Source organism: Bombus pascuorum, chromosome 13 (assembly GCF_905332965.1).
Source record: "Bombus pascuorum chromosome 13, iyBomPasc1.1, whole genome shotgun sequence".
NCBI lineage: Eukaryota > Metazoa > Arthropoda > Insecta > Hymenoptera > Apidae > Bombus > Bombus pascuorum.
Window position 1 is genome coordinate 7,146,242 of NC_083500.1, and position 243,793 is coordinate 7,390,034.

At 37.5% G+C, this 243,793-nt stretch overlaps 6 protein-coding genes across 24 annotated transcripts; 2 read left to right on the plus strand and 4 right to left on the minus strand.

Moving 5' to 3' along the window:
* Nucleotides 1–7,207: 7,207 nt before the first annotated feature.
* LOC132913150 (ankyrin repeat and fibronectin type-III domain-containing protein 1) lies at nt 7,208–194,986 on the minus strand. Of its 14 annotated transcripts, XM_060971163.1 has the most exons (17): nt 192,182–192,494; nt 174,092–174,252; nt 151,641–151,777; nt 75,212–75,360; nt 74,989–75,132; nt 73,794–73,977; nt 64,083–64,339; nt 25,356–25,493; nt 24,482–24,560; nt 19,280–19,383; nt 14,478–14,738; nt 13,931–14,233; nt 12,912–13,351; nt 12,438–12,817; nt 11,750–12,356; nt 10,870–11,658; nt 7,208–9,886 (listed from the first exon to the last, which is right to left on the minus strand). In XM_060971163.1, exons 3-17 carry the CDS (start codon nt 151,751–151,753, stop codon nt 9,551–9,553), a joined length of 4,284 nt encoding a protein of 1,427 aa, XP_060827146.1. In that variant the 5' UTR covers nt 151,754–151,777; nt 174,092–174,252; nt 192,182–192,494; the 3' UTR covers nt 7,208–9,550. The 14 variants fall into 14 exon arrangements, 13 of the variants coding, with proteins under 13 accessions (XP_060827146.1, XP_060827143.1, XP_060827142.1 ...); XM_060971160.1 differs by lacking the exons at nt 174,092–174,252; nt 192,182–192,494 and adding an exon at nt 194,880–194,986 and having other exon boundaries at nt 74,989–75,102; XM_060971159.1 differs by lacking the exons at nt 174,092–174,252; nt 192,182–192,494 and adding an exon at nt 194,880–194,986 and having other exon boundaries at nt 74,989–75,105.
* A 1,829-nt stretch (nt 194,987–196,815) lies between these two features.
* Nucleotides 196,816–198,371, plus strand: LOC132913160 (transcription factor MafG). The gene is made up of 2 exons (XM_060971188.1): nt 196,816–197,159; nt 197,506–198,371. The coding sequence occupies exons 1-2, from the start codon at nt 197,133–197,135 to the stop codon at nt 197,869–197,871; spliced, it is 393 nt and encodes a 130-aa protein (XP_060827171.1). The 5' UTR covers nt 196,816–197,132; the 3' UTR covers nt 197,872–198,371.
* LOC132913156 (tRNA (cytosine(38)-C(5))-methyltransferase) lies at nt 198,273–199,878 on the minus strand. The gene is made up of 3 exons (XM_060971183.1): nt 199,804–199,878; nt 199,484–199,731; nt 198,273–199,334 (listed from the first exon to the last, which is right to left on the minus strand). Exons 2-3 carry the CDS (start codon nt 199,536–199,538, stop codon nt 198,325–198,327), a joined length of 1,065 nt encoding a protein of 354 aa, XP_060827166.1. The 5' UTR covers nt 199,539–199,731; nt 199,804–199,878; the 3' UTR covers nt 198,273–198,324.
* A 95-nt stretch (nt 199,879–199,973) lies between these two features.
* Nucleotides 199,974–204,592, plus strand: LOC132913151 (protein CLEC16A homolog). Of its 2 annotated transcripts, none has more exons than XM_060971165.1 (14): nt 199,974–200,307; nt 200,368–200,496; nt 200,580–200,713; nt 200,797–200,954; nt 201,192–201,421; nt 201,492–201,684; nt 201,751–202,401; nt 202,476–202,596; nt 202,673–202,827; nt 202,898–203,059; nt 203,165–203,303; nt 203,388–203,691; nt 203,761–203,891; nt 203,992–204,592. In XM_060971165.1, the coding sequence occupies exons 1-14, from the start codon at nt 200,234–200,236 to the stop codon at nt 204,441–204,443; spliced, it is 3,033 nt and encodes a 1,010-aa protein (XP_060827148.1). In that variant the 5' UTR covers nt 199,974–200,233; the 3' UTR covers nt 204,444–204,592. The 2 variants fall into 2 exon arrangements, with proteins under 2 accessions (XP_060827148.1, XP_060827149.1); XM_060971166.1 differs by having other exon boundaries at nt 200,797–200,945.
* A 620-nt stretch (nt 204,593–205,212) lies between these two features.
* Nucleotides 205,213–208,924, minus strand: LOC132913154 (hepatocyte growth factor-regulated tyrosine kinase substrate). 4 transcript variants are annotated; one of them, XM_060971176.1, is made up of 12 exons: nt 208,651–208,924; nt 208,494–208,578; nt 208,167–208,242; nt 207,891–208,079; nt 207,534–207,808; nt 207,381–207,456; nt 207,126–207,305; nt 206,733–207,067; nt 206,343–206,656; nt 206,004–206,278; nt 205,521–205,833; nt 205,213–205,472 (listed from the first exon to the last, which is right to left on the minus strand). In XM_060971176.1, the coding sequence occupies exons 1-12, from the start codon at nt 208,685–208,687 to the stop codon at nt 205,213–205,215; spliced, it is 2,415 nt and encodes an 804-aa protein (XP_060827159.1). In that variant the 5' UTR covers nt 208,688–208,924. The 4 variants fall into 4 exon arrangements, with proteins under 4 accessions (XP_060827159.1, XP_060827158.1, XP_060827157.1 ...); XM_060971175.1 differs by having other exon boundaries at nt 205,521–205,836; nt 208,651–208,923; XM_060971174.1 differs by having other exon boundaries at nt 205,521–205,872; nt 208,651–208,923.
* Nucleotides 208,925–209,067: 143 nt separating this feature from the next.
* On the minus strand, nt 209,068–242,719 carry LOC132913148 (mucin-19-like). 2 transcript variants are annotated; one of them, XM_060971148.1, is made up of 10 exons: nt 242,460–242,719; nt 231,055–231,139; nt 229,641–230,556; nt 228,463–229,406; nt 227,401–228,318; nt 227,131–227,274; nt 226,303–226,941; nt 218,602–218,718; nt 210,428–218,523; nt 209,068–210,341 (listed from the first exon to the last, which is right to left on the minus strand). In XM_060971148.1, exons 2-10 carry the CDS (start codon nt 231,119–231,121, stop codon nt 210,051–210,053), a joined length of 12,132 nt encoding a protein of 4,043 aa, XP_060827131.1. In that variant the 5' UTR covers nt 231,122–231,139; nt 242,460–242,719; the 3' UTR covers nt 209,068–210,050. The 2 variants fall into 2 exon arrangements, with proteins under 2 accessions (XP_060827131.1, XP_060827130.1); XM_060971147.1 differs by lacking the exons at nt 227,131–227,274; nt 227,401–228,318; nt 228,463–229,406 and having other exon boundaries at nt 226,303–226,959; nt 229,615–230,556; nt 242,460–242,718.
* Between the last annotated feature and the right edge of the window lie 1,074 nt (nt 242,720–243,793).

Below are 243,793 nucleotides of genomic sequence, written 5' to 3' on the forward strand. Positions count from 1 at the left end.
ACCCTGTGAGAACATTCCTGACTGAACTAAACATCGAAAGAGAGAGAAATAAAACTAAAAGCGATCTCTGCAGCACGAAGTTGCGAACAGTTACATCCGGTCTTTTAACCCACTGCCTTACAATCTCGACTGGCGCTATTCCCCCCGGTCGCCGTTCAAATTTGATACCTTCTAAAGTCTAGCAGAAACCATCCTCAAGGCAATCTGAGCCTCCATCTCGACCACACGTTTACCAACAAATAAAACCAACCAAAAAGAAAAAAGAAGAAAAAAAACAACCGAGACGAAACTCAATGAAAAAGTAAAAAAGAACTCACAATAGCCAACGACTCGGTAATAAAAAGCTATGAAAATGCACACAGTGCCGACCAAAAGTATTAGGACATCTGATAGTATTTGTTTTCACGATAGTTTTTATTTTCCAGTTACTCCGAATATACCGGGTTACTCAAAATTTTCACGTATTCCCAGGAAACTCGAAACTGGACAAACAAAGCTACATGGGGCACGTCAAATAAAACATCAAAAGTATACAACTTTCTACATAATATTTGATGTGTAACACAATTTTCTGCCGAGTCTGTACTTTTTTAACTATACTCTGAAAGATCGGAGTTTCCGTGAAAAACCGCGCTATGATTATAAATCTGGCATTTCGTTCGCGTAACTTTGTCCGGGGAGTTTTAAGAATTCCGAGTAAAATTTATTGAAGCTTTTCGACAAAGTGGCTGTCCTAATATTTATGGCCGGCAGTGTAGGTCGAATTGAAAACGTACACGAGGAATCGGGTGACGTTATCCAGTGAAGGGAAGAGGCATCCTCCGGCTAATGCTCTCTATCCGTGGTACTCTATGGTAGCTCACTGCCGGTTCACAATCGGCGACGACGTCCGTGCCGGTTCTGCACGTCGACCGAACTGATCGCTCGCGACGGCCTCGTGGTAAGCCTCGCCACGGCCGCACTCGTCTCTCTTTTCTTCTTCGCCGGGGTCTTGACTGGCGATCTCTCCTTCGTCGTCGTCGTTGTCCTCCGAGAACGCGACGTGTCCCCGCCAGGAGGGGACAACCCGGAGAAGTGGCCTCCACTCTGAGCCGCTCTTGCCTTGTTCTGACTCACGATCCTCAGGTACAGTCGTTCCTGATAACACCACACGCTGCACGAATTGCTCTGATAAGAGCTTCTCCGTCGTCTTCCAGCCTCTCCGAACAATGCAGGATTCTTGTTCCATTCTACAGAACGCTGCCATTATTCTGTATTCTTCTTGTTCTATCTTTTTGTCTTCTCGTACGTGGGTTCACGAAAGTGTGTATTCGACTGCTCGCGGATACCTTCTACGAACGTATTTTGTGAGTTGTATGGAACGTTTTCAAATTTCACTGGGATTTTGACGAGACTCGAGTTGTGCGTACCGCGTTGGTAAAGTTTGACACGAAACTTACCGAGGTCTTACGTGTGGAAATTACAAGATTACTGAGGTAATTACAGAGATGGAATCACGCTTGACACATATTATATGTTTCATATGGCTGTACATGCTTGGCGTATATTAAGTTTTACTAAATATATCTTTACTGTAAATAATCATTTGATGATGACTATTCATGCCACGTATTAATTTTTTACTATCGTGAATATATCTTCGCAATAAATGTCTTGCAGCTTCCATATACGTTTTCAGATTGGTTTCAAATATGACCGATATAATCACGACTGTTGCATCTCATTATAGCGTTAATGAAGTTGCAGAACTACTCCTGTAACATATACGGCGATAACGGAATTTCAAAATGTTATGTAACACGTAAAATATATATATATAACATATTGTATAACGCATACAGATATCTTCGTGAGCCAGTGTAGGTTCACGAAATTCTTCTTTGTTCGCGGAGCTGAGACAGCGTGTCTTTGTTCGGATGGTTCTCCTCTGCCTCTGTTAATCAACGTCTTATTTTCTTGGGTTTTGTAGAGATTGAGGTGATCGCGGTTGTTAAAAGCCTGCGAACCATATTATTAGCATTATCCACGGAGATTATGCTATTAAAGTTATGATGGGAATATACGGACAGGCAATCTTTATACGGGATCTTGAATATGAGATTAAGAATTATGTCCGTAGAGAGATTTCATTTTTATAGTTTTTCTCAGTTATTCGACGTTATGTAGGTCTATGCATTGTATTGGACGTCGTCAATTTCCATAATTAAAAAAGCGAATCCTACGACTTACGAGAAGCAGGAGAACTCAAGAGACGATGGAATTAAAAAAAGAAAAAAAAAAAGGAAGCAGGACAGACGAAGGTAGGATTGTTTAAGGAAAAGTAGCGTGATAGCAGAACTGACTGTACTGACGTGATACGGGGACATTGGTGAAGGAGAGAGAGGGCTTGCAGGGGCCAGAGATCGGTACGCAGACCCAACTGCGAAACCTAACCTTCGATTGGTAAAAATTCGACCGGCGAATGGCTGGACCTTGTGCCCCGTATAAGTCTTTCGCAATATAGTTGGCACACGTGCGCGGGAGCCTGAAAGATCCGTGTAAAATCAGACCCTTTGCCAATCTTAGGGCCCACCCCACTACCCAATCTCTATATTTTTCCTGTCATCAAGATTCTTCTCATTCTTGGAAAATTGTCTTTAATTATATTCGTAGTTGCATCAACTATAGAGTCTGTTATACTATTCTGAGTAGATCTGTTTCCCCTTAAGAACTCGAAGTGGTTCTTTGTGCTGGCCTCGCTCAAGTTGTCCTTTAACGATGCTGATTTTTGTATTTCCAACAGCATAAGAACAGACGTTCTGCTGTGATTATTGAATCACAATCAAATACAAATATATTGGAGAATTGAATAATTGAACTTGAAGCATAGAATACGAGAACGAGGAGCATAGAGTAGGTGTACAGGAAAATAAAATTGCTTAGAAGCGTTGAAAGCAATGATTTCTAAATTCAACCCTCAGGTTGGGGAGATCCTATTAAGCCTTCGATGCATAGCGTTGCTATTTGACAATATATATACATTTACGTTAAACATACTTATTTTTTAAAAACGATTGTTTGGTTTGTATTGAATATAATGTAATGATATATTTCTTTCTTAGGATATTAGACGAAATATTACGCATTTATGACATGAGGCCGGAAGCTATCCCAAGCCAAAAGACCAGGAGATTACTATAGATAAAATGAAATAAATTTCCTTCTTCCCTGAGAATAGAATATTAATCATATACCTGTGCGATGAAACGAAAAAATTGACAGAATAAAGTTAATGAATTTGTCTTCCGAGAGGCTGAAAAGGCCTTCGATAGAATACGTATATAACTACGTAATCCATGTGCAATGATTTATGTACAATAAATTACGTTCTTCGAATAGAAATATATACTTCGATCCAACATATTGGTACAAACTGTCGGAGATTCTTTTAGCCGTAAGAAGTTAAATCATCGGTTAGTTACGGAAGTACAAAAAACACGTTAAAAATGTAAGTGTTCCAAGCACCACTCCTTAGCTGGTAACAAAAAATCTGAAGTGTTCGGCGAAGTGTAACCCGGCTTCGAGATCCAGGCAACTGGATATCCTTTCCAGAACGAATTGTTACACATCCTCTGTTCATAGTCCACGTTGTTGCAGTGGATGCAAGAAGCGTCGTCGAGAAAGAACTAGACGGTCCAGTTCCCTGTCAATAACTGGAGCGACGATGTCGGGTGAATCGATCTCATTGACACCGGATTTGCCAGGAGCTTCTAGCCTCGTTCTACACAAGTTGACCTACTGTTTCTTATTAACGTCGTCTGTGGTATTATACCTCGTCGTATCCCAACATCCACGACACCGTTTTTTTTTCCAAAATTTCTCTCTCGCCTTTTTAATCTTTTGACTTTAACGTATTCGTTGCTACTGACGCATATGGTGCGTCGATCCAATCTCTCTTTTCGCGATTCTACTAATTGTCGCATTTTAGCTTCTATTAGCTTCGATCGAGTAACGTAGAAAGACAGAGCTATCGTTGTGTATAATGCGTAGGTTCAATTATTTCGGTGATATCGATACAACTGGTGCAATTTTAGCTTTCGCGCGCTTCGATAAAATTACTCAGGAAAGCAACTGAACCGATGGACAGCGCGTTGAAACGAAAATTAAATAAATTAAATAAATTAAAACAAGCATCCCGATGGACTGTTTTCTAGTAAATAAAAGAATACAACTTTAGGGATGCGAATGTTAATCTTCATTAACTAATGGTAATTAATTTACTTCCTAAAATCTATAATTTCATTGTATTCCAAGGTTCAAGAAACTTCCATTTTTATACTGTCGTGATTTAATCAAGGCTGAACTCTTTCCCCAAATAAGCAGACTCTTTCTTCTCTCACTCTAAACTAATAAATTTTGTCCTCCTTGACACTAAAACGTTCTGATTTTTATTGTTAGAAATTTCCTATCTCTGTCAGACCAAATCTTGCATATTATCATTATCGTTATTCAAATAACTTTCCATAAATTTCATTTCCCAAAATTCCTAAAGCTCCTAACTTCGATAATTGTCTTACTCCTGCCACGTATTCGCATTTCCTCGGCTTTCGGTCTTCCACGCTGCGCAAGAAGCCGAGCCAACCCACAGACTGGCTGCTCTATCTCCATCTTCTCGAGCGTTTTCTGCGAAGGAGAGCGAATATCAATCAAATTATTACGGCAATCTGGTTCTCGTGACAGCCTCGGGAGCACTTCTAAGCACAATGCGGCGTGTCGTAATCCATCGATCGAAAGACGTGCGAACACAGAGATCACAGATGCGCCGAGCGCTGCATTTTCGTCAAGGAGGATCGCGTTTACGGCATCCTGATGTCGTTATTAGAGGCGATGTGAGATTGTTAGGAAACTGGGATGCATTTGCCAACTTTCGTACCGTATTGAACCTGTGGTTTCATCGAAAACAAATTTCACAGTGGAAGGGTGAGGATTGTCCCGTACTAGTTAGCGTTTTAAACGGGTTATCGAATATTCCGAAAAAGTTTGTGCTTTCCAAGCGAGGCGTGTAATATTTCCGCGGCTCGTTCATATCTCATTTTCCATTTAAGGATATTAAATATTCAAATCATCCAAATATACAGATAATTATAATTATCCTTTGATTCGAATATAAAGTTATTAAACCACGTTGAAAATTATATAGGAATTTCCGATTCTTAAAGTTGCTTCTCTATGAGCATCTGACTCGTGAATTGACAATTTCCAACGATTATATTATACGCAGACAGATATATAACGTATAATTAGTTGAACTATAACGTGTAATTTTTGGAATGACTTTAGTTGGCTTTGCAGGCGGATGGAAATTAACAGACATTTTTTCAGCGCGGTTTCAGGGATAGAGTAACGCGACGAACGAACGCGAGAGACCGATGCTAACCGAGCACCGTGGTATCCCGCTATCAATATCGTCAGTGGGTCAGTTAACAACGGGGTCAGCCGAGGGCGAATCCGGACTGCGGGTCAACCAATCTCCTCGTGCGGTTCTGTCCTGCTGACAATGACTATTAACTGTATATGCACCCACAAAAGTAAATTTACGGGCATTGCAGCGACGTAACTTCCAAACTTTACACCCTTTTAACATTTATCCCACTCCTTTGCTATTTTATTGCAATATTTCTAGCTCACATTTCTTCGACGATCGTTATTCAATCAAATTAATGAATTATACTTGCTGAATTTTCAGTAAACCTTGAATGTTTGATACTCTTGCAAATTGTTATTTACTATACTTATGATGATTAAAGTGTCCATTATTCCAGAATGAGATTCATCTTAATGTTTCAAAAAATTGTCCCAAAATGTTTGGTGAGTCTTTTGAAGATGTTTGTCGATCGCGATGACGCAAGGAACATAGTGAATAAAGCATTAACTCAGAGCGAATAACGCGGTATTGTTGATGCGATTATGCGAACTCCAACAGTGAACTCCTCCGGTAGAGCGTGCATACGGTACTGAGAAGGACAGGTCGTGAACGGTCCGGTTCCCATTCGGATGGAACTTTGTAGGCCTGACGAGCAGCCGAACATTGTAGATAAGAATTTCTGTCAACCAAAGCTCCATCCTAATCTCCACTCAAGTCACGATCCAAACTTGTACCAAAACCTATACCCAAATCTTCACCCAAGCCACGACTCAAGCTTAGGACAAAGATTCTGATGAAAGTTTGAACGAAGATTAAGACGAAGGTCTGAGTGAAACAAATACGCGTCTACAATATTTTTGGTTGTTCTTCAAGAGTAGAAAGTTTCATCTAAATCGGAGCCGGACCGTTTGCCATCTTCCCCTGTGATTTCAGTCACCTAGTAGTCGCTGTCTATCGTGCAACTGGATTGCGACTGAGATTAATCATGGCGACGCTCATCTCTCAGACTTCTGTCTCTCTTCAATCGATCTTGCAATACAAGAGTGCTATATCTGCAAGCGGATCGCAGATATCAAAATATCTGACTCTGGCAATCTGACTTTTAATTGACAGCAGTTCAATAACGGAGATGCTAGTTTGTGTTTGTACAGCGATCGCGTTAAAGTATGTGTGCATTTAGTGTTTGAATATCCGAGTCCCGATATTCGTTGATAATTTTCTAAATTGCTTTCCTTACATCTGTATGCAAATTTATCGTAGTCACGGCACTGACAGTTATTAAAATGCCAGGATATCGATGCCGGCTGTTGAGAATAAGTTGCCTGACCTACGAGGGGGCACCGTTCCTCGGAGGCGATGCCCTGGCAGTTTTTCATTACCACAGATCTCTTGGGAACTAGCCGGAAGACCAGAGTGCACAATTACACCAGGTGGGGGATAAATAAGGAGTAGGTGGCAGAGCAAGATGAGACGAGAAACAAGACGGAAGTGGGTCAGCGGGACTGTCGGTCGTGAGGGTCCGGGTTCATTTTACCTCACCTCGAGAGTTACGACTCGCTCTGGCTAATGAAATAAAATATACGAGCTCTAACGTAATCGAATGAATTTTACCAAGGCCAAAAGAAACGTAAATACAATTTACTCGACCTATTTCCAAAATTATTTCGAGTCGGGCCATAATTTCAATCGACTTCTTTTAGTGTTCTATTTTGTGGATTTCAAATCGTTGCTGTCCAGGTTTCTGTAGTTGAAATAGCTCCTCTAAAATAAAAGCCCGATTTGGTGAAAAATAATCGACTTCAATTTCTTCGATAATTTTCATTTATATTTTATACATACATAGATTTCTTTGAATATTTACAAGTAGTTCTTTCATCTTGCGTTTTTTTTTTTATTTCTTTGTTTTTTTTTTTTGGAACTGCTGTCTGAGAGGAAAACCAGGGCTTCTCGAGTCTTAAAATTCGTTTTCCTCCCACAGTAACACTTAACTGCTAATGATTATTTTACACTCAACATCGATAAATACTCAGGTAGAGCTAATAAATTTTCTAGCGTTTTGTTAAGATCTTTTTCCCACCATTCTTCGTCTACTGCCATTCTTCATCACGCACCTCTTCCTCTTGGTTAGTCACATCTGTTGATATCGACACACAGACAGATTTCCGTATTTCCGTTGGAAATGCGTACCGTTCGCGTCCCTCGTCGAACGAGTACGCATTCTGGCAAAATATAGTAAAAATCTCTTTTTCATCTCTTCCTCCAACTCCCTACCATTCTTTTATTTTCTCGATAAAAAAATATCTGCATTGTATATTTTCGTTTAAACTTAGGTGGCCCCTCGACGCACGATACCACTGTTTTATTGTTTAAACGCGGAGCGAATCGAATTTTCAAGTTTCGTTTACGAAAGATAAAGGACGGATCTCCAATAGCGATGTCAACTTTTCTTACACTAATTATCATATAACGAAAATTGAGAAATTTATAACATTTCTTGTAGAATACTCAAGTCGCAGTTTTAAAATTCAATCATTGACAGAAATTTAAGGAGACGTATCGTCTTAGGATCTTAAAACATTGTATACTACACGAAGTGTCGGACAGCGGTATCGTATGATTAGGGTGTATTTTACATTTTCCACTCTGCACCATATTTATCACCAACGCGTCGTCTAGGTCGCTTATTAGGAAGTCCTCGAGTGCCTGGAATTCTAACAAGATCGTCAACAGCTCGAAATCGATCTCGATACGCTCTTCTTCTCCAACGAAGTAGCAATAAAGAAGCAAACGACGTACAATGTTCGTTCGATGATATAAAAATTCTACAAACAGGAAATACTCTAAAACAGAAAATAAGTTTGAAGAACACGAAAAACAGCGAACACAATAATAATGTAATAAAGTAACCGCGGTCTTGACGAGAATAAAAATCTTAATAGTCATAGTAATACTCTTTCTTTTATTTCTATGCAACAGTCTATAAGCCTCTTTTATCTGGATCACGTTTCTTCTACTATATTTTAATGCGTAATAGTAACCTGCTCTAGTCGCAATCTTCCAAGAACTTTGAATGACTGATTCTCTTTGAATGTTCAGGGCGCTTTCATTGTTCCCATTACTTGCAAACAAGAAAACATTAATGGATAGAAATCGCTTCGTAGTAAAACAATGCAATGTTAACAGATCGAAGAAACCGATTCATAGAGAAGAAATCGTTTCGAGGATCGTATTTCTCCTGAACCTGGTGACAAAGGCTCAGTCAAGCAGAACTACTTGCTGAAATAAATCCTTGGGTGATTAGGTGGATTTAAAAATATAAATATAAAATTTCTTTTATCTCGAAAAGTTCGTGCTCTCAGTTCATTCTACGTGTCCAAGATTTCTTATTGAAATTGGGTAATCTTTTGGAATATAAAGAAAGTTGGGAATAAGAATAAGAAAAGATGTATCTTGCGCGTAGCTTGGACACGTCGAATACAATTGGGACAACAATGAGATTTCTTAAGCATGTGACTTGTTTATAACCGGTGACGCGTGTATATCGAGTAAAACACTGAGATCGGTACCTAAAATATAACAGTATAATATACCTTGAGTATTATCCATTCCCTTGGAACGCTATCTAGTCCATCAGCGCAAAATTACAGCAGTCGGATCGAAAACTCGTTTGGAATGTACTCCGGTTCGCCTAAACGCAGTTTTAAATTCTCATCCTTTCAGACAATCGTCGTTCTTCCCTTTCACTTCCCTACTTAATTACGTGTAATTTAGTTAGAGCCTCGAGAGATACAATTGAAAATTTCTCGTGTAGCCAAGCGTTTATTTTATGTACATCTTAATGCATTCTGCGTCTCGTGAGGAGACTGGAAATCTACGTCATTTATTACGTATTAAAACGAACAAGAAAAATACAGCAGAGAAACAGAAAAATGTCTATAACGTCTATTTAATCTCGAATTACTACGAGACACAGAACGCATTATACTAAATGATCTTTGGCTTCTATCGCCAATTATTAATGAGACGCAGCGTTTCTTACATTGGTAGACATCGTGAACCGCGACAGGAATTCTTTTTTTCCCTTTCTCGACGTACTTTCTCTCTAATCACAATCTGTTTCTGTCATCTTCCCTTTCGTTACTTATGCTATAAATACGCGGTGTGCTTGCTGCTGTGCTCAAGGGCTGCAAGGACGTCTTGTTTCTGCCTCACGTACAACCTGCCCTTTTTCCAAGGATTTTGAAGCTGCAACAACTTGAAGTCATCTCTCAAGCAACGCTCTCTGGCACCGATCACAGCCACCAAGCAAAAGTTCGGCAGCTCGTCAGCCGTGTAAATGGGCCCTTCTTGACCCTTTAACACTACCGCCATGTTCAGCTGCTTCACAACTAGATTCACAACTTCTCTGGCCGTGGTCCTCGGAGTAACGTGTAACTTGAGACTGGTTCCGGAAGCCAGGCCGGTTTCGTAGGCCGCGTAAACCTGCAAAAATACCGAGTCTATGGTCAGACGATGCCGTTAGGTAATTTATAGACTGTACAGATACAAATTGTCTGCTGTAAAATCAGCATATGCAGTGACATTTAGGTGGCAGGGCAGTGACAGCACGTTGCTCGATGCATCTGGCTGTTGTTAACGACGAATAGTAAATTAAGTAAACGTTAGTGTTCAAAACATTTGAAAGAGAGAGAGAAAAAAAAAAAGAAGAAAAAGATTGCTTACCTAATGGTAGTAACGATTTAAAATGACATAGATAAAGAGATATGCAGCACGCATTCAGATCAAAGATTTTTATTTATCGTTAGAAAAATTATACCTAGATTAACATGGAAACAATCGTGTTACGTTAAGTTGAAAGCTCGGACGAAATTTCATGCTCTGCTAGATCGATAATACACGAAAAGCGTAATCTGGAAAGCGCATCTGAGCGAGACAAGCACTGAAACTTAGCGGTGTGTGACGGCTTACTCATATGTCTGCTACATCGGTCTGCACTAGAAGACCAAGTGAGCTGTTTTTAACTACAATCAGGTTAGACTTGTGTTCCCTACAAGGAAAAATATTATTTAAACTCAATGAGTAGTTTCCCAATAGGTAATAATAAGCTTTTGCGGTTTAGAATTGGAATAAGTGTTACTTTAAGGAAGCTTGCGCAAGGAATAATTCCTTGGCTAATGGGAAACAACCGTGACAAATTGTACTAGCTGCTCCCAAGATTATTACGATCGTTGTTCGTAATTGTAATCCCCCGTGAATCTTGAGAATGAAGCAACGATCATGTTGTAACTAGCAATAAGACGAACACGATTCTTTTCAGAAAAGAATAATCTTCCGTGGTGATTTCTGTCACAATATTTAACTACACAGGATCCCAATCCTGTTATTTCATTATATATTGACTCTTCCTCCATGTAAATTCTAATTTCTGCTTGAAAAATTGATACTTGGAACTTGACAAATATTACCTGAAGAATGCCCGGCAGAGGAGCAGGCATTAACGTTGCTTCGTCTTTCTCCTCCTCCAGTTGACTCTCCAAGGAACCAGTGGCCGTGGCCGCGACGCTAGCAGTGGGCTTGGTCGGTTTGCTCTTCGTATGTCCACTCTTTATGCAGACACTTGAGTTAGGCGTCGAATACTCGTCGCTACTTAGCGAATGCAAACTGTCGGAATTGGTGTTGCTGACACTTAACAGACTCGTCGTGTTTGTCATGGCTGTTGACACGCTTAGGAGCGAGCCACCATAGATCATAGGTTTTATGCTGAGTAAAGGACTAGTGCTGGCCGACGCGGATGTGATCGTAGCTGACCTATTTCTGGGACTGTGTTTGTATTTCGTTAGGATCAGAGTGTCCTCGGATTTGGAAGGCGGTAACCTGGTGTTCTGTAATGGTACCAGATGATTGTTGCTGCCAGTGCTGGTCGCGTTGCTTAGATTGCTGGGGCTGCTCATAGGTACCGTAGACTTTGCAGGCTCTGAGCCGGCCGACACATTTGAAGTGTTGCTGCCCTTGCGGATATACTGGCCACTGGGCAATTGTTGTTCGCTTTTACTGAACTCCGTTGTGAGCAGATTTGAGGAAGAATTGGACATGTTAGGTCCTGGCCAGCTGCCTCGACCTGGACTAGATTTCACCAGCTTCGGATCGCGTGGCGGTAATTGGAGCAAACTTCTCTTTAGGCTGTTGCTGTTGCTTCTGTTTCGGTCGAGGCTGAGCAGGTGCTTCATTGAAATTCCGACTGTTTGTGACGAACCCTGTAGTTATGAATTATAGAGTTGTCTAATGCGATATACTTGGATTTTAAAGAATCTTACACAGATCACAGGATTGGTCAGTTCAACTTACGCTCTGCTGCGAAGAACCGCGATCTCTAGCGAACGTGATCACGTCTATGAGCCACCTGGCTCCTTTCCACACGGTGTTTACTTGAGTCTGTAGATCTTGCAGCCTGGCTAACTTATCCTTCGCCACGCTTAATTCCAGAGAACTGAAGGCTTCTCTGTGGTTGTATTGAGCTTGCGCCGTGTCGAGTTCAAGAATGCAACTTAGTCTTGAATATCTGTTGATCACATCCTTCTGATAGGTGTTTAAGTGAACCATCTCGAACACTTGGATGGGCAACGAGAGAAGATCGCCACGTTGAAGAAGGATCTCTCTGGTTCCAGGCACGCAACAGGCGGTTTCTGCAGGAGGCACAGCGATCAGAAAGGACACATCGTGAGTCAGATCGATAACTTCGGCGTCGTAAAGTCGATGGAGCAAAGAGTCTTCAGGACTGATTTCCATGTAATTGAACAATCGCCTTGCTGTAGCAGCGACCAGGTCGACGAACAATTTCTGCTGTTCTGTACCTTGGGCCTCGTTTGTCACGTTTTCCTTCTCTTCACAATCCTTGACCGACGCGTCTGATGCGTGAATGCGAGTTATCCTTTTTAGATAATCCCACTCCTCGCTATGGAAATATAAATAACAATGATTAATAAATCCGCAATGATACGTATGAAGGTACTATTTTCGTCGACTCAATACTTACGCAGAGACGTGTGGGTTGTCACGGATCTTACAATGAGGCAAAACATTAGGTGATTTTGCGGGTACTACGACTTGTATAAGATCGACGCTACTCTGCATCTTCAGATAACCAAGATAAAGCCCCTTTGATAGCTTGATACTGCTAACTTGGTGGTATGTCATCTGTTCCTGTATACTGGCTATTAAAATATCCGCTACGTTACTATCTTCGTGAATAATGACTTTCTTCGTGACTTTGCTGAGTGGCAACCATCTGCTATTCAACACTGAGATCAACTTCGGGGATTTTACGTAATTCACTGTGGAGAAAACCAGGGTGCCTTGAACGTCTCTAATGGGTTTATGGTACAGCTGACCAATGTCTTGTATACACAGCGCTGCCTATAAGAACCAATGACCAAAAATTACTCATCAGTCTGTAATTCATTTTAATCTTTAACAAATGTTTAATAATTTTATATAATAGGAAACAAACCTGCATTTGTGCAGCAGCTTGTAAAAGCTTTATCCTGAAGTGATTCGTTGAGCTGCTGTGACTTTTCTCCATATTTTGACGGAGAATTTTAACATCGTCCCAAGTGCAGCCCACTTTCATCAGCCAATGGAAGTCGTTGTAAATACAGCTAGGGTAAGTCTCGTCGACTTCGATCACAGGCAAGAAATCCTCGTTCGTTACCAATATTTTATCCTCGTGATAGAGTAAACAGGCGAGAAAGACGCCGCGTCTTAGATTCTTCTGAAACTTGCTGGTGGCCGAGAAGAGCTGTTTTATCGTTGTTTTCTTCTTGTGATTACGCCTCTGCACGGCCGGCGTTTCTTGAGTGTACTCTGGACGCCTGATATCCGTGAATAAAGTATTCAGCTGCTCCAATCGGCCAGCAAACCTTGGCACTCTGCCATCGATGTCTCTCCAGCCTGGAACAATAGTTATGTGTCTTCACTTTGAGTTTTAAAAACCCCGATAAACTAAACGACCGGTACGTGTGCAATGCAAATTCTAAATTTAACTCGATTCGAATGCAATCGAGTGAAATCTAGGCGCGAGCTAAATGTGGATCAGATATGAGATCGATTTCGTTCTGTACTTTCCAGCTGTGTTACTCGATGTTTTATATGTAAAAGACGCATGACAAGTTACATGTCCTATCTTTTATAGAAGGACAATTTTAAAATTCAACATTTGCAGAGTAAATATGTATTTTTTTTTACTTTCTTGAACATTTAAAGAATATCAATATTGAACATTATTTATGCAGACTAATATCGATTAAACTAACATAACATTTAACCATATTAGTTTCTTATAAGAAACTTATACTAAGATTTATATCTTCGAATCTATTACATTATTTCTATTTCATACTGAGATACTATTTTTCAGCCACCAAGTGGCATAAAGGTCAGGAAATTAACAAAGATCGCCTCCTGTATACACCCTTCATTCGCAATGCATTCTACAGAAAAGAAATAAAAAAAAAAAAAAAATGATCGTACTGCTAGGTGTTACGTGGGCAGGAGTCGAGTTCCTGAACCTGCTGTAGCCCTTCAAATTGCCAGCAGCTGCTCGAAAATAATACTTCTGTCCCTGAATCAGATCGTCAATCCTGCATTCCCTTTGTTTCATATCTAGCACCTCTCTCTCACCACAGATCACCGAGAAATCTTCTTTGATACTCCATTGGACTTTAAATTTCGTGCAGATTGGAGAATCATGGGAATCTGGCTCTTGAAACCTCACTGTTACAGAATTTGTTCCTGTGACGTCCACTGCGACCAAGAATGGCATGTCTGGAGGTCCTGAAATAGATTAGTATTGTCAATTTTATTTAAAAATTTTCTACTCTCGTATTGTTTATGCATTTGCCGCTAATGTTTATGCATTTTTGGAAAGTTTAATTACGTACAAATTTTAAAGAATGCATACAATTTGCAAAAGAAAATTTTTTTTTTAATCGCGTTGAAAAAAATATAAAATCGCATAAACATCCGTGATCTAATTATTACTATCATATCATCAAAACGATACTTTTGAATGACTTACTCGCTTGATCGAATCCAAGTAACATTTTTCTAAGCGCTCTAGCTCTTCTTTCCCACAAAGCAAGTTGCTTGTCCTCCGCGCTACCGCCGCATCCCGTGAGATTGTTGTGCTGCGACGAAAAACTTGACCTATGACTGCTTGGTGGTTCCAGGAGGGTAGTCCCACCGCTGCCGGAAGTACTGCCGCCGAGTTCTTGAACTCTGTGTTCAGCCTCCAACAACAACGAAGCCAAGTGACTGCCCAGGGACTCTGGAGATTTGACTGCGCAAACAGAATCAAAACGATTGCTTGTGAAAGTTCAATATCAAAGGAGGTTCGAGAAAAACCAAAAAAAATTGCAGAGAAATGAAAGATAAGTTTTCAATTTTTGAGAATTTAAGTATTCCTGTAGAAACGTGTCTGGAGAATTAAATCGTAGTTCAGAAGAAAACCAAGGCAGGCTTTTATAATTTTTGAGACAATTTTATAAAACCAGAACCAGGAGAATCTCTCGTATGACACTAAAATTCCATAAGATTTCTTTACATAATCATCCATCCCACTATGCTTACATCGACTGGTATTTTTTAAAAAAAGATGCCTTATTTGCATCTCCGAATCTCACGAACACACGATTTCGCAAATTACGAAGCAAAATGAGAACTACAACAAAAAAATAAAAAATTTCTGGCAGAGAAGGCCAATTTTTCAAACGTTACGAATGGACTTTGTTAGGAAACAATTTAACTCTCCGTAGACAGGTGGAAAAATTACGGAAGAGAGAAAAAAAAAGGAGAAATAAAAAAAGTTGGTAGACGAAATTCAAGAGTGCACTATCGAGGAAACGCGTAATCGAGTCAATTGCACGAATCAACGTGGTTTGTGAGCGGAGAATAGTGCAAAAATCATCCGGCTAATTGAGCCGATTCAACTCGTACCCGGTGTTTATGAATGTAAAATCTGCGGTGGTTCGCATCCGGGACAGACGGTTACGTCGCGATCGTTTAGCCACAATTGTGTCCACATCGGATATCGATTTTCACTTTCTGTCCAGGGACTTTATCTCTGATCGGGTCATTTTACAACTTTCCATGTGGTTTCTGACAGTAACGGGAGATTAAGATATCGATGACGAAATAATTTTTATTTCCCTTCATTCATAAACTCAGTTTGTTACAGTATGGCTATTTCTGTTGAAAAAGAATTCTCTAAAAAATTTGATCTAAACTAACGAGACGAAGATCAAGATAAAAGAGGCAGGAGAAACGAGTCTCCAGTTTCTAAATGACGAAATGTGAAGAAATAATTGAAAGAAATGTTTCGAATGAATTAAATTTAAGTTTAGAAATCTGGGGGTAGACCATGACAAGTATTTCATTTTTGTAAGAGATTAAGTGCACTCGCAGAAATTTTTCCAAAGTATTATTTACACATTTCGATTAATAGAAATCTTTTGAGAAAAAACGAAGACAGATCTTTATCTTTCAAGAGGTCAAGTGTATTCGAAAGTATTTTCTAAAGCGTAGACTTCGATTGATAAATATTCGAGAAAGACCAAAGGCAAATTTTTGATTTTTAAGAATAGAAGATAGAAGAAATTGGTCTAAAGAATCGGAGCTAAATTAATAAAACTGTTAGGAAGAAACCAAGACGATATTTTACATTATATAATAAAAAAAAATCTTGATTTTTTTCCTTGAAGATTACATCACGCTTTCACTTTAAATAAAACAGACTCGTCCGAGAAAAGTGGAGATTTTAATTCAAGAGACTTTAATGCCAGCATAAATCAGATTGGTAACAACGTTACATCATTAAAATCTCCGAAGTAAACAAACGAGTATTATATTGTAGAACGTGTAAAACGTGGCGTAAAGCGATGGAATTCCATTATAAAAGTAATTTCACTCTCGTAAGGAAGATTACTCGTCTTGCGTAAATACATCAGATTCGCTTAACCGTTTCAATTGAAATTTTAATCGGTGAATATTAACTTTGGCTAGAGCGAATTACGCTAGAAATTAAGGGAATAACAAAGAGTAAACGAACACGGATAGAAAATTCGATGTGCGAATACTTTAAGATGTGTATGTATGTCGAGGCCAGAAATGTTGCTCAAGCCAATATATTTGTTACAATATTTTAAATTTTAATTGAAATTTTATCTTGTATTTTGGCGCCTCTTTCTTTTGATGTGTCTAATAAATGGTATTATTTCTTTGAACATATGTTTCAATTTAATTAACAGAAAATTTAAAACCAAACACATTGTTGGAGTTCACTTTAATTGAAATTTTATTTTGTATCACGTCACCTCTTGCTTCTCTTACGTCTAATAAATTATATTATTTCTTTGAACGTATGTTTCAGTTTAATTAATAGAAAATTTGAAAGCAGACATATTTTTGAAGCTAACACGCTTCTTGCAATATTTCATATTTTAATTGGTAACTTTTTGTCCCTTCCTTTTAACAGGTCTAATGAAGTGCATCTACTAGTTTCACAATTCAAACAAAATTGAATACCAAACGTATTATTGAAATTACTTTAATCGTCCTTTTATCTGCTTTTTTCAATACCACTAATAAAGAGTACTTCAATCTTTTTCAACACATGCTTCAATTTAATTAATAAAATATTTCAAACCAGAGATATTGTCGAAGCTAATATATCTTTTGTAATGTTTCAAATTTTAATTGAAATTTTATCTTGCATCTCGTCGCCTCTGCCTTTTCATATGACTAACAATAAATAATTGTATCTCTTCTCTGTACATATGTTTCAATTTAATTAATAGAGAACTTGAAACCAGACATATTTTGAGAGCTAACACGCTTGTTGTAATATCTCAAATTTTAATTGAAATTTTTATTTCTATCTTTTTGTCCCTTCCTTTTGACAGGTCTAATGAAGCATCGTCTATCATTTTCACAATTCATACAAAATTGAATACCAAACATATTATTGAAAGTAACATCTTTGTCACGCTTTAGACAATCTACGATAGACGATCAGATAGTAACCGATTGTACGAGTATTTCAGAGATTATCCTGGAAGATTAGATTAAAATGAAAAAGCAGTATCGTAAGGGCGATATCACATTAATTTTAAAAGCGAAAGAAGAGAAGGAAGGTTGTAGAGTTTAATTATCAGCGGAGCGAGATTCTACGCTTGCGATTACACTTGTAAATTGGCAGATGAGGAGAAAGGCTCGGTGGAAAGTTTCTTCGCTTCTTTTCACAAGCCTCGAATTCTCGTTATATTTTTTGTTCCATCGCGGTCGAAACGCAATAAAGCTCGACTACATTTTTATTACAGACTGCGCAATACTAATAGGAATTCTATCCTGTTCGGCTATTCCTCCCCCCTCCCGTTTTTCATCACCAAAAATCGCTATGGTTTTTTTTTCTCTTTAATTCCTCTCCAACTTTTAGGTCACTATGAATCCATCGTGCAATCTTTTCGAATTTGATCGTTCGCCACGTACACGAGTCAACTTTCACATTGAACTATATATTTTTCGGATCGTGTTCCCTGTAGCCGTGAACCAACTGAAGCTACCAACAAATTATCTCGCGAGTGGAAAATAAAAAGATTTTAGGGTTTTCTGCCATTCATCAAACTTCTCTGCACCTTTTTTTTACTCTGACCATACAAACGAGAAATTTGCAAGCGTATTGTTTTCCGAAACAGAGGCGACCTATCGAGAGGCCTTCAATTTATCTGCTTTTCCACACCGAAACTGCCTGTATCGAGGATTTTCGCCAAAGAAGTGAAAGAACATCGATTTGATTCAACAAAATAAACGACTCCGCAAACGCTGTAAATTTTTGAAGAATCTTTGCGAAGTTTCTCATTTTCTACACATTTTTACCCTCTGCTCGATCTTTCCCCCATGGACGAAGAAATCGACGAAGAAAATTTCTAAGTCCTTTACTTATGAAGTTTATAATTCCTATCTCGCGTATAACAGGAGTACCGGTCGGTTATGAGAGGAGAAGTTTTTAATCCTTAAAGGCTATCATGCGAGAAGCTATCATCAACTATGAGAAGAGAAGTTCCCAACCCTTAAAGGCTATCACGAGCCAGAGAGTTCATCTCGCTACATCTTTTTTAGATTAAAAATTAAGAAGTGGAATTAAATGTTTCGCTATTATTAGATGATACTGGTGAGAAACATTAGATGGAAAACCTAAGAGAAAAACTTCAGCGTGCGATGGTCTTTAAAGATCAAAAACTTTCTCTCTCTCTCATAACCGAGCAAAACTTTTGTTACAAGAAGAGATAATTATATTATTAAATTATGAAATGTATTACTGAATTACAGATTCCCTTTTTCGATTCTCCTTTGCTGGAACCTGAAACAGTTTCACGTAATACAATTTCACGATAAAACGTTCAAGTAAAAAATGTTCATAGTCTAAAGATAACCAAATGAAATAAAACTTGAACGATATTAACACATAGTAAGTATTATGTATTTTTGTAGCCAAGTGACGCGAGAGTTTAATAAAATAAACTTCGTCGAACCTTCGTTCTTGTAAATTCGTATATTAACAAAAATTGAGAAACCGATTGATCAGATGATACAAGAATTTACATAGAGTTAGACGAGCAAAAGAAATAAGGATAAATATACAATTTGAAATTAAATTAAATTAAATTAAATTACACAGTGGCAATGTTATCGTTAAACCGTACTTCGTAGAATACAACGCTGTTGAATATTTAAAGTTTAAGGATGTTAACGGAAATTTCACGCTGATCGAGAGCTGGATAAACGTAACAAACGGAATTTCCAATTGAGTTCCTGTGTACTTACACTGGTTACCCTCCTGTGCGCCGAACGCGACCAGCATTTTTGCAAGCGGCCTATTGTTGCTGAGCACCGCAACATCCAGGGGTGACAGGCCGTCGCTGTTCACGCTGAAAGAATTCAATTCACACCGACGTTACTCCTGAGAAAATATTAATTGCGATCTAACGCCAGATCATTGCAAAAATCACGCTAAGATAATTTATTATATCTAACGATTCATCGATCAGATTTCCTTTGAATGAAAAAAAAGTAGCAAAAAGAGTGTGATACGAAAAATACACGAATGCGATATATATATACGCATAGATTAAATAAATCGTAAAAGCCATGGAAAATTCCAGCGGATACCATGTGCCGGCGTTCGAACGGAAAATAAACGGTTACGCCTATTTCCGTGAGGTAATCGGCATCAATTTCGTTCCGGGATAAACGTGCTTTCGCGAACTGCCATTAGTAAACTGGGACAAAGAGAGAAGAAGTGGATAAACGGATTATTGTAGCAGCGAATGGACATTCAGCGACGATTACGACGCATGTACACCGATTGCAATGCAAACGTCGACTCGCGGATCGCGATCATTCGATTACGCATCGAAACTTTGTCATTTCGTATTCCATTCGTTGCGTTCTTTGATATTCATCTTTGATATTACTTTAATCAAGTTAGCTGTCGCGACCTCTTTGAAAATTGTGTAGCTGAAATATGTCGCAAAAGGCAAGTAATAACGAGTATACTCGTCAAACATAGAGTATCTGTGGCTGTTGTAATATAGAATTATGTTGTAATGAAACGACTGTTTTATTTTTTAACTTTGTTACTACAATTTACTGCAACTATCAAATTGTAATTTAAGCAACAAATTGTATCTTTTAATCACGACGAGTGTACTCGTCATAACACAAAATATTGGCATTTCCTCATAACGAGTGTACTCGTCAGAAACAGCTAGCCGATAAACAGGTTAATCGATACATACAGGGTGGTAAGATGAGATCAGAAGGATATTCGAATCGAGTTAAGTAATTTTCTCTGCAATTTGCCAAATTCCGTTATGAACAATTTCTAAGTACTTGAAGCAATTTATCGGCGTTAAAAAATGTAACATTCGAAAGTATTTTTATATTATCGGTTCTTACGTGAAGAATCTGATTTGAATGAAATTTGGATGAAACTTTGTCGGTTTGAATAACAGCCAACAATGGCACATATATTAATCTTATTACTCGTCAGGAAAGTAATTCTATCTTTTCTTTTACGTGAAAATGAAATACGATCTTTTACTAAATAATATCAAAGAAAACTAGTGACGCGAAGTTCAATATCGATAAGATGTTGAAGCTTAGATGACTCAAGTATAATCGATGTCGACTGATTAAAATTTAAAAGACTGAATTTGGTAAAAATGTGAACAGTGATCTGTTCGTTCGAGGGATCACCAAAGTTTCATCCTTTTCCGTACGGACTATTTTTCTTGTGAAAGTACGTGTCAAAGAGGAAGTTTCAAACTCCTATTTGTTTTCTCCGGATTGTTCTTTGAATAACAGGGACTTGACTCAGGTACTTCAGAGTATCACTATATTAAGTTTCCATAAAATAGCATAAAAATCTACGATCAAATTTCAATTTGCAATTATACCAATTCTGCGACACGCTGTACAACAAAGGACGGAAAAACAATTACCACGCGTTACGTATGACAACGGAACGTTGCATCCAAGTAACTTTCGACTTAAGTAGATTACATATCGGATGAATAGTTATTAGCGCGCACAGCAAGCTCACTGTGGAATATCTGCGTCTATGGTGTCCATTTACTCGACTAAATCTAATTATCGTCGGGGATTGCAACATATCTAACGAGCCTTATGTTACGGATCGATACGATTACAATGTAGGAACCGTGTAACGTGTCGAAATGCGTACGAAGGGTTTGTCTAGGTCCTAGACAAACGGACGTTGCATCGAACGCTAATTAACGCGAGCTAACGTACTACAAGGCACCGAGCAAATTGGAATTTACTGTCTCGTGCCTCGACTTTGTCCCGTTCTGCTTATATCAAGATCCACCGATAGGCTAACAAACCGTGTATCGATGTGCCAGTGAATTTTATTCGAATAGAATTTTACGAGGAATCGTGTTTTATGGTAGCAACTCCTCGTAAATATTCACATTGTCTTCGTCGTATCTAGCGGTTCACCGAGTCGAGGAATTTTACGCGCAAAAGTAAAATTTGATGGAAAAAATCAAGTTTCTTCGTTATATACTATACTTTGTTATAGCTAGACTGCGGATTTTTATGCGCATTCGTATCTTTACGAATATAAGTAAAAATGTTGAATTTCGATAGGAAATGTTTTACCTACCGAGCATTACGTTTGGGTATCTTACATATTTGTTGTATATTACGTGCATTCTCGCAATTTTGCACGTTCAAGTTTCCTATAAATGCATAACAATTCGCAGTCTGGTTAAAGCATCGTCGTGTAGGTTTAATGTAAGAGACTGTTGCTTGACATAGTTCGTAAGAGAGGATAAAAAAGAAAGAATTACAAAGAAATATAGATAAAGTCAGTTTGGTATAATACAGGTGAATTTTACGGATGAAATGTAAAAAGATAATTGATAGGTGCGGTAAAGGTGTGTACCTTACTTGATGGTATTAAGTGCTTGATTTGTGAAAAATATAGTGGCAAACAAAAGAAAGTTTATAAAATAGGAAGTATAAAGACACTATAATCTTACAAAATGGATATAGAATTTAATGAAAACACATGTATATCATAGAATAGATTATCGTTACAAATATGATAATATGAAATTGTTAGCACGAAAATTACTAAAATTCATAGTGCATTAATTTTAAACTCTCCTTTATCCGCCACTGTATATCAGTTGCAAATACGGAATATAAATAAAAATAAATATTAATAAATTCAGAAAAATCTCTCCCTTCTCTGCACGCTCTACCTTTTTCCCAAGTTACGTAACACGTTGCACACTTTTGCAAGTAAAACTGCAAAACTGAGAACACCGACGTACCAACTAATATATCACAATGACATGAAAGCCATCATAAAAAATAAAATCGAATCACTGCGGAATTCGACATGGAAAAACGAAAATACGACGATAGACGTCCATTTAGTCCGAGATGAAATTTTTCAAAAATAGACCTGCAAATTCGTTGCGCAGCAAACATCGATCGATATTCATAAAGGACTGAGAATAGGTCGAACAAGCTCGCCCACTTCTGCTTAATCGCAAAAGAAAGACCGAAAAAATATAATATTTGCAACAGAAAGAAAAAAAAATCACTGTAAAACGCTTACTACGTTGGGTGCCTGAAATTTCAAAACGAAAGGAAACAACGCAACATTCCAGGCAATTATAAGCCGATCCTAAACAAGACGAAAGTATTAAAACGTATCTGATAGTTTCTCAAAAAGACACAAAGATCTCCTAACTAATCTAAAAAATATATATATATATATATATATATATATATATATATATATATATATATTTATATTGCATAATGTAAGGCGCTAATAATCCTCAGAGATGGACGAAGCTGTAAATAAATAAATTAAAAGAAGAAGCTAATATTAATATACTTTGTAAGTATAATAAATTTATAATATAAAATATAATTTCAATAAAAGATGTCTGGATCGAATCGATCGAAAAATCTCTATCACGAGAAAGTAACATTTGGGCCAGGACCATGCGCTTTTTATTTTAAACGAATCGAACTTTCGCTACGCTAGAGCAGCGAGAACTAAAGAAAGGTTTTTGTTTTTCAGAAAAAAGGGCATAAAAAGGGCAGCTCGAAATTTCCTCGTAAATTCTTAACTGCGATCCGAGGAGAACGATATCTTTCGCTCTCGTTGGCAGGATACGTTTTTCCACGTGGAATCGACCATCAATTTCCTGTATCGTAAATTGTTATCGAGGATAGAAAAAGAAATTAGGTCTCGGAAAACAGACCTGAATATTTTTCCGCTGAATTTCTCTCGTTCCATAATTTCCACGAATAATCGAACGGATCAGCCATGCGAAAATCAATGAAAATTTCCCTGTTACTCTTCTGGTGGTATGATTTGTGAAAAATAAAATATCTATAGTTATATCGAAATAATAGTCTTCAATTTTTACTGAAAATACAATAGAACGTGTTACTTCAAAATTTGTCGTGTAACATTAGAGAAGACAGGTTAAAGACATCACTTTTGCTAGTAGATATAATTAATTGGCGAATTTCTTTTTCATTTATGGAACATCTAAAAATGAGCATAATAATAGGTCTACGAAAATCAACCAAATATTTGAAGTACGAAACAAATCTCTTCCTGTATTTTATTTCTTTAGTTACGTTCACAAAAATATATTCATAAAAATATTTTCACATATATTTTTACATATTATTTCATTTCGGCTAAAAATAGATTACGTTCTGTATCTACATTTGCAAGCACTAAAACCGACCTACTTTAAACTAATTCGTCTTTATCAGCTTCTAACAACGCTAGTTTCTATTCGTTTATAGAAAATTTAAGAATTGAGAAATGCACGCGTAATATACAAAAATATGTAAAATGTTTAAAGTAGAACATATAACTCAGTAGCAACAAATCTTCGTTCGTGTTTATTTTCCTCAATTATGCTCATAAGAGTATTAATTTGCGTAGATAATTCACAGGCCAAATAACGATTATAAAGGTTTCTAATTAATTGTCCACATGATCAACCACGATTAAGACGATATAAATAATTACAAAAGGGAATAATTATCAGGTAACTACAATAGCTTTAAAAAATCGATAAACGTTGGGAATAGGAATCGAGTGCTTGTTTCAGAGGATCCATCGTCCAATCCTATGTTAATTGGCTTGTTTTCTGGGGCTGCCGGCGAAATTAATTAACAGTCGCAATTAACCTACATCAGAATCACGTGCAGTGCCATCGTTGGCCGGTTCTTTGCCTTGGTTCGAACCAGCGCGTTATATCGCCAACATTTTTCCCATTTGCGAAGTGTTACATTTTTGTTTTTCCGGTTGTGCGTGAGAAATTCATTCGAAATGTATATTCTTCACTGCACGTGAAGCATGTATTATTAAAACGTTTCCAAACGGACCGTGAAAATGTTCCAACTCGAGGCGAAATGAAATTCTATCAAAAGCCGGAAAAATATTCGGAAACTCACCTGTTCACATCCACGTCTGTCGACTCCAAAATCGTTCTGGCTTTGTCGAGATGGCCATGTTCCACGGCTGCGAAGAGGGCTGAAAAAATCAAAACGAGGAATAAATTGAAACTGCCGTTCGTAGGAAAACAGTAATTTTCCTTGTGGAAAGAACGTCGGACATTTTTATTGCTCATTAACGAGCCGGTAGATGCTCGTTATATCTTATTAATTCATTTCGAAGTAAGAAACATCAAATGTAATAAAATAACGAAGAAAATACTATAGATGAGAACTCTAAGAAATAAATGAATAAAAATTGACCAAAAAAAGAAATTGTACAGTGATGAACAAAAGTATGGACATGTAAAGTTCCGTATAAATCTATGAGACGTACGATTCTTTATCTAATTTGTTTATCAAATATCACTTCGGAGGTTGAAGTTTACATCATAATTCATTAACGTTAAACAAACGTGTAGTAAAAATGAATAATAGATTTTTCTCAATGAAACGTGAGATTTCTCTTGTAAAATCCACATTTGAATTGTTTAGAAACCCAACATAGGACCAAAAGTGTAATGTAGAAATAATATCAAAGTTGACATAGAAGATTCTTACAATTTCACTTCTTCAAAAATAAAGATCTTCTATCAATTGCTTCTGGACAACCGAAATCATGATATTAGCCCTCAGTCTTTGAAAATTCAGCTTTCAACGTTTGAAAATTACATTACAAAATTAATCAGAAACGGAATATATATGTTTTTAATTCATAGAGAATCTTCCAACTTAACTTATGGTGGTACTTTTCTTCATCGCTGTAAATGTTTAAAAAAGAAAAACTCCTTAAAGAAATGAATGGCAAATAAAGAAGAAAAAAAATCAAAGATACCATGCAGGTGTATGTTGAGAGACTGTGCCGTTAGGGGATTGATGTGCACCGACGAAATATTGTTCGATTGTTGATTTGGCTGTTGTTTTTTCTTGCCGAAACCTTCCAGGAACTCCATCCCTTGCAAAGAGTACAGCTCTGCGTGAACACAAATCAAAGCAACTGGATAAAGACAATCCGCCAGAGGAAAAAATTGCAAGGAAAGTCTTTCCGCGTGCAGAGATAAATAAATAAGCACACGGCTGGACGACGACGGACGCAAAAAAGGATTTTCATTGTAACTATTGGGTTGACAACTAAGTGATTGCGGATTTTGTCATTAGGTAGTAATTAGTTGCTAACCCAACAGATAACAAAATCCTGACAGCTGTAACTTGATTGTGCAGACCAACTGTCGCATAATCCGAAGGAGAGCAGAATTTCGTTTCTATTCGTGTTAACACTGTATATACAGTTAATTCAACATTCTTGTACAAAGATAAATACAGAGGAGAAGAGTGTTCTTCGCGAAAACTCGAATATTTTATTCTTTCTTATTACGTATTGCGTAATTTTCGTCTAATTAAAATTCCTTTCAAGAATTCGCGTGTTTTCGCTCTCTTCTCCTCTCTCTCTCGCTTGCAGTGTCAAATGAAGCAATTAGAAAAGAAAAATAAATTGCAATAAGCGGTCTGCAAGGAAATCTCTTCCCCTTGGTTTCACGTGGAAAATTGGTAAAATTACTCTTGTTTCGTGATATATTTATCGACCTAATAAATACGGTATTACAGAAACTATCTTATATTGAGAGTAAAAATGGACTAACAGCAATATTCAAAAATGGAGTAATTCGCTGTTGAAAATAGGTAGGTGTGCAACGATTCACTTTGGTACGTCAGTTGGTTTTATTTAGAAAAATGAATTCCTCCGCTTCTTTGGAATAAATTCACGCCATAGATTGGCAGAAATTCAGAGAAAGTGTGACTTAGTCCATTCCTGCTCTCAATACCTCTATCGTAGAGTGTCCTGTGTAGGCATTGTGATTTATCAACAGACACTTCAGCTAAATAATTCAATTTGCCTAAAGAATTCGAAGAAGGTTTATTCACTGAATGTGTGTGTGAAATTATGCAATCCGTCTGTCTATATCAATTATAATATCGTATTAATTATAACTCTCCACTAATTTATTCCCTGTTTCTCATAACATATGATCAGACCGAAAGGATTGATCCAGTTTATTTAAAGAATTTTAAGGAGGAAGGAGACACGTGTCTCGAGTATACGATATCAAGTATCATATATTAATCTGACTATCTGCATTAATTACAGTAATATATAATAATCGTTAATATAAAATATTATATTAAAACTTTATACAGTAGAAAAGAATTCTCTTGTAAATGCTCTCTAAAATATGAGCCAATTTAGCGGAAGAAATTCGACAAATTCTCAAAAAACCTGATAGCCCATACTTGATCCAGAAGTGGTCGTGACAAGAATCCTATCCATGGACTCAGCATCCCTCGAGTCTTTCATCGACTTCTTCCTGCCCACCGTCACCTTGCTACGAAAGCTTCCACCGCGAGCATTGGTCCAAAAATTTGCGATATTATCCACCGTCCTGATCCTGCAGGACTTGGATGAGCAAACCGAAGTCTTTCGAACTTTCTCGCCATCCTTCCGCCCTTTTTCCATTGCCTCGATCCCACGATCATCCGCCTGCCAGTCGAACAACGTCGTCCCATCGACCGTGTTCAACGCCAAACTGCTCATCGCCGCCTCTTCGTCTTGTAAAACCACGTCGTTCACCGACAAGCTCCTAGCTTTCGTTATAGTGAACACGGGACGATTGTTCTTATTGCACTCGAAATTCGCCTCCATGTCGAACACGGTTCTATCCTCGGCGGATTTCCTCGTTTCATCTTCCGCTGGCCTGGCGGGATCTACGACTATCGTTAAACCAGTATCCTGATACGATTTCTCGATGGAGCGTTCCTCCTTTGCTTCAACGTGATCAGAATGCTCAGGTTCGAACACGAAACTGGAAATGGACGAGTCCAAGGAACTGTCCAGCCGGAAAGTAGGATTCTCGTAGGACAACTGGCTACCACAGAGAAGGTTTCTCTTCTCTTTCTCTCCGTTCGACACGGACGAAGTCTCCTCGTTGCTCTTCCAACGAAATATATGAGTTACTCTCGGGGATGATGCGTCGTTCCTCTTCGATGATTTCTCCTGCTCCTTGCGACTCTTGCCCATTATTCTGTCCGTAAGGCACAACTTGCTCTTCAGATCCCTGGTGATTTTACGAGACTCCAGCTCGCTCGAGGAAATCGAGTGTCCCAAGCTGGGAGACGTCGAGAGACTGTTGAGGGACCTGTCAGAGTCTTTAGACGAATCTTTTGACGAATCGTTTGGAGGAATTTCGAGGCTTCTAGTTGGCCACGTGGTCTCTTCTACGAGGGACGTTTGGTTTCGGCGTTTCTTCGTGTTTCGCAGTGGTAACGGGGAAAGATCGAAGCCAGAGTTTAAACGAAGACTCGCGTGGTTTCGCAGCTTCGACATGAGCTTTATCGATGCACGAAAGGATCTCGACCGCTTCAAGGTCGACATCCTATCGCTTGACGATCGCCTCGAGAGCAATTCCATTTTGGGACTGGACGCGGACAATTTGCGAAATTTCATCTGGAGGATCCTTCGATGTTTGCGGCTGATGTCTTTTAATGTTCAGAAAGTTTGACCTGGTTTTCCTCGATCTCAGCCAACTTAACCTGTGCGATCACGCACAGTGTATTACGTATGGTATAACATTCAGTTCCTTGATAACTCGTGACTATCCTCGTTGACAATTTCGTTGAATATGCACAATGTTTGACTAAATACATCCTTTGAAAGAGGCTCATGTTACGTTTGATTTTCTTTGGCAGGGAAAGACTCCTTTCTTCGGGTTACTTCTTTGGTTTAAGTAAGCTGAAATGTCACATTCTCACGGTAACCTCAAACGCTGACGATATTCCGGTAGATAAAACACAGACTGTTCTTTCTTTGGTCGGGCAAACACGATGAACATTTCCGACGAACGACTGAAAGTGTCGAAAGAGAAATTTACGACAAATGTCAGGTATCGCGAAATATATTTGTTGCGGCGAGAAATAAATGTCCATTTGGATTACAGCTTATAAATATACTTCGTTTCTCATCAAGGTTAATAGCTCCCTTTATGGCGACACTAAAAACATCGATACGTGCAATCGCCGTCACTCGCGCGTACAAATAAAAAGTAAAAATCAATAGTCTGCCGAGAAGACAAGAGAAGAAAAAGAAAAAAAGAAGAGGAAGAAATAAGAAAAGTATAAGAAACGAATGCAGTCGTAAGAGCAATACGTGGATCGCATTTTAAATCGAAATCCTACTCAATTCTACCGTTCTCTAGTTCCATTTGGAACAAGCAGGGTTTGGAACAAGTCCCTGGGCTCGCTAAACGGTTGGATTACTCACAAAACGCGGCTACACCAGGAAAATTCATATTCCACGTCAAAGAGCCGTAATTTCTAGAAACACGATAAGATAGGAGTTATCCGAGTCAACCGAATTTCAATATCTTGGAACACAATCTTGAACTATGCACGAAATAATCAAACTTGTATAGTACGAACCAGTGTTATTAAAACAATGAAAAACGATGAAACAATTGGAACGATCCTCTCGTAGGGTTGTTCGATCTTCTATCGTGTAACAACTGATGAAAGAAACAAATTAACTCGTAGAAATAAAGTAATATACACACGCCATAGAATTACGTCAGTCGCAGCTGAAAATATCGACATTAGCCTCACGGACTTTCATTTTGAAATTACGTCCTCGTAGATAACCATGATGTGCGATGTTGAGCTTGCAACGTAAGTACGCGATACGTATATTTCACAGTTTATCACGCCGGTGTTAATAACGAGTTACATAATCTCTTTCCAGATGTAGATGGTTTAACTTTTTCTTCCTTTAATCGAATTTCACACGACAAATGACATATACATAATAGTTAGTCTAACTGAAATATCCTTCTGACCTTGATAACTCTATCCGAACGAACGAGGAAGAAAATGAGAAAAGTTTGAACGCTATCGCAGACGAATTTCAGATCGACAGACGCTCGTCGCGACCAACACGAACGAATCCGAACGAATGCGTGTCACACGACAGACTGACGTATGCCCGTAGCGAAACGATTTTATTATTTACTTAGGACACGCACCCGGTCGATTCCAGTGCGCCAACCGCAATTACCCATTACGAAGAAGTGGACTGAACGTCGACTCTTCCTCCTCGAGACGAGCGTGACAATTTGTTAGCCCAATCAAACTTATTGCCGGCGTCCGTGGCTGGCCATTGGATCGCCAAGATCGAGGGCATTGCATCGAGAGTGGCCAAAAGAGTAAACCGAAATGGTTAGAGCAAGTATCGAGGAAGTGGATAAACGGAGATTTTATTGTCCAACGTCACCGATCTTCTGATTTACTTCTAATCGATATAACGCGATCTTAATGTTTCTATCGAATAGATTGATTGCCTCTGGAACTGTTTCCTGGCGAGAGAATACGCGCGATATTTCTTGGTTGGATTTAGGATTCGATTAGAGAAACATCGGAAGAGAACGAATTTATGGGGCGAGTGTTTCCTGAAATTGTTTGGAATTTTTGACCGAGGGATATGAAAACTGATTTTGATAATTGATTTCAGATTTACTGAAGCATCGGAGGAGATTAAATCAGACTACAAATATTTTCTAAAGTTGTTAGCAAACTTCTGTACATTTGATTTGAGTGGATATTCGTAACTGCTTTAGAATACGAATTGGGATTTTGCGAAATACATAGAAGCGTTGGAAACGAATTTCTAAACTGGCTGTACGAAGACGCTGAGTACTTTTAATATCTCTTATTATACTTTTGCGATTCGTCACGAGAAACTAACAAATGACTGACAAGTTACTTTTCAACTTCTATCATAGAGATAGATGTTCTGTTAATGTTTGATAGCTTTAGGATTAATACCGATAACGAATCTGTACAAATTTGTTTCAATTGGGAAAGTTTCGAGATCCGTACTTAGTCTAGAAATTGCTGATAATCCGCAAATATTCCTGCATTCGTTAGATTAACTTTCATCGTGGAAACAGATATCTGGTTAAGCTTCGTCAGCCATGGAATTAGTACAGAAAACAAATCTCTAGGAATTTCCTAGTTTTCACAAGTTTCAAGCTTCCAGAGTATTTCACAAGTTATTGACAAATGTTCTGTTGCTTCAATTATTATGCGTCATAACTATAGCATAAACGTGTCAAACTTTGGTAGCCCTAGAATCAATCTTCGTGGAAAATCTGTAAAATATTTTAATTTTGAGAAGTTTTACGATCCACACTCGATGTATAAACTATTTAAATCTACCAGCGTTCCTGCATCTATTGCTTCGATTATTATGAAATATATTATGGAATAAATAAATACTATAGAAATATATAGATATGCTTTAAACTTCGATACTGTTAGAATTAATACAAACAACAAATCCATAGAAAATTTCTAACTTCCAGAAGTTTTAGGCAGCCTGAATATCTCAAGTTATTGACAATGCACAAATGTTCTGTTGCTTCAATTATTATGCATCATAACTATAACATAAACGTGTCAAACTTTGATAGCCCTAGAATCAATCTTCGTGGGAAATCTGTAAAATATTTTAATTTTGATAAGTTTTACGATCCACACTCGGTGTATAAACTATTTAAATCTACAAGCATCTCTGCATCTATTGCTTCGATTATTATGAAATATATTATGGAATAAATAAATAAATATTATAGAATATTTATATACAAACCAAATGTATACATTATTTATACACATATATTAAATACATATACACAAACAACGAATCCGTAGAAAATTTCTAATTTCCAGAAGTTTCAGGCATTCTGAGTATCTTACTCAAATTATCGACAATCTATAAACAATTCGTGAAGCTGTTACTCCGATACTCCTAGAATTAATACTGATACCGAATCTCTGCAAATTCTCAATCTCGGATAAGTTGTAACGCTTCCTGCTTTTACTCGTCTCCAGTAATTTACGAACGTGACTGGCAATTTCTAGACCTTTTTGCGACCACATCTTGAGCAGTTACAATTGCGGCTTTTGTATTGTGTTAGCAACTAAGTGGTTGCGGATTTTGTCATTACTACCTAATAACAAAATCCGTGATCACTTAGTTGCCAACCCAGTAATATATGAAACACGCGCTTCATTCAACGACATGCGACTGGAAACGAACAAAAGCATTTGTGTACTGAACGAAGCAACTGTCTAGCGAACTTTGCCCATAAACCTCGAGGAAACCTGGAAATCGGACAAATGGATGGTTTGTCGACGAATACAATTAGGCCAGAAGATGAAAGTGAAATAAATGGTTTTGCAAGCTTCACGAAGAAGACGCATCTCACCATTGCAATGAAGAATAGAGATCGATCTGAGCATCGATCTCATCCGAATATTCTCTTTGAGATCAATCAGCTGGATTCGATAGAATGACCATTGTTGTCGACGAAACTTGTGATTTGAACGCCAAATAGAAATTCCTTGCAGATATATGCGCAGGGAAAATCGACTGGTCGGCCCTTATCGAAAAGTAAACGGTGTCACGAGAGAAAAAAGACGTAGATGCTAAAACCAATAAAATAATACGTAAAAAGAAAAATCGATGGATATGAAAATCGTTGTAGGAACGAGCCGAGGTAAGTGCAAATTAAACAGAACTGACGGAAATGATATTATAAGCACGTCGATGATTAGATAAACTCGACAGACGGACGATTGGAGGCTGGCAGATGGTCGAATTGTTAATTTTGAAATGTTGATAAGCACGCAGCGTAAAAGAATGTGCAGTCGGACACACAAGTCTGTATACGCTTATTGAATTTTACGTATTTGATTTATAAAAAAGGATACAGTAGATAACAGAAAATTTGCAAAAATTTTCGATTCCAGAAAGATCGTAAATTGTAGGTCGTTTTTGATACCTGTGCAGCAAAATAAATTTGTATTCTTTATACATGTTTTACTCTGGGGATAAAAATTACTAAATTTTGTACACTTCTTTACGTATATCATTTTCCTATACAATGTAAATTTAACAAAATTCAAAATTCAATATTCAATATAATTCAATAATTCTAAAGATATTAATGTAATTATAAGTCTACCTTTTTAATGAATTGTGTTATCTATTTAAATATGTAAGTCATGTATATATAAGTAAATTTAAATATAAATTCAATCAACATAAAATTTGATACGTTTTTTCAACACAGCCTAATCATCGTTGTTATAATTATTTCAGAATTGAAGAATGTATGTAAACTTATGTAAGAGACTGTATGTTTTGCAACCAATTAGACTGCAGAAACACGGGCAGCTTCGACGTACTCGGATCGATCGAGAGGAATAAAATCGCTCTCTTGCGATACAGATTGGAGTTCGTTAGAAGTTAACGAGGTAATTACGGCTCGTCGAGATGATAATGGGATAATTAAAGCCAGAGGTAAGTAAATTGTCAGGGGAGGATTGATTTGTCCAAGATCCCGTCGACGCTCTAAGAAACTGGAGAAATCAAACGGCAGTAATTACCGACTTTGCAACTTAAGATATTACAAACTCTACAACGAGCAATATTATCTCTCAATGATTCCTTCAAATGGCGAAATCCTCCACTTTCGAACTTTAAATATGACAAAGACGAAAGCAAGCAAAATAATCTTTCATTAATTCCTTCAAACGGTAAATTATCGGCTCTAGAACTTGAAATATTAAAAAAAGCAAAAAAAGCACGCGATATTGTTTCATTAATTTCTGCGAGCCGCGATTATCGACTTCAGAGCTTCGAATATTTAAAAAAGAAAAGCAAGTAATATTATCTCCCGGCAATTCCTTCAAATGGCAATTACTATCGACTTCAGAGCTTGAGACTATCGAAGAAAGAGAAACTATCGATATTTCTTTCGAATACCTAATTTTTCCGAGTGGCAATTATCGTGGTTAACAAACGGGAGAGTACATCAATTTCTTCATCAAGAAAATATGTATCTGGATATACAATAGTAGAAGGGGTAGAAGAAACAATAGAGAGATGAAGAGGATACGTAGCAGTAACTTCCTCTCGTTTTAACGTCTATTGTGCTAATAGCCACTAATAACGCTTCCGTTTCCCCTTTCTTCTTCGTGATACTGTCTCACGATTGTTACTACGAAAGATCGTATCGTCGTAATTCCACGCTCAGATTTCCAACGACGTTAAAGAACGAAGAGACTTTACCATCTAACGAGATACACGTTCGCCATTTATATTGCCTTTCGAATTCTCTCGATATTATAGAAGCCTATTTCGAGTCTCATTTAACTAGAAAATGCAGCAGAGCAACCCGTGCCGCGGTAACAATGTTAACAAGAGATCTCTTTTTTTCCTTTCCTTCTCGATAGAGAGAAGTGGCTTTGCCGCATCGAGACGCCGATTCCATCGGATGGGCTTCAATCCGAGGATATTACTTTCCTCGAGAGTCGAATGAAATTAGAACTTTTACTACTTCCCTGTCGAAGCAACTTTTTCGCCACCATTAAGAGCTCCAAGCAACGAAAGTGGATTACATTACGGAAAATTGCTTCGCGTTTTCTTGTTCGATGGAGCTGGATTAATCACTCTTTGGAATGTGCTGTAGAGAATAACAGAAAAGATAGGAGAAATATCATTTTATGGCCAAGTCGTGATTTTCCGCGCCGCTCGATTCCACTTCCTCTCCATAGCAAATGAACATTCGATGACCAAAATGAAATTTCCGTCATCGATAATGGTTATTCGTAAGAAAACTAAAATTAATAAAAACCAACGAGCCGATAATCAAAAAAATGTTTCACGTTTTATGTTAATATAATATGATGAAGTTAATAATTTTTAAAATTTGTCTTATGGCACTTACAATGTCTGATCTCAACTAATTATTGTGTCTTCTACGAAATCATAAGCTTTGAATGGCTAATACTTACGAAGTGTAATATGTATCTTTTTACATTTCTAATTCTAATTTACAAAAAGATTTATCATTTTATTATTACTATTATTATTTGTTTTGCTATTATTAAATTAGAATTTATAAAACAAAATTCTAATTTATATACAAGTATAAATACAGAAGTATAAAAATTTATGCTAGGTATAATAGTATAGAGACAAGTGTTGTATAAAAAATCTTCGTTAATGTATAAAATCATAAAAGATATAACCTAGCAAACACGAAGATGGCACCCCGCTGGGGGTAGCCACCCACATGCTATATTTATTTTTATTTTATTTTTTTTTTACCAATAAGATATAACACTTTACCAAATGTCCTTCAGGACAAATTGTAAAAAAATGCCAAAATAAACTAAAAAAAAAATGTACAAGATTGTGGCAAGTGAAAATCGGATGCGAATATGTGAACTTCGATTCGAGAGCGAACAGAGGCAACGAACATTGTTCCTGGGGATCCAGGCGCGGGAAACCAGGAGAAAGGGCAACGAGGGCAAAGGATACAAAAGACAGAGTAATAAACGGGCATCCAAGCCTCTGTTTTATCTCTGCACAAGCGTCGACGCGCTGTCACCGAAGCAGAAATCCTGAAAAAACGATTTGCGGCTAACGGGGCCTTTTATAAGCCATGTTTGGTTCAATGTGCCGGGTTAGGAATCGAACGACCACGTGTCCTCTTTGTTAATCTCTCAAAAGAAATACGAATACCGATTTCAACCAAAAATACGATATCAAAGGAAAGGAAGCCTGGAAACTCTCCTGACCCTGACAAAGAGTAATTAAAGCATCTGTCCTCTTTTATCGCGTCGTGCTCGTTATATCTCGTCGATAAATTACAATCCATTTTCTCTGAAGTTACCGTACTCTGGTATTGTTAATATAACGTTGTTCCATAACGAACCGCGTGCCACCAGCAAGCCATCGACCGTAAAATTAATGAATCGTTAAGGAAAGTACTAATAGGGTAACGTCAGGTGAAGAAATAATAACTTTTTACGGTAATTCTTGAATCCTCGCCGCGGTCAGATTAGGACAGAAATTGTTATCGATGTTGAAAATTGGACTGATCCTTTGAATATTTACATATATTGTCCATATATCGTATACGTGTATTTATTTGATTTTATATTGTATTTATGTATGGTATTATATCTATTTTATACGGTAAGTTAACGAGAAGCTAATGATTTTCTACGAACAATACGTAGTTTCCTGTGGAGTGAACAAATTGTGTTTATAAATTCAAGTTGCTTATTCAAAAATCCAATATTCTATCAAAATTAAATGTACTCAATGATGTGTGTTGCAGGATATCTGCACCGTTGATAGATTCCATTATTTTGGCGCGGATTTCGATAAAGTGAAGTAGAACCCTGCTTTCATCGGATCATTTTTCTCGATTATTATGAAATTCCCAAATAAAACGCGTAATTCATTGAAACTAGAGAAACGAATAAAAAAAAAACTACAGAAATATCAATTGATTATTAAATATATCACGATAAAACTAAGAAGAGAGTCGTTGGTAATGTTAAAAATAAAAAACGGTATGGGACTAATAGGCTGGGAGAAAGTAAAATAAAAAAATTCTCTAATAAAGCGCACAATTCGCGAGAATTAGGGCAATTAAAACGTAGAACGGCCTTGGACAGATGAAAACGTTAACAATGGATCCTTTTGAGGCGTCGTCTCCCTTATCGGAACACCGTCTACGATAAACTGCAATCTACTTCCTTTGCTGCGTGAAACTACGGTTCTTTGACACCAGACGAACGCCTCCTTCCGCTCGTCAAGCTCTTCCAACTGACTCAAGACGCATACTTAATGAATTCGAACGACGTGTTACAAAAACATAGCAACACGATGAACACGTAACATCAAGATACCACTAGAGTGTGAATACGCGTAATACTTAAAAATGTACAAAATGTTGCAAGTCAGGTATCCGTTATACAACGTACATATATAATTTATAATATTTAGAAGATTTATAATAAAAAACCAAATCTCTATTTAGCCTTTATTATCTTGGCGTTCTAATTAGAAATTTTTAATATTTTATTTCTCTAGTATTTCAATTAGTATTCTTTGATATATTCCATTTCTTTCTGTTCATAAAAATACGCATATATACGCGTAAATATTTGCAATCTAATTATTACATTACAATGCGAAATTAACATCCAAATACGATTTTAGCAACTTGAACAATTTATATAAGTCATAATATTTACAGGTTGAAATAAACCTGTATCTGTTTTACTATTTCTTTGTGTCCATAAAAATATAAGATTATGAGGATACAAGACTCACACCTACGATGAATATTGTCGAGACGTCCTATTGTAAGCAACGTCCCTCTAATTTTTCATGGTTATAATTTTTAACTCGTCGTTTGGTGAATCATAATAACGAGAAGAAGGCAAACTGCCGTGAGATCATATGATAGAGATGAAGCTAAAATATTAACCCTCGACGAAGGCTGGATCAATTGACTCATGTAGTTGTTTCACGTTTATTACTTTCTAAGTTACAATTTAAGTGTTATTATTCCATCAAACAATATATGAACATGATTTTGATAACGAATTTATTCTTTAAGTGGATTTTGCTATCATATTATAGTCAGTACTTCGCTTCATTATTATAACATAAAATAAATAGTGACTCAACCGCTGCTGGGTGGGCATTAAAGCCAGGAAAAGATACGTAATCATTTTTAATTTTGATTCTAAGAAATATAACGTACGCGCTTAACCTTAACCACTTACTAACGCTGCTACACAACGCGTTACTAACACGAGCGGCCAGACCAGTGGGCGTTAAGCTTAACGTTATAGTAAATAACATGCTTACGAACAGTTAAGCTTAACGCTCAATGACCACATACTATGTATGCATGCATTATTTTCCTCAGAAAAATATTAAAAAATAATGATCTTCCTCTGGTCTTACAAAATATCATATCTTTAATATTTAAGCTTCGTTTCTATTATTTAATTAAAGTGTTCAATTAAAGAAAGATAAATATATACATATACATATATGTATGTTGAATTAATCTTGATGAAGTCAGAATATTTTTTTCCAAGGAAGCAACGTTTAATACGTTTTTTGAAAATTCTATATATGAGATAGTTAAAAAAGAAAAAACAACGTCTTTGGGATATCAAGAGAAATGTGAAGAAAAGCGAAAGAAAATACGTAAAACTGGTGGGAAAATGTCCATGAACGAATCGACTTATGGTTATGCAACCTTCCATGCATAGAAGTTTACCTCGCAAGGACGCACGTGCGTCCGTTCACTACCGTTCTCGAATACCATCGAGAGCAAGTCAACCATTCGAGTTGAGATAGCGTTCATCGTGTTTCCAAAGAAGGAAAAGGAACTATGTACTCTTGTCTGACGACAGCCATTTTCTGCTCTAACGCGGTTGCACACTTCGCATATATTCGAAAATCTCATTCTCAACCTTATTTCGCAATTGCAAGTTAATAAAATATGATAAAAATAATTTTCTTTCTTCTAGAAAAGTCTTCAGGTATTACTTTAATCGTTTCAAATAATAATAGGTTAAGTACAAAGAATACGATAAAAATAATTTTTTTTCTTATAGAAGTTTGATAATATATTAATAGTTCCAATTGAAAAGGTAGATCGAACGACAATATGTACGAGGAAAAAATATTTGACTGACGTATCGATTGATCTGGCGATAAATATTAAATTCCAATACTTGTGGCAAAAATGACTGCCTCGATACCAGATATGCCTGTCAGCGTAATAGATTACCTGTATTTTGGATGTTACACTCGCGACATGTGATATTTGTGTACACTCTGTGACACAGTGACGATCCCAATTGTAGATCGACACCTTATACCTCTCTAACTAGGTTAATTCACTTTAACGACCTGTATACGAACATTATGCAGTCCACATTTATAAAATGACTAATTAAGTGACGATCAAGTTTGCCTAGCAATTACGTCGCCATTATTGTTCGTATAAAAATTTACATAACCTGTATCTTATTGACAACCATATATTAAATTCAATTTGTCAAACTCTTGAAAAATAAATACAAGGTAACTCGCTATCAATTAATTTTTTAACTACAGATAAAAGAAACTACGATATGCTATTTGAACGTTTACTCTTCAAGCAAATAATCGATTCCTCGCGCGTTACCGACCGAGCAGTGCCGTTTGGAGGCAAGCGTCCCCTGTTCGAAACTTAACCTGTCACCTTCCACGCACTTTTCATTCTGTTTCTCAATTCACCACGTTTCACCGCCAACTCGGAATCTCCTTACAAGTCGTCGACCAACGTGCCTCGACCGCGTAACCAGTTCTCACAACACTGATCAACAATTTCTTCTTCCAACCTCTTCATGTTCGATGTTTCTTGTCGTTACCGGGTGGTTATGTTTTCTCCATTTTATTTTCTTCCTTTTCTCAGTTGTAGTTTTCTCCGATTCATACCAAGGCACACACTAACGAACACACTTTCACAGAGGCTAAACGTCACATTTTTCACGAACGTTTCTCGACACGAGTTTCATGGATAAACACACGATACTCGTTGCAGAGCCGGCGACAACGATGTGGCATTACTGGCGGGTACACATGGAACGCGACCCTCGGCGGTCGAGCAAACAGCTGCCGTCTAGCCCCCACCATACCGGACGCCCCCATCGTTCCAGCACTTCGTTTTGACCGTACCCTTCTACAGTCTGCCTTTTTATCAATGAAGCTTGGACATCCGAGCGATTTCTTTCGTTATGAAAATTTAATTATTGCGACGAATTTTGGGAGAAATAAAAACGTTTGTTGTACGTGGTTATACGCATATAGCTGCGTTTCAACGTGGATGTATTTATTATAAGAGCGTGTAATAATTAGGCTGTGGAATTTTATACTTTCGTGGAAATTTAAAGCGATATTAATGCATAGAATGAATGCAAATGTGCAAAAATATAGAGTGCAGCCGAATAATATATATAAACGGATACCGACGTGTTTCCTTATGTAAAGATAAGGAGAAGATACATAATGAAATTTTTTTCATACGGCACGGCGTTAGGTGTCGAGGAAACCGAACTTAAAAATTTGCAAGGTACAGTTGAACTTGGCTAATTACCGACTGGGTAGGATCAGTAAGTAAGGGTTTATTCTATGCGAAAATAAGTAAAAGATGGCGAATAAAATTTCCGTTTAAGGCTTCATTTTCAAGAAAATAGAGTCTGGGCCTGTTTAATTAACAATTGACCCAGTATACGCGTATGATAAATTTTCAAATTTATTTTTCTCAGAGGTAAAGCGTTTTGCGGAATAATTTTATTCTACGTCTTCGATTTATTTTTACAGAATAATAGTATATGTCCTATCAATTATTTACTGTTGTCCAATTCGGAATTAGCCATGTTCAGGTATACTCGATAAATTTTCAAACTCGATTTTCTCAAAAAACGAAACGATATATGAAGAAATGTTATTCCATATTCTTTTCTTATTTCTTCATAAGAAATCGCTTCATGCCTGCTTGCGCACGTTATTCGGCTGCCTCCTGCGTATAGAATATTCAAAGTACAATACTAATTATACTGTGAAAATATGTATGTTTTTAATATATTAAGCTAAGGGATCGTTACGCATTTACGGTAAATATAATAATTCAAAAATGTATAGAGCGCAAATATACCAAGTATAATGTTCATTGTTGATATTGTAGAAGTTTCACGTGGACCTATCTAAAAAATGAAAATTATTTTGTTGTACAAACTCATACGTGGCTGCATTTTAACGTGAATATAATTAACGTAAGGGCGTGTAATAACCAAGCTGCGGGTCTTTATGTGTTATGCATATTGTTAAATAACAACGGCGCGACATCTGCAATAAAAATCTCATTTGTAGAACCTGCGATGTTGCTCGTGTCAATATTTGAAGACAGATTTTCAGCGTATGTTTTTTACTGATCGAACAGCTGTGTTTTATTCTACGAGATATCTCTAACGTTTTGCATCAACGAATTTAATTTCCGATAACTAACTTCAAATTCCACTCTTAACATATGCAAAAACCAACTAAAAACTAACACACGCGAGTTATTGTAAAATCCATTTGATCTTGATAGAATAATAAAATATGTATCTTCGTGAGATGATCGCATCAACCCTTCCAAATTGCTTCCATATATTTCCTTTTTTTTTTTTCAGTGGGTACGTAACTTTTCGAATCCAGCTAACTTTCCCGGTGAACTCGTGAAAAGCAGGGAGTCAGAAGAGCATGATACCGTGACTGGTGCAGTTTATGTAGAGTGCTGGATTGCGAACAGGTATAGGAGGGTAGGTACAAAGGCAGATATGTACAAAAGAAGCACGTTTCCGGCAAGCGCGTGGCATAAGCCGATTGCATTTCTCAGGCATTTTAAAATGCCACTCTTGAATGCTAATAGTTATGCTTTATATTTATGCAAACACAGCGTGGAATGTAGATACAGATTTCTACAGAACACGTAAACGAATTCCCTTATCATATTTTGAAAAAAATTATTTCTTTATTATTTTATTATAGAATTATGGTAAATTTATTTTTGCCCTTTTTACGTGAAGAATGAAATTAGAAAAAAACGAGCAGTTGTCAGTAGACCGTGGTTTCTTATGCATCCGTGGAAAATTTTAAAATGCATAATTACATAGAATGCACATGATGTGAAAAAAAATGTACAAAATATCCAAAGTATAATGCTGCCTATAATACTTGGTAGGTAAAACAATTTTCTACCGAGGTTCTACTTTATTAATTATACTCTGAAAAAATATGAATTTCCACGGAAATTCGTTATCTAGTTATCAGGAATTATGTTCACCTATGGAAAAACTTAGCTTGCAGAACGTTCTCCAGGCTCGGATATTCAGTCAAACAGATTTTAAAAATTTAATTGACGACAAAGATTGATATGCATTTAAGTAATTACAGGTATAGATCATTAAGGTGTAGATTAGATAATGAAGATATAATTGTCACTGATACATCTCTCGTTGCAGTATCTGTATTGCTATTTCTAATCCACTTCTAAGACACTGGAGTTATATTGAAATTGTAGTTTGTAATTCATATTGCTAAATTAATCCATTTAAATACAAAGCGAACAAGCTTACAACAAAAGTCATGAACAATATTATGAAAGAAAAGCACAGGATTAGGGAAAGTAGTTAGTCGTTTCGTTCGGTGAAACTCGTCAAGGAAAAGCGTGCATTGTTCAATGAGAATTTAATTTCCACTCCTTCGAATGCTGTATGAACAATGCACGGCTTTGTTCACAGGAAAGAGAATGTACAGCTGTGAATGAATCTCCGTGCTGATTATAATCGAAAAAGCAAACTTCTATTTACGATCCAGCACCTTATTCACGTTTCAATACGAGCTTTAGAAAATACCTGTAAATTCAATTCCACCTTCCATTTTTTTTTCTTTTTTGTTTGAATGAAAAATAGTGCGAAAGTCCAAATTTAATTTAACGGACAATCATTTTTTTGTATTTCCAAACATAAGAACCTTGTGAAGCATTTTCATACTGGAAAACTCAATTTCATTTTCTCCATTTTTCGAACAGAGAATCAGATCCAAATGTAATTTAATATGCGCTTAAGTTTCATACCTACGTATTTTAAAATGCGGGAAGCTTGAAAAATATTTCTGTACACGAAAATCCAATTGCATCTTTTACACCTTCCAACCAAAGAATTACTAAAAAATCCAATTGCATCTTTTCCACCTTTCAGCCAAAGAATCACTCGAAAATCCGAATCTATTATAATTTGATGCACAATTAATTTTCCATATTTACGTGTATAAGCAAATACACGACCCCATTGGGGAATATTTTAAGAAATGTTCGAAGCAAATAAATTCGAATTAAATTGAAAAACAAAACGCAATCGATCGCCGTAATGGTCTGTTCTCTCGAGTTTCTCATTAAGAAGACAAACCGCAGCGTGGGTAAGACAAGCTGTAATTAGTTGACCTGAATGCACGCGTAAGCAGGCTTCCTAATTTCCTAGGAAACTATTTTCCACGTGTATTTCAGTATTTGAACGAGAATAAGGGGATGGAGGACGGGCGTATAGAACTGGATTTAATAAATTCAGCAGTAGCGATAGAAGCGGGAATTGTCTGGTGAAGAACGAACTTGCTGTATGCCAACTGACAGGTCTCAAGAGGACTCGTTAAACGAATGTGAGACAAACGACACCGTAGAACCACTCGACGACGACCAATAAAACCGCGGATAAATCCCGAAATTGTTTTCTCTGATATTTTAATGAAAAATTCATCGGTCTCGATTTTGTCCATCATTACGATCGTATTTTAACATACAACGAACTCAGACGACATGAAACTTCAATTAAACTACCGATGAATGATATACAAGATCGATCGAGTTCGATTTTCTATAATTTCTTCAGAGTATTGTAATTTATAATTCTCATACGACCGATAGAATTCTAAGCGTTAATGTTATAACTGGATTATAGAAAAGGTGTTTTAATTGCATCGCAATAAAGATATTATAATTGGATTATTCACTTGACTTGAAATAGTATGGAATATTAAAAATTCGTTTCTGTTTTCACATTTTCACAAAATTAGAAAGTCGATTTTATACAGCAGTTACACTTAATATTGGTACACCGTTTCGTACGACTGTAAAAGTTTATCATCGAAATGAGACGAAGAACGTGATGAAACAACGCTTCACTGGAAAATAACGGCGTATCTCAATACCTTTTGTAGCAACTGTGCAATTTTCCTGAAAGCAAACTTTTTCTTTACGTTGATGTCATGCAATTTTGGAACGAACTTTTTAATTACGAGTGGTATAACTTTAATTATAAATCTAGCACATGTTTAAAAGTCTATTCAATGCGATTTCTCAAAGTAATTTCAATGATAAATTGTGAAAGATTAATGCAACTTTTTAAAATCGATTTAATGCAATTTTTCAAAGTAACTTTGATCGTCGGTTATGGAAGCCCGTTTAATGCAATTTTTCGAGTTAATTAACAATCTTTTCTTAATCGATTTAACGCAATTTTTCAGAGTATCTTTAATTATAAGGCGCAATTAGAACTTGTGAAGTTTTAATGCATCATTAATGCAAGCTCTGCAAGTACACCGGCAACTAGAAAGGCTGGATGATCGTTAATTAAAAAGTGAAACCACGTAAGACACGTTCTATGTTTCTATATTGTTGCAGAGGGGAAACTGTACATACATATAATGTTATAGATGAAACGTGTTCGTAGTATGTTTCTGCCAATTTAGAGAAACCGTTCCAATTAGAGTAGTTACAACGAGAAATAGATCAAAGACACGGACCGTACAGCAAAGAAAAATATAGCGGAACGTGATACAGTACGTGAGTAGCTTTGAGTCACGAGACACGCATTTACATCGGCGGACCTCTAAAATAGAAACTACTATACGAATTTTATTTTGCTAAAATTTTTCCAAGGAGTTTTTCGAACGATTTTTTTAAAGGACTTCGTTTAATACAAAAAAGTGAAAAATTGGAAAATTTGTGAATCTGTTAAAAAAAATGTCAAATCTTAATTGGCGCCAAAATTTTCTCAATTTTCTTTCCAACGAGATTGACTTTATTACACGAATTTTAAACAGATAATATCGTGGTCGAGAGATAAATGAGATGTCGCCGAGAAATTCTGCGAAAAAAAGAGGAAAAAAAAAAAGAAGAAAAAACGAGGAAGAAAGACGGAATTCCCGCGAGATAAAAGGAAAAAGTGAAAGTAAATCGACGAAGAATACGCAAGGGAGAGAAAGATGAAAGACAGAGGAGGATAATGCATTTTTTGCACTACAAAAGGTAGTTTATACTCCAATTTATACTTACACTGGCATAGCCAGCGTTGTGCATGATGCAGTTAGAGGCAAGCTCCTCGAAGCGTTAATATTGTCAGCGTGAAATATGCAACGTGCGGTTGAATTTTGAAAAATTCTTACGAGCTGCCGGTACAGAAGAAAATTAAAGAATTATCGAAATAACGCCGGCTACACGTAAAGCACTTGCCTCGCTGAAATATCAAAGGATACGCTTAACGAGAATATTCATCAGAAAAAAGATTATACAGGCAATAAAAATTTCATGTGAAGCACGTTTTTTATGCAAATTTATGATTTTCTAATTACTTTTATGGAATACACAGTGGATCGTGAAATTATTCGCAGATACTCGTAGATGATTAAGGTTCGATGCTATAAAGGAAACTTGAAAAGTTACAGCTTGTAATCATCATAAAACCCAATTCTTAATATTGTATTAAATATTAATCTAAATTAATTTTACCAAATATTAATATTTCCACAAAAAATAATACAAATAATTTTCACAAAATATAACAACGATTTTGAAACATAGAAATGCGCAGGGAATTATCACAGTTCGTATATATATATTTTTTTTCTTTTTATTTTCCTTCAATTTAAAATCATTTTATTAAAATCAAATTAAAATCATTTAATAAGTCTCTATATAATTATTATACCGCTGCTTGGCATCGATGGCGGCACAACTCGAAGGATTTAAAATTCTCTGCATTATGTCTCTACTCTTATCATATGAAACGGTATAGTTATTCAATTTATTTAACTCCATTCTATCGATAAAGTCGCTAACAATCGACAATAGCCGAATGTAACTAGAAAATATTTTTCACGTCAATAATGGCTATCGGTAATCAAACAAATTCCCAGTCATTTATATCGGCTACTGATAATCAGAAAATTAAATTTCTCTCATCGATAGCGGCTGCCGGTAGTCAAACAAAATTTTAATCGTTCATAACCGTTATTCGTAACGAGAAAGATTAACAATTAACATTTCTTGATTTAATTCTTCCAGGAATTTCTATCACACTTATCGATCACTGGCTTCCATTTAAATAAAAACTAATTGTTACTCGATGACCCTTTCCATTAAATGAAATGTTTGAAATAATCGCCTTCCTTGGTCTCTGCTTTTTCGCAGCTGCTTCAATTGCTGTACCAGTACGACGATAATTCGTGCGTTGTGCAAAACATTAAAAAATCTCATTCGTACGGTACATTTCATTGTAATATTCGCACATACGTTTCATTAACATAATCAATTCAATAGCCGTGTCTCTTTGCAGCATTAAATTTCCAAATGTTTTACGTAACGCGCGTAATATATTCATAAGGAATTTCTATACGCGTTGGAATAATCACAAGGATACACATTCGTAGTAATTGAGCGATTTGATGAATATTTTGATGAAAAAAGAATATCGTAACGTATCGATGATCGAAATTAAGAATGCTACACCTGTTCTTCCCTGGAAAAAAGAAGACGAACATGAACGAGTCGGTCGTTTCCCCGCGGATCACAACTTCGACGAGATAAAAACCGTGGCGCGTGTAAACCACATTTTACAGGTCTCCGTGAGAGAAAAATCGGAAATGAGAGACTGTTCATTTCCCTTGGCGGGATTGGATTTATTCTCTCGAATGGATTTCGCGTTCGCCGCTTCCGTAAATTCGCTAGATTCATATTGCCGATGTAGATTTACGTAAAATCGTGATCGAACCATCGTGCATTAGCACACTACAGGCCACGAACCGCATATCAGACGATTGTATGCTGCGTATATATTTCCGTATACACCGATTTCATGCGTCACATATCACGCTCGTCTATCGAAACACGTGTATTAGATCTGCTATTTGAATTGACGTTGGTTCATCTGTCAAAAGCAGCCTTTACAATCGATGCGCAATATAAACTGGCACCGCGATATGTAATTTTAAGATTCATTATATCCGATCCTTACAATGACTTGTAACATTATTTGTAACGTTTATTAAGTACGAGTACTTGTAATTTCTAATTTATTAAAACCATAGCATTTATTTATATTAATTACATAGCCTTTATTTCCCAGTGAGAAGATTCGTTCTTTTATGGGATTCTACATTTTAATTTCGTGGTATAACGTAAAATATAAATTAATTTTTTTAATAATACGGGAATACTATTAGATGTACTTGGGCCTGATTAATTAGTGCGTGTTAATAACCCAACAGTTAACGTAATTAATATATTAACAAATACCAATGATGTTGGAATACTTTTTGCAATCACTCTACGTTACAATATCGGAATTTTCGACTTCGTTTACTACAAGGTAAAAATTAGATCAATGGACAATTTATCGATTCTGCGATTTGAAAGATTTGCATTTAGGTTGCACATTTTCTTCGAATTTTCGGAGAAATGTTTTCGGAAACGCTCTATCATGTAACTAATAACATTGGTAAATTGACAAAAGTTACAAATTCTAAACTTTCTCTTTACGATTGTACAATTTTTCATTGAATCGTCAGCTAACATAATTTCTAAAATTCCTTGCTACTTTTGTTTGCATTATTACCAACAAGTCGTACTTTCCCAAAGATATTCCTGAAATTTTCGTTCTTTTACTACCCACAAGTTGTCGTTTGCTAAATTTACTCGCAAGATTTTCTTTGCCTCATTACCGACCAGTTAGAATTTGCAAAATTTACTTTTACAAAGTTTTATTCTCTTTGTCACCAACAACTTTTACTTTCTAAAAATTCTCCATAAAATTTCTCCAACGAGTTGCTGTTTATCACATTTACTCGTAAGATGTTCTTTCCTTTATTACCAAAACGAGTGACAATTTACAAGATTTACCTATAAGGTTGCTTCGTTTGTATCATTTCTTTCATTACCAGCAGACGTTAATTCGTAAAAGCGACTCGTAAAATTTCCTTTGTCCATTAAGCAATCTCGTTAGTATTACACAAGCAAACGTCTAACAAGTATCTTGTCAAATATAATAACACGAGTACAATGATGCAAGAGGATTGTACAATAGAAACTACATGGCAGCGAGCATCAGAGAAGCGATCTGCATTCGTTATTAAACGTAGGTGTGTCCACACGTGGCCTGGTCGATAAAGCTTCTGCGGTTATTCGTTTCCGAGTTGTCGATTACAAAATACGTCGTACATCAAGCGAATTTAGCGCATGCGATCCTGCACGAGCATCTGTTACGTACCTTCTCTCCTTCCTCTTTGAAAATTTCATCGTTAAAACGAGTTAGGACAATTGCTGTGTTGTGTAACATTTTATACGATAATCTGGCTAAACGCGATACTTTTCAGAATACTGTGATTTTGAAGCCGCCTGGATTATTGGAATTGTTAATCGAGGCTTTCGGGCTTAAGCCCTGTCTAATCGTTTTTGCGCTGCAAGATTTCGCTAACGGTGCGGCAAGCTTTACGATATCGGTATTAGTATGTCTTTTATGCTCTAACGTAACTAGCTGTAATATTAACGAAACATACGAGCGCAGAAACGATTGCACGTGGATTAAACACGAAAGACCAGATTAATAATTCGTATATGCGTTCTTCGTGTTACACTGGTATCTTTTTAAAAAGCTAAAAAGTTTCTACGGCTTCGAACCATATGATAGAATTTTTATCGATTGTCTCTTGCTGAAATCTTGTGTCAGATATTCCGACAGAATGGTGATTTTCTATTTTCTATTGTCGAAAAATTTCTATCGCTTGGAAAACTACGACGATTAATATGCATCACCTTTTACCTAAATATACCCACAGTCAAAGAAGAAATATCCAAGTTCAGAAACAGATATAATATAAGAGTTAACAACCACTAAAACTCATTATTTACCCAATTACTTGACACGACGAATCAGATTCGCAGACTACAAAGGCAATACCCTTTAGATTTAAGCATTAGATTCAACTACAATCAAACATATTATAAACTCTTCTAATCCAAGTTACAGTACCACGCCAAAATAATTTACTTAAAATTCTGTATGAGAATTGATTGTAAATAGTTTACCAAATAAAAAAAGACCTTTTACCTAAATTTTGTTTGAAGGATTTCGACGTAATGTCGTTGTGCCATTGTTAAAAAATTTTCTCCGGTTTAGAAAAATATGATAGAATCATTTATACATGCATAATGGCTCGTGTAAATTTGATTTTAGATATTATTTCCACGCAATTTCATTTCTCTAAAAAATTCATTCAGTTGACATTAGAAAAATACGAAAGAATCGTTACAAATCACATTGTTCAAATTTTGTGTTAAAGATCTCGCCACTTCCCTAGCGGTTTTCCACGCAATCTCGTTTCTCTAAAAAATTCATTCAGCTGACATTAGAAAAATACGAAAGAATCGTTACAGGTAACATTGTTCAAATTTTGTGTTAAAAATTTCGTCACCTCGCTAGCGGTTTTCTATTGGAAATGGCATGGAACAATTATTTCTCCATCAAAATGTAAATTATCGATTGATAATGAACATTTCCAAGAATATATCACCTTCGCAATGACGCAGCGAAGAGCCACGTAATGCATCTTCATGCGACTGCAGTCTTGATTCACGCACATTATGTGGTTATTATCATGCTACGCTATACTCGGCACAATAAGGTCCTTCACGGACAGAATTCTCCGCTGTCGTTCTCCTCTTATGACATTCCATGTCCATATCTCACAAATATCCCCGTCATTCTTTTACACTTTATTTGTTTAACGTTCCTTCTCCAACCATCGAAGGGCTTCATCAATTTAATGCATCAATTTTTTACGTCAATACCATCTTGTAATATTAGTAAATTTCCTGGCCTCAAGTTATAGATTATAGACTTTGTTTTTTTCTTTTTTTGTAATTTGACAATTTTACGAATTTAAAACCGACGACTCGTGATTTAACAAATTTTATTTCCTTTATTATTACTGAAAATTAGACGGCGGATTTTCATGCAAATTCAGAGGTTTGAAGATACAATTAGGAAAGTAGAAAGTTAGGTTGTTTCACCTGGTGGAGTATTTTACTATTATTATACCAAGTATTTGTAAATTTCTTACAAACGCATAAAAGTTCACTATCTACCGATAGTGATTGCTGGTCATTTTATTGATTCATTTTATTAATTCGGAAATTTTATTCATTCTGTGTTATACACACAGAAGCATAGCGCTCTAAAAGTACCCTAAACCTACGTAATTTAGGGTCACTCTATATAATACTACATAATTATCTACACAATTCAAATGTTCCAAATGTATAAGTAACGATCTAAAATTCCATGTAATATCTTATTAACTTTAATTCTAACAATTTAATCAAGTCCAGTTAATAATTTAATTACTGAAATAATTCGAGTCCCACGTAATATTCCAAAATTACGTAACATTCAAAGCAATTTGTCTACGATATCAATCGAGAAGCGACACATTTCTAATACTTTCACTCACCTACCAATTTACAATATATCCTTTGTCCTTTCTGTATTTCAAGTTTCTCCAATATTTCAATTCCTCATGATCTTCGGTGTTAATTCAACGTTCACTTTCTACTTGCGATTTCACCGTGCAGCTATGACTTTTCCAAGTTCACGCTCGTTGAAATCACTGAGAAGAAGATCTCTCGGGGCTATCGACTGAACCTTGGTCGTGAAAAGAGTAACGCGGGTACTGCACCGGAACATAGGTCCTTACGACAGCAGGGAAGGACACCGACTGAAAGGAAGGCTTGCAACAGATGCATAGTACTGTTGGGCATCTGGGCATGACATCGGGGCAGGTGAGTTCGAATTTCGTTAGGCTCAGGGCCGTACACCTCATTGGAAATACGAAAAGAGCGGAAGAAAAATCGTACAATACGCGTGTCTCGTCAAATTGTCGATGAAATTTTGTTTCCTTTTTGGGATGTGTCAAATTATGCAATTGGAAAAATATTGGATAAAATTGCCATTAGAAGCAGCAGAATTAATTCCACAAACAGTTTCATCAACATCGATTTACATTAACTGTAAAATATCCGAAAATATTTAATTCCGAGAATGTTACACGAAATATTGAATATTCCAGCCGTAAAATCCTCATTGAAGATTCTGGAACGAGTTCGATAAATAATTGTATTACCAGCGACGTTGCTTTACTCGTAAAATATATAAAATTGCTCGACTTGGAAAATATTATACGAACTAATAAATATTCACTATTTCCCATTAAAGATATGCGGAAATATCCAAAGCTACCCACTTGCAAAGATAACGGAGAAAATTCTCATTGAATTGTTCTATAATTAATTCAATAAATAATTCCATCGTCCTCGATCTACGTTATAACGTTAAAAATATTCTATGAAAGTAGATCGTACAACTACAACAATCCTAAAGCTATTCGAGATTAGCTAAAAATTAACGTTAAACTAAAACTATCGGTAAATCAAAATAATCCAAATGACAGTAATCAAAATAAATTTATCTACACGATTATATCGTGTAATTTAATTAAATAAAAATCGATATTAATTTTGTCAAAAATATCTGTGTTTGCAATAATTGCAAAAAAAAAAAAAAAGAAGAAAAACCGAAATCTATCAGTTTGTCGACTCTGGTAGTTCTGGCGTTAATCCAGTAAAGATTCATGGGATTAAGCAGAATCCGACTTATCCCGATAACGAAGATTCCAGGTTCTAAAAGTCGTAGAATTTTCTTCGAGGCGAAGTTAATGGAAAGACGAACAGAAATTAGCGAACCTGTAGATAATCTACGTTGCTAGGCTGACAAACAAATTGGACGATGGTCGAAAAGCGGATAAAAGAGCGAAGCCTCAAGGCCACCTGCTTTTCGGTTCACCATGTACAGGATGGTCTGGAAAAAATTGCCAACGTTCCAACGAACTTTCCCAGTCTTCAGTTTATCTTGGTTACTATCCACAGGGATAGCAACAGTCGAAAGTTGTTAAAAACTTCCTGTATCCTTTGGGAGCTCTACGATCAGGGATAGAAGGATCTACGATGATCATTCGTTTTGGCTATCACGAATAAACGCGTAAGGTCTCTATGGTGTACCTACTACTTATCTATGTCAGCTATTCTAGTGTTTTTCTCTTTTTTTCTTTCTCTTTTTTTTTTTTTTTTTTTTTCGAAACTTCGAGTCTGCAGCGATTGGGAATTTCCAAGTTTTTCGATAGTACAGTGGCGGACAGAAGAAAATTTGTAGAATAAGAAATATGGAAAGATAGCATAATTTTACGAAATGGATTTGTACCTAATAATAGTAATGGTTAAGTATAATATAAATCATAGTATAAATGATTGTTAGTAGTATGAAGAAAAGTTATTGGTATGAAAGATATTGAAATTCATGCGTGTCGCTGTTGAATTTTCCCTTATCCGTCGTTGAAGTTACATCGTTCGCGGAAAGCCAGGACCAATCGGAATTTCTGTGAACGAGGCAGGAAACGTGCAATTACATGGAAACAGAATTTATCTTCAAATACGAATATTCGTGGTAAAATCAGTCGGAGGGTGGTTTTCAATGTAACAAATTATCTAATGGGGCTATAAATGAGATAGAGACTCGGCCGTAAAGCGAAGTTAGTAATATTAATGGGAGAAATTAGTTTGCAATTCCTTTTTAAAATTTGTAATTATTCAAATATGATGAATATCGTTTTTATAAATGCTTTTATAAATGAACTTCCAATATCCTGAATATTTTATTACGCACTTCATGACGTATCAAAGTTAGTATGCAATTTATTTTCTTCTGTATTCTCAATTAAATTAAATCTCTCTGTATTTTGTATCTTATTATATGTCGTATTAATTCTATGGCTAATTGAATAGGAGAAATCACTTTTCAAAGTTCATTCCTTATTATTTTCCAATAAGCCTCAAATTTCCTGTATTCTGTTACATATTTACGTTACTGAGTAAATTTAAAAAAAAAAAAAAAATCCTACTGAAATTAAATAAAATAGTAGCGCCAAAAGATATAGGGTGAAATATTTATTTTTCGAGCACCCGGTATATGGATACCTGTAATACAGGTGCCGCCCTTTTCCGGACTGTTTTTCTTCAAGTCTGTGACAGGAAGAAGGGTGAACGGTAATGTTCTCTTAACGGATAGTTTCAAACTACCAACGTACGCGGGTAATTTGAGGCAAAATTTGCATCGTACAGGAGATAAGAGATTACGGGCAGAGAGAACGCAATCGGGTTTCCTTAGGATCCATAAATAATATATCGAACCATTTACCCGCTTGATATCCCATCGTTGTACCGCAATTAGGCCACCGCGGATACGGTTACGAACCGGAGAGATTCAGATGATATACGGAATTTAAAATCTTAGTTTCCTAATGTACGAGGTTTTCAATTTTACTCTTCTGACACAGAATTTCTTGGGAGATGCTTTGAAGCGCCATAAACATTGAACGACTGCAATTTTTATTCTCAGTATTAATTGCAGGTCAAATGAAGTAAGGTTTGCAATAACATACTGCAACTTATATACCGTAATATCGATATCGTAATAAATATATTTTATTGAACTCTATAAGTATCGCTGTATTTTTCTTTTCCTATTTGCCCGTTCTTTTCCTTCCTGTCTATTCTTTTTCCATTTGGCTGGAAACGAAGAAAATGTACTCGTACTTAAACGGATAAGGAGAGAAAGAAGAAAGACTCACGAAACGATAAACGACACTCCTATTCTTTCGATTCTTCTACGATTATTAAAATATCCAAAACTATTTCAAAATTATCAACTACGACTAGTTATCAGACGTGGACAGACTCCAGCCCGTGGTCAGTCAATGGTTGCTACTGGTCACTTTCTCCAAAATTGTTGTTGGTGAATAGCTGACTGACGTGGACGTTTCTGGGGATTCCACTTTCGTGTACAATGTCCTGCTCGCATTATTAGCGAGGAATAATTTATCACCTCAGGGACTTTCCTTTGACAATAACCTCCTAGGATATATTCTACCGTGTCGCCGCTAATAATTAATTTCTACCTAACCAGAACAGTTTCTGCCAACAGTCTGCTTATCTTTCCAACGCGGGGGCAGGTTTTGTAGCACGTAAACTGCCATGCGAATTTCATATACTTTGCCTTGGCTGCCACGATATAATGAAATATAGTACAGCGTAACATTTAATTACCGCAAAATATTCTATCGCGTTTGCTTATTTTCTTCCCCACGATGTTATTCAAATCGTTCACATTGTTCGCAATTTCTTAGTCCACGAAATTTCGATGCTTGTTAAATATTTAGTAACGCAGAACGACCAGCGTGAGAGTGAACGTGTTGACCCCGGAAGAAAACGTAACCTTTCCGAGGGAGATCGCACTAATTAAAAAGCTAATGCAGGGACGTAAAAAGCAGAAATTTCAATTGCAAAGAGAAAACCGCGCGAAGCTAAAAAAAGACAACTGCGGCAAAAAAGAGAAATATCGAGGCACAGTGAGACAGAAATTTGGGTAACTGCAAGTGTCACGCAAGAAGAGGCAAGTTCCAACGGTGGAGCATTGCGAGGAAAAAAAGACTCGCAGAAAGAACGTTAAAAGAGAGATCTCAGCGATAAGAAAAAGAGAGCTCGGTAATACGATACATTAGGTTGCAAGATATCTTTAAAACAAAAAACAAAACACGTTCACGAAATTCCTACGGTATTCTAGGATTCTACGATGCAAGTGCCTGGAAACTTAACATTAGAACCACCACACCAGTCAAATTGATTGCTTTTACAGTTTTATTTTAAAATTCCTACTTCATGTTATATCTTTTTCCGCAATGATGTAATGACTTTCGCAACGATGACTAAAAGAATAATATAATGAATTTTATTTTGTTTTTTATGTATTCAAACTCAAAATAATTTTGTATCAAGGCTACTTATACCAATACCAGTTAAAATGATTGGTACTTGTCAAAGTGTAAAAGGGCCCTGCAATATGTTTATCGAATCCTAATTAATCAGTTTCCTCGTTTTGTACAACTTCCCACACGTTTTTAAAATTTTTACCGCGTATCATTCGATATGATGATATCAGTTATCAGGAAAATTCCGGATCGATCGCTAGATCGCTAGATGCTAACACTAGCAATACCACACCAATCAAAATGACTGGTTCTAGAATTTTAGAATTTAGAAATTCTGGAATTTTATAAATGTGTCAACCCTCGTTTAGGGATCATGGTCCCACATGGATTAATAATACCAAAAATGTACTACATAACATGGAGTTCTTTCTGTAAGAAATTAATAAATCAATAAATATAAAAATATTCTACTATTACCTATTTTTTAAAAACCAGTCATTTTGGCTCGTTTTGGTAGAAATAGCTTCGTGTTAACTATCGGTAGTTCTAGTGTTAAAGATGACGAATCACGGCAGCGTGAATCTATCGATGCGGAAATATATCACGACTCACGATGCTACGCTATATATGCCAAACTGTAAACTGTGTATACACATAAAGAGGAAAGCAAACCGTATTCTCCGGGAATATTCTCTCGGTTGCAGTCGTAAAATCGTTGCGTAGAAATCGCCTCGTGATTGTTCCGCAGGCACCAGGCCACAATTGCTGAGATAGCGCGTCACTTGCTGCACGTTTTTATCGCAGTGTCATGTGACTATCAAGAAAGCAATCGTGTTTTTGCAAACGATGTGCACTTCACGCTTGAATCTGTTTTTGTTTCTCAACGAGGGGAAACGTGCACCACGCTTCATCCGGAATTTCAAATTAAGTAATGGATCGAAGTTTGTTACGCGTCGTATTATACTACTGAAAATTTCAAGCGAACAGATAGCATCGGCCCGCATCAACAGAAGTTCGCTGCTGCTTATTTATCTTTCTAGGTATATCTCGTTAATTGTAACAGGCAGAGGAAAACTCTTGATGAATATCGCGAGAGGGAAAACTATGCGAGACGTAGGAAATTAGAGAGATACGGGAATATTGCGAATTGTGTTCTTCGTCGTAGTTTAAACACCACGATACTCGTAGAATTAATATTTTTTTTTTATCAGAAATTGCATCTTCTTACGACAACAGAACTTGACGAATTGAAGACTGAAGCTACTTATTATTGTGATTTATATCAGAGAGATTGAAATGGGGGATGCGCGAGGAAATATTCACTGCATGAGAAAACAGCGCAGACCTTCGAACTCTGCAAACGATCATTTAAATCCGCCAAAAACATAATGCGAAGCTATCAAGTTTCTACGAGAAACTATGAATCGATCGTTTTCTCATAGTTCTATTATTAATCTTCCTTCCCTAATCGCAATTCCACGCTTAACGAAATAATAAAAGGAGGAAATTGTTCTCTGATATGACAATACTTTGGGGCTCCTTTGCAGCGTAGCTTTTCGCAGCCAAAAGTTACATTTCGAAAAGAAGCTTACAGACGTTTATGAAATTCCCTTTATGCACAGTAAACTCTAGTACTCGTTTTCGGCGAAGTCTTTCGGAACCAAAAATTATGTTTCAACAGGATGAATCTTTAATAGTAATTTTACTTTATCGTTTTTCATTTACATTATTAAGGAGACAGGCATTTATGAATTTTTATCCGTACGCAAATTTCATCACATTTCTTTTCAATCAACATAGCGTACGTAAAGAATTAAGGAAATTGGTACTTGGGACAAACGTTTGCAAATGAAAAATTGTTCGAGCGGTCAATAAAAGAGTAGATTTCCGCTGGCCGTTTCGCGTCGTATACCTCGACGAACAGACTGACCCTGATCTCTTTTCGTTTCTCGCGTATTCGCCGAACAAGAACCCATTCCCACACTCCCACACATGATCGCGTGCACAGAAAATAAGATTCTGTACGGTACAGCATGTCCGCTTCCGGCACGGAAGATAACGCATTTACAGTAACACTCGGACGTTTTTACGGATAGAAGCTGTTACGCCTTCGTGTTTTTTCCACATCCGCGATTCTCTAAAGAGAATCACTTTGATTCGTATTACGTTCATCGATCTTTTTTAATTTCGTCGACACAATGAACAAGAAATAAATATAAGCTTGCAAAGCATTTTTCGATATCGAAGCAGCAGAGATTCTTTCAAAGCCTTTTCATCTTTGCGCGTTTTTAGGTTTCTCGGAGAATTCATTTAACGTGTTGAAAGAGGATACGTTTGAAGCAAACGATGTTGGAATTTCATCCTCATAAAAATACAAGTTGCTGCTTTCGTATAAAATTCCCTGTTTGCTACGATGGTTACGATTGAGTTTTCCAATTAAAAGTATAATAATCGTTGCAGTGTATAGCGCAATATGTTACAATATACGTTTCCACGATCGCATTGTTTTCAGTACAAACGTTTTACAATTACCTTTTGATGGATTAATAACAGAAGAATGAAATAACATTCTAGCTATCGTAAAAAATTCTCTGTTTCCTACGACGCCACTTTACGATTATATTTTTTAATTGAACGTGTAATAATTTCTGCGCTATGCCATACGATACGATGCAATGGACGTTCCAACGACCCCATTGTTTCCAATACCAGCGTTCTACTATCAGTTTTTGATGGATTAGCAATCGAAGAATGGAATAAAATGAAAATACTCTAGAATACACGGAGAAAGATACACCAACATCAGTATACAATTTAGAACAAAGTGGCGAAAGGAGAAGAATGAGAAAGTGAAAAGATTCCGTGGATATCATTCTTTGAATCTCAATTTGAACCCTAATCGTTGCCTAGAGCGACGTTGGTGCAAAAATAAAATTTCATCTTCCTGTTCCACGTCAAATATTTTTATTTCGCATGCTCTGATTACGCTATCTCTCGCGCGAGGAACAAGCGAAGAAGAAACGTTTGTCGTATCAATCGCACTTTTGCGGGACTTGATTAATATTCATAATTCATATTCGATTAATAACGTCGGAATAGCAATTTGTATTCGATCCACCGCGTACTTTCACTCGATTCGTACAGTGGATCACTTTCTTCGACTTCTATAACCAGAAACTGGTTTTTTTACTAATGTCACGAAAATGGAACATCTAAAATTGTAGACGATAGGTGAACCGTGAATTTTTATGTATTTATAGAATTTACAAGCCCACTACATGCAAAAATATACAAAATATGCAAAATATAATATGTACACGTTATTTAATTAAATTGCGAATGTCTATGCAAACTTGTATTTTTATCAACATAATTAAATCTAGGTTTTTATTATGCACCAAATATTACAAGGTTATATTGTTCTCATTAATAACCTTATATAAATATATAATGCTCTATTTTGTATATTTTGTTGTGTTATGCTAATTTTCATGTATTTTTCAGAAATACACAGCATCTAGTAGCTAAAGTAAATTTCTGCTCAAATCCCATTATCTTATTTATAAAAATATGAATATACATGAACTTATATAAAGTTACTATTACCCACTAAAATATTTCATCATAATAATATTCGTATCGTATTTGCTTTTCCCAACAATGGCAGACATCTCCATTGTATTTTAATCAATCACATTCATTTTCTATAGAATCTTGCTCTAGTTAAAATACGTACAATAAAACACATTATCAGCTATTCACTTTTAATAAAAATAGAAAAGGGGAATAGTAATTGGTGTTTCCAACATTGATTTCACAAAAATCATGAAATCATAGCTATCGAAGAAAGCTGGAAATAGTATAACCTTAAAAAAACGATAGATAGAGATGCACCTGTGTCGTCCTTGAAAAAAAGAAATGGTGGAAAGAAAGAAATGGAGAGAAACATACCCTAAGTTTTCATCCAGCCACGGCTACGACACGTTTCCATGAAGAGTGAAAGCCAGACGTGACAGTTTCCAACGAGAGGGAATTAGAAAAGTAACGGTAGCACGGGTTACGTGAAAATTTCTTGCCGAAAACTCTCGCCGGGTAAAACGAGGCGGACGCGTCGTTGCACCAAATGCAGAAACCGGTTTGCTCTTCTCACTGCGGGATGCGGCAAGGTCCTCCACCTTTTGCACCGTGTGTCCCTCAAAGCTTTGCTCTGTTCATTTTCGTCGCGTCTCTGTCCAGGGGACGCTCTCGATATCTCGCGAAACGATATTGTTTTTTCTTCGACCGCATCTTGGCACGCCACTTTATTTCACGGATGTAAACTTAAAGAAATGATCACCCTCCGCACACGGCCAACGCCTTCTTCTTAATATCCAACACTTATTTATTACACGTTCTAGAGAATTTTACAGCGTTCCTTTTAGAGCTTCATACGTATATGTCCTCTAGAAGCTATGACAACATTAGCACGACTGACTTCCCACGCCAGTCCATCAGACCGTGCTGACGTAATTAGCTTAATGGCTATTCCGATCCTTTGCACCTTCTGATCATCTAACTTCAATTCAATTCAATCCCAATGCAATTTGGAGTCGTTTATCGAATGCTGAAACGAACATCTTTCACTGGGTATATCGAATCACAAAGGGTTAGAATCTTGGACCTCTTACTTGTTTTAGGTTAAGTGAAATGAGACGAGTCCCGAAGCAATTTGGAATCCTTTATTAAAAGTTGAAGTGAAAATTATTCACTCGATATGTCGAATCACAGAACGTTAGAATCTTGCGTCTTCTTTCTGTTTTAGGTGAAATCAAGCTCATGTATATATATATAGGATTTAAGAAAGAATATAGATTTTATTAATCCCAAAGGAATCTAAAATTTATCACAAATAATAATAAAAATTTCTCACTCGATATGTCAAATCACAAAAATCTTAGGTTAGATGAAACGAGGAAGTTCCAAAGGAATTTAATATCCCTTATCACATGTTATTATAATAATATTTTATTCAAATATCGAGTCACAAAGCATTAGAATCTTGAATCTTCTTTCCATCTTAAGAAGTCCCAATAGTCCGTTCCGAAGATCGTGATTCAAATTCTATACTCGATATATCGCATCACAAAACTCTTAGGTTAGACGAGATGACAAAGTCTCAAAGGAATTTCAAATTCTTTACCACGAATTATAGTAAATTTTTCAATTGCTACATCACAATCACAAAAACATCAGAATCCTACATCTTCTTTTTATTCTAGGTTAAACGAGACGAATCCCAATAGTCTTTTATCGAAAGTCGTACTTAAAATGATACGCTCGATATATCGAATCACGAAACGTCAAAATCTTGGATTTTCTCATTTTAGGTTAAATGAGATGTATATATAGATATACGATTTCAGAAAGAATATAGATTTTACGAAAGAGCATTGCAATCTTTATGAAAACGAACGCTCTCGTGGATATGAAAGACGCGGTGGCGGCGTTTTAACTGGTGATAAGTGCGCGAAACTAAAGTAAGGTGTAAAGTGTCGACTTACTAACTCTCGACAGCGTGCAGGTTACGCGACCGCGAAGTCTGGTTCCTCGTGTCGTTGTAAGGAACTATCGTGTTTTCTAAAAGCGATCACGTTACCAAAGGTCGCTCGAATTACCAGAAAGTCCTGGTCAGAGGATGGACGTTCAATCGGATGCTTCCCACTAACTCTACTGTTGTCCCATTATTCTTCGCCATTCTCGGTAAATCCTCTAACAAAAACATGTTTTCAGATAGTTCGAAATTATCCAAGAAATGCGATATTTTCTTCGCATCTTTCGAGATTTCGATACCACGCACTGCACCATGGGTAACGCCGCTTTAAATTCAGACAACGTTCAACCAAAGAACTTGTGAACTTTATTGTAATTACTTAACTCTAACCTATAACACCTGATTATCGATGACACGATGTAGTCAATGAATCACTGTCGTTAAGATATTTCTTGAATTTTCACGGAGAAACAACCGACCACTCGAACAATCGTGGACTGAGAGCCTCTTTAGACAAGCGACTCAGAGTAGCCAACCGCGTGGCCAGACACGAGGACGTAAACAAAGCGTGAAAGACGATTGGCCGAGACGATGGCTGACCATTCAGGTATGCCACATCGTCCGGCGAAGACTCCTGTGGTCTGCATTTGTCATAAACTACCGGAAACATAACGCGAAACATTCTTTTATATAAATGAAATAAACACTGAACCTATCACAGATTGTTGTTTCAGAAGCAATTTCTTACTATTAATCGGGAAACAAAGTTGAACAATCAACAGTCTCGAAGGGAGCTTCTACAATTTTAGTAAAAGTTTAAAACGTTTAACGAGGACCTCGATCGGTATCTTCTCGTTCAAATTGAATAGTTAAGTCGAACGGCCTGGAAAGACGCTTCTCAAATTCTACTGAAAGTTTAAAATAAAGTTCTCTTCTTTGAACTCAACTCGAACAGTTTCAAATGGAGTCACCCAAATTCTAATTGCGATCTAAAACAAAGAGCTGGACGATGTTCCCTTTTCCAAACGAAGCTGTTAATTCTCAAATGTACCTTTAATATTCACAATATAATATCTTCGAGTATTCGGTATCACTCAATTCAACTCTCTAGAAGATTATTCGGATCATCAACTTCTGTACTACGTTCAAACACCAACATGAAGACGCTTCCTTCACTTTCACTTTATTGTTTACATGCCCGATGTCCAGTTAGAATCCCGACGATAATCGTACACCGTTACACTTGTTACAAGTCGTGTGTCACGTGCCGTGCAGAAAATTCGCGAAAGCGACTCGAGTCGAGGCGATCACAAGTTCCAAGTCGTTTAGTAAAGAACCTCGCAGGTTAAATGCTAGCCAGGTAGTCGGAGGCGCGCACTAACGTCGGAATCTCGTGTTACGTGCCACAATAGCCGAGAACACGTGAAAGGCCCCCCGGATGTCACGAAATTCACGAGGCTCGTGCACCTTTCTTAGTGGGAGCGTTGCTCCCTTCTTGCCGCCAGTGGTGGGGATAACCGGTTTCTTCTTCACACATCCTCGAGTTGCTACTAAACGGACCTGACGATTGGTCGAGACGAGACGAGGTTCAGGGACGTATCTAATGTTGGTCTCCGGTTACGATAGATGAGAAAGTTGCGACGATTAGAAGGATATTCATAAGCGACGTGAAATAAAAATTATTATTGTACAATGTGTAGAATTATAGATATCGTGGTTGAAAGATTTGATTATGATATTTAGTTATTTAGATATGTATATACCGTCGTAGTATAGTAGTGGAGCTATTTCGGATAATTGCGTTATTAATAAATTTCCTTGTATTTTCTTGTATATTTTCTTTTTTTTCAGATGTCTGGTGATAAAACAAATAAAATATTGGCTGTAGATTTTATAAAATATAGTCGAATTGTGGAGACTTTAAAATTATAATAAGGAAATCTATAATTTATAAATTTGTAACGGCTATTTACCAATATTATCCACCTAATCTTTGGATAAGTAGTTTTTATGGATTCTTTTTATTCTCCTGAGAAGTTAATCCTTTAGATTACCACTCTTTTAAAACCTATGAATTTTTTCTTCCCTCAGATTTTTCACCTCCAAAATTCGTAAAAGATGAATCACTACTGTAATGTGTCTTAATCTATCTTTGTGTGTAATTTACAGTGTAGTAGTATACATCGTATCTTTGCTCCTCTAGTAAGACAAGCCACAGTATTTTTTTGATTAAACAATATTCAGTGGAACATTTTTCAATTATGTTTCCAAAGATTTAAAAGAAATTTCCGAAATGTCCATGCAGATTTACGTAAATGGTTTCTTTTGTAGGAACGCCATCGAACTGGTCTTGTCGTTCGTTTAAACAAGATAACTTGCTTTTTTTTTGGAAAACTTGTCGCAGCCAAAGTGAGCCAGGCGAAATTTAACTTTCACGTTCGTCGTAATAAATGTATTCATTAGTGTACTCAATATGATTAGGCGAAGTAGGAACAAGTGGAGCGTCGATGCGAAATTCATGAAACGAAATAATAGCGTGGCGTTTCTGCAGTTTCGTTTCGAACTGGCGGCATTTCCCAGCGGCGGGAAACTACTCATCGCGAAAGTGCTCCTCGAGGACGAAGTCGTCTGTGAAACTATAGTAAAATTGAACTGTCATAACCACGCTCTGCTTGACCAACATGTAAGTACAAATATCAGAAGCTGTACAGTTATTGCATCGCCGATTGTTTCTTAAGCCCTTGTGATCTTGCAGTTGCTCGCAAACGTATTTCCAACGCTTGTATGGATCTTCTACGAATAAACGATTTCCTGACTCTTGCGTTATTCGGTAACTAGAAGAAAGTATCGATCGAGATATAAGTTCATTCACTTCTCAATAACGTCTACATCTAAAGGAATATTCTAAAAATTGTTTGGGAATATAAAAATACACGTAAATAATATTTTTCAGGAAAGATATAATAGAGAAATAGGATAATTAATCAAGACACTGCATAAGGATATGATACTGACGTAGGATAATTGATTAAACAGATTTTATGAGAATATAATAACAGTTGCTGCGCTCTTTTTAAATTTACATAATTTAAAAATATTCAAAGCTGCGGCAAAAATATATATTTAATTAAAAAGAAAAAATTGCGCGATATGGAATTAATTTCTCTTTTGTGTCTCCATTTACAATTGTTGATTTTAATTACCGTGGAACAATGGAAATATTGTTCTTAAACATCCATTAAATAACAATGATAGCAAGAAGTAATCGAACGATCAATGTCATAGTTTGCTATTTCCATTAAAATATTTGCCGCCGTCTACTAATTACATGTCGCCAAAGCTCGACTAATTGAAATAATTGAGCAAGTTAATCGAACTTCTCGAACAATCAACGAAGAATATAACTTGCTACGTAACTTCTCTAGGACTATAATGCGAAAGGCATTCGAACTTTTCAACTAACGTCGTTAGCTACGACGTTCTATCTTTCCAATTGACGTTTCACGTTGACATCGGATATCAAAGAGCATGTAGCAACGGATCAACGATTCGATCATTCAGCGCTGCGATTTAAACGGCAATTAACATGTACGTGGACGTAGAAATGTAATTAAAAGCAATCAAGTTATCGATCAAACGAAAAAGAGTCTCTTCGAAAGCCCTGCGCGCAGGATAAAATTATAAAATATCTAAAGAATAACCTTTCACCGATTGCATAATTTTCTTGTATGGATAAAGAGACAGAGAAGTAGGAAGAGAAACATAATTCGTGTTCACCGATACGTTTGGTAATATTTATGGACTACTTATGTCTACTTCCATCTTCTACGTCCCACGCTTCGCATTTGAAAATTTATGGGAAGATTCTCACGTAGAAATACTACTCTACTGTAATGAATCTTGAAAATGGAATTTCGAATTTCCCACGCGCCTCCATATAAGTGGCAATTAACATGTACCTACGTGGAAGTGAAATATGATAAAATATAATTCACCTACCAATCAAAGGAAAGAAAAAACCTAAAAGCATAAAATCTCCACAGAATAGCGTTCACTATTTTCTGGAAGGGAAACAGAGGAAGAGAACGAAATCCTTTTTATCAATACATTTCGTAATATTTATCGACAGTGTACTCCATGCTTGGCGTAACAAAATTTATGGAAAGATTCTCGCTGGGAAACACCATTTTCCTAGAATAAATCTTCAAAGGGTAGAAATGGAACTTCGATCACACCTCTTTCAATATCAAGACGTGATAGATCAATTTCATGTTCGATTTGGTTCAGTAACAAAAAAGAAAAAGAAAAAAGAGAAAAAACGAAAAGAAAAGAAAGAAACGCTGAACCAGTACCAAAAGTATAACACTCACCTAACACTGCCCGGTGACCTTTCACCCTCCTGCCGATATTCGGTGAGACGAGGCTGAGCCTGTCACTTCTTGCACCTAACAGGGGGCTGGGACTCCTTCTTGGTGGTGGTTGATCAGCGAAAAGCCCATAGCTGCTTCCCGCGTTGACAGCATTGCTGGCACTGACAGTTCCCACCCCTCCGGCAATGCTCCATTCTGCCACACTGTCGATCGAGCTGCTTCTTGGAAGGCAAGAGCTCGTTGCGCTGCAGTCTCGTCTGTTGATCAGATAGAATTTTCGGCTAAATTTGGTACAGAGTTAATGGAGTAATTATAACGACTCACGAAAGTGATTTCGACGATGATAGATGCTTCTTATATGTGAAATATATTAAGAAATATTGCTTATTAGAATTGGCTATGAGAATAATGTACAATTATATATAATACGATAATAACATGTAATTATTATTTATGAAATATATTATTCCATACTAACAATTTTCCATCATACTCGTAACATCTATTCTACTCTATTCTATGATACACATTTATATTTCTCCATGGCTGTTGTTAAATATAAGTCCATTTTGCAAAATTACAGTGTACTTTTATACGTCTGATTTTATAAACTTTCTTTTCTTTGCCACTGTACGTATGTTGCACGGTGCATGACTCGATAGTCCATGACTAGAAAGTTGTCTTGCGATTTCACGCGTACCACGAAGAATGTATTGATTACGTAAAATTTGTCATCGACGATCAAATTAATAATCCTGTACTACGCGAGATTATCGATAAACCGGTTTACACGTTATTCCGGGGACCGATATATTAAATTTACGAAGTTTCCTGAGAGGACTTGTGCACTTAATCTTCACCCTATGGCTCCATCGTTTAAAACCACCCCTGTGCCATTGTATTCTAACCTTTGGCACGCGCTATTAGGTCCATATTACGACACGTTGCTACCGCAACGGGAGAACTTTAATCGTGTTTATTCAGAACTGCACCACGTCGATAATATTAATTCCGCCCAATCAGCGTACAGTCTCCTTCCTGTTATTTTCTTCCTTTTTATTTTATACTCCCGGCAGAGTTAACTTCTCGACATTTACCAGCCCCCGCTTCAACGTTGCATGCATTAAAGCTGATAAAATCACTTCTACGACATTATCTTCGCCCCCCTAATTCGACTTCGCTTTTAGTACAGCCATATCCGACATACGTCTAATTACTCTCGTAATAACGCACTTACGTGAAAACTAGCAAACCTCGAAAGAAAAAAGACCATCTTCGAATGAAAATGATCGTTTCACGCTGTTCCAATTACCTGCGAAACAGTTTCCTTAGCATTTTAGTCGTTAAAGAAATTTATACGTATTTTCTATTATTTTTCTTTTCTTTTTTTCTTTCGTATTACATTAACAGCTTTCTAATTGTCCTAAATACGCCTCTATTTAGAATTTCATTGCGTGCCTAAATGTACATACTATGATGATTAGTGAGATGATTAATGGATACGTTGCTATATATACTTTGAGAAATTGTTACCGTGCCTGAATTTTACAACAGAAACTTTTCCCAAAGGAACATCAGGGAATATTCATAGGTATCGTTAGTAGACGATTAGCGTTACTATTTTCACTAAAATACAAAATTAGATCCTACTTTTTAGAGGGAACAATTATAATATAGGTTAAAAAGGCTAAAAGTCATTACACCTTAGACCTGAGCACTAGATTCAAGTAGAATCAAACATATTATAAACACTTATTAATCATGTCATAGTACCACGCCAGATAAATTTACTTAAAATTCTCCACGAGAATTGATTGTAAATTAAACGCAAATAAAAAATATATTGTTATATTACATATAATATAAAAAGTTTCTTCGTTTCATAAGAAAATAATAGATGCGCAACGTGTTCCTTTTATCTTATTCCATCGAATTACGTACGATCCATTTTGTTCTATTGGAAAGTTGTGCATCTATTATTTCCTCGTAAAACGAAAGAAACTTTTCCGACAACCTAATATATTATAACGAAAAATTAGTGTCTGAATAAAATTAAACGTTAATTTCGCCAATCTTTAGAATCTAAGAATCTCTATGTGTATCTTCAATAATTACAACAGCGATCTTGCCATCTTGACTAGTCTGGTACATTTCCAACGTACGTAAATCATTAAAATCTATAAAAAAACTTTTACACAAAGCATCGTTCGACGTCCGTAATAATAGTACGAGATTTCTTCTTGTCGGCCAACGAAAGATCCGCAAGAAAACAGTTTCCCGTGGACGTTTATTCATCTCGTAGCCAGTCGGTATATGCAAACACGAGCTTCCTTTATTTCTACGTCTCGACGATTCGCCGGCTTTTTCCCTCGTTTTATTCGTCTCTGAGCGTGCAAACAAGGGGGGACGGGGAAAGATAAGTAACGTTAATAACCTAAGGAAACTGATTTGAATTCCTTGCGCTGGCGAGTTACCTCTGCCGGCAGACGCGACGTTTCGTTCGCATTTTTCACCACCTCCTGAGAATTCTGCCTCGAACGCGAGCTGCCTGATCTTTGGGAATCGTAGCAATTGCACGTTTTCGCGAGTAGCACTCAACCGCTGCTGAAATATTATGCTCGCTACGAAAATAGAGAATATACGAGGCGCACGAGCAACGGCCATAAAGTTGTACAGGTAAAAAGCTTTTGATTATCCCTTGTAAAAAGCTTCCTTGTTTTCTGCCCCTTTGAAAGGTATTCTTGGAACTACGAATTCTCCCCGACATCGATGCATAGAAGCACCGATCCTTCTACGAATCCATTTTGCAAAGCACAGGTACGCCGACAAAAATAACGCGGCAATTCACGTGATCGTCAATTAGAAATTTCATACGTTCGTTGTTAGTAACGCGCGTGTTTCAAGGAGATTCATCGTACGATTAAACAAAATAATGTGCCAATATATTGGAACAGTCCTTGTTAAATAAGAGAGCCTTTGATTGAGGAAACGTGTAATTTTAAGATTATTCGTTCTTTTTTATACTTCTTTTCTTTGGCTGGACATAAAATGTACAATATTTCGTCATTTTTCCATTGTCACATCAAAGCTCGATAACGACGTAAAACGAGTATCATTGTGTCGAGTAAAATTCAATTCAGCACTCGAAGCGTAAATTACACAGTCCCTCTTCCATCTGTAGTAACAAAAAGAGAAAAAAAAACAAAGTAGAGAAGCGAGCAAACTTTTTAATATTCCTCTCTTTTACGAGCAAGAAGCGAGTGATTAAAAGAAGGTAGCTACTTTGACTACGTCGTTACCTAGCACTAATTAATTCAGATGTTTGTGATTCGCGAAAGAAAACTGTGATATCCTCCGTTTTTAATCTTCGTTCTTTCAGGGAAAAAAAACAGGTCCGCTACGTGCGATATTTGACCAAATTGCACCTCTAAATTACAAGCTTCTAATTTATCCTCGCCAAACTTTGTCTTCGTTATATTCTCAGCTTGTCGACTTAAATAAAACAAACAAATCCGCCAGAGGCGGACACGTTAGCCCCCTTTTCGCTTCAGTTTCTTTATTTCCTCTTTTTTCTTTCTTACTTTTTCCTTTTTTTTCTCCTACTTCACACCGTCGTCGAGCTGGTTTTTTCGAGAAAGCGACAACTGAATTTCCTGTTGCCGCTGTCAAGACCACCGCTTTCTGCCTTGTATCTTCAATTATAAAATAAAGGACGCTCGTTTTCGCGTTCAATTTCTCTGTCCTCTGAATCACTTGTAGTTTAGAAGGAAAGCAGATTACACGGATGGGGAAAAGATCGTGGAGCGTGGAAAAACTAGAGAAAATTGCAGAGAGATCCTTGAACCATTAAATCTCAAAATTGTCTTTCGCTTTTATTTTCCTACTGGAAGGTCATATGTACCAGTCTCTTTTCGATGCTCGTTGCTGGAAATCCAGCAAAGTCTCTCTCTCTCTCTCTCCTCTCTCTACACGTCTACAATTTACCCACGCAAATTACGCGGCGATGACTGGAAATTACCCACAGTCGGTGGCATTTCGAGTATAGAAGTTTGCTTCAGTCCTCGTCACTACGCAGGAAAAACATCGGTTAGTTGTGGCACAGCTATGATTTACGCCAATTTACCGACCTTCGTGCCACGAATACGTGTAATGAGTGTATTAAGTGGCTCGTTAGCCAATCAGACTGCAGAGAAACCGCGCTTTCTCGGTTTGACTAGTTGATTCCTACTTTTTTCGATGGCTTAATGAATTGGATTTTCAACGAAGTCAACTCGCCGAATATTATTCTGTTCTCGAAGTTTTGTCCAAAGCCACGTTCGTCGTATTTTTGTTGTTTCAGAAGAGAAAAAGAATGTTCCAGTCTCTTCAATTCTTATGCAATAGATTCGTACAATCATCGTGTCGATCTGAATCACATCGTCGCAGAGAAACTATATCCAATCGAATCGCCAAATTAAAGAACCGACGATCATGTTGCAAGAAAACACATTAATCTCGATATAGTGAACGATGCATTCTGAACTATATTTTGTAAAGCACAAAAAAGCCTACGATGAAAAAAAGAAATAACCATCAGGATATTTTAAAATAATCGCTTTGCTAATAAGAATACGAAGATCGAAACGGTATGACAGAACTTTTTTTAAAACTGATCAAATAGAACGATGGAACGAATTTCGCTTCGAAGAATCGAGAAATTTAACAGCAGCTGTTCTCCTTATCGCCAACTCCTCGAGAAATGAATTGCAAGACGAAACCGAATTACAAATGCTTCGAATGAATTTGGCGTACGATTTGCAGGTGGTATTGTTCGATGATTTAATTAAGAACATTTCGCGAATCGTTGCACGAGCTGGAACTCCGCCGTTACGATTTATTCCTTTGATATCTGATCGAACAACATGAATTTCGTTGCATCGCGTTGTTCCGAGGAAACTTGCCAACTATAAATAATTTCCAACGCCAGCAGAGACTAGATAATTGCTTTCCTTCTTGGCTCGGGGATAAGGTTTCAGACTTGATGGCCAAGGAAAGGTCAGACACGAGAGAAGATAACGTTAACTGTGATAAAAAACCACCTACTCGGACGAGTTAGATTCGACTATATTTCCTCTATGCAAGTTGATGCGGCTTTAGGATTAAATATATTGTTCCTTCGGGAAATACAAGAACAAAGAATATATAGAAGATATATAGGAGACATAAAGAACATAGAGACAAGAAGATATTTTAGAAAAGCCGATCCTCGAGAGAATAATTAATAATTTTACGAACAAGAGTTCGTAAAAACTTCACGATAATAACTCGATAAAGTGTTAATTATCAACGTCTATCTGTCGGGGGTAAAGTACGATGTAACAAATCGTAGAAAGAGAGAAACGAACGCAAGTAGAAGAAGTTGTTCGTGGTCAGACACGGCAGGGAAGATCTGATTAGCTGCTATTATGTTCCTTTATATCTTTCTTTGTTCGATGATAAATTACATTTTTACAATAAATGCTGGAAAGATATAAATGGTGAGAAACGTACTAATAACTTCTCCTCGATGTACAATTATTTTTTAGTTAACATCGAAATAAGAAAATAATGCCTTGCTAGTTCCAAGAGAGACGAAATAATTTTTTAAACTTAAACACACAGGATGCTGTGCACTTTTCATCACGAGACTTCACCAACGCGTATTCTTCGTGTAGAAGAAGAAGGAGATCGTATGGATTCTCATATGAGTAGAGTGAACTTTGAAAGAAGTACTCGTATATCAAACAAGAATTAATCTACACAGTGTACTTAAGAAAGAACATGATTGACGATACATTTGTAGCGTCGTGGATGAGGGACTTGGGGGTGTCGTGCGAATTATAAACAAGCAGTTGCTGAGTATGTGCATGGTGGGGCTAAGACAAAAGACAAGGGGTTGCTAAGGAACATAAACGAATTAACAGCAGTACGAGTTGAGAAGCCAGAGAGTCTGGATTGCGTTGTCGAGATAGTGTTGTTAGCGTTGTTGAGAGAGTTGAATTGACGAAAGTTGTTAATTAATTATCTAGTTGTTTTAATTATAATACGTTGTTGCGATTAGTTTATGTTAAATAACCATCGTTTGCTGTTTAATCAACATCTGTTTAATCTATTTATTATAAATAAACTAATCATAATAGTTTACGATACTACACATTAGTTTGCTATTTTTATGGAATATTAGTATGAAACTAATACAATACTGGTATTTATAGGTATGTTTAAATAGAACTTTAAGAGCAATAACGTTTGATAAACAATATTTGCGTCATAATTTAAAAAGATGAAAAAATCCTGATATTTTTCAGGCAAAGTGGTAAATAAAAAATATTTGTTGTAAACTGATATAATCAAAATTCAACTTTAGACAATAATAAATTCAATTTTTAATCACTGTCAATCTCGTATTGACAGGGTCGCTATTATTAATACCTGATCATTACATTGATTGTTATAATTTATTTCTGTCTTCTATTATAATAACCCCAAGCTCCCTTCGTATCATTTTTATTCCGACTTTTTAATAGAACTTCCACCGATCTGTCTATAATAAACACTTTAATCCGATACTTCTAAAATATACTAATAAAGTTTCGTAAGAAAAGAAAAAGAAACTGCAAGTTCCTTGTAACCCAAAAAATCAAACAAGCAGAAAAGTTCAATATAAGAAAAACTTTATTCCGCTGGATCACAGTGAAACAATCGGTGGAATATCAAATTTATCCGAATCGCGGTTAGTCGACAACTTAAAACCGACTATACACGGCTAAGTATTCTTCTTGTCCATAAGCTTTCGAATTCGCGGCAATATCACGTTACGTGTTTTGTTCCCCCGAGCTGGCCGTCTAGGTTCGTCGAGAACCGGGTCGCATCCATTTGCAAATTAAACTTCTACACCCTGGCGGATTGTTCCGCGCGAGCAAAGCTTACATACAGTATCTTGCGAAAATATTCCAACCACCTATCGTGGAAAATTTTTTTAATATATTTACGTGTTTTACATGAATCCTTTTTTAAACTTCATTAGCTCTTGACGAAGCAGGACTATTGGGATTATGTTGGCGAAATTTGTAAACGATCGGAGAATGTAAAGCGAAGCCACAAGATGCTCGTACACGCAAGAATTTGATCCATTTATCGTGGAAAATCTTCGTGAATATATCGTACGCGTTACACGAAACATTTTCAAATTCTATTAAGACACTGGGGTCATTGTGATTATATTGGCCAAAGTTGAAAGCAATTCGGAAATGTACGCAGAAGTCAAGATATTTATGGGTGCAAGTATTTGAAACACTTAACGTGAAGAATTTTTATGAATGTTCGTTGTGAAATTATTCTTCGATTGGATAATAGTGGAATTAAATAGCAATATTAGGATAACAGAATTATAATTGACTGCTGCCATGGATATGTTGGACAAACTTGAAAGCAATTCGACGACGCATATAAAAGTCACAAGACAGTTGCGCCTATCATACGTCGAGTAGAAAATTAATTTTACAACAGGAATACAACTTATAGTTAAACATTGGAAATAATAGCACTGGAAATATCGAAGCTCATCGATACAATCATTATCCTTCGATTGGATAATAGTGGAATTAAATAGCAATATTAGAATAATAGAATTATAATTGACTAATAACTGCTTTTAGACAGAATTATAAATCGAATGATAACTATTTTAATAGTTCAATTTACTTACATTACAATGCATTTGCACTAAATACCTCGTAATTTCTATATACATTTTCCGAATCGTTTCAAATGTAATCAATACGATCACGACGGTGATTATAACGTTAATTAAATTCTGTCTCATTATAATATTAATGAAATTTCACAACGTTTCATATAAAGCGTTCACAAAACATTTTCATAAGCGTTGAAATACTTTCATCAGCTACTGTACATCCCTTTTTCTCCCTCGTACGTTCCGTTCTCTATGAACCTGCATGTTTTTCCGTCACCTGTCACGCGATAGATCTCTGTTCTTGTTTTCATCGCCGTGCTATTCACGAACTCTATGTATCCACGGATTTTAAAATAATGTCTATCGATCGTTGGAGGGCACGTCGATGCGTTTCACGGGGATAACGCTACTTTGTTAAGGTAGCACGAGGGTGACTCGACGTCGGCCATGTAATTTTAACGGAGGAGAAGCTGGGTCGTTTCTCGGGGAAAAGCTATTGTCTCGTTTGGGGATGGCTTTTCTTTAGAGGCTCGAACTAGCCCGTTTTTCCTTCGATGAGAGATAACAATGATTTGTCGAGAGGTACGGGCAATTTCCAACAGAATAAAAGCGAGAGGTGGCCCAAGTTAAGTTTCGGATGAGCTCGTTTGTCCGGAATAGGGACTTGGCTGGATCATCCCTTCATTTACTTGGGCGGTACGAGAGATGCAGTTATTCATTTTAATTAACGCTTTTAGCGATGAGTGCTCTTTGCGCTAGTGTTATGTTACGTGCGTGTGATATTGGTTTTACGAAGCTTCCTATTAGCTACAGAGTTTTCTGTCGTCGATCTCGCAAGACAAACTGATCGGTTCCACTTTTTGTACATTTCGTTTTGTTCCATTTCATAAGCACGCGATTAACGTTCGATCGTCAGCAACAAAGTACTTATTTCCATGAATTCATTTACCGCGAGAAAATTACATAAATCATAGATTACATATGATCATAATCATTTATAGTAAATCATAATTATCCAAGGTAAATTTAAGATGTAGCGTCTACAGTGTCGTCGGCTAGACGACGCTCGAGTTTCTGGAGTCGATCGGCTCCTGGACGGTTCAATTATTCATCGCATCGACGAAGAACTTGTTATAAATCACATGTGTATTTGTCGTTAAGAAAATAATATAAAAGGCATGGCGAATGATTAGAATATTCGTCTGATTTCCGTACAGGCCTTCCATTTCGAAAGAAACGTCAGGTTGAAAATATTGCGTTGAAAACTACATTGGAAATATAAATTTGCCATTGGAAGAATTTCAGAGACCATATCCACTGTTCTACGTGTCCACCTTTCAACGTATAGACAAGTGCAATTCTAAGATTCGAAACTTACAGAACCGGTAGCTCAGTCATTCGTAAAGTGCGCAGAATACTATTTAAATTATCTCGATTAAACGTACGATATTTCAAACGACTGAAACGCCATACTGCACTAAGAATATCATTACGCTACTATCATTTTCCATACGCGCCACCGATATTATCGTCCGCTGTAATTCCACCAAACCAACTAACTCTACTGTCTCGCTAAATTAACGTGAATCAATCATTCGATATTGCAAAAGCGGAGTTGAATGTAACCGATGAATTTATCAGTGCCAATTCGGTGGAAACTCAGGACCTTGCAACTAGAAATCCTCCGCTTGCCGGCGAACCATCCGGTAAAAGCGATTCAGTGTCTGCGTATCAACTTCGATGTTGCGAAAAGTAATAACTTGTACGTAATTTGTTGCGAAACAAGTCTTGTTCCGATAAAAGTTCGTCGAAGGAAGCTTCCGGAGCAGTCGAAGCTGTCCGCTCTGCGGCAATGGTCTCGGATCAATTTCTTTTTTCTTTTTTTTTTTTTTGGTTTCTTCCTCTTCTTTCTCTTCCTCCTCATACTTGCTTTCTCGGGTCTCCTCAGCGACGTTCTGTATTTTAAGAATTTGACGATGGCCGATTTCGTGACATACCTTTCCCAGGAGAGCCTTCGTGGAATTTCATCGCTCGGAGTGAAGCTTGGCCTCTGGTTCAAGAGCCTCGCCAATCTGGTCAAAGGTTGAGAACCGCCGATGCTGGAGGTACTCAGCCTGCCGCTTCTCGTCGAGTGTTCCTTTGAGGATTCTCGCGTTGGTCCGGAGTCCGAGACGCGACGTTCTGCGAATAAATAAAGAGAAAGGGTTGAGAGGGAATTTCATAGAAAGAGAAAAAGAAACAGGGGTGAATACGAAAACTGATTACGAGATGTCAGCATAGAATTTATGATATTTCTAGTTGACTCGATGGTATCAGCCAAGTGGCTATTGATCCCTTTTATGATGAAAGGCCCTTGAGACTGTTACGCTAGGATTTCGATTATCAGAGCACCGATTAGTAGAACGATTTATGCAAAATTTTGGGGATAAGGAGAAGGAGAGTTTCTAGAAAGCGAGAATGAAATAAGTTCACGTTGCAAGACGCTGGTAGAAAATTTACCTTATTTTAGGCTGACTCGTTATCATTAAATAACGTATGCTAGGTAAATTGAGACATTAAATAAATATATATCGCGATACAATTTATTTGTATTAAATGTTATGGATTTAAAATTAATAAATTCGATCTCATCGATTTATACGATAGAAAACTCCCCAGACTCCTGCGATAGAATCTCCATCATCGGAACGCCGATTAGCAGAACGATCAATTTACGGAAGACTTGCGAATAGATAAAGAAAGAGAGGAAGGAAAGGAAGGAATATGAAAATGATTACGAGATGACGATAGGGAATTTACGTTATTTTTCCGCCGACTTGCCACCGTTAGATCTTCATGGAAACGTACCGCTTTCATCGTACAAGGCATCGTAGTAAGCTCGTATATAGTAGAATTTGGATTACCATAATACCGATTAATGGAACGATCGATTATCGGAATATCGATTTATGACAAATTTGACGATAACTCTTTGTAAAGAAAACTAGAGTACAGGAATAAAAATGGAAAGAAATCGAACAGCACAAAAGCAAGTGCACGATAACGTACTAATGTATTCCAAGTAGCGATTTTTCCTAAAGAAGATTTTTACTATTGCAACGAATGCAATTCCACGGATTAGGGATTTCAAGCAAGACGATTTCAAATAAGACGATTGATCACCTCGTTTTGAATAAACCCTCGATATTTTACCTATCGTGTCGTCTGTGAACGATATCCTCGGTGTTAGTAGCTTGGTGCAGTGGGAAACGGTACTGCCACGTTTCGTCGATGTTCCACTCTCCGGAACCGATAAACCCGCTGACGCTGCTGTAATCATTAGCAAAGCGTTGTATTCTTTAAGCGGTAAATAGCGCCAATAGGAAGCCAAGTAGAAAGCGTGTTTAATCAATCGATAATTATTTAATTAACATACCGTTGTAACGGGCATCGATCTGTGCTTGAAGGATGCTCAAACCAGGTGCGACTATGGCTGGCAAAGTTCTGGAACGTAAGAGGGGTGCTGGACGTCCTCCAGGACCTCGCGCACTTCTGCTTTCCGTCTTGCATTCTACCGTGGGGATGCTGCAAACAAACACACGATATCATTGTAGCGTTTCCGCAATCTCGCGGTATTTTTTTATGTAACACGTGGTAAGCGAACTTTCTGCCAGAATGTTTCGTGGAATTTGAATATGGAAATATTTAGCGATGAAACATTAATAATGTTAAGATCGTAATTTTGAAACTTGGAATATTATTTGGTCGTTATTAATTGCGACGTTTTGGGCGAAATATTATTTTTGCTATGTTTGGAATGCGAGTTATTACTTGCTTATGCCAGTCGCAATATATTAATATCATTTAGTTATTATTATCAAGTCTGACGATTCTGCGAAATATTATTTCCATCGTAGTTGGAGATTAAACTATAACCTTTCAGTTATTACGTGTGTTTATCCTACTTGAAAATTTTAATATCATTTAGCTATTATTATTAACGTCGACGTTTCTTCGAAACATTATTTTTACCATATTCCGAAATTAAATTATTAGTAGTTTGTTATTACTTGTTCATCTCACTTGGAAACTTTAATGTCTTTTAGTTACCTTTCTTTCTAGTTATTTTCTTTTAATTATTTTTATCATAATTTTTGGAAATTGAATTATTAGTTTGTTATTTACCGTTTTGATATGTACGAGTTTTTATCGTACAATTTCTGCAAGCATGAAGAGATGTAGGAGGCAGTTGCGACAGCCATACAAAGTTATAATTACGTACACTATACGATAAGAGTACAATGGAACATAACGAAATAGAGTTCAATCTCTACAATTCAAGGAATAATCCATGCATTAACCTCGCAATACAATAGCAGATGAAAGAAAGTTTCAAGTTGTTAGATAATGTATTTCGTGTATGTTCATATATCAACAACTTCTGTATCAGTAATTTCTCATCACATTGCCGACAGTCATCTATTTTACAGTACAGTGTGTATCATATCTATTCACTGCTGCAGTGTGAAAACTATTGTAATTCTTAAAACTATAATATCTTTCGTACACCACTAAAATTTATGCGTCCTTTCGTCCGCCACTTATTCTCCACATCTACATACATTTTACAACATCTTTCACTCACTTCGACCAAACTACGCTCTCAAATTCCACTTTCTCTTTCTCCATTCACGTATTCCTAGCGACTTTGTGTCTAACAAGGCGTGTAACCACCATAGCAAAACCATGAGCACGACATACAAAGAAATTCTAATTTTCTAAATCGTTTTTTCCAAATTTCCCACACTGTAAACAAGTTAATAATTATTTTCATCCTATTTAAGAGATTCCCAGCTCTCTACTTCCCTTTCCAAGCTTTTGGAAGACTGATCTATAGCGAAGAAGAGAAAAATCAAGCTGAAGCATAGAGACATTTTACGTGCTAGGACTACGGTAATTCGAGAAAAAGGCTCAGTGGCAACGACCTGAGGTAACCCTTGGAACGAACGAAGGAAGCCGGGTGACGCGAGATCAGGATTACGGATCCTAGCTCGCAGGAAGTTCCTCTACCGGTCGACCACTTTGTCTCCTCCGCAAACCAACGACTTCCTTTTATCATCCCCCCCTTGCCCCCAATAATTACGCCGATGCGTACAAAAGCAACGAACCAGCTTAACAATGGGGTCCCTTGTGTCTCAACGATTGAACAGAAATTTATTAAGCGGACGAAGAAGAGTATTATAAGAAGTCGAGAAATCACTTCTGGAAAGACGATCGTTCCATCTTGCCCATTTACAGTCGATCTTCGACATCGGGAAATTGGACGAAATCGCTATGAAATTAATTTTCGTCGCTGACTTTGGTGACGTGATTTTATTTTTTATACCGGTTCGTTTCTGTGATAATTGCAAATTAGCAGAAGTACTTTGTGGGCGATTTTTAATCGCTATATAGATGAACATATGTTTGATGAACAAAATGGCAATAGTTTGTAATTTAGTATTTAATTTGATCGGTATATCCGTCTTTTTTTAATTTCGATGAACCGAGCAGGGTTATTTAAAAAGCTGTCGCAAATAACACTAAGCTGTTTTAGGTTTATATTAAAATTGGATCTAAATTTAATGTAAAATTCACGTTGAATTTTTACATTTTTATTTAGAGATTCGTTTAGTGTGCGAGCAAACGTCGATATCGGTAAAATATTTAAAAAAGCGTGACGAACGATCTTAGGCATTTTTCCTTTTATCTCACGTTGACATTATACATTAAAATCAAATGTAAACCTAAAGCTGATATGGAAATTGAAAAACTATCGAGTAAAAGTAACAAACTAAATATCGATATTGATCTAAGGCGACTACCAAGTGCCATTTATAAATTTTATTCTTTATTCGTTGTCTTTTGTTATTTGAATTTATTTTGCACAAACATTAAGTCGAACTTTATTTATTTATTTATTTAATTATTATATAATTAATTTTAGATTAAATTTAGGTTTACTTCCAATGCAAAATTAAAGGTATGAACTTAAAATCGTTTGCAATGCTTGCTAAATATATTTTGCCTTTCTTTAAACATATTTTACTTATACATTTTATTTATATTTAAATAACCCTTTTCGATATATTGAAGCTGAAACAAATCCAAGATAAACTAAATCGTAAAAGAAATTCACAAACTTTATGCTTAATAGTACACGTAGGATAGGTTTTTCTCCCTCTACAGCTAAACTTATTCTTCTAGTTTTACTGCTTTACGTTATCGATTCTTTTTATTCGAATAGATGCTCATTTAACGACTTACCTTCAGTGTCGAATTTTTCATAATACACGTGAGATGATCTTTTCTGTTTCTACATTTCAACCGATTCTTCCATTTAATTTTATATCAATCTTTCTGACTGAATAAAGACTCGAATATTACGTCCGTCGTACTTTGGAAGATAAATGCGTCGCGTGATTTTAATCGTCATATACAAACTTTACGCGTTTACGTCTGAATCGCTCGACGATCGAGACGACAATAACGAGACGAGCGTTATAACGACGAGCAGTTGTGCCGCATTACATAAGGACGACAATGACAACAACAGGTGTCGCGATTACACTAATTTTGTGTTTACCCTGTTAAGGGTAATATAAGAAATTTTTGAAAACAATGGTATGATTATACAACAATGAACGTTGTGTGATTGATTAAATAAAATAATAATACCATAGTAAGTTACGCACGAAGACGATATTTTTCAACCAAATTCAATATATATGTATGTTATATATATATTGGTTTCTTAATTTGCTTTAGACACTTTATTTTTTTTTTTTTTTTTTAATTAATGTACGCGGTAGTTATTATGCGCGATCTTAATTTACACGGCCAGAAAATTGTTCTACAAATTTTAAAAGTAACAAGGATATGGAGTAATTTATTATATGTTGAAACGCGTCAGTGCTATATGAGATGAGGATAAAAGTACATTACGTTGTGCTATTCATCATACGCGTACATGTCTTTCCTTTAGAAAATTAATTAATTTTTGAGCGAAAATAAATTTTCGCTTTAAGCCACAGATAATTATTTATATCATATTTGCGTGAAGAAACAAATAATATAATTCCGTGTACTATATTTCATTCCTTTTATCGTTAAATTTAGTATTAAAATTATTAATCACTTCGAGGTTGAAAAATCTATCAATCAAATATTTTCGACAGTGTTAAATAAAAATCTGACAATTATCAATTTTTATTGTAAAATGAAACAAAAACAGTCTTTTTTCTATCAATTTCCATTTATGTGCTGTACCACAGATCGCTTCTCCCGGAGAATTTCTTCTCGTTGTTCATACTCCACAGACACCTTTGCTACAAATATTTTGGTCTCAAAAAATCATGGGTCACGTAAAAAGCAAGTTTTGTGTAACACACGTAATACATTCACGAATATTTTCCAAAGGTTTTCAGATATTTTCACGAGTTATGGTACAGAGGGAAAAGGGAAAAAATGCGGGGAATTGTTTTCCACAGAAAATTTACGAGTATCCCGAGACACTTGGGGGCTGTCAGAAGAATTTACTTCGAGATCAAAGTTATACGACGAGAACGACGATTATCGTGGGATTACAGCGGAGAAACCTCGTTTTTAAAGCAAACGCGTATACAAGTTTCTCGCCGCTCTCAACATCGTCCGATTAATTTTCAGAATCGTTTAACGGAAAGTAAATTCAACTTTCGAGACTTGCCGCGAAACTTCTCCTCAAAGCTCTCAGAATTTCCACTTTAAGGGGTGTTTTCGACTGTTGGACGAAAAACCAGCGGCCAACGTCTTCGTGAACTGCGTTTTGAGTCGAAAACACGAATCCGCCTAGACGTTTTCCAAACTTAAAGTACATCAACTCGATAGGTTTGCCTGTCAGCTACAAGCACGAAAAGCTTCCTAAGCACGAAACTTCAAATCGCGCTGATGATCTCACGTTCGTATGAAATTTCCCCATACTTTTCTGATTTTTATTATTATCGTTATTGTTATTATTTGTATTATAATCGTATTGTGTTATTATTTTCTCACTTATTTATTCTTTTACGCAATTACGGAAAATTTGGAAGTGTAAAATTGCACGAAATGCACGTGATATATAAAATGATAAAAAGATATATAAAATGTCCAAGGTGAAGTATTTTTTCTACCAAGATTCTACGTTTTCAGTTATATTCTGGAAAATATGAATTCGCAGAAAAATCCTGTTCAACGTCTTAATTTCTTTATAGAAATTGATAATCTTTCGACTTGGAACGCGACTGATTTTTCTTGACGAAGCTCTATTCCTTGAATATGAGTAATATCCAACATATCGAACACTGAGCTTTTTTAATCAATTATATACACGTATGTATATATCTATATGGTTTTTACTTTATCGATAACAATTAGTAAAAAGTTAAACAAATCCACTTTGCGTCGCACAATTTGCCATTTTCTACTTTATGAAACTTCACTACATTGCGAAGCTAAAAGAACTTTTTTTTTATTATTAAACATCTTCTTAAGACGAAGTCTGACAATAAAAATATTAAATGTAAAAGTTTCCTCTCTTTCCCCGTAAAATATGAATCTGCCAAGGTTACTATAGATTTCTTATTAGAAAAAAAGAAGACAACTTATCAAGGTAACCTTTTCGAGGAAATTCCTGAAAATTCGAGATATTTTATCCAACTATTTTTCCTTTTTCATTGCAGTCCGCGTGTCTGCAATCTACCGCACAATAATAATAATCAGCACAGACGGTGATAACTTAAATCGACACGAATGTGAGTTTACCCAGCGGTGTATCACCGTGATGTTATTTTGCTTATGTCGTTAAATCCGTACGGTGGATGTAAAAAGTGATGTCTCTCTGATCTTTCGTATTCTTCTCTAACGTACAGTAATTTTGTGGCCAGATCGTTGCAGTGATTCTGCAGTCGTTGTTTATGCAACCTGCTGTGTCTGCCAATCTTTTCTGTTACAGTAGCTAATACTGATTTCTTTATTTGTTTGCTTGTACGGGATGTACCAATCTTCGTTCAAAAAGCCTCTCAACTTTTTATTTTGCCATCTGTCTATTGATTTTGTATTGGAGTCGGAGGCTAGAATGCCCCATAATTGGCAGGCATACGTCCATATCGGTTCGAGAACAGCTCTATACATCAGCAGTTTGTTCTAGTTTGCCAGCCACCTGTGATTTTTTGCCAATCAATCAACCGCCACAGAGTTCCCTACATCTTTCGTCTAATTGTTCTGCTCTTTCGGTAAACAGATATATAGTTTCCACTATATTTCTTCATATATACTACTATATATACTTCACTATACTTCTCTGCGATATATTAAATAGTCAACTGTGTTTAACGAGTATACACGTCGAACAAGAACTGTATCTCGGTGCGTTTGCCGTGTATACTCGTCGTCGCTTGCATTTATCTAACCACTCCATGACCTAACCCAATGAGAGACTTCCGAAACTAAATTAACTATTTCATAAATAATAATTTATAAATATAACGTGTTCCTATAACCTTTTTAATAAAAGAGATCGCGATAGGAAATTTTGCGGTATCCACCTACTTCATATTGGTTCATAGTTTAAACGAATAAAATTAGAAAAATTATATTGTACGCGAAAAATGAAGAAAAAGAAAGAAAATCAATTTTCCATCATAACTTTTAAATAAACAGACGTTTTGCAAAACAGCCTAAGTAGCTATAAGTTTGCCGCTTAAAAACAAATCATCTTTCTATACATCTCTCTTCTCCTATGTGCCTCCGATATACTGAAAAAGATACGTTTTTTATCCCTCGCTTCGAGGGCTGCTTTCACCCTTCAAAATATGGATGATCACCGATAAGAAACACGTTGAATTTCACTTCATGAATTTCATCAAAATCTAGTTATTATTACTTATTTTATTTTTATTATTTATTAGTTATTAAAACTTGGAAAATCTCTCTCGCAAGTATGCTGCGAGATATTTCAGCGTTTCCTGTTTCCGCTGGTACGTCGTTATTTAATTTTACCGAAGGGTACGTTCGTCCTTTCACCGTTGAAAGTGTGTGGGTTCCGTAGCATTGATTTCGATCGTCCACGTTTCCACCCAATATCCTATTTCGTTGAGACGTTGCTGTAGTTTATTTGAAGCTTCGTGCTGCTAGTCGATAGTCGCGTCGTTATGGCGAAGGTGGCAGTGAAGGTATTGAGCATTGTCGAAATGTCCCACGTACAGAAAGCGTACACCGTATATTGCGGAATCGAGATATTAAAGTGAAATATTCTCAAACGATGTCGTCCTCTGTGAATAGCAAAGATCCTTTTCTTGATAATCTAGATCAACCGTTTCGCGTGTCATATTTTCGTATGAAATCAGCAGCTGCCTTGATACCCGTGACAGTGAAATAAATAATTTTTGCGAAACTAACGGAGCGGGGTTTTTAGTCGTTTAAGCGTATCGCGTTTTTAAAAGAAACCCAGTCACGTTTCCACGGGATCCTTTCAGCTTTTATAACAATCCGCGTGAAAAACACGTCCGTGAAACGGCATTTCGGTCGATACAATTCCAGGTTTTTCCAAAAATACGTTTCACCCACGGATTTCCCATCTGTCCAAGGAAATTTGTACATACTATTTTTTTTTTTCGAGCAAGTTTCTGGAACACCTTGCTCGCGTTTATTCCGACCATTTTTCAAGATAGCCATTGTTTTTGTGTCTCCAGCAACGACGATTTAAAGCGCCGACCCTCGGCATGGAAGATACGATCTCAAGAGTTCACGTCTTCCTCAGGAATAGTTCATTTTTCACAGCTACGTCTCGCGGGTAGAGTCACTCACAAAAGTCTACATACATCCTTGAACTGTAAAATATCGCAACAGGAACTACGGCTACCGTAACATTTTTCATGTTAAATTTGCTACGTGCATTGTCGGATTATTACGAGAAATGAGCGGTGTGCGTGTAGCACGTGACAGCAAAAATTATTCACAATACCGAGGATAAATCACTGCAGCGGACGTAGATTGTAATACAAATGGTAGAATGACATAGCAACTATTTGCTTGGTACGTGGTGCATATTCTTTTCTTTCGTCTTGTCAGACTTTCAAGAGTTCAATCTGAAATACAGACGCGCTTCCCTCGAATCTACATTAAACGAAGGAATAACTTTCCTACGAAAGGATTACTACATCGTTCGGTTTCTTACGCCATGGCAAACGTACACGATTTAACAAAGTAAAATTTCTTGTTTAGTACTGTTGAAGTGATCGCCACTTCTAAGAAAATTCTACATCTGGTCTTCGGTTTTCTCAAGCGCTGAGGTCATCGATAGCGTATAGACAAAAGAATGCGTCGATGACTGACCATAAGCGGTACACGTGCGACGTGGGCTTCAGGGTTCTTTTAGTCTCAGGGTAACATTGCTAGTGTCACGTCGGAGACACAAAAGATCGCGAAATTAACGGATCGCCGGTGATCTCCTCGCGTCGCGGTTCGAACGAAACGATTCTTTCACAAATAGGGTGAAGAAAATAGAACTTCGTATGCGACAATGAGATTTATTGCAGAAATCTGACATAGTGACGGTTACAACAGCGTGGTTCGGAATGTTAGGACAGACTGACTCGAGATACCACAACGGACTGTTTTAACGTTGGTTTAGGAAGGTCCTTCTACCGAGGGTCTAGTCCCTTTGGAGGGGCCTTTTTAGTTATTGTTTCAACAGATGTGACATGCAGGGTGTTCGCTCTATCTGGTTACTCAGCGGATGGTTTTTTTTTTTTTAATCGTTTATTTTGCCAAGATTTGTTTGTTTTTGATACAATTTTGAAATTCACAATAAACAACGAATTTGAGTAAAGTGTGTTAGGCAAAAGTACCGATACGCGACGGTACGACGTAGCCATGCTATATTATGTGTCACGGTTTTATGGTTTTTGTGTTTATTTTTTTTTTATTTTTGTTTTTTGGATTTAAGCCGCAGGGGGGCGGAGCTTTCGTGTATTCTTGTTTGTGTTGTATTTTTGTCCTGAAACTTCACCGCAAAACAGGACTTTGAGCGGATGGTTTCCTTGAGTGTGTGACACTAGCGTGCGGATCTGGACCAGCTTACGTTGTATTCCACACTCTGTACTTTAATATTCACAATATATATATACTTACAGTACCTTACAATTTACCCACGCCATTCTTTGATTCCACATACATCGAATAACCTTAACAAGTACTACACCAGTTTATTATTGTCACATATTAGAATGATACCCGAACCAGCTGGCAGCTGAAACGTGCAACACAACAAATATCGCAAGAAGACTAAAAAGGAAATACCCAATAGACCTCATAAAAGATATAACTTAGAAAAAACGAAGCTGGCACCCCGCTGGGGGTAGCCGCCCACATGCTATATTTATTTTTTATTTTTATTTTGTTTTCTTCATCAACAAAATATAACACTTTACCAAATGTCCATAAGGACAAATTGTAAAATAACCAAAATAAAAAAAAAAGTATTAGAATGATAGAATATAAAATGCCATTTCACGAGGATCTGTCATAGCTTCATGAAATCGTAGAAGAAGAATGGACTTAACGTTATGTTAAAGATCCGTTTAATTGATCTTTCGAGTAAAATCTTGACCCTTATCTTCATAGAATCGTCAAAAATGTAAATTTCTAGCGTTACATCGATCGTTGCGTAACACGAATATGTTCGATTATAGTCTACAATTTCTTTAGTATTGTCATAATCAAAGATCAAAGATCGTAATTTCTGATATAATTTTGTTGGAAAAGTGTCGCGAGTTAAATGCTCCGTATCTCGGAAAATTCAAGATGATTTCACGCTGATACGCGAGTGGATACAAGATTCTGCGACAAAATACATATTCTCATTTTCTCAGTAATTTCCTTTCTCTGAATTTCTCTCAAAAAGTTACATAGACTAGCACGGGAACTTTTTCGACCGACTTCAGTTGTAGATCTATTCGACTTCGTGTTGAAAAGAAAAATATGAAGAACGAGATTATATTCGCCGTGTTAACAGGACAGCTTCCTAACGAAGCAAACATCTGAAATGTTTAAAGGTAAGGCGTCACAGGTGGCGAGGTTAATGAGTTGCCCGCGTTAATAATTGAAACTTTTGATCGAATGCCGAATGTGACCCATTTCCGAGGTGAAGGTACGTTCACGAAGATACGAACCATGTCGATAAGACATCTTCCGCGATTTGATCGCCTTGTTATCTCTGAGCTTACGCTCGGCAAGCTCGTCCCGTTGTTATCTCTTCGGTGCCGCCATATAATCCCTTTGTTATACCAAATTGAAAATTTCCCTTTGTTAAGGAAGAGTAAGTGGAATATGCAAACGAGGAAAAATCCCCGACCCGTAAATTCAGAAAATTTGACGGTTTTAACGATACGCAGAGAATATACAGGGTGTCTTTAAATGCCAACGACCAACATTAGAAGTAAAATGTAGTACTCGTTGAAATAAAAAAAAATCTTGAGATGGCTGGAAAATCCATTCGTTTGGAATTCGTAAGACGTTTTCTACTTCGAGTTTGTAAGACAATAAGTACAGTGTATTTCGCTGGTTTGAGCCATCGGTTAATCTCGGACAGTCGTTTATTTGGGACAAAGTTCAAAGAGCAGAATCTAATCGAACAAATAGCTCTAGTTTTCTTCTCTTAATTGCGATAGCGTGCTGCTTATTTAGGACAGAGGACCGCAGTGCTGTAGAGAAAATAGGAAGCAGGACAGCACAGGAATGAGAGGATTCGCTTTTCCTCGCTCGTTCACTCCTTGTCACGCATTGATGTTACTCGTAACGTGACACTTTTGTCAAATAAAATACATGTTTATCTATGGTTTATCTGTATGAAACAACCAATCAGAGTCTTATCATTTTTTTTTTCTTTTTTCATAGTCGCACTGCTTATGTTTCGCATTCCTCTTTCGTTCGAAGGTACAAAAGCGTGATCTCTATATAAATTCAATTTTCGATGTTCACTTATTTTCACCATACACCATACACCATACACATACACCATATTACGTACATGTTAGATATTTTGTTAGAATTTAATCTTAAAGTTAAGATTAATAATCTGTGGGAGACACAATGTTTATGTTAAAATAAAAATAATAATAATAATAATAATGTTTATGTTAAAATGTTACAGAACCAAATGTATATAAGCGAGTGATATAATTAACAACGTATGGAGATTTGTTGATCATTGACCAATTACTCTCAGACTAGACGTAGGTAGTGACCCATGACCCCTTAAATATTTTGAACCCTACTCTCTATACAGTAATGAGTATGACCTGTGTAAGTGTCCTGTTCAAATGCCTGTGTGGGTGTGTGTGTAAGAATATTTGTGCCTATGCGAATAATATCGTTGTGTTCCAACATATTTGTTTCTAATTTGATTTAGAAATATTTAAATGAACTCTTCCTTGTTCACTTAAGCCATAGTTTTTTTCTTTTAATTGTAATATCGTTGAACGATATCGACGGCTGTTGAGAAAAAATGAGAAGAGCGTCGCACGAAGAATATCTAAATACACATTAGACACATGTCTCTAATTTGATCTAAAAATATTTAAATGGACGTTTCATTGGTTATTTAAGTTACAGCCTATTTGCTCTTTATACAATATCATTTGACGATACTGATGATTATTGACAAAGAGTGAGAATAGTTTTGCATGAAGAATGTCTAAATATATGTTAGACATTTGTCTCTAATTTGATCTAAAAATACTTAAATGGACGTCTCATTGCTTATTTAAGCTATAGTCTGTTTGCTCTATATACAATATCATTGGACGATACTGATGATTACCGACAAAGAATAAAAATAGTTCTGCATGAAGAATGTCTATATACGTACTCGACATTTGTCTCTAATTTGATCTAGAGGTACTTAAACGAACTATTCATAACTGCTAACATAAGCTATAGTTTGTTTGTTCTGCGTAATTTTAGCTACTACATTTACGTATGAGACATTTCACGTAATTGGGTCAAAGAACGTGTTGCGAATAATCGAAATCCACTGTATTTAAACACATCGTTTTTCGGAAGATGGATTGGACGTGGTGTAGCTGTGACATGGTCACCTTGTTCACCCAATTTCAATCACCTGGACTTCTATCCGTCAGTACACTAAAAAACTGTGAAACTGTGATAGTATGCATATAATAATCTTATTTAATTATCGTACAATCACGAGAAACGCACGATTGAAACACGAAGAGCTACAAGTGTCTAATCGTCGTGAAAATGTCCAATCTAAAATACAAAAGTTGTTTGAAAAAGAAACAGAAAAGAAGAGAAAATAAAAGACATGGAAAAATGTACGATAAATATGTAGAAAAATTCGACAAGACATGGAAAAATGTACGATAAATATGTAGAAAAATTCGACAAGACATCACAGAGAGTCTGGAAAAATTCACGAATGTTGTGAATCTGGAAAATGGATCTTTGGTATTGGTTAATTAACTGGCAATCTTGTCTATTAAAATCTCAGGATGTTTAAAGAGGGGTGAAAGTGACAGTGTGTACTTGGGTGGTGTGTGTCCAGGATTAGGGAAGGTCAGGGTGTCTGGAGTTTGCTAATTTGTGACTCTATTATATATCACGTGTCACCAGACTTTCCCTTCTTACAAATACAGATAAATGTCCTGCCTCACCCTACATATCCTAACACGTGTCAACGATATTTGCTGTACGATATAGCTGTCAACTTTCTGGAACATCCTATCGTTATATCTGGTTATAATTACTTTTAGATCAATTTTTCGATCTATCTTTTCTATCTACAATTTTGTTGATATTCGTACTTGGATATTTTTAGGAATCTTATTTTTGCCTCAACAATAGTTTTTTTTCAATAAATAATAATTGAAACAATTTTCAAGATATGAAATTCAAGAGTGAAACGTTATGTGCTTGCAAATCTCTCTTCCTCCTTTCTGTTTAACACTATTCTACCTAGAACGTTTTCAGTTTCCAATTTATATCGAAATATTCCAAGTTCTCGATATTTCTTAGCTTGTAAATAAATATATGTTACACAGACTTCAAGAAAACAATGGCTGGATATATTAAATTGAAAGATGTCGAAACAGAAACAACTTCATTTTTCTTCCAACGACGAGAATAGCATTTTTAACTGAATAACTGAAAACAATACAAATACCTGCCTGAGTGAGTGGATTTTAATTTTATCTGGCCCTGCCTCCACAATAATCATCACATTTTTCTAAAAACACCGAAAGACTAAAAGCCATGGAACACGCGAGAGACAAATTTTCGTAGCCGGATAAAACATTTTTCGCGCTTCCCGGCAATTTCACAAATCGTCCGTGCCATGTTCCAAGCGCGTGGAAATTCGTTCAAACCGAAACAATAAACGTCAGGGAATGAAAAGAGGCGAGATCGAGAAGCGGGGAGAAAGCAAGAAGAGGGAGAGGCACACAAGCGTGTATCTCGTTTCGGTATTCATTTCGCCTAGCGGCCTTCTGCATCGACGCGTTTCGATTCAACTCGTGTTTTTTCCGCTTCGGGACACGTCGCTTTCACGCTTCCGTTGGAAACTCGACGATGGGTGGCGAAGACCGATGCAAAGTGGTATTGTACCTTCGGTAAGAGGATTCTGCCTCGAACGAAGGAACCGCATCGTGTCGAACGTTCCGTTCCAAGGCCAAAGGACCCTGAAATTGCGGCAAGTTGTCTGTCGTCTAATCGTTGTGGTCGTCGAGCAACCCTGCTATACCTTTAACGAGATATCCGCTGATATTTAATCCTGTTACATCCCGCAAATTTTTCTTCGGGAAAATGCTGCCTGAGAAGCTTTCAGTCACCGTTAAAGGGATATTCCTATTTGCAGGCGTCACTTTTAAGCGACTTTCAGGATAAGGAATTACCAAGTTACAGAGAAACTTGAAATTCGTTAGGTTTGGTCGTGTTTCGAGGGAACACGAGCTAATTCTGACGGAATCTTCATGGAATTTTTGCGTAATTATTTTTATTATTGCGTCTAGCGCAAGGTCCAGTTATTTAAATCACTGTTATTATTTTTATTTGAAGGGAGGAATCACCAAATTACAGAGAAACTTGAAATTCGTTAGGTTTGGTCGTGTTTCGAGGGAACACGAGCTAATTCTGACGGAATCTTCACAGAATTTTTGCGTAATTATTTTTATTATTGCGTCTAGTGCAAGGTCCAGTTATTTAAATCACTGTTACAGGAATATTTTTATTCGAAGGCGTTGCTTTTAGGCGACTTTCAGGATAAGGAATTACCAAGTTACAGAGAAACTTGAAATTCGTTAGGTTTGGTCGTGTTTCGAGGGAACACGAGCTAATTCTGACGGAATCTTCACGGAATTTTTGCGTAATTATTTCTATTATTGCGTCTAGCGCAAGGTCCAGTTATTTAAATCACTGTTATTATTTTTATTTGAAGGGAGGAATCACCAAGTTACAGAGAAACTTAAAATTTATTGGTTTTGGTCGTGCTGCGAGAGAACAGAAATAGAGAAATTTGGACGTTGGTATAGAGAATTATTAAATTATTATTGAGCAGGTTCCTTAAAATTGTTCAGAATATTTTTCAAAATTATTTTCAAGGCAATACAATGTAATTCTTATATAACTATCTCTATATTACTTGGAAAGAGATAGAGTTTTTCGAGAAAGAATTAGAATATGTATAATAATTTTCTAACGCAATACGAATTTCAAAAATCTTATCCTGTTTTGAAATTTGTACTATCTCCGTTATTACCTGGGGTAACATTTATTTGAGTAATATTTAAGGAGATATTTATACTTGAATGCTTTCAAGTCACTTTTAAGCGACTTTTACGATAAAGAATTATTAAATCTGAATTAGAGATCTTAAAAAAATATACCGATGCACATTTAGTTATATTTCAAAAGAGAACAGCGTGATTTTTACGTAATTGTTTCTACTATTATTCGGTCAAGGTAGAACTATCCGAGGAAAAATTATAATATAAACATTTTCTACATAAGTTTCATATTATTTTAAATATACCGCGATATGAATGACAACAATTTTTACCTCGTTTTGAAACGTCTATGCATTTATCTCTGTTATTACTCTGACTGGGATAATGCTATTTGATCTATTTGAGGAAGAACTGCAATATAAGAATTCTCTATGCAATATGAAGTCTACATTTTTCTTGCCTTTTGGTCAGACTTGTTCGGTGCAATTTACTGTCCGTACCAATTCACGAGTGTGCGTGTTGCAAAGTTCAAACACATAACGTTACGTTCGAGGTTCAACTGACGCGTACAGGTCCAGTTAAATTGAAGTAGAATCGCTATCCAATTTCCAATTGCTTCTTTTTTAACACTCAGAGCAAAAAAGCTATTGTTTCAATGTTATAACACCAGTATCAGCAATGATATTTCTAGGGATATTGAACGATCTCAAGCGATATCAAAGGGATGTAAAAAAATTCCGACGATTATTTAATTACGGAATTATAAGTTTCTCCGCGGAATAATCGAATTATAAATTTCTCTGCAGCAGAAATCCATTATGCGGAGAATAGTTTTATCACAATCGTTTCGGTATCTGGCGTGAGAATTGTACTTCGTAACGAGAACATTCACGGTCGAGTTCATTTGAAATACGAACTAACGCCACGTACATAATTAAACGTAATTAATACATAGACATGAGCGTGGATGCTCGATAAAGCTCATTGATTAATCTTTTAGTCGTTCGTGTTCGCGGATTAATATGACGGACTCGAACGAAGTTAGAGAAACGTAGAAAAAAGTACGTGAAAAAGGCTTGCAGCAAGTGAACATTTTTAATCAACGGTACGAGTATCTGGAGATGGTTCACAAAAGCTAGCAGAGCGTTTGTTTGCTGCCTTTTCTCATTAAAATGTCGCACGGGTGGCTCGAGTAACGCGACTACTAACAACGCAATTAGACCACGAAATTTGCGTTAATATCAGATAATAGGAAAAGCTGGGAATTCTCTTTAGACAGGTTTCTTCGTTTTATGTGTCAAAAATAATCGGGAGAAATATTCTTTTGATATTCTCAGATACCAGAACGTATAATCGTTCGGTAAAGTATCCTAAATATCCTGAGTGTGTCTTTTTTTTTTTATTTAGTAGATTATTTACAATCAATTCTCATACAGAATTTTAAGTAAATTATTTTGGCGTGGTACTGTAACTTGGATTATAAGAGTTTATAATATGTTTGATTCTAGTTGAATCTAATGCTTCAATCTAAGGGGTATTGCCTTTTTAGTCCGCGGATCTGATCCGTCGTGTCAAGTAATTGGGTAACTAATGGGTTTTGGTGGTTGTTAACTCTTATATTTGTCGGAAATGAAAGGACACCGGGTCCCCGCCCCTTTGGAATTCTTTGGAAAATTCCCAATACTAGCCTTTACAAATTAACCCAAATATAATTGTTCGAGACTTGAGATAGTGAGCTTAGGCTCGAGGCGACAACTAGTCGCCGAACGTAGCCGCGGTCACGGGATGAACGTTTCACTTAACAGAGGTATCGTCATCTATATAAAGTGTACTTTATACGTGCCAACTCAGTATATACTAAATTGTAATTATCAAGTGCATAATAAAGTGCGATAAAAAAAGAAAGTTAATAGTTGTGTTTCGGCTCAACCTTCTTATACTTTTATAATCTGAGTTGTGACTTGAGATTTTACGTGACAAGCGGTTGCAGAACACGTGCATAGTGGGGCTAACACAAAGGGACAAAAAGGGATGCTAAGGCAGAAAGACAAATTAACAGTCAGTGTTAGTGGAGAAGCCAGAGAGTGCGAATTGCGTTGTCGAGATAGTGTAGTCCGCGTGAGAAAGAGAGAGCGTTGAATCCATAGTGACGAGAGTTGCAAATTAACTATTTAGTTGTCTAAATTATAGTACGTTATCGTGATTAGTTCACGTTAAACAACCATCGTTTTTCTGTTTAATCAACATCTGTACAATCCATTCACTGTAAATAAATCATAATAATTATTTCCAATACTACAATACTTGTGAAGTAACTATCGAGCTTTTCCTTGCGTTTCATATTATTGCAACGTCGCTGTATTAATAATTTGATATTGCTGTTCATCGGTATTTGACAGCGATTCGCTCCAAATAATGATTTTTAATGAAACTACGTAGACGCAATAATATTTGGAGAGGAAATTCAATTTTCCTCTCAGGAAGGTAAAATGAGATTTCAGTACCACTGAACGTGTTAAAATATAATTTGCAACGTTTGCAACGTTCCCGTTTCCCGATTATTGCATCATCGTTGTATAGCGAAATAAGAAATATTTATTTAAGAATCATCACTATATAACGGAATGAGAAGTATTTATCAAAACAGATATTATTATATTTATTTATTATATAATATTCATTAAAATAAATAAATGTCAATGTAATTTAATTGTAGTATTTATAATATTAATATATTATAATAAATAAATATAGAAACATGTAACCTCCGAATGTCTGCGTATGGTAATCATGATAATCGTGCCTCATTAGGGTGGCAATAAAATTTCAAAATGTTTTCCAAGAAACACAGCATTTCGATAAAAAGTATTTATAAATATTTGATAACTACTTGATAACGCCACAAAACCATAAACCAACATATACATTTTTAATTCATTGTACGTGTTATATAAATTATAATATTTCTGAAAATTCATTAGAACTCGTCTACCATTCTTTCAGTTCTAATTCACCTTTCTTTCAATTAGCACCGACAGTTATAATCCCACTTGTGTCGTATAAAATATTACACGAATAATAGTATCATACCTTGTTACGTGAAGTATTCTTGAAATTTCATCATTAACCAAACACGACTGTTATAATTATCTTCGCAAACTTTGTATCGTGCAACATTCGCGTTTCGTGCAACGCACACAACATATTCATGAAAAGTTTCTACAGCTGCTGAAATACTTTTACGAGCCGCTACATACATGTACAACGCTGCATAAAATATACGAGTTGGCTGAATACCTAAAATAGCTACTTTTCTAGCCAACTGTACGTATTACGATTCTTCTGTCACGATCTATAAACGAAAACGTTGGATCCTGACGAAAGATCTTTCGCGAGTTTATTTTACGGCGGAACGATAACTCACGTGAAATATCTTCGTTCGAGTACCCGCCGGATGAAGCTGCGAACGTTTGCTCGTACTATACGTACTGTACGTGTCACGATCGTCGAAATAAAATCTGTGAATACCTCTGCTGTACGTCGCAGCCAGCTACCCCGCTGTTCCGTGAAAATAAAATTTCCTTGTTCGACTTCGACGATCGAATCGAAATTTAAGGGCCAGGAACAAACAGATCCGCCAGCTATTTCAACGTAAACGTTGCGCGAGCAACTTGGATCAAACGACTCGATATTTCCTGCACGACTTTTCAGATAGCGAAGTGGTGAAATCGTTCGCAGGTTATGAACCGAATCGTTTCTCCGAGCTGATTGGTTTTTCCGGGATTTTGGCCAGGCCACGTTCGTCGTCGAATTTCTTTATCTTCTGGGAAAAACACGCTCGTTTTACTCTTCCGGGCGATACAGTGCAATGTCGAAACTACACTGTGCACTTTTATGCATTCATAGGGAATTTGATATGGAAATGTACAGACTCTGTACACGATATGCAAATATATAAATATATATATACATAATGTTCAAGGTAAAGTTCTTGTTATAATATTTGAATGATGAAACTCTAGTTGCAAAGAGGATGACAAGAACTGCGAAATCTCGAATGAGTTGACTGTATGCGCATTCGACACTTTAGATTGATGAGCCTGAAACAGCATCAAACATATTCAAATGCATGAGCCTTCGTTCTCAGAATTCTGAGAAATTTCCAAGTCTTTTTTATATCTTGATATTGGTATTATGTTATTTTATTTTTAATATTCAATTTTTACAATTTATTTTGGCCAATTTTCGACTACTTTCATTTTGTTATAATCCTGCAAAAATTTGGCAAATTGCGATAAAAACATTTAAAACTAAATTTAGGAATTGCTGCACCGAGAACGTAATTTCTCGATTAATTTCTCGAAGATAAAGGCCCATGCACTCAAATCGTTTCACGACCGTTTTAACATCGGCGTGAAGCATCGAATGCACTCGAGGTTTCGCAGTTCCTGCCATCTCCGTGTTACTACTATTTTATTTCCTTTAGTTTTATTCGTAAAAATATGAATGTCCCATCTTAAATTCCAACGCACAACGAGTTACCATTTTTTAATATTTTATAGACTTAATCTTCTTCACTAAGTTCTCCACAAAATTACACATGTGAGACCATGTAAAAGTAGCAAATTTTTACTATTAATTTTGCATTCTGTAATCGATTTATAATACGCAAAATTATTTTCGAGATAAAATAAAAATTTCTCTTTCTGAAAATAATTCCTCAATTTCCCACATTATCATCCTTACGATGTCTTTCTTGCCATAACTGAGATTCTTTCACGATGTTCTGTTACTATTGCGCTGTTCTTTTCATTACAGAAGATTATCTATTTATGTTGCCGCCGTCTACTGGAAACGGCGACGACGTCTACTTTGTTGCAACTACTTTGGTTGAAGCGTGAAACCGAGTAAAAGGCACTGAACGTTATGGATAAACACCACAGTTTATGCTCGAGACGTCTGAATAAATGAACTGACAGAAACCTGAAAAGTGTGGCTCGCAACTGTTCTTCGACGCTTCTGTTATTGTCTTTATTTTCGTTTTCCTAGAATTTCGCTCGTATCGCTTTTCTCTAAACTTCTTTTCTTTGATATCGCGTCTTCTCTTTTGCATGGTAATTTATTTCAAGATTCTGAATGATAATATAATTTGTACCGCGTAAAGTATACAAATTAAAGAAAGGGACTACCTTGAGGAAAAGTTTTTTCGAACTAAATCGTGACGACTTGAAAGAACATTATTGAAAAACATCGAAATCGCAATTAAATAAAGAAGACAAAATTTGTCAGCACCTCGAGGGTAAGTTTGTTCGAGCTGAATCTCTCGTTGCACTTTAAAAGTCATCAAAGAATATTGCGATATACCGTCGTTAATGAAAACTCATAACTATTAAAAAAAAACGACATTACAATTTAAAAAGGAAGAAAACAAAATATTTCACCACCCTGAGAAAAAGCATTTTTCAATTGAAACCTAATCATTGCGGTTGGAAGTCGTCGAAGGGTACCGATATCGTAATTACGGAAAAGAGGAAAGAAAATCTCTCACCACCTTAAGAAGAAGCTTTCTCCAATTGAATGTCGACATTCCACTTTAATGACTTTTAAAGGATACCGTAAACACCGAGACATTAATGAAAATCGATGACTAAAGAATATCGATATTCTAATAATAAAAAAAAAAAAAAAAAAAAGGAAAAATGAGGGAAACAAAATTTCTTATCACCTTAAGGAAAACTTCTTCGAACTAAATCTCGACATTCCACTTAAAAGTCATTAAAGAAGACCGTAGAGAATGTCGAGAAGAATTAAATAGAATTTCCGGCATGGAATTATAAAAGGACAGACGTCTCTTTTTTTATTCTTCACGGCCAACTACTACACCAATTGAATTTTTCTATCGCGAGAATCCTTGGAGAAGAAAGTCCTCGAAGATGCAGCTATAGTGCTCTGAAATTTCACTCTGTTCGTTACTTCCTCGTTAGGGACGCCTAATGTAATTCTCAGAATTCCTAGAGTGCAGATTCAGTCCATGTCCTGAAACAGTTTTCTACCATCCTTTTCTCTCCTTTCGGGGATCATCAATGCGGAGTTAAGCGAAGTTCTATCAAACGACTCGAGCCTGGCGAGTCTGAAATATGGTCGTAAAACGGCGTCGCGACGTCGAAGATGCAATTGAATCTCGTTATGTTGCTATCTGCCGTTGATACGCGTTGTCTCTTCTGCAGCGTTGTTTTTAACAATTGCCAAAAGTTTCTTTCAATTCACTATACTTTATATTCAGTCTTCTATTTTGCCATAAAAAATAGAAAGATCGTAAAGGCAATTTTACAAATACATTCAGAGACACGTAGTTTTGCTTTCAGAAAACTGTCGCCGCAAAAGTGTGAAAAATTGGTGAAACTGATCGTAACCCGAAAATCGTCGAGAGTTGGAGAGTTAATATTCGCTAGATTTTAGTTACAAATTAATCAGACGTCGATACAAAGTGTGTGAAAATAAAGAAAGTTTGAGAATTTCTCTCACAACAGCTTGCACGTAATATTTTAAACGAAAACTTAATTTTTCAAAATTTCTTTCTCCTGTTTGAAATTATTTCTGTAAGGATCCTCGGACTGACGCAAGAACGACTAAGTTCATAGAATAACCAAGAATATTTTTAAAAGCGACTCGACAAAAGCATGAATCTGCGATTCGAAACGTTCACCGCTACAGAACATCCCAGCATCCACGATTCTCTGGCTTTCTTTTCTTCTTCAGAAATATCTGCATTTTAATTCCTAACATTTATTCCCACGTATAACTCGCTGTCCTTTCCATTTTCCGAGAAAACAAAGAAAGAAAAAATAAAGGCAACGCGATTGCACCAGGGGACTGGCCGACAGATACGAAACAAATTGAATAATTCGAATGACGAAACGTATGCGTCAATACGAACGAAAGTGTTGAAATTGTTGAATAATCGCGTAGGAAGCGTTTTACGAGTGTGTCTCTCGGTAACAAGGAAATTATGCAGGAAATAGATCAGGCGACGTACAAAGGGACGAGAGGATCGTGGAATTTGTTGCGTGGGAACGAAATGAATCTTTCGGAACAACATGAATTTCGCTGTACAACCTACGCTTTGTAAGAACACTCTCTATATGCTGCGAAACAATGGGCATCGAGATCGAACCACTTGTTTAGATGTTGCACAAATGGCTGGCAACGAACTTCACCCTCAGGCTCCTAACATCAACCGAAGGAAATTCGTTTCTTCTCCAGTGGAGCTTATTGCTGAGCATTCTCTTCCCTTTTCTCGCGATACGTTTAATGTCGACACGATGTTCTCGACGCACAATGGGGTTACTACGTTTCCTCCGTGCAATTTCTTCCGATAAACCGGCTGCTAGCGTTATTAAACCATCTATAAAGAAACTCGCCGCGTAAGGTACGTAAGATGTGGCGTTTTGCCGCCAATATAAATCTTCTTCGGCGTTCGCGATACCACGATGAAACGTAGCGAGGTATAATGGATGAAAGAGAAGCGGGAATTTTATCGTATCAAATAGATATTTAGTCGGTTTTGCGTGGAAAAATTTATTATCGCATGGATAACAGTTATTCGTGTTCGCATGGTATTTTTGCGTGAAAATTCGGAATAGATAAAAATCATATTGATCGTTCGAGAGGCTTATCGCGGCCAGTTTATTGTTTGAAAGCGATAATATCCTCCGGATATCCGTAGAACTAGAAATTGATTCGCGGAGAATATCAATTTCAATGAAATTAAATTTCCATTAAATTAACATATTTGCCATGCCACAGATAAGAAGAATATTAACGTAACAATGACGATTCGCGCCTTTTTATCTCTATCTCTTATCCGCCTCTTTCTTTCTGTCTAGCTATTCTCTTTTTAAACTAATCACTTTAAGACACCAACGTCCATAATAATATTTTCCTACCTGTATTTTCTATAGGATACTCTTTTTATATAAAATTTTATTGTAATAATAATTATATAGAAATTTCTATCTGAGAAAGCGTATGTATCTGTATGTATTGTTGTTGGGGCAAATAAATCTTTGCGTGCTGATCGTCTCTGAAATTGTTTTAAAATCCACTTATTGTTGGCAGAGAGCTGACAACACGAGACAGCAGACTGGCAAAATCGAAACATAGATTCAAACGAGAATAAAATACGAATAGAAGAGTAAAATTGACGCTAAAATACGAACCAACGTACAAACGATATTTCTATTCAGATCGACCATTCGGTTTACCAGCAAATTTTAATATTCCACGGTCGACTTCGTTTGATCGAAATAGGCAAATCGAACGCGACAGTTTCGTCTAGTTTATCGGATCGATTATAGCGCAGAGAGACGAAAGCTTGCGGACAAATGTCTACCATCCTCGACCATCTTAAACTTTGAAAACCCCCGAGGAAACTCCGACACCGCATTGAACTTCCGCCACCGTAAAAAATCCCTCGCAGCGTAGCCTACTAATTTTACTAATTTTTAACGAGCCATTCCAGTTAAAACTCTAAGAGTAGCGAGTTATTAAACCGCTGATCATATAAACCGGTGATCATTCGCAGCTTTTATTGGTAGCGTTTACGAGTTTGTGGAAATTGCAAACTTACGATTTTTATTATCCCTTGTACGAATGCGTTTCGCGTAAAGTCACGTTGGCAGTTTCCGCCGTAAATCCTTCCACCACATGTTGCAAGACGAATGTTACACGAAATTTCGATATCGTGTGTCTGTGCGAAGCTCCGAAATTTCATTTCGATTCGAAAGGGATCGCCCCTATCCGATGGTTTGCGATCCGTCGCGAGTTGTGAGAGGAAATAAAAATGAAATTTTGGTTAGGGTATTCTGTGGATGCAAATAGAAAAAATATTAAATTTTTATGTGGTAGGCCGTTTGAAGGTTTTTTTTTTTTTTTTGAAAAAGTTGAAATCGAAATAACACATGTGAATAGAACTATAGAAAAAGGCAGTAATCGGGGAAAGATGTAAAATCCTTTGATTGAAATTTCGTGACTTGATTTAATGTAAAAGTATTATAAGTGTATTTTATAAACAATCGTGGTTTCACACGTTAATGGTTTAAGCCGTATAATTTTACATCGATTTACCAAAAATTGTCTTTTTAATCTTTTAACAGCTCAACACAGGGAAGTAGTATGTTATACAATGCCATACGTTTCGCTCCTTAAACTTAATCATACGTAACTCTGTTTATTAATAGTTATTTCTTATGAAAACTTGAAAGTGTATGTATATATACTATGTATTTATAGTCTATATACCAAAATTATAAGTAGCATTAAAACTGTAAATATATAATATTTATGTACATACGCTTTTAATTTTTTCATAGAGAATAAGTATTTACAACGTATATATATGTCGGAGATGAAAGGATACCTTCCCCCCGTTGGACTTCCTTGGGAACCCCCCAATACTGTAGCCTTTACAAAATAACCCAAACACAATTGTTCGAGACTTGAGATAATGAGCTTAGGCTCGAGGCGACAACTAGTCGCCGAACGTGGCCGCGGTCACGGGATGAACGTTTCACTTAACAGAGATATAGAATTGCATAGCTCTCCTTTAAAGAAATAACCGTACCGACACTTAACAGTAAACTTTCTGATGGCCCCGTGGCTCGCCACACAGAGATCCTATTCTTCGGGCAAGATGATCGCCAGATGTCGATGCATCATTCGCAGTATATGTTGAGCTAGCCTGAGGACCCGCTATAAATCTTAGGATTTAGTTAACTAAAGACCTTCAAATTGATAAACAGTCTTTATTCTATCAGCCCGTAAATCTGTCACCTATTACGGGAAGATACGTGAGATCTGCTTTCCTCGCGTACAACGCTCCCCGTTAGCAACTTTCTCTGAAGGGCGGCTAGCATCATTTTCTAATCACCAACATAGAAATTAACCAATTAACAGCAACGTTCATTTCCCTCACTTTCCAAGCGGAGGCTTTCCTCGACGAATCCGATGATCTCGTGCCCTTAGGCACACCCCATCATAGTTTTCCTCTGCAGCGTCATCGTGACGGAAAGTCATTCCCTTTCTTGCAGTCTCATTAGTCAGTTATCTAATGTCTGTACGATCGGTGAATAATCCACGTTATAATAAAGAGTTAGTCAATAGAGAAGTAAGTCGAGTCCGACTTAGACTTTGGAGCAAAGTACATCTGTTATCGCGTTGACCGCGGATTCGTTATCGAACGTAAGGTCATTGTCATTAGTGTCTAATTACCGCGGCTACTTGCCAATCTTGTAACATCCATACTTGTGTTAATAAACGCTACCTCGATTGTGTGACAACGATGAATAATTCCGGTGAAGATTCATTACACGCCCCTAACCTAAGTCTTAACGATAACCCGACATATACATACGTAGGAACACGTGTATGTAACGTACGTATATATACTATATGTTTTTGTATCCGATAGCAGAAATAAAATAATTATTTTCGCAATTAAATTGTTCACTCTGAACTTTTCATTTCGTTTTATTACAAAAAGTTAACAGAAACGGAACTTCTTCATCTATGGCCGAACAACGTTCTTCCTTTAATTACCACAGAGTTGGACGAGTGAAGAATTTAAGAGAACGCAAACTCAACACCAGATCTCTACTTTATCACCTAGATATTGCAACGCGATCTCCATATATACTGTATTTTTAAAAAATTTAATTTCCAAATTTACGTCTTCTATAATTAACATTTAATTAAACTCGTGTATTTCGAGGAATGGTAAATTTATAACGTAAGAATTTTACGTAAAAGCCATGTGCCTCAGGAAGAATTTCTTTTGGGACTTGGAATGGATCAGAAAAATCTGGGACATCGTGTCTTCTCTCTCATCGTCCACACCGTAGACAAACTATTTGGTGAAAATTCGCTTCAGCGAATAAACGACTTTTGAAGCGAGAATGTAGAAACGCAATTGGACCAGCGATGCATCGAACTTATCGATTTTCATCGAGTGGGCCGAACATCGAGTGGCAACGTTTTTCCATTGAAAGTTCTCTGCTGGATCTCTTCGTGACCAAAGGATTCGCGTGCATGGAAACTAGATTTACGTTCGTTCAACTCGGTCTGGAACGTGAGGAAACTGTGCAACTGGCCGTAGATATCTCAGTATCCAAGATCGTTTCATGCATATTGTGGCACCGCTCGCTGTTGATGTGCGCAACTTTCGTTTCGATTCACGATTTATGCGAACGCAATTCGCACCACTGTATTCGCAGAAATCCTCGATATTCTACACCCGTTCTCAAATACTATCGTTTAGAAGGTATCCGTGGATTTTATTTTCTACGAAGAAAAGCGAGCAAATGGAATTTATATGGTAATTTGTTTCGCCTACTAAAAATTACAACGAGTGTCTCACTTTCACTATTATATATATTTATCCGAATTTGAAAGAAAGTATTAGACTTTCCCTAACTTCCCAAGAACTGAAGGTGACCCGAATATCTTGCTAAAAAAGTGAGGTGATAAAGACAGATTAGAGCACTGTATGTTCCCCTAGATACCATATAACTTTTGTTCGAAACATTTTTTCCTACATCGAATAACTTACGAGTTATGTTAAGTCGTCATATTAGGAGACTCACCCGGTGTGTAAATAAAAATATATGTGGATACTGCAAGCAGGCGAAATAAATTACTATGTAGATTCAATTTATATACATATATACTATATATATAGTAATGTGCAAAAAATATATATATTGTATTGTACAATACAATATACAATGTACAATTGTAATGCACAATACAATATACAATGTACAATCGTAATGTGCAATACAATGTACAATGTACAATCGCAATGTGCAACACAATGTACAATGTACAATCGCAATGTGCAATACAATATACAATGTAGAATTGTAATGTGCAATACAATGTACAATGTACAATCGTAATGCGCACTACAATATACAATGTACAATCGTAATGTGCAATACAATGTACAATGTACAATTGTAATGTGCAATACAATTGTACAATACAGTACTTATATATATTGTAGAAGAAAAGCTAAGGAAAATGAATCTACATGGTAATATATATATACTATGATAAGCTTTATGACATCACACGTTTACATTTGACTTAAATTATCCCTCATACTTTATTCTTGCCTTCTATGGATCTTAATCAATTTACCAGCGCGCCTCATTTCTTCGTCTTCCATTATATTTCCGCTCGCGCCGTACGCCAGGCTCAATCCCACAGCAATCCCCTAATAAATGTTTTAATGTACCTATTTCTATTTTACAAAGGACATATCCCTTTCTCGTCCTTCAATCAGTACCGGTTTCCCCCTCGACGTTTCCACACTTATCCACGAGATTAATCCTTGGCTGTCTCCGCTTCCCTCCCTCTCCCTACACTCTGGCCTTCTCGTCGTTCTCATATACAGGGTGGAGCGGTAATCGCAGTACAAGCGGGCAGAGGGTGACTGTACGCGAAGAAACAAGTCGGGAATGTGGAATGAGATCTTTCTTCACGTGTCGCTTCGTTTCTGAGTTGGGAAGATCGAGTTGGGAAATTTGCGAAGTCTTTAACTTTAAGTTTCGTACTTTGACTTGGCCAAGTGCCGGTTACATACGAAAGAACGATCTAACAGCAGGTTTTTATACGTTTGAAAATAAGTGAGAAACGGGAAATAAAATTTGTTCGTGTGAAACGTCGTTTTCGAGAAAATACCGTTCAAACGTGTTCAGTTAGGAACTGGTCCGATGCGTGAGTACATCATTTTCAAATTTATTTTTCTCGAAAATAAAGGAACTTACGGAAAAATTGTATCCTACATTTTTCACTTATCTTGAAACGTACTTTTGTATATATCAATTTCTATCCACCATTTACTTTCGTTCAGTTCGAAATTAGCGAAATTAAAGTGTACTTGTCGAATCGTTAATGTCGATTCTCTCGAAAATGAATCTTCAGTTGAGAAAAATCTTTATGGAACTGCGCTACGATTGCCATCCCATCCTGTATATTCTTATATCTGTATATTAGATACATTCTACATACTGTTATATAATGACCAATTAATATCCAAGATAATAATAAAATATTATATAATAATATTCATTTTATAAGTTATACGGGTTCTGTGGGTTTTCGTTGCCTCCAAATTTGTCATAAACGCACAAAAATCCGCGGTCTATATTTAAGCATTCAGACAGCTTTGTCGATCATGAATAAAGTTATGATGAACTACGAGAATACGTATACACGAGCGAGAAAATTACGAGAGTAGTAAAAATGAGATACATCCGATGCAATGTTCGCTTTTTATTTATTTTTATCGCACACTTCTCGTCGACGGTGCGATAAAACAGCGACAGAAAATCGGACGTCAATTTTTTAGGGGTTGTTGTAAAAAGGAGCGTTCCATGTTGGAACTCGTAAATGGAATGGGGAGGAAGTTTTTTAAACTCTTTATAATCGTTTGAATTTGCAACATTTCTGAAGGGAAAAATCATCTTTACTTTCTCACCCTGTCTCCGAGTATAAATTGATTTTTAAGAGCCAATGCACTTTGTTATACCTAACATAGTAATTGCGTGACTTTTCATTGACTGGCTTTTTATTAAACACACATTTGCATTAAATATTCCGTAATTTCTATAAAGGTTCTCCTGAAATTGGATTAATCTGAAATCTTACCAATATAACCACGATAATTGTGTCTCGCATCTAACAAAATATGCTTTATACAACGCGTACTATATAAATATGCAAATTTTCCGTAGTAGATATACAAACACCTTACCGAACCACTGTACGTGCTAAGGCAACGCGAAAGAGAAGACTAACGAAATTTAGCAAACGTTTCTCCGAGTCAAATATCAAATTGAACGCGCGAAGTTGAACAAAGATTTATAGAAACGAGTTTCCATTTGTCGAGTAATGAGAAAATAGGAAGAAAAGTCAGGTTGATTGATAGTTCGTACGGTGGTGTAAATATTTCGTTTCCAGACAATTAAACTTTCACGTTGGAGCGTACGAAAAATTATTTTTCCCATAATGGGAAAAATATTTCGTGAAACATATAATCTTGCAACGTGGAAATTTATACATCATCGTACAATGTTACGAGTAACCTGTTCGAAAATGTGTCTTTTAAATGATTCTCATCATTTTCAAAATTAATAACATATATCGTAGTCGGTGATTTTCGATGCTAAAAAAGTAATAACTTAGGAAACAAATGATTCAGAAAACGACTTAGAGAACAAGCAGATTTATCCATTTACGTTAGGCACGTATATGTCGGCAAACGTATTCGACAAAGCCACGCACGACAGCCATTCATAGCTTAATTTTCGTCTAATTGAAAGACGAATTAGCTCGAGCGGGAAAGCTATTTAGCGCGAAATCTGCGGTTTTAACGATTAGCGTTTGCAACGTCGCGGACGCCCAAGTTTCTGAAATTAGAATGTTCCGTTTGCCATGATACACACGGTACACGTGTGAAGCGAACTTTCTGGCATCCATTATACTCGACAACGTCGTAAATTTCACGGCGTGATGTCCGCGCCAAGTAGAGCACACGCTGCGAAAGCTTTGCATACGAACGATAAATACTGATCGAAATGATCGGCGGGCTGGCTGGCGTTCGCCCTAATAAACGCACCGCCAAAATTCTGCAAAACTTGATCCAATGGTTTACGAGGAAAATGCTACGCGTACCATTAATACTTGGCCAGAAATGGCTGGTTACCGGTGAATAATTCGCAGGATATAACTCGACCATCGCCGATATTGAATTCCTATTTGCCTATTTCAATTCACCTGCAATTTACCTATTACTGCTGTTTGAATTCCCCTGTACGCGCGGGATAGTTTTGTGGGTGGAATTGGAATTTTTTAATTTTCATTTCGACCGAATTGCGCGGTTAGTCGACTCGGTTTTGATTTACACAGCCCCCCGGGCGATGATAGAATTAGGATGACGTAGAAAAATTGCTTTTTCGTAGGAACGATAACGTCAATGACAGATTCATCTTGCCTGAACGAATCGTTATTCCTAATATTCGTTGTTATGAGTATTAATAATTAATAATAATAATAGTCGATACGTGGACGCTAATTGCGATAGCAATGAATTTATTAGCGCATAATTTTACAAAGCTGTATTTACAGGTTCGACTTGAACGCCATTGAAAATGCATTTGGATCCTGTCCAAATCGTTCGATTTCAAAACGACCGATAAAATAATAAGAACGTAGGGCGAGAAAACAGAAAATACTGATGTGGCGAGAAACAAGTTCTTCAGGAGGAAAGGGAAATATGTATCGATCCGGTGAAAATTCGTGGAAGAGGACAGTGAATTTGTAGAAAAGTCTGTGCCTTAGTCGTAAAGAAAACTCAATGTTCCATTCATTTGGATAGATACCAGAGACAAAAGCGAAGAAACAATTGACTAATGTTTATTGGTATTTTATCTCCTGGCGTTATCGATAATTATTAAGGAAAGAAATTGCATTTGTGTTTTATGCCACGGTATTCTCATTGGTGTTGATAAAACGTTTTCCAATAAAAAATGAAAGTTCTTTGATTTTCACGCTGCAGTGCTTTCTACAAGAAATTATCTGTTACATATTGGTGGCTTCGAAGCTACCACAATAGACAACGCGAATAAAACATAATCTTCATAAATACATTTAGTAAAATCGAAGGTGTTTTTCCTCTTGCGCTATGCATTTTTTGTTCGTCGCAAATTTTTCATTTGGAATTATCCAGTGCAAATTCCACGTTTTGGTCGTTAATAAATCCATTCGAAATATAAAGAATCGAGTTGCAACTCGGTCGGGAATAAATCAGAAGATCTTTACATAATCGCGAAAATGTCAAAGTTATGTAAATGTTAAAACTGGAATAAATGGGACGTTCGAGACGAACAGGAAATTTACGGGCGAAATGAGAGGCCGGTTCTCCCGCGACGTGTTTCGCGTCAGCGTATTTTTTTCGCTACGCCAGAAATTCACCCGTGTTTCACGTTCACAGTTTTCAGGCGACATTATTTTCCGCTTCAGAAGCTCCCCATTACGAGACATACTAATTGGGAGAGAGAGAGAGAGAGAGAGAGAGAGAGAGAGAAAAGAAAAAAGGAGATTCATCGCAAATCGGCTATTCTGCCGGGAATATTTTCGCCCGCGGAATCGCATTGTTATCGATCATGGTCGTGTTCCACCGGCTGACAACGCGTTTCAATCTTTTCATGCTCGTTTGAGCTTATGAAACAGCGGATTACCAAACGTTACGACACGTCCTCGTCGAGTTTCCAGCATTCTGGTGGCCGACACTTGGTCAAATGCGCCCTTAATGCATCGATCTTCTCGTAACGGCCGAATTAGGTCACGATTTTTCATGCTGTCGCGCCAGCCATGCACTTTGCTACTTGCAGATTTTAGAACCGTCGTAAATTTGCCAATTTTCGAACCTATCCTCGTGCGTTTCATTGAAAAGTAGCTGCTAATTAGCCGAGTTCTTTCTTCATTTTTCATCCTCGCCCTTTTCTTCCCACTTTCTTACTTATCGTGTATCGAATGCAAACAATGGAAATGGATGAGAAACAAGCATCGCTAAGTGGTCTTGGCACGAAACTGGTCAGACACGTACGAATCGCGTTTACTTTTACTCTTCCATTGACCGCAACCGATAATCCAGCTTCTTATAAGCAAACTGATCGACTTTGGCTTTTGTCGACTTGTCAGTTCCTTTGCCTCGGTAAATCGCGCCGTAAATCTCATTTAAGAATTCGAAAACACGAAATCCTCAAGTTGCTCGGACTTACACTCACGTCGCTGCAATTCGTTAAAACCTAATTGTAATTCCAACTCCAGTTTCCTGCTCCTCTTGTTACGCTCTCGGGCCTTAAAAATTCAAATTCATTTTGCGAGAACGTAAGTGCGCGCCCTAATTCGTGTCATTTAACACCAGCTGAGGAAACATAATCTCGTGGCTCGGTACGAGAAATACCAATGTAGCTAATTCTACATACTCGAGATATTAACACTTAAAGATACCTCAAAATCTAATATTTCTGCTGTTTCAAATTTATTTTTCAATGAACAAAAAAAGAGCAGAGAGAATGAAAGCTTGTGCTTTTTATTTTTTGGATAGTCCATTCGATAAAAAATTTTAACATTGACATACACAGATGTCATTACAGCCATTTCTAGATAGAATTTAAAATTTTCGTTTCTTTTTTTTACATAAAATGTACGATCGTTTACGAACACCATATCGGGTTTAACTCATCTTTCCAGAAATATGACATTACCGTCTCTTATTTTTAAAATTAATAAATGTACGAGACGAATGTCAACGTGAAGGTCGGCGAGTCAGTTAAATGAGGAGGCGCGATGAAAAAAGAGTGGCGAAACACTGGCTAGACAGTGAATGAGATCAAGCGTAAAGCTGACATGCGCGAGCACGTTGTTTGCTGTAAGTAGTCGTGGTGCGTGTGTGATCAGCCAGAACGATCTTTTAGATAAGAGTAGAATCGGTTGTCTTCCAGCCGCGATCAATAATCTTTCTGGCCGTATAAATAGCGGCTATCGATTTTCTAGCTTGTAGCCAGGGTCTTCTTTCATAGAACCCTGTCATGTTGTCAATATTTCAGGCGAAACCTCGTAAAAATAAGTGGCTCTTTAAAAAAAAAAGACACGTCCACCATCGTGTCTCCTTCTATCTGTTCCATTTCGATTATCGCTTATTATCAAACAATTCGCGAATTTTCATGCAATTTCATAATTTTACCACCGTAACTAAGCGGATAGACGAGGGACAGAAATTGATTTCGCTCGTCAAATATTGACAAGTAGTTTCTAATTTTTATCAACTCGCAACAAAGTGGTGCCGCTAAGAAAGTGCATTTTTTATTCTTAAATCGACACGAAGTGGGAAGCTCGACATAGAAAGTGTATTTTAACTACTCGACCTCAAACCAGAAACACATAAACTAATATCGGAAGCAATCTGGCTAACTCTTTGATACAATCTAGTTGAAAATTCCAAAGCCTTCAAAGCCACGTTACCACGTCGAAGCACTCTGCGCGTTTTTGTACTTTCAAATTCCCTATAAATGCGCATGAGCATCCACGGTCTGCTTGCTATTCCTGTCTTAATACATCTTTCTTCCTCTTCTCATAGCCTAACGTCAGATAAACATTTGTCCGGTATAATCGTTGCTTTATAAGATTAAAAAACGCGAATTAGAAGCACAAGCGAGAGTTTCAATAGCCGTTTTACTTTCAAATGTACCCAAATGTATTCCATTAATTCAAGCTGCACGAGAGCAAAGAACAACGCAGCGACCTCGCTTTTTTCAATAACCTTAAACCGCTTTGTTGTAAACTAAACCGTCACCGCGGTTCAAACAGGGAAGAACGAATGGCGAGAAAGAAAGCAATCGGTGTGTCTACAAAACGAATTTATTGCACGCGAACCAGGGCAAATCTCCGTGGTCGCGCTCGGCGCAATTTTCATGCCGGAATTTCAGACCAGCGCATTTCATGTTTTCAATCAGCCTGACCACCGAAGAAACGCGACGAGAAAAATCCATTAGACAAACAGAAAGAAAATTCCGGATTCTTTCTACTCGTGTCTGTTCTACCGTATCCGATCCAATCGTTATTTTTCTCTTTTTCGTATCCTCGTTAACGAGACGCACTTCTTTCCTTTTTTTTTTTTCGTTTTTTCTTTCTTTTGGGTAGACTCTTTTGTTTTCTATTTTTCTGCTGTTCGTTCCCCTTGGCTATTGTTTTTACCGCGGTTCTTTTTCATTTTGCTCCATTTCGCCGAAAGATCGTTTAGTACCGTGGCTCCACGATTTTTATTCCATCGCTTTTGCAATCTTACGACATTTATCGTTCCGATTTCCTAAATTGGCTATATTCATCGTCCCAAGTTTCATAATTTTATAATTTTCATCGTTCCGCTTTTGTACTTTTATCATTTGGTAACACGCTGCGGAGAGTAACCCGCTATTAACTGGAAGCGTCTTAATTATCGGGAAAGCGACGCTGTGCCGGCGCTTCTTAAAATTTTCCCTTTCGCCACCCCAGTTTGTCCGGGAAAGTTTCACGTTACCATGGAAAGCTACGTGGAAATAGACATACAAACGGAACGTTAACCGCTAAATAATAAATCGAGGAGGTCTGATTTCCAACAAATCTTCGTTACATTTGTATTATATTTTTCACTGCTTATCACCGCTCGTTGGAACAAATCCAAAGCATATTAACGAGATAAATGTGTTCTTTTACCTCTGCATGAAAAATTCAGTCTTGCTCGAACGTTTCACATAACGGAGCGTCTCCAACTTTTTTAATTTAACATTAATTTAATTTAATATTTAGTTTAACGGTTAATAATTTTCCATTTCACCGGTGAATGGCCAGTGATTTTGACTTTTCCGACTTCGTGATTTTGTTACGCGATACCGAACACAGCGAAACGATTCTCTTTTCGTTCAGTTTGTCTATTTTTAAAGCATTCCGACTAGTTATTGTTCGAGATATACAACAGACATAGATTCTTTTCTACTATTGTAAACAGACTGTGTTTATGGTAAACGTAAATGCACAAAAGCTTAGAGAACGCGACTAATATGCAAAATATATAGAAAAATCGAAAGTCAAGTACTCGTTGCGATATATAAAAGTAAAAGCTTCGTTACTTCTTATTCCGCCAAATGAGAATTTTCATGAATATCCTCGGTCAAGTTCAATAATTCGATAAAAATAATAACAATAATTGATTTCGATGTTTGTTTCATAATTTTCGGCTGTCTAGTAAACTTCCATTTATTCCAAATGTATTATAACGTGAAATGTAAAATTTATCGTGGAAATAGATACTTCTTGTTGAAATATAAGGAGAGATGAAAACTCTGTCGAGAAGTTAGATAATATTTTGCTATAGAAATTACGAAAGTTTCTCGCTGTTAAAAATGGATTAAGTGTTTTTTAACGACTTCTAGAATGGTCGTAAATCACCTTTTCTTTTTTCTTTACAGTGAAAACTGATCTGCACCCTTCTTTCCTGAAAGTTGATCTGTTTGCCTCCTGATTTTCCACTTTCTTCAAGGATCCTCGCGGTACAACCATGGAATCGATAACAGAGATTACCCCTCCAAGATGTTACACGTTTCTAGAATTCGCCATCCACTTACACCTCTTAATCGTGTGCAATTCGCTCATCTTCTCGGTACGTTGCCTATTGTCTACGTCGATTCCATCACTGAAAAGGATCAAACTCTACGATTACCTCGAGTTCTCTGACATCTTTTGACACTAAACTTCGGATCGATCTACAGGAATTATTTCACGAGAAAAAAGAAGATAGAAATTGGTAGCATTCCGATTAAACGATCGTCTAACAAACATATTCTTATCGCAAGTGTTCCATGTGTGAAAAGTATCAAATTTAAGATCATCTCGATTCTTACTTCATCCTTTCGGTATCTAACTTTCCATTTAAATTCGCGCGGATATTTCGCGAGAAGAAAATGCAGAGAGGGATGTCATTCTAAATAGAAAATTTCTAATAATCGTATACTTAGCGCAAGCATTGGAAAAGTTCCAAACGTTTGAAAAGGATCAAATTCAAATCCCAATTTTTACTTCATCCTTTTAGTATCAAACCTTCTATATAAATACGTGCGAATTATTTCACGAGAAAAAAAGCAGCTATGAGAAATAGACGTCATACTAAATAAAACTATCTAACAAACGTATTCTTGCTTCAAATGTGAGAAGAATTACTTTTAACATACGATCGAAATTATTATCCTAGGGAACATACGCTCACCCATTTGATCCGAATCTACAAAGGCTCAGAAAAATGAAGTCAAAGGCTCAGAAAAATGAAGTTCCCACTCCCAAGAAGATTCGAATCTGCGGTCTAAAATTTCAACTTTCGTGGCCACTATAATTGTCCACTAATTTCGTAGCTTGGATTTGCATAAAAATCACGCCTCCAAATAGGTGTAAGTAGTGCATGCATAACTGAATATCAAACACGCGTCGTCGTATTATGCAAAAATTCCCTTATCCCAGCGCTTTCCTCTCCTCCCATTACTCCATATAACATAGATCCTACTATCCACTGAATATCCAAGTTCTCCGCGAACGGCGATCCTAGCAACTTCTTACGTTCAAAACGGTTCTGCAGATATCCGAGGGACGAGCAAGTGGCCCCTATCACATAACAAATGCAACATTCGTATTAGCTGGTCGGAGGGGCAGAGGGTGAGGGGTATTTGCACGAAGATCTCTCGCGCGATATGCAGATCAGCCGGAAGCACGGAAGGGAAAGTCTTGCAAGTCAGATAAGCTCGCGGATGTAAGTACACATTTTTACCTAGAAACATTTGCAGTCGCGCGCGCGCGCGCGTATTTCCAGGCCGAATGCGACGCGTAGAGCTGTATGTTTGCTCCGTCGGAAACGAGCGTATTGAAGCAACCGAGGCAAGTTCCTCCTTCCACGGATAGTCAGACTTTTATTTTCCGTGTGGCGTAGCTCGTTGCTTTTTTCCCTCTTTTGCTGTGCTTCCTTTCTTCTAAGATGCACAGGGGAAAGCAAGGAGTAGCTCGCTTTGAGGAAACGCGAATTTTATATAGCGTCTTTCTCTTCTGCCCTGACGATGATATTTCCCTGTCGTGACAAAAGCATCGTCGAAATGAAAGCTCCATTCGTGTTTCGACATTTGAGATCCTCTGAGCGACTCGATTGTGCATTGACTGTACAGTAATTGACTGAAATCATTATCGTATTATTTTGTATACCTAAATCTATGTATGTAATAAAAATACGAAATTTTCGTAGCTGTGTGTACGAAGACGTTGAATTTTTCACGCGACTGTAGGTAATTTTTATTATTCAGAAAACTGCTTGTCTTCGATGTATCAAACAAATAGCTGTTTTGAAATGTGCGCTAAGAAACTATTTTTTCCCTTGGAGTATCGCATTTTCGAAGCATGATTTTGTATTTTTAGCGAGAAATGTCAAAACATAAAAAAATATGGCATTCTTTTGTAAAAATGTTTTTTTACCGAAACTCCCAGTTAAAGAGATTTTTTGGAAGAATGATGTCACTTTGTTTGTTCAACTTTCTTTTTTCTCAAAATGTATTCTAGCATATTCATACTGTATCACAAAATTTTTTCGACTCAACATCGCTGCTATTTTTTGAACAGCAGCTACTTGAAAATTGAAACAAGGTCTGACTGAGCCACTATGACAACTGGAATTCGCGAAACAAGCGTGACAATCGAGATTCGTGAAACGAGTGTGACAACCGAAATTCCCGAGACAGACGTGACAATCGAAGGGCAAACAATTTTTATCGTCGCGGACCCCCAAGACTTAATTTAAAATTTCAAAATGTCAATCCAGTAACGTGCCTCAAATATCCATATTTAAAACACTCATTGATTGCTCATTAACAACTTTCAAACTTCGAGAGAAGAAGTTTAATTAATTAATTTATTTATTCGAATAATACGTGAGCCTCATAATTACATGCGTGAGCCTCATACTATCAAGTCATCGCAGCCTTCGGAAGATCTCCGGATCATTCGATTAAGAATCGTTGCTCTGGCATATTTAATTTCTGTTTAATAAATTTCATTTCTTTCTTCATGCATTCCTTATTTTTTTATTTCAGCGTTGACACGGACATTTTTATTTTTCCCAGCTCCCTAAGCGCCTTGCAAAATCATCTGAATTACCAATGTAGATATCGAATCAAATTTTTATATTCCTACAATAAAGAAGGCGTTGCAATATTTTCTTTCAACGAAGGGTCCCAAGAGAATCGTAACATTTTTCTGGCTGCCGTCACACATTGGAATTCTAAGCAACGAGGACGTCGGCAGTTTATCTAAACTACCTGCCGGAACAGCCATAAACGAAATATCCTCTGTCCCTTACGTGGACCTCATGGAAGATTTCCGAAAGTCCGCAAGTTCACAAAAGCATCGTAAAGTAGCAAGGCCTCGCCAATGGAATATTTTACTTGCAAAGTTGCAACAGTAATAAATTACTGCCATGGTGTGGCCACAAAGGGATTTCATGAGAACTTAACGTCACTATAAATTGTTACAGAGCCAACCATTACAACTTAGCTGCGTCATTCTCTCGCATAGGTATCATCGCTCAGCCGAGATGTGATCATGAGAACGCGGTTCAACTTGTAAATCTCACTATATATGTCTATATAGTGGCTGTATCAATTGTATCGGTTTGTTCACGTGTTCTAAGCTTTTCGGAAGACTGTAACGCATCATACAATTCAGAGCAATACTTTTAACTTAGTTTACAAGCTTTAGTTTAAATATCACATAATTTCCATGTACGTCGGTGTGATAGAAATAAACTTCGCGCGAGGTACTAAATGCTTAGAAAAAAAATAAAAGAGACTTTTTGAACGAAATATTTGTTGCACCATATAATTACTGCTAATGAATCTATATTTATGTATAGTAAAGGAACTGTATTTAACATTGTTTGATAAATAGAACGCATTACTATCTCAAACGTCGAAAAGCTTGAGGATCAATTTTGTTTGGAGGCCTTCGTTGGATATAATTTGCCTATTAATATAAATATAATGATGCGCAATAATATGTAATAATATTAAGCAGTATACATTATCGTACAAAAATATACGAACGTTTATTTATTATTTCAGACCGAAAGAGATATGAACATTAAATGATTGAAAGTATTTTGGTGTCTGTATTGTATTTTCGACGAATGCCGATTTTTTCCACTTTTTCACGACAAAAGAACTAAGCAGTATTTTTCTAAAGAAACGTTATTTCCGGTTACTTTACAAAATATACCGTAGAATCTCTACGAAATGTCCTCCAGCAACACTTCAGCGTGAAAGCTTCCTTGACTTACGATAAAAGCCCAAACGAGAAAAGAGCATCTTAAAATAACATTTTGCACCATACACAAGCAGACTACACGCGTGATTTCGAGAATTCGTCGCAACAGCGATCCTACAAACGCAGAACATCAGAGCAAGTGCGAATGTTTGTAAACGAGCAGAACTGCTGTTCAGTAGAATCATACGTTACTGGTCAGACTTCGTTCTGAGCTGATATGCACCGCGCGATGATAGAAATTTCTTTAATTTATCCTAATGATCTACGAGATCGAACACGCAACGTAAGCAAAATGACGCAAAAGCGCTCCTGGTGCAAAATTGAAGAGAAGAAAACGTTGTAAGTGTCGAGAAACAAGTTTTTCAGGAGGACAGGGAAACTCATGCATTAATGTAGTTTAAATTCATGAAACAGAAAAGTGTGTCTGCAGAAAAATCTGTATGTTTTATCCCTTAGCTGTAGCTCAAGGAAACTCGATGTTCCATTCGTTTAGACAGATGGCACAGACAAAAAGTCAAGAAACAATTGACCAATGTTTATTGGTACTTACACGTTTCTCTATAGAGGCGACGTTGTGACAGCATTTACTAGCATTATTAACAACTCTACTTAGAAATGGAAACTCTACTTAGAAATGAAAATTCTACTTAAATTCTATACTATGGCATTCTCATTGGTACGTAAAAAATTCCCCAATAAAAAATAAAATTTTTCAATTTTCACGCTTGCAGTGTTCTCTACAATTTTCCTGCCAACGATGTATCATGGTTAATTTACTTGGTTACTTTATGAAATGCGTAATTAATCAACGTCTATGGGCAAACGAGCATACGTGTTCTCATTGTTTAACGACAGTTAAAAATTACGAAGAAAAGATTAAAGAGAACTAGCAGCGGACAATTTTCTCAGGTCTCGACCGATCCATTACGAAACAGCGTAACAGATTTAAACGCGGTTTTGTTTCATAGCCGAACCACACTGTCTCTTGTTTCTTCTTTTTGGAAACGTTATTTCGAAGTCGGTATTAGTTCAGAACGAAGCAAACAGCAAAACGGAAGTTAAACGAGTCTCGTAAACTGTACAGATAAAAGCTGCGAAATCATACGCTCGGCGCATCTTTTGGTCGTTTTCTTCTTTTCTTTTTTTTTAGTTTATCTGGCGTATCCACGTCCACGTTCCACGTTTTTACTCGCTTATCGAACCTGTCGACGATCGCCGGATTACGTCGATATTCTGATTACGAAATCGCGAGAGAAACGAACGTGGACGAGGTGTAATAAAATATTCGAACACAAAGGTAGGGACGCTGGAGAAAATGGCAGGAATATTCGAGAAAGAAAACGATGGAAAATAAAGTACTCAGGTACAAAGGTAAGGATGTCATTTCTACAGGAAGGAAATAAATAGTCTACTAGCATCGTTAAATTCGATTCATTGCGTACAAACGACGAAACGAATCGAATACTGGAAATTTGATACATAAGAGGAGGATGTAAAATAAAATAGAAGGAGAAAGAAAAGTAAAAACAGAGATGAGCGAAAGAACTCGATGTTTTAACTGCGGACAGAATGAATGATTTCGTTGGTGATTTTAAAATAGGAATGGCACAAGTCGCTCTTGAAACAAGCGTATAGAAAGATCTCTGGTCTCGTCGCTATTTATTCAGAACCGTCGAAACGTCGTGTACCAACGTCATCATTTTTCAGCAATTTTCTTCAACGAGATAGTCGTAAATTCTCGTCCGCGACCTTGTACTCGTTTGATCCTCGACGATAAATTTTCCACGGAGCTATTCAAACCACTGACCAATTCTCTCGGCTTCACCGAAACTCACGTTTGTCCTAAACAACTGTGACAAATTCGTCTAATAACAGGGAATTCTAGCAAGAGCATGCACCAAGAGTAATTGCGAATTTATGTTTACGGTTAATCACGATCGTATCGAATACAGGAGATAAGCGAGAAATAATAAAATTCGAATGCCGATGGGTGAATTTGTAAGTTCAAAGTGCTGAATTATAATTTTGTCAGGCGCGTTATTGCTCGAACTTGCGGAATTTCTTCGAATATTCGTGATTTATAGAGGGAAATCGAGCGCAGAATAATGTAGTTTGTAATTCCCTATTCTTATTGCCGGTAGATTTATTTTCCCAGGCAGCAATTTTCCATCGCTCGGTTGTTTAACACTTGTTATACGCTTGGAGTAATTTTATTCGTTATTCGTGCATATTATCCTTTCAACAGGCGACTGAAAAATAGTTTCTGACTTTTATTACACACGCTTTACACGCTATCTAATATTCTTCGAAATGAAAGGCAATCTTTTGAAAAGTGATTAACGATAATACGAAAATGTATCACTAATAGATACGAATGTACAATTTTGTTACATTTTGAAATTTTTATTATATGCATTTTAAACACTATCCTTATAAGAACTATCGTCCTTTGAAAACTAATTATCGATCATGCAAAAGCGTATTATCGTCCTACGTATTACTCTTACGTAATACAATCCTAATATAATATTTTTATTACACATTTTACACACCATTCAATATTTTTGAAAATGGTTGGCCACTAGCTGACGATAATATAAAAATTTGACAAACACGTTCGGTTCATATCGCAGATACAGAAGAAACGATATCGCGTTGTCTAAAGCAAGCTGAATATTTCCAACGAAAAATAAAAGGCCAGCTAACGATCAGATTACCTTGGAACGCTCTTCTCCTATGCGGAATCGCAGCCCTTGGATCGTTGTTTCATCGTCGTCATTTGCACGAAAAGCAGTTTTATTCGTCAGAGAAACCTATGAAAAGTTAACTTGCTCTCGCAAATAATAATTATCGCTTCGCGTGGGCTTTCACAGCAGAATTGACCAGTAGGTGTCATTCATTTTCGTTTCGAAAACAAAAGGGGAGGCAAAACGCGTCCTCTCGCCGGTGCTATTCATTTTTATTACTGCAAAAAGGTGGTGTGTACCGCGCCAGGAGGATCTCGGTTGCGCAACGTGACGTAAAAGTTTCCGAAGGCGACAAGAATCTTCTTATGTCCCGTAGTAAGTCTCTCTTCTCCTTTCATTATGTCACACGACTATCACCATCTGCCTTCAACATTTTATTTACTTTTTACCAGACACAGTCGGTTGTTTCGCTGCTCTTCGCTCTAATTTCTACGACTCTTTTCTTGGCCTGAATTCCACAACGATTTTCCTGACACCGCGAGGTCAACGAATCTTTTTTGCCTTCGAAGATCGCACAACTACCACGCCACGCTTTAACGTCTCTTTAGTACTGGCCTACATTCGTCGCGACACTTTTCCAGGAACGTAGCAGAAAATCGTTGTGTTACAACCGTGAATCGGATAGATGAGACAAAGCGAGTCAAGAGACTTTACTCCGAACGAGAAACGTGTTTCTGATTTTTACAATTGTCGCGTGTCGACTAAACGCGTGTTTTGATCAAATTCGGAAAAATTAAACCGTAGCTCGAAAATTTCTATCCATCGTGAACTATAATTTATGATCCTCGTATGTGAAACGCGATGTGATGGAATTTGGGACAATCAAAGTTCACCTGGAAAATTTCTTATTTTCCACCACGTGTCGAAATCTTTATCTCGTTATCCATATTCGTTTCATGTCGTATCTTCCTTCCATATTTTATTCTTTTGTTTCTTTTATCATATTTTTAAAATTCTCCTTCGCTTGCAACTGATACTGTAGCACGAACTATCGATCTTTTGCACTTGGTCCTTAAAGACTATCGCCGATACAACAGCTGTAGGCTATTTACTTCGCCATGTAGGTTATGATACAATCCGATCCACCTTTGTTACATACACGTACTCGTTGTCGACTCATTCGTCTTTATAAATCATTGGATATTTGCTAATTTTAAAGACAATATTTATCAAGCTAGATTTCCGATGGAATTTTAAACATTTAATTAAAGGAATTAATCAGTGTGAATGTTAGTTTGTATAATATCAATATAATTATAAATCTGCCTAGTTGTAGGTAACGTCTGCAACTTAAAGTGTATATCAAAGTTAGCATATAAGATGCAAATAAGTGGATCATATATGTGGTCTCATCTATAACTTAGATACTTGCAGTTAGCAAGTATAGGTAGTTTAACTTTCTAACAACGAATACTTACTCGTTTTAAACGAAGCGCTCATCAAGATAAAAGCACAGGGTAATAACATAATTTTCCCTCTAACAGAAACCGCTCGTAAAAGACAATTTCATTTTACAAATAAAATATACATCAATGCTATCACAATTTGGCCAAATTCTTATACAAATTTGGATTTCTATGAATACGATAAAGAGAATGGAAGCCAAATAGAAAATTGTTTTACACAGACTATTGTTATACTCTGGATATCTTGCACAATTTTCTAAATTATTTGTATCCTGCGCATTTTGACGTTATCGAATTTCCCATAAGGATAATGAAAATTCGCAATCCACTTACTTAGGATCTACGTATTATCAAAACCAATATGACGTAGAATGCAGATCGCATAAAAATCAGAAACCTTCGAGAATCTCGTATACGCTCTGAGAAAGAACATGACCTATTCCTTACGTCACAATCTGTTACATAAGAAAAACTCACAGCGAAACAAGGACAGCATCTGCCACGAGAAACGTAGAAACGTTCTTTCGAAGTTATTGGAAATCTTTGTCCAATTAACAATATGGCACTCTTTTATTAACTATCACAACACATCCAGACGATAGTAGAAATTTATTCATCTTATAACTACCGCAGGACAAACAATTTATATAATGATCAAAGTTCGTATAATAGCGATTCTTTTCGCGTATTATTTTTCGTTTGCGTAATAGGAGCTCGCGTTCAGGTAAGTGAATTCAATCAGCAAAAGCTTAGTCGATCGGCCACTATGACTAGCATTTTGTTCCAGTAAATAGAGCCTTCGCTGTAGTTCGATATAAAGTGTACTATGATATAATACGTATAGAGAACAATGTTCTAACAAACTGAGGACGATCGACACTCGTCCGATAAAAAGACGTGTATCCAGGTTACATATCATTAGGAATAAAATGAAAAATATCATATTCCATACAAGTTATTCACCTTGAGGCGATATTTTTCTATCGTTCCATGAACCAGTTTCTTAAACCAGTCAGATACCCAACACAATTTAAATTTGCCATGTGAAAACTGAAATGGGCGTGTCTAGTGAAAAGTTGCTTTTGAAAAAAATGATTTTCAATATTTAACGAGCAGGCATCGAGTTCGCATACGTATTTTAAATCCAACGTGGATGTATCTTATTTAGTATACTTACATATGCAGTGCGTATGATAGAAAAATGTATCATAAATACGTATTTTCGACATGTATACGAGTTTCCACATAAAACGAACACACCGTAGACGAACCATTTTTATCTTGTTTCTATTATAGTTGCGACCTCTATGAAAATTGCGTACCTACAGTGCGTGGCAAGAAGTAAGCGATGACGAGTATACTCGTCAACGCGCAGGATATGCGTGACTGTTACAATTTAAAATTAAGTTGTAATGAAATAATTGTTTCACTCTCTTTACGTATGACGAGTGTACTCGTCATAACACAAAATATTGTCATTTATTCCTGACGAGTATACTCGTCGAAAAAGCTAATTGATCAACACGGTGATGTACATGGAATGGAAGTGTTCCCACGACGATTCTCGCGAAACTCGTTTCGCGTATCTCGTTAACTGTTCGCACGAAGGCAACAGATGAAACGTTAAAACGAATGGCGATATTCTTCGCACGGGTACGCAGCTTGCGACACACGTATCGACGTGTTAAACCGGTTGCTCGCACGCATCGGCTTTTTCTCGTCGATTCGAATTTTTCCGCGAACGAGCTGTTAGCAAAGTGTGGACCGTTTCCGCTTGTGTCTCGCAATTTCGTCATTACGCGTGAAGAAGCAGGAGCTCGAGGCGCGGCAAGAAGATAAAAAGGGAGAAAGAGGAAAAAGACAACGAGAGTGAGAGGACGTACAGTTACGCCCGAAGGATCACACTTTCGAAGCCGACTAGAGCCCCTAAAATGCTCCAGGCTCGGACACAAACTTCGATCGGAGTTGATCGAAGCTATAGCAACGCAAGCTTTCGCAGTCGCCTCAGGAAGATCGTAATTCGGAACGGTTATGATTTCTCTGCGAGAATCACTGAACTAATCTGATCTCTCGACAGACTTTAGAGATAAACAATATTGCGATCGATGAAATATAAACTGCGATATATTTCTCGGAATGTAGGGAATTTCAGATATATTGGATAGTTAGTGGAGATCAAGTTCAATTTAGGTGTAATTTAAGGAAACTTGAATTATGTGACAGTTGCTCCTTTTTTTCTTTTTTTTTTTTTTTTTTGCAACATTGAGATAAAAGCTGATTATCGAGAGTAATTATCGCATGAGAAAGAAGCAGATTCGTTCGTCTGGATGCGTTCGAAAATTTTAGAAAAATTGTTAGAATTTAATCTTGAAGTTAAGATTAATAATCTGTGGAAGACATAATATTTATGTTGAAATAATCTTCAGTGATGTTTATTAAACAGAACTACAGAACCAAATGTATATAAGCGAATGATATAATTAACAACGTATGGAGATTGTTGATTGTTGGCCAGTTACTCCCAGACTAGATTTAGGTAGTGACCCATGATCCCTTAAATATTTTGAACCCCATTCTCTAGTTCACGTGTGATAGGGACTCTCTCTGTTTACGGATAGCACGACTTTCTTTGTTTCACGGACAACCATTTTGAGAGACACTCATTTCCCAAACAGACAGACAGACAGCACCATCAGAGATAGAGAAGATCACAGAATAATTATTTAAAATATTGAAGATTGGCGGAGAAAGATCGGTAGCTCAGGACGTTGAACATCGATCCTCGATTTTAGATTTATATTTAGATTTATAGATTGATATTAATTGTTGTTTGCTCCTGTATTTTATTTAAGTATTTTCACAATAAACTCGATTTTCAGACTTTAGAATCGATTACCTGAATTATCCCGAAATTTACGATATTACATACATGTTAGATACTTTGTCAGAATTTAATCTTAAAGTTAAGATTAATAATCTGTGGGAGACACAATGTTTATGTTAAAATAATCTTCAGTGATATGTATTAAACAGAATTACAGAACCAGATATATATAAGCGAATGATATAATTAACAACGTATGGAGACTGTTGATTGTTGGCCAGTTACTCCCAGACTAGATTTAGGTAGTGACCCATGATCCCTTAAATACTTTGAACCCCATTCTCTATACAGTAATGAGTATGACCTGTGCAACTGTCCTGTTCAAATGCCTGTGTGGGTGTCTGTGTAAGGGTGCTTATGTCTATGCGTGAAACATCGTTGTACTCCAACAAAAATGTTACGTCAACGTCCCGCCTCGGCATGATCAATTTTAGATCTTACTGTGAGAATAACGATTTTAAATTCTTTCAGTATGAAATTAAGGCTGGTAGTGAAAAGCGATTATGGAGAGTAATTATGGAGAAAAGAAGCTTTTTTACATAAATGTTGCTAAAGTACGATCGATTTTAAAATTTACCGTGAAAATAACAATTAATTGTCAAAGTAAAGCTTCGACACATTCTCGGCACGAGAATTGCCGAGTTTGTCGGCAAACAACGCTGTCGGAACGAAACTGCAACGTCAGTAGAAATTTCGCGATTCGTTTGTTTGGAAACATTTGAATCTTTTTACAGAACTCGACATAAATATTTCTAATTTATAATTAGACTTGAAATTTCCTGTAAAAGTAACGAGTCTAAAATTGGATGCTTCTATTATCAAACGCGAAGCTCGAATCTATTTTCGACACGAGGGTTGCCGAGTTTCACGGAAAGCAATGCTGTGTTAGACAAAACTTCGGTGTCAGTAGAAATTTCGAGATCCATTTGCTTGCAAGCATTTCAACCATTTCGCAGAACTCCGCGTAAATCTTCCTAATCTACGTACGATTAATCTTGGAATTAACCGTGAAAATAACCATTTTACAATTGGCTATTTCTACTATGAAACTAAAGCTCGAATTCGCTGTTCCTTTTGGACACGAAAATTCCCGTGTGTCTGTGAAAACAACGCCGCCAGTCGGAACGCTACGTCGGTAGAAATATCGAGATCCATTCATTTAGAAGCGTCCGAAGTATTTTCCAGAAAATCCAACGTAAATGTTGCTAATCTATAATTAATCTTAGAGTTTGCAGTAAAAATAACGACAAACTAGAATTGCTAATTAAAAAAACCTCGATCCATTCTGCACGCGAGAATCGCCGTGTTTCTCAGAAAGAAACGCTGTCGGGCGAAACTGCATCGTCGATGGATAGAAACGTAAATTCGACGCGTATGCAAAGCACCGGTGTTACAAATATCTGTTAAAACGTCTGCTAACGTTTCATGACGTCAGCGATCTTCGTCCGAAGTAAAAAAAGCTTGCTGGTTTTCATAGGGATCTACGTTGGAAAATCCTCGGATGATATTTTCGCATTTTACGTTGCACTTTCTCGCGGTCAAATTAGATTTGTCCTGTCTGCCGGCGAAGAAGAAACTTTGAGCGGGAGTAAAGTGGTACAACGAATGAGCATTGCAAAGGAAAAACGAAATGCGAAGTCGTCGATGGTACGCGAAGAAATTCAACGACCTCCTCAATTTTATCCCATTTGAGAAAAATCCATCGAGAACCACGAGACTTGCGTATGTACTTTGTTCGGTTCGCTTCAGCTGGCGTAGCTTTTCTACTCTCCTTTTAGATTCCCAGGTTTAAACAAGATTAGCTGGAAATTCTACAGGGATATCGGATTGTGGTCCGGCTTGAAAAATATTATCGTATAGTATTGAATACCATTGAAAAAATAGTTATGAGATATATTATCGAATAGAAATTTTTATTTCTACGAATGTTACCGACCCTTGTTGTTAAACCTCGAAACGATAATTTCTCCTCTTTTATCGTTAGCAACAAAGTTTATTATTTCAGGATTGAAAATGAAAAACACGATAATTCACCATTTCTTGTCTCTTGTACATAGACGAAGAATGTATGTATATGATTTAATATATCGTCAATTCTATATCAAATTAAAAAATACTGGTAACACTAACCACATTTGTCACCTATTTTCACCGTGCGATCCAGCTATTTCCGAATCTATCAAGTTATTCGCTTTTTCAAATTCCATATTGAAATATTACTGTCTCTTAACCAGCGAGTGGCACCAGAAAACTAATAAAAATGGATACAACGGATTTGTCATATTTAAAAAACTAACCAACATCGAACGGATTAATTAAAATGGATTTGTCATATTTGCCTCGTACGGCCTTCGCTCATTTCGTATTATTAAAATTTCGATCTTATCGACTGTAACCCAAATGATAGTAAAAAACTTAGCACGAACGACCTTGCAATAAATCATTCATTCACTCTAACTCAAGCGACTACAAAAAATTTTTCGTGTGTAGGCGATTTTCCACTAAATCACTCACACGTGCCACTAAGTAAATAATACAAATCACTTGCGTAAAAAATTCCCACCTAAAATCTAACTCCGAGTTACGATAAGAAAGAGTCTAAGAAAGATCGTATCGCTTAACCTTGCCCTAAAATCATTTATCGACGGTATCGATCAACGAATAATGGTCGACGTTCGTATCCACACGTGAGGACGTGATTATCCCTTCGCAGGAACCTACGTTTCCCCCTACGAGAAAGGAAAAAGAAAAGAAGAGAAAGAAAAGAATGGAGGGGAACATCACGTGTACAACAAGCTCGTACAAACAATTAATGGCTTTTGGAGATAGATCGCGAGAACCTTCAACCTCGAGTCACCCTGAGGCAAGTTCCGCGTCAGCTCGCTCGTCCCTTAATTGATCCTTCGATCCTCATCTCGGATTCCGAGCTGTCTACGGACAAAGGAGAGTCTCGGTAAGTTGTGCGCCGGTTGGCAGACTTTATTAACGCGGGGAAGGTGACGAAGCGTGTACAAAAGCGAAAACTGGGTCGTCAGCAAGTTGAGTGTATAACACGGTCACGAATCTCGCGGATACACTTGGTCGGGACAGTTACAACGGTGAAAATAGGTGGAAAAGAATGAAACGAAATAAAGTAAAAGATGCGAGCAATGGCCCAGATTTCCACGATTCTCATTATGGTAGAGCGCTATTTATTGAAGCGAGATTTTAGTTAATGGCCGATTAACCCAACTCTTGAGGATCGAATTCGTTGACGAAGGTGAGTAAGAGAAAGTTGGCGAGATAAGAAGTATAAAATTAGAAGCGGCGTTATTTTACAAAGTGGACTTTATGTTTAACAAGAGCAGCGAATAAATTTAATATACGGTGGCTACATCGCATATGTCCTGATTTTCCAATGAAACGTCCCTCATACTGGTTTCTACGTTTCATTGTAACCGAATATGTATCACTAAATGATAACAAATTCCTCGTTACGCATACAAACTTATAATTAATTAGTATACGCGAATGCCATGATAAATACAATGGCGTTTTTGCAGCCATTGTATACCACGTAATATATAATGGATACGGTGAAAGTTCAGCGCAAAACTAAAATTCGTAACGTGTCCATTTGCAAGTTTCTTTTGTTCGCCAGTGTATCCGAACACGATCTCCGATTATGCGAACGAAGAATAATAGACAGCGAGGAGAACTATCGAGTCCTGTTATATGAGCTTTAATCACATAAATGTTCATCCGCTGGCAAGTTTAAATACATGGAATTTTAGTGTAATCCGCAAATCGAACGATTAGAATGTAATCCGGCTCTAACCGCGGTTCAAACCGACGCGTTGGACAAATCACCCGAGACTTGTCCACCTATCAAATTGATTGACGACCGAATATTTTCGACCCGTCCTGCTTCTCGAACAGAGCTTGCAGTGAATTTTATTTACACGAGAAATTCGAGAGCCGTGAACAGCTATGGATACGAGTAGATTACACGCGTGGTTATTTGTCCATCAGACGCAGCTTTTGGAATGCGATGTTTCCAGATGAAAGAATTCTTCCTGCAGTTTAACCTCTCGTGGCTACGATTGGAATTTTGATAAAAGTGCAGGAATTTTTATACCGAATGTATTAGACAGAACGTACTATGGTTTTATTCGCTTTGCTAAAGCGAATGTAGATTCCTTCGTATTATTCCTTACACGCGAGGATAGCAAATGACACGGTTTTCACCGACCACGTTGAAATTAACGTTTAATACCTTAACCACCACGGTAATTTTATTTTCAAGGATCCTTGGAAACGAAGGTGGCAGTGAATTTTCATCGACTACGTTAGGTGTATTTTATCAAATTATAGATAGAAATATATCTGAATAGAAAATTTCAATCTCATTTTACGAGTTATATTTATTAAGTTTCGCTCGATGGAAGATTAGTTGGACTTGTCTTATATTTTACTTTAAGAAGGAATTTTTATTTTGAATTATTAGGATATTTATAACGTTTGTAACACCGCAGGACTCTAAAACAACGTTTAGCTTGCTGAATCCAATCTCCAAGAACAGGAGTATATTTTCATGCACGTGACTTTGCTACGCAAAATTTCCACCGGCTTTGAAAATGTTAAGCTCCGCTGAGAGCGTCGAACTTTTTCAGTGATACGATCCGGTACGAGTAGTCGCGGAAAATTCGAAGAAGTTGAAAGTAGAGAAGTTTCATTGAAAAGCAACGCTGAACCGAATCAACAGCTTTGAGAAAAATAATCCTCCATTTATGCTTGAGAAGATTGCCATGCAAATTTCATAAACTCATTTTTGACAAATAGATCTTCAATAAAACCTACTGTTTAAATTTAATTTAATCGATACAAGTTTAAGGATGAAGTCGCTACATCGTAGGCTGCAACTGTTTTAGCATCGAAAGTAATTAATTTTAACAGCGCGTTAGACCGACATCGATCAACGCAAATTTTATGACAATGAAATTACGTAGAAGCTAAACAGGCGTTGCAGTTGGCAAATGTCGACATTGTTCGCTTGATTATAAATCGCGCGTCCCGTCGTTCGTAGAACAGTTTAGCTTTCGCCATTTTGGCAACTGAAAGTCGAAAGACTATCGAAAATGTAACCGCGACAATTACGCCAACGTTACGTAAATCCTCTTAATCGTATCACAGAGTTTTATTGATATTGCGCCAAATTGAAGGCCGCCAGCCATAAACAAGGGACATCATTATGCAACGTGAGTAACGAGGTAGCGGGCGTAATTCACGCGAAAAATATATTGTGATGGAGTAGCGAAAAAGTTGGAAAAGTTATTCGCATGGAAAAACGCGACGCCTTCGCTGTTTGCGTAAAGGAAAGTAGTCGAGTTAAAAACTTCACCTTCGTTTTTAAACCAAATTTAATTTGATTTCATCGTTCTAAATTTCATATAGCCTCGACATAGCGATCGTTTCTCGGAGAGAAACTCGTTAAAACTCGTGTCAAATGTCATTCGCGAATATTCTTCGTGTCAATTGTCATTCGCGAATATTCTTCGTGACAAAAGATTTGTCAAATTAGAAATGAAAGAAACGCGAAATAACAAGATTTTCAAATCAACGTTGAGTTCTCGATTTTTGTGTATTTTTCTATCAACGACAAAATGTAAGTCGCTCTAAATCTGATTACCATCGTCCTCAGCTTTTTATGAGCAAAGAATAGACCCACCTTTACGTCCAGATTTTCCACTCAAACGAAAGAGCTTGCAAGAAATCTTCTATCCCTTCGTGCTTTCGATCAAAGAACTGGCCTACATTCGGCTCGTTCAGGCTTTTAAGGCGATCGTGAGACGCAGAGCGAGCAAATCTCACCACAGATTACCCTGCGGCTTTCCCAAAGTCGTAAGTCATATGTACGACATCGAAGTTGAGGATTTCCTCGCTTCATAAAGTTCACGAGAACTGGACCTTTAGCTTTGTTGCTGAAAATGCTGAAAGCTTCCGGCCGAAACATCCAGTTAATTCGTAACGTTGTAAGCGTTAAATTGTTCGTTATTACGCGAGAAACAAGCCGTTTGTACTCGTAATTGCGCGAGTCACATTGCATACATAATTTTACGACGTTTTATGTCTGACATTATAATTCGCGAATTATAACGACGAACTTGCGCAATGAACATAACGTTGTTGTCTCTTTCTTGCGCTTTCAAGTACATTTACGTAACGTGGCTCATTAAACTCTAAGATGGAACTTTAACTCATTGATGTTTCTTAATCTCGTACGTATCGCGTATAATCGCAGATAAAAGAAAGTTTAGAAGCGATGATTACGAGAAGTATGGTAATTTTATTCAGGAGGATAGGAGCGGCGAATAGATATGGTTTGCTTATTTTGAAGATGGTTTAAGTTCATTCGTGAGTCTGGAGAAAGATATTGATCTAGTTGATCCTGAAGAAAGCTATTTGTATAATGAATTTACATCTAGTTAAATACGTAGAGACGCAGTGTACAAACTAAGTAGACCTTATTGGAACTTTTTCACCTTGATATTCCAGAGCAAAGGAAAGTGGACCTACACGACTTTAAAAATAAATGAATTTTAAATTGTAAAAGGTATAAAAAGGATATCTAGCAGAAAATTATAATGCTAATATTCATACGCACCGATATTACACTTTCTTTAGTTCATCACTGCATTCACAGTGATAAAAGGCTAATTCGCCCTTTGGCTTATTAATTTAAAGTCGAGATGTTAAAAAATTTCGAACATTAATTCGTTTATATTAAAAGAGAAAGAGATTATTATGCTGTTCGTTATGATAATTCCTACCTCGTAGCGTGGCTCTATATAAAAACTTCACCTCACAGTGAACGTTACCCAGTGATTAAAAAATTCGCGTAAAACAGCAACAAATAGACTGCAGATTTTTATTCAATTTCATATTTTCACGAGCAGAATCTGCATAGAAATTTGTTTCGTCTACTAAAAATTGCGACGATTATATCTCACTTTGAATATCTTTTTCATATTTTCGTATATTACGCGGACACTGATTTTTTCCACCTTTCAATTTATCAGGAAAAAAACTGCATGAAAATGCGCAGTCTGGCAATAAAGTACCGATATTGACGTCCAATCTTAATATCATAAATTTCACTCTTGAATGACCTTCATATCATTGCCTTACTCTCGAATAGCTAAGAGGATAAGGAACTCGCCAGTGGACTGTAATATCATAGACTTATGCATGGCTCGCCTTGAGGTCGAAGCTCTCCATTTGACCACTCCATGGTCGTCGACTTCACCCTCTGATCCCTCCAAAGTTCTACAGATTATGTGTCACTGCTATGGTTCGTCTAAAGGTCATGGAACTGCCCGTAGGTCGTCACAAAGTCGAGGTACTCGACCTTACACAGGCTAAGACATACTTAGATCATGGTCAAGCCCTGGTAGACAGTTTTAGATTGGACCTACGGACTTAGAACACGCGAAGGTGGAACTAGGATTTCAAGTCGTTAACCTCAGAACGATCCAAGCATGATTCGACTATCTTTAGTTAGTTTGCAGGCGAATCCGTGACTTTTGTGTGATCTGAAAATGGTACAACGACTCGTGCACGATCTGTGAACGAATCCACAAGTCTTAAATAAGATTCTCTTCCCACAAAATCCTAAATATGTGTTCATGGTGTTGAAAAATAGATCTACGATATGGAATGAGGCCAATGGTCTGAAATATCCATGATGGAGAATAGATCTATAATGTTAAAGGAGCACCACGATCTTGTACCTCCATGACGTTGAAAAATAAATCAGGATATTCGTACGAGGTCAATGATCTTCGATGACTACGATGTTGGAGAATATATCTATAATCTCGAATGAGATCGATGATCTCATTGTCTGAATGTCCACGATGCTGAAAAATGGATCTAGGATCTGGAATAACATCAATGATCTTGAATGTTCATGATGTTGGAGAATAGATCAATAATGTTGCAGGACCACGATCTTGTATCTCCATGATGTTGAAAAATAAATCAGGATATTCGAACGAGGTCAATGATCTTCAATGTCCACGATGTTGGAGAACTCACTGTCTGAATGTCTACGATGCTGAAAAATAGATCTAGGATCTGGAATGACATCAATGATCTTGAATGTCCATGATGTTGGAGAATAAATCAGGATATTCGAACGAGGTCAATGATCTTCAATTTCCACAGTGTTAGATAATCTTGAACGAAGTCGATGATGTCGAATGTCCACGATGATGGATAATAATGATCTATAATCTTGAATGAGATCGATGACCTCATTGTCTGAATGTCCAGGATGTCGAATATGGTCTGTGATTTTAAATGTCCATGATGTTGGAGAATAGATTTACGATCACGAGTGAGATCAATAATGTGGAATGTCCATGATGTTGGAGATTAGATCTGCGATCTCGAATTTAGAGCTTTTGTAGTAATTTTAGATACACGAATCGTAATAATTTTACGTTTACAGCGAAATTAATAATTTCTTAACCGTTGGCATTTTAATTAATAACTACTATCATCATTGTCCTTTTTCCCCCCCGAATTAGTATTTTAATTAATCTAAATATGTAGATCTCTCTCCCAAAATAATGACTGTAATATAATGTATGCACTTTACGAATTTTGGTTGTATTATTCGCATTTAACATTATTTTCCTATTTGGAATAACAAATGTGTAAACAGCGCGTGTTTGCACTACAATAATCTAATTAATACGTATGTACTGTATATTTGATTGAAAATTCAAATAGAGAATCATATCACCTTAATATCTGGGTTAATGTGAATATACATATTTAAGAAATAAATTAAATTCGTAATGCTCATTCTGCGGTCAGTTAAAAATGTGATGTCTATCGGATGAATACTATATTTAATGGGGTACGATAATACTCCATTAAACGCTGCAGGACAGAGCATCAAGCTTTTCTCATTCAGTCGACGGAGAAAATGGAACTGTCATTTTCTCCATTTCCTGGTGTCGTCCGACACTCTTTAACGTATTCGAAAAGGGAAGCCATGCAGCAGTTAAGAAGCTTCGAGACGCGATAGAACGAATCATCATTCTTTTCTAAATGGAAATTAGGTGACCGTATATTCCTTTAACCTCTCTATGCAACATTACGTTAATGAAAAGACGAGTACGAGAAAGATATCACATATTTTCACTATCATACAAATTTATTCCAATTAATTATTCTATAATTATGTAAAAGATTAATCGAGGTTACGCCAGGTTTATAATACGAACGTGATTCAACGTGCTACTTTTGAGATTAAGAACAGAGTTGGAAATAATAAATCACAGCAATAATCGTAATAATCTGATTAGATTTAAAGATAATAGCAGTTATCGTATTTATTTTTCAACAAAGTGATACAACGATTGATTCGCTTTATTCATAATAATTTACGTGCAGTTCACATATCGATTTCAATACGTATTCAGATTTTATATGAAAATTATTTGTCAGCACTTAATATGAAACATCCAACACGAAGCTTTATTGTTAACTGACCCTTCGTTACACCTGTCACGGAAATTGATTGTAAATACTGATAATCCGAGTTTGTAAACCTACTATGTACACTGTATATCTCATCAAATTACGTTCTAATTGTGTGTAGTGGTAATTTGAAATTCAGACGCTTCTCTTTGTTTTAATGTAATTTCAAACTTCAGTTTTACGTACATTTACCGATCATCTTCAAAAATTTGTACGCTCTCTGTGAAAAGATAAATCTTGTCGAACTAAAATGTCACATAAATTCGCTAAAATGTCATCGTATGGCAAAAGGTCTACCAACTGTTTCTTCATTTCTCGGTAAATACGACGTTCTATATTCCATATTTAATCCTGTTTACGATTCTCGAATTTCTATGTTTCAATCTGCATATTTCGCTCATCCGTACGCCTCGACCGTTTCAACGAACGAAATGAAGCTGTGATATTTTAACACGTTCAACATAGAATCGAAATGAGAAATCACGTACACGTGCCAATAAAAATTCCCTCGCAATTTTTGTTCCATTCTCAATTTCTAAGTTCGATCAGGTCGAAGCTAATCACAAGAACGTAGCTTAGACTTGCAATAAAAATACTTTCTTTTTTAAGGAACGCGATCAAATTCCTACGTTCCTTGTCAAACGTTGCAGTTAAGTGTCTTTCTAATACTTCTCTAACGCTGTGCAGGCAATGGAAATCCGATCAGTAATGAACGTGTTAACCAACGGTCGCGATCGTCCTACTGTTCGGCCAAGTCTATGTGAAATTGCATGCGTTCGAGCGGACAGTTTCTACGTTTTGTCGTTCCTCGAGAGCAAAACCGTAGAAAAAGGAATTTAATCGGGACGTTCTAAAGAAGGTTCGCTTATCCGAAAGCGTGATTCGATTCGAGAGCGATAGGGATCTCATCGAAATGGTAATTTCTCCAGCGCCAAGGAAATGTCGAGAGGAAGCAACGGAGAGGCAAGTGACGCGGAATATCGTCCGATACACGTGCATCTGTGTACAAATGCATTTAAATCGACGGAGGAGATCGCGCTCGATTTGCCGGTTATCTCTTTGAAAAATCGACGACGTCCGGACGTATCGTCGCAACGGTGTCGTTCAGACGTTTCACGGATCATCTACTCACCGAGAAAAAGAGGAAACGGGTCGTCCACTCGCGTGAACGAGCTTTCAGCGTCAAAGCAAATTAGCTTGGAAGCTTTCGTTGAGGCTAACGGCGCTTCTCTTTCAGATAATCTGTTTGAAAAGTTAGAAGATTTGTACTGTTTGAAATTTTCGTGTAAATTATCGTAAATCATCAGATTTGTGTCGTTGGAAGATTACGCTTACGCGTACGTGGAAAATCTTGTTCGTAATTAGAAGCAACGACGGCTGACTTAAGTTTTGCAAAAATATTTGAAGTTTTTTAAAATTAGTAAGATTTTATTTTTATATCAATTGAAATAATTATTCGAAATAATTAGAGAAACGTTACCAGGAATATTTCTATTTTTATTTGTATCGCTAATCGAGCGAACAAAAGCGAGGAAGCCCACGTGTGTAAATTAACATATAGTTTGTATTACGCGATTATAAGATTGGCTTTACGATAGTCGTTTAAAAAATTGTGCAAGCACAGAGGAGTAGTACACGGAGATTAAAGTGATACGAGAAATGTTAGCGCTTAATGAACTTTCTAACAGACTTGTGCCTAAACGAAGAGAAATATAATGGAAAAAGTCAACAGAGAGGACCGTATCTCCTCTGGCGTCTGACCACGAACAACCTTATCTACTTCCACTGCATAAAATCATTTCTCTTCCCTTAAAACTGAGCGAGAAGCTTCTGCAAGGTTACATATCGATATTCTTACCTTCATGTTATCTTTGGAATATTTTTTATAACGTTTAGGGAACTATTTATGGCGTCCAGATTTTCTTCTTTATGCGGTATGAAAATTTTGAAATCGTAAGTTACACGAGCAACCGTGATTTATCGGCCACGTCGAAGAAGCATGCGATAAAACAGTTTGATGAAGTAGCGCTATTATAGAAAGATTGCTATGAAAAGGAATTTGTGGCGATTCTTAGTGGCCTTTCTTCTAAAGTAGCACGAAAGTCAAACGATAAAATTTCTTTATCGCTCCTTCCACCCATCGATCACGTCGTCGTGCAAACTTTTTACGTATATTCTTATTGTTTGTTACAATCGAAACTACACGGCCGTTCCTTTGTGCTACGTATCCCGGCCTCGAAAATGTATGGGACTGGAGAAAATTATCGCTCTATTGACCTCTCGATCATCCATTGTCGCGATGATCGGCAACGGATAGTCGAATGTAGCTGAAATGCGAACAGCGTCCCATGGAGCCTGAATATATTATATTATCTCTTATTATCGAGAAAGTTGTATCTGTTTCCGCGTGTTTGATGGAAAATGTACAATAGCGCTGTGATTTCCTCTTAAAATAATATCGATACATTGTACGCGTAAAATTGTATATTTTTACTAAATAGAAATCCTTCCATAGACGTTTCCAGAATCGTTAAAAATATTACCCATTGTAATCATAATAATCAAGCGTGATTGCAGTGCCAATGAAATCCCAATCCCTAAATTTCCGAACTCGATTTTTTCGAAAACTAAGCTGGAAATGAGAAAATTCTGTTCTATATTATTTTCTTATTTTTCCAGAAGGAGTCACGTCGTGTCCTCTTTCACACGTTATTCGACTGGACCCTGTACGTACGTCGAATAACAGCCAGTAATCGCCGTGTGTGTCATCGTAGTTCATATGATCAAACGAGCGAGAGGACGTGCACCTAAATTACGCGAGTCCTTGGCCAGCGAGAAAAGACTGGGAAATGGATTTAACGACACGTCGAACGTCGTCCATCCTCGGAGATTCAACCGAGCGCGACATTTTCCACATTTACGTACGTCGAGAGGGTGACTAAACGAGACACGTAGATGAACACACGAGTATCACGAGGCGCGTACGTGTGCCATACCATCGACCATTTGCCACCAAGGCACGTATACGTAAATGCAACCGGCGGCAACCACAGCATCGTAGAAAATGGCCTCCAAGCAAAGTTCCATGAAACAGATGGTGTTCATTAACCGATACTCCCACACGAAACGCCTGATTCCACCTGTTCGACTAAATTAACCAACCAGAGGTCGTTAATTCGATGGTGTAAAATGTATCTTACGATAAGTGGCGTGTTAAATTAATTCAACGAAATTAATTGCCCATTGAGCAGCAAAAGGATTCCGTATTGGAGGTGAAGAATTGTTATATTTTAGCGAATAAAGTTCATAGGATAAAATTCATAGGATTTTCAATTATTGCGTCTGCTTCGCGTTCAACTCTTACACGCTCGAATTGCTCGGTCGAAATAAGAAGAAAGAACAGGAGGATTACGACTCTCGGCGTGACAGTGATTCGTTCTTAACCAGTTAGCTTTTTTTGACAAGTATACTCGTCGTCGTTTACTTCTTGCGACACATTTTACTGGTTAACGATAGTGGCACTCAACTTCACGTCTACTTTAAGAAGTAAAGAGGATTTAACGTGGTAAAAATAAGTGATGGTATTTCTGCGACGTGGTTTTAAGGGATGTGACAAGCGGAGGGTTGCGAAAGGTCAATTATGAGACCCATCGAGAGGTTCGATATATTCAGACATAGATGAATCACGGGCTGCATATATATTTACATACATTCCCTATTCATCAAAAATTGAAGGAAGGATTAACCAGAAATACGATCGCAAAGTTATTGGAATTTTTTAGAAATATGACATAATCTCGCTTGCTACAGTACCTTAAGAATATAGAAATTCACATGTTCGCGTATAAAATAAGAATCTTATTAGTTCTATACGAAATAAAATTTCTGTAATTCGTATTGAGAATTATTACCTCGTTTGGAACCCTAGATTTAGTTAAAAATACATAAATACCGAATATGTGCTCGACTTAATAATGCAAAAATCTTATCAACGACGTATACAATAAAGTACAATAGAATGTCCCTTTCGTTACGTTCGCCGCATTCTTTGATCACTGCTTCGATCAACTTTACTACAAATTAAATTTAGGAATATAGATTAGTTTCTCAATGACTGTGAATCACAAAATGTCTCTTCGATGGAATCCGAATGAAGAAGCGTGGTTAATTCATTATTTTCCCGTAATCTGTACTCATTTATTTTTGCCGGAATTTTGCATAAACGCGAAATTCTGTGCCCAATTATTCGTTTCCACGATGATTTAATACGATCACGTTTCCTATTAAAACAGCAGCTGTGTCGATATTCACGAAGGAAGTTGTGCGTGTACAAAAAGAGAGACGACAAACAGAGTAAGTACAATGTTTGCAGAGGATTCGTATTAACGCGTTGTCAAACTCTTGCGAGACTCGTTAGACGCGTTGTAAGTTGTTGCTACGATGTATCATTGTAATCTCTGATATCTTGTTCTAGGTCGGACGTCATTCGTCAGGAAACTTTCCAAGAAAACGTTACAGAAAATAGTCGGAAATTTCTACAAGTAGTTTCCACCTTCTTCTCAAACACCTGAACTGTTCTAGTTAACCTGACCAATTGTGCCAGCGTGTCGGAGCGGTAATTCTGTTAATTACTAATTACTTTAATTGCAACATCACGTCTGCAAGCTTCCAACTTTCTCGTCCGTTGGAAAGCAACGAGAAGGGGATGAATCTCTTTAACGAAGCAAAGAGGAGTTGTTTATATTTCATTCGTCCGACGCGTTTAACATCTCTTGTCCATGGTCGAATAATCCGAGCTGATGGTGTAATTTATTATCCATGGGAAAACAAATATCATTGGAACGATGAATATTCATGGAAATTACCGATCGACCTGGCTCCTCTTCCTATTGTCTTGTTACTCGGCAAGTATAGTAAATCGTTCGCACCAAATGTTTGTTCAACTCGATGTTGAATTTCAAATTCTTGTCGATGAAACACACGGCAAATATTAGCATTTTGTTGTAGTCGATACATACAGTGGTTTGCGAACGTATTTGAACGCTTATCATAGGAAATTTGTATGTTAAAGGATGAAAGTTGTAACGAAACACGACTGTCACGATTATATTGATAGAATTTAAATCTGAAAATGTACATAGAAGTTAGTATACGGAATTTATTGCGATCATGCGTGGAGTAAAAAAATAGTATATCGCATATACGGTAAGAAAAATAACCACAATACAGTTGATTTCGAAAATATTCAGGCACGAGCGTAACATTGACTTTTACATCCTATATTCAAAGTAAATACAGAAAAAATAACGAAGATATTTTGCAGTATAGCGAAGTATAATATATAGACGTTGGAGAGTAAAAAACATTACACTTAAAACAAACGTTGTTTAAATGTTAAAGGAAATATTGAAAGAAGGGTGAATTTTCGTACCTCAAAAATATTCGGACGCTATAAATTGTTGTTAAAAAAGCTAAAATGACTATTTTTTATGAAAGTTCACTATTTTTTCCAACACTCTTTTCCCCAGTTTAATACGTCGAAAATTATTTGTTATTATTTATTAAACGAGTTAACCATTTTTCTTTAGTGTTTATTGTTGCTTTTTCTATTTTTACGAATTTTATGGTCCAGTTCATTCGACAGGGATGATAATATTTCTGCAAAACAGTCGAATCTCGCTACAGATTTAATGAAACCTCCAAACGTTTCATATAACACGCATGATATATTCATAAGAAATATCTGTAAATGTACCCTGCAATATTTTCACGAGCAATCGTGAATCATCCTTTTACCTTTATTTCCTATTCATCTTCAATTGGACGTGACGCTGCTGCGATAGATTTTCGTCCACGTAGAATCTACATTGCATAACTCGGATTTTCCATAGAAGAAAGTTTCTCCGGGTGGAACGAAAGTAAAAGAAAAAAGGAAAAGAAAGAGGAACGCGATGTTGGAAACGGGGAAGTTGTTCGCCCCAATCAGCCGAAGGCAAAACGTTTCATTACCGCTATAACGCGCCACGTCAATTTATCCGATCGATAGGAATTTTTTCCTCGTTACTCGCTTATAAGGTTCCACAGGCGTAATCCAAGTCGCGATCGACCACTCGACGAAGCGAAATACAGGACGAATAAAGTTCGTCCAGCGCAATTCTCGGAACTTAATCAATGCTTGCTTTTTCCAAAAAAAAAAAAAAAAAAAAAAGATCTGGAATAATTATCTCGCGAAGTTAATTAGGCTGTCCTATAATACGAAACGACTGGTTAAGTCTATTTGCTTTTCAACGATCGAAACGCAATCATGAGTCGTGCAAGGAAGAACGACGAAACGTAATAAAATTCAATAATCGAGGCGAAATAGAGGGACGAATAAAATACACGAAGTAACCAAGTTATCGTTCGAAATACACGTAATTTTGTGAAACGGTCGTCTTCTTGATTGTTTATTTCTTCGGTAAATAGTTGGCTGGTTTGCATAACAAGCCCCCCAGCTGTTTGCAGCAAATTCGTCCGCGTAACTTCACCGTTCCGTAATTGCTTGCATCAACTCATACGCAAAGGTATATAACAACTCTATTCGAACCTTGGGCGTAGCCTCGATCCAACATAATATTCGTCTTGTTGACTAATTGTGTAACTAATTCACGAGAAGAAGTTCTTCTATTCTACGTTCGTCGGGCGAAGGAGAAATATTTGCGGTTTTCTGAGTTTCGATCGTGTTCTTAATAATAACACGTGTAATGTGTAATACGTTGCGCTTCGCTTCAACGTTTCGCGAACATTTCAAGCGTCCGCTTCTTCAGAACAAACTTGAAACTCAGGAACAAGAAGCACGAAATATCGGAACAAAGGGCAACGTATTATTGTTGAGCCTTTCACTCGTGAATCTATCTATTTCTGTGACGAGATTCTCCGTGCTGTATAAACATCTCAATTGTTAGTTGAATTTAATTTAATGTAATTTCGATCGGAGATGTGTTTTTCATCGAAGATTTTCTGCAGATGCGTTGGAGGAAACACTTTCTTCTCAAACACGGTTTTAATTAATTAAATTTTAATTAAAATCGAGTGAATTTTATACTTCTAGGTTAATATTTTCGATGCGAAGAAATAAGTTTACAGAATGGCGAATACACACATGTGAATTAAAACCACGATCGAGACTCTAAGAACCAGATCTGTGGTTTGGTGCATGCAGTGACATTGTCATATTTTTGTAAAAAAGAATTAAACCCGCCACTGAGTTTGTAACAATTGTATATTAATACGAAACAAAAAAATATTGTGCGTCTATTATTTCCTTATAAAGCAAAAGAAACTTCTCAGATAACCTAATATATATAATAATGGTGTTTTTATATCTCAACGTGAATATTTTTTATAAAATAAGTTTCCCACGAAAAATACCAAAATCAACATAAAAGCCACGAACACCACAGACTTTAATTCTCTCTGTTTGTGCAAGAAAAGAAATTTGAAACAGCAGAAACTTCTGTATCAGGAATTATATGAACAGGAATTTTTTAACGTATCCTTAAGTGCTGATATCTCAACTTTATAATTACCGACATTGGTAAGTTCTCGTACCAAGCCACAGATATAATCTCACGAACATCGTGAAAGTCTGAAACCTAAAAAGAAAAAAGTATTTTCTATTTTTCAAACAATTCTTATACTCTTTCTATCGTAATTCGTCGTAAGTCCGGAGTCTAGCATCGAAGAATCACTATGTTGATATATTCTACTCTGAATGTAACGAATTAAGGAAAACATATAGAACCTGGAAGATTTCTTGACAGAGTTGAAAGACAGAAGCTAAAGTCAACGAGGCAAGAGATGCTTAAGCAGCTTTAAGATACGAAACGATTTCGAATCGCCTGTAATAGGCTTACTTTCTCTCTCTCCCTCTCTTTCTCTGCTTTAAGATTATCTTCAAGATACCAGATATAGGGGAGATACCGCGGTCTTCCGGAATTTATTGAAGAATTTCATTGAAGATTTCTCAATCGAAAGACCCGTGAAAAATATTTCCACGATATATCACCAAAGCACTTATTTTGATCGACTTAAACAAATTTTTTCGACCGATATATTCGGAGCTTTCCGAGGAGAGAGGATATAATCCACGAAAATATGAGGAATTTGACACCCACCGTTGATTTTCGTTTTATTAGAGTTTTCGCTGCATAATTTATGACACGATCGGAATATTTGGTATTTTTGGAGGATAAACTTTTCTTCTCCTCTGTCATTTGAATGTCGGCAATCAAATGAAATTATCGAAATTTGTCATTCGTTAATGCATTGACGAATTATAATTATAGAAATCTAGACAATCTACGTTCGTTAAATATTTTATGAAATTCCTGCGTCAAATTTTTCTGCTTTATTTTTCCATATTTCGACAACAAGCACTCTGTCAGAATCCGTGTAGTTTTTACGGAAGCGTCTACTACCGGAGATAAAACGAGGGAAGAGCACAATAAAAGAGGAGACAAGGGACGTTGGAATCCTAATACATAAATATGCAAAATTCGATAGAATTTTAAATGGAGCATAATACATAGCATAGAATAGAATTAAAATAAAATTTCTAAAGAACACTCGGTATAGCAACAGAATTCTCAAATAAAGTTACAACAGCATAATGCGAAACATCGATAAAAGATCGTTTAACAATCGTTAAGTTTGTCGTTTCTTTTCCACCTTTCCAAGTACTCGAATTTGTTGAATCATTTGAGAAAAGCATTACTCGATGTACACGATATAAATTCTTGCAAGCTTGAAAGATCACTCAAGATCCATCACGAGATGCGACGTGATCTCTCGCTTGCTGTTACGTTCTCGACGATACCAGCGAGAGAAAAAAAGAGGAAGGAGAACAATTTCCAGAAAGCGAGTCGTCGGTGCAAAGGTTAAGAATAATTGTGAGAAAATAAATTCAACTCGGCTGGCAGAGTTGAAAGAATGGCGCGGGTCTCACTGATACACGACACAGGCTGAGATCATCAATCAGAATCTTTATCTCTATCGGGAGTCTCATTGTCCGAGAAGATAGGAACTCCGAAAGAATCTTTCTTGGCTGAAGTAACTACGCTCCATCAACTTCGTTTCCCGTACAATGTCCCAATGAAATTTCGACGAGGAAAAAAAAAGAAGGAAAGAAACACGAAAGAGAGAAAGAGAACGAATTAATGGGAAATTGCGAGTTTAACGAACCCAAAAATAAAAACTGAGATTTTGATTTTTCTACGAGGGAACGAGGGTAATCACGAGCTTCGAATAGACTTTTTTTCGCTGCCCTGCGACAGTGACGATCCTGCGACAACGACGATTAGGGTTAGACCGTCTCGCCGGTAATCTCGAGAAAAAGCAGAGCGAACCGAGCAGCCGGCAATTCATTTTTTGCCATTTCCTCTAAGGGAGACACGTCTTTCAGAAATACGCTGGGTTAAAAATAATCATGCGGCATTAACAATGTACACCGAACGTCGCGCCATTGTCACATCGCGAAATGTTATGGCAGCAATGGGACTTCCGCGCGGCGAAGAAAAAGCTCACGGCTGCCGCGAATCGACTGCTTCCGTGGAACGGAAAGAATTTAACGTCGCCACTAAAAAATATATGAAGTTTCTTCGTGAAGTACGAAGGAATTTCAAAGAAGGAATAAGAAGCGAAGTAGGAGCTTGCTTTGCTTTTTACTGCATGTCGAATTACGAACACGGTTTCTTAACGCCGTACTGTGGATTTGAAAAAGGAATAAGAAATATACGCAATGCATGAAATTTCTAGCTTCGTTTTACTTTCGATTAAACTTGAGAGAATCCGGGAACATGAACAAGAATATAAGGTTTCTTTCTTAGTGGGAACACGGTGAAAATGTACGAATGCTGGACGAAATAAAAAATTGTAAAATTCGTTACACTGCACTTTTGGTGTACGCGTCTTGGTTTCGAGAAAATTGCGAAAGAATAGCACGAGAAAAATGAACTACGCCGCGAATATCACGTTCGGATATGCTTTGCGGGTTTTATTTTCCGACGTTCGCTGGGACAAACATCTAACGTTTGACGAAAACCATTATACGAAACGTCTTTGTATTATCTCCAGCATCCGCAGCAGTTTCGCCTTCTTGTGAAAAATGAGGAAGCTCTGCTGGAAGGTAAAGGCCACGAACCAATTCAACCGTGTCTTTGTACCAGTCGTTCTTTTTTCCTCTTTTCATGTATCTTTTCCAACGAGACAACGTGCTTGATTTGCTCCTGCATCGATCTTTTGTAAGGTATCGAATTTTCTAAGAGCAATACCGAGTCGAGAAGAAAATGTCAAATCATTCCATAAGTAACACACGCGTTACGTCCACACACATACGTTAAAAGGATTAAAAAATTGACAAACTTAGAACGTTTAGTACATTCATTGATAGATAATGTATTATCTGTCCTTCTTTTTGAAATTATTTTTCGCCCTTTTTATCATTTTTCAATTACAAAAATGATTAGTCCTCTCGATGAAGAATTCAGTGACCACTTTGACGGAGTTGACTTTTGTGTTGCAGTTTCGATGAGCGATTTCTTATCGCGTTGAATTTTCTATTCAATTCTTTATAGCTTTTTAAATTTCTATTCTTTTTAGCCTCGAAATAAACGGAAATCTGTCAGTGCTTTGAAAATAGGGTGAACAATAATTCCCAATTAAGTTGAAACATTTCATCGAATATCTTTCACACGACTGGCTTTCATCAACAGATTTTATATTAATCCTCATTGATTTATTAAAATGATTCTATAGCAATTTGCAATTATTAGCCGTAAATTTAATTCATTTCAATGTTATCGTAGAAATTCAAAAAGGCGAAATAAACGACAATGTTGCTTATGAAATAATCTAATCCTACGACGAGCATACAAACAATATTTATGAATTAGCATCGGCGTGCCACGTTCGTAAATTAAAGTTTCATTCCGGTAAAGTAAAATAAATAAGTCAAAAATGTATTTCGCTTTTATCCAATGGGAGAGAAATCCGCGTCACAAATATCATCAATTTCTATTTGCTTCGGGCAACTTTCAATTTAATTTGTCCGGCTCGTTGGAGTTAAATAATCGTGCAGGATAAATGCTAATGAATTTTTCTCGTCTAACTCGAAAATAAAGTAACTTACACAATTAGCAACGAACGTTGGATCATTACGAGTACGTTTTCTTCTATTCAAGCAATTTATTTTCCGCGGGACGTATAATCTTATGTAATCGTCGATTAATCTTGCGAAATGGGAAGATGAAAAAGATTGAAACCTATTAACGGAGAAACATGATAAAACTATGCCTTTTCTATGAATGTGAGCAAAACTTTACCGAAGACCGAGTGGCAAAAGAAATTCAAACTGACGTGTGTCTGCGTTCATGTATGTATATATGTATATAAAGTTATCAAAAGTATTAGATTAAAACACGAAAAGCCTGACACAAGATCGAATAAATTACGAGTATTCGGTATGAAAAAATTGTCGTGACACCTGTCAAAGAAGCAAGAAGCAGATATCGAACAAAATTTTCGATTCGCTTTCGGGCTGAAGCAAATCTAAAAAATCGATTTCCCATTCTCATGGAAAGCATAATCAAAATCAGATATTTTCCGAGTCAGACTTGCATTATCCTTATGAACCGAAAAACAAGCGTATTATACTTTCAAAATATGGGATCTTTATTTAACGGTCGGTATGATCAGAATCCATTTTATTCGGTATTATGATATACAGTGTGTCCCTGTATCGACAAGACGATTCTATGCGAGGAAAAAAAACAAAATTGCTCTGCGCGTGACGCTTCGTTTTCGAGAAGATCGAGGAGTTTGAAAATTTGTCAAGTGTGATGGAATTTGCCTAATCTAGATAGAAGCGTGCAATTAATAGCAAGTTATCCTACGGTTGGAAATAGGTGAAAAATGTAGAGTAAGATCTTTTTGACTACTTCGTTAATTTTTTATTCGTTTTCACGCGCAGAATAATTTACTCGTACCTCACACATAGTCGATAACTAGGCAAATTTACGTAGCAATCTAATTTTCAAAGTCAGTTTTCTCTTCAAAAATCTTTTTCCATATAGATTCCTTGGCTCCTCGATTTACTATAAATTCTGGGACACCTTGTATATATACATCAACCTAATGTCCCTTCCTAGTCGATTTAATTATTTCCTTTCTTTCTGAGATTTAATTATTTATATACCATAATCGAACGAACTAGTTTAAATTTTTAATATTTTGCTAGATAGAAATTTTGTAAATGTCCGGGTTATATATAAATTATTTACTATTACAAGCTTTGATGCAAAATCTTCTCTTATAATTTCTGCTCGAACTCTGGAATTAACAGGAACAAAGGTAAGTACTAATGTTTTCCCTTTCCCCCCTGCTCTTTTCTTCTTTTCCGTCACCTTTCTTCACTCCCCTTTGCTTCATTTCTTTCTCCCATTCCTTTCCTTTCTTTTACCCATCCCAGTTCATCTCTACTTTTTTATCCTTTCTCCCTCTCTTCCTTTTCTTTTCTACCTTGAATCTTCATTTTCGCTCCTTTCTCTTTTTTTTTTTTTTTTACTTTTTATAGAAATTAGTAGACTTTCATAGCGAATACCTATATCATGCAAATTCTTCCACTCTCTTTTTCTTCTTTCTTCATTCCTATCTCTACCTATCTTGCTTCCCTATCTTGTTCCCTCCCTTTTTTTCTCTCCCCTTTGCTTATGTATCCTTTTTATAAAAATGACGTTTTTACACTATATGAAGTACTTTCTTTTTTCATATGTACTATAAATATTGGAATACCAATATTTGTCTACCCTTCCGAGAAAAAAGAAAAAATAAGCAGGGCTCGGATTAGTCTGGCGTAATACGACCGTGAAAATCCGTAAATACCGAAAACTACCCTCGTGCGAGTGAAAAAGGCTCTTAACATTCGTCCCAAAACTGCTGTCTATTTTCTCCAATCCTATTCATCGGAGAGAACACAGTCCTGTAGAATCGATACTCGAGAATAGTTTTTTATTTGCCAGGGGTAAACCGTGACAGACTCGAAACAGGTTCGTCGTGCATAGCAAAGCCGAGCTTATTTCCAATTTCATGAATCGCGACGCGCCACTCCCTTCGAATGAAACTATCCCAAGACATTCTCTCTAATTTCAGAAAAGACGACCCACGAGTCAAACGAAACAAACATACACATCGTATAAAACATGGTGATTGAGCCGAAATTTTCACGGTATTAAATCGCGTATCCGGTTATCATAAACCACGCTGCCATAAATTTTGAACAATATCGTTCGAAATTATTGGAAACGAATGGCTCTGAATATTTCGAATCGCACATCTTCGACCGACAGTCAGCGGTTTTCACGCACGAGCGCACGGGCATTCTTTCCCGCGTTATTCTTCGCCTGATTTCTCTCTCATATCCTCCAGAGTCGCGTTAGGCAAATTTTTATTCGCATAACAAAGTAAAAATCCTCGTTCTTACTCCTTGACAGAATTTCGCTCGACTCTAACGAATAAATATGCAATCGGTTAGGAATTTATTCGAGCAAAGAATTATTCGCCTAAGAGAAACTTATTGGAATGACCTATTCGTATCGGAATTTATTCTAAAAATGTATTTTACGTTGCATCGTATCGGCGATGAAAAATATATTCTTCGTCGTCCAACGGTCGTAATATCGATTTTTCGTAATCGTCTTGCTCCTCGAACGTTAAATCAGAAAATTTGTTGTCCTTTGGTAAATTAACAGATGGTAGCTACGATTATCTCGGACAAGCATTTGTTCAAAACAACTCGAATTATGGCCAACTCTGCTTCAGAATTCAGAGTCTGCCTCCTTGTTAACTTGGACTTCCCATTTATAAAGAATACGGAGAATCATAGAATAATGTTCTATTATCGAGAAACATGGAATTTTATAAATAAGACACTTCGCGGAATTCGTAATCGGCTTTCCGATCGAGAAATCAACTTGGGAATTACACATCTCGCGAATGATAGTATCGGTAAGTAATAATAATATCGTCTGTGGGATTGAGATAACGCGAACTTATACCTTGCGTTTTCATTTTTCCATCATTTTTAATGGTTGACCACGCGTACCTAGGTTGGTTTTCATATGGAGATCAGATTGCCAATATCGAATTGAGAATATCTAAACTATGGAAGATCTTACTGTTATGACAAATTGAAATATAACAAACGTACGAATACGTGATAAATTCTCTCTGTTTCTAAGGATTTACATTGCGTTTAATGTATTTTATAATTAATGCGACGATGCAAGAAGGTTTTGTTAATAATTTACTATTATTAATGGCATTGTTATATACGACACTATTTGAAAAAGAGCAGTGTGTGTTTGTTTTCTAAGCTGACATGTAATTTTTGCAATTTATGTCCAAGTTTTCGTTCAGTCTCGGATATCCGAGCGTCTTTCTATTATCGAAACTCGTAGCAACAGCCAATAGGGGTAGCAAGCCAGCCTCTATTATCCCAACTTATTGGTTATATGAAATATTTTATCCGGCTGGTTCGGATAAACTAATAACTACCGTATGTTACCAAATATGTTGGGATTAAAGTAGCAATATGTCGCAAATAAATAAGTACGTGTAATTATTCGTGTATCTTGATAAAATTAAATAAGATTATCAGAAAGATTTGTATGTTTTCAATAGATTGCGAAAACAGAAGATCTCATACCAGTACAACTAACTTGTTTCTCGTTAAGAGGACTAAAAACTTGTTTTCCTTTATACGAGGGTCGTGCAGAAAGTAATATTCGTTTTGACGTAACAACAATAGAAATGCATTTTAAAGGGATTTCTTTGTTTGTAGCTTTACATGTATATAGCCAGATATTTCCCAATAAAACCAGCGCCTCTATTTGACCGCTTATCGTAACGTGAAACGAGTTTCTGTCTACCTTCCACATAGTAGACTTGAGCCGCGAGTTCGCACGACCATCGTTTCACAAATCGTTTCAATTTTAAATCGTCGTTTCCCGCGAAGTGTTATCCACCCAAGAATTCTTTCAGTTTTCCAAAGAAGAAAAAATCCAACAATCCGAATCGATCGCTGCTAATGAAATCGTGGACACGTTTCTTCGGGTCCTGCGGAACGAGGGACGAGCGACCAGAACGATTACGATCAAATACGAGTTTCTCGACCAAATTATTCAATCCCCGTATCCATCGTCTTACGTATGATGCCAACCATAATCTTGTTACCGTAAATTCCCGTAATTCGACGATGAATCCTTTTGGGACAAACGTTTTCGGCATACGAAAAGCGTAAAAGGGCGAAAGATCACGCTTTGTCATCGGCGAGATGTTTAATTCGCACTGGCATTTTAGACGAATGAAGCTTCAACGATATTAATTATTTAAACACGAAATTTGGCATAATTTATCTCGACACACGAACGAAGTATTACTTTCTGAACGATCCTGGTATATTAAATAGTATTATTCCTCTATGGATTAAAAAATAAGAGCTGTGCAAAAAATCGTACGGTTTCATCCCGCGATAGCACGAATTAGTCCTTTCAAGCCTGGTACGGACTTTCCTTCGATTAAATGCATTAACGACAGACGAAGAATCACGTCGAAATTCCAACGAAGACGACCAGACTATAATTTACTTAACACTCTCTTTTTTCCTCATCTGACAAAGTGCTTGCGGAACTGCGAGGAGACGATCGCTATTCGGGTTAATTAGTAATCGGGGCCATGACGTCGTTTAGAGAGGATGGGAATAAAGTAGCAACGTGAATATGCACGTCACGGAATTTCCATGTTTTCTTTCCCAGTAGAGAAGTGGACGAATGTTCCTCCATTGCGAACAAAATGGGTACAACTACTTTTTTCCATTACAATTACCGTGAACAGTTAGTTAAATTCTATCACTTGTTAGAGTTAAAAATAAATGTAAATTAAGAGAAAAACCAGAACGATTCTTTATATATGGAAATTCTAAGAATTTTCTCTGGTTTGTATCAGTATTCAGCGGATTATGTCCTAGTTGATGCAAAGCTAATAAAAGAAGTCCAGTAGCTTGCGTACAAGGAAAATTTCTTGGTAAATATCACGAGATCTTTTCCTTGAAGCCTTTGCACGGTTCTCTTGAAGCTGGTGGAAACTCTGTACGAATTACGATAGAATTTCCCAACAATTTATTGCACGGCTGCATCTTGTAAACGTTCTAATTCTACCAAACCTTCTTCAACTTGATACTCTGATATATACCTTTGATGTAAAATTATACTAAATCTTATATTAAGATTTATACTTGTAATATAAAAATACACGAGATCCCATGTGTTCCAGTGACTGTGAAAATGATTTCTAAGTCAGATATTTTTCACGCAAAAATTCTTGCATATTAAATGTTGTAATGTAGATTGATGTAATATAAAATGAATTAAAAATGCAACTTCTTTAAAGTTTAGACTTACACTAGTTTCATCGTTATCAGCATAAATAAAGATTTATGGTACAAGAATAAAAGTTCCAAGTTTGGTTAGAAAGATAATGGACATTTTTAATGGAAACTCAGGATTTAAGCTTATAAGGATCGGATAGGATTTAAGCTTTTACTGCAAGATAATAAAGAACTCAAACTTCCAATTAAGAAGATATGAAAATTAACAGAAGAAAAATGACTCCTATCAAATCTAACCAGAATTGCTGCTACTAATTCTACAAAACCTCTGTCGATTTAACATGCACTCGGACAGGACCTGAACTTTCACTGCGAGATAATGAAGAACTCAAACTTCCAATTAGAAAGATATGAAAATTAACAGAAGGAAAATGATTCTTATAAAATCTAACCAGAATTGCTGCTATTAATTCTACAAAACCTCTGTCGATTTAACGTGCACTCGGACGGAACTTAAATTTTTACTGCGAGATAATCAAGAACTCAAACTTCCAATTAGAAATATATGAAAATTAACAGAAGGAAAATGATTCTTATAAAACCTAACCAGAATTGCTGCTACTAATTCTACAAAACCTCTGTCGATTTAACGTGCACTCGGACGGGACTTAAATTTTTACTGCGAGATAATCAAGAACTCAAACTTCCAATTAGAAATATATGAAAATTAACAGAAGGAAAATGATTGCTATAAAACCTAACCAGAATTGCTGCTACTAATTCTACAAAACCTCTGTCGATTTAACGTGCACTCGGACGGGACTTAAATTTTTACTGCGAGCTAATCAAGAAATCAAACTTCCAATTAGAAATATATGAAAATTAACAGAAGGAAAATGATTCTTATAAAACCTAACCAGAATTGCTGCTACTAATTCTACGAAATCTGTGTCGATTAACTACGATACAGTACATACATAATTTATATCTTCATTGTAGGACCAGCGACAGCGTCAACTTTCGACTTGGGAGATGCGAATATTCGATCTATATCATCAATTCGCTTAACATATTTCCCATCCGATGTGCCAATTTCAGAATCGCGTCTGCCATAGCACGCGGTGCGATTACGTCGGTGCGCCTCGATCTAAAATGTCCGTGGTTATCAAAATTCACGACAGCCACTTACATCGAACGCGCATCGACGTGGGAGAGCGTGGAATTTTCGTGCGAATCTAACAGCAAAAGCTTGGGAACCGGTTGAAACGGTTCGTTGGTACCTGATGCTGATTAAATTTCGAAGTTTAGATTAGCACGAAGGTACAAAGCCGACGTTGCTACTCTCCGTAGCTAACGTACATTTGCATGTTTGACTGAGAACCGCAGACTAACCGTACCGCTTCAGGTTACTCCAATTATCGGGCAAACTTTCGCAAAATTTCCAACCGATTATGCCATTCGTTCGACGCGTAGAATCAACGTTTGTTGCTAATTGTAACGATCACCTTAGTTACTGTACCCTAACATTCATCGTCGAAGTGATCAGTAAATTAAATGCGACAGAAAAAGACATCCGCAAATCGTTCTTCGTTATCATTATTTACGCCAAATACCGAATTAGTCCGTTTTCTCGAATTTTTCACGGAAGTTTAGAAGATTCGCTATCCATTCAGTAAATAATGCTGTGACACGTCAATTGTCAAAATTGCGAGAACAACAGGTCTAAATTACTTCGAACATCAACTATGAATTTTCTCCTGATATGCGTCATTGAAAAGTAAAATTCGAAGATAGAAAGAGAAGCGTGGAAACAGTTTACCGTTGCTTCTGTGACGAGTTTCAATCCTTCGCAATATTTCAGAAAAACACGAAATTCTCTCGCCAATTCGATTTATTCGGCACACGAAAAGAATATCAAAATATCAGGTTTACAATTGATTAAAAAATACCTAAACTACGTATTTTATTGTGGTATTCGCTATCAAAATAAGAGAAAATTGCCTTTCCATCAGAGCCAATTTTATTGACGAATGATGAACTAAATTCCAATGATCTGCAACTTCCCGTAGGAATCACATTAGTCTCGGTCTTCACAGGGAGCCGGAAAATAAAGCAAACAGCAAGAAACTAGGTCGATTTATGCGGTTTTTCCTATTCGTATTCAAACGCGAGCAAGCTACGCGATCGTGCGTATTCATTTAATTAAAGTAAAGTTCCTGGACAGAATGGCCCTCGAATTACAGCAGAGACGCGAAATGTTTGTCAAGTCTTTGCGCGCACGTCTGTAGACCCGGTTCATGAATATTCAGAACGCTGCGACCAAGAATTATTAATATCACGAACAAACAGAAAATGTCAAGCTTTCGAAGAGCCTCTACTGTTTGGTAATTTTATAGAAGGGGCGAGAATTCGGCAAGTTAGCGGCGTGAATAATGGAACCCGAAATTTGGCCGAACCTCGTTTCGAAAACGAGCAGATTCTTGTTAAAATATCACTCGCTGTATGATCAAGCTTCTTGTAACGAACGCACACAGCAATCGCTAATTTTCAGAGCAACGCGTCGCGCTTTAACAGCGTGTAATCAAATCTGTACTACCGAGTTATCCCTATGGGATTAGATAACCCGGTATGGTGTAAGACAGAAACCAAGAATGTACAGAGCATTCGACACTGCGCGCAGCAAATGCTATATCTTCTATCTTGTCATCCGCACAGGCAGCGCTACACGATTATTCATCCAGCAAAATTCTAGCATGCGTCTGATACTGAAATTTACACAGATCACCTGACACCTAACTGTATCTAATTTACCTAATTAAAGCGGCGTCAGAATTTCATGAGCTATACACTATATACAAAACAGAATGCAACATAGAACACGTATGTATAAGCCACACGCACGAGCAGAATAATATGTATGAGAAAAATACCAGAAGAGTATTCTATTTTGTACTGGAGCGAAGACACGAATAATCAACGTTTAAAGCAATGGTTAAAACACAGTTTTGTAAATTGTCTGAAGAAGTTTAAATGGACTGGCCGTCGCCACTGTGAAATAAAAATAAACCACGGTCGAAGTAACAGCGTAAATATAATTTTAGAAAGCGCTTTTAATTAAAGAAATTAAGAAATTATTTTATATGAAATAAAAATAATCGACAATCAAAGTAATAGGTAAAATAGAATTTTGGAAATTCTGATGATTTTGACCGATGAATCGTCGTCTTTATAGATCTTGACGGAACACGGTGCAAAAATACTAACGCAAGGATGAGCGGCTTACGGTGAATTAGGGAGCCACGCGAGTTTACAAGCTCATTAAGATTTCCTATCGGGAGTAGTTGGGAATTAGTTGATGACGTAGTTCCCTTTGACAGTCGATAAGCACGAGATAATTGAAAGGAACATATTGCACCCTTATGCAAACCTTTCGCCAAGGGACGTTTTCGAGAACTTCGCTATTCTGATCAATTACCGGATAACGATTCGCTATTACGCTCATCGGTGAAAGCAACAGCAGACTTCTGCACGTAACGAACGAACGCGTTTCGTTGCTACGTCGTTTTGCACAATCGCTCGATCTATACTTTTTCTAACTTTATTTCTTAGCTGTTTTATTATAGATTTGTTATTTCGTAAAATACTTTATAACGTAATATACCGAATAGATTACTAAACGAATACTAAACCTAATTAGTACGGTAAATATTGTAAAATAAAAGAAGAAATATTGTATCGTAAAGAGTTCCTGAGCGATATATGGAACTTCTAAAAAGAATAATAATAACGCTAAACCTAATAATCAATATCAAATAAATACTAAATAAAACACTAGGTAAACAGTAAATTTTAAAAACCGAATAAATATTTAAACTTAATTTTTAATACAAAAAAAATACTAAATAAAATTTATTACAATCTCTTATTATAAACCAGTGGGTTTTTTTAATATGTATTAGGCAAACAGCCTATTTGTATCGAGGAAAAAATCGCGCGATAACAGGCTTTCCAGGGAAAACGTAATATCTACATGCCGAGAAGATTTCGTTTCGTTTCGTTCGAAACTCTTCAAACTTAGTGAATCCGCGTATTATTTCACGTTCCATCGGACAGCATTTCTTCGCAAAAAAAAAAAAAAAAGAAGAAAAGAAAATAAGATAAAATCTCCTCGGCTAACTAGCCGCCGGTTTCCGCGAAACTTTCCTTCGCTTCGTCCGCTACTTTCCTCCGCGGTATCATCCAACTTTCAAGAAAACGACACCCCATTTCACCGCCCACACGATTCTCCACCACCATTTTGCCACGCCGCCAATGTGATTCAGCTTTTCATGGTAACTTCTTCGGTATGGTCGTACCAGCAGGTAACTCCGGTGTACAACTGCGACGAGACAAAGCGAATTGTCTCATAAATAATTCTCGAGGCAAGAACAGCTTTTCCGGAAACTGGCCGAACTCGAATTGATTTTCGTCCAGAGACGGACTGTTAGAGAAGGAACGTGTAATAAAACGGAACCGGACGTTAGAGGGTTGCAGAGGATCGATTAAACTGGATGTTGCGCTTTGTTTCAGTTCCTTCTCCCGATGGTTCCTCTTTCCTTTTATCGAAATTTCTCCGAAAATTAAAGAGAGAACTTTACGTCGTCGATTAAATTAAAAAACGCGCCGTTTTATTTCCCGCGAAATACCTGGGAAATTTTTCTACGGTAGATTGAATTAAATTTGGTTTTTTAATTTTTCTCTCGTGATTCCTAGTTTTCCTTTTTTTAATCAAAATGTCTCGTATCTGGAAGAGAATTTCCAATTATCAATATCAAGTTGAATAATTTGCATTTTTACTTCTCCTTTCTTGTTCGTTCTATCGAACGTTTTCATAAAATTTTTACAGTCTCGAATTTTATGTAATCGTCTAAATTAATTTGCTCTCCTAACTTTCCTCCTATAATTCATTATCTTGTTTTAACGAAATTTTTTCAAATTTTCAAGAAGAATACTGCGAGGTTCCTCGCTTCTCTTATTGAAAAATTTAATTCTCCGATCATACGCTGTCGTCTTGTTCCCATTCTTGTATCGTAATATTTTCCTGAAATAATTAGAAAACCATAGACGAAATGAAAATAAAACACTCGCCTTTTCTCCTTTCGCTGTTGCTTCTTCTTCTTGAAGGCTTTCTTCACCCGCAAAAGCAGAAAGGCGGCGCGATCGATGGTCAGGCCCGGTGAAGCCTTGTCGCCGCTCGACATCCTGCGTCCTAGTCCTCCCAACACCTGCCCAAAATCAGAGAATCCTTTTTTTAATAATCATCATTGTGAGACAGTTAACAGCAAAAGAATGAAAGAGGTCGATTTGTCGAGCCTGTCATTATTCTGGTAATTTCACGGGTTCAATTCCAAGAATTTAAACCATCGAACCAATCGCTCGTCTTTAAAATTGAGATATCGTGGTAATAGCAGCCACGGTTAACGTTTACGTTATTTCAAGATGAAACTAACTAAGTCTGAGAGGAAATAATATTGCCATTTCCTTCGCTTATATTCTTTTCACTTTTACAAAGTAAACGAACGAATAGGAGGAAATGAAATAGATCCTCCTCGTTACTTTAATCCACGATCGTTCGTATTAACTCGTTCCGTTTGTCTTCTAATCATGATCGCGCCGTGGTTCACAGCTCACCCGCTAATCACGCGCGGCTCCGTTTTATCGAAATCACTTTAGAACACGCTATGGCTCGCGATCATTATGCGAACATTACCTAATCTTCGATGTGAACGCGAAAATGTTCTTCGAAATAATGGTTCCTTCCAAGTTAGTTAGCTGTTTCTGACGAATATACTCGTTACAAAGAAATGGCAATATTTTGTTTCACGACGAAGCCTGTCAATAATAAAATTAAAAAATGAACTGTCATTTCGTTACAATATCATTTTATATTATAACAGCTGTGTTTGACGAGTATAATCGACATTGTTTATCTTTCGCGACACGGTACCGAAATTCGAAAAATTTCAATAAGCGCAGTTACGTAATCAATTTGATCTGTGAACGATTTAATTATCGAGAATTTCTTTGAATCACTTCGGATAAACTTTTAATAGAACGCACCAGGGATTAACGTAGAGAATATACATTCACAAGGAATGTTTAAACTTTGAAACTACCGTGTACCGTCGTTGCCCCGCGATCTTTACGCAAACAAAACCTAAAGGAAATGTTCTCTGTTTAGAAACATTGATGCATAAACAGGGAAACAATTCTCAGAGGTTTCCTTTAATTATTTCGGTTAAACTTTCAATAAAATATAGCCAGAATTGTCGTGGAAAATATATCGTAAGTTCACGAAGAATTTTCGAACTGCAATGTTTTTCCATTGCATCGCGTTGCGAAAAATAAGAAAAGGAAAAAAGTGAATGGGAAAAGGACACAAAGCGGTCGAATTTTAAGAGAAATGACGAAACGTATCTGAATTGAACACGTGGTGAGAAGAAGCGTTTTCGAAGTGTTGGGAAAATATTTTTCGAAGTGAGAAAGTAATTACGCGGTTTTCCGACCAAGCCCGGATCAAACTCATTTCCATTTATTCGTTTTCACGTCAACCGCATTACATGTCTCGCCGACTGGGTGCCTGTTGTATTTTAATGAAACGTTCAAACAAATTACACGTATTCCGGTGTTTCGTCGTTGTACAAAATTTCATCGTCGTGTTTCTCTTAATTAGCAGGAATACACCGTCTAGCGAAATATTACGGTAGCGCGTATGAAACGTTGCTTTTTCAAACTTTCAAATTAACACGAGGAAACCATATCGTAAATTTTGTCTGTTGCTCGATCGTTAGAAGCTGCGCCAGTCGTATATCATGAAGAAACATGGAAATAAAATGGTTAAAATTTCGTGCTTTGCAGTCATGGATTATTTGTGACTCGTAAAATGACTTTCAAAAATGTATCGAGAGTATGAATTGAATAATTGAAAGAGCGTTAAAATAATCGATTCGTGGAATGCAAGATCGATAATTTTCTATCAGAGAACAAGTCAAGAGAGAGAGAGAGCAACGACGATGTTCCATGCGAGGCTCAACTGCAAACAATAAGAGAGATGATATCTCGGATGCAAATAGGAAGAGTAAAGACGATAAACAAACACGAACAAAAATTAATAGAAACTTCGTATGGAGATATCGAAGCTGGCAGAAGTCAAAACAAATTGAAATAGAAAAATTATGGATTAGAACACCATACTCTTACCATTTCTTCGATTTTTTGTAACGATCAAATTGGATTAGAATAATAAGATCATAAAAGAAGTATTCAAAGAATTTTTGAGTTAATGATTGAAATTAAAAAATTATTGATGGTACAATTATTGATAGTAATAGTACATGGAATTATACGAGAATTATTTTAACCCTCCACTGATATCGTTATGTCATAGATGACCATAACGCTTTAGGTCAGGATGTTTAATTAAATTTGTACTCTGTATTTAGCGGTGATGACCGCTAATAATCGCTGTCGCGTGATATACGGAATACAAAATTCAATTGAATATTCTACGTAAATATATTAGGTATGATCATTGAGAGTTAATTACGCACGTATACACGATATTCCAAAGGATCCATGCACGTGTTTAAAACGTTTTACCGAAATATACGGCATTTTATATGCACTAGTTTAATGCATTACCAGCAGGACAATTGTCGTGACGGATCACCAAAGTGATCCGGTTTCTCCGCATCCTAGTTCGACCAGGTCTTTAAATCCTCCCCTTGCAGACGTCGATTAATCCCTCTATCAACCGTGAACACCGATAACGGTTCGTAAACCTAGCGTGAACCTTGGCTCGAAGACAATGCTCTCTGTTCAGCTTGTCTGCCATAAGAAGAATAGATTTTTCGCCTGAAAAAACCCACTGTTCGTCAGATTGAACGGCGATGGTCGCAACTGTATTTGGAAGAAAAATAATCAAAAAGCTTGCATTCGTCACGAGCGCAACTTTATCCGATGTAAAACGTTATTCTAGATTACGATCACTGGACTCTAGGATCGAAAGGGGATTTAGGCAAATTCACATTTTTACGAATACGACTAAAACAGCCGGGTCTGCGTAGAGATCCGTTTCATTTGCATAATATACGCGTCTTATGTATTTAAACGTTTTTAAAATTCATCCATAAAACACATAAAAGTGCAAAGTCTAGGGGCCATTATCCTGTGAAATCGTAAATAACGGAAGTTGGATTCTTCGCTTGGTATCAGGGTTTCAGGTCATCAACGTTTACCAAGAGGCTTTTTACTACCGAAATGTTATTTATGGCTTTACCGAGCACGATATATTTTCGCTGACGAGCCTGTGCAAATGGCCTCTCGTGAGAAACGCTTGTCATTTTATACAATACGAACCGAATATAAAACATTCGACGCGTAAAACAATGTCGATCAGACGCGCCAGCGTTGGCAAAAATGATGCTGATTTATTATTAAAACCGTGGCACGTGTGATTTACGCTGCACGGCCGCCGATCAATTTTCGTCCATTCCGCTCGAATATAAACGAGACGCGTGAAATGAACGCCGAGACGCTTTTAGCATATCCTCCACCCTTGACCGTTTCCTCCTCTTTCCCCATTCAGGCTGAAATCACTTCCGGCCTCTTACAGCTAGAGGAGAAAGTCGTACAGTGCAGAGCTAGTTCTCGCTCCTAACGTTAAATGTTAACATTGTAAATATTCTTACTTGCATAAATAAATAAATAAAACTGTCGCGTGTATGATATTTCGTGGACATATTGTTTACCGAAGCTTTTATTTAAGTCGGTGCAATTTAAAGCATTAGTATGTAAAAGATTATTTTTTACAACTTCTTTCTCAGCTAATTGAGTATAATTCCATTCGTGGGTCTAAATTTTAAACAAAAACGTTCCAGCGTAATCTTTAAATATCATTTCACTAACATATCTCCTTTATACGTCTCCTTTTAACGTCCTTTTACAAATACTTTTACTAACATTCTTTTAACTAATATCACAAGCTACTGACTAGACAATTAGGCGACAAGTAGCGAATAATTAATACTTAAATTCAATCTTAGAACAATAATTATCCTTCGTTATACAATTATTCTTTTAACTACAAATTTTAAAATTTGAATATCACCGTCTTTGATCCTGGTTATAGCAAAAAGGAAGAAGAGGCTTCTTCGGAACAAATTCGAAAAAGAGAAATAAACCGATCGGATTAATTTATAAGAGATTGGTAGATTTTTTCGCAAGTAACGGTCATTCGAAGTATACTAGTCAAGATCGGAGGTTATTTCGTTGAACGCATTAACGTGGGTGTGACAATCTGGCGATGTAACTAGCGAAGAATCTGCAGCTTCTATGGTAATGGAATTAAAGGGGCACGGTCGACTGCGTTAATTCCAGGAAATAGATGGATCACCAAAGCAATATGCCACGAGGATTTGTTCGCGGCAGGCTTGTTAGTGGATCGATCGGATTATCGATCGACGAGGGTCGTTTAGATCGCGTGGTCGATTCCAAACGATCTCCTCGATGGGAAACCGAAATACCGCGACAAGAGCTGTTATCACCTGTATACACTGCGAAATATTCCAACTATTGACGTTCTCTTACGTTGCGAAATCCTTCGTTAATCGAGTTTGCTTGCTCGATTCCCGAACGTTGTTATGTGAAATGCCAGGAGAAATGATTACCTATTATTAGCTAATATTCTATCCTCCGTTTTCTTTTCTAGTTCTGTTTTCTTTGGTGATTTTAACCAGCTTAGGTATTTCTGATGAGTATACTCGTCACGAAGATATAACAATATTTTGTGTTTTAACCAATATACTTGACGTGCGTAAAAAGTAGTTACAATTTGCTGTTTAAATCACAAGTTAGTAATTGCAGTAATAAAATTAAAAAACAGTCGTTTCGTTGGAACTTAATTCTATATTATAACAGCCGTAGATACTCTGTGTTTAACGAGTATGCTCATCATCGTTTACTTTCTGCGATACGTTTTAAGTACACACTTTTCAGAGAAGTCGCAACAGCCAACTGTTTAATAAAGGATTAAGAAAATCGAAATGTTTCTCCTTATCGGGTGATAAAATCTTTTACCGTGCTCATAGTTTGCCATAGTCTAGCTTCGATATTTTCAACCTCTTTTCGTACTTATTCTTATACGTGTTTTTTATACTTCAACTAAACGATATGTAAATCGTTCGATACTTATTTTTCAACAATTTTCTACGTTAACGTTCAATAATGTGTTACGTATTACTTTGAGAATTGGATTACATTTTTTTTCTTAGTTTATTTTGGTTTTTACAATTTGTCCTGAAGGACATTTGGTAAAGTGTTATATCTCATTGGTAATAAAAAAAATAAAATAAAAATAAATACAGCATGTGGGTGGCTACCCCCAGCGGGGTGCCAACTTCGTGTTTGCTAGGTTATATCTTTTACGATGGATTAAATTTAATTAAAATATAGACTGGATTATAATCCTCTTAATTTATCTCTACGTTGAATTCAAGATTCGGTTGAGGAACTAGTTCCGAGGTTCAACGTTCCTTACATTCTTATCTCCGATAAAAATAAAGCGGCATAAAGGCAAAGTGTTAGGTTCTCACGCTAATGGAACTATTCTCGTTTGGAGGCTGCGAGATAGAGATAGAGGCATTTGTAGATCTACTTCGGGATTTGAACCCGGATATTCTTCCCAACGATGCCATTCGCCTTTCCTATCGAGATCTCATTCGAGCTATGCGTTCACTGTTCCCCTGTACATTTTCGTCCTATGTCAATCCACTGTTTCTATATGTTTGTGTATGTGTTTGGAAGCTTCCATCCAGATCTCGTGTAAAATCTTTTACCACCAAAAGCCTGGTTCATGGGTTAAACTAGGTCGGCTGAAAATTCCTCAGAATTATCCCACGATTCTGCAAACTTTTCTCACTTTCTTTTCTTTCCACCATTTTTGCCACTTATTCTTCGTTTCAGATATTTAATTTCTACTTAATCATCCCTTCATTCCAACTGACTTTTCCTTCTCTTGCTTCTGACGTCTTCTATTTATTCTTGTTAGTTTGTTAGATGTATATGAATACAAAGGAACGCGTGGATAAATTGTAAGGTGGAAAATATATATTTTTGAATACAAAAGTGTAAGTACAAAGTTCGGAATGTAGCTAAGCTGATCCAGATCCGCACGCTAGCAGCGTTACCCTACGACTGGAAAACCCTGAAGCCAACGTTGCATGTGTACCGTTTATGGTTTGTCTTCGACGCAGTCTTTTGTCTATGCGCTGTCGATGGCTTCAGTGCTTAAGAAAACTAAAGACCAGATGTAGAGTTTTCTTAGAAGTGGCGACCACTTCAACAATTCTTAATTTTCATACGAGTAAATAAATAAATATGAATAAAAATAAATGCAAGCTTTAGTGTTCAATATTTTATCTATATTTTATAATATCAAATTCTCCAAAGTTATTCTTCGATTGTAAAAGTTCTCCTTGTTTGTATCTTTTTCTTTCTTTCATTCATCCATAACGCGCGCGTCAACCTTTAATTCTTCATAGTTCATCACACGCAAATCCTTTGTATTCCATTTTCGTTCCTTTCATTTATCCGTGCTTCGATCGTCAACCCTGAAATTTGCATGTTCTACAACACGTACTTTCCATGAATCATCCGCCAATTCCATAAGCATCCCCCATATCTTCTTTCCTTCTATCGTTCCGCCTATTTATTCTTTAGTACCAGTCTCCAATTTCTCATACCTTATTATCTACATGCATCAGTAAATAACGATTTCCTGATTCCTCAACTTTCTCCGTTTCTTCTCCCCTTTCTTTCGTTTATCTTTGATTCGATCGTCAATCTTCGACTTTGCATGTTCCACGACACGTACTTTCCATGGTTCGCCTCTGAAATCCGAAATCCTCCCCCATATCTTCTTTCCTTCTATCGTTCTGTCCACTTATTCTCTGGCGACGATCTCCAACTTTTCATACTTTATCACATACAACTCTAATAAATTACTTCCATAACTTTCCTCCTTTTGTTTCTTTCTTTCATTTATCTTTGATTCGATCGTCCATCTTCAATCTTGCACGTTGCAACAACACATCATTTCCTCGAATCGTCAATTTCGTACGTTCATATTCCCTTTCCTTCTATCGTTCTGCCTATTTATTCTTTAATTCGATCTTCAATTTCTCCCTGTTTATTATCTACACGCAACTCTAAGGACTCTCTTCCTGACTCCCAAACTTCCTCATTTTGTCTTCCAATCTCTCGTTTGTAATTAATTCGATCGTCGATCATTTCAATTTTGCATGTTCCGCAACATGTAATTTCCACGAATCGTTTCTCGAATGCATTTGTTTCCCCTTTTTCTACCTCTTATTTCCCCCATTTATTTTTGGGTGGAACGTTAACCTTCGATTTCCCATGTTCTATAATCGGCCCCATTTTCTAATTAATTAATAAACGAGAAAGAAAAAGCCGATTGTAAACAACGATGATCATTGATCGTCCGAAGGCTGATAGAGCAATGAAAAATTCATTTTCTTAGAGTGGAATTAGCAGTCGCGTTACTTCTGCCCTCCACCCAGTGCATTATGCATTCGACTATACGACACGCAACTGACCAGCCGGCCAGGCAACTTGTTTTATTCCTGAAAAATCCTATTTGCAAACACGACGAGGCTGACGTGCCTAGTTTTCTTAAAGGGACAACGTGCTTCGTTATTTTCCAATGGTATGAGCATAAAACGCCTCGCCGAATATAACAATTGTTTTATTCCAAGACTTTATAAAATTCGTGAAACAACTTAATCACAGAATTACGATAATATTGACTTTCTGACTAAAATAAGATTAATACACACTGACGAAGTTACAGAATAATTTTACGATTTGAGAGATAATTACAATAAAATCGTAATAATTTCACAGATTAATCGGCAATGACAAAGTCGTCGTTGAAATAAACGATGACGAAGAATTGCTTTCTGAGAAATTCTTTGCGTTTGAGTAGATTAATTCTTTGTTTATTTCCCTATCGTATATATAACGCGAGCAAGCATATCTTTTTCGCAATTCTATCGCTTTCAAAAACTCTGTAAAATTTCTCTGATACTTTCTGAAGCCTATTACACGTTGCACAAGCAATATTTTTTTACAGATTTTTCAGGACAAATGGGAATTGGCTTCGTAGATTTCACGAGTGAAATTTCATCACTCGCCGCGTAAACGACTCGGGTTGCGGATGTGTTGAGTCACGCAACTCTCATATTTCGCACACAGAAGCTTCCAAAAACGACGTAGAATGCTAAGCAGTTAAAAATCCCTGGTGAAATTGTAGGTACCTGATTACAACGTTTGAGAGACTTCTCCTCCACTTGATTTCCATTAGTTTCTACTCACAAAGGATGCACAATGTGTAGCAAAGTTCTGTGTTAGTTCAACAGTATCGTATGGGTCGCAACAGTAAATTGAACGACACAGCCGAGAGAAGTAAGTTAGCGTGGCGCAACTAACACGTACGGTTAAACGCGTACTACATTACGAAGACGAAGAAGGTACGCTTCAGAGATCAATAAGATCGACAAAAAGGAAAGAAATGTTAATTACCATTGTTGTTCTATTTGATATTATCCATTCTCCTCTGCAAACTTTATTCGTTGTTGATGAATTTCCAGAAACGTGAATATCGAAACGATGTAAAATAATATTTGCATCGGAACACGCAATATTCCTTTTACAGTTCATATCTTTTTTATCTGTAGGAAGGGAAGGAATTTTAATCGCTATCGTTCTGATCCAAACTTTCTTTTTCTTTTTTCTTCCATTTGACAATATATATCGCTCGCAAATATTGGAAAATTACAAAAAATTCCAAAACGTCAAATTTCCAGGAAGATGAAAATTAATAACCGGAAAAGAAAGGAGGCAGAGTAATTTCTTTATCGAAACACGCACACACGTATTGCTCTGAACGTCCGGGATATTTTCTATCGACAAATATAACTGGTTTATTCAAGCAGAGTAAACGAACGAATCTTTTTTCCAAAAATTAATTCCAGATAGAAAAAAAAAACTTTCTTTCGCTTGGTAAAATCGGCGCTCGTTGGAATCATCGATCTTTAGATCGCCACGGATTCGTCCGGTATATTTAATTATCGCTTCGTTTGCCTTCAAGAGAACTGGCGATTTTATTTACGCTGTACGCTGCGCAGGTGGAACAGAAACGGGTGAAAAAAATCCACTCACTTTTAAAAGAACCGTAATCGAGGCTGTCAAACTTAACCAAACATCAGCCAAAATGCTGGCGAAATCTAAATACCTTAATCAAATTAGACGACGCCCACACCGAAAGTTTTCGTCCCGTGCGTGCAACGTTTATGCGAAAAATCTGGAACGTTGTTCGAAACGCTGGCATATTAAAGAAGTTGAGAGAAATTTGTTCGCAGCTGCACGTATCGCGGTAGAAAGTTTCGATTACGACGAATGTCGTTCGAGAGCTCAGTTATAGAATTCAAGTTTTTACTAGTGTTCTTTGTTGAAAAAGTCCCGTAACCCTGATCTGTTCGACGAAAGGTGAGATTACCCTTCATAAGACGAATCCTTGAAAGAAACTCGAAGGTCCGTAGAACCGTGGATATCTTTAAACCGCTTTAAGCCCGAACACTCGAGTAATTGGTATTTACATAGTTCAAAGAAACGGAGATCGATCTTGGAGAAGTTTCGCAATATTCTTTTATTCTTCTAGGTCGAACGACAGCCTTGAGAAATTACGAATATTAGAGATTACGAAGAATGTTCAAAGGACGTGCAAATATTACTGTGTACGACGAAAGAAATATCGTGCAACGACAAGTATAAAGCACGAAATGAGCAATATTTTACGGAATCGTCGACATTATGAGAAAGATGTACAGTATTAAATATTACTTAGAGTGGAAGCCGTTGACGTTGGAAACGAAGAGTCACGGGTGTCCGTAACAACGTAACAACTTGGACTTGTGTCCTTTATTAATTAGTATCCGACGAATAGTACAAGTTGCAGCGTAACGAAGCTCTCGCTTTGTGCAAGCTGTTCCAGCAGATAGCCTTCGTGTAAATTGTAACTAATTCCAACTATTTCTAGAAACGAAACTTCCCATCCATGTGAAAAGAAACGTAAAAGATAGGAGGAGTGATTGACCTCGATCAGACGAGCTCGTTCCAGTTATTATCGAGCTTCGATCAAACTGCTACAAATTGTTGCGAAGTTTCGAATACGAAATCAAAGGAAACGTGGCTTTAATGAAACGCGCGTTCGCCTTTAGTGTGCGTTAAATTGCTCGAAATTGAGTTCCATGTGCGAATTAAATTGATAATTGGTGTTTTCCTTCTTTCCATTTTTTCTTTTACGGATATGATTTTTATGAATTTTTCATCAAACTTGGAAGTTCAAATATGCGCGGAATGCACATAACACGCGAAAGTATACGTGGAACATGGAAAATGTAATATTTGTTACGATTAGGCTGTGGATTTTTATCGATATGCGTAATCAAATAGCGATTTGTTTTGTTTATTAGATATCATAACAAGCACTCTACTCTGCATATGTTACATAGTTTCGCAAATCGCGTGCATCCTATGCGTCCTCGCGACTCTAAACTTCCTATAGAAGTAAAAATCTTATTAGGTTTGATTGTTATATTTAGTACGTAAGATCAATTTCTCTTTAGATTCCATTTTTATTATTATTATTATTATATTCATAACGATATAAATTTTCATAGATGTCTGCACTCTATTTACGAAACTATATTTTATTGTGTGTTACGTGCGATGTATCGTAATGCGGTGAAACTATATTTTGGATGTGTTATTGTGCAACGTATCGCAATACAATGAAATTACATATTGGACGTGTTATGTGCAATGTATCGTAATGCAATGAAATTACATTTTTCACGTGTTACGTGCGCTAGAGCGTGCAGTCTCTTCTTGATTTTAGGAAACGTTATTTCTATCGGTTGCATCAAGAAGGCGAAGTAAAAAGCTATCGCTTCTCGAAATTGCTTAGCTTTCGAGGAAACATGACCCGGATAATCCGCACTTCGGCTGCAGATGAACGTAATAACGTGTATGTTATAGCTTATGTGGCGATGGAATAAGGCGCAATTGAGATTTATGGCAGCGAGCTGAATTATGATAGTAATTTATATGACATTAATTACCGTGCAAGTAGATCATCGAACAGTTTCTGGAATTGAAATTCTTGGAAATGCATAACGTTAAAGTCATTGACGAGTGAAGTATGACACTTCTATCAAAAGAAATCAAAAGAAGAAATGCGAAGAAAAACAAATATATATAATTCAAAGGAAGTAACAAAGTTTTATCTGTACGTGTGAACAAAAATCAATCAAATATACAGAAACGTAAATAGCAAATTTATCAAATTTCTATGAAAACTTATAAGTTGATCGTTTTATCCACTCGAGTATTTCTGACGATAACGCAGTTATTGTAACATTTTCAGTTAGATTTTTCTTTTACTCAAACAGAAATCTAGAATATTTATAACGAGTGATCGAATGTCGTGTATTAGAAATGTGTGAAAAGACCAGGGTACTGGTACTGGTGGAAAACTATAAAATATGAAAGAAGCATACAAGAGCACACAAGATTTTGGCAAAGACCTGATCATGCATGTTCCAGAAATATTTACTCGATTTATGCGAAACGAGTAAAACTGAACGTCGTATGAAACTATGAATCACTCTTGTTTACTGAGTTGCTTTCTGTTATTAATTTTTGCTATCTCTCCTATTTTTCTATCGTATTATCGTATTTGATTATGACTAGATATGACGTTTAATAAATTTCCTACAAGTGTCGTAAAAAGTTCAGCATATTTTTCAAAGCTGTGGCGACATACCAACAGGAAGTAAAATTACAACTTTATTCGCTAAGAGATTAAACGGATAACGCTCTCCACGGTTGATGAACAGGATTAACTCAAACTTCTCGACTTTTCGCTTACGTCGCTTTAATACTCCGTTAATTCTTGCTTCGAGCCTCGTCCTGGAATTCTTTGCAGTTCAGTCGAGAAGAAAGTCGATCGAGGCATCGAAGATGAATTTTATCGAGCTGCTGATCGATAAAAGAACAGTGATTAATGTGACCCAATACCGTGCATCGCGTCCACATAACTCGACTGGTGCGCAAGAATTCTAAAATTAGCGATGAACCGTCTTTGTCCTCCGTTAATTTTATTGGATCGAACGATCCTCCTTTTTTCGGGCAGAAATTATTTTCTCTCGCGAAATCCATGGCAATGATAAATACCGACCAAAATAAAGCTCGAAACAACACGACACAGCCGCGCGAGATTAAAATGGAAAAACGCTTCCGGCAGTAGATTCAAAGTATTTGCAATCCGCTGTTTGCTCTTTAAAACGCGAAAAAGTCTCTCGACGCTGGAAACAGATCGGCCACTGCATACGAATTTGTGGAATCGCGAGCCTCGTTCATTTACCTCGCGCAATATACTTTGATTCTCGCCGGTTATATGAACATCTACATATACCAACGTATAACTCTTCAACTTCATCGAATATCCGTCCTAAACTAACATTCCAACTTTGATCCCTTAAATCTTTATTCATGCAGCTTGGTGTCTCGTTTTATCGCAACTTGAGCACCTAACAACCATCTTCTCTTTATCCGCTAAACGACTTGCTTCTACTTTTTTGCTCCAATTACGCTCCGCTGCTTTAAAATATTAATAATTACAAATTTATACAGAGAGAGAGAGGGGGGAGGAAATATTTTCAAATATATGTTCTTTAATTCAGAAACCGCTGCAATGAGCAATGAATTAATAACAAACCAGAATTCCACGATAAAGGCGTCCAATATTTAATGAATTAAATGCAAGCAAGCAGTATGTTCCGTATATCTTGCTCAACAACTTTATCAGCTCGTTATCTTTAATTTGCCCGGGAATGATTAAATTTCCTCTGTATTTTTGCCATGTCTGCTTGCAATATTTTTTCTCCGTGGGATTAATCGAGTTAAGTCACGCCTGAAAATTAGTTTACGAGGCACGATCATCTGCTAGATAATACGTACCCTCTTTTGAAACAGTCGCGGTGAATTTCCAAGGAAATTATCAGTTTCGAACTGCGAGAGGATACGCTATTAGATCCATTTCCCTGTAAAATACCAAACGATAACGACGCCTTGTGTCGCGTAACTGTAATTAACTCGCGTGCGTGGTCCAATTTTGCATCTCGATGAGCCCAAACTCCCCTAGGAAATTTATTTACATCAGGATTTTGCTTGTGCACCAGCCTCGATACGATAAATTGATTCATTGAGGAAAACAAGCCGCTGGATTGCCAAAGAAGGGCAAGAAATTAATTGAAATCGAGTTGACAGAATGAGCGTCCTGTTCAATATAGAGGGGGTACAGAGGTGGAAATATTCAGAGAACTAATATTTCATCGCAGTGTACAAATAATATCGCATTTCTTACTTAATTTCTGACTGCTAAAGCCTTTGAAATTCCCTCTTTCACTTTGCGAGCAGAGAGCGTGAGAGAGAGAGAGAGAGAGGGAGAGCTGGTCGTTTCACCACAAGCCCTCAAGGAGAACTTCTTTTTAAGCTCTTATTAATCCACCGTTTTCGAAGTAATACTACCGTGAAAGGTTTCCAACGCAGTTCCGCTTCTCGCGTTAAAGTTTTACGCTCGCACTTTCCTCCTCGCTCGAAAGCGTATTAACAAGCGCAATTTTTCACGGTGTGTCTCGCGTGGGACGTGAGAGACAGTTCTCCTCAATAACGATCAACGAGAGTAAATACGAAAATCAAGGGCAAGATATTCCAAGTATGTTTGCGAAAGTTGAGTAAGCATAGGTGTTTAAAGATCGTGAGATAAAAGGATAATAATAAATTGTAAAAAATCACGATTCTGAAAAGCGTGGAGCCTGAAAAGCTGGGCAAATAGAAAGGCTGGAGAAAGTATTTATACACCATTTGCATTTATTATTGCATTTGCCTGCTGGTTAATTAGATTCAACCGTAACAAACTTCGTATCATTTAATGACACGACTAGAGTGCTGATTTTTACGTATTTGTAGGAAAGTATAACATCGCACAGACTGCTCGTGATATGAGAAAAAATATATGAAATGTCCAACAAATGCTTTTACAATGCTTTTTTTCTATTACATCTGGCAGGTAGAACAGAATTTTCTACAGAAATTTCCTACCTTTTCAATTGTATCTTCAAAGATATGAATACGCATGAATAATCTGCTGTTCAAAAAGTGCGATTACGAAAATTTCACGCTACGAAAATGAAAGGTACAGCCTGGCGGAAAGTAACGGACCTAAGAGCGTGTGAAAATACACTTCCTAGCTGATGTAACAATTCGAGGAATTAAAAAGCTACATGGAGAATATGGAGTATATATCTCGATATATGGCGAATTCCGAGGCCCAATTCTCGGAACCAACGAAATACCTAATTTAGCTATCGCGGTAATTTCCTAGAAAAAGAGCTGAACCAATGGGCAAAGTTTCTGTTGCAAACTGTTTCGTGGAAAGATCTCGTGCCGAATGAAATTCTGACGAAGTTTTAGGCTTAGCCGGAAAGTTGGTGAATTATCGTTCGAAACGATCGGCTGTAACATAAGCAAATGTTCGGTTCACTAATTAGCGTGGCCGAGATAAACCATGACCTTTCCTATTGTGTACCCGGAGAATAGGCGTGGTGTCTATCGATCCTTTGATCGCGGCAAACTTTACGATGTTCATGCAACCATTGCATTCAGCTGGCATCACTTTTCAATAATGGATGCACTTTGCTGCACCAGTTCTCGGTCGAAAAACGTTTATATCAACTGGCTGCAATTTAATTGTTGCTTGTCGAGGGAGGCGAGGCGACAAAAATTATTGCCCACCGTTCTCGAAAGAGCAATCTTATCTTTTCTATTTTTCTCCGCGAAACCTCCCCTTACAACTGAATGAAAAGTTTCTAACTTTTCTTGTTACCAATGTTTCTTCCTTCTTATTTTTATAAGCGATGAAATTTCCGATGAAATACGATAAATTTATCTTTGCTGGTTTTATAGTTTTGATGCTACGTGGTGATTAGAACGAATTTATGTGACACAGTTGAAAGGTGTATAGACGATAAATGCAACAAAGTTCCGTAAGATACAGAGGCCGTAAGAAATTTTATGACTAGATCGCCAACGTTTATGCAAACTCGTACTTTCCTTAACGTAAGCAAAGAAAAATGGATCGTTGCATCCTCTAAATATTGTGACGAATAGTTTCGTGTATCGCGTACTCGTATTCGTGACCATCAGAATGTTGGAAATCTCCAAGAGAACGTGTACCTAATTCCAAGATTCAACAAAAGGAAAGTACATATCTGGATATTTTCTATAATTCAGCTAAATAATTAGCGGAATTTTACAAGTCTACTGGAAATTCTTTTGTACAACACCGCCACATTGGTAATAATATAATAAAGGAAATTCCATAAATAAATTCTACAAATTGCAAGTTCATTGATTATCCTGTTAGGCTTAAATGAAGAATGTGTATAATGGATGTCCATAATCTGTAATTTGTAACTTGCCAGCTCGCAGACATCATTAGTTTGTGGATTATTACGCAGGAATAAATTTGATTGATTATCGCTGTATTAAATTTGAACGTGGCTCCTCTATGAAATATGAAAGCTGAACAAGTAATCAAAGATCGTGGATATTGAATAGCAACAAAAATAAAAAAAGATACTTGAGTTCAAAAGAAACTTACCATCACCGAATCTCATTATTTTTGTACGAAAACTCGAACAAACAGATCGTTAAAAAGTCAATCTCACAGATAAATTCGATCGCTGGCAGAGAAAAGAAAAAGTTTACTTTTGTAGAGGAATCAGCTGACGTTCAACGTTGCTGTTTCAATACGAAAACAGGAAGATCTGTTGACTCCGGCATTTTCGTAGCCACTTTGAAGTGCAGAGTGCTTTCAGATACAACACATTCGTTACGGAGTCGTGGAAACGCATCGAGCTCGTGCAACTTCCCTGCGGAAACAGTTTCTCTGTCATTGTGTCAAGGAGTCAGAGGAAAAAGGTATTAGCTTCTCGGTGCTTAGCGTTTCGGGGAAAACATGACCTGGATAATTTCTACTTAGAGCGAGGGTGAACGTAATAACACGTGTTTCGGTGCTTACGACGAAATAAAGAGCAATTGCGATTTGTGACAGGATGATCAATTATAATAACAGCAGGCTATAAGAAGCGAGTTCGTGTAAAATTATTCATCGAACGATTGGTGAAAGCACGAGTTTTAGAAATATTAATGGTCGTCGTGTAGAGACAGGAAATTTTGCGAATTTGTAATATGTTTACAGCGAACTAAAGAACAATTATGATTTATGACAGGAACGTTTATCGTAGTAGTAACACTCCTGTAATACTAAAAGAGAAAACTGTAATGAGTTCATTCAGAAATTAATGTACCAACGGTTGATGAAAAAATAAAAGTTTTGAAAGTTTCAAAATGTTAATAATCCTCGTACAGGGCCAAGAAATTTTCCAATTCTTTCCATTTGTAATATTATCCACTTGGAACATTTGAAATATTTAAATGTGGAACATTTGGAACATCACAAACTAAGTGTCGAGTGTTAGAGATGCGCGGCGTACGTGTGATCATCTAGAATTTTGAACATGATCAAATAGTTTCAGAGGATGTGTGTATAACTTGTTCTCTACGAGGAAAAAATTCTGTGAAATAGAAGAGGGAAAACGTGTGGATGTTATTGCATAGAAGATACGTGTGTTGGATATTGTATGAAACAGAGAATTTTATGCTTTTATGAATTGAATTGTTTTCTATAAAAGTTTATCAATATTATTCATGAGTAAAGCATCGTATAATCTAATCTTTTCACTAAAACTAGAGAAATGTACTTATCAGTTACTAATTTACATGTTGATTGGCGCAGCATCGGAATGCTCATTCCAACATGATGCATTGTATTATCAACATACTTTTCTCATTAAAAATAAAATTGTTCGTGTACAACATTGACGGTATTGAAAATTTCATGTACATTAAAACACTTGCATTATAACATATTAAATATGTATATTGAAAGGTACATTAAAATTATGATAGATTAAAACCAAACTATGTTTTGTAAATTAATTATAAAGCGTCGTATGTATGTGACGCTGATAACAGAAGGTATAATTAATATCATTAATAATTCTGGCATCACGTAAACATACTTGCATATGCATGTGACCTACAACAGTCAATATAGTGATAATTATATAATATAATATACAAATTTCTACAGATGTTCTGTTTATTTTTTCCTTTTTCCTCGCTCGCCTATTAAAAATGTTGAAACTTTTACGAATTTTAATTAAATTTAATAACAATTTCGAGATCACAGAGGGAACTAGTGATTTATGTCAACGTACGTATTGACAATATACAATTTTCTACGCTTATCCTTAAACATTTTCCTAAAAACTTGTGAAAATTTTACGAATAATATGAATCAATATTTTAATAATACAATTAATTTTCCACACTTGTCCTGATCGTTTCTTTATTTCTGCCCTCTTGTCCCTAGATACTTTTCGAATAATATTGATCAATATCTCAACGTTATAGTCAATACTCTTAATAATTCCAACATAATTGTAGACCAATATATGAATAATATAAAATGTCCTACGTCTGTCCCATTTTCTCTCCTGTTCTCTCGATTCTTTTTTTAACGCGCTTCAGAGATTTGCCATGTAAGCTGCTGTAAGCTGCAGCCTCAAGTCTGGAGACTTTCCCAGTCTACTAAATCGTTCGTCCCAAATCGCTGCTATTTTGCGATGTGCGGTGTCAAAATGAACTTCGCCAGTGACCGTGGCGAGAAAAATATTCGCCGAGTTTCATGAGAGAATATGAAGATATAAAAGGACACTATGTCAGGACGCGGGTAATGCCAGTAAAACATTTTCCGCAATAACGACGATCGGTCGGTAGCAAAACAATTTATAACTTCTACTTCCAGAACGGTGACGACGTTGAAGCTCGTCATTGTCTAGGAAGGGAAACGATTATTTCGATGGAACCGAGAGACGACGAACACGTTGAATTAGAAAAGAACAATGCACCCACGCAACACGCGGCAAGTTAGCTTAACGTTTCACGAAAATGTCTCGTCGCGATACTTCTCTATATTCTTATGTGTCTCTACACATCGTAGAAGCTCAAGAAATTTGCATGAATCCTCTTAAACGAATTCTCTTTACATTTCTCTTCAGCGAATTCTCTTTGCATATCTCTTCAGCGAGCACTCGTGCGTACTACGAGTTAACTTCCCGTCAACGCTTTCTCATCTTTGAAATCTGACTGTATAGTTTGTCCGAAAGATAGTGACACGTATATATTTTTTCCAAATTATCGTTCAAACGGAATTTGCCAATTCTTATCGTCTTCCTCAGACTTATTTTTCCACATATTCCGATACTAACATTTTCTTATCGTTTTTGAAGTTACGTTTGCATGTACAAATGCTGATATTTCATGGACGTATACACAAGCGATAACGATTGGGCTGATAATATCTTAGTATAGCTGGCCTCTATTGCATGGTAATGCATTTGGCACGATTGTATAGGTACGTGAATATTTGGCCGAAAAGCGAATAGCAATGCTCGCTCATTCGCTATGTTGATCTGATTACGGTTTTCTGTAATTACTGTCCATTTTCGAGGCTCGAACGCTCCAATAAAAGAATCGTAGCAAAGACATTGCAAGCATACATATAGATGAATATGTAGATGATAAAAATACTCGAAACAACTCGAAAGGCAAATTTTCACAGCTCTGTTCATTTACTGGTTTTTATTTGAACATTTGCCAACGTTGTAACTAATTTATTTTAAGAGGATATAACAGTGCAACGTAATAGAACTAATCGCGTCTATTCCTGTGTCTGACCACGAACAACCCTATCTACTTTCACAATTTGTAGAATTTCTACTCCTTTATTAACTAATCGTTCCTAGGAATGCATCAATGTTCGAGGAATAAAACGAACAGGGTTTCTACAAATATAATTAATACAGCCTGGATATTTTTATGCAAATTCATATTTTCCTAACCACTGTACTACAGAAATGCAAACCGAGCAAGAATTTCTTTTATCTGCTAAATATTCTAACAAGTTCACTGTTTTGAGTATTTTACATACAGATAAGAGAAAATGAAATATTGATACACTGTGAATTCTGCTAACTTTTGTACTAATAATTTTTTACCGTGCTAATAACAGTCATTTGTTCCGTGTTACACATATTTATATTATATTTATTCGTCGTTGTTATTAAACATAAACTCGTTTTGTAAAATCACGCTGTCTTTTTATACCCCTTATTTTATGAACTTACTATTTATCGCGCCATCGTATTTTTGCATATTACGTGCATCCTCTGTTGCACCATTTTCCCAGGAACGCATCAAAATTCACAGTCTAACCGATCGGTGTTTAAATTAATTATCGACAATCTCGTTACTTTTCAAACAGACTGTCTATGTCCCTCGTTATTCGGTCTCGTTAAAAATACACGTGAGTCTGCCAACTGTTTTCTTTGGCGTGCAATTTTGCCCGGCGATATGTCGAGCGAAAATAAAACGTCGGGACGTTGACACGAAGCTAAAAACGAAACCCGAAGCAGGGTGAATAATAAGCATTTCCTGAATCGCTTTTCCACCCGACGACTAGGTATTTCCTATCGATCCGGGCCGATACATCTAGCCGCTTCATATTTAATAGTTTATTGCGTGCTCGACCGACATTTCCAGTTACATTTGCCCGTTTAAGAGAATGACGTTAATATTTCAACGCTGCGGATGATAAAGGACTTGATGTAGCAAGTTAATGAGCTGTAAAAATCCTATCTAAGAACAACGATTCGATATATTATATTTGGTTGGACGGAAAGTTCGTCCCGTTCTTTTGCAGCCAAATGGAACTGATTTTAAACAATGGCTCCTTACGCTCAATTTAATTGTTCTAACCTGATATCATTGATTAATTAACAACCAACTGTAGAGCGTAAAACAAACATTTCCGAAAGTACTTACTTCTTGTTGGCCTGGCACGAGTTCAAACGTGGTTCACCAACAAGACAACGAAAGATCACACGTGCCAGTCGTTACACGACAAAAATTGGTGCAACTTGGTTGGGACGTTCTACCGCATCTGCCATATTCACCCGATATTGCACGCTTGGACTACCATTTATTCCGCTCGTTACGAAACTACTCCAACGATAAGAACTTGTCTTCTCTGGAAGACTGGAGAAACGAATTGAAACGTCTCTTCCCCTCGGAAGATTAAGCAATTCCACCCCGATGGTTAATAACGAAGTTATTACAGAGATGGGGAAAAATGATCGAAAGGAATGTTGCATACGCTAATTGGGAACAATATGCGTATAAAGGAGAAAACACGTCCCTCAGTTTGGTCGGAAAAACGATACGAGCTTGCCATTAATTGTAGAAGATATTCGACAAGCTAATTCTTATTTCTTATTGTTTCATATTAATGTAGATTGCGTGGGTCTTTATGCAAATTCATATTCCTATGCAAGCAATTAAAGAGAATTATTTACAGATCACAATACGGAAAGAAAATCTGAATAAAAGTTTGCTTCATTCGTTTAAATATTAAAACGGTCATCTCATTTTCCGTTTTTTGTCTTTTGATCGTATTATTATCGACTTTACTTTTTCATTACATTATTGTAAATAAACGGCCGCGCTTGTGTTATTTTTTGATACTCTCCGATAAAATTATGACGATGGGATAAAGGTAATATGAAAGAACGAAAATGGCACTCGTAGGTGTCGAATGCTATAAGGCTGTTTTATTATCTGCTTGAAAAGTTCTCTATATCGGAGCAACATTTAACGCGAAGATAAGAAAACTTCTAAATTAGACTAAATAATCGAAAGAGCAACGTGATTAATTCAGCGATATCTAAATCCCGTCAGGTAAACTGATCGTCCAATTAATTATTATACGCTATTAACTGGTATTGTATAATTTAATTTCTATAATTTCAATTTATAATTTATCGATTAGAAAGAAACTGACAAATATTGATTTTAATAATAAATTTGCGATTTAATCGAGACACATTTAATAGCATTTATGCATCGCGACTGCAAATCAAAGAAAGCAACTGGATACTTGTGAGCTATGGTGTATGTAAATTTGCGAACTGCCGACTCGTGGAAAGTGAACCTCGTGAAGCTATAAAGCACACGAGGAAGACGCTTAATGAAGAATAACGATTCTAAAGAAAGCGACTGGGAGAACCGTGAGATTGCAGTTCTCTGATATTCGTCAGATATTAAGATTTTTTAATATAGCAAAGCTACGTTTTTTTTTTTCGTGGAAAAACTAAGGAAGTAATAAGTATTCCTCTGGAAAATCCACGAAGAATATTTGAAAGCTATTTGTGATAAATCTTCAACATCGTACACGAATGATTCGCTAGCATGGAACATCAAGAATTTACTTGTCACGATAAAAGTCCAAAATAATTCGACTTTTCAGTTTAATATTTAAAAACAGAATACGATAGAACTAACGGTACAGGTAGCATAGATTTTAGAAGATCGTAAACGAGTAACTTACTAATATGAAAAAGTAAGAGAAGTATCTTGGTATAAAATAAAAGTGGATGTAAAATATTCTGAACTAAGTTCGTAGATCGATATAGAAAAACTATAATTCAGATGTTTCAAATCTAACATTTGAAAATCAATTTTAACGAAACTATCATTAAAGCTGGCATTAATTCTCAAGTTGGAGATGCACGATTAACTCGCCAAAGCAAATGAAGAAACAGAACCTCTGCATAACGATAAAAGTGGTATTCTAAAACAGACTGAACTTATGGAAGAACTACAATTGAGATGTTCCACGTGTAGCATTTAAAAGTCGACTGTAACGAAATCCTATTACCGAAATTGACATAAGTTTCCAAGATCATGAACGAATAACTAATAAAAAGAAAGAAAGGATCTTCGTGTAACGACGAAAGTAGATGCTAAAACAAACTGAACTTACAGACGAGCTGCAATTGAGACATTTGAAAATGTGCAAACTCCAAGTTTCCTTTGAATGGCGGTACTTTCTCGAAATGGAAGACCCTAGAAGAGAGGCTTCTCTCGGGCAAACCGCGAATCCTTTCTAGTGATTTAATTGCCTTTTCGTGATGGAATCCGTGAGCCAAATAAAGGTGCAGATTTGGAGAAGTTTGGTCAACATTCATCATAGTGACGTTACCGTGGCTTCGTTTCCGGCTTTTGGAGCCGAGGATTAATAGCGAGGAACTGGTGTAAACAGAGGATTGATTTACGAGGATTTACTTGTCACAGTGTTACACATCTCACGCGCGAACTTCGCGCTTCTGAAAGAATTAAATAGAAACATTAGGCTGATCGTGAAAAATACATACGTGGTATTATGATAATCTGGAAAGTCGGGGATTCGAGACGACCGGTGATGTTCTGGCCTTTCGTATCAGCACATTTCCTGCCGTTCGCAACACTCAAACTCCCTCCGATAAATTTCCAGCAGAATCTTCTTAACTTGGAAAGTTGTTGTTGCAAGAATCGACTGGAAAATGAACTTCCTTCTTGACAAAATATAACTTCCGATTTTAGATATAGAAATTTAGTTTAATATTTTCTATAAATCGAGTATATTCAGTGTCAGGAAATTTTGAATGCTCAAAATATTCTATCGATTTTCTTACGTGAATTAAGTCGAATCGATTAACTTTTATAGCTTTTGTTAATTTTTTAATTTCACTACGCGCACGCGACTAACGTTCAATTCTTGACAAACGAATGACTCACTTCCATAAGTTCATTTATTGCAAGAAGATGGCATAAATAATAGTAAATGACAAGGTAAAGGGACAATGTTTAGGACATCATCACTTTTCTCTACCAATTTCAATTTATACTGACTGAAAATATATCCTCTCTTCTATCGTGCCAAACTTTCAATATCGAATTAATTTTTCCATAAGAAGATACAGAAGAAGAATCGGTGATATTGTAAGAATTTTTTAATTCAACAATTAATAATTTTCACAACAAAGTAATTTCAACAAATTACTTCCCGGCAAAGTGTATCGAACGATACGGAAATTACTAAAGTTTGACTTTTAAAAAACTACGTTTCACGTGTAACAACCTAATGCGAATCTGCCATATTCTACGAACTCGAGCCAGTTACCAATGGCCCAATAAGAGAATTCGTAACAAAGGGAGGTAAGAAGACAGAGAACTTCGAGTCCTTCGAATTTTGTTCACCTCTGGAAATTCTGCCAGATCGTGAGAATTAGCTGACTCTGATCGTTCTTGCTTCGTAGAGTCAAATTTGCGTGAAAATTAATAAAGTTTGAAATCCGGTTACCTCTAACACGGCTTAACCATAATTGAGTCGAACGAAACGAAGAAATATAATTCTCCAAGAAAGTCAACCACCCGTTAAATCTCTGTCTTTTGTCTCAAACAAAACCATTTTAAACAAGAGCTATCACAATCTGTGGAATAATGAAGGACTTAATTAACTGTCAGGTAGCCGAGATCGTTCTCCGACAAATTTCCTAAGAATCGTTAAATCATCGACTGACATAAGTTCTTCGTTGTATATGAAAATCGAAGGAGAAAAACATGCTAAATCCATTTTTCTTGATTTTCGAATTTTAATGTCACTTGGTGGTTAAATGAAAGAATTGTTATATAACGTAATTGAAAATGAAGAAAACCTGTCAGTTCTGAAGAAGTAAGTCTCTTAAACAATATCTGACAAATTGACCAATTTTTATGCCAATCGATCATCGTAATCTTCCTTCATGGTCTTCATACGCCCTTTTTATAAATTTAATATTTGCATGGCGAAAGCTGTCAATGGTAAACAAAATAGACATTGAAACTATTAAAGTATTTAAAAATAAAATTGTTAAAGCTAAAATTTAAAGATACAAATAAAGTCAAAATTAATATTATGACCCAGTGTATTTTCTATTATTTAAATATACTTTTATGTTATTACTGAATATCTATTATCACTGAACTCTCCCATTTATAAAAAAGAAATATCGTCCATGCGATTTGAAATATTTTCGAAATCGAAATATATCCTCATTGTCGAAATGAAATTTATCGCCCCTTTATATATATAATAAAAATGTTTAATAATTAATTCTTTAAAGCACTTTAAGCTATTTATTTAAAAGGAAACTATACCTAAAACTTCCTATGCCATATAATGTATTCACAATTCTATCCGACGAGGCCTTTTCCCCATTCATTCGCGTTAAACGCGATGGTCGTGCACCTCAATTAACGTCGCCGCTTTGATCGATCGATCCGTAAACGCGAACGCGATAGGGAGTAACGCGAGGCTCAAATTACTTAAATAATCGAATCGTTGCACGGCGAGTCTGATTAATCGGTGGCAAATCATTCAGGGAATTTCGCGTGGCAGGCCGAATTCTGTCAGGGGATTGCACCGCATCCTCGGACGTCGCGATTCCTGGAAACTATTCAGGACGAGTCTCATCGGTAACCTCGACCGAAATTAATGGAATCCTCGCAGGACAGAGCTCCTGGCCGCAAGAGGCAACATACGCCGTAACATTCCATACGAGATGGCCAGCGGACATCGGCTTGTTTCTGAGAAATTTCATCGTCGAGATCGAAGACTTGCGAGCAAGTTCCAATACACAGAAATAAAAAGTAACCATCGAGGAAAAAAAATGTCGATAGTTCGGACTTTGTATTATTAACCAGTTAGTTCTTGCGATCTCTTTGAAAACCGTGTGCCTACAACGCGTTGCAAAAAGCAAGCGATGACTAGTATACTCGTCAAACACAGAGTATGCGTGGCTGTTACAATATAGAATTAAGTTGTAATAATATGACTGTTTTGTTATTTTATTTTATTGCTGCAGTTACTAAATTGCTATTTAAATGGCATGACGAGTATACTCGTCAAAAACAATTAATTGATTTATGAATGCGAAGTATCGTCGTTGGAGGATAAAATTTAACAACAGAGCTAGCGACGTTTGAAGTACGAAATTCGTAAGACGACCGAAAAATATGACACAGGATGTGGCCGAATGATATGTCAAGCGGGTGGCAAGTGATTCCTTGTGAAAAAAAGAAGGAAATATAGGATAAAATTATGTTATCCGAGGCTTAGTTGTCCAGGAAGCTGACTTTGGAAATTTCTTTATCCTAACACCCTAATATCCGAATGTCGTATCATCCGAAAGCTCTATTATCCGAATATTATATTTCCCCTTAGAGGATACGTTTGTAAAATATGTACATATTTTATTACAGTTCGTATGCAGCGTATTCTTTCTCTTATTCGATCAAGTGAATTCCGGTGATAAGAATTTAATACGAAATTGTTAACGTTCTAACTATCGAAGCAAAATACGACATAATTAATAATAGTTATAAATAAAAAAATAATAGCAGGCAAAAAGATATGGGATCCGTAAATATTGAAAGAATCTGTCAATTAACGTTAATTTGTATTTGAAGAAATGAAATTTCATATGGGAAAAGCGATTGTTCTATTATCCGAAAATTCTATTATCCGAACAATTTTGTCTGCTTATTAGTTCGGATAAAGGAGGCTCTGCTGTATGTGAATTTGGCTAGTTAGCGACTAGGCAGGAATAAGCAATCAGAAGGTGGTTATTCCACGTGTGAAAATAAGTGGAAAACGAAGAGTGAAATTTTTCCACTTGAGGCTACATTTTCAAGAAAATTGAGTTCGTTCACGTTGAGTTAATAATCGGTTTAGTACACGCGTATGACAAATTTTCGAATTTACTTTTCACGAAATCAAACCGCTTAATGAACAGATTTTATTCCACGTTCATTTATTTTCACACGTAGAATAATAAGCTACCGATTTTTTCCCACTTGACCTCGCTAATTAGTCTACGGCTAATTAGTCGCGCTCAAGTGTACTTGATTAATTTTCACACTCTATCTATACATATGATAAAATACACGTATATAATAAAGGTATAGAATATGGAAAAATTTATAAAGCAAGAGAAAAATTATTTGAACCAGGAAAAATATGCGAACTGTGAATCTATAAAAATTTCTATGAGAAACTACTACGACAAATTGCTATTTTTATTGAAAAGATTTCCACGATATTCTGTCCAAGACCATTTACGTTAGTTATCCTGCAATTTGGATAATTCTAAAACTTCATCTGCCGCTACTTTTATGCTACTTTGTTAACTCGACGACAAGAATATGATATAACTTGAAGTTTCAAACAAAATCAAAGTTACTTCTACTAAAATCAAACATAAACTAGCACTTGTTACTCGAATTAATTAAACATAAATTGGTATTTCTTACTTGAGCTAATTAAACGTAAATTGGTACTTGTTAACACGAAACTTTAACTACACAGCTACAAATATTTATTAAAACGAAAGACTGTGGCGTAGAAGGAAGATGCTAAAAATCAACAATATCAAGCGTGTTTAATTAAAATTATATCGAAGCTCATCTATTGTTTTCACCGAAAACGACAGTCCAAACAATTCCTGATTATACAAATATTTTTGCGACGCGTTATCAAACTTTAATTAAACTTTTTAACGAGACGTTTTACACGCAAATAAATTTATGAACGAAACTATCAGCAAGATTAAACGCGATATCCCAAGCTTTGTTGTACGAATCGTCTTAATTGAATTAGTGCATGCGCGGTCGATATTATAATTAGCATCTTGTCACGTTTTATCTTGCCTTTAATGAAGAAATTTTTACCTTGCAGTTCGCCGACGAACGTTACACAGATCCATAATTCGCGACTTAAAGTTGCGTGCCAAGCAAGACCGAAATAGATCGCAATATACTCTTGTTAAGCGCTTTCAACGAGTTCGTTAATAAGAATTTTAATCGAAGGAAAGAGATATGCGCGCTAATTAATTATTAATCAATCGAGTTTGCTGTAACAATGACGTGTACCTGCTCTATCTGTACTAGAAAAATAACAATAGCGCTGATAACCTTGCATTACATACAGTTCGAATCGACGAAATAAGTAGATGTAAGCGCAGATATTTATGAATTTGTGGAAAATTTTAAGGTGCAAAGATTTAAATATTTTATTATTTTTTAATTATTTTACTTAAATTTATATTTTTATTTAGATTCTCCTACTTAATATCTCGGGTAATTTTTATCAAAATTGTTTAACATTTTATTTGGCAGATGAAAGAAACCTTCGTTCATAAAGGTATAAATTTGCACGAACATTTACAATTTGGATATGAAAGGCGAGCTTGCAATTTACTAATTCAAAGGTAAATTCCACCATCCGTAACGCTACGGTAAATTGGAAAAACTGCTATTGCAACGCGGCTTCGAAATTGTTTCGCGAAATAAGTTATTATCATTTGCAAGGGAAATTTTTGGAAGCGAATAACTTTCGTTGAAAAATTACAATCTTTCAAAGTTCAAACGGTTTCAGGCAACGAGATAGTGTTTGTTACTCTTCTGATCACTTTGCTTAGGTCTCCTCTTTCGGCACTGTTAAGCAAAGCGTACGTTCAACGAATTCAGCGTGGCCGTGTACGTTCGAGCAAGCTGCAGCTGCCGAGCAATCTCAGAAACTTCACTTTTCACCCTCTTCGCCTCTCCATTAACATCCCATGAATCAAAATTACACGCGTGCCGCGCTGTAAAAGCGTCGCAGTGACGCGTGAAATACGACGAGACGCGGATTTGAAACATCTGCCGTTATTAGAAATCGCGGTAGGAAATCGTCGTTGCGAAACTCGCGTATGGAAATAACGAGAAAGACAGAAGGAGAGGAAAAGTTTTTAGTGGCGACGATATCGAATGCGACTCGTTAAACTTATACGAGTGATCGTATCTCGCGATTCAAAACGCGACACGGACGGCTTCATTTCCCGCAGTTAACTCGTTTTATCTATTTTTAGGTGGCTCGTAAAGTTTTATGGATCGAAGGTGCGCATGAAACGTGTGCTAAGGTGAAGAGAGTAAGAGAGAATCGTGAAACACTCGTGAAATCGATCTCTGTCCTTGGTCACACAGAGCTGGTGTTCTTTAATCAATGATTGCAACGCTGCCACACACGAGACGAGTCTACGAACAGATTGTAGATTGTAAAGGAAACCTCGGTTACAGATAAATCCACAACGATGTTGTGTGCGTTACGCGAAAGCTTTTTAAAATTTCATTGGCATTATACTCGGACACGCTGTTTCGACGTTGAACAGATTTCAAATCCGAAAATGTTATATACGTATAACATTTATACGAAGTATTTGAACACGTTATGGAAAATTTTTATATTGAGGCATGTTTGACAAATTTCAAACCAATCCAATTAATTGTATATATGTAAATTACAACATATGAATAAAATCGAGTAAACAAATTAGTATACAGCATGAACAGCTACCTTAAGCTTGTAACAAGTACCAAAGATGCTTCCAGGCATGATGAATATCGAGGTTTTTTAACGCAATGGAACAGTCTAAAAATCATAATGATGAAAGTGAAGATTTTGAGAGTTTGCTTCCAATCACGCGTTTCGACTCCTAAGAATATCATTTCACTATCCGAGAAAATATCATGAATATTTTACAACAATAAATACAGAACGCTCTGTTTTATGGAAAATAGCAGCGACTTAAACCATGACGATTCTCCTAACCGTTCAACCGAACGTTTAAATACGATTGTAACCTCGGCAAAATATATCCTTGCATCTTTGCTATATGCACAACCACGTACAATCTCAGATTCGTTGCAAAATCTACAAATATAATCGCCGGATAATCGGATCGGAAATATGAAAATGTTTTACATAACACACATGATACATTCATAATACATACATCAGTATACACCTTTATCTCGCTTTAAAGTATCACAGATTGATATTACCAAGAACGACAAAAAATTCCTCAGCCTGAATCACAGGTTTTACTACTTACTTTCAGTAGTAAAAGTAAACGTATAAAGGCGACCGTGGTGATGGGAGGAAACCGCGCTAGCGGCAGCAATTCCTTTTGCAAAAATAACGTTGGAACACGCATTCGTATCCCGAGGATTTCATCTTTTATTTACGACAACGGCCTGGTTGTCTCTTATCAGAAAAACGGACGAATATAAAGCACGAGGCGAGATACAAGGTGGAGCGGAAGGATAGGTTGCACAATCGTTCGTTTTTATCGCAGCAAGTTGGATCGAAGCCAATGTCGCAAACCGGATACATATTCCTCTGCGGATTAATCCCAAACTTTCGAGCCGATCCTCTATCCGCTTTGTGGCCCAAACTATCGGACGTCCAAACAGATCTGCGATGCTTGCGATGCGTCGCGTCGTCCGTGAAAAATTGCCATCGTGACTTTCCAACTGGTATACTCAGCCTCTCGCCTTTGATCCGAACGCCTTACTTCGTCGCGACCCACCTTCATATAGTTCCAGCCACGTCAAAACCCGGCTAATTGTCCGCCGGCCTCGTTAAAATTGTCGATTGCAACATTCGACACTATGAGCCGCCTCGAAGGGTTCGCCAAGATTTTTAGTTAGGTTGAAAAGAGCGGAAAGCGCCTGAAGAAACAACACCTTAATGAGAACCGTGTAACGACGGGGCAGGGGAAGACGACCTTCCTTTTTACGTGTGGAACATCCAAGATTGCCGATGAACAGAGAACAAATGAGGAGTTTGCTCTTTTTCATTGAGAACGTAACTGGCTCGTCGGAAGGCATTATTCTTTCGAAAGGAAGAAGTAAATTGTATAAAATGAAATTTTTGTTAATTAGCCTTCGATATAACGTTTTCTCGTTACTTATAGTTAAATTATAGATTTTTATTTTTGTGGAAAATTTAGAGGCGGAAAGATGTAGAAATATAAAAAATATTTGGAAATATTTGGTATAATATTTAATGGAAGAAGTAGATCTTCATGTAGGTTCGATTTCTTTAGTTTTAAGTTAATAGGAGCATGAAACTGCATAAAAATCTGCGGTCTACTTGTAATCGTTGCTAAATTTCTCATTTTTTTATGGAAATATTCTTCTAGTGTTTCGACTGTTTGATTCTCAATTTTCAAAAAACTATTGTCAAGGTTTAAACTATCTGGCTGCCTATTTAAAAGAAATTTTGAAAGCTGTCTTAAATTACAAATTTTCCTATTTGCTATCTAAAATTTCACAACAGTAAGAATTACCATACAACAATAGCAAATAGTATATCCAATATATATTATTAGTTATCCGATATAGATATTGGTTATAGAAATTATGTTTCGACAATTAAAACATATATTCATCTTAATTGCCTATAATTTATGAATTTTATGGTATCTCGAAATGAAGCTGTAAATGACAAAACCATCGGTCTAATATAGAAATTTCATCGCAATTGCCTTGGATAATTTTAACGATTGTGTAAACGATATTAAATTAAATTTTTCCATTTGACAACATCCAAGACTGCATAACACGAAACTACTATAGAACAATTTATCGATTAAATTTTTAATAGTAGAAATCCAGCGATACTGTTCGACCTTTTGCGAATCGTGTTACGAAGGTTTCCATCTCAATTACCCACGATGTATAAAATTCATAGAATCTCGAAACAAAGTTGCAAATGACAAAACTTTCAACCTAATACAAATGCCAATTTCATCACAGTTATCTTGCATAACGACGATCGTATAAAACGATATAGAAATGAGTTTTTCTATCGAACGACATCCAAAACTGCACAACACGTAGCATTGCTATGGAACAATTTATCGATTCACCAGTTTGTTGTTTCTGACGAGTATATTCGTCACGAATAAATAGTAATATTTTGTGTTATAGCCCTGTCAGTAATAAAATTGAAAAGTAAAACAGTCGTTTCGTTACGACTTAATCCCATTTTAAAACAGTAACACATATTCTGCGTTTGACGAGTATATTCGTCATCGCTTACAAAATTTATTAATAAATTGTGTCTTAAATTGGGACACATTTAAGGTATACAATTTTCAAAGTTTTCAAACAAGTGGCAACAGCCAACTGATTAAATTCTCCATAGCAGAGACCCAGCAGTACTATACGCTTTCTTATGAATCATGTTTCGAAGATTAAAACATTGGTACATCTCAATCACCTGGCTACGACCTGCGAAATTTATGGATTCTAAATGACAAAACTTCCAACTTTATATACCAATTTCATCGCTGTTACACTTGGATAACTATGACGACGATCGTATGTTCATGGCAGAACGACATCAAACTGAGTTATAAACTTTCTGGCGACAGTTAATCGTTGAATAGCATTTCCATGAATAGAAATTACTGAATTTTCATTCGTAAGATTTCAGTGAATATTGTAATTCAGCCGCTAAGACGGACATTCTCCGCATAAAGTCTCATTGTGCAATGCCACGTTGTTCCATCTCACATGTGCATAGTCCACTATTCTCGATTTTCGCGTTCGATCAGTATCCACTTTATTTCCAAGTGGGGCCGCGCTTTCTAAACTAACCTACTTTACCAAGAATTCCTCGTTATTGAGCCAAACGATCATCGAATTTAGCATGTTCCACTTTAGGTAACTTGTCCTTCGACCGCCAGAACAAAGTCTTCCGATTGCTTTCAGGGGAGGAATAGTTCTAGTTTTATCGTCAAATTAGAGGCAATCGCTGTGACTTTTATTAGAGATTTTAAGGAAAAATCAATCGATGAACCTTTTAACGATGATTTCGCTGGCCCGCGTTTTACTAAATTTTCTACAACATTAAGGTAAGATGAATTTCGTGAAGAAATGCTAGAAAATTTCTACGTGCATATTATATGAAGCATTTCGAAAATTTCATTAGTACCGTAACGAGGCACGACTATCGAGATTACATTGGTAAAATTTGAAAAGTGTTTCACAATGTATCTACAAATCGCAAGATATTTATAAGAAGCATAAACTTCGTAAACTTCGTAACCATCAAAGTACTTGGGCAAACAATTCCTCGCTTTAGTTAATAAACTACAATACACAGTGAGACAATGTTTAGCATTAATTGTACGTTCAAGGCTATTACTCATGCTGTATACTAATTCTCTATCGTATATTTCCGATAAATGTCTTGTCTGTCTAATTACTATATATACGTAGATTTTCGGATTGATTTCAAATTTTACTTTTACAATCACAACAGTCGTGTCTCATCATGCAGTGGTAAAGAAATTTCAAAAAGTTTCCTATAATTCTCAAAAATAAGATGTTATGGTGTGATGTATTTGAACTGATTGCGGCTCCCAGCATAAAATATATCAAATTCGTGTAACAGTGTTAATGGTATAATCTTTTCTAGTAGAAAACGATGAGAATCATACCTCTTTTAGGTTTTAGCACCGATCAAAGCCACTTTGCAATCTATTTGGCCAGACTTTGGGGAAGTTCCGACAAGCCGCTTTGATTTTCTCCCCTAACCGAATTCAAGAGAGATCACTGTGTTTCCCAAGTACTACGCACTGCACAACATCTAAACCGAGATCCTTTCAACGAAAATTGATCGTATTGTAGATGGGAAACCGATTTAATGCCACTGTCTCTGAATCCCAATACGGGAAACTCGTAATTTAAAACAATCACCGATACACAGAGTAATAGTTGAATTTTCAGGAACCTACACGATAAGATAATAATAAAATAATTTGATATATCGATGGAAATAGGTCGATGAATCGATAAATTATACTGTTTTTTTTTTTTTTTATGCAAGAATTTATGTTAATACGCGAGGAACATAAGACGCAGAACTTCTGGATTTATTAACACTAGATCTATCAGAGTAATTCGAATGAAAATGACAATTTGGCCAATTAGAAAGCAATGCTTAAATTGTATTTTCCAAAAGAGAAAGAAAGATATAGATCTCGTATTGAAAATTTTATTACCACGAGGATTAGTTAACTACGAATTTATAGCACATTTGAAAAAGTAATTTAATTTCGAGTTGGAGAGGGAAGAGCGCTTATTGTAGCACTCGCTTTAATTTATTTAATTGTCGGTGATTTAATGGATTTAAAACGTTGCATTTTTAGAGGTTTAAATAATTTTTCTTCAAAGTATATGAATTTAGTCTATTCGTATATTTTTTCATTTTAACTTCTTTGTAACAAGCTTTAATCACGAGTAGCTCTAGTATTACTGCATTATGACAATTCCACACATGCGGACAGAAATATTACGTTCTCGTGTAATTTTTCATATTTTTCATTTCCATATTATCATCCACGAAAGCCATAGAAGCGGAAGATTCCATTTCCTCTGGAGTCGGAAGAGAAATCTTCGTGGAAACTCGATCATCGTTTACCTGCGTGGTGGCAACGATGATATGTAGTAGACGCATTTCTGCTTGATGCTCTCAGCCAGTTTTTGCAAAGGCAACAGAGAACCAAAGATAAGAAAACCAGCTTTCCAACGAGCTTCTGGCACATTGCCAAACAGTAGTGACGACGTTCTTTGTTTGACAGGCTGTTTCATATTCCGCTGACAGGTGGCTATTGAAAAATTTACAGCAATGGACCGTAACACGGAAACAATAAAGAACGAGAGGTAGCCACTGAGATAACGAGGTATCTTCCCGTGCTTGTAAATAATTGAAAATCACGAAAGGACGATAATAATTAAAGTAAATTTGGGGGAATATTTAAGGGGGTACCCTATTCTACTGTGAGCTTCTGAAAATTATTCTTTTAATATTTAGAAAAGTATTCTACTGTAAATTAAAAATTAATCTCTATGAATATCTAAGGAAGTATTTTATTGTAAATTTTTAAAAATTAGTATCTACGAATATTTGAGGAGATATTCTATTCTGAATTTTTCAACATTAATCTCTGTTAATGTATAAGGCAGAATTCTAGTGCAAATTGAAAATTAATCTCTATAAATATTCAGGGAAGCATTCAGTTGTAAATTAAAACTTAATCTCTATAAATATTTGACGATGTTCTCTATCGTAAATTTGTAAAAATTAATGTCTATAAACATTTTGGGAGATATTCTGTAAATTTTTGAAAGTTAATCTTTGTTAATATTTTGGGTGGTATCCTACTGTAAATTAAAAATTAATCTCTATAAATATTTAAAGGAGCATTCTGCTGTATCTGAAAAGATCAAATTTTCTGTTTCTGCATTTTCTGGGAGAAAACAGATCTAGAAATATATGTGCAAATTCCTATGTCCAATGTGTCATAAAGAACTATAAATTACGTTTTTTGTACTGGATTCTATGATATCTCAAGAATTGTATCCAGATTTTGAATATACTTTCAGAACATGCGTCGTGAAGCTAAAGCCCATAAAGATTAAACCCAGCTTTAAATTTTCTAATTATCTACTTGTCTCTCTCCCACGTTCTGAATTCAGAATCTTTTTCATTTTCTTATATCAAACAAACGGAATGTCTGGAATCGCAGAGAAGATCCTTTTTCTCATTACCGCCAATTTTTATTATTTTTTGTCTTTGAACAAATTTACGAATGTTACCGAAACATAGATAAATATACATATCCCGCATGTATTTCAAAAATAACACAACGCAACTAACAAATTTTTCAGAAAAACCAGTACTTGTAAATATTTGGAAACTTATAAAAAGAATGATCTATCAAATAAATAATCTTGACAAAAGGACAGATTCTACTAAACAAGAATCAAATATTATTTTTGTAATTTTCCATTTCTATTCCTCGAACCCTTTCGACGATTTTCATGTTCTAACAAAAAACTGAATTGCTTCCAACTGTAACACTTTTGCGATACACGCGCAAAATGTCGACAGAAAAATTCGCATTAACATATTTAAATTTCCCATTGAAATTCTACTAATCAGCGTAGTATATTCACTTGACACTCACAATAAACTATCATGTATCTCGCAATTATATTCCACCGGCGTACCTTGGGAAAACTTAAAAAATAGCTTCCGATCTCGAGTTCATTGTCTTGTGATTTACTTGCCACGCAGAACGATAAATTTCATTAAATTCTGCAATCCATCGTCACAATAAACCTGCTGCAAGCGTAATTCGCACGGTATTATTCGCTGCACTACAGAAATCGTGGCGCCAAAGGAGCTTTACGGCGGGCTCGTGCCAGACTTCAATTAATCGCAACAACGAAATCTTTAACCGACCCCGACCTCGTCGTTCTGCATTATTTCTCTCGCGGAAACGTTCAACCCTCGTCGTCGGTTTGATCGTGAAATCGCTGACTTTCGCGTTCTCCGACGACGACTCGAATAAAATTGCCGAGGCCTCGCCCGTTTCCTCGAATTTTCAGCCATCTAGCGACTATCGATCGGCACACCGACACTGCGATTATCCAGATACGGTCGTCAAGAAGCGGAGAAATTGTTCAGAATTCCGAACGAGCGAAATTAAAATGCTCTCGAGCGCGGTCGCGGTCGAAACGATCCTCCAGAGGGATCGAAAGATCTCCACAGGGGGAAAGACAATAGCGCAGCCAACCGATAAATTGCTGGCAATCGTTGCAACGTCTCGGCCTTGAACCAGGATTACCGATACCACGAAGAAGGATTCTTTGCCTCGGTCTGCTTTTCCAATGGAATTTATCGCGAGATTTTAAGCGAAGACTGAAACGAGGAGATACGTACGCGGACAAACGTGTGAAAGAATAATTTCCAACGGGAATAAATTGTCATTAATTACCGAGAAAAAGTAAAACAGATTCACGTTCGCCAATGCAATGTTTATTCGCGTTAATCGCAAAATAATTCGTGTTAAATATGTTTCATTTTAGATTACATCTATGATTAATGTATTTAGTTACACTATATTTTTTGAAAATTATATACTTTTTTTAGGAAAGAGTAGCAATTGATAGATTCCTTTTGACTTGCTATAAGAATGTTATCTAATATTGAGAACATATTTCTATTCACGTGTTCTAAATATATTTTAGAAAAAACAAGATGATAAATACGTCGATCCTTTTCGACTTACGTTAAGAGTAAATTATCATTGGCGATACATAAAACAGATTTGCACTCGCGTACATACGTAACATTTGTTCACACTGACCGCAAGATACCCGCGTTTGAAAATATATTTTCAAAATATTTTAAAAGAGACTATATTTAGTAAGAAAAAAAAGAGATTCAGGTTTGTTTAGCTTTTCCTTTATCGAATCTTGATCACCTGGAAAACAATTAGGTCTGTATAATGAGAATATACGAGATTACCTATAACATCACGATTTTATGGAGAGGCTGAAATTTGTTGTCCCATAGGAAATATCATTCACGTAGATAACATCCCTTAAATGGTGTCTCTCACTTCCACGCGCGCTATTTTACATATTGGCCGATAACGTTGTCCTTTGTCTACGGGTAACGATCGGTGTCCTTGCCCGAATCCACGGTTGTCGCGAATTTCTGATTCTAATCCGACCAAACGTGTCTCGAATTTATTTCATCCATTTGTTAAACATTCGTGGTTCCAGCGCTGATACTTTTCGCCGATAGTTTCGAACATTATTTTGAACGAAATACCGGCGAATGCTATAAAACGAAGCAATGGTCGTTTTATTTTGAAAGGTGATGTCACAAAAATCATTAACAGCATGACCAAAGACCTAAGCAGGATCCATTAATTCTTTTGTCCAATTCTTTTGTTACTTTATTTTAGAAAAACACGAAGCCAAGCTCGGATTGGCACAGGCGATGTTGTCACGAAACAACGCCGATCACAAATTTCTTTCTATCGGGACATTATCGTCGCTCTCGTAAACAAGTCGAGATCTACGATTCGTTCAATTTTTCGCACCACAAACCCGGCCGAGAATATTTGCCAACCTAAACTGACGACGAAACAAGGACGTTCGATTTCAAGGACTCCATTAGCCCGTCTGGAGTACGATTTCTATCGATATCGAGAGCAATAAAGTGGGCATGTTCGGTAGATTATCGCGAAGGCGCGGCCAAACTGGAAATGGAGATGGAAAGGACACCCACTAACGAATTTCACGGTTAAGACACATTTGGCTCGGCAGCAAGTTCAAGTATTGTACAGATCACACTTACATAATGCATCGAAGTTTCTTTCATCGAGCAGGCCAATATATTTCACAGTTTAACGCGCTTTCGCCGCAAATTTGATTAACAATTTAATCAACAATCGAAGGTAAGAAATTTCTCAATGTTAGAATTAGAAGTATGAGCAACTGGAGGACTGAAATTTCCCACATTTTACGCACTGGAAAATTGTAAGAGCGGATATATTATGAAGCTAAGTTTGATTAACAATTTGATCAGCGATCGAAGGTAAGAAATCTCTCAATGTTAGAATTAGAAGTATGAGCAACTGGAGGATTGGAATTTCCCACTTTTTACGCACTGGAAAATTGTAAGAGCGGATATATTATGAAGCTAAGTTTGATTAACAATTTAATCAACAATCTAAGGTAAGAAATTTCTCAATGTTAGAATTAGAAGTATAAGCAACTAGAGGATTGGAATTTCCCACTTTTTACGCACTGGGAAATTGTAAGAGCAGAGATATTATGAAGCTAAGTTTGATTAACAATTTAATCAACAATCGAAGGTAAGAAATTTCTCAATGTTAGAATTAGAACTATGAGCAACTGGAGGATTGGAATTTCCCACTTTTTACGCACTGGGAAATTGTAAGAGCAGAGATATTATGAAGCTAAGTTTGACTAACAATTTAATCAACGATCGAAGGTAAGAAATTTCTCAATGTTAGAATTAGAAGTATGAGCAACTGCAGGATTGGAATTTCCCACTTTTTACGCACTGGAAAATTGTAAGAGCGGAGATATTATGAAGCTAAGTTTAATTAACAATCGTTAAAGGAAGGAAAAGAAACTTTCTGATATAGAAACGAGCAAGCCAAAAGTCAAAATTCGTCGTTTTAAAATCATCAGAGTTAGACGATTAGAAAAACCCAAAGGTGGAAAAATCGTGAAACTGAAAAACAGCTGGAAAGAAAGGAAGCTCTTTAACGTGAGAATAAGCAACTGAAAGATTGAAATTCACGTGCTTTTAACACACACTGCACGATTAGAATATTCTAAAGGCAGAGAAATTCTGCCGCCGAAATTGATTAACAATCGTAAGGAAGAGATTCATGAATTTTTAACTAGCCCTAAATGATTAGAAAATTATAAAAGCAGATTATCGAGGAATGAAATTTGATTAAGGATAAATTAAACAAAATTTTATGAGCAGAAAGCAACTTTTCAACATGCAGATGAGCAACTAAAAAATGAGGATTTATACCCTTTCAACGCGCTGAACGATTAGGAAGTTCTAAAAGTAGGCTATTGTGAAACCAAATTTAATTAACAATCACAAACAGAGAAAACTCGGAGATCGGTAGCTTAATACAGTCGCTGCTAAAGAACCGTGAAGAGAGAGACGTTTTTAGAATTAACGAGATTTCTGCAATTATCGGGGATGAGGGTATACGGTCTGACGATCGAAACGGATCGAGGGAACAGGGGAAAAAAGAAGAGAATACCGTGAGTCAACGCGCAACTTGAACGAAATCAACGAGAGGCATCGTAAAAATGTTTTGCTTCCGACGAATATATATTGGTGAAAGTTCAGGAACAATCGTAAATAAAACATCAGCGAACTTGTAACCGGAGATAAATAGGAAACAAGAGGCATTTAGTCAAAAGAACAATTGGCATCATAATAAAGGAATAAATGTGTTTGAAATTGAACGTGGTATAGTTTAGGAAAATTCTTTCAACTTGACATACATATAATTTATCGTCTATAATAATCTTTCGCGAAAACGCATTTAATCGTCGTTGCAAATTGTTACGACTATCTCGGTAATAAAATACAGCACATAAATAAAATACATCGAGCAGAAGAGAAAAACGAGAAGATAAAACAAGAAAACCGTAACGAGATGAATTTCGAAAAATAGCGCTAACGATGTTGAAAGGACTAATTACGAGAACAAGGTACAATTAGACGAATCAACGAACATAACGAGAAAGAGAGAGAGAGAGAAAGGGAGGACAAATGTCTTAAGAGAAAGGACCAGATTTAAATGATCCTAAATTTATTCTATGGAATGGCAAACCAAAAGTTTCAATTTTTAATAGATAAAGATAAATAAGAATGCCGCTGTTGAATACAGTTAAATGCGATATAATGATTTGTTAGCGTTGCAAATTAATTGATTGGGTGTATATCCAAATAAACGAAAACGCACGGGTCTGTTCAAACAGGGAAACAAAACATCGACGACTTCTGTTTATTGTTAGACTATCTTCGATGGTGTTCCAACGTTGCATTGTTTTCATTCGAATTATCATGCAAACGACATAACGCTGAAATAGCTACTAAAATTACAATATGTGGGCGATCCTTGCGAGAAACATCGTGCACTAGCTTGACTTCGTTGTACGTAAATGTGCGATATTGCTTTCTCGGCGAGAATCGACGCGACGTGCAGGTTGACAAGAAAAGCTTCGAGGAAATCCGAGGCGTAATAACACGTGAAAACTTGCGCAAGATGGAACCTACAACGTTCTCATCAATGAACATCGGATTGACAGGGAATTACTATATTTGCAAGGACGTTCGCGTAAAAACATTTTGACAGAAATAAATAAGCGCGCTGCTGCGACGCGTACAAACGATTTCCCTCGCTACTGGAAAAACAGACACTTTGAATCAGAAAAAAACACCAGGCAATTCAGAAGAGATAGCGATTAGTAAAGTTCTAAGAACCGAAAGGTGTTGCCGAGGCCAATTAATTTTCTTTGCGAGCTGCACCACGCTGTTTTCTGTCGTTCACGCGCTCCATTCAATTTAATATCGGCAAAAACAAAACGCAAACATAAGCGTGGACAGAGAACAGAACGTACGTTGTTCGTCAAAGTGAATCAATCGGAATCTTGAAACACAGAGCTGTTTAATACCTAATTCGGAAACATCAATGAAAGCTATACGTCTGCCTCTCTCGACGCTTCCTGCTGCTCGAATTATCCGAATTTCGAAGCGAAATATTTCACCCCTGCTAATTTAAACCGGCCATTCGAGATAGCTGTGCATGCGCCTGTAAGTTCGTTTATTATCCACGAAGGCCTCTAAATTGCGTTACTAAAAACGAGTGAAAAGAGGCAATTAATTTTATGGGAAAAAAAAAAGAATAAAACGAGTACGAAGAAGAATCTTCCCCCAAGCGTCATCTTTGCGGTTATAAATTATTCTGCTTGCGTAGATAGAAAATCCCCGAGCACTTTAACGACTATTTTTATAAAGAAACACGGTATTCTCTTCGTCAACCTCGTATTCCCACAATTTCCACCCTTTAGACGCTTCGAATGAAATCACCCCCTTGATCCAAGGGGTTCCAACGTTTGTACGTTGTCTTCGCGACGACATTCTCGAGAGAGAATATTCTTTTCTTATCACGCACGTTTACGATACAGACCATCAGTGTTGTCCGCGTGACAGACAGCAGGTGTTGTGCATTTTCTGCAGTTTCGAGTTGCGGCTAAGCGTGTTGCCTGCGTCCCACGTAGTTCCCGGTCGTCGACGATCGGGCGAGGGAAACGAAAACGGTCGCGCGGAAACGCGTTATCACGATCGAGACGGCGGTTACGTTCTCGCGTTCTGTTTTTTTTTTTTTTTTTTTGTTTTTGTTTTTGTGAAAGAAAAAAAGGCAGGTCGCGTGTCACGAATGAAAATTGTAGCACGCTTGTACGATGCGCGCGTCGCGATGCTCGGCCACCGACTGTCAGCAGCGTCGCGACGGAACATCGGCGCGACGCCCGAACAAGTCCGAGGACGACCGAGGACGTCGAAACGACACGACGCCTGATGTGTCGACGACGACGACGACGACGACGACGACGATCAAGACGATAAGGAACGTGTAAACTCGACGAGCCATCTAAAACTTTCGTCTACTTTAAAGAATCCTCTTTGCTTTGAAAATGCTCAAACCGATCAGGCTTACTGCTCCTCCGTTAGTTAAAATGTCCTAGCTTTTTTTCATTTTTCAGGATACTGTGACTCGATGAAAGTAGTCGAATATTTAGTATAAAAACTCCTTATGTCGTCTTTGCTCTGAAGATGCTTTAAGGACGATCAAGAGCCTGTTTCTTTTACATAAAATGTAAAATCTTACGTAAGTATCCTTTTTTAAGTTTTCAAGGCGTAGTGGCTCATGGAAGTATTTGAATATCTAGCACACAAAGCTTTATATTGTATGCGTTATGTAAAATATATTGAAATTTCATTAGCGTTTCAATGAGACACGACTGTTGTTTAATTAATTGTTACGTTAGTAATAAATCAGCTGTCTGCATAATCACGTGTAATAATCGTAATTATATTAGGTTGCCCGAAAAGTGTCTTTCTTTTACAGACTCATCTTTTACAACGATGCATCTTTATACAAACATACAACCTAATCGTTGTGATCTTTATCTTGATAGAACAAAATGGATCATACGTAATTCGATAAAATAATATAAAACGAAAAATGTTGTGCATCCATTATTTCCTTAAAAAACGAAAAAAAATTTTTCGGACGACCTAATAAAATAATTACAAAATATTTGAAATTCGAAGAAAAACAAAAATGATAAAAATAAAATGATATAACCGGTTTTCTTCGATGTTGCAAAATAACAAATAGGACATTTTAATTTAACGGTTGTTTTGGATACTGATGAATCTTACTCTATTGCGACAAGCGTATAATCTACACTACTCTAATTGAGGGTAGTTTTTACAGGATCGAAAATAGAATTTATGAAAATTTTATAGAACAGCAAAAGATCATGAGGCCTGCGAGAGACTGATAGCTGAGGAAGGATATCATGATACAGAGTCAAATCGAATATGATTGTAAAGGATTAACGGTGACAGCGTGCCACGCAGATCAAGATACTGTGCGGAATATCTGGTATATGCTAATGAACTTCGACCAGCGACGAATAAGCTGTTTAATGCTACACCATGACCTCACGGATTAATAGCATTAATTTAGATAGTAATCGAACAGTCGTTTCTGTTATCTATTTATTATCTCGTGTGGACAGAATTATTCATTATACCGATGACCAACCAACTCTATATGGAAATTAGAAGGCTTGTTTTACAAACTATGTGGATTTTTAACGGCTATAATGAATCGATGGCACAACAGTAAGTCAAATTGCAAGATAAAGCTCTGAGAATATCGTTCCCGTTTAAACAAACTGCAATGTTATGAAAGACGTTTGATACTAAGTCGAAACTACATCCATCAATTTATACCAGCGAGACTTACGGTTATGTCAACAGTACTGAATAGAAATCGATGTACCGTGCCAATTAAATTTAGAAACGCATGACGATCAAAGCCCGCAGATCCGAGAGGATTTCTGTACACCCACCAGACTAGTATTAGTCAAACTGTTGACTCATCGGCGCATCAAATACATCACTCCTTGTTCTATCGCGAATGCAACACAAAATTTCCCGATAATATTCCCAATATCTGAAAGCAATATTCCAGAATTTTTCGAATTATTCGTTTACCTTCTATTATAAGAATCACAAATGCTTTTGAACAATAAAATGATAAATCTTCGTAAAAATAAAATTCCTTTCCAGAGTATATCTTCCCTTTTTACTCAATCTGAGGTTCCCTAGTTTATATCTTATGCCATCCTTCATTAATCTCCCGAGACACGGATTTCTTCGTCCGTTACGCTGGCATCTTTCCCAAACCCTATCAAGAAAATTATACATACCTCTACCCTATTCGCGATAACGTAGCATTTATGAGCCGCGAGTCAATCGTTGCAGTTGCAAATGATTTCAGGAACGAAGCGAAATGCCTAGACATTGGATCAGCCGCAATGCGACAAGTCGTTGAATCGTAAGAAAGTCTAAATTGGTATATATTTATAGAGAACGTAAATGGTATTAACCTAACGCGAATAACGATCAATTTAAGAACGTGACTGATTTAAGAATTTTCCGATTTATATTAATTAAAGTAGAACGAAATGACGATATTAAGAGGTATAAAAAGCCTTACAATTCCACTTATCATAAAATCTATAAATCTATAGATATATTTCTTTAGCGACAGCTCATCTGTATTTTCACATGATAAATATTTTCTTTCTTACCGCCCATCCTTCGTAGCGTCGCCCTCCTCGTCCTATCATCTTCCTCCAGTCCTGTCATTTTCTCAGCTATTGAATTACTGCTAGAAGATAATAGCTATTCTCCGGATCTGGAACAGAAAAACAAGTTAGTAAGCATTACTGCAGCACTGACACCCTCTCTTCCTTGAATAATAAAAAATTTTTATTAAAAATGTAATGTATGCTCCATGAGAATATTCTATTTTACAAACGTGTTCGTTGTATTTATTATATTTTCTATTCTATTGTATTATTTAGTAATTAATTTACTGTAGTAATTTTAGTATTATTTACCAATTAATGAATTATTTAGTAAAAAGTTATTTAGTAATTAATAAATACATATAGAACTTTCTGAAAATGTGAGAAATCATTTTCAAACGAAACTTAATCTAAGTATTCGTAATTTTGTTTTATTAAATTTTTAACCTATACTGCTCGATAAAAAATGTCACGATATACGTATATATGTATATGAAATACATTATAAAACATACAAACACATGCATAAATTGCATAGGATCTTGATTCAATAGCTTAAAATAGACTCCTATAATATGAAACAGTAATTGCATTAATCATTTACATCAAGCTAAATTAATCTATCACTCTGCTCTTTATACACATTCGATAACTGACCTTTCCATTCCAATTCTCCCTATTCGTTTTATAAATACACATTATTACATTCACATTTGCAAAACTGCCGATCTTTCGTTTATTTTTCATTATACAGTAACGAGGGCTGTATATCCGTTTATGTTTATTTAATGAAAACTTACTTTATTTGTTATCCTAACCAGCATGCAAGAATTCATGGATGGCGCCAATAATACGACGTTGGGTACTTCTTTCATCATGGATTGAATCGCTATTTTTGCTTCTTTACGTGACATATTTATGTGTCTAAGAAGAACACTGTATATATTTCACTTTTCATTAACACTGTATTAATTGAGTAATGATAAATACCGAAAAAAGTGAAAGATATTAATGTCGTATTAAGAGAATACATTCGAAGAACGCGTTGTTAGAGCGCCACCTACAATATTGAAACACCGAAAGTACTACGTGAACATTTATGTTTAATTTAATAGCTACAAGCATCTACTATACATAAAATAAAATTCAACGAGACATAAACTAACATAGAAATAATTTCAATAATCGATACAAGTTCCAATGAAACTATGCATTTTTTATACAAAGTTTAATCTATGTTCCATTCTTAAAACAAGAATTATAATTTTATAGATAAAATTTTGTTAATAAAAAGATAATTAGACTACGTATTTTTATGCAAATTTATATTTTTGAAAATATAAATTAAAATATAAATTAAAAAAATGTAGAACCTCTGTAGAAAATTGTTTATCTATCAAATATTATTGGAAGCTCTATACTTTGGATATTTTATATACTTTTTCGCGTTATGTGAAATCTATGCATAAAAATCTTCAGTTTAGTTAATAACAATTAAAAAAATCAGGTTACCTTGCAAAATATTAGAAAAAGAAACGGACTTACCGAGAATACCCTTTCTCCTCGTCTTAATGAAGACGAGCATTTTTTCATCTGGGACTGGGCGAGAAAACCAGAAGAACATAGAAAATTACAAATTTTCTTCATCATTGTGATACATAACATCACAATGACTAAATACAACAGAGTTCTTAAAAGAACGTAAAAACTAGATTGGGGTTAGGTTTCAACGGTGAAGATTTGGCCTTAGCAGCGATCTTCGCCACTCGTAAATCCGTTTCGACAAAATGTGTTTAAATTCTATAATATATAGGAAACTCTATTCATGTAACAACTATGGAGAAAATATATAATTTGGTAACCCTCTATTGAGAATTAAGTCAACTAAAGTGATAGCATATCCTATTTAGTATCATGATGCGCCATCTACAGAGTTTAAAAGATAAACATAATATTTAATTCTTTCGAAATCAAATATCGTTAAACTTTTTATGATAAAAAGAATATACAGATCTATATTGTTTTTCAATAAAATGTTGACGTACTTGTTAGAGATCTATAAAAGAGCTTTCATGAACAAAATTCATGTTTTTAGAAAGATACCTACCATCAATTGGCGAACTGACCAGCGTCAGATTCTACGATGACTAAGCGAATTTTTCTTCAAAGCGTGAAAGCTAGAGTAAAATCAAAACTTTGGTGGTTTCTCGACGCTGAAACTTGAAAGAAACTTGAAAGTTGAAAAATATATCCATGGATGGAAAACGATCTATAAAGATGGTACGTTGCCTCTCTGTATAATGCACAACCTCCTTTAATCAGTGCATCATATGTTTTTAAAGTCCATTAATATGACGTAGAAGAAAGCAGGTTGTCAGTTATAATTCTTTCGAAAAGATAATTACAGCTAATTTTTCAGTACATAAATAAATGCATTTTCATGATTATTCATAAGAAAACAGGACGAAATATGTAATTTCTAAATAACCTATGATGTTATGAAATATCTAAGAAAATATTTGTTTTCATATTTATATGTTATATAATTCTACATAACATATACTAAATATGTATTTATTTATCATAAAATGATATTGATGAAACATTATGATCAATTTTTGTGTAGGATCCACTATCACCTGGCCCTTGTTTAGACATTAGCGACGATGAACTAGTGACTATATCAGTTAGGGATTTAAACAGGCAGCTGAAATTGCGTGGATTATCACGAGAAGAAATAGTTCGTATGAAACAACGTAGACGCACATTGAAAAACAGAGGATATGCAGCCAGTTGTCGTATCAAACGAATTGAACAAAAAGATGAGTTAGAATCAGAAAAGACACAGGAATATCGTGATATGGAAGCTATGCAAGAGGACAATAATCACATGAGAGAAGAAATAGAATCTTGGCATTCTAAATATCAAGCTCTAAAAAAATTTGCAATAGAAAAAAAAATTCACATTCCACCTGAACTAGAAACTATATAAAATATTTTAAACATACTAGAGTTTTCTATTGATCATAAAAGCAATAACATTACTGGGTATTGAACGATTCTATACCAAAATTACACAATGCAAAAAACTGAATTATTAGCACTTCTAAGTATGTATTAAGAATTAACAGAAATGTGAGCTTCATATTAATCAAAAGCAATGATTGCAATGATACTTGGTTAACAATGATTATACTATTATGAATGATTCTAGATGATTAAAGTACAAAAATTATGTAAATGCTAACATTTGTAATCACTTAGGATTTAGATGGTCATGAATGATCTGTATTTATGACAAAGACTAAATATGTTATTATAGGGACTTCATTTACCTATTATACTTATTTCTTTGTATTTTTTCTGTTAGAAATTTGTAACTTCGTTTTGAAATATAAAACATTTTTTTTATTAAAAAAATATATAAAATATATTTCTGTGAATGTCATGTAATTTTTTTCTCAGTATATAATAAAAATATTAATCTACTAACTACATATACATTAATTGAATTTCCCAAAAGTCTGTATCTTTGCTTACATGTTATATGTTCTGGAAATTTAAATTCTTCAGGAAAACACATTAATCTAGACACCTCTTTAGGTGTAAAATATCGTAACATTAATTTTTGTAAAACTTCTGAAGCTTCTAATGATTGCTTGCCATACTTATTTGCTTCTAAAAATATCTGTTGGATTGTTTCTTCTGTGTATGGAGAATATACAGAACCTGTTCCTTCTGCATAATGACTATAAGCTTTTGTAAAACAACAAGAACCATCGCTTTGAGATGTTCTTATATCAAACAACCAAGCTCTCTTTTGTAACAACTTTCTAGGAATTAAATACTGTGACTTTTCAACATTTTCTAAAATATTTTCTAATTTGTAGCAATTCTTATCTGTTTTAGCACCTTCTAATAATAGATTATGTTTACTTTCTGGTAAGGCCTTTAAAACAGCTTCTGGTAGATTAAAATTTAATATACAGTGATCAAAGCAAAATTCAGAATCCTTCCTCTTAGCCAATAAATAATATCTATATCTGGTATTTGGAATACCAAATTGGCAAGGACTTAGAATTAGTTCTTTATAATTGAATCCAGACATATTCATACATTTTAATACTGCATTTCTCATTTCAGACTTTTCAAATCCTTTTACATTTTCAAGCAATATATGCTTTAATGTTCTCAATTGTGGAATCAATGAAAGAACATGAAGTAACGAAGATGATCTATTATCCGATATATCTCTCTGAAGTCCAACTCTTGTGTAAGGTTGACATGGAGGACTCATTAATATAGTATCTATATTTAAGTCATTTATCAGTTTTGCAGAAAGTGATTGAATATTACAATTCATAAGTAATACATTTGGAAAATTATATCTGTATATACTGTTTGCAACAGTATTTATATCAACTGCTGCAACAACATCTCCGTTAATACCACTTTCTGAAAATAAAATTTTTTGTAGTAATTATATATTTTATTTAAGACATAATATCTTTTTCGTAATAAACAAGTTGATAGAAAGTACAGGTTAAATTTTGTTAAACAATATAACCAACAAATAGCAGTATAATAGCAGTATAATAGGTTACCTTGAAGAGCATAATGCATTCCACCAATACCACTATATAATTCCAAAACTCTCATTATTATGAATCATACAAGCTTATTTTAATATTTACAGATGAGTCAATATCAATATATATTTTTCTCTTTGTCAACACACTTTATTGTGAAATTATGTCGAAATTTTTTTATATTTTATCATAACCTTCGTTCGTTTATATTCATATAATTTATAAAAAACTTAATGAAATGTTAAAAAGATTCTACTTTTTTCCTTATATAACAAACACGTTCTTTTAGTATTTAACAAAATTATAAATAATAATAACAAACGACATTAACTAACCTAACGTATAGTTCCATTGACTATTCAGTAATGGAGGGTAGTCTTCGTTTTGCGTCGTGTAAAATTGAACGTACGTGACTGACATTATTTCGATAATTTGTTTGTTGTGCAATTGGAAAGATGTACAATAATGTAAATGCATTTTATATAGAAATATGATAATCGATAATTAGACGAAGAATTAAAATGCATAATGGAAAAATAACTCTAACCTGAACAATGTGTTAAATTTTATTGCTATTTCGACAATCTTTTTAACGTTTATGAAGATTTAATTTATATTTAAATAAGCCTTCCACGATTATAATTTTAATTACGTAAACAAATGTCGGTGATAATTCTTTAATCAAACAAAAAAGTGACAAAAAGAAACAAAAGGAATATGAATTTAATGCAAGACACCACCCAAATGCAGTTGTATTACTAAAAAATGTTTCGAAGTCGGAGCTGGTTTGGAGGAGGGCTTTGGAAGCCCAAAAATCCTCATTCTTTAGAGCATCTTAAGTATGTATATGTATATTTAAATTTGTATTTTGTCTAAATTTTATTCATTGTTATATATAGGTACTTGTATCATGTACTATCAAAAAATCAAACTGTGTCAGAAAATAATAGGGGTTTGTTGGTAGAAACTCTTCGTTCTATAGCTGAAATTTTAATATGGGGAGACCAAAATGATAGCAGTGTATTTGAGTAAGCATTAGTAAAGTAGATGCTATTTAACTTTTTTTCCTTTTCATTTATAATAAATAATAACTATCTATATTCTTTACTAGTTTCTTTTTGGAAAAGAATATGCTTTCATTTTTCCTACGTATAATGAAACAAAAATGTGGAAGCTATGTATGTGTTCAGTTATTACAGACCTTAAATATATTATTTGAAAATATACGTAATGAGACATCTTTATGTAAGTTTATTATCAAGACTATATATTGTAATTTTTATTGATCTCTCTTCTAGCAAAGTTCTAATTCAAATATTTATTTCCAGATTATTTACTTAGTAATAATCATGTAAACAGTATAATAGTGCACAAATTCGACTTTAGCGATGAGGAAGTGATGGCATATTACATCAGCTTTTTAAAGACTTTAAGCTTGAAGTTAAATGCACATACCATTCACTTTTTTTATAATGAGGTAAACGAGGTACACGTGATAATCCTCTGTGTCTATTATTTCACTTTTACTAATCTCATGCTCATTAATTTTAATAGTAGCTGCCTTTAATATATTTTTTTTAAACTTAATTGTACATATAATTTAATCTATTCATGATGAGCTTTTTACTGTGATCATTATTTCATCTTCATTGTCATCATCATTATTTAAATTCTGCACTTAGCACATAAAAGAGGATGTGTTTTAATTTGATTTTTTTATCAGCACACCAATGATTTTCCATTGTATACGGAGGCAATTAAATTTTTTAATCACTCCGAAGGAATGGTTCGTATAGCAGTGCGAACTTTAACTTTAAATGTATATCGAGTAGAAGATGCCTCCATGCTAGCATTTATAAGAGATCGCACTGCTGCACCCTATTTCAGCAATCTTGTATGGTTTATTGGTAATCACATTATAGAGCTTGACACTTGTGTTAGAAATGATGCTGAGTAAGTCATTTTCAAATATAATTTAAATTATCATATTCAGAGGATGTTTCATAATATATGTGTGTTTCAGTCATCAAAGTCAAAACAGATTATCAGATTTAGTAGCGGAACACTTAGATCATTTGCATTATTTAAATGACATTCTTTGTTTAAATATATCTGATTTAAATAAAGTTTTATCAGAACACTTGCTTCATAAATTATTAGTTCCACTATATGTTTACTCGCTTATGAGACACAAAAATCTTCTGTGCCAAAATCAGGTATGTTTCCAATTAATAAGTCTATAATCACTTGATATAGTAGTAATTTATATTTGTGATTAATAGGAAGAAAGAAAACACGTGAGCATTGTTGTAGCCTTATTTTTACTTTCTCAAGTATTTCTAATAGTTTCTCATGGTCCTCTTGTACATACACTAGCAGCAGTAATGCTGCTGTCAGATTTAAAAACAATACAAACAGGTGCAAGTAAAGTACTTGAAATGTATGGTGATATTTCATTGGATAAGCCAATTGCTTTTTCACCACCAAGAGAAAGTTTAGAGAAGTCTTTAGAAAATTTAAGTGAATCCTTGACAGTATCAGATGAACTTTGTGAAGAAGAAAGTAATTTGAAAGAAGGAAAGGATAATGCGGAAAATGGAAGTGAAGATGTTTTGGAAACAAATCATGCTAGTACATCATTTGATACTGCTTCAACAGGAGGTGTATCAGTACTTATAAGTCCACAACAACTAGACATAAATATTCCAGCTGAAGATTTGGAAGAAATCAAACATTTAAATGTTACTGATGAAGAAAAGGAGCAAAGATTAGCATTAGAAACTCCCTTAACACCTCAAACTCAAAAAAATGTAACTGAATTATTATCAAATAAGCCATTCTTAGAAACTATTTTAAATTCCTTATTTTGCACAGAAAACGATTATGCCGCTCTATTCGCGTTGTGTTTACTTTATGCTTTAGCTAATAATCAGGTAAGAAAACTATTTTCAAATTATTGTATCTAATAAAATTCTAAACTATTGTTCTAATAAAATTCATTTTCAAGGGCATAGATCGTAAAACTTTGGATCCAATTTTATGCAATTCACGAAATTCAACTACAAGTTTATATAATGAAATTTTAATAGATAGATTGATTCATATCATAACATTAAGTTGTCAAACAAGTGAGTCATTTTCCAGAATATCTTCTTTAATTTCCAAAATAATAATCTACGTTTTTACGAACAATATTTTTGTCAGATGCTAGAGTGAGACTTGTTACTTTGGAATTGACAATTAAATTGTTAATACAATTAGTAATGTCAGAAGGTCAAAGTATGTTAAAAGATTCACATTTGGCAGCAATTGAAGCAGCCAAAGAACAGAGCACATCGCTATTAAAGAATTTTTATAAGGTGTGTTATATTTGTCTTCTTTTTTTTAAATATTACAAATTGTAAAAAAATTAGTTAATTCTATTTTCAGAGCGAAGACATATTCTTAGATATGTTTGAAGATGAATATAGCGAAATCCAGAAACGACCTTTGAATGTTGAATGGTTAATGATGGACAGTAATATTCTATTACCGCCAACAGGAACTCCAATGACGGGTATCGAATTTACTAAAAGACTACCATGTGGAGATGTAAATATTTTTTGGAGATAAAGTTTTTTATTTGATAATACATATTGTTAACGTAATGCAAATTGTTAAACCTATTAATAAGAAACAAAAATAATGTTTGCACAGGTTGAAAGAGCACGACGCGCCATACGAGTATTCTTTTTAATAAGAGATCTATCACTGACCCTTAATATGGAAGTAGAAACACAGTTGCCACTAACAAATCCGATCAACTGTATACAAGTTGACAATGTTCTTGATTTAAGTAAAAGTCATTTTGTTTTAGCAAATTCTAAATTAAATATTCAGGAATTTATAAATACTAAATCCTGATTATTTTTTTATATAGATAATAGCGATTTAATCGCATGTACAGTTGTGTGGAAAGATGGTCAGAAAATTCGTCGTTTTCTAGTTATCGACATTGTGCAATTAATTCTTGTTGAACCTGATACTAGTAAACTAGGTTGGGGAGTGGCAAAATTGGTAGGGTTTCTGCAAGATATTGAAGTTGCAGGTGACAAAGATGATTCTAGATGTCTACACTTGACAATCTATAAACCTTTAAGCAGTAGTACTGGCAATCGTGTTCCATTGTTATCAACAAAATTCATTTTCGATGATCATATAAGATGTATGGCCGCGAAACAAAGGTAAACTTGTATGATGTAATTAATATCTATTATCAAAACGTGATTCAGTAAATTTGGTTTTAATTAAAGGCTAACAAAAGGAAGAATAAAAGCACGACAGAAGAAAATGAATCAAATTGCAAGACTACTTGACATTCCTACAAGTATACCTCACGCCACAACGCCACCAAATTATGCACTACGTGGTTTTCGACATGAACGTAAAATATATTGCAATACTAAATTAGTTTGACTTAAGTTTGACTTAAATTAGTTAAGACTTAAAAGAATTATAAGAATTAAATAACATTTTAATTTCAGGATTAGTAGGACGTGCTCAGAGACCAAAAGAACATCTGCCGCGTCCAATGTTCACCGTAAATAAAGTTCCTGGATTCGCAGCACAAATGCGTAGAGAAAATGCTGCTAGACCTACCCCCGGTCTTTCGTCGTCGACTCCGAAACGCGGTGATACCGTGTCAAATGAAAAAAGTCACGAAAATGGATTACGATCTCGGGATAATTCACCGAAGATGCCAAGACCACGAAGCGAAGAAATTCCTTTAGAAGATATGCGAATTCGAAAAGCATCCTTAACTTCTAATGGATTGAATATATCACACATATGTCAAGAAAAGAAAGATAGTCAAATTTCTACTTGTTCAGCTAATGGCGAGCCATCAACTGTGATCAGAAAACATTCGGAAGAGACATCGTTCACCTGTCCGCAAGAAGTGAAACCACGTAGAAAGGGTCAAGTGGAGACAATATGATTGCGAAAACAAATTTCTAAAAAAATATAGGTAAACACGAAAATTTTTTCAGAAATATTAGCAAAGAAAAGAGAAAAAATAAGAATGTAAATGCAATATGGAACGAAGATAAAAGATGTTTGATTGATATAATAAAGGATTTTACTATATGTAACATTTTTTTAAATCTCGTGGTTCGTAATATTTTTCCTTTTTTTTTTTTTTTTTTGATTTTCACAAGGAAAAAAATATTTTAAAATTAAACTTATAAAAAAATAAGATCATATACAATATATCCAGCAAAAGGTCAGGTATAGATGAAATTAGTTTTCTTCACTTTTACGCTATGTAACATATAAATATTTTGTACATACATTACATTTAGATACATATACATGAAATGTATGCCTTTGCTATTTAAGTATTATAACCTTTTATCAGATATATATTTAAAAATTATGCAAAGAAAGACATATATTTGATTTGTGTATATATTGTTGAGAATTTCTATAACTTAAAATAAATACCAATAATGATATAACCATTTTTTCCTAATATACTGTAAAATATCATTATTCACTGATAAATTGCAAAGTTTAAATCAGTATTTTTAGAATTATCGATAATAGTTCCAAAAATTTATATTTTTGCCAATTCAATAAACAGCGTAAAAAATTTTATCATCAAATTGAAACAGTCAATGTCAATTTAAGATCAAAATTGGTATACAAAATGATTACCTTAAATGCACTTCTTATTATAAGTTATCTTGTATGCACGTGTAATTTTTTCAATCAAAGGAAATTAGTTCTGCTGTTTCCGGTTTCGCATCTTTTTTCACTTGTGTGGGTTCATTTGATGCGACTGGTAGAGAATTTGGTGGCTGGTACTGTAATTGTTGTCCTTGAGATACCGGGGCCTGGGCCATACCTTGCATTGTCGGTACACTAGCTCCCTGAGGACCTTGCATCGGCGGATTCGATGTTAACATCGTTCCAATCGTAGTTCCAGGAGGTACTTGGATAGTTCCTGTTCCTTGGGATGAAATAGGTGTATTTGAAACATGAGACTGCATCGAGGGTCCTTGGGATGAAATAGGTGTATTTGAAACATGAGACTGCATCGAGGGTCCTTGAGGACCTGACATCGTAGACGGTTGCTGAGGTCCCATTTGTGGTGGCAAACCAACAACTTGTCCAGGGGAGCCATGAGCTCCAGGTCCTATTTGTGCAGGTGAAGGACCCATATGACTCTGAGGTACCTGAGGTATACCCATCTGAGTTGGTGGTCCTGATTGTGTAATTTGTGGAGCACCCTGTTGTGGTGGCAAATGTACCGGTGTAGGCTGTGTTTGCGTTATATGACTTGATGGAGGACCTTGTGGTGGCGGTCCCATCTGATGTCCACCTGCCTGCTGAAGTTGCGGTATGGGATTTGTAATTTGAGACATCTTCAAAAGAAATGTAGAAAATAATTAAATAAAATATATGATTCAAAATGTTTTGAACTATTTAAGGAACTCAATAGAAGTACCAGAAAAAGAAGTATATACGTGTAAATATAATTTGGAGTTGTACTAACCATTCCTGGGCCAGAAACAGAAATTCGGCCCATTCCTTCATGCCCCTGAACAGCATCGGGTGGCTGTTGGTCTTGATTAGCTATCGGCCCCATTACATGAGGTGGCATATTGTAACTTTGCATAGGATATTGTTTCATAGTAGGTTGTCCATATATAAATCCCTGATTTGTTGGTGACATAGGGTTGTAGTTAGTTCCTGGTGTTTCATACTGGACGTGCCGAACAGGTGAACCTTGAGATGGTCCAATAAAACCAGAGACAGCTTGATAGCCACCTAAAATATATTTAAAAAAATAAAAATCATTTTACGATTTTATGCGTTATTTATTTAAACTGACCCATTATATACTGTTGCTTTTGTTGTTCTTGTCTCATTTGCATTTCTCTTTCTTGTTCCTGAATTTTTTGTAAAGCAAGTTGACGTTGGTATTGTAAATATTCTTGTTTTTTCTTCCTCATAATCGCCAATTTTTGAGCCATCAACATTTGTCTTTGCCTCTCAGCTTCTTCCGCTTGTCTTCGTAATTTTTCTCTATGTTCTTCCCGCAAAGCGTCCAAGGCAGCTCTAGCATCTTTCATTTGTGTTAATTTATCTTGAAGACCTTCATAGTATACTCTACTATCGTCTTGTTCTTGAATATATCTCAATAATCTGAAAGAATTCGTTTATTGTATCATAAAATTTTATATCATATTATGTACATAAAAAAATATCTTTTAAAACAAACCTTGAATGCATAGCAGTAATATTTAAGAACAAAGTTTGTACAGAACTATCATTAGCAATTGATCTGCCTCTTGACGAATTGCTTTTCATTCTATTAACAAAAATTTCAACTTGAGATCGTAAGGCATTAACAAATTCTTCCATTTGAGTATCAACTTCTCCATTTTGTTGTTTAACAATTATAACTTTTTGTGGCATTGGACTGCTTATATTAGGAGCAGAAGGACTGGTAACATCTGCTCTAGAACTATGTTCTTCTAATGCACTTTGTCTTAGTTCCCAACGTTTGCGATTCAAGTACTTTGCAAGCTCAGGATCAACCTCCGTCTCTTCTTGCTGAAAAATTAAAATCATAGTACTTTTCTATTAAAGTTTTGTACTATTTAAAACTAACAGGTGATGGTGGTGGAGAAGATGCTCTCGCAACGCGTGTGCTGGGTGGGTTTACTTTTGTTGTACGACTTCCCCGTTTTTTTTCTTTTTCTTGATGTTCTGCTTCACTTTGACTTAAGGCTATGGCAAGATTAAGTTCTTCTTCTTCTTGTAGTTCTGCTGCTGTTTTCCTGGGAGGTACCTATTAATATGGGATATTGTATGTTACGATATATGTATACTTTCTAATTTCTAACTTTTTTATATAGTTATATACTTGTTGTTGTTGAGCTAAAGAGCTGTTGAGATATTCAGCAGGTAAATCTCCCTCTTTAATTTGAGCAGTAGATGGTCTGTGGAAATAAATGAATGAATTAAAAATATAGATAAAATAATAAAAGTGTAACATAAAAACAAATTTAATACATACTTATTAACTTTTTCATAGCATGCTTCGCACACTCTAACTTCCTTTTCAATTCCAAATTTAGGCAGTGTGGATACTTTACTCGAACATTGACTACAAAATACTTGACCACATGCTCTGCAATGATGTTTTCTTTGTACCATACTAAATGATACCCGACAACGATGACACACATCTCCATCTGCCCATGCTGGGGCAGTGTCAGCAATAAACATAGCATCACTTTCTTTTAAAGTAGGAAACTTATATCCTTCAGCTTTCATAATATTAAGTGTATCCTAATATGCACATGTTCTATTAATATTAATATTTTATATTATTTAAAATAAAGCATAGTTAAAACACATTTATTAAACATACTTGTACTGCTCTATATTTAGGACTATTTCGAAAGGCATGTGCCCAGGCTTGAATCAATTCTAAAGCTTTAAGTTTAACATTATCATAAGTTGTTGTCTTCACTAATTCTTTAAGTTGTTCCATGAATTGCTTAGTACCAATTTCATCATGTATAAGCGTACCACAATTTTTGACACAAGATTCTAGAACCTATACAAGAAATAATATTTTTAGAGTGCAACTGATAATTCCAAGAATAAGATATTTACTCAAACAGTTAGTCTTATTTTCCCTCACCAATAGAGCATATAAAGCTACATGTGGATTTATATTTGTTGTTCTCTTTTTGATGGCTGCAAGTACTGCTTTAGGTCTGTACACATAAAAAAATTAAAACTTGATTTCATTATTAACCTATACTTAAATGGCACAATGCTATTTCTGTCATTATGATACAATATGGAATAATAAATAAGAAAAAGTTAAAACAGTTTTTACTTTTACAAAATATGAAAAATATGTGAAAAATAACTGCATATACACAGTAAATTAAGAATGTCATTGTTTCATTACGGTTAAGAAATAGTAAGGTTAACTTCGGACTAAATAATAATATTTGCTTACTGCACATCTCCTTGACGTATTAAATCACATATTTGAAGTACTGCTACCCAGTCAGGTTCAAGTTGATAAGGATTCGTTGCTTTATCTATAAAAAAATTCAAAATATAATTCGACAGTCGGACATCTTGTTCATCTGATATAAGCGACAAAAACGTACCTAATAATTTGTCAAAATTAAGCGAACTGCGAAACATTTTGCTCTATTAAGAGTGATTTTTATTTGCAATTTTTCTTAGATGCTTAGATCTTCCTGAATACTTTTGTATAGATAACAATTAACTCAATTTAACAACCACCTACTCATCCACGGCTCTGCTGTTCGACTGGCTGTAATATAGTAAAGTATGAGTATATGACTTATATGAGTCACAGTCACGTCATACGTACGCACACACAAAGTAAATTACAATCGGCCAGTGCAATCGAATGGTGCGAGACAATCGACTTAACTTTTTAAATGATTTATTTTTCAGCAGTGTTCTAAAAAATCAAATATAGCTATAAGTTATTTTTAACTGAGTTTTAACCTTCTTTCACAATCAGGAAATATGATGGGATAGATATGAGAGATCTGTAGAATTTTGCACTTCTTTATTTTATGTGAAAATTCATTATTTATTATTCATCATTATTATTCATTAATAACAATTTTCAGAAGAATCTAACACAAACACACACAATACTTGTACTCATTCAATGACTACATTAGGGATATTTTACATCTAAATAAACGTGTTAAACGCAATGCTCCTTTTTTTACAAAGAGTACTTTAACGATACTCGATATCTCATCGCAATTGAAAGAAGAAATTAATCGCAATGATTGATGTTTCATATAAAGGAAGCAGTGATTTGAATAATTAACACGTAAATATATACAAAATTATCTTCTCAAGCTTATTGTTTTTTGTACTGTATTCAGAACATGGTTCTGAGACTGTAAATACACTTTCTCAGTGAAAAGTTTGAGCACTACTAAATCGTCGGATAAATTTATTAAACGCCAAACATTCTATATTTTATATTTCACCGTACTCAAAATTTTAATCTCTAATTATTATATTAACCTTTGGATATTAATTTTATTATTGTTAATTTTGATTTATTACGGTTACATTAACGTAAAATAGTATAAATCGCGGCACGTAGTCGCAAGAAAATGTTCGACTCTATAAATAAATATTATAAATTACTGAATACAGTCGAATATTGCATATAAATCCCTCAACCAAAAACCCCAACACTCGCGAAGGTTTTCCAATGATTTTACGATCTCGCTGCGGAAAATCATAGGAAAATACCCATTATATTCTCGAACAATAGTTAAGAATTACTTTTTGCACATGAATCGATATACATTAATTACGACAAGATGACTGTTGAAGATCTGAATGTTTCTTTATGAGATCTTCCGCAGCCATGTTGCAAAGGTAATTTACTCATATTCTAATAAGTAAAAGTTACGATCTTTAAATAGATCTAATAGAAAATACGAGCAGAAATTGTCCTGAGAGTTTACGCTGACCATTCGAACCACTAATAGCTTTTTATGAAAATTTAGACAAACAGACTTCGGGCAGACAGATTAGACTCTTCTATTGGAATCTCCCATCTCGCCTCCCAATTCTCCTTATCTTTCTGCCCAAACATCGTGCACAATGGTAATCGTGTTGCACGCTCGCATCTCCTCGAAACTGACCAGTATAAGAAGTTCTCTGGACATTTATACAAATAACCTTGAAGATTGTCCCTGGAATCCTGCTTGCAATTATAGAACGCGCTACTGCAGCCTTGTTTGTAAGGATAGTGTCCCGCTCCTGGACATAGTACCGCGCTCGATGCTTTGATCTGAAATCAAATAGACATTTAAAAAAAAAAATGCTCAGATATGCTTTAAAAAAGGTGCAAGTAAAAATCTAAAATCAAATACTTACAGGAGACATAGAACTCTCCTTTAATGTATTGTAAACTCGTGCAGAAGCTTTGGTACCTTTGCAATGTTGGTCGGTTTTGTCATCAGGCAAACACTGTAACTTTTGATCGTCGAAGATCAATCCCTCTGGGCAACTCAATACCAGTACTTTGATGTCCACATCGTTTGTGATAGTACATTGATAAAATAGGTTGCAATATTTCGGATGTCTTCGGAAACCAGTTGGACAAACTAGTGCTATCTGCTCATCGGTTAAATTTCCAATTGGACAGGGTGTTGAGATAGAAGCATCCGTAGTTGATCCCGTGGTGAATCCTGTCGTTGAAGTTGCTATTTCGGTAGTCTGTTTTGAGCTGGATATTGTACTACTATCAGTACTTCCTCCAGTCGTTGATTCTGCATACGTTTCAGATGTTGATTCGGTAGTAGCTTCCGATGAAGATGATTGTGTCGCAGAAGTAGGCATCATGCAATTTCTTGGAGGATACACGGACTCAGGATAATTACATGTATCGACGCTAGGATCCCATATCGTTCCAGGTGCGCAGTCGAAATGATATACATTGAAGCCGTTTCCATTGTCAACGCAACGATAGAATTTGTCACACCGAGTTGGGTCCGGATAGAAACCTGGCCTATCACAAACTATGGTGTTATTAGGATTCTCTGTAGTTGCCTCGGTAGTAGTTTCCGTACTGGAATCAGACGTGGGCTGAGTAGATGCTACAGTCGCAGTCACTGTAGAACCTTCAGAAGTAGATTCTGTACTTGATTCAGATGCAGCTGTGCTAGTTCCCGCCGGTGCAGTAGATGAAGTAGTGGAATCGGTTATTGTTGCAGTAGATCCAGTGCTTGCACTACTTGATGAACCTGATGGAGGCATCGTACAATTTCTTGGAGGATACACGGATTCAGGATAATTGCATGTGTCGACGCTAGGATCCCATATCGTTCCAGGTGCGCAGTCGAAATGATATACATTGAAGCCGTTTCCATTGTCAACGCAACGATAGAATTTGTCACACCGAGTTGGGTCCGGATAGAAACCTGGCCTATCACAAACTATGGTGTTATTAGGCTTCTCCGTAGTTGCCTCGGACGTAGTTTCCGTACTGGATTCAGACGTAGGATGAGTAGATGCTATAGACGCAGTCACTGTAGTACCTTCAGAAGTAGGGTCTGTACTCGATTCAGATGCAGCTGTGCTAGATGCCGTCGGTTTTGCAGATGCTGCTGTGGTAGAAGCCGTCGGTGTTGCAGATGCAGTTGTGCTGGATGCCGTCGGTGTTGCAGATGCAGTAGTCAATTCTGTTATTGTTGCAGTAGATCCAGTGCTTGGACTACTTGATGAACCTGATGGAGGCATCGTGCAATTTCTTGGAGGATACACGGACTCGGGATGATTGCACGTGTCGATGCTAGGATCCCATATGGTTCCAGGTGCGCAGTCGAAATGATATACATTGAAGCCGTTTCCATTGTCAACGCAACGATAGAATTTGTCACACCGAGTTGGGTCCGGATAGAAACCTGGCCTATCACAAACTATGGTGTTATTAGGATTCTCTGTAGTTGCCTCGGTAGTAGTTTCCGTACTGGAATCAGACGTGGGCTGAGTAGATGCTACAGTCGCAGTCACTGTAGAACCTTCAGAAGTAGATTCTGTACTTGATTCAGATGCAGCTGTGCTAGTTCCCGCCGGTGCAGTAGATGAAGTAGTGGAATCGGTTATTGTTGCAGTAGATCCAGTGCTTGCACTACTTGATGAACCTGATGGAGGCATCGTACAATTTCTTGGAGGATACACGGATTCAGGATAATTGCATGTGTCGACGCTAGAATCCCATATCGTTCCAGGTGCGCAGTCGAAATGATATACATTGAAGCCGTTTCCATTGTCAACGCAACGATAGAATTTGTCACACCGAGTTGGGTCCGGATAGAAACCTGGCCTATCACAAACTATGGTGTTATTAGGATTCTCTGTAGTTGCCTCGGTAGTAGTTTCCGTACTGGAATCAGACGTGGGCTGAGTAGATGCTACAGTCGCAGTCACTGTAGAACCTTCAGAAGTAGATTCTGTACTTGATTCAGATGCAGCTGTGCTAGTTCCCGCCGGTGCAGTAGATGAAGTAGTGGAATCGGTTATTGTTGCAGTAGATCCAGTGCTTGCACTACTTGATGAACCTGATGGAGGCATCGTACAATTTCTTGGAGGATACACGGATTCAGGATAATTGCATGTGTCGACGCTAGAATCCCATATCGTTCCAGGTGCGCAGTCGAAATGATATACATTGAAGCCGTTTCCATTGTCAACGCAACGATAGAATTTGTCACACCGAGTTGGGTCCGGATAGAAACCTGGCCTATCACAAACTATGGTGTTATTAGGATTCTCCGTAGTTGCCTCGGAAGTAGTTTCCGTACTGGATTCAGACGTGGGCTGAGTAGATGCTACAGTCGCAGTCACTGTAGAACCTTCAGAAGTAGATTCTGTACTTGATTCAGATGCAGCTGCGCTAGTTCCCGACGGTGCAGTAGATGAAATAGTCGAATCGGTTATTGTTGGCTGAGTAGATGCTCTAGTCGTAGTTTCTATAGTACCTTCAGAAGTAGATTCCGTACTTGATTCAGATGCAGCTGTGCTACTTTCCGTCGGCGCTGTAGATGAAGTAGTCGAATCGGTTATTGTTGGCTGATTGGATGCTCTAGTCGTAGTTTCTGTAGTACCTTCAGAAGTAGATTCCGTACTTGATTCAGATGCAGCTGTGCTACTTTCCGTCGGCGCTGTAGATGAAGTAGTCAAATCGGTTATTGTTGGCTGAGAATATGCTTTAGTCGTAGTTTCTGTAGAACCTTCAGTAGTAGATTCTGTACCCGATTCAGATGCAGCTGTGCTAGATGCCGTCGGTGCTGCAGATGCAGCTGTGCTAGATGCCGTCGGTGTTGCAGATGCAGTAGTCGATTCTGTTATTGTTGCAGTAGATCCAGTGCTTGGACTACTTGATGAACCTGATGGAGGCATCGTGCAATTTCTTGGAGGATACACGGACTCGGGATGATTGCACGTGTCGATGCTAGGATCCCATATGGTTCCAGGTGCGCAGTCGAAATGATATACATTGAAGCCGTTTCCATTGTCAACGCAACGGTAGAATTTGTCACACCGAGTTGGGTCCGGATAGAAACCTGGCCTATCACAAACTATGGTGTTATTAGGATTCTCTGTAGTTGCCTCGGTAGTAGTTTCCGTACTGGAATCAGACGTGGGCTGAGTAGATGCTTCAGTCGCAGTCACTGTAGAACCTTCAGAAGTAGATTCTGTACTTGATTCAGATGCAGCTGTGCTAGTTCCCGCCGGTGCAGTAGATGAAGTAGTGGAATCGGTTATTGTTGCAGTAGATCCAGTGCTTGCACTACTTGATGAACCTGATGGAGGCATCGTACAATTTCTTGGAGGATACACGGATTCAGGATAATTGCATGTGTCGACGCTAGGATCCCATATCGTTCCAGGTGCGCAGTCGAAATGATATACATTGAAGCCGTTTCCATTGTCAACGCAACGATAGAATTTGTCACACCGAGTTGGGTCCGGATAGAAACCTGGCCTATCACAAACTATGGTGTTATTAGGAATCTCTGTAGTTGCCTCGGTAGTAGTTTCCGTACTGGATTCAGACGTGGGCTGAGTAGATGCAACAGTCGCAGTCACTGTAGAACCTTCAGAAGTAGATTCTGTACTTGATTCAGATGCAGCTGTGCTAGTTCCCGCCGGTGCGGTAGATGAAGTAGTGGAATCGGTTATTGTTGCAGTAGATCCAGTGCTTGCACTACTTGATGAACCTGATGGAGGCATCGTACAATTTCTTGGAGGATACACGGATTCAGGATAATTGCATGTGTCGACGCTAGGATCCCATATCGTTCCAGGTGCGCAGTCGAAATGATATACATTGAAGCCGTTTCCATTGTCAACGCAACGATAGAATTTGTCACACCGAGTTGGGTCCGGATAGAAACCTGGCCTATCACAAACTATGGTGTTATTAGGATTCTCCGTAGTTGCCTCGGAAGTAGTTTCCGTACTGGATTCAGACGTGGGCTGAGTAGATGCTACAGTCGCAGTCACTGTAGAACCTTCAGAAGTAGATTCCGTACTTGATTCAGATGCAGCTGTGCTACTTTCCGTCGGCGCTGTAGATGAAGTAGTCAAATCGGTTATTGTTGGCTGAGAATATGCTTTAGTCGTAGTTTCTGTAGAACCTTCAGTAGTAGATTCTGTACCCGATTCAGATGCAGCTGTGCTAGATGCCGTCGGTGTTGCAGATGCAGTAGTCGATTCTGTTATTGTTGCAGTAGATCCAGTGCTTGGACTACTTGATGAACCTGATGGAGGCATCGTGCAATTTCTTGGAGGATACACGGACTCGGGATGATTGCACGTGTCGATGCTAGGATCCCATATGGTTCCAGGTGCGCAGTCGAAATGATATACATTGAAGCCGTTTCCATTGTCAACGCAACGATAGAATTTGTCACATCGTGTTGGGTCCGGATAGAAACCTGGCCTATCACAAACTATGGCATTATTAGGCTTCTTCGTAGTTGCCTCGGAAGTAGTTTCCGTACTGGATTCAGACGTGGGCTGAGTAGATGCTATAGACGCAGTGATTGTAGCACCTTGAGAGGTAGGTTCTGTACTCGATTCAGATGCAGCTGTGCTAGATGCCGTCGGTTTTGCAGATGCTGCTGTGCTAGAAGCCGTCGGCGTTGCAGATGCAGTTGTGCTGGATGCCGTCGGTGTTGCAGATGCAGTAGTCAATTCTGTTATTGTTGCAGTAGATCCAGTGCTTGCACTACTTGATGAACCTGATGGAGGCATCGTGCAATTTCTTGGAGGATACACGGACTCGGGATGATTGCACGTGTCGATGCTAGGATCCCATATGGTTCCAGGTGCGCAGTCGAAATGATATACATTGAAGCCGTTTCCATTGTCAACGCAACGATAGAATTTGTCACATCGTGTTGGGTCCGGATAGAAACCTGGCCTATCACAAACTATGGCATTATTAGGCTTCTTCGTAGTTGCCTCGGAAGTAGTTTCCGTACTGGATTCAGACGTGGGCTGAGTAGATGCTATAGTCGCAGTCACTGTAGAACCTTCAGAAGTAGATTCTGTACTTGATTCAGATGCAGCTGTGCTACTTTCCGTCGGCGCTGTAGATGAAGTAGGCGAATCGGTTATTGTTGGCTGAGTAGATGCACTAGTCGTAGTTTCTGTAATACCTTCAGAAGTAGATTCTGTACTTGATTCAGATGCAGCTGTGCTACTTTCCGTCGGCGCTGTAGATGAAGTAGTCGAATCGGTTATTGTTGGCTGATTGGATGCTCTAGTCGTAGTTTCTGTAATACCTTCAGAAGTAGATTCTGTGCTTGATTCAGATGCAGCTGTGTTAGTTCCCGCCGGTACAGTAGATGAAGTAGTGGAATCGGTTATTGTTGCAGTAGATCCAGTGCTTGCACTACTTGATGAACCTGATGGAGGCATCGTACAATTTCTTGGAGGATACACAGATTCAGGATAATTGCATGTATCGACACTAGGATCCCATATCGTTCCAGGTGCGCAGTCGAAATGATATACATTGAAGCCGTTTCCATTGTCAACGCAACGATAGAATTTGTCACACCGAGTTGGGTCCGGATAGAAACCTGGCCTATCACAAATTATGGTGTTATTAGGATTCTCCGTAGTTGCCTCGGAAGTAGGTTCCGTACTGGATTCAGACGTGGGCTGAGTAGATGCTACAGTCGCAGTCACTGTAGAACCTTCAGAAGTAGATTCTGTACTTGATTCAGATGCAGCTGTGCTACTTTCCGTCGGCGCTGTAGATGAAGTAGTCAAATCGGTTATTGTTGGCTGAGAAGATGCTTTAGTCGTAGTTTCTGTAGAACCTTCAGTAGTAGATTCTGTACTCGATTCAGATGCAGCTGTGCTAGATGCCGTCGGTGCTGCAGATGCAGCTGTGCTAGATGCCGTCGGTGTTGCAGATGCAGTATTCGATTCTGTTATTGTTGCAGTAGATCCAGTGCTTGGACTACTTGATGAACCTGATGGAGGCATCGTGCAATTTCTTGGAGGATACACGGACTCGGGATGATTGCACGTGTCGATGCTAGGATCCCATATGGTTCCAGGTGCGCAGTCGAAATGATATACATTGAAGCCGTTTCCATTGTCAACGCAACGATAGAATTTGTCACATCGTTTTGGGTCCGGATAGAAACCTGGCCTATCACAAACTATGGCATTATTAGGCTTCTCCGTAGTTGCCTCGGACGTAGTTTCCGTACTGGATTCAGACGTAGGATGAGTAGATGCTATAGACGCAGTCACTGTAGTACCTTCAGAAGTAGGGTCTGTACTCGATTCAGATGCAGCTGTGCTAGATGCCGTCGGTTTTGCAGATGCTGCTGTGGTAGAAGCCGTCGGTGTTGCAGATGCAGTTGTGCTGGATGCCGTCGGTGTTGCAGATGCAGCTGTGCTGGATGCCGTCGGTGTTGCAGATGCAGCTGCGCTGGATGCCGTCGGTGCTGCAGATGCAGCTGTGCTAGATGCCGTCGGTGTTGCAGATGCAGCTGTGCTAGATGCCGTCGGTGTTGCCGATGCAGCTGTGCTAGATGCCGTCGGTGCTGCAGATGCAGCTGTGCTAGATGCCGTCGGTGTTGCAGATGCAGCTGTGCTAGATGCCGTCGGTGCTGCAGATGCAGCTGTGCTAGATGCCGTCGGTGTTGCAGATGCAGTATTCGATTCTGTTATTGTTGCAGTAGATCCAGTGCTTGGACTACTTGATGAACCTGATGGAGGCATCGTGCAATTTCTTGGAGGATACACGGACTCGGGATGATTGCACGTGTCGATGCTAGGATCCCATATGGTTCCAGGTGCGCAGTCGAAATGATATACATTGAAGCCGTTTCCATTGTCAACGCAACGATAGAATTTGTCACATCGTTTTGGGTCCGGATAGAAACCTGGCCTATCACAAACTATGGCATTATTAGGCTTCTCCGTAGTTGCCTCGGACGTAGTTTCCGTACTGGATTCAGACGTAGGATGAGTAGATGCTATAGACGCAGTCACTGTAGTACCTTCAGAAGTAGGGTCTGTACTCGATTCAGATGCAGCTGTGCTAGATGCCGTCGGTTTTGCAGATGCTGCTGTGGTAGAAGCCGTCGGTGTTGCAGATGCAGTTGTGCTGGATGCCGTCGGTGTTGCAGATGCAGCTGTGCTGGATGCCGTCGGTGTTGCAGATGCAGCTGCGCTGGATGCCGTCGGTGCTGCAGATGCAGCTGTGCTAGATGCCGTCGGTGTTGCAGATGCAGCTGTGCTAGATGCCGTCGGTGTTGCCGATGCAGCTGTGCTAGATGCCGTCGGTGCTGCAGATGCAGCTGTGCTAGATGCCGTCGGTGTTGCAGATGCAGCTGTGCTAGATGCTGTCGGTGTTGCAGATGCGGTAGTCGATTCTGTTATTGTTGCAGTAGATCCAGTGCTCGCACTACTTGATGAACCTGACGGAGGCACCGTGCAATTTCTTGGAGGATATACGGACTCGGGATGATTGCATTTGTCGATGCTAGGATCCCATATGGTTCCAGGTGCACAGTCGAAATAGTACACGTTGAACCTGTCTCCAATGTCAACGCAACGATAGAATTTGTCACACTGTATTGGGTCCGGATAGAGACCTGGCTTATCACAAACTGTGGCATCATTAGGCTTCTTTGTAGTATAATCTGGTTTGCTGTAATCAGCTGTGCTAGTGACTTCATTAGAAGATGAATCAGGTTCTGTAGTGTCTGGCGAGCTAGCCGAAGTAGATCCCCCTTTACAAGCGGGAACGAGATAATCGTGATTACAACTCTGAATAGCTGAATCCCAAGCAGTTCCTGTGCCGCACTGGAACTCGTATTTGATGAACGTGGAACCACTGCCGACACAGCGATAGAATTTTCGACAGTCTCTGGGGTCTGGGAAGAATCCATCATGTGTACAAATGTCTGGCGTATTTGTAGACCCAGGAGTTCCTGCCAAAATATATAAGTAATCAGTAACTTATCATCGTTTATGTTTATACATATGAAACCAGATTACTTTAAAAATACCTGAAGTAGAGCCAGAAGTGTTAGGAGTATCTGTTTCAGCGGGTGCATCAGCAGTGCCGGAAGTACCAGGATTCCCAGGGTTAGTATTTGAAGGTTCAATAGTTATACCAGATGTATCTGTAGATTCAGATGAACTAGCGGTGCTAGGATTACTGGGAGATACTAATTCACACGGAATGCGAAGCGTAGCAGGCGTGTTAGTAGAGCCAGGTGTAGCAGGCGTTTCAGTTTCATTAGAACTGCCAAAGAAGCCTGGAGTATCAGGCTCACTAGGAACACCATGTGTGCCGGGAGTTTCAAATTCACTACTGCGTGTCGTTTGTGTTTTCCGAGATACGGGAATACCGAATGTGAGTAGAGTAACGTATTTGCTGGGACTAGCAGGTTCACTAGGTGTGGCAGATGCGCCGGGAGCTCTGGGATCGATAGACATACCAGGTGTACGAGAAGCTCCAATTTCACTATTGGGAGTCATTGGTCTTTCAGGAGTTTCGGGAATATCTAGTGTCCTGGAAGTTGCAGGTATAATGGGCATTCCGGATGTGGGAGGAGGTGCAGTTTCACTACTGGGTGCCGTTGATGTGTTAGTAGTTTTGAGATGACTTGGCATCTTCGCAGTTGAAGGACTACTGTGCATGCTGAGTGTAAGAGGAGGTACAGTTTCACCACTGGGTGTCGCTGGTGTTTCAGGAGTTTTGAGATAACTTGACGTCCTGGGAGTTGGAGGTTTACTGGCCATACCGAGTGTACAAGGAGATCCAGTTTCACTATTAGGTGTCGCTGGAGTTTCAGGAGTTTTGAGATAACTTGGCGTCCTGGGAGTTGAAGGTTTACTGGCCATACCGGGTATCGTAGAAGGTCATGTTTCACCACTGCGTGTCGCTGGTGTTTCAGGAGTTTTGAGACGACTTCGCGTCCTGGGAGTTGGAGATTTACTGGCCACAGCGCGTGTACGAGGACGTCCAGTTTCACTATTGGATGTCGATGGTGTGTCAGTAGTTTTGAGATGACTTGGCGTCCTGGGAGTTGGAGGTTTACTGGCCATAGCGGGTGTAGGAGGAGGCAAGGTTTTACTACTGCGTGTCGTTGGTTTTTCAGTAGTTTTCAGATGACTTGGCGTCCTGGAAGTTGGAGATTTACTGGCCACAGCGCGTGTACGAGGACGTCCAGTTTCACTATTGGATGTCGATGGTGTGTCAGTAGTTTTCAGATGACTTGGCGTCCTGGGAGTTGGAGATTTACTGGCCACAGCGCGTGTACGAGGACGTCCAGTTTCACTATTGGATGTCGATGGTGTGTCAGTAGTTTTCAGATGACATGGCGTCCTAGGAGTTGGAGGTGTACTGGCCATACCGCGTGGACGAGGAGATTCAGTTTCATAACTAGATGTCGTTGGTGTGTTAGTAGTTTTGAGACGACTTGACGTCCTGGGAGTTGAAGGTTTACTGGCCATAGCGGGTGTAGGAGGAGGCAAGGTTTTACTACTGCGTGTCGTTGGTTTTTCATTAGTTTTCAGATGACTTGGCGTCTTAGGAGTTGGAGGTTTACTGGCCATAGCGGGTGTAGGAGGAGGCATAGTTCTACTACTGCGTGTTGTTGGTTTTTCATTAGTTTTCAGATGACTTGGCGTCTTAGGAGTTGGAGGTTTACTGGCCATAGCGGGTGTAGGAGGAGGCAAAGTTTTACTACTGCATGTCGTTGGTTTTTCAGTAGTTTTGAGATGACTTGGCGTCCTGGGCGTTGGTGGTTTACAAAGCATGTCGGGTGCAGGAGGTGATCCAGTTTCATTAATGGGTGTCGTTGGTGTTTCATGTGTTTCGAGACTACCTGGTGTCCTGGGAGTTGCAGGTTCGTTAGGCATACCAGGTGTACGAGGACGTCCAGTTTCACTATTGAATGTGGATGGTGTTTCTGGAGTTTCGGAAATATCTGGTGTCCTGGGGGGTGCTGGTTCAATGTGTATACGAGGTGTACGAGAACGTTCAGTTTCAATATTGAATGTGGATGGTGTTTCAGGAATTTCGGAAATATCTGGAGTCCTGGGAGTTGTTAGTTCACAAGCCATACCGGATGGTCGAGGAGATCCAGTTTCACTACTAGATGTCGTTGTTGTGTCATTAGTTTTCAGATGACTTGGCGTCTTAGGAGTTGGAGGTTTACTGGCCATAGCGGGTGTAGGAGGAGGCATAGTTCTACTACTGTGTGTCGTTGGTTTTTCATTAGTTTTCAGATGACTTGGCGTCTTAGGAGTTGGAGGTTTACTGGCCATAGCGGGTGTAGGAGGAGGCAAAGTTTTACTACTGCATGTCGTTGGTTTTTCAGTAGTTTTGAGATGACTTGGAGTCCTGGGCGTTGGTGGTTTACGAAGCATGTCGGGTGCAGGAGGTGATCCAGTTTCATTAATGGGTGTCGTTGGTGTTTCATGTGTTTCGAGACTATCTGGAGTCCTGGGAGTTGCAGGTTCGTTAGGTATACCAGGTGTACGAGGACGTCCAGTTTCACTATTGAATGTGGATGGTGTTTCTGGAGTTTCGGAAATATCTGGTGTCCTGGGGGTTGCTGGTTCAATGTGTATACGAGGTGTACGAGAACGTTCAGTTTCAATATTGAATGTGGATGGTGTTTCAGGAATTTCGGAAATATCTGGAGTCCTGGGAGTTGTTAGTTCACAAGCCATACCGGATGGTCGAGGAGATCCAGTTTCACTACTAGATGTCGTTGTTGTGTCATTAGTTTTCAGATGACTTGCCGTCCTGGCAGTTGGAGGTTTACTGGCCATAGCGGGTGTAGGAGGAGGCATAGTTCTACTACTGGATGCCGTTGGTGTGTCAGTTGTTTTCGGACGACTTGGCGTCCTGGGAGTTGGAGATATATTGGCTATAGCACGTGTACGAGGAGATTCAGTTTCATAACTAGATGTCGTTGGTGTGTTAGTAGTTTTGAGACGACTTGACGTCCTGGGAGTTGGAGGTTTACTGGCAATACCGGGTGTGGGAGGAGGCATAGTTCTACTACTGGATGCCGTTGGTGTGTCAGTTGTTTTCAGACGACTTGGCGTCCTGGGAGTTGGAGGTATACTGGCTATAGCACGTGTACGAAGACGTCCAGTTTCACTATTGGATGTCGATGATGTGTCAATAGTTTTGAGATGACTTGGCGTCCTGGGAGTTGGAGGTTTACTGGACACAGCGAGTGTAGGAGGAGGTATAGTTCTACTACTGGATGCCGTTGGTGTGTCAGTTGTTTTCGGATGACTTGGCGTCCTGGGAGTTGGAGGTTTAGTGTGCATACTGGGTGTAGGAGGAGATCCAATTTCACTATAAGGTGTCACTGGCGTTTCAATAGTTTTGAGATGACTTGGCGTCCTGGGAGTTGGAGGTTTAGTGTGCATACTGGGTGTAGGAGGAGGTATAGTTCTACTACTAGATGCAGTTGGTGTGTCAGTAGTTTTGAGATGAGTTGGCGTCCTGGGAGTTGGAGGTTTAGTGTGCATACTGGGTGTAGGAGGAGATCCAATTTCACTATAAGGTGTCACTGGCGTTTCAATAGTTTTGAGATGACTTGGCGTCCTGGGAGTTGGAGGTTTAGTGTGCATACTGGGTGTAGGAGGAGATCCAATTTCACTATCAGTTGTCGCTGGCGTTTCAGTAGTTTTGACATGACTTGGCGTAATGGGAGTTGGAGGTTTATTGGCCATTTCGCGTGGACAAAAATATCGAATTTCAGTACTAGATGCAGTTGGTGTGTCAGTAGTTTTGAGATGAGGTGGCGTCCTGGGAGTTGGAGGTTTACTGGACACAGCGAGTGTAGGAGGAGGTATAGTTCTACTACTAGATGCAGTTGGTGTGTCAGTAGTTTTGAGATGAGTTGGCGTCCTGGGAGTTGGAGGTTTAGTGTGCATACTGGGTGTAGGAGGAGATCCAATTTCACTATAAGGTGTCACTGGCGTTTCAATAGTTTTGAGATGACTTGGCGTCCTGGGAGTTGGAGGTTTAGTGTGCATACTGGGTGTAGGAGGAGATCCAATTTCACTATCAGTTGTCGCTGGCGTTTCAGTAGTTTTGACATGACTTGGCGTCATGGGAGTTGGAGGTTTATTGGCCATTTCGCGTGGACAAAAATATCGAATTTCAGTACTAGATGCAGTTGGTGTGTCAGTAGTTTTGAGATGAGGTGGCGTCCTGGGAGTTGGAGGTTTACTGGACACAGCGAGTGTAGGAGGAGGTATAGTTCTACTACTAGATGCAGTTGGTGTGTCAGTAGTTTTGAGATGAGTTGGCGTCCTGGGAGTTGGAGGTTTAGTGTGCATACTGGGTGTAGGAGGAGATCCAATTTCACTATAAGGTGTCACTGGCGTTTCAATAGTTTTGAGATGACTTGGCGTCCTGGGAGTTGGAGGTTTAGTGTGCATACTGGGTGTAGGAGGAGATCCAATTTCACTATCAGTTGTCGCTGGTGTTTCAGTAGTTTTGACATGACTTGGCGTAATGGGAGTTGGAGGTTTATTGGCCATTTCGCGTGGACAAAAATATCGAATTTCAGTACTAGATGCAGTTGGTGTGTCAGTAGTTTTGAGATGAGGTGGCGTCCTGGGAGTTGGAGGTTTACTGGACACAGCGAGTGTAGGAGGAGGTATAGTTCTACTACTAGATGCAGTTGGTGTGTCAGTAGTTTTGAGATGAGTTGGCGTCCTGGGAGTTGGAGGTTTAGTGTGCATACTGGGTGTAGGAGGAGATCCAATTTCACTATAAGGTGTCACTGGCGTTTCAATAGTTTTGAGATGACTTGGCGTCCTGGGAGTTGGAGGTTTAGTGTGCATACTGGGTGTAGGAGGAGATCCAATTTCACTATCAGTTGTCGCTGGCGTTTCAGTAGTTTTGACATGACTTGGCGTAATGGGAGTTGGAGGTTTATTGGCCATTTCGCGTGGACAAAAATATCGAATTTCAGTACTAGATGCAGTTGGTGTGTCAGTAGTTCTGAGATGAGGTGGCGTCCTGGGAGTTGGAGGTTTACTGGACACAGCGAGTGTAGGAGGAGGTATAGTTCTACTACTAGATGCAGTTGGTGTGTCAGTAGTTTTGAGATGAGTTGGCGTCCTGGGAGTTGGAGGTTTAGTGTGCATACTGGGTGTAGGAGGAGATCCAATTTCACTATAAGGTGTCACTGGCGTTTCAATAGTTTTGAGATGACTTGGCGTCCTGGGAGTTGGAGGTTTAGTGTGCATACTGGGTGTAGGAGGAGATCCAATTTCACTATCAGTTGTCGCTGGCGTTTCAGTAGTTTTGACATGACTTGGCGTAATGGGAGTTGGAGGTTTATTGGCCATTTCGCGTGGACAAAAATATCGAATTTCAGTACTAGATGCAGTTGGTGTGTCAGTAGTTTTGAGATGAGGTGGCGTCCTGGGAGTTGGAGGTTTACTGGACACAGCGAGTGTAGGAGGAGGTATAGTTCTACTACTAGATGCAGTTGGTGTGTCAGTAGTTTTGAGATGAGTTGGCGTCCTGGGAGTTGGAGGTTTAGTGTGCATACTGGGTGTAGGAGGAGATCCAATTTCACCATAAGGTGTCACTGGCGTTTCAATAGTTTTGAGATGACTTGGCGTCCTGGGAGTTGGAGGTTTAGTGTGCATACTGGGTGTAGGAGGAGATCCAATTTCACTATCAGTTGTCGCTGGCGTTTCAGTAGTTTTGACATGACTTGGCGTAATGGGAGTTGGAGGTTTATTGGCCATTTCGCGTGGACAAAAATATCGAATTTCAGTACTAGATGCAGTTGGTGTGTCAGTAGTTTTGAGATGAGGTGGCGTCCTGGGAGTTGGAGGTTTAGTGTGCATACTGGGTGTAGGAGGAGATCCAATTTCACTATAAGGTGACACTGGCGTTTCAATAGTTTTGACAGGACTTGGCGTCCTGGGAGTTGGAGGTTTATTGGCCATTTCGCGTGGACAAAAATATCGAATTTCAGTACTAGATGCAGTTGGTGTGTCAGTAGTTTTGAGATGAGGTGGCGTCCTGGGAGTTGGAGGTTTAGTGTGCATACTGGGTGTAGGAGGAGATCCAATTTCACTATAAGGTGACACTGGCGTTTCAATAGTTTTGACAGGACTTGGCGTCCTGGGAGTTGGAGGTTTATTGGCCATTTCGCGTGGACAAAAATATCGAATTGCAGTACTAGATGCAGTTGGTGTGTCAGTAGTTTTGAGATGAGGTGGCGTCCTGGGAGTTGGAGGTTTAGTGTGCATACTGGGTGTAGGAGGAGATCCAATTTCACTATAAGGTGACACTGGCGTTTCAATAGTTTTGACAGGACTTGGCGTCCTGGGAGTTGGTGGTTTACTAGACATGTCGGGTGAACGAAAAAGTTCTGATTCACCACTGGATGCTGTTAGAGTGTCAGAAGTTTCGGGATTACCTAGTGTTATGGGACTTTCAGGATCACTGGGTATACCAGGTGTACGAGGACGTCCAGTTTCACTATTAAATGTGGATGGTGTTTCTGGAGTTTCGGAAATATCTGGCATCCTGGAAGTTGAAGGTTCATTGCGTATATCACGTGTACGCGGAGGTTCGTATCCCCTACTGGATGACGTTGTTGCTGCATGAGTTTCGGAATAACGGTATGTGCTTGCAATAAACGGTATGCCGGCAGCTGTAAGATTACCGTACATACCAAGTCTACAATAAGGTTCGCCTTCACTACTGGATGACCTTTGTGGTACAGAAGTGTCGTGAAAATCGGATGTGCTTGTAACATTGGATGTGCCGGTAGTTGCAAGTTTACCGGGTATAGTAGGTTTACGAGAAGGTTCGCCTTCACTACTGCATGTCGTTTGTGGTACAGTAGTGTCGGGAGAAACAGATGTGCTTGGAGCACTTGGTGTGTCGTTAGTTGCAGGTTTATTGGGTTCACCAGGTTTACGAGGAGGTTCGCCTTCACTACTGGATGTCGTTTGTGGTGTAGGAGTGTCGGGAGAACCGGATGTGCTTGGAGTACTGGGTGTGTCGTTAGTTGCAGGTTTATTGGGTTCACCAGGTTTACGAGGAGGTTCTCTTTCACTACTGGATGTCGTTTGTGGTGTAGGAGTGTCGGGAGAACCGGATGTGCTTGGAGTACTGGGTGTGTCGTTAGTTGCAGGTTCACTGGGTTTACCAGGTTTACGAGGAGGTTCGCCTTCACTACTGGATGTCGTTTGTGGTACAGGAGTGTCGGGAGAACCGGATGTGCTTGCAGTACCGTGTGCGCCGGAAGTTTCAGATTCACTAGGTGTACCTGCATAATCGTGTTCACTAGAACTACTTGGAGCCTCGGATTCACTAGATGTGCCAGAGGAGTCTGAATTAGTAGTTTCACTATTAGTGCGTGGAGTGTCTGAATTGTCGGCTCCATTAGAAGAGCTAGGAGTATCAGATTCACTAGGAATGTCAGTTGTTCCGGTTATTGCAATTTCACTGCTTGGTGTTGCTGATGTTTGAGGAGTTTCCAAATTACTTGGCGTGATTGGAGTGCAGAGACTCTTGGGTGCTTCCGTTATGCTAGGTGTGGGTGTCGTACTAGTAATTTCGGGAGTTTTAGGATTTTCGAGGTTTACGGGTGTTCCTGAGGTGCTAGGTAGTCCGGGTGAGCCAGAACATGCGGATGTGCTGGATGAGCCAAGCCATACTAGTGTACCGGGAGTACCGGTAGTGGCTACAGTACCTGTAGTGTCCGATGTTCCAGATGTACCAGGAGTTCCAGGAGATCCTGGGGTGCCTGGAGTACCTGGAGTACCAGGTGTGCTGGGTGAGCCAGGAGTGCCCGGGGCACCAGGACTTCCTGGAATGCTAGGAGCGTCTGAGCTTCCAGGTGTGCCGGCTGTGTCAGGTGTGCCAGGAGTACCAGGTGTTCCGGATGAGCCAGATGTAACGGCAGTACCAGGACTTCCTGGAATGCTTGGAGTGCCTGGGCTTCCTGGTGTGCCAGGTGTACTAGGAGTACCAGGTGTGCCGGGTGAGCCAGGAGTGCCTGAGGCACCAGGACCTCCTGGAACGACAGGAATGCTTGGGATTCCGGATATGCCTGGTATGCCAGGTGTGCCAGGAGTACCAGATGTATCAGGAGTACCAGGTGTGCCAGGAGTGCTAGGTGTGCCGGGAGTATCAGGACCTCCTGGATTGCTAGGAGCGTCTGAGCTTCCAGGTGTGCCGGCTGTGCCAGGTGTGCCAGGAGTACCAGGTGTTCCGGATGAGCCAGATGTAACGGCAGTACCAGGACTTCCTGGAATGCTTGGAGTGCCTGGGCTTCCTGGTGTGCCAGGTGTACTAGGAGTACCAGGTGTGCCGGGTGAGCCAGGAGTGCCTGAGGCACCAGGACCTCCTGGAACGACAGGAATGCTTGGGATTCCGGATATGCCTGGTATGCCAGGTGTGCCAGGAGTACCAGATGTATCAGGAGTACCAGGTGTGCCAGGAGTGCTAGGTGTGCCGGGAGTATCAGGACCTCCTGGATTGCTAGGAGCGTCTGAGCTTCCAGGTGTGCCGGCTGTGCCAGGTGTGCCAGGAGTACCAGGTGTTCCGGATGAGCCAGGTGTACCGGGAGTACCAGGACTTCCTGGAATGCTTGGAGTGCCTGGGCTTCCTGGTGTGCCAGGTGTACTAGGAGTACCAGGTGTGTCGGGTGAGCCAGGAGTGCCTGAGGCACCAGGACTTCCTGGAACGATAGGAATGCTTGGGATTCCGGATATGCCGGGTATGCCAGGTGTGCCAGGTGTGCCAGGAGTACCAGATGTGCCGGATGAGCCAGGAGTGCCTGAGGCACCAGGACTTCCTGGAACGCTAGGAGTGCCTGGGATTCCGGATATGCCGGGTGAGGCAGGAGTGCCTGGGACATCAGGACTTCCTGGAATGCTTGGAGTGCCTGGGCTTCCAGGTGTGCCAGGTGTGCCAGGTGTGCCGGGTGTGCCGGGTGAGCCAGGAGTGCCTGAGGCTCCAGGACTTCCTGGAACGCTAGGAGTGCCTGGGATTCCGGATATGCCGGGTGAGCCAGGAGTGCCTGGGACATCAGGACTTCCTGGACTGCTTGGAGTGCCTGGGCTTCCTGGTGTGCCAGTTGTGCCAGGTGTGCCGGGTGAGCCAGGGGTGCCTGAGGCACCAGGAATTCCTGGAACGCTAGGAGTACCTGGGATTCCGGATATGCCGGGTGAGCCAGGAGTGCCTGGGACATCAGGACTTCCTGGAATGCTTGGAGTGCCTGGGCTTCCAGGTGTGCCAGGCGTGCCAGGTGTGCCGGATATGCCGGGTGAGCCAGGAGTGCCTGGGACATCAGGACTTCCTGGAATGCTTGGAGTGCCTGGGCTTCCAGGTGTGCCAGGCGTGCCAGGTGTGCCGGGTGTGCCGGGTGAGCCAGGAGTGCCTGAGGCTCCAGGACTTCCTGGAACGCTAGGAGTGCCTGGGATTCCGGATATGCCGGGTGAGCCAGGAGTGCCTGGGACATCAGGACTTCCTGGACTGCTTGGAGTGCCTGGGCTTCCTGGTGTGCCAGTTGTGCCAGGTGTTCCGGGTGAGCCAGGGGTGCCTGAGGCACCAGGAATTCCTGGAACGCTAGGAGTACCTGGGATTCCGGATATGCCGGGTGAGCCAGGAGTGCCTGGGACATCAGGACTTCCTGGAATGCTTGGAGTGCCTGGGCTTCCAGGTGTGCCGGGTGTGCCGGGTGAGCCGGGTGAGCCAGGAGTGCCTGAGGCACCAGGACTTCCTGGAACGCTAGGAGTGCCTGGGATTCCGGATATGCCGGGTGAGGCAGGAGTGCCTGGGACATCAGGACTTCCTGGAATATTTGGAGTGCCTGGGCTTCCAGGTGTGCCAGTTGTGCCAGTTGTGCCAGGTGTGCCAGGTGTGCCAGGTGTGCCAGGTGTGCCAGGTGTGCCAGGTGTGCCGGGTGTGCCGGGTGAGCCAGGAGTGCCTGGGACATCAGGACTTCCTGGAGTGCTTGGAGTGCCTGGGCTTCCAGGTGTGCCAGACGTGCCAGTTGTGCCAGATGTGCTCGGTGTGCCTGTTGTGCCAGGAGTACCAGAACCTCCTGGAGTGATAGAGGTGCCTACGCTTCCAGGTGTGCCAGGTGTACCAGGAGCCTCTGAGGTGTCAGATGTAACAGGAGTGCCTGGGCTTCCAGGTGTGCTAGGCGTGCCAGTTGTGCCAGGTGTGCCGGGTGAGCCAGGAGTGCCGGAGGCACCAGAACTTCCTGGAATGCTAGGAGTGCCTGGGATTCCGGATATGCCGGGTGTGCCAGGTGTGCCAGGTTTACCGGGTGTTCCAGGTGTGCCAGGTTTACCGGGTGTGCCAGATGTGCTAGGAGTGCCAGATGTGCTCGGTGTGCCTGTTGTGCCAGGAGTACCAGAACCTCCTGGAGTGATAGAGGTGCCTACGCTTCCAGGTGTGCCAGGTGTACCAGGAGCCTCTGAGGTGTCAGATGTAACAGGAGTGCCTGGGCTTCCAGGTGTGCCAGGCGTGCCAGGTGTGCCGGGTGTGCCGGGTGAGCCAGGAGTGCCTGAGGCACCAGGACTTCCTGGAACGCTAGGAGTGCCTGGGATTCCGGATATGCCGGGTGAGCCAGGAGTGCTTGGGACATCAGGACTTCCTGGAATGCTTGGAGTGCCTGGGCTTCCAGGTGTGCCGGGTGTGCCGGGTGAGCCAGGAGTGTCTGAGACACCAGGACTTCCTGGAATGCTAGGAGTGCCTGGGATTCCGGATATGCCGGGTGTGCCAGGTGTGCCAGGTTTACCGGGTGTTCCAGGTGTGCCAGGTTTACCGGGTGTGCCAGATGTGCTAGGAGTGCCAGATGTGCTCGGTGTGCCTGTTGTGCCAGGAGTACCAGAACCTCCTGGAGTGATAGAGGTGCCTACGCTTCCAGGTGTGCCAGGTGTACCAGGAGCCTCTGAGGTGTCAGATGTAACAGGAGTGTCAGGGGTGCTAGGTGTACCAGGAGTTCCTGAGGCTCCAGGTGTACCAGGAGTTCCCGAGATGCCAGGCGTACCTGAAGTACTGGAAGTTGTAGCAGACCCTGAACTGCCAGAAGTGCCAGGGGTGCCAGGTGTTTCCGGATTACCCGGAGTACCAGGAGTTCCCGGAGTGCCCGGAGTACCAGGTGTTCCTGGAGTGCCCGGAATACCAGTTGTTCCTGGAATGCCCGGAGTACCGGGAGGAGCAGGTTGTCCAGTAGGTTCTCCAGGCTGAACTGGTTGTCCTGTTTGACTAGTAGCATCTCCATGTTGTCCAGGGCTGCCTGTTCCACTTGTCCATTGTCCACTGTTATCTGTGGTCCATTGTCCATTATCATTGCTACTACCAGTAGCGCCTGTCCCTGAGCCTTCCTTGCAGTCTTCTCGTGATACAGCCCAAGGATGATTACATCCTTGTATATCTGGATCCCAGACAGTACCAACTCCACATTCAAATTCATGCTTTACAAAGTTTCCAGAACCTTCCTCAACGCATCTATAAAATTTTCTACAGTTATTCACATCAGCAAAATATCCTTCTTGAACGCATCGTCCTCGACCTTGATCGTTCCCTGGTTTTCCACTTGTTGCAGAAGATTGGTTACTACTCGTTGATAAACTTGTGGTAGTGATCTGTGAAGTTGTTTGCAGTGGATTGTTTGTAATAGTTCCATTGGTCGTCCATATTTCTGTTGTGGTCGGAGAAGTCGTAGTCGAATTGTTGTTTATGATATTTCCACCACATTCTGGACGGTCGCTGTCGTTGGGGAGAGTACAGATATTACCCCTACGCATCGAGAATACTGTTCCAACACCGCACTCGAATTGAAAGATCTGCAGCGGTTTTCCGAATCCCCAATCGACACATCGGTAGAATCTTCTACAATCGCTAGGATCGGCATGATATCCTACTTCAATGCACATGAATCCACTCGGTATATGTGGCAAGGGCAGATGTATCGAGGGCAGACCTTTTGCTAAAATAATAGAAATGAATATAAATAATAATAAGCAGAAAATAGGCTTTGTAAATTCAAAGAAAATTTTACTCGATCTTTTGATACTTTTTACGTTTCTCTTGCGAAGAAAATTAACATTGGAATGTTGGAATATTCGAGTCTGAAATTCGCGATACGTAGACATAAAGAATTTTACATTAGTAAAGTTCTTTAAGTAAGTTTCCTTCGATGCGTTCAAGGCCACGCGTCTCGCGCGAAACCAGTTTGAAGACACAGCGTACAACAACGTTGCTGACTGAGATGACGGAGAAATAAAAATGATGGCAATGCACCATGGAATCGGTAAGCGTATCACGCGTCCGTGAGCCGCGCTGTAAATGGGCTTGTCAAGAAAATAGATAGTTCGTGCATCTCCTAAAAGGTCCTTCGAACCATTCGTGCCAACTTCGACCGCGAACCGTGAATACTACAAACTAGTTTGAAGTTCAAATTTCGAATCAATGAAAAGGATCTTACCAATATCAGCTAATGTCGATGAGATCAGCGCTATAAAAACGCCTAACGTATATAGGTTTGCCCACATGTTTTCGGTTCACCGTGTCTGAAAATGAAATAATTCATATCAATAAAATTGTCAGAAACCGATGTTAATTTTGTCGATTTCCTAGCGAAGAATCGACGGTGCTCATAAATTTAAATCCAATGGCGTTTAAATCTCCATAGTTTTAACGGGATAGCCGCACATGACGTAGTCTGCTTCGTTTTGTAGGGCGAGAGGCGTGGATTTCCTTGGTTGAAAATTTCGCATAAACCGGCAAAGATAAGCAGTCGAACAGTTACGTACTGCTTGGCTCACGTCCAACCTTCCCCGACCGAAAGGATTCTAACTGTCCCTTGACCTTGGCTGGAATAACTCAAGCATCATCGATGGCTCAGGATCAAACGATTCTCATTTCGACCTCGATTTATTTCATCGTTTCACTCTTCGATAGAAATCCACGTGCTACAGCAACAATTTCAATACCCTACTCATCGCGAATTCGCTTGTACAGTTACGTTAACGTTGATTTCCGACACGCCTTTAATGATTTGACGCGATAGCTTTTTTTACCGAGACCGTAAATCAGCGTTCATCGTGAATAGAATAAGGAAGACGAGAAGTGAATGAACCTTGTATCTTCTTGGCTGTGCCGTACTATGATCTGCATCGCAAATTCCTTAATTCCCCATCGCGACCAATTCTTTCTACACAGCCGTTCCAGTGATTACTGCTATTAGCTAACAGTCTTTCGAATTGTTTATCATATAACAGTACTCGAAATCCAAGTGTAAATCGTAAGATATTATAAAAACGTAGAAAATATGTACAATAAGATACTTGACAAATATAATTGAGAACGCAATAATACGAATGTAAAAAGTAAAATAAAGCAATAATGAGAAAAACATTACTTTTCGTATAACGCGCATAATATATTTATAATAAATTTCTGCAGGTGTTCGTATACAGTCGAGGACAAAAGGAAGTTTGCAGGATAAAGAATACAAAAAGGACGCTATAATTTTAAAAAAGACACTTGTAGTAACTGTCAAGAATAATTAAATGTAATGTAGTTATTATACACAATTATGAATTTTGAACTTTCTTTTGTTCTTTCTACTCTACCAAGCTCTAATAAACGAAAAATCTGGCAGCATTTTACGTTCGTCTCGAAAACCTATCGTAATAAAATTTCTTTGATGGAATCAAGGGGCGAAGTACCCTGTCTATGGTTTTTAAACGTATCGATAACCAGTCAGACGATGGACAACGTTAACTGACGATGCAGCTTCGCCTATGAAATATATACGATTCTTGCGTGTAGGTACAGATTGCGAATCAAGCTGTAGGTTGCTTTCTTTCCACTAAGCCGTAGGTAACTGACTTCCCTTCCTTTACATCGCGATAAACCGAAGAAACTGTGAACTTACACCGAGTCCCATTGTTTTAAACGTACGACCAGATAGATTTATGGAATAATGCATTCTGACAGAGGTCTGTGCGCTTAGCAATCCCTCCGTGGAGAATATACAGTGGCTTACGAAGATATTTAAGTACTTCATCATTAAAAAATGATCACTTGTGAATTTCATAAAAAACGCGTATTTCTCTATAGCAAGTGTACGAATATTTTCGCGAGACACTGTATATATTCCAATCCTTCGATCGGTTATCTGTAGACGGAAGGATCGATATTTGAATCAAGATAAATCACTTCGAGGTCCAACGTCAGCGATTAGGTCTTGAAAGTTTCGCGTCGTTAATCAACCTGGCTATTTATTCGTTTCTGTTGCCCCTGTAGGACCTGCACCTATACGCAACGTGCAACACACGTCGGATGAAGCGAGGCGCACTGGATCCAGTGCCATAAATACCATTCGCGGCGATCCTGCATAACAGAATAACGAATTGCATCGTACGCGACCTACGGCTGGTCGAGATGCGCCGCGTACTACCGAGTACGTAGTCGTCGAAAGGAGGAACGATAAATTCTGTCGGGCTGAAAGTTTTGGACGAAGGTGTTGGAGTAAGTAAGAGTCGTAGAAGGGGAGAAAGCTATGCGTCGAAAAGGTAAATCTAACCAGACCATGCACAGCACACCGCTCTGTTGTCCTTTCTCCTCGTTGGTTAGAGTGGGAAGAGGATTGCATGAACTGCGAGTGACATAACTTGAGAATGTGGCTTCTCCATGTTCACTCTGGAATGGGAGAAGAGGAGAGAGTGCGGTGACATAACGTCGACAGCGTCAATGTCAGTGTTGGTGATCGTGACATTGGAGCGCACTCGGTTGAACCGAAATAGGAACTGGTTTGTGAGATGTTGTGTCACCCGAAAGCCGTTTATCGCACTATGATAAATTGCGTGCTATTAATTAACTCTGTTAAGTTAAACGACCCGCCCCGGAACCATAAATTTGGGTCAATTACCTTAGCGTAAAATAAAATCTGGAGAATTTGTCGTATATTTCAACTGTCAAAGATATCAAAACCTGAGAATGTTTATGAATTTGTGTGAAATTTACATGGACATGCAGAAATGTATAGAATGTACATAATACTCAAAATTATGTAAGATATTCGAAGTATAATACTCGTTATGAAGTATAGTTTAGTAACCGAAATAGATCTCTCTTTAGCCATCCTGATAAAAAAGGCCGAATTTGCGTAAGTGTCCCTACTCGATACAAGGATTATATAATGCAAAACGAATTTTTCTATGATAATATCTATCTATTTCTATGATAATGAAAAATTCTCCATTTTATTAAACGATCTCTTTTCCAACGACTGGCAATTTCGATCAACGAAACAGATAGCATAATGAAACGATAAATTTTAAGGGAAGATTTCGATGCAGCCGAGACGACGATTTTATGAATACGATTTTTTAAGATATCCAAGTGAAACGAGTAGGTCGCGGATTTGTGTCGTCGGTGATCCACTTGTCATTCGATTTACCGCAAATGGCCCGTGCGATTTGGGCGAAGAACCTTTCCTCGTTGAATGAAACATTTCGTGCGGCGAGGGTTCAGGCCCCGTTCGCACGAGATCCGTGCTTTGAATACGAATTGCTCGTATCCCGTATAGACGATGTTCCCAATCCCTCGAGAGTCGCGCGAAAAACAGAAGGATTACGTTTCGAGAGCCGCATTTCAAGCAGCTTCATCGGAAGACCAAATGCTCCAGAATCGACGAAGAAGAATACGTCTGAAACTTTTTGAACGTTCCCGCGATCGAAGCAATTATATCTTTCGAAGAAAGTTTTCCGATCGGTCCGTGCGGTTTGGCAACGAAGAATCGTGTGGTTGCGGAACATAGAATCTACCGAACTAACACATTTGCTGCTATCGATGCGTACGTTGCGTCGATGCAATTATTTCAATTTATAATAAACTACGATGCAATTGTTAAGTTTATGCTACTTATACAGGATGTCTTAGATTTTAACGGTCTAATCTTTTTTGGTATACTTTACGGATCTAAATGAAAGAAGAATGTTGTATAAACATAGGCGGTTTAAGATGTTACAGAAAAGATTTATGCCAAAAGCACGAAATACAAAGGGAACGGTGAAGAACTTGCGATTATCGCGATGTAACGTAGATGTTACTATTTATACGAGTTGCGTTTACTATTTGATGTCGTCAATGATCTTAAAGCTAATATCCGTCAGTACCATCGGTAAGTTGCTCGATTGTTTACCGAAATACTCCGATTATTTACGCAGATATGCACTTTGTTTACGACTTCCGCAGTTAGCTGTAGACCGACATAAATATTGTTGATCTATTTCCATATTGTATCGCGATAACCTAATCGCAAGCTTTTTTCTGTTTCCCTCGTATTTCATTTTCTTGTTATATCTCCTTTATCACATGTTAAACAATCTATGTTTATATAACATCTTTTTCTATTTGAATCCGTAGATTGCAAATCTTTACGTGATTGTGGGAAATTAAAAGGTAAAAGAATATATAAAAATATCCAGAGATCCTTGCTTAGGTTCCATTTCCTTGCTTGTCTTTGTAAAACGATAAATTTGCATAAATATTCATAGTCTAGACACGGTTAACTACAATAAAGACATTTCTGACGAGAAAGATAGGCGGTTTAAAAAATGATGTGACTCTAGTTTCATAGCGATCGACGTAGTACACTATATATCTATCACACATGCTATGTGTCATAGAACATTGTTACAAATTAATTTGACTTGCCTTATCAACTTTTAAACTTGCTAAACCTTGCGAAGCTAACTAATAATTGATAAATAAGCAAAACGTTTGACATATTGTCATTCAGTAATTTATAACTGGATTGATCGTTTTTCATTAACAATGCATCGACAACAACTAATAGCTACTTGGGTTGCCAATATGCAAACACACGTGTGACTAGATAAATAGACAGTTAAGTCGAAACTGTGCAACTGCGTAAAGAAGCATAAGATAACGACAGGTCATTAAGAAGCTGCACGACTTATTTATAAAACGTTTCCAGCCACTCTGCCATCTGCTGTTGTTGGTTGTAAGTGGAATAAGAGAGCTCGAAGAAGACTCGAAACGTTTCAAGGACGAGCTGCATCTCCAAGTATTCTCTGGAGCAATTAACTTGGCTTTCAAAGTACATTTTAGTTACAAAAATTGCAAGGTTGCCGAATTATAGACTGCATACGTGCATCTTATGAAAGCTAATTCGGGGTTCTCCCTTTCGAGAACGATTTTTGAATATTCATAGGAATTTCGTGTAGCTCCTTTGATGGACACTTTGAAATAACCTAAGAGGTACCTTTCGCGAAGAGGCAAACAACTCGAAACGTATCATTAATAGTACATCTTCTCGCCGGGCCTGTGATTTAACGGTTTCACGGGCCAAAGGCACCCGGAAGCTAAAACATTTAGAATTCCAACCATCGAGGTAACGATCTCATCGATCTAATCTTCCTCCATTGACGTTTAAAAAAATGTGAGCACGACAGTGTACTTGAATAAATAAGAAAATCGTTGAAACGAAGATGACACTTGGCGCAATTTCTCGTGTAATTTCGATTTCATTGATTTCCACTCTCTTCCCTTTCTCGTTGCTTTCTTTCGACAAAGAAAATATATTTCCAACGTGAACATGACGTGCCAATTTCCTGGTAAAAATCACGGACGCTAATAGCGGCAGAAAATGCAGATACGTAATTATATACTCGAAACGCATGACCTCGAATTAAAGTCAATTGTCTAATAAATCGCGACTCGCGATTCAAGAAATCAACGTGTACATCGACATTATCCCTACGGATAATTCGCGCATGAGAATTAGAAAAATCGAGGGAAAATTACTAATTGGCCGAGACGAGATGTAGAAAGCCGTCCTCTGTCGTCCTTTATGTTCAATCGAATAAACGTATGTATATCGCTGATAGTAATCATTGCAAAGAGCAAAGGTGTTTCGTGGAATTTTACAGTGGATCAAACTGGATATTCGTTGAAACGGATCGGTATCCGTAAGTTCTAGAAGCTCGTAAGATGTAAGAACGAAGTCCTTGAAGATGTTGGGATGACCAGTTTGATCGAACCAGTTCTTGATCTGAACGGAAACCGACGACCAATCTCTTCTTCGAAGCTATAAATGCCGTAGTTCGAAAGCGAAATTCTTGGCGTGGAATTACACCGTTTGTCGCAACCATCCAGTTTGCCGTTCGATAGAGAGGAAAATTCGATAAAAGATCGAAAAGAAAACACGTGTACAGGAGATAAAAAGGAGAAAAAACGACAGGCGCGTGGAATTCCAAGTGTACGAAAGCGAAGAAGCTGTCGCTCGTTGTATATTTCATAGAACCAGTTTGTAAACGACCGAAGGAACGCGGATAAATAATAGAGAAACTATTAAGAGGATAGAACGGATCCTGATGAAGAAGCAGCAACGATGCGAGCCGGTGCAGTGAACCTAGATTGTTATTATCGTATCCTCGCTGCAATAAGTGCAGCCTTGCCATGGAAAGTCGCAAGGTCGTCTCCTCTCCCACCAATTCCACGATTTCCCTCTCTTTCACATCCTCGTCGATGCACAATGGCGTTAGAATCAACGTGGTGATTAAATCATAGCACTCGTTTCGACAACCTGACGGTATCATCGAATTTCTCAGTCTAATATGTCTGGCCTGGAATGATCACATTCCACTTGACCGAACTTTCCACAGTTCAATCAACCTACTTCTACGAACGAAATAGAAAGTCGAACGAAATTCCTTTATAATTATCGTAACGACAACGATTGGAAGTAGAGATTCTTCTTTATCGATCTAAGTCTGACATGTAAGGATCATATTCTACTTAGTCGAACTCTCCTGTTTTCAACGAATCTATTTTCACAAAAGACACGAAAGATCGATTGAGCTTCCTTTTTATTCATCGTAACGATAACGACTGAAAACAAAGATTCCATTTTCTTTCATTATCAGCCTGATGAATCTGACATAGAACGGATAGAACATTCTACTTAACCGAGTTCTCTATTATTCGACCAATTTGTTTCCACAAAAGACGATTGAATTTCAAAGAAAATCGATTGAAAGCAAAGACGCTTCTTATATTCAACGAGATTTATTACCTCGACGAGTTTGACCCGAAACGACCACTTTGTACTTAACCGACTTCTCCACTTTCCAATGAAATGGGTGTTTCCACAGGAGATACAGAAGAATCGATGAAAATTCTTTTCTAATTAATGATAACGATATCAAACGGAAACAGAGACCCTTCTTCCTTATACTCGTCGAAACGAATAAAACCCGATCAACGATATTCAGCGTCGATGACTTGGACGCGCCAAACACTAAACACCTTTCAAAATCGCCACGGCAAACGTGTCCGTTGCCGAAGGTAATCGTATCCACGGCGGCTCGCAATTAAAGGGATACTTGTAAATTGCACGTGCAAGCCTTCCCACACGAGCCGCTTACACCGTCCTCTTCATTTTTTCATTATCTCCCTTATTTGCGACCGCAATCCACCTTCCAACGCTAACCGTACATTTATCATGCATCGCATGCGGGCCTCACCAACGAGGTTCAAGGCTCCGCGGATGCCTGTCCACCGAGAAAATGAGAAATCCTGTCGAGGTATTAACGTCGACGTAAATAGAGCGTAATTACAGCCGAGTGAATCAATGAGAGAGAGAGAAAGAGAATGTCGATCATAAAACATGGCCCTTGTTTGGAACTATTAATAAATAACAGCTATCCTTAAACGATTTGTTGCATGAAATACTTCAATGTAAAACTAATTGAATTTCCTTCCTCGAAGCATGAATCTGTTGTTGATATCGTTGTCGGTGTTCTCTCCACGCTATCGATGTTTACCACTTTCTTGAGAATTTATTAATAACGATTCCTCTATTCTGAATAATAGTTATACAACGTGGCAGGTGTCGGTTACTATTCAGGTTAATTAAAGGACATTGAAAACAGCGGCGTTCTCGAGGAGATCGTTTAGTATAATCGTAATTGTAGCCGATGAGAGCAAACAGCAGTGGCAGCGTTGAATAGATTCGTTCTTTACAAGGAGAACATCATTGAATAATAGCGTGAGTCAGTACGCGGGATTTTTCTTTTGTCGATGGAAAATCGGCTTTTAATCGGAATTCTGGAATCTTTCAAGGTCGTGACTCAATTAAATCTCCGATCGTTTAAGTCTCGTTAATAATGGAAAGTATGCCGCCATAGATTCCATGTTACGAGAAATCATACTTTTTAATTACTTTTGTCATTTTATCGCATCGCGTACAACATTCTATCTTGAAATTTATACGGATGCACCAAGTTGGACGAGAAAGGGAACTGCGAGAGCCTTAAACGATTCGTCGATTAAGCAACGAGCGAAATAACGCCCTCCAGCTTTCTTGACGTCACGATTCATTTTTAATCGACTTCTTGTTGTACCTGACAATGAAATAAACTCGTCGACGCGGGAAAAACTCCACTCTCCGACTCGTGAACCGTGTCTGGTGGAATGTCCTTCGCGGATACCCAGTTTTTATCGCGAACCCGGGAAGAATGGCTCGTTAAAGCGAGTGAAAAAGCATCGCGTGCATCCGTATCTTGTGCATAATGCATTTTACTTATTGCACCTTGCGACTCTGTATTCTGTTCAGAGTTACGTACCCCATATAATATCATGATCAATTGAAGGAACACGAGTGACGACAGGTACACGAAAGCAAAATTCGCCGATACTTTTTAATCCTCTCGCTGCGAAATTCTTCGAGCTGCGAGTATCTTTCATATTCGAAGCAATTTTTCTTTACACAAAGGTGAATATGCGCGCGAATGTTTACGTTACGACTTGTATAATCAAGCGCAGTTATGGTGTAATGTCATGGTGTAGGGGATTAGAAAAAGAAATTTAAGAATTTATGAGATCGTAACACTATTATCGAGGACTAGTCAATTGATGCGACGGAATATTTTGATTAAATCTTTTTGATCGTCTGACTTTTGAATCTTTTGAATTTCCTACTGCGCAAACACCTCAAACTTTAGCCCATTTATCATCCGTAAATAGCAGAGTAGACTTATGATAACGAATATAAAATATACAATCAGGAACAAAAATAAGTGACAGGTAGTGGAAATACGTATCAATGAAGTTTCGTTAAATACAGCTTGTTTGAAATAAGGATAAAAAGATTAATTACGATTATTTTCCAAAATAATCTATGTACCGTAAAGATATACAATAAATAAATCTTTAAATACATAATGTTGATACTATTTCGATTAAACTTCACCGATGCCTATGTACTTCCACCGTATGTTCGCTTAATTTTGTCCCAGACTGTGTACCATACGTGAAAAGGAAATGTAAAATTTGGAAGAAAAATGTTTCGTTCAAAAGATAAAGAAAAATGTGAATGCGTTTTGTAGCCACGTTACGTATATATATAGAAATCTTAATAGCGAAAGGGATAACTCAAGCTGAAAATTCAAGAACACGCGTAACCTTCGTAATATGCACTCGATGATTATCTTACGAAGCACACGTCGTATTAATCGCTTCCTTCTTATCTATATTCAATAGCTCCTAGTCGATTACTCTAGGTCCAAAAATATTTTTCGGCAGCCTTGCTAAAACGCTCCATTTACGGGTACGCGAGGACCATGACGAAGCAATGTCGGGGACAAGCTGCAAGTTGCATCGTAGTATGGTATCCGTACGAATGATTCAATGCCAAGATCGACGAATCGGTTCCCGACTGGTTAAGCGGAATGCATGGCCGATCCAAAAACAGCTCGCGATTTTCGGCTGACCGATGCGACGAGAATCGCTAATCGAGCTGAGAATTTTCGGCCACCACACGTTCGTTCACTCGACACGTTGTAACTTTTGTAAATCGTGTCAGCTAACCCGGTAAAACAGTTACGTGACTCTAGCGATTGTATAAAACGTACGATGCCGATTTTCGACTCTTCGAACGAGCGTGCGATTATTAGGAAAGAAATCTGTGCTTCTAATCCTCGACGATCTTTCGATCATTTTAAACGATCAACGTGTTTTTGTTTTCATTTTATATTGCTTTTATCGTCGATAAATTTCTTTAGTTTAAATTCCCGTTTCCGTAAATGGCAATTTCCTGTTTAATTTTCCGTTTCTCAAAATATTAAAGAATTGTTTTACTTATCGAACCAAGTGCGAAGATCTGAGAAGAGAGGCAGGAAACTAAAATATTATAATTAGTATGCAGGTATTTATGCGGATTCATATTTTTTACAAAGACTCTAAAAAGAAGCTAAGTAGATCTTTGTTTTATCTATATATAGTAATAGATGCAAAATTTTCATCTCTGCATATTATTGCGCATTATACGCATTTTTGCATTTTTGAATGTCCCGCAAACTAATTATCATTATCTAACAAGTGCGTAAGAACAAGTTTCGGAGCTGAAAGTTTTTACATAAGTTTCGATGTTACGATATGGAAAGGACAGTCTTGTGATATTTTCGCAGAAAATCAAAACGATCTATGTAGATAATAATGACATCGGAGAATAGTGAAATTGTTGATAGAAATATTGTCTGCAAAAGTATTTCAGATCGAGCTATCTTATACTGTCGATGTTTTCCTTGATAAAATAACGTATCGTTTATCATATTATTTGCGCTGTAGTGAAAAACAACTGCGAACACAATAGCAGCCGGTAAAGTGCATATTCAACATCGTATTCATATCGACTTTAATTTATTAAAACCTGTACTGCAGTTGCTCTAATCTCTTACATCAATATAGTGACTGTATGTAGAAAACGATATTAAACATAGTACAAGGAGTATTTTGATTTTGAAATCCAATCACGTATTATAGAGAGTTCAAGATCCAGAAAGAACAATAATTTCTGAATCAACACGGTCGGAAAATAATAATAAGTCATCGATATTGACGATGAATATCGGAGAAATAATTATTTCGAATTCTGAAAAATGTAAATATATTTTTCTTATAAGAGATCATTTATAGATTCACGGTTTCTAAGAAGCAAAAAAGATAAGCTTACTATTCACACTGTTACTCTAATTTATTCATGAAGCCATTCGTGAAATGCATTACAGTCGATATAAATGACGTCATTACGGAGTAGCATTTGGTAACCAAAAAGATTGCTCAAATATAATTACAAGATCACGTTACCGAGCAACGTGTTAATGCGTTGCTACGTCCGTTCAGAAGTCGATGTCTTCATCTACCTTCCTTTCATCGAATTGAAAGCCGCGTATTAATTAAACAACGCGTCGAAGTTTAACAATGATATATGCAAGGACTCGATGTTAGAACGTATGGTACACTACATTGATCCTAATAAATTTTGACGTCATCGACACAAAATTATTACGATATTTCAAAAAAAAAAAAAAAAAAAAAGAAGAAGAAAAAGAGAGAAACAAAGAAAATAGCTAAATGCGCGAACGAATAAACGACGAGAAACAAACGTCGGTTATTGAATGTATCGTAATACGAAATCTATTCACAGGTCTATGTTTCAAATTCGTAGCAGAAGCTCGAGACAGTTAATTTGTTTTCCAACAACGAGTCGAGTATCGACTAGTACATTAAACACAATCACGCCGTAAGGTTTACACTCGTAAATCCGTAAGTTCACTCGAGAAACAGGAAGACAACAAGGTTTCGGCAACGTTCCTGTTTGCCGAGAAATTATCTTGTCGCCGGGAAACAGAAAACACCGTAAAACTCACTGTCGACGTAACACCTTCAGCAGGTCCAAAATAGATCACTCACGTCACGACATATCCCGACATAATGGTCTTCTAAAATCGAGTCGTAAATTTTCGAGGACGTTTGCAAGGGTCCGATGGACCCAGAAAGGATCAACTTACTCACCTTTTTACGTAGGATCAACGATGACCTCTCGCAGGTTTTCTTTTAATTCGTGCGGGTCCTCCTCATCTCGCGATTGCCTTCCGATCTCCAAAACGTCGAAATTTCCTTAAGTTACGTTAAAGACAGCCACGATCTTGCGTGAACCGCAAGATGCTCGTAAGCGACGCGAGCCCGGCGTGTTTTCAGGAACTATTCTGGAAATCGGTTGCCGATCGTGGCACGTTCTCGAGAGGGAGTAAGTCCTGAAGACGCGGATGGCTCCTACTTATAAAGACTTGGCCAAGTCTTGGCTCTCCAATTGGCTTCCACGTGTGTGCTCAACGTCTACGTAAGTCGGTACCCTCCGCACGTGCGTACGTATGCGTGTATGAGAGTGTACACAAGAAAGAATCGTGGCTTCGTGGAAGGGGGCACAAACCGTGTTCCGATCGTTACATGTTCAATGCTGTTACATATTACACGAAGCAAATACCGAATCGAGCACCGGATTGCGCCTTCGACCAAATTCATTCTTTTCTATATCAGATCGTTGCCTGTTGTGAGTTTTCATGATCTAAGAACGATCGTCGGAATTTAAATGATCTAACGATCATCTGACTGACAGGAGGCTAATTTTCCTTTCATAACTGTAGTTCACAGACAGGTTATATATAGCTTAAAATAATTTGAAAATTGTTGTCCTTGCCATCTCTTTCTTCGTTTCTACATCTAATCCTTGTATATATTTAAAAAATTTTTTTTCAAGAACTTAATAATTTTTTAATAATTGTTTTGAATTTAATCTTTATCACGGTATTTGTCAGTTATTCAAATGAAAATATGATTGACAGAAAAAGAAATTTTTTTTGACAGTTGTAATTCGTATATTTACATACATTTCCTTCAAGTAATCAGATGATTATCCTCCTTGTTACCTTGATATTTGTATCTAACTTTTGTGTATATTTCTATACGTGTATTGAAAGGATCGTTAACTTGTATCACAGTATCTATCAGTTCTAGAGAAATTCTTTGCCTCCGTCCATTTGATAGATGCAAGAGAAACGTTCATAATAGCGACTAATTCTTTCACGATCAATTTAAATTTGTAGATTGGATGACGAGTGAAGATGTGGTTGAACCGAAGTGAATATTTTTTCAGCAGCCGCAGTTCGTACAAAAGTTATATAGATTTGTAAAATTTGTAGAATAGAATAACAAATGAGAATGGATTTCCTTCGACGACTGTAGACCATAAAGAAATTGTAATCCTGTAGTATTCATTTGAAAAAGACACATATAAACAGATAATAGTTTCTATCGAATTCTACGAATATAATGAGGCGTGGGTTTAT

Excerpts from the sequence above, each read along its gene's own strand:
- LOC132913150 (XM_060971156.1), bottom strand. The coding sequence starts at position 28,019 with ATGAAATTTCGCAAATTGTCCGCGTCCAGTCCCAAAATGGAATTGCTC. Across the intron at positions 25,494-26,809 it reads CACGACCACTTCTGGATCAA|AGCTGTACTCTTTGCAAGGG; the intron begins GTATGGGCTATC and ends GTGTTCACGCAG. Across the intron at positions 14,739-19,279 it reads CGCACAGGAGGGTAACCAGT|TCAAATCTCCAGAGTCCCTG; the intron begins GTAAGTACACAG and ends CTGTTTGCGCAG.
- LOC132913160 (XM_060971188.1), top strand. The coding sequence starts at position 197,133 with ATGGATGGAAAACGATCTATAAAGATG. Across the intron at positions 197,160-197,505 it reads GAAAACGATCTATAAAGATG|GATCCACTATCACCTGGCCC; the intron begins GTACGTTGCCTC and ends ATTTTTGTGTAG.
- LOC132913156 (XM_060971183.1), bottom strand. The coding sequence starts at position 199,538 with ATGAGAGTTTTGGAATTATATAGTGGTATTGGTGGAATGCATTATGCT. Across the intron at positions 199,335-199,483 it reads AATGCATTATGCTCTTCAAG|AAAGTGGTATTAACGGAGAT; the intron begins GTAACCTATTAT and ends TTTTATTTTCAG.
- LOC132913151 (XM_060971165.1), top strand. The coding sequence starts at position 200,234 with ATGTTTCGAAGTCGGAGCTGGTTTGGAGGAGGGCTTTGGAAGCCCAAA. Across the intron at positions 200,497-200,579 it reads AATGATAGCAGTGTATTTGA|TTTCTTTTTGGAAAAGAATA; the intron begins GTAAGCATTAGT and ends ATTCTTTACTAG. Across the intron at positions 203,304-203,387 it reads TGACAATGTTCTTGATTTAA|ATAATAGCGATTTAATCGCA; the intron begins GTAAAAGTCATT and ends TTTTTTATATAG.
- LOC132913154 (XM_060971173.1), bottom strand. The coding sequence starts at position 208,687 with ATGTTTCGCAGTTCGCTTAATTTTGACAAATTATTAG. Across the intron at positions 207,068-207,125 it reads CTTCTCCACCACCATCACCT|CAAGAAGAGACGGAGGTTGA; the intron begins GTTAGTTTTAAA and ends TTAATTTTTCAG. Across the intron at positions 205,873-206,003 it reads CTGTTTCTGGCCCAGGAATG|ATGTCTCAAATTACAAATCC; the intron begins GTTAGTACAACT and ends TTTCTTTTGAAG.
- LOC132913148 (XM_060971148.1), bottom strand. The coding sequence starts at position 231,121 with ATGTGGGCAAACCTATATACGTTAGGCGTTTTTATAGCGCTGATCTCA. Across the intron at positions 226,942-227,130 it reads TGGTACTCCTGGCACACCTG|GCACTCCTGGCTCACCCGGC; the intron begins GCACAGCCGGCA and ends CTGGTGCCTCAG. Across the intron at positions 218,719-226,302 it reads TGGAACATCGGACACTACAG|ATACATCTGGTATAACTATT; the intron begins GTACTGTAGCCA and ends CTGAATCTACAG.